At 39.3% G+C, this 268,677-nt stretch overlaps 6 protein-coding genes and 1 long non-coding RNA gene across 16 annotated transcripts in view; 3 read left to right on the top strand and 4 right to left on the bottom strand.

The window, feature by feature from the left end:
• Positions 1-34,009: 34,009 nt before the first annotated feature.
• On the top strand, positions 34,010-46,177 carry SLC34A2 (solute carrier family 34 member 2). The gene is made up of 12 exons (XM_053975882.1): positions 34,010-34,115; positions 34,218-34,355; positions 34,830-34,958; positions 35,850-35,993; positions 36,650-36,761; positions 37,867-38,062; positions 38,770-38,865; positions 41,237-41,357; positions 42,045-42,212; positions 43,572-43,688; positions 43,777-43,901; positions 45,212-46,177. Exons 1-12 carry the CDS (start codon positions 34,010-34,012, stop codon positions 45,785-45,787), a joined length of 2,028 nt encoding a protein of 675 aa, XP_053831857.1. The 3' UTR covers positions 45,788-46,177.
• Positions 46,178-64,167: 17,990 nt separating this feature from the next.
• SEL1L3 (SEL1L family member 3) lies at positions 64,168-97,971 on the bottom strand. The gene is made up of 24 exons (XM_053975584.1): positions 97,494-97,971; positions 92,833-93,400; positions 91,137-91,263; positions 88,242-88,363; positions 86,797-86,912; positions 86,027-86,082; positions 84,910-85,042; positions 84,202-84,334; positions 83,379-83,525; positions 82,746-82,957; positions 81,060-81,239; positions 79,805-79,924; positions 79,039-79,179; positions 77,890-77,952; positions 76,308-76,484; positions 74,642-74,769; positions 73,927-74,010; positions 71,590-71,680; positions 71,394-71,478; positions 69,553-69,662; positions 68,151-68,278; positions 66,320-66,422; positions 66,154-66,226; positions 64,168-65,354 (listed from the first exon to the last, which is right to left on the bottom strand). Exons 1-24 carry the CDS (start codon positions 97,548-97,550, stop codon positions 65,245-65,247), a joined length of 3,264 nt encoding a protein of 1,087 aa, XP_053831559.1. The 5' UTR covers positions 97,551-97,971; the 3' UTR covers positions 64,168-65,244.
• A 72-nt stretch (positions 97,972-98,043) lies between these two features.
• On the top strand, positions 98,044-103,705 carry SMIM20 (small integral membrane protein 20). 2 transcript variants are annotated; one of them, XM_053975585.1, is made up of 3 exons: positions 98,044-98,306; positions 101,869-101,925; positions 103,254-103,705. In XM_053975585.1, exons 1-3 carry the CDS (start codon positions 98,117-98,119, stop codon positions 103,289-103,291), a joined length of 285 nt encoding a protein of 94 aa, XP_053831560.1. In that variant the 5' UTR covers positions 98,044-98,116; the 3' UTR covers positions 103,292-103,705. The 2 variants fall into 2 exon arrangements, with proteins under 2 accessions (XP_053831560.1, XP_053831561.1); XM_053975586.1 differs by having other exon boundaries at positions 98,052-98,225.
• An 8,981-nt stretch (positions 103,706-112,686) lies between these two features.
• On the top strand, positions 112,687-253,257 carry RBPJ (recombination signal binding protein for immunoglobulin kappa J region). Of its 6 annotated transcripts, none has more exons than XM_053975207.1 (11): positions 112,687-112,814; positions 228,230-228,268; positions 231,613-231,708; positions 237,195-237,360; positions 238,481-238,655; positions 240,173-240,310; positions 240,525-240,637; positions 242,709-242,849; positions 247,143-247,298; positions 248,033-248,136; positions 248,938-253,257. In XM_053975207.1, exons 1-11 carry the CDS (start codon positions 112,696-112,698, stop codon positions 249,251-249,253), a joined length of 1,563 nt encoding a protein of 520 aa, XP_053831182.1. In that variant the 5' UTR covers positions 112,687-112,695; the 3' UTR covers positions 249,254-253,257. The 6 variants fall into 6 exon arrangements, with proteins under 6 accessions (XP_053831182.1, XP_053831186.1, XP_053831185.1 ...); XM_053975211.1 differs by lacking the exon at positions 112,687-112,814 and adding an exon at positions 173,367-173,384; XM_053975210.1 differs by lacking the exon at positions 112,687-112,814 and adding an exon at positions 176,981-177,068.
• On the bottom strand, positions 134,454-173,768 carry LOC128806032 (uncharacterized). 3 transcript variants are annotated; one of them, XR_008436693.1, is made up of 4 exons: positions 173,660-173,768; positions 172,594-172,838; positions 155,786-155,897; positions 152,331-152,382 (listed from the first exon to the last, which is right to left on the bottom strand). It is a non-coding gene; the product is annotated as an uncharacterized LOC128806032 (long non-coding RNA). The 3 variants fall into 3 exon arrangements; XR_008436692.1 differs by lacking the exons at positions 152,331-152,382; positions 155,786-155,897 and adding an exon at positions 134,454-134,787; XR_008436691.1 differs by lacking the exon at positions 152,331-152,382 and having other exon boundaries at positions 155,600-155,897.
• On the bottom strand, positions 194,514-196,736 carry LOC128806031 (translation initiation factor IF-2-like). Of its 2 annotated transcripts, none has more exons than XR_008436690.1 (2): positions 195,178-195,433; positions 194,514-195,078 (listed from the first exon to the last, which is right to left on the bottom strand). XR_008436690.1 is itself a non-coding variant. In XM_053975213.1 (2 exons), exons 1-2 carry the CDS (start codon positions 196,543-196,545, stop codon positions 194,914-194,916), a joined length of 618 nt encoding a protein of 205 aa, XP_053831188.1. In that variant the 5' UTR covers positions 196,546-196,736; the 3' UTR covers positions 194,514-194,913. The 2 variants fall into 2 exon arrangements, 1 of the variants encoding a protein (XP_053831188.1); XM_053975213.1 differs by lacking the exon at positions 195,178-195,433 and adding an exon at positions 196,093-196,736.
• Positions 253,258-267,060: 13,803 nt separating the features above from the next.
• The window catches only part of CCKAR (cholecystokinin A receptor), a 6,840-nt gene continuing 5,223 nt past the window's right edge, over positions 267,061-268,677 (bottom strand). The window contains exon 5 of the mRNA XM_053975994.1: positions 267,061-268,093. Coding sequence (XP_053831969.1) covers positions 267,567-268,093 — 527 coding nt within the window. The 3' untranslated portion in view covers positions 267,061-267,566. The remainder of the gene's footprint in view (positions 268,094-268,677) is intronic.

Raw genomic sequence — 268,677 nt, 5'->3', positions numbered from 1 at the left:
TGTAAATGCAGCGTGGCCATTTGTCAAGGGTTCTTAGATACTTGACAGCCCCATTGGAGCAGCAGCTACCTCCCATCCAGAAAACAAGGAGAAATGGACAAAGTACCTAAAGGGGAAGAGAAGGGTGTGTGTGGGCAGAAAGCCTCAGAAGTTTGGTGACTACTTCCTGACCGCTGGATAATTTGCACATTTTAGTACATAAAGCATTGTAATTATTTTAGAGGTCCAGGTGGCTGGCCTATTCATTGCTTTCTCAAAGCCAAACTTCAAGTCTGTACCAGGGGACAGAAATCATGGAAGGTTTTTCATGCTGTTCTTTTTCCTTTATGTCTTTTCTCTTTCAGATGAAAACAATATCTATGACTTAAGATTTCTCATTAAACCTATGCTTTCCCATTTCCATATTTGTGATGTGTCACTGCAGGACTATTACCATGCCTTCTTGGCTGGTCCTCCAGTCATTAGACCCAGCTAGGAGTGGTTAGATCTGAGATGGTTAAGAGTGTTAGAACCCAACTGGAGAAGAAAGACAGAAGCATTTTTCTCTTTGAGTAACTGAAGTTGTTTAAGAAGAAGCCAGAGATCCACTATCTACTTTAAACAGGAGAAGGGGGGAAAAGAGGAATTATGTTGTGAAGTCTGATTTCAGAAATTCTCTGTGGGTTTCCTGTACTTTCTGGGGAGACTAGGAGCTGGTGGACCATGTGACTGAAGTGAATAAGGACCTGTAAGAAGGCAGCTTTACCCATTAGTCTTATTACTTATACATTTTGACTACACAGAATGGCTTTTCCTTTTTTTTTACCCTTTGTTTGTTTATGTTATACCTGTTCAGCCTGCCTTCAGTTTGTGTATATCCTACTCTACATATGAAGTGATCTCTTCATAGTAATTGCTTCAAAGTCAGTTCCTAAGAATATTCCACCTATTTAAATTGTTTTCAATAGTGAGAACACAGATTAAGTGGATTTTTTTTTTAATTAAATGAGTGGAAAATATTTACAGGATTCATTGTTCTCCAACTGTAAAAGCTGCTATTGAATTCCTGTTTGTCTTAAGTAAACATTTATTCCTAGATCCTTCAAGCAATGTTTTTCTTTATATCAGGTGCACACTTCAAATGCCAATGTCTTCTGCTTAATGACCTGCCGGAGGCCTCGTTACACTTTCTCTATTGTCCTAATCATTACCTTGGGTAATACAAGGCTGTGCAGGTCAGCCAGTGTCAGGAATCTTGCCCCCTGCTTTGACCATTTGGGGCTCATCCTCAAAGTGCTTTGGGGAAATGTACTTTTCTCACTGTACTTTTATCTGGCCTATTAAAGTTTGTACTGTCTTTGTGCAGTCTGAAATGCCGTGACTGTATTATTGGCACTTCAGAAATACAGGTTTCATGCTCCCTCAGAGTTCAACCTAAAATGATTTCTTAGTATCAAACCTGTTAATTTGTTGTGGTGGGTAGTTTTGATATATTTGTGGTGTTCTGAAAGGCATTATTTACAGAAAGAGATCATTATATTTTATCAGATCAACAGATTTAGCTGGAAAAAAAACCAGAGTTGCATTAAGAAACAGAAGTGCTTTTTCAGTCTTCGAAAGTTTGTTGCAGCAACCGATTGGTTGAACAGCCCCAAAATATTGCTTCTTTCTTTAAATCCATTTAGTTTTTGCTTTGAAAAAGGTTAGTGACCTGCTTCTGGCTAATGACCTGAGAATATTATAACCTGCTACTCCATGAAAGAATAACTCCAACTGAAAGTGGGGCTTGTCTGAATTACCTGGATCAAGAGGTGAGAATGAGTTTACTGCTATAAGGATTCGGGTGAAATAGCAGAATTGTTGTGAATGTTTCATTAGCATCAGGTTCCCTAAATTTGTGTTGCTGTCTCACGGTGCTTTTCAGAAGTAGCCTGAAAGAACTTGAAGTAGTGTGCTGTGTGCTAGCCCAGATGGTGGACTGTGGGGGTCCAGAAATGAGAACAAGATGGGAACACAGACCATACTTCTTTCCTTTCTTTCACTTGCACCTTCTAAGCCATGGTATGAAGGCCAATCTTTTTTTTAGTCTTTGCTGTATTTCTATAGCCTGTGTAAACAGTGCTGCCTTGGAGATAAGCACTAGACAGGTGCAAAGGAAGAGAAACAAGCCAGTTTTCCTGTTGCAGAAATCCTACTGTGCTGCAGCTCACACTTTCTTCTCATCTCATTCACCTTTTGTTGCTGTAGCTGGAAGAATAAAGCACCCTTCAGCTGCATGTCTTTGCTGCCTCCAAAAAAGAAAGATAAAGAAAATAGTGCTGTACTTATTCTGCCATCCTTTCTGCCAAGATTAGTGGGCAGTGTGTGCTGAAAGAGAGTTTGGACCAAAGTGAAGGAGAAACTTGCATAAAAACCTAAATATTAGTTAAACACGCATCACTTGGTACCAGAATACAGCTGAATATTGAACTTGATACTGAAACCCACACAATACAAATCTCTGCTGAAATATCATGCTTGGGGCAGATTAATGATTCCCCCTGTTAGAAGTTCCTAAATTAAAAATATGAGCAGCCTGTCAATAATCAGGAAACCAGGAAATCCAGGACAGTTGCTAGAACTGTTTCAAAGCAAAGAATTTGATTACCCATAACTGTAATAACTTTGGCTGTTTTAAATAATTTCAAAATCTCTATTAATTGCATTCTAAACTCTTTAGGTTACTGTGTTTATTAATTTAGTTAAGTTCAAAATAAATTAATTTCAAAATATGACAATTAGAGAAGCTTTTTCTTTCTTTCCTGGTATAAACAATAGGGGATCTCAGCCTTGTTATAGGGCTTGCTTTGAAAATGTCTGATAATTATAAGATTAGTGAACAACTTCTAATTGCACATTTATGATGTCTCACCTGGATTTGCTTTTTCCTCTGAAGCCTCATTTGGACCTAAATTAATTAGATGACTAATTAAAGGAAGGCCTTTGATTTGAGATCAGGAAAGCATGTTTGAATGAAGGCTACGCCCTCTTCTTTATCTGGCAGCATCCTTGAATATTAGCAGCATGTAATAATTAGGTGTGTCAAGTTATGAGTTGATTCATCTTCTTTAAGTGGTCCCAGAGGAAGAGGTGGAGGACAATCATTCTCCAAAGGAGGCTGAAGAGAATAGGATGTGTAATGCATCCTCAGTTCCTGATGCAGAATATGTAGCTGCTAGTATTTAAGTTCTTGAGCTTTACAACATCTCTGAAGTGCAGATGTAAAGTAAAAGGTAGGAAGGAGTGTGAGCAGAAACACAGCATGTGCATGAAAATAATGTTACCTCTGTTGGTGAATAGTCCAAAATTAGTTCATTTTATAGAAATAAAACCAAAATCTTTGGCAGGCCAGTTGGTGAAGCACTTGCATCCCTTCCACCTGTTTTGTACAGTGGGCGTAAACGATCAGTCCCTCCTGTGACTGATAAAAGTAATCTTGTACTTTTTGTATATGGAGCCCCAAACACCACAAGCTTTATGAATGATTTATTCCAAGAGGATATTTTCCAGAGCTGCTAACCAGTGTTGATCCAATGTTGAATTCATGATTGAAGCTAACAATGTTGTTCAAGTCTGATTTTGGATTGCAATCTACCTCTGTGCAGGTGGCAGTGCATCTTGAAAAGAAGCGCTGTTAAATATAGAGCAGACCTAAAATATAAAGCCATGGCCTTGGTTCCCTATATTCTGTAATAGGCTATTCTAGCAACAGTCAAACAGAGAACCCAAGCAGAAAACTTAGTCTGGAGCCCTGTGCCAGTCCTTCATGGTGGGCTTCATACAACTGATGTGATGTTAGATATTAGAGTAGGAGAAGGAGGTACAAGTGTGTAGGAGGGATGATGGCAAGTTCCTACCTACCATAAATAAATAAAGGCTCAAAAACTTCATCACAGAAAGAAGATGGCTAAACATGGAATTAAAAAATCACAGATAACTTTACTAATATTTTAAACCTGTAACTATTGTGAAATGAACAAATGATGTAGGATGAAGGCATACATTTAGGATATCAGAACTGTTGCTATTAAATGAAGACTTCAGAAGTGAAACGAAGTCCAGTAATATCTGTGTATGAGGTCAGGGTTCAGTTTTCAGATGATTCAATATGACAGTAAGGTGTAGGCCCTACTTAACAGTCATAAAGCAGAGAGAGACAAGGAGTTTCTTCCTGCTCCCAAAGCAAAACTAGCAACTTCTTCATCTTATTTTTAAGATGATAACTTCAAATACAGTAAGGAAACTCCAAAAGCTGACATAGAAATAATTGCCAAGAAGCTTGATCAATATTAATGCCATTTGTACTGAGAAAGTGGTACTAAATGGAAATTGCAATTCTAATGCTGATTGTAAAATTGATGGAGGGAGAAGATAGGACCCAATCTTCTGTCCTCCTCCAACTTGCCTTACAAAATTTCAGAACTTGGCCCACACCTGGCTGACACATTGGTGCTGTAAAACCTGTGTTCCCAGCTCCAGCTAATGGGCTGTGTCTGGGACCACTCAGGTAAGGGAGGCAAAAGCAGCTCTTCTTTGAGGGGACTGCGTGATCCTCATCTGGTTTTGGCAAAAACATATCAGTACAGCTTGGTGAGGAAATAATTTTTTTATGGTTGCTGTTTAGTTTGGTCTTGTCTTTCCTGAAATATAACAATCTGGACATCCAGCTATCAAGTAGTCTTTTCCAAAGAATACTTGCACATGTGTATGTAAGCATATGTGTAGTAAAAAAAAACTTATTCATGTCCAAAACCAAATTGTTTTGTTGTGAGAATTGCTTCTATTTACTTAGCAGATAAAAGTTGCATATCCCAAGAATAACAGGAAAACTAGGTCCTCAAATTATAATTTTGTAGTCTTAAAAATTACTAATTTTTCTTTCCCAAATGCAAATGAAATGTTGGGATTTTTTTTTTCTGCAAATTAAACAATTCTATATAATACCCAACCTCTGAAGCACAAACAGGAGTGATTGGAATGCAGGTCTACAGTTGCTGAAGAAGTTGATAAATTCAAGAAGATGATTATTGTATTCAATGGGGTCAGTTTTCATTTCTAATGTACACTGATCTGAGAACATGTTATCACTGCAGTGTTGCCCTGTCCTCTTCCCCTGCACTGGCTGTATGTTCTTACCCTGTGGATAGATGCTGGTAGCATAATGGCCAGACCAGAAAGACAATCAACAAATTCATCAAGATAATGTCTAATTGTCCAGTTTCAGATAGCCTCTTCTGAGCTCAACTTCATCTTTGTTAAAAAGCAGTGATTTAGAAGTGCTTTCCTACTCTGATAACAGTATTTGTTACTGCACTAATGAAATTAGTAATCAGATTTGATTAATTATACCTTTCTGTAATTCAATATTTTTCTAAGCTTGAAGTAATGTGAAAAAGTTTCCTTGCAGAAGTCAACTGTCTGGAATTATCTGTCATGACCAACTGTATGCTGAAATATACTTAATGAGTTTTACAGCTTCCTAAACCAGGTTAGGTGAATCATTAGATAATATTGATGGTCCTTGTTTACAGTTTCTCAAGCTCTGTGTTCTTCTTTCCTATACTGAGTGTTGGTATAATGAACAGCATTGTACTTAGGTTAAACCCCACTGCTCAAACTCAAAGATCAGAAAGGGGTGTACAAAAAGACACAACTTTCTTGTAACAGACTGTAGCTGCTTCTGGGCTAGGAGGTGGTTCATAACACGATAGTAACTCTCAGTCCTGCAGGCATTCCCCTTCAAAGCAGATGTGCTGCTTTGAAATAGAAAGTAGCACTGTAGTTTGGACATGGGAAAAGGCTGAAAAGGGTCCTGAGTGCTGGATTGTATCCCAGGGGATGAAGAAAACTGTGTACTTGGGGGCACAGACTCAATTATTCCTTCATTTTCTCCCTCTCCCCAGGCTGTTCTCTCTCCAGCTCTACAATCTGAGCTGGATCCAGCCCTGTCCCTTGTGCATCTGATGGATTTGCTATCTCCTCTGCTCTCTTTAGGAATCTTCTACCAGTCTTCTTCAGGCAAACCCAGATGTCACCCTGAGCTCACTGTGGAAATCATGACCCAAGCTCTTTGAGATTCCTACATGTAAATCTCTCTGCTCCTCACATACCCCTCTCCTTTCTGGGCCTCTACAGATGTCCTTGTTCTGTTTTCTATCAGTGCCCCAAGATCTTTTTACCATTTTGTTTGTTTAGCTGGTACCTTTTGCAGTCTGGATAGCAACTGTGAAATAAAATGTCTTTTTCCCTAATCTTTCCCTCTCTCTCAATTGTAATTTCTTACCCCAGTCTATCCTTACATTCAAAGTTTTCCTGTTTTGTGTCTCTGTCTCACACTCTTTACCAACCTTAACAATACTCCTCTTCAGGTTTGTCTCCCTCCTTTGTCATTCTAGACAATTCATCAATTTCTAAACCCTAATCTCCTTATCTAGCCATCCCTGATGACCAGCTATGACTGCGACTCCTCATTCTTAGATAATTAATTCATGCCAGACTCTGCATCTGTTTCCTCTCCCAATCTCTTGTGTCTATAGATGTTTGTTCAGGTGAAATGGCACTCCTGGTGGTGGGCAGTGTCACTGAGGCCATCACAAATACAGGAGACCAGGCTTCCCCACTCCTATCTCCTGTGCTCTTTCCACCTGCTGTTGCTCCTGCCACTTTGGGCTGATGCAGACTTTGCAATGATGGAGCACAAAATCTAAGAGCAGTGCTGAGACAAAGCCAGCTCGGATGACTTTTTGTGTAAAATCAATTATTGTTTTTTATTGTTGGTGTTTTTGAGAGCTATTATGTTGTTCTGCTCTTTTTGGAATTACGTGTGGTTACTGTAAGCACAGAAATACTCCCATCTAGTGCAGACTGAATAAAGGCTATCAAGCTTCAAAAGTATGCTCCACTCAATTTAAACATGGTGACAAAAGGCCAGCTGGAGTTGTCAGTAGGGATTTTGACACTTGTTTCAGAAGGGCCAAGAGTTGTCTCACGATGGGTGTAGCTCCTTATTTCCATGCTCGTAATGCCCAGAGCAGGGCACTTGACAGCGATCTCTGTAGGTAACCTGTGGATGTGCTTCCCAAGGAATTATGTGGAAACATAAAAAGCTTCATAAGCCAAAGTACAGCCATGTTAAGCCTGCATGTGTAAAAGTTATGCTGCTTCTTGTTTACTTGTAAGTCTTTGTTATATACCACATAATTTCTTAAAGAATATGCTACCAGGTCATGTTTTGTTCCCCAGCTTTTTGAAGTTGACTCCATGATCCTTATACATCCCTCCCAACTTCAGATATTCTTCAATTCTTGGAAATTGAAGTGCATATTTTATGAACTAAAATTAATTCAGCTCAGCAATAGCTCTGGCTTGGCTGATTTGTTTTTTTTAGACTGTATATAAAGGACTTTTAGGAAAGTCATATACAAAACCAGTCATCAAAACATGAGAGATGCTCTAATGCAGGATGCTATCATTATTTTGTAAATGAGTCTAACTTAAAAAAAAAAAAAAAGTAAGACTTTCTCTACCTTTAACACTTCAGTGCTATGAACATTGTAGCTATAATTTGTTTGCACGTGGGATTCTGGGAGAAATTATTGAAGAGGAAGAAGTCAAGGTCGCAGATATGTAGGATGCTAATAGAAAGCGGAGGAGAGTTGCAGAGGACTTGAAAAGGCAAGCACCTTTTATGAGAACTGTAGGAGAGTTAAAGAAAAAGCAGAAGGCTGGCAGGGAAGGGAATGGAAGGCAACATAACTCAGCACAAGAGCAGGCGTCTGTGTCAAAGGAAGGTGGGAATGCAGCACCTTGGCTGAGGTCATTACAAACTTTGGCAAGGCAGGTTTCATGAAATTAGATGTTGCATTACGTCTGAATGTCACCTAGCATGAGATAGGGTGTGGCCCAATACCTTTTGTTTAGTACCTGTAGACATAGCAGAAACATTTGAGAAATCCTGTTTCTGGAGTAGCCAACCTTTCACAAACCTGGGGCTGCAGCACTGCCACTGGTGTGGGACCACCCTTACAAATCCTTTGCCTGCTCATCCATCACAGGGGTTAACGTGGATGGCTGCTCTGCTGCATGTGGTGGGGCTTTTTGGTCTCTTCCAGTGCAGTTTCTGGAGGTGCTTGGCAGGTGCTGTGTAGGGCAGGCTGGGTGCCTGCTGCCAGCTGTGCTGGTGGGTGCAGCACCCACGGGCTCCAGCCCCACCCCTCTCCTGCATGGGGCAGGAGCACCTTTCACACCCTTTGTCTCCTCTGGGGAACCTGTGCATAACCTGGCTTTCCTTATTACTGAGCACCCCTTTGGTTTATGTATGTAAACACTTTCTGGAAAGAACAAAGATTAAAAAAGCAAGTACAGTAAAAAAAAAAAAAAAAGGTGCTTGGTTGTCACCTGTTGTGGTACAGAAATTCATGGTTAGGCAAAGGGATTGCATTATTTCTATGGCAACACTACTGATTTGCTCTTTCTGGTAGGAACATGCAGTTTCAGTGCATCTCTGGTGACACTGTAACCCAGGTATGCTGAACAGAGCTGAGTGTGAGCAAGGTTTGTGTGATGCAGTTGTTTGCCTGTGGGGAAGTAAATCTTTGACTGTCAGCCAGCATAGGTGATATCAGATGGTCACAGGTGATGCAGTTTTAAATGTAAATACATGGTGGAGATGAATTAAAACTTTACCAGCTATGGGAAAAGGGTGTTAGTACACATACCTGTTGTCAGCCACTGCTGTTGTATTCTTCAATGTAAGCACATTTGCTTGACATGGGAAAGGTCTGGTAGTAGGAATGTGTAAGACAAATAATGGAGGAGAAGCCATAGCACAAAACAAATAGACATGAAAACCATTATTTAATTTTTGCAATGGTTTTTCTTCCACATTATAACATAGCTTGTATTTCTTATCCATGAATGTCTATTTACAATTTAAAAGCCATTAAAATTTATCTTCTAATTATAATCATAGTAGAATGAATACAGAAAATGAAAAATGAATTTGTACGTAGATTTGACCACAGCATTCAGTTCTGAAGTAAAAAATTATCTTGGAAAAATTACTTGCTCTGCCCTTAAATTCCATTTTTCCCAGTTTCTTTTCTGTTTGGCAGGTTGGCAGACAGTTATAAGTATGCTCAAACCAGAATTTGATTACTACCAGATACTTAATTTCATTGTATGAGGGAAAATATTCAAGTTCTTAATGATGGACAGAGAGGCTTGGTGTGGCATTCATGTTTTTAACTGAGGATCATTTACCTGAAAACAGGCAATTCAAGCACTTATTGGCTTTTTCATCTTCTGGTCTCTTTGTTTAAGGTTAAGTGTTTTCTATATCTTAGATGCTTCAATCTAAAATTACGGATTTGATGATAAGTTATTTTGTCAAGTTCAGAAACCACAGCTGCACAAATCAGAAGAGATAATAAATAATAATTTTCTCTTACATCTATACTAAATTTTTCCTCAATTGTTGCTTTTACAGAGCTCTACACTTTCTTAAATGTATTGCAGGGTTATAGTGCATTTTCTCAGGCACCGAAACAATTAAAATTATCATCACAATTAAGCAACAAGGGATGGCAGCTGCAGTCTCTGGTTTGGAGGAGAAAGCAGAGTGGAGGGCAGTCTCTAACTTATTAATAAACTAGTGCCAGTGCCATTGCTTCTTTCTCCACCAAGGACAAATCACACATGTGTTTTGCTGGTTCTCCATTCCTGAGTTTTTAAGGAACTGTTTCATCTTGTCTTTCTGAAGCAGGTCCAGATCTATGGAAAATACATTTATTATATTCTAATATTTATATTAAGATAGCTTTTGTATAGGCCAGCTGATTTAACTCCTACTGTAGTGAGAAATGGGCTCTTTGCTATGAGTGAGGAAATGAAACTGCAGCCTTTCACTTGCCCCTCTTTCCTGCAATGTCTGCTATGCAAACCAATGCTTGATGGTTTGTACTCCCTCACTTTTTCAATTTTCCAAAATAAGACCTATACTTGAGACAACCTGAGCATGCAGTGCTTAATTGGTCAGAATTGCAAATACCTGCAGTGCTGGGTATTATACAGATTTAAACCCTGCTGTTTGGTTGTTGTTGTTCTCAAAGTTGTTCCTTGCAAAGGCTGTTTTATCCAGAGCTGTCTCTCTTAAAATTTTCTTTTTATGAAGGAGGAAGCTCCAGCACTTCCCTGAGAAATCAGTGGGTGGGGAGCTGGTGCTGCTGACCCAAAACTATGCCTTTTGATCAATGGCCCAGGAATCAAGATACTCGGGGCCAATTCTACACCAGCTTGTACCTGAACATGTCTGGTCAAGGCACAGTACCTGCAAACTTCACAGGGGGTATTATTCATTTACTTGGACTCACTGTTTCCATACTAGGAACTAGGCTGAGGTGCTGCATTGTATGACTTTCCTTTCCTTGTAGGAATGTGATGCTGCTAGTTTCTTTAATATTCAGAGAAACATGTGGCTGGTGCTAAAAATAGTAATGAATAATCATGACTTTAAAGCCAAAGAAAACAAAGAGAGTATCTGGGAACTCTGAGTATGTAAGTCTTCTTATTTGGCTCATGTTTGCTTAGCCTTTTTATTTGGTCTATCTTTTTTGAAATCAAATAAAACTTTGATAGATAGGGTTTCAGCTAAGCTGACTCTATCTGGAAGGCTAACAAGTTTTCCAAACAAAACAATTATTTTAATGAGATCATAAAGCTGTCTCCTCAGGAATGAAGCACGGTTAGATGTTCAAGGCTTAGTCTGCAGAATCTGACATTTTCAGAGGCCAGAAAAACCTGAGGGTTCTCAGCTTTTGTCTTTATCTGTAGTTCAGTGCCATCTCAGCTGCAGGAATTTGGTCATTCAGATACTGCAAAGTAGAAGTAGAGCTGATGTGAAAAATTGTATTCTGGCACTCCCTTTTCATGTTTTTTTCCCATTGTGTGAAACAGGGGGAGTCCATTAACATCACTCTTCTGCTGGAGCTGTATTTGAGCTGTTTTGTTGGCTATGAGGTTATTAGCACAGAGGAGAAAACACAAGAACAAAATAAGTTGCTCTTAGCAAAGCCCTCGAGGCATGAATGTTATAAGTGATGGTGAAAATTTAGTACCTGTGTTTGGTGAAAATTTTAACAAGTATAGTAGCAGAGCATAGAGCCACAGAAAAGGAGAGAGATGATTCTGCAGGAGTTTTGTGCTGAAGTACAAGTGTATGGAGCCCACATTACAGTATTTAACACCATCAATGCCTCAGAGGTTAAGCCTCTTGTCAGCTAATTATGAGCATCCTCTGTTGCTCTGGAAATTGCACAAGTGTAACTCTGGAGCCCTGCTGCCCATGTTGCAGAGGTCTGGAGATCTGTCTGTCACAGCCTGCAATCCCACCCCTGCCTATTCTCTTACAAGGCTAGCTTTTATTTTTATTTTAATTGCTAGATTTTAAAAATGGAACTCTTTCATATTATTGTATATGTATATTATTGTTATTATACTGCTTTATTATATATTTTAATTATATTCAGAGGCGTGATGACTGTTGGTGATCAACTACATGAGCAGCTAAGAGAATAAGGGACACTGAAGAAGTACCCTGAAAAGTGTGTTCTTGTGGTTCCTCATGTGTGCCTGTAACTTGTCTGTTCTGGGCAGAAGATGAGTGTTTGTCATAGTAAAATTAAACCCTTAGTAATGTCAGAAACAGTCTCATTAGATGTCTGTGGAATTTGGGTTTCTAAGTCACAGAGGATGGGCCCACACCAGACACTGAGTGATGGCACAGGAAAGGCTTGAATAGTGCCAGCTCTAGCTCATCTGTTCATATACAGTGCCTTTACACAGAGCTGTGTGTTCGGAGCCAAAATCAAGGCAGTTGCACCACAGAAATGCTGCAACCCATCACGTATGACCTGGTAGCTCAGACAATGCTTAGCACTGGTGTGGTGGCACCACCAACCACTCTGAATTTCTGCTCCCTCAGAGGTATCTGTGCTCTGTTCCAGCAGTTCATGGAGACCAGTGTAAGCAAGTGAGGAGCCTGGGACATGCTGCTGTTCAGCAGTTGGTAAAAGTATCTATTTAAAGCCCTAATGTTACTTCTGGAATAAAGAAAACTGCTTTAGAAGGCAAGCTGAATTTTGAGAGTATTTAAAATAAACATAAAAGAATTTTGCAACATACACATAGATCCAGAGCAACAGGTACAGCTCCTTAAAAGCTGATGCAACCTCTTTCAGATTCTTTTAGAAATACCAGAATTGAACCACAGAAAATTCAACCTAGAAACTTGAGCTAGTACAAACAGTGAAACTGGACTACCCTTAACATTGACCAGAAGCCTGTTATGCCTTTTTATTTTTTTAACCTAAAATGTTCCGCTACTGTAGAAAGATGAACACAGTGGAGTTAGAACAGAAACTCATATTTTAGGGTGTCTTTATTTTAAATCTAATCTTCCTCTCACTTCCTTGAGCTGAGGAGATTTTGGTTAGGTTTGGCTTGAGTTTGTATCTTAACTGTATAGAACTGTAATTCCCTGATTAAAAGGGAAAGAAACATTATTTTGAAAAGTAACATCTAATTTATCCTTGTTTTTTTCTCTTGCAGTCATGGGAAGCTGGCTTGTAATCTCCCCATTCCTTGTATGCTTTTTGTCACCAGAGACAAAGTTGAGGTTACTGTAGTGTGAACAATCAACAGTCAGACACAGATGAGAGTTCCTGAGTATTTAGACTGTTTAAATATCCCACGACACTTCTTTCTTCAACTGTGTAAATGAAAAGTCAACATCCAATATTTCTTCACCCTGCGGAAAACTGCTGATATTTGCCAAGCACTCTGCATCATCCTAGCTGAAGTCACCAAGAGAAATCAGTGTGCCCTAATGTGGCCACAGTGCAGGGGTACCTGGAGAGCCCTGCTGCTGTAGGATGGGATTATGTCCAGACTAAATAGAACATCCTCTCTGCAGCACTACTTGGGAGATGCTGTTGCACTGTTTCAGTTCTGGAGCTAGTTTGGCAGTAGATTAAAAAACCTAAATATTGACTCCATGAACTCCATTGAACTAAATATTGACTCCATGAACTCCATTGAACATGTAAATATATCTCAGGCCTCTGTGAAGGTCATTTGTAGGCACTGAGTTCAGATTGTGGTCTAGCCTACATCCTGACTGGAAATACAGTATGTATTTCCATCCCCTCCTGCCCCCACCGCTTTTCTTCTTTTTGAGGGATTGTCTCCTATCATTCATAGTGCTTTTCTTTTCCTGTGTTCTGGCCTTACCCCACTGCCTTTGCTCAGGAAGCCCTATCTTGCCAAGGAGAAGGCTCACCACTGCTGTGTCTAAAATCATCGAGTCCTTAGCCTAGTCCAGTGGATAGGAAAGATACTTATCACTGCCTTCTGGGAGCTCAAGATACCAGAGTTCTTGTCCTGACATAACCCATCTGTCAGCAGGGGTCACAGGGTACTGGTTAAGTTCAGAAAATGAGTTTAGGGAAAGAATTCAAATAAGCACTTTTGTAAGCTGCCTCTTCAATTAGCAGAGAAAAAAAAAGCTGGTTTTGTAGGAGTACTGTGGTATGTTGCTACCTTCTGAACACCTTCTGGAAAAGCCGGTCTCTCTGCGTTGACTGTGAAGGACTAGAAGCTAAAAACAAAGGTTTTACAGAGAAGCTGCATTTTTCTAAAGAGGGAAAGTTAACATCAGCACTAGAAGGGCAATGTATTTTCTTGTTGGTCTGTGTCACTAGCAATTCCAGATTTTAATAATGTCATTAAACTCTGTAGATCTTTGAGTTGTTTGATAATACTCATCACAGCCATAAGTACTTTTCAGCTTTTCTTGGCAATTTCTTGGTACTGTTGAAAGCAGTCACTGCTAGATCTAATCAAGTTTAAACATCAGAATCATAAAAATGTAAGAGGAGTAGTCTAGAGAAAAGGGAATTTTAAGGTAAACTAATGCTCAAAGAAAGGTGTAATTGTCATGTGGCTTTGCTTTTATATCTGAAATACATGGCAAGCAACAGCATGAGGGAGGTGTTTCCTCAGGAGCATCTCTTAAAAGTGTTGTCCTCAAATTACTCCTGTGAGTCAGTAGAAGAGACATGTTTAAGGAAATTATCAAAATTGGAAATGGCTTTGAACATCTGTTTATTTTGGGCTATTTAAAAGCACAGTAAGCTTTGCATTTAACTACATTCTTCACATGGCACTGTAATTATTTGCTATACCCATAATTTTTTTTCCTTTCTTCCTTGCCTTCTTTGAACTTCTACCTTTTAAACTTTCATTTATTATGACCTTTATTTTGTTTCCCTATAAATGCTTGGGTTAAAAAACAAAAATTAAAATCTTTGCTGTGAACTGCTATTATTAGGATGTAGAATTCTACACATGGGTCCTCAGTATCCTCAAAGAGTGATACACATCTGATATGGGCAACCATTTTCTGACCACAGGGTTAATAAAAAAATATATTTCTAGTTTATTATGTTTCTTTTGCAGTCTTATTGACCAGGCAATTGGTATTTGGTGTGAAACATAAAAATTCTATATGCTGGTTACTATTGAAATTTTTGGTCATTTCTCATTGTAGGAAGGGCAGCTGGGTTAGCTAAATGAGAGGCATCTTCACAGATGGCTGTCTCTGCTCCAAAGTCAGTTCTGCTGCACAGTTGCTTGGGTTATCAACTCCTAATCTTTTCAAGTGAAAATTATCTCAAGTAGCTCTTGACCCCAGTAGTTGCTCTTCCAGCAACCCTGTCCGTAAGTGTTTGCATGGACAGCCATGCTTAGAAGAGAATGTACAATGGGAGAATGTACTTACTGGGAGTTACTCATGAACTGAACTTTCTGGGCTCACATCCCACAAATCTTGCCTCTTCTTTGAACAACACAGCAATTTTCTATCCAAGAACCTTTCCTTCTGAAGTTTTATTACTATAAAATGTATGAATCACAAAAAGTTTTGATGAATCAGCATTCTCTAACGAGTTGAAGCTCCCAAGCACCTACCTCCACCTCTAACCTCCTTTCCTGACTCCTTGGGTTTTACAGAATAATTCAGAAAGGCAGCTTGAGTGATCTGCTCTCATTTCTTTTGAAGTGCTCAAATGACAAACCCCTGAATATACAGCCAATAAGACACTGAATTATTATGTTCTTCCATCAAGCTGTGATGATCATGATGTACTTAATTTCCATTCCAATTTCCTGATTACCCTTATGCACACTATTGCTGAATACAAGTCCGTGTTTACTGTGCTGGCCTTCTACAAAAGATAACTAATAAATTACAAAAGATGTTTTGAATCAAATGTAAAATACCCAAAGGTATTTGACAGGGCTTAAAGGCAGAAGGATTTAGAGTTGTTTCCTTCTCTGAATTTCTGAGAGCTAACATACTGCTCTTTCTACCCAGTGATTTCTGTATGGGACAAGGATCAAATTGTGCTGGCAAGCCTGACCAAGTTTCTACAAAAGGCAAGAGGACTTTCCTAAAAGCTTTTTCACCTTTTGGTTTTATATTCAAGTGGTTGGTGGAGTGATTTCCTCCCCCTTGAAGGAGGAAAAACCTCTGTCCTGGCCTTTTCATTTCAGGGTGGGTGTAGAAGACCCGTGGCTGCAGGTTTAGCAGCCATCCTGAGCTGGCTCTGTTTGCTGTTACTTTGGCTGTGAGCAGTGTCCTGGTCTGAGCATGCACCTTCCAGAGGTGTGACTGTGTGACTTGGCTCAAGATGAAGGCTGCACCAGGTGAAGGCTACGCCAGCTGCTCTGTGTGACACACTTCAGTAAAATTTCTCTGCTGTCAGGTAGGAAAGTATTATTTTGTAATGACTAAAAGAGAGCCCCATTTTGCTTCTCAGGAAACACTGTTTTTTATGCAATTGCATTGGGTAAATGCTGGTGAGTTCCATGCTGCACATGCAATCCCAAATACAGTGTGCTCTTACATGCTATTGTGTGATATAATGACAGCTGAGGTGATGACATGCTTTGTAAGGCAGTCCTTACCTTTGAGAGCTACTTAAAGGGGACTTAAGAATGGATTTTTTATGAAGTATTACTATGTTCAAAAGCCTAGAACCTCAAAAGGCTCATGAGTCTAAAAGAGCAAATCCTCCAGACAAGCCTTTTCTGTCTGTGAAAATGATAGGTGTGTATTTTATCTTTAAAGAGCAGATAGTTGTTTTTGCTTGTACCCTTAGGCAGAGAAGATCCACTCCATGATGTGCTTTGGGTAATTGGATTTGTTAAACATTCCTCAAATGGTCCCTTCCTTTCTTTACTACTAAAAGAAATGTGGGGATGTGGGTATCTGTGTCCTGTTGATCACCAGGTTAATGGTGCATCTTTGAGGGGAAAAAGAAAAAAAGATTTCTCTTCCAGGGGGAAAACACAGGGAAGCAATTAGGCCAGGAGAGTGGGAATATATAGACCATACCTAAAATGGCTGTAGTGCACTGGGGAGGCTGGTCATTTGGGAGAAGAAATTCTGTAATAAAGGTCAGAGGGGATGTGGGTCAGATGGCCTAAATGGCTGCCAGCCCAGGAGGGAGATAATGACACTGGAAATAGCAAGTGTAGCACGTTATCCATGAAAGAAGGGAGAAAATGGTGATCAAAGCAATGCAGGTATGTTGTAGTGTGCAAGGCCTCAGCAAAAAACTTGAGACGAGAATTATGAATATATGGAGGTTAACAAAACAGAAAGTTGGGTGCAGGTGGGATGTGTTAACCTACTAATGTTTTGAATAAAAACATCTGTTGTCTAGTCCTGCTGAATTCCTTCTCTGTGTTCCTGTGAAACTGAATATATTCTCAGAAAAAAGTAAGACCTAAATCTGGAGAAGTACTAGTGTGAGAAGTGTGATGCTGGTGAAGAGGTGTCTGGCAGACATGTATCAGTCACTTGGTGTTGGTCCTGAGTATTATACCAAAAAACACATGAGGACTGCAACACTAAAAATCAGTCATGTATACAATGAGTGGATGGCAAGAGTATTAGCAGTCAACCATTGTTTGGTTTAGCCAGAGGAAGGAGAGCAGTTTAGAAGGAGGGAGAGTAGGGAGAGTAGCAGGGAGAATAGTTTATCTAGCTATTTCTGGCTCTCTGCCTTCTGTAGTGTGGAAGGAGACATCTTCCAGTGCTAGAAACTCTGTTGTAGCTCTAATGCCACATTTTAACTCCTTGAATCCCAGGCCAAGGCTAAAATTCTTTTAGTGAAGCTTGTTCTACCTGATGGGGTTAATATTGTGGCAGAAATGGCTTCAGTATCCAGATTGTTCTGCTTTAGAACAGAAAAAATAAAGATAAGATAGAGGTTATCTCACAAAACACATCTTGCAATTCCTGCAAACCAAAGCCCACAAAAAGCCTGTGCATTTTCTTATCTGTGAAGAATTTACTGTATCACCACGATCTGGGGACTAGACTAAGCATGTGCAAGTTACACCCTGAACCTCCAGGCCTGTGAGCTTTCATTCCTACTGGAAAGTTGTAAACCCTTTGAGGAGGATGAGAGCTGCACATCTCACCCTGTTCATTAGAGCTGGTGCACGTTTTTGTGTGGCAGCAGATCACAGCACAGTTGGGTTTGCTGGTGGCTGGGGTGAGGACCAACTCCTACACAAAGAGCAGAGAGCACCTCAGCCTCCTTCCCCTCCATCCCTCTGCATGCCTGTCCTTGCAGAGCACAGTTTGCACATGTCCTTGCAGAGCACAGCTCGCTGTCAGATGTGTAGTTAATGTCCCTGCCATTCCCTGGCCCTGCCAGCTCCTTCACATCCCCAAGCTGTGAATCCCACTTTGTTCCCCAAGGATGGTGTCCCTTGGCAGGTGCTGGCACATTGTACTGAGACAGCTGCATGCAGTGAGCAGCAGCGATGTGCTGGGCTGCTCCTGCATGCTTTGGAGCAGCAGCCACCCCTGCATCTGGATCACTGTGAGTCCCATGGCTGCTCCCACCCACAATGAATTCTCTTGGCAGTGCCAGAGAGCTGAGGCTGCTGTACTCAGGCTGGGAGTGGGTGAGGCATGGGCAGAAGGAGGAGGAAGGGCTTTGATGGTGGAGTTCTCTGCACTGAAGGTGCTCTGAGAGGTCCAGTTCAAAGGAAAGCATCCCAGCAAGGACTGTGGCTAGAGCAGGAAGGTTTCCACCATTACCTTGAAGCTTATGTAAACCCAAATATTGTTTCAAATCGTGGCAGCAGAAGCTGGGGTGCTGCAGGCAGCCTGACCTGGAGACCAAGGGGCCACTGGGAGTCAGAGGAAGCTGCTCCACTGGTGGAAATGATATGATGCTGTCACCTGACTGAAAGGTGGCACATTTTGAAGAATTCAGCAGGAAGTTTGTCAGTCATCTCAAACTGGCCACTCCAATGTTCCTGTGCTTACTGCTCTGGATAAAGCTGCCACTGAACCACTTCATTTAAGAAAGTATTTCAAGGACAGGAAATTCTCAGAAATGGTTGTTCAAATGGACATTTCCCTGTCTTCACTTTCAAAGAACAATCTTAAGCTCAGGACCACCTGAAACAGGAAACTTTAAAACAAAGATTGCAGAGATGTGCCAGTATCTGGGTATGGCACCTGTCTCAGGCTGCATTATCTTGTCCTACACCAGAAATTGCTTTTAACCATTTATAGCTATCTTAATCTTGTATCTTCAGCCTGCATTTTACATCTTCAACAGATCGATTCCTTTTAATGTGAAATGCACTATGCAAAAATCAGGTATTATTACACTGCTATCAGACATAATTAGCCTTATGTATTTTGTTTAGAGATTACACAAAATGTGCTGGAAACTGTTCTATATGCCTCCTGAACAGATCATGCTGGCTTTGCATTAATTCCATTTTGTGGTCTGCTTTAACTTTCAAAATGCAAGACCAGTAGTAGAATCTGCCACATAGTAAATATGACACCTTTCAGAAATGATGGGACTAAGAAAAAGAGTCAGTGACTTTCCAGAGGAAATATCAGTAAGGCAATAAAAGGCAAACCATAGCATGTTTGATATTACAAATAAATGGATTGTAAAAGCTATTTCTCTTTCTTTGTGCTACCCTTTGCTGTGATGGTTTGCTGTCTTAATCTCTGTAATATCCAGCTACAGAAGAGCACTTCCAGCTTTGCAGGCAAATGCACGACGTATTACACACGTGAAAGACACACTGCAACTGGAAACATTTATGGGGACTGCTTCTTTGTCTAAAAGGGGAGTTGGATTGAGCCTTGTGCACTTGTTTGGTGTGTGCTGTACTGTAAGCCCTACCAGAAACCTTGGCAGTTTGCTGTGTTCCTGTTTTCCAATTTTCCAGGGCTTGTATTTCGTGACACTATTTATTCACTCCTGAGAAACAGCCAAGTGTTTCCCAAGGCACCACATCTAGAAACTGATGCTCAGTTGCTGCCAGGAGCCTGTTGTGTACCTGCTGGAGTGTGAGTTTATCATCCTTGAGGGAGCATGGCCATGGCCCTGTCCCTGAGAGCAGGTGGGCAGCTCTGTCCCATCTGCACCCCCATCACTGCTTGTCTGGGCACACTGAGGTTCACAGTGGGTGCCTCAGACAGGCTTTCATTCCATGCACGGTGTTCCCTGTTGCCCTTAATGCTCCTGGGCTGAAAAAGGATCCTGGTTGTTATTCCTGCTGCTAAGTTTCAGTGAAAAGAACAGCCACAAGCATGGAACAATTACATCTGATCAAGGGCTTCAGACTGTGGAAAAGTCATACATAATAATTATTCTGAAATGTCTGCTTTGACTATCTCTGAATATCACAAGCTCTATACTTCATCCTTTTTTATTTTATTCAATAGTATTTTTCAAATAAAGAACCAAACTCACCTCATAATGAAAGAATGTGCTCTGTGGCATATGACATGTGCCAACCCTTGCTGTGACTGACAGGGGTGAAGGCTGGTAGGTCAAATCTTATTTCCTGGAGCCAGTTGTTACTGGCTAGGAGACCTGTGGAGACAGAGCTGATTAAAAAATAGCAGACCAATCCAAGCATGGTGTGAGGATCAAGGACAGCACGTAACGTATTGTAAATGGGCTATACATTATTTATATAAATTAGCATAAAGTTACAGTTTTACAACTCTGAAAGTCTTGAGTTACACATCAGCTGTAACAAAAGCACCTCTTTAAATCTTAATATATGCAAAATGACACTTGTTACCTTCAGGTTTAAAAAAAAAAGTTCTCCCAGTACAATTAAGAAGCAATTCTTGTCTTCTCACTGAACTAATTTATGCTTGTTACTTAAACAAAGAAACACTTAATTTGAAAGTAATTGAAGTCATAGGTTTGCAATAGTATAATTTTTATTGAAAATGCAGAAACTTCAATGAAAATGCATTAAATTATTATTAAGACTGTGTTTCTGCTAACTGATAGAGATATTTTGCAAGACTTAAAAACAAGAGCTTAATTAGGTCACATTATGCCAGAAATTTCCAGCTTATCAATAAGCATAATATTTGGGCCTAAGTGTGAAGAGGTTTTAAAGAGCAGCCAACCTATATAGCCAATGGTTTATCAAATAATTTTTTAGAGAGATAAAATTATATTTTCCTGAGCAGAAGAATTGTTTATAATGCTTTTTAAAGCTAACATGATCCACTCTTTAAAGAAAGAAGATGGTCTTTGCTGTAATATTTCCTCTTTGCACTTGAGCAACCAGCCAAAGCTGAGGTCTCTTTCCTTTAGGAAAGATAGGTAATGATGTATTCAGATACCCTTGAAGTATCTCTCTGTATTTTAAAGAAATGTTCAAATTCCTGTTTCATGAATTCAGCTTAATATCAGGACAGAGAATATTTTATTATGAGTTTTTGCTGACGTTTTTTTGCCATCCCTGAGCCCAAAGGTTTGGATATTTACTTAATACCTTTGAGTTCTGCTGTGTGTACTCAGTAGGAAAAGCTGTAATAGATTCCAGGCCTTATAAAAAGGAAGGAGAGGGATTTTTCATAAGCAGAGAGTGACAGGACAAGGGACAATAGTTTTAAACTGAAACAGGGCAAGTCTACATTAGATGTTAGGAAGAAATTCTTCCCCATGAGAGTGGTGAGGCACTGGAACAGGTTGCCCAGAGAACCTGTGGATGCCTCATCCCTGGAGGTGTTCAGGGTCATGTTGGACGGGGCTTTGAGAAACCTGGTCTAATGAAATGTGTCCCTGCCCATGGCAGAGAGGTGGGAACTAGGCAATCTTTAAGGTCCCTTCCAACTCAAGCCACTCTATGGTTCCATGATTCTATGATTTTTCATATAAAGAGACACAACTGCTATAAAAGAACATCACCTTCTGTCCTTTAAGGGAAACAAGCAACAAAAACCCTGCACAAGAGGAAATGCTTTCTCTCTTGGGTTCCTCTTCAGGTTTGCATTGTGTCTATTACAGCCTTCCTTTGTAAAAGCAAGTATTGGTCTTGTTACTCCCTTAATTACCCCTTATAAAGCTAAAAATATTTGTGTAAAAGGATGAACTCTAAACAATTAAAAAGCAGCCACTGCCTGCATGCCTTGGTCAATATAATGCCTTACACACACATTTACACTTCTAAGTCAATAGGATCTGTAATTGTGTGTGAATAGAAGATTTAATGTTTCAAAATTTTATAAGAACTTATGTCTTCTTATTCTAGTAAAGTCACTCATTGCATGTATCTTGAAGATGGGCACATGAAGTCTATAGAAAGTCCTGAGCATAGTATTTAAGGAAAAAAAGCCTTACATTTCTTCATGTGTGACTTAAGGCTGAGGACTTATATCCATTTTATACTGCAAGGAGAGTGAGAATGGTTCTTGCACCATGTACAATGTAATGTTTTCAAGAACAAAATCCTCTAAAAGAATCCACAGTTTCAATTGCTGACAGCAGGACTGGATTGAAACTGTTTATGTGGCACAGGCATCATTGAGAGATGTTGCTGTGGAAGAAGGAGACAATTTTTCTGATGTTTGGCACACTCCTAATTGCAGGATCTCTCAACTATGCAGCAAGACTAGTTTGCCTAACGCAGTAAGAAAATTACTGCAGTGCTCACACAGGAGAGGGCTGTCCTCACATGACTTGACTAGGATTCCTTTCCTGATTATCCTGGCAGGAATAGAATAGAATAGAATAGAATAGAATAGAATAGAATAGAATAGAATAGAATAGAATAGAATAGAATCAGTTGGAAGAAACCTACAATGATCATCTAGTCCAACTGCCTGACCAATTCAGGGCTGACCAAAAGTTAAAGCATGTTGTTTATGGCATTGTACACATGCCTCTTAAATGCTGACATGCCTGGGCATTGACCACCTCTCTAGGAAGTCTGATCTGGGGTTTCACCTCCCTTTTGTTAAAGAAATGCCTCCTAATGTCCAGTCTAAACCTTTCCTGGTGCAGCTTTGAACGATTCCCATGAGTCCTATCCCTGCAGAAGGGAGGAGAAGGGATCAGCTCTCTCTTTCTCTTTACTTCCCCTCCTCAGGAAGCTACAGAGAGAAAAAAAGTCACCCCTTAGCTTCCTTTTCTCCTACACAGACAAACCCAGAGCCCTCAGCAGCTCCTCACAAGACATTCCTTCCAGCCTTTCACCATCTTTGTTGCCCTTCTCCAGATATATTCAAAGACCTTTGTATTAGATGATAATCACAGGTAATTGCTTATAAATTATACATTAAGGAAAATTACTGTGTTTGATATTTATTAAATACCAGATGGATTGATTTTGCTGTTAATTTTGCAGATCAAGTTTAATGACTTATACAGAATTAGTGACTTGGACAATTAGTTATATGGCAACTAATTTCAAAGAAAAGAGATTTATTCCCTGACCTTATGGCATCAGATCACCTTTAGGTAAGTCACCCAGAGTTGTCCAAAAGCTGTTTCATGAACGAAGACTCAGAAAGGAAATACTGTCAAGCATTTTGCAACAATAAGTACAGAACAGTGTCATTGATGAAATAATTTGAAATTTTTCACCTGGAGTTTGAGGTGTTTTATACTTTATTTGGAATATACATTGTTGTATACAATTAGTGCATATGGCCTTTGAATGAGTAGTGTGTTCTTGAGAGACTATTGATTTTGTCAAAAATCCTCTTTTTAAGTCACTCTGAAATCTGTCTTTTTGGCAGAATTAATTTGGGGAGAAGATAAATGAGCATGGGTGTGGAACCTGAGCAGCTGCTCCGTAGGCAGCATGCAGAGGCCAGCAGGCTGCACAGCGCAGGCGCAGAAGCAGTGCACAGGTGGGGAAGGTGAGGTGAAGCCTCTGTCCCTGCAATCATGCTCAGCTGACAGGAATTATACTTGCTTGTCCTGCTACCAGCAACACCATGCCCAGTGTCAACCATGAATTAACAAATCATGTAGGAAGAAAACAATGGATTTCTTAAAATTAAACATATATTTAAACTGTTTGTGAATAATAAAGGAGCCAACATCGCTTACTTTGCCAAAGCAGTTGAATCTGTAAATTAAGGTTTGCCTAAGAGTGTGAATATTATTATTTATTTATGAGCTCTCACATTTCCTTTCACTTCTCTTCCTTTTCCCTGTCACTTGTTTGTTGGGAAGGTGCTACTTGCATTCATGTGTGTCCAAAGTGGGAGGCAACCAGAGGTGAGGAATATAAGATTCGCTGAGAGAGTGAACAGGAGTGGGGAAGGAGGAGTGTGGTGTTGGAGCAAGGTTAGGGGAGAGACTACAGAAAGTGTAAGGAAAGGTTAACAGGAGGGGAATAATATTGGGTTTCTTTCGTGATTAAAAATTTCTGATGCCAAAGCATCACCAGATCTTTGCTTTGGAGATTATTTTTTAATGAATCATCTTAACCTTTAGTTAAACCTTTTAGTTATACACTCCAGACAAGAAGTAAAAGTTTAAAACAGCTATGGTAAGCAAAGTTTAAAAATTTACCTGGGATTTAGTGGTCAAAGCAAATTACATGATCCAGATTTTTAGCATTCTTGCTGAAATCAAATGCAGGCTACTGCTGGTACTATTTTTTCACGTGCTCTACTTTAGCCTGTGCCTTGTTGCCTCTGGCCATGCCTCCCGTGGGAGAGGGTCAGAAGCTGTGGGCTTCTGGGCTAAGCAGAACTGCTCCTGCTCTGAAGCCCTCACCCCCAGTGCCCGGACTGCAGGCTCCAGATGAGCAGTCCCTTACACATCAGTAAATGTTGAGAACGGTGCACCTTGTACCAAAACATCAACTAAAGAGGATGTTAGAATAAGGTACTTCAGGAACAATAAAAACAACTGTAATAAGCTACTTTAATGGAAAACATAGCTATCATGGGAAATGTGAACAAAATAACCCCCTTAACTCATGTCTGAGGATGCATTTGTACTGACAAAGAAATTTGAGATGTGGTGGTAATGAGAATAAACTCATTCTATACTGAAGGAACTGTTCAGTTGTTGTAAGACCAAAAGAGATTTCAGTTTTCCTTTCAAACACTTCTATCTATCTAAAATTGTTTGCCATATAATTGCTTCATAAAAACTATTTCTTCTGTGTTGAAATATTTATTTTCCTTTGTATGTCTGAAAGCCCTTCCTGTAGTTTTTCTCTTTGTGACTCCTTCGGTTCACATTTTATTTCCCCCTTCCATTCCTGGCATTGGTTCTGTTGAATGCTGTCTCTTTATGACTTTATTCATTACTCAGTTCTGGAAGTATGTTAACTACTGTAACTCCATTAATTTTTTTGTTGCATATCATTCATGAAATGCACAGTATTGTAATAGAGAGCCCTGTGATAGAATCCAGTTTCTTTATACATTAAAATAGGGGTTTTCTTATTCCTGTCAAAGTAGTCTTTCCAAACTATAGCAGAAATATTTGGGGAAAAAGTTCTGAGTATGTATTGCAGTAATAGGCAGAAGAGTGCAGGGTAGCTAAAAGCCAATGATTTCCTTCAAAGACAAATTTACACTTCTTAATGGAAAATAAATTAATTAGTGAACAGCAGAGTTGTAGCACTTACCCTCCATTACAAAAACAAAGCTCCCTATATAATGTCAGGGTCAAAGTCTGCTACAAATATTGTTTGCAAATAAATACCCAGCTGCGTACCATTATGGAAGTTCATACTCAAAAAACACATCTGACTGGGTGTTTTCATTAATAAGCTTCACTGCTAAAATGTTTATAGGAAGAATACTTTTCAGCCAGGACTTAAATTTTTCCAGGTAACTGCACAAAGAAGGAAAATGTTTTTCAGCTGAATGGGTGTAAGCCCTTAACCAAATAACTCTTCTGGCTATAATTCCTATTGAAATCAGCTCTGGCCTCTCTCTTTCATGATCAGGGCTTTGTGGTTTACATATCCGGAAGAGGGATTTATACTCATGTTGTTCCCAAATGTAGACAACTAGATTTGGTCAAGGTTTCTGAACAAGAGAAAAATAGACACTTTTGTTTCCAAATGATGGAAACAATACCTGTTCTCTTCAGTAAAGAGCCATATAGCTGTTTTCTAGATTCTCACCCTTTTGAATGTACATTGTTTAGGTATGGATTCTTTGGATTTGTGGAATATTAAAAATTAAATTAAAATGTAAGAGAGAGAGAGTTTTTCTCCTGACGTCAGCTGAAAGCCATGCTCGTGCTTGCTATCTTTTGAAGCTGCATCTACTAAAAGAGCAAATCTCATCATGTTAGTACTACTGTTAGTGAATATGTGTCTTGGACTGCACTGACACCTTTGCAGGATAAATGCCCATTTCTTTTACTTCCTATTACTTCTTTTTAATTATTTTTGTTTTAGTTGTGACTTAGGTGCACTTGGTTTACTGTACTAGGGCTTGATCTTACAGATGGATGAGGTTGACACTTGCACAGCAGGTACCCCTTTTTGTGGGGGAGATCTGGAAAGGAGCTTGTAGCACAGATGTTATGTAGACATGTTTCTTTTCTGTGTCATAACTTCTTGCAACATATAACAGTGACTGGACAGAGTTCACCTCTCACAGAATTTGCACATGCTAGGAATTTTTTCTTATTCTGTGTTTAAGATATTTTCCGTGTTTGCACTTCCTGCTAAATGCTAGACTTTCACAGGTATTATTCCAAATACATGAAGAGTAATCCAGCACTTTTGCTAGAGGAAACCAGGACCCTTGAAATTTGCTTGCTTTCTTTACTTTATTGAGTGTTTCCTATCCATTTTTTTTTAATTAAGTCAGTTCTTTCAAAATAAGCTCTAAAGTGGAAAGAGAGCATTGCCTTATACTTCCCGAGCAGCAGCAGCATCTTTTGAGTGTGTGCCAGACAAGCACTCTGAATTATCTCTCTGACTGTCCTGGTGTTCCGGGAAGAACACCAGTTTCTTCTCCTCTGATTTTGAATGAAGGGAAGGCTTCTGAACAAATGACACTCACCTTCATCCCTTGTGACAAGCTTCTTATGAAGGCTCTTTCAGAGTAACTCTGCCGAAGATTCACCCTGGACTTCCAAAGACAGACTGTAGATTGTCTGCCTTTGTGTAAATGACTGATTTTTCTTTTCTAAAGTTTTTTTTTTAGTACAATAGGTCTGATACATAATTTTTCTTTCTCTAAAATGTTAACTTGGTCAGCACTTACGATTGTGTTTAGCAAATGAAATTAGCAATGTTGGAATAAAACCACTGTAGAGGACACCACCATGTTCTGGGTGAGCCATGTCAGAGTACTTGGGTACTTGAAATGTGCACATCTCATAACTTCCCACTCAGAAGAGCTGAGTTTCACAAGAAGTGACTCAGAAGAGAATAAGCCATAACTCAAAGAAATACAAGTATTCCCAATTAAAAGATTCACCTGATTTCCTGCATGTTGGGCATGACTTAAAATGTACTATTTTTAGATGTAATGTTAAAGTACACATCTGTTTGGAAAACTGATCCTGTGAGCCACCAAGGATGACCTTGGGTTGTTTTTCCATTACTTCTTTCCGCTTTTGGACAGTTCTCCACACAGAAGAGAAATTGGTTTCCTTTTCATCCTTTCCACCTCTGTGCAAACTACAAGTGGGGGAGGGTGAGCCAGGGCTGGTGCTTCAATCCTTGGGATAGACCATCAGCCCTGCCCAGTACAGTGTGGGCAGGGGGGTCGACACCAGCAGAGCCACTTGCAAGGCAGGGGAGGTGCTTGGTGGTTCTGCTGCCAGGATGTGATGCTGCACACGGGGCTGCAGAGGCTCTCATGGCCACTGCTTATTAAACATTTCTGACGCCGACTCAGGAGAAGGGGAAGCTGTGACTCACCACTCCAAAGGCTGGGCATCTCCAGAGGACTGAGAGATGCAAAAAGCAAGAGTTTTACTTTGCTGAGTTACTAAGTCACTAAGCTGCTGGGAGATATGACTGCATACAAGCAGACAAGGCAGATCTGCTTGTTAGATGGCTAGTTTACGGCTTATTTTCTCAGTGTAAGTTGCCCACTGAAACAGAAAAGAATCAAAGATAATAAAGCTGCAGTGCCTTGTGCAGCACCCCCCATTCCTTAACCCTGTTAAGATCAGCATTAGAAGAGACAGCAATGGTGGTGGCTGCTTTGTCTAATCTATAGTGCCACACTGTTTCATTGAATAATATATCTCTTTATCATCTATTTGTCTTCATCTCTAGCGTTCCGAATGCGATTATCAAAGGTGTCCTTACGCCTTTAAATCTACTTTGGAAGTAGAGCCACAGCCAAAATGCTAATGAGCTCGCCTTAATTGTAAACATTGAGCACTGATAAGAATGAAACTCCATCCTCTGTTCTAAGGAGTTCTTACGTGTTTCCTACTTACACTGTTTTTTATCTGATTCTCCTTCACTTCTGTTCTTAGGCAGATTAATAGGCACCTGAACAGACAAATAACAGTACTACATCTCCTTCACACTCTTTTGACAGACTTTTGAGACTGCAAAATATTTTTGGAAAATTATTATTGGAAAAAAGATTACTGAATGATCAGGCGGACGGCAATTTTTCAGGCTGGAACAATTAGTTCCACAGCACTCACATGAACACATTTGTAACTTGTACTTAAATGCTGATGGGACATTTTTTAGAATGTGATAAGTGTGAAATAACCCATAGTTTTATCAGTGCTTGTTGCTGTCCACTCCTGCAAAAAAAGTTTTATTGTGATCATTAAGTTGCAGGTAGGCAGTGCCTCTGGACTGTAAAATAGGAATGTTAGTGTGCAGTGATGAAAGCAAACTTTGCTCAACACCTGTCTATATATATTGCAGGTTTCAGTGGCTGCCCAGTTGGTCCGTTCACTCTATTGTCTCGGAATTAAGTCGTGGTAAGTAAAAGCAACTAAGACTGAGTTTTCTTTTCTTCCCTTTTGCACTTTTTTAGTTAACAAATCTAAAGCTCTGCTTTTGCAGTTCAAGAAATGGCAAGAGAGAGGTAATGCAGGGTACTGGAGTGGCATGTGAAATGTCATCCTCTTCTTAACATTTTCATCTTGTTTTCCTTTAACTGCATCTATATTTTAAGGAAGTTATAAAAACCATAGTTCTGAAAATAAATGGTACTTTTTTTCCCTATAATTAGCTAGGTTTATTCTTATGAAATATGATAAAGAAATAAAGTATTTTGTTAGCAGCTGCCAAAAAAATCACCCCCCCCCCGAAAAAACTGCTTATAGCAAAAGATAGTATTTGTTTAACTATTACTTGAAAAGAAGTGAGATTTTAAGTCATAGTAATCAGTGGTATTGGATAATGGAAAATGTCTAGGATATGATTAATGAAACATTGGAAGGAAATACGGTCAGTTCATGTGTTAGCATAGATCTTCTGTAAAGCCTGTGTGCCTCACGACGGCCGTGTCAGGCTGTTCTCGATGGAAACATTTTCTTATGCTAATTTGGTTTGATACACGGAGGTAAAAGGAATACATTAGAGTCTGATGTAGTTTGCTCAACTAATGTGGCAGTAGGCAGAAATCAACTGGTTTCTCAGTAACTTTTATTATCAGCTCTTCCATTAGATCAGTAAGTCTTTTTAATGTCATTTTTTATCCTCTCTTTATTCTTTACTATATATTTTGTCTATGGGATGGGGTAGATCCGTAGTATTTCATTGTTGGTGGGGTTATTAATTTTCTTGGCATTTTATTCTGAAAAAGTAATTGTTTTATTTAAATACCTATTAGGCATTTCAAGTAGTTCACTGGTATTTCCTGGCTCTGGCTCTTTGGGGGCAATCTCCAGTGCTTTGCTTGGCTGTGAATTCAAAAATTAATTTTTGGGATTTGTTCTCTCTCTGCACATACATAGATATTAGTTCTCTTTTCTAGTTTGTTTTGTGGGTTTTTTTTAGTTTTGCTATGTGTTAGATTCAGGCTTGTGAGCAATGAGTCCTACAGATCCGTAGGAATAAAATTGAGCACAGTGCTCTGTTTTTGTAGCTTTTGCATATCTCTTTTTGCCTTTACTACTGCATGAGTTGAAAGTTTACATCCCGGCTAAGCCTGCTGACTTATTCAAAGAAAAAGCCCCAAGGAAGCGGCTGGTGCCGGAGCAAAGACAAGACTTGCTCCTAGCAAGGCTGAATCATTGCTGGTGTTTATTTAAGTTGTTACTGCTTCTGTTGCACCTGGGGCTTTGTGGCTGCCATGGAACTGGTTCTGGGGCAAAACCATCAGCTGATGTAAAGCTACTGAATGAATTTGTGCTGGCTGAGAAGCTTTCTTTTCCTGTCTCTACATAATGTGCTTCTATGTTGCAAGTGGTACATTTTGAGAGGAAAAAGACTATATTTCTTCAAACTTTGTGTAAGAAGGGCTGATATGTAGGTTGGTATTTATTCCTAAGAAGTGTGTGTGATAAATATTCATATTTACTAAGTCATATATTTGGGTATCAGATTAGCAAATAAATCCTTTTTTAAGATAAAAACTTTAGTGCTGTGGTGAATGATAAGGAAGTGATGTAGTTTTGTAGAAAAGCTGAGACAGAAGGAGGGATTGAGAGGGAGAGAGAATGGGGAAAGCCTGGCTGAACCCAAAATCTGATATGGAGCTGCTTAAGCAGCCTGTAGGTGAATGTATGGTCACATTGGTGGTTGTAGTTATTATCAGTTAGTTTTGAAAATACTGCTCTTTTCTTCAGTACTTTTTATTTTATCTTGTTTTGTCTGGGTCTGTTTCCCAGGAGTGAGATTTCTTTAAGGCTTGCTGCTCTGTAGTTCTTATGTCAGGCACAACGTGGCCTTTTGGTGAGCTGTCATGGGTGGAGAGGTACGAACAATACCGGCCAGGCACACACAGGTGGTAGTTCAAAACAAATAGATTGACAGCTGTTTCTGATTTAGGACTGCAAGGCACCGAGAACGCAGCTCTGCAACAGAGGCAAAGCTGTTACAGCCCGGTGAGTCACTGAGGAATGCAATACAGGGCAACTGCATGACACCTAGTGTTGCTCAGATAATTCCCCAGAGACTTTAACTCCTTGAAATACTGTAGTGAGAGAGTATGGACATAAAAACCACTGGAGCTCACTTTGGCTCTGAGTTTTTCTCTCTCACGTTTTCAGAATTTGAATGCGATTGATTTTTTTCCATCTATCTCCCTCTTTGGAGGGGGAGGGTTCAGTTTCTTTTGAAGTTAGAAAGGGTGTCACACATGGTTAGCATTTTCCAAAGGCAAGGAAAGATTATACTCACAATGAAAGAAGCACACACGATGGTGCGAGAGGATTTGCCACGAGGTTCACTGAAACGGTCTGGATTACATCTTGCACAGGCATTGGTTTTCAGACCTTTGCAATATGCATAGCATATTGTGACCTGCCACTTTCAGGAGGAAATCAGCTCCTGTTTCAGTACCGCTCCCAACAGGTGGATATCCAAAGCACCAATGCGTGTCCTGACGTGAGCTCCATGACTTCACCCTGGGTGCAGGCACCCTGGCTGGTGGCCTGCCAGCCAAGGCAGGAACCAGGTGCACGGCACTGAGACACCTGGGCTGGCATGGGGGTGGGCAGAGCTCATCACTCCAGCACCTCATCCAGCAATTGTGGCTCTCCTGCCTTTGGACCTGAACTGGTGCATCCTGCTGAGCACAGCAAGTTGTTGCAGTGTGCGTTGTCATTGGCCTGTTCTCTTAATATGTTCCTTTGCATGTAATTGTCTTTGGTGCTCAAAAGTAAACCACTATTAGGGTTTTCATTGTCACTGATACCTTGCAGCAATGTTGGTCTTTTCTACCTGACGTCAGCCTTTCCAAAGGCGCGTGTGAGCGGCCAGGGAGCAATGAGGTCACTTTGCCACCCCACTGCTCTGCTCCTCCACAGCACACAGATTGTCTTCTGAGTATTTTCTCAAGGTGTTAATGTCTGTGTTTGGGACAAAGAAAAATTCTTTAAAGGGAAAACTATAGAATGTAGATTATCTTTGTAGCACAGTGATTAATTAACAGTAAGTAGCTGTGGCTACGACGCCAGCAGAGAGTATCAGGTGTCTCTCAACTATCTTCTCAGCTGTTCCTCTTAACAAGAGCTGGGATCTGAGAAAGCTGACAACTGTGGGAGGACTTCAAGGGTATAGATGGTTCTGCTAGCATCAGTCATTGATACCACTCACACAGCATAGGCTGTTTTAGTAATGTCTCTAATGCTCAAGGCAAATGCTGTAAAGGCCTCCTGTATTCAAGTCTACCTTCTCAAATCAGAGGTTGGCTAGGGCTCATATGAATGACTTTAAATACATACCTATAAAAAACTTCCTCTACAGCGGTGATTAACTCTCATTCTATGATGTTTAATCACATAAAGCAAAAACAATAATAACACATGATGTACCTGTGGGATCCTGAGCACCTCAGGAACATGGGAGATGCTTATTATGGAAAAATGCTCTGCCAAATTCTTGTTTGGAGACACTTTATTTAGGAGATGTAGAGGCTGTTTGTCTGCTGAAGTTTTCAAGCTCCAGTTTCTCCACTGAATGCATCAGATCAGTTTCCATACAGTAATAATGCAGGCTGAATCCTTCATTTCCATACTAAGCGTAACAGAAGAGCTGTAGTGCTGATGGCATCTCTAGGGATGGTGGTGTCCAGCATATTCTGTGTCTCCATGGTTGGGATAAGTTGCAGCTTCACATCTGACTTTCCAATATATTTTCATGATTACATTTCACTTAAGACTCACTTGTGCAGAGCAGTTTTTTAATAGCTCTTTAAGTGCTGAACATATATAAATGAAACTTGTTTAACAAGATGGAGGTGTTTTTGCCTGGGTGGGGCCGGCGGTTGTTTTGGCATAGATGGAAATGCAAGAATTTGCTCCAAGCAAATGGGAATCCTTGCTGAAACAAGCAAGAATGACTTTCTTTCATCTGTTCGAAGATCTTTGTGTATCTTGGGAGCTGCTCTGGGTCTTACATCACAGATAAAGAATGTGAAATGTGTTGTTTTTGCTAATGGAATTGTAGAATAACTTTTCCTGGTAATGTGGAAGAGGAGGTACTCTTCCTTTGTGGAGTGCCAGAAAACAATACCCACCTGTGTTACAGTAAGACACAAGTGATTTTGTCTGTGACTTTTCCTTCCCAGCTACAGGAGGAGGATGTGTGGCTTACTGATGTGGGCAGGGACAAAACATTTTCACCATCAGCTACATAAAGGATTATGATTAAATGAATGACTAATTATACTCCCTTAGAGTGACTGCTAACTGCCGGTGAACCTTGTTTACAGGAGCATGAAACCAACTCCGACTTTTGGAGGCTGGGCGTAGGGGCTCTGTGTATGAGGAGCATTGGAGGCAAATTTGCTGATCAGTGTTTCAGCCATGTGGGTGCCAGATGTTCTGGTCATGGGGCAGCTCTGACTGCAGCACTGACTGACTCGTGTAGCAGAGAGGGTGGAAGAGACAGACCTGAAGGTGGGGCTTTCCTGGACAGGGTTCACTTCTCCCATCCTTTCTGCGGAGTTTTCGGGTGTGCTGGCTGATGTCACTAAGTCTGTAAAGGCAGAAGCATTGTGGTACATAGTCACTTCCCCCCCTCTTTCATGTCTCTCCCTCTGGCTTCCATTATTGGTGAAGTAAATAGGGAGGACTCTTCCAGGCTTGGCCTCCTCTTGTGCCTGAACTGGGTCTGTAATGTGTGCTTGCACCCATGCAGGCAGGATTTGGACATGTAATATCTTACTTTTTAAGTTATTATTTATTAATAATACAGTGCACGTCAAATGTGCCCAGAAAGGGGTCAGGAAGGAAGAGAGAGCGTCTATGAGATGGGTGAGCTGGTCCTTGCTGCTACCAGCTCAGCTTCATTTGCAGCATCAGCTGTGAGTTACAGGCAAATACAGACCTGCAAGTGGCCACTGCTCTTTAACTGTCCTCTCCTCCGGGCACTCAGCAAGCTCCAAACCCTGGGCTCTTCTTCCACCTTGTCCAGGATTCTCCTCTTCATGTTTCCATGGGAATGAAGCAATAAAGGCAACAAGGCATTGTGTTTAGCATTCATGACCCAAACTAAGCAGTTCTTTAGGGAAGAATTTTTTTACTAAAACATTTCTGTGTATTGAATTACCAGATAAAGGTCTGTGTATTGAATTACCAGGCAGTTGGTTAAATCCAGAAGGAGGAAGAAAGTAAAAAAGTCTCTGACTTCTTGTTGAAAGGAGTTAAAAGTAATTAAAGACAAGAAATGCCTACCTTTTGGAAAGCAGAGGAATCTTTGATTTCATGACAGTTAAAAGTGTATGAAAATACAGATGTGATATGGAAATAATTTTTTAATTGTGTGCACAAATAAACTGTGATTTAAAAAATAATTGAGAAATCAATTTTCCAAATAGAGAAATAACTCAAAGTTTAGTAAAAATTTGTGTTCAAGGGAAAATTGCTTATATTTAATATTCATCTCCTTTGCTCTTTATCCTTATCATATATCTCATATACAGTCTTGTAAGGTGAATATTTTGACTGCACTTACATTTCAATCAACACTACTTTGTTAGTTACAGATCATGGCTCCCTGGCCAGAGGTAGAAAAGCCTGAAACCAATAACTATATTGGGGACTCTTCCAAGCAAAACCAGAACATGGCTGGGAAAGAAGGAGAAAATCACAAAGGTAATGTGCTCACTCTGAGTTATAAAAAATATATAGGATTTGGGGATCCTTGGAGAAGATGGAAAGTAATTAAACAATTTTTTAAATGTTCTATTTCATCAGGCAATGTTGCTTCACTTGGAAATAAAGGGGAAATTCAACCTGCATTTTCCACAGTAGCTTTGATAGATGAGACAAGGCCAGAAGAAGAAGACCCGTGGGCTCTGCCAGAATTGCAGGACACTGGGGTCAAGTGGTCAGGTAGCCATTTCTCTGTAAATAAGTTACCTACATTGTTTTCCCATCACTTGTCTCATGTTCTTCAAGAGTTAATGGGTGCATTATATTCAGTCAGTAACAAAAATCCTGAAATCATGCTTCTTACCCTCCTTAAAACACAAGAAGATATATGTTAAACAGTCCAGCACTAATACAGTTTTATATCCAGGCAGCTGTTGGTCTTTTTTTACTCAGTAGGATGACTATAAAACCAAGGGTCAATGTCAGATTTCATAAGGCTCTTGACACATACCAAAAAGGTTTTTTTTGTGGTAAAAGTAGGCAAACAAAATACCTGCTGCTGCAGTTAAAATGTGATTAAGAACATTCTTTTGGGTTTAATCATACAGTGGAGCCATGTCACTGTCTTTGTCTCCACTGTCTCTGCTTGTGCACTAGAGGATTCCAGAGAAAAATTCAAATGATTCTTTTATACATAATGTATTTGTTTTGCAGAACTGGATAGAAAAGGAAAAATCATTCGTGTACTCTATGGGATAGGGAAGTTCATTATGCTACTTGGACTACTCTACATGTTTGTGTGTTCTCTGGATGTACTGAGTTCTGCGTTTCAACTGGTAGGAGGTAAAACATCTAAAATATCAAGAATAAATGAATAAGGCAGTAAATTTTGTCTGAGACACTTAATTACAACTACCACTCTTCAAGAACATTCTTCATATGTGATGAGACATAGATTCAGAAGGAAGTAGCTCTGATTAAACACTGACCTTCATTTGTTTGAAAGGGTCTTTCTGTCTCAAATTCGAAAGAGCTGTTGATGTAGGGGTTATTAGCCCCAATTTCCCACTTAGTGTTCACTTTAGTGACAGTTAAAAAAAATGCATCTGTGCATTAATCTGTCCCATGTAAAAGACATTTCAACAAGGTGAAATATGAGAATTGTGCTCTTGACCAAAGCGTCTAACACCAAAATGTCCCCCAAATCCCTCAGATATGAAAACTATTGACATGTATTTTTTACATTTACCTTGAAGCATTGAGTTCAGGTGATGGACTCAGGAGTGAGAGAGAAATATGTGCACTTCTGTGGAAGTATTTTGCAAACAGAGAAAGGTACAGGATTAATAGTACTTTAATAGTATTTTTAAAAGCATTTCCCTTAATTCAGTATCCAAAAATACAAGAAATAACATTTAAATCAAGGCATGTGTGGTTTTTTGTCCTACAGTCTTTCTGCTGATGGCTGTGGCATTATATGCTTCTCTGCAGAGTCCAGCAGGGCTTATAGTCACTGAAATAAGAGAATATAAAGTATTCTTTAAAACCTGAGAAGCTGAGAGTCCAGGATATGAATCTGGATCCCTGGGCTACATTGTACTTTTTGGGGATAGCAAATACGGTTATATATGTATCAATTAAATGGCTGAATGATCTTGAATTAAGCACTCTGATAATTTCTATGGACTTTACCTTGTACTTCCCTCATTCTGAGAATATGGGGTTTTTTTATAGGTAAAGCAGCAGGGGACATATTTAAAGATGATTCAGTGCTCTCAAATCCTGTTGCGGGACTGGTGATTGGAGTTCTGGTGACTGTTATGGTCCAGAGTTCCAGCACTTCTTCATCCATTATAGTCAGCATGGTGTCCTCCACATGTAAGTCTGCTTACAGCATCTTCCAAGAGATCACTCATAAATCAAACATTCCCACTTGAGTTCAAATTGTGGAAGCTTTGGGTAAAAGAATAGAGACTAGGAAAATTTTCCACAGCCATTTCCCTGATATAAAATCGAATTTTATAACGGAATCATAACAGTATTAATATTAGTAGTAGCAATACTAGTAGTAGTACTAGTAATAACAATAAAACCACAACTGCAATGAAAATCATTAGAAGCCTTGGCTCTGAATGACTTAATTTTGGAATTATCTGCATAATTTTCTCATGTTAGGCAGTTACTGATCTTCATTGTTTCTGTAATTGCCTAACAGTTCTGTAACATCATTTCAAAATTCTGCAGTAAGTAGGCAAATGCCTGGGAAAGAAGAGACTTTATTTTAATCTGGCCCTCTAACATGTGATGAAAATGGATAACCATGGGCCATAGTGACTGTGGGGATCATGGGACTATGGGAGTGCCATATTCCCAGGGGTCTTGACTAAAGCCAGCCTGTTTGGATTGGAGCAGCTCATCACACTGACATCAAGGGAAGTCAGGGTTTTACTGATAGCGATAGAAATTTTCTTTGAAGCATAGAGCATGCTGATAATCTGATTTTTTCATTCAGTGATTCCTTTTCTGTTTTCTAGTGCTGACTGTTAGAGCAGCTATTCCTATTATCATGGGAGCAAACATTGGCACCTCAGTTACAAACACAATTGTGGCACTTATGCAAGCTGGGGACAGGAATGAATTTAGAAGGTATTGTACTTAAACTCTAGATCTGGAAAATTGTTTCTTTCATTTTTGTAGGTCTTCTTCTGTATTCTCTATCACTACTACAGCCATTCAACCTTTCTAGGTAGGAAATTCACAAGCATGGCCATGGCAAAGGTATAAAGCTGCCTACGTGTATGGCTTCATATGCTTGAAGAAAAATGTATCAGGTTCCTTTAAAAGTTTTTTGGGATTGTAAGAATTCACCAGTTTAAACGATCCTGCACAGGGATAAATTTTCAAGTGCTCCCACTATACCACCCACCTTTTATTATGTGCTAGTTATGGGAGGGCTGTACAAGAAGTTAGTATTACATAAGTTTGGTCTGGTTTCCTTAAAAGAGATTTCAGTGTTGAAGGCTTCTTAAGTCTGCACAAAGCCAGAGCTGGTAACTGTAGAGAAATTAAGTGTTCTGGCTGTCAGAGACATTCAGAGACAACTTTTAGACTGACACGTGACATTGACACTGAGAGAGCTCATGGAGCACTTGGAGGCCTACTGGAGATGGGCAGTAAACTTGGGAGCGATAGGAGACTCTGGTACCTTTGCGTCATTTATGGCGCACTGGGCATATTGAAATACTCTTGGCCAAAGCCTCTGAGGGAAGAGCTGTGGCTCCTCAGGCTTTGGAGGAGAAGATGGAAGGGAGCTATACACCAACAGTTTGCAGAAATATGTGGGAGACCTGCAGAGCCCTCTTGCCCCAGGAGTCAGGGAGAACAGGTCCCTCAGGCAATGACTGGTTGAGGATTAAAAATGTACTAAAAACAGGTGAGAGGCAAAACAAATACAGGCTGTACAGCCACTTCTTTCTTCAAAAAAGTACTCTTGGCAGCCTCACGTTAAGTATCACTTTTGTCTTTTCTAGTTTTTCTTGTTTTACTCACCTGTCTGGCTCTTTAATTGGTCAACAGTGTGGAGCCGACCTAGCACTCCATAACAAAGTAGCTATTGCACTTGACCTCAGAAATTAAATGATTCCCACCTTGAAATGCCCTTCATCTCTACTTTTATGATTTCATATCTAATTGATGTTATACACATTTTGTTTAATTAAAAGCAGCTCTGTTTTTTAATTTCTTCTTGCAGGGCCTTTGCTGGGGCAACAATCCATGATTTCTTTAACTGGCTAGCTGTGTTTGCGCTGTTACCCATTGAAGTCATTACTGGCTATCTCTACCATCTCACCAATGTTATAGTTGAGTCCTTTCATCTTGAAAGTGGTGAGGATGCTCCAGAGCTACTAAAAGTTATCACAGACCCCTTTACAAAGCTCATCATTGAGGTAAGCTCTTTCTCACTTCAAGGAGGCTGCTTACCTGGTTCAGTCACAACTAATCAAAATGCTCTGAGTATGAGAAGGTTTCCCACTCCTATCTCTGTGTCCTCGGGGTAAAGTTCATTAGCAGATGAATTCTTCTCTTTATTCACATTTCATAAAGCCCAGCTCTATGTTTCCAGTTTCTATTTCCCCCACATTTCACCGTATCAATGGCAGACCTAGCTAGGAGGACTGGGAAGGCAGGCGAGCACAAATACAGCCATGTGGGATGGATGGGAAGGCAGCCTGTTGCCTGGACATTGGCAGATAGCAGTAGCTGAGATAACCTGCCACAGCCAGAGGATCAGCATAGGTGATGACCCTGAAATGATGGGACATAGTCATGTGCATCTAGAAGCCAGGAGGATGCACACAGCTTCTGAAGTGACAGTAAATACAGTCAGGGAATTGTGTCAGGACAGCTGATTAAACAGAAAGGGTGAGATGAGGTAGTGGATGATGTGGGGAGAATGAGACAAAGCATTTGTTCATGTAGAGTTGTACCTTTTTTTCTGGGAGTAACCCCCCTCCTACCTGTTGGGCAGGAGTTCCAGCATTAAAGTCATGAAGATTTTATATGGTTGAGCTTCTGAAGGGGGTTATTTGAGTAGAGCTGTGATACAAGCTGGAAACAAAGCATTTTTAAAATCCTTTTTATTCTTCTTTTTAAGCTTGATAAATCAGTAATAAATGCAATTGCCACTAATGATGAATCAGCAAAAAACAAAAGCCTGGTAAAGATCTGGTGTGTCACTGAAAGCAATGTGGTGAGTATCATGTTAAATTAATTGTCAGGTACCTCAGGAAATATATTACTGATCTGTACCTGATGCTCCTTATCATAGGATTGTGAAATTAGATTTTTTTTAATGAGGGTGGGGTTTTTTATCAGCGAAAAAGAATGAAAAAAATTTAATGCAGTATTTGTTCCACTTAAAGCAAGCATGGTCACCAATGGTGACCTTGACCTGGCTGCTTTCAGTACTGTGCAGGCTCTTGCCTATCAGAACTGGTGGATTGGTGCCAAGCCTTTTACTCCTTTCAAACCCAAATGCCTTTAAACTCTGATAGTCCTACCAACTCCCTGAAAGTGGAAAAATTCTGCAACATAGGCCAGAGAAAAGATAATTTCAACCACCGTTTATCTACTGATCTAATCAGCTTTAGCTTTACGTGTGTCGGAGTGATCTGGTGGCAGCTGGCTATTTGCAGCTTTCTTGGAAAACTGCCCTTGGAGAAAGCCTCTGTAGGGCTGTATCCTGTTCCTCTTCACCCAAGCAGCCCTGTAGCTTGGAGGAATCTCTTGCCCAGACCAACACCAATGAGTATTTTGGTAAGCTATGGAGCTGAGTGGTTTGCATTGTTCAGCTAACTAGCAATTACAGCATTAAATATCCTTTGATTCTCTAATTAGAGTATTCTACCTGTTGGCATGTATAGAAAAGTAATTCCTGAAGTCCTGAGGCAGGAGATACTTAAGGACAGGCCGTGGAGGTTGAAATTAAGCGCTCAGCTCCTATTGAATGACAGTCTGGATGGCCAGTGAAACGCTACCTATGGAGATAGTGGCGGAGCAGAGCAGTGCTCACCTGAACCCCTGCTCGGGTTACGCCGCAGGCTCTGGGTGTGAGCCCGAGCCGGCTCAGAGCCGCAGCCTGGTGCCCCTCGCTGCCCCGGCAGGCACAGCCCGAGCCTCAGCTGGAGAGCTCCGAGCCCTACACTCGGAACAAGAAACTCCACGGAAAGTGCAGCCTGAGGGAAAGTGCAGCCTAGAAAAAAGTGTTTATTTCTAGACACACACTTTTTTCTGTGTTGCCTGTATTTTGGCTCTGTACCTACTGCTCAAGCTTACAGTCAAATTACAAAAACATGTGAAACCCTCAGAATTTTGACTTGGGCTTGGTGGGGAAAAAGGAAAATAATTCAAATTATCTGCATTTCTACTAGGTTGAACTAATTTCTAGCAAAAATTATTAAACAGACTCATGGCAAGGATAAATACATGCAGATCCCATATGCTTAAAGCAAAACAAACGTTTTGATCTAGTGAGGCTGCTTTGAAACTAAGATGTTTGAAAAAATTTCAGGAAGGTGAGAAACAAGACTGTTGTGTTGTAAAGGTTTACAGGATGGGGTGCCTGGAGGCCAGGCATTCCCTGGAGATGTGGGGGCACTAGATCTACTCCCAGTTTTGCCCACCTGCATCATCTGGAGAGAGGTACAAATGCAGGTGGTAGTAGGCAGTACCCAGCAAATACAAAAAATGATTTCTCTTTCCCCATTTCTGCAAAAGAAAATCACTCAAGTACTTTGGAAAGGTACCTCGTGTTCAGGGGCATGGTTCAGAGTCCATTTGGCTGTTAGCTGCTCTTGTGTGGAAGTACAGCTCAGTCAGCAAACTCTTCCTTAATCTGCTTAATGACTTACGGACCTGGTGTCAGAATGCAGTATGTCTGGCCTAGGAGGGCTTATAAGGAATGTTTTATTGTGGTATACACAGAAATTCAGTAATTCAGTAACGCTAATCATAGTGCTTGTAATGAGCTTTTAGACAGCATTTGAACTTTGAAAATTAAAGTAGTAGCAGCACTTCTATTTCTACTGGCATGGAAACTGAGGCACAGAAAATCAGCTCGAGCACTTTGTGCTCATCCAGCAAGAGAGGCTGCACTAGCATTGTAGCATTCTGACTCACAGTCCTGTAGTACTCATCAGACCATGAACTGCACTGAGATGTCAGGACAGAGGTCTTTCTTTCATCAAGGAAGCTGTGGCACTGGCTGGAAAAGGAATGCCAACTGTCCCACAACTGCAGCCAAGCATGAATCTCACTCCACAAAAACTGTCATCAGTAGTTAAGTTCCTTGGCTATTAGTGGATTGGTGTTGTGGTTATTACAATGTAGAAGATTTTGGGGATATTTTAATCTTTACATGTTGTTCTGATTGACTTGGGTAACAACATAATCATTTATTTTAAGAATACAAAATATGATCATGTCATTAATGTGGTGCCAGCTTACAATTCAGACTTTTTAGCTGATGAATCTTGGTTGTAGTAAAATTTGGAAATTCTACATGAGCTCTTAATAAAGGATTGTAGGTGACTGAACTATTTGCTTTGTCTGGCAATCTTTAGACACTGCAGAATGTCACAATTCCACCTTCCGAAAACTGCACATCTCCTGACTTTTGCTGGACTGAGGGAAATGTGACATGGACCCTCAAGAATATAACTGAAACAGACTATATCAGTAAATGTAAGTAGAAGAACTACTCCTCTGCTATATCTTTACAAAAGTCTATGGCTTTCTAATGGTGCTAACAGACCACTTCTGAGGTGTATCCAGAAGCCCCCGCCTGTATAGACATAAGGATGCCTGTGCTCTGCTATAGCTTGCACAGCTGGAGTTACAGCATCATCATGGTATCTGGCTGCAGGTGGATCTCTTTCCATGGTGCCTGATATCAGTAATTGAGGTCCTCAGTATCATGTCACCCTCGATGTTCAGATGGCTTGGAGCTACGGTTACTTTGCTGTAATGCTTGCTAGGATATCCCATCCCTATGTATGCCCTGCAGGACTTTCAACAGCCCTTCTCAGGCATGCAGCCACCTAAAAGCTGACCCACCATGCAGCTTGGAGCATCCCAAAATTTTCTCCTGCCTTTGTACTCCTCTCTCTTGCACATGGTCACATTCCTGCCTGCCCCATAGGGGTGCCTGCTGTGTATTTTATAACATGTCTGTAGAAACACCTCTCCTGCCTCCCTCAGACATGGCTTTTGTGGAGGAGGGAAGGTGGCATTTTCCCTCTTTGCATCAACCCCTCAAGTTGTGCTTGCTTTGGTCCAATTTTCTTAGGGGAGCAAATGAAAACTAGAGCTGGGCTTAGGATCACAGGCAAAAATTAGGGTAGGCTAATTCATTTTCCTTTTCTTTTTCAGGCCAACACATCTTTGTAAACTCAGACCTGCCTGATCTTGCCATCGGGCTCATCCTTCTCGCTTTGTCCCTGCTTGTTCTCTGCTCCTGTTTGATCATGATCGTTAAGCTATTAAACTCTGTGCTTAAAGGACAAGTGGCAAGTGTTATCAAGAACACAATCAACACTGGTAATTATCTTCTTTTCCTGAGGATTGTTTTTAGGAGTGACAAGGACACTGAGAATGTTTATTGATGTCTCCTGTTCTGGAAGACATTATAGAATATTTTAAAGAAAATATTATTGAATGAAAATCATGCACACTGCATGATTTTTTCTCTCAAGCATTTTTGTTCTTTCATTTAAAAATCTATTAGTGAACAGCTTGATTGAGAAAGGCAGCAGATTAACAGCATTGGAGACCAAAGTCCAGGCTCTGTTTCTAGATGTATAATCATTAGCTGTTAGAAATGTAGAGTTCTCATCCTCAAAAGATAGCACCAAAGTGCTGAGATTGTGATTGCCTGCTCTGGCACAGGGCCTGCATATTCTTTCTAAAGTAAGTTGAAAAAAGTTTGTAGTAATTAATGATCTTATCCTGTTCTGCTGCCTAACCTGCTCTTCAGCAGGATAAGGCAGCCTTGCATAGTGGAGTTTTTCTATCTTTCCCTGTGTTGTCCAGCTGTTTTTTATAGCCTGGATCCATTGAGTGCAAATGTTATGGGTTTTTTTCACCTGCTTTTCCTTTTTAATGGAGAGATTAGAAGCTGTAGCAGAGAAAAGCAGTCCTGGCACAGATCTCAGGCTATGGTTGAAGTGAGGGTACACAGAAATGCAGAAGGCAACAAAGTGGTCCCCAGGCTGTCTTCTCCTGGGCAAAGAACACTGCCCAAATTAAAAACAAGGGGTAGAAAGTAAACAGCTGACAGCTACTGCTTATTTAATTTGGGATCTGCTTTGTGTTCCTCTGTGTCTTCCCAGCTGATTAAGTCCTCACTTCTCATCTCTCTCCATAAATCTGCAGACAACAGGGGACATTTGTGCCTAGTTTCTCTAATCAGTGTAATTAACTGTTCTCTGCAAGAGTTAACAAGTGCATTTTTAGGAGATAATCTGCTTGGAATAGTTAGAGCAAACAACTTGGTTCTCTCAGGATAGTCTTCAGAGCTTTCTGAAGACCTGATCTTTGCAGTGTGTACCTGGTTGCTGAAACCAAGGCTCTCAAAACATCCGGAAGGTTTTGTGTTGACCTGCACATAAACATTTCTGGCACCTAATTGTATCACAACACACATGCTACCCCGGGTCAGGACAAATGTCTGCCTAGTCTGGTATCCATCTCAAAGTGTATCCAGTGGTGCAAGGCTGTAGAAGGCACACAGCAAACAGGATAAATCAAAGTAGTAGAATTGACCCCAAAACGTCATTTGAGATCCAATATGCAAACTATATATATACATTTTAAGTGCTTAACAGTCTTCACTGCTGTGTTACTGTTACATAGATCACTCTGTTATGCTAACAGCACTATTCTTCCTTTATTTTTTAGATTTTCCATTTCCTTTTACTTGGCTTGCTGGATACCTGGCTATGCTCGCAGGGGCTGGTATGACCTTCGTTGTCCAAAGCAGTTCTGTTTTCACATCTGCTATTACACCCCTTGTTGGTAAGTTGTAAATACGGTACTCTTAATCCCCATGTTTTATCTTCTCCATCATTCTGAAACCAACTCAGTCATGTTTCTTTTCTCGTAGGCATTGGCGTTATAAGCATTGAGCGCTCTTACCCCCTCACCTTGGGAGCCAACATTGGTACAACCACAACAGCTATACTTGCAGCCTTAGCAAGTCCTGGGAGTACATTAAAATATTCATTACAGGTCAGTATAAAACAATGCTTTCTTGACTTCGTTTAGAAGTTGTAACTTTTCTGAAGAAAAACCTGACAAAAGTGGCTGTGATGCAGATGTACTGTTTATGTGGTGCCTGTTATTTTGTGTGCTATTAATAACAAAGCATTCACTTCAACTTCTAGAGCAGAAAGGTTGCATTAAAAATTCCCAGGATGTCAATATATAGCTAATCTTGCTTTTATAAATTGTCTTGGTCTGCATGAATTGATTCAGAACTGAGACAGGGGAGGCCACTTGACCCCTGAGCATGAGGTCTTTTTTGCTTGGAGTTCAGTGTCCATATACTGAGAACCCTCTGAGGGTTATTCATTTCTGTAAGCTCTCTTTTCAGGATCCTAAGTCAGTTCATGAATTGTACAGGGAAGTGAAGGTTGCACAATCCTTAAGCTGGCAAACTCTCTATCTACCTGATGTTGCAGTGAGCATCATAGCATCTATTTTTCTCCTTGTAAATGTACTTTGACTGGGTTTTATTGAATTCCTTTTTGCCTTAAACTATTTGAAAAGTAGGAAGCTTAGCTCTGACCTCCCATTTTCCACCCAGTAAAGAACCTAGCAGCAGATAACATTTGAATGAATGCTTTACAATTAAGAGTGAAAAGATAATGACGTTTCCTTTGTGAATAGGATGAATGTCTTTACTAGCTAAAATAAATCAAGAAAATTACAGAAGTCATTTAATTGTCCTCAGGCAACAGATGTAATCATGAGAAGATGCTATCTTGATAAAGCTCAGATTTCATGATAACATACTGGTTTTATAATGCCCTTTATAAATAAACACCTGTATTTTCATATTTACTTTAGTCTGATAACAGTTACAAAATTAAAATATGATAAGGTAAGCAGGGAATGTACTGTTTTGTTCAATACATGCTTATTCTGTCTAAGTGACTCCTGTGTGCTTTAGGAAGTCTGTGCCTTTTAATTCTAATTTTTGTTTAAAAAAAAATTAAGTATGTGAATCAAAGGATTGCAAAGACCCAAAGAAAAAGTCCCCTTCCAGGAATCTCCTCAGTGCCCTATAAACTTATAGCTATTTTTTTTTTTTTGTAAAATCCAAGTTTGTACCATTAAAAATTTCTCTGTAGCCTGTGTGCAATATCAAATTTATATTTCCCATGTTTTCATTGAAAATGTATGGATGCAGAACCCAATGGTTCCCACACCTTATTGACAACAGTACTGTTTCCTGAGAGCTGGAAGTAATAATGATGTGGGTAGGAGTATTTAATAGTGTTTTAGTTAATGAGCTTCCCAAATGTTTTTGCTTTCAGATTGCCTTGTGCCACTTTTTCTTCAATGTCTCTGGGATTATTCTGTTTTATCCGATACCTTACACACGCCTGCCAATCCGCATGAGCAAGACCTTGGGAAATATAACAGCCCAGTACAGATGGTTTGCTATATTTTATCTTCTCCTATGTTTCTTTCTGTTGCCTTTGTTTGTATTTGCTCTGTCACTGGCAGGCTGGGCAGTCCTTTTGGGTGTTTGCCTTCCCCTGTTTGTTCTTTTTATTGCTGTGGTTGTAATTAATGTTATGCAGAAAAGGCGACCACATTCATTGCCTGAGAAGCTCCAAAACTGGGATTTCCTACCTGTCTGGATGCACTCCCTAGAGCCCTGGGACAATATACTTATGTCTTCACTTGCTTTTTGTGGGAAACATTGCTGTGGCTTCTGCAAGTGTTGCAAAGTCAATGCTGAACAGGAGGGTGCCAAAGACAAACAGCTAAAAACTATGGAAGTTTATGAAAACACCATGGCAATGGCTGATGAAGAAAGAGGTGGAAGAAGGGCACCAGCTGTAGCTTGTGTTGACAAAACAGGCACAAACAACACAGCCTTATAGTATTGGATCCATGTATATTAGCAGAGGTACAGCACAGGACACCCAGGCTCATCAAAACCACCTTGGACCTTGCACTGAGGACAGAGTGAACATTTTGTTAGATTTCTGAAGCCAGTGATACATCACTCATCAAGGAAGGGAGTCAAACAAGCTTGACAGAGTCCCCAGAAAATCTATGCTCAGTTGCAAAGCTAATGGCAGTTATGTTCACAGAGGATCTACTGTGTGGTACCTTCCTCCAAATGTTATCAGTAGCAAACAAAAGAAATCCTGATGTAGTCCCATGAAGAGGAGGATGAAAGAAGTGGCAATTAATTCAATCTTAAAAAAAAACAAATAAACAATGCACTTGTTGAGGTCAGCCTTTCTGACCTACTGACTCAGCAGAAATTAATTCATAATACCTAAGAAGCCCTTGAAATTAAAAAAAAAAAAAAAAAGGGGGGGGAAGGGAAAAAAAGGAATCCTAATGTTTTCATTGGCCTGTCTGCAGTGGTCAAAATGGAAAACAGTAGCTTTCCTAGAACAGACTATTCTATGTGCGTGAAGGAAAATTAAATGCTGGGACATCCTTCAGAAGCTCTTGGAGTCCTACTCTGGCATAAGCCCATTTGGAGCCCTCTCTGTCTCCTCTAACAGTGGGGACAGGAGCTATAATATCTTGTAATCTCAGGCTAAAGACCATAAAAGTAATTGCTGCTCCCTCTGCCTGCTGAATGTTAAGAACTGTGTACGGAGACATCGGGTTGCTACCAAAGGTCTTGTCTGACTGAGGATGTGATTGTGTGGCCATTCCTCTCTCTGGATGGTCCTCTCAGTCCTGTTCACCATGTAATCCCACAGCTATGGAATGGTGCAGGAAGAAGGGCAAGTGGCCACGGTAGGAGAGGAGAGAGCTGTGCCAGCCTGTGCTGATGCCAGGAGATGTGTGTGCAACTGTGGCTCCATTTGCCTGAGTCACAAAAGGAGTTTCCAGAGTAGCAGTGGAGAATGGCTTTGGACCTACAACAGAGGGAGCCTGCAGAGCAGATTGTGGCTAGCACAGGGCATCTGGTAATGTTTACTGGAGAGAAAGGGGTTTTCACTACCCTTTTGTGCTCTGAACCACCCTACTTGGAAATAATGTGAATTTTACTGGCAATTGTATGTAGCAATCAAAATCCCAAATAAAATCCATAAGGAGTGTAGTCACTACAATGTCTAGCAAATCCATGGGTAGTGCAATACTTGATAGGAAGCTGCTTGTGCTCAAATGTTACCTTATTGATGTTTTAGTAAATGCTTGTGAGACTGCCCTGAATCATGGGCTGACAGAAGGCATAATTTCAGAGTCAGAAGAAGAACATTTCAAAGATGCACTGAGTACTTCTGCTGGTTTTCAACAGCTTAGATATTACTGAGTATGAGACAATATCCAAAGTCCAATCACTGATGTTCCAAAAAAAATTAGCTGGCTGAGTGTAAACCAAGTGTCATTTAAAGCCCATTTAAGTGGCTGAATTTTAAATTAAATGTGTAATGAAAATGCTGAGAAGACCCTTAGTGTAACAAAGCTACTCAGTGCTGCTAGAACACAATTACTTCTGAATAGTTGTTTTCTGCAGAACTTGGAATTCAGTAGGTTAAATTCAGCAATCAAGTAAATACATACATTTTAGAAGTGAAAATTGTTTTCATTTACTTTTTTAAACTAACATTAAAACTGGCAAACTATGTGTTTGCAAATTGCATTCAAACTGAAATTCTAACTGGTTCTGTAATTGTGAGCCAGTGACAAAATACTTAGAATCAGAGTGAAATTCCAAAAACATCTAATTTTGGTATAGTTCTACTCTTTTGGAGTGTAGTACCAAACAGCAGAATTATGTCAAATATTCTTTTAAAAGTTATTTTCCTTTGTTCAATACATGCTCCAATACATTTTCCTTATGCTTCATATGGTTGAAACATAATTTTGTCAGCATCTCATTTTTAAAGTGAATTTTTTTTATATTTTCAGTAATTCTTCTTCATTTTATTCTTACAATTCTGGATACTTTTTGAATCTGTTTCTTTAAATCCCAATGTGCATTTCCCACGCCCTGCTTCTTTGGGAAAATATGAGAAAAATATCCAGAATTGTTTTCAAGTTATCTTACGTTTCCATTGACCACCCATTGAAAGAGGAAACATTTTAGTCTACTATTACTCATTTCTTAAACAACACGCACCTTATTTTGCTTCTTGAAGGAAAGCCTTCAAGAACAGTGATAATAACTGTGGGAAAGCAATTCTTACAAATGAATCAGGGTAATAATTGTCAGGCATATCAGTACTTTATGGTTCCTCTTTGTAACATCTCCCCTGTGATCTCCTCTCCTTGCTCCAGGTCATACCATGCCGTTGTGTTAAACAGATTCCAACAAATATTTCTGTTTAATACAGCATGATATGTCCTGGTACACTCACCCCCACACTCTTACTAAAATATATTTACGCTTTATTTATAATTGCTTGAGTGTACAGAATTTTTCATAACTTATAGAGAAAAAGGCTCGTGATTGTGTTATATATTACATATTTGAAAACTATGCAATGTTTATCTATAAAAATGTAAAAAGGAACTACTGTATATTTTGTAATATAACTTTTCAATTGTTTGTAACTGTGTATACTGTGTATTATGGAGACTGTTGGCTCCATCAATAGGTTACTTAAGGATTGTTAGTAATGCAGAGACAGATTTCTTAAAGACAAAAAACAATGGTAGACTTTCATATTATGGCTTAATGCACAAGGATATTAAACACTATGTTTCTAAAAGATTTGAATTTTCTGTAATGAGAAATTTTGAAAACACAATGTTTCTAAAATACTTTTTTAAACTCTTAAACACTTTATCTTTTAACTTGTTTCAAGGACAGTTTATGTCCTTATATTTTGTCATGAATGTTCATCTTGTCTGTCATCATGCATTGAATTTAAAAATAAAGAGAAGTTTAAAAAAATTCTTTTCATAATATCTATTTATATATTTATCATGGAATTTTACAGAAAAATAAGTATTCAGACAAGTTCTAGCCTGAGCTGATGCAATGTGCAAGAAATGAGAAGGGTTTTTTAGCACTGAGCACTAAAGAACAGCACCTGTGTGTCCAATATTTTCATATGAATGAGAGATTTTCATATGGAGAAAAATAAAAAGAATTGCTCAGTGCAGCTGTGTGGGTCAAGACATTCTCTGGCAGAGTGCTACAGACTGTCCTTAGTGAAGGCAAGCATGTAGGAGCAAAGCCAATGCTATTGTGGCAACAGGATGCATGACGAGTCACCCCAAATTATCTGTGTCGCTGTACCAGGCTCAGATTCTTCCTGCATTCTCTGGCAAACAAGAGTGTCTCCACAAAGCTCCTTATACCCCGTGACCTGAGTGATGTCTGGATTCTAACTGCAAAAATATCCATCTTACTCTTTTTTTTTAATCACACATGACCTATGGAGCTTAAAATTAGCCAGACAGAGAGAAATAAAGAGTGCTCTTTAAATGTGTTAAAGAGTATTGAAAAGGTTATTAAACTTTCTAATTATGAGCTCAATAGTAGCTGAGGAATCAGCCCCAAAAGTACCTCTCATTCCCAATTACACCATGTTTTATTGAAATGAAGATAGCAGAAGTATTTCTTATGACACCAATATTTATGCACTAAAGTGTAAACTGGCTTCTGAAAGTGCAGTAAACACCCTAGGCCCATGGGTTTTAAACTTAGGTTTAAACTTTAGGTTTAAAACTTAGAGCTTCTTACACCCATGCAAAAATACTGTAATTTATCATCTTCCATGACTCACTGTCTGTTGGGAATCAAAGCACACCCAGGACACAGGCACATGTTGTGCCACCCACCTTTCTGTTTCCAAATGCCTGGGACAAAGTTCAGCAATACCTATCACTATTTAACCAATATCAGTTAAGTCATGGAGCTCTGCACTCATCAGAAGCTTTCAAAATGTGCAAACAATGCTTCAACTCATTCCCTGTTCTCTGTCCTCTTCCCCTCTGCTTGCAACTTATCCATGTTGTCCACAGCTCCTTTTGGTGCTCCTGTGCTTTTTTAGTCTCTGCTGAAGAGCCACATTTGCTTCCCCGAGTTTCAAACTCTGCATTGAACTGCACCAGATGTACCACGGTACAGTGTTCTGATTAGTCTGAAATGCTGCTTGAATGCTCCATCATCTCTTCCTTCATCTCACCACGTGGTGGTGGGCACCCAGCCAGGCCCTTTGGACAGCCACTCACTGAGCCATTGAAAAAGGTTGTTCTCTGATTTACAGCAAATTATTTGGGGGTGCAGGCTGGTGTGCTACCACTGGCAGCAGCTGAACCAACACACAACCAATGGCACAACATCTAATCAGGTCTTTTAAAAATAAATAGTGAGCAGTGTGAAGCAAAAATCCACTGTTTCAAGACCTGCATAAGCACGGATACCATACAAGTACCAGGGAATGCCAGGCCGTGCTTCTGTTGCATCATTTCAATGGGCTGTGCTTCCATGCAGGTGCTTTATCTGCATTCAGAATTTTTCACTATCTAATGGCCACTCCTGGTGTTGCCACATGCCAGAGGCATGACACTGGATGTGTAAATCCTCTCATGATATTCTTACATGATATTTTAGATATCACGATATTTTAGATCTTACTCCCTTTATGACAATTCTACTACAAAGAAAACACATGATCCATATGAGAGAACTGAGTATTCACTTTGCATGTTGGATAGTAATCACACTGATTGAATGGAGTTGTCCCTAAGCAGTTTCCCCTAACAACTGAGTGTTTCAAGAAGATATCAAGAGAAGCAGAGCAAAGGCTAGAATTAAACTGTCACAAGCATTGTATCTTACTCAGCACCTGATGAAATTCCCTAATTGCCATTTACACTTTTGGTGTATCAATCTTTTTACATGGCTCAACGTCTAAGGACACATTACCATGACATAAACAATCAGGGTAATTACAGGAGCAGATATTTTGCAACCAACACCACAGCTGATAGACTGGGGTTTTTTACACAATGCAAAATGCATAAATTATAGGACATGCCAACAATTTGTGGATCAAATGCTGCCCTTGGTGAGGCAATACATGGCCATAATTGACATTAGGAAAAATGGTGCTCATGTGAGTGAGGAGAAAATTAAGCCCTATTTTAACTGACTAATGCAATGGCCTCAGGCACTCGATCTCAAATGGTTGCCAGCTTGAAGGCTGGCTCTGGTGTTGCTGCATAGTACAAACAAATTATATTGACTCTTGTTTCTTGCTTCCTGCTGTTATACCACCTGAAAAGATATTCTTAACGATACTTATCAGTGCAATTTCCCTGTCTTCCTCAGAGACTGTGCTAGAACAGTTTCAAACACTCCCCAGCAGAGTGGGATGCATATGGCTGCTCCCACCTGCAAGGGACAGAGCATCCTTTGACTCGTGTTTGAGGACAGGTGTGACACAAGGAGTGTTTCTGAAGAAAATTACAGCATGATGGCTCAAATCACAGGCTGGTATGCTGGAAGTGGAAAGCAGTTGTACATCCTGGGGAAATCTACTTAGCCTGGTTGCTGCCTTTAGCCAGGTTGGGCATGTCCTCACTGCCCTCAGAGCTGACACCTCTGTCCATGGGCAGGGAAAACAAGAAATCCCAAGCAGCTCATGGTGTCTCAGGTGGGATCCCATCTCTGCCTTCAGTCCTTTGTGCCTGTGACAGCTCTTCTTCCTTTCCCTCAAACATAGCAACGCTGCTAAACCAAGGAATCCCCAGCTTGGGAAAAGGGGTGGCAGGGAATGATTTGTTTTGTCTCCTCCCTCCATCACATTGCAAGCTTGGGTTGCTGAGGACTGAAGAATCACAGACAGAGCAGGAGTGGGGCTGGAGGAACAGAGCTCCAAAACAGGCGAGGAATTCCAGGGGTGGGATGAGGTGGAATTGATACTAGGGCTGAGTGGCTGGCTGGACCTGATGGTTAAATGACTGCATGTACATGGCAGCAGGCAGAGAGCACTTTGCATTCATCAGCAGCAATTTCAACACTACCTTGTAACACAGGGAAAGGAATGAGTTTTACTCCCCTTGGAGTAAAACAAAATGGCAGGTGAGCCAAGCAAGGCATTCTAAGCCCAGATGCATGGAGCTGGCAGTCCTTCTCTAAGAACCACATGGTTATGGGTGTGATGGAGCAGCTCCAGTCCACCCTTCCCAGTCAGCCATGGATTCACAATCTCAACAAAGCCAGAAATAAGATGGGCTCAAAGAATTCACTGAGGTACTGTGAGAAAGCAGCTCAGTGTTCAGGGGCACCCCATCCCAGGGGGTTCTTCTTGGACACTGCCAGGGGAGGGATGGAGGAGACCTCCCTCCCTCTGCAGGACAGCAGCCAGGCCACTTCACCTCGGGTATGCACAGCCATGGAGTGTTGTGTGCAATAGCTTCAGGTGGGTACACTTAGGACAGATGTCTGCAGCTGGAAGAATGACCCATAAGGGAAAGTAACCAGACTATAACCAGTGGCTATAAAACTGAGATATTACAGCTAGGAAAGCAACACTGTTGAAACCAGTAACTGAAAAAGAGTTCAAGAGATTAATTTGTGGATCATTCAAGGTCGTCATTAGTCCCTTCAGGAGAATGACAGGTCTGGTTCTTGGTGAATTTGGAGATTCTGATTAAGTGGTCTTCTACTGTTGCAATGAACTGTCCTGTGATGGATACGAATATTGCCTGAGAGGACCACAAGGACTCTTTGTCTATTAGTAAAACTAACTTCTTACTAAGTCATATTCAGCTGCCCCTCTTGGATGTGACTCAGAGGGATAATACCTGAGAGGCAACTTGTAAAGCTTTTAAGGCATCTTGACCACATGTAACAGGTGATTTGAATAAATTACATTGAGCCACAGCTTAGTGTAAAGGTTTTGGTCTTTCTTACACCATGTGCAGCAGTACCTTGCCAGGGAAGGCTTGTCACATACTGGCAGGAATGTTTGAAGCTATATTTACTCAGCCTTTGTCACTTTTAATTAAAACCCAGTTTCAGGACACCTCATTGAGTAACTTTTGAGCAAGAGTAACTAACGAGATTTTTGGTCAATGAAAATGTTTCCACAGAGACACTATAGATGTCATCATGGAAGGTGTTTTGGGGCTCAAGCTGGTAGGAGCTAGAAGGACCACTCAGCCAGAGCATCCACAAAGACAAAACAAAACCCCTGGGTGCATTAGGGTGTTTGTAGGGCAGTGAAGACTCGAAAGATGCAGCAGGATACAGTAGCCAGGTCTGCTTTTCTGGGGTTGTCCCCATACTCACCCCATCAACGTGGTGGAGCTCTTGGGTCTTCAGGATACTCTGGCTCTTGGGATTTGGACACCAGGGCTCGGGGCTGGCTCAGACACAGGGCAGAATGTACACAGAGATCAGTGGGGTCTCCTCCCTCTATTTTTCAGTCATGGTTCTAAGCCAAAATGCCAAATACATGAGTTATACAAAATACTCTGTTCCTCACTAGATGGTGAACACTTATTGCTTTCACATCAAATTTAGCATTTAAAAGACTTAGCAACCTTTTAAAAACAACAAGGGAGACTGGATGGCAGAATTCCTGTAGCATACATACAGCATTTTCAACGAAGCAAACTCTGGTTAATGGAGAATATCACAGAGCTGAGAATGGATTTCACATGTGACCAGTATAAAGGGCCATTCCAGCACCATCTGTTGACACATCCTGGCAATTCTCCTAGTTGCAAATCCCAGAGGAATTTAAAATTTCATCACCTGGGCCAGGTGCCTTGCTCACCTCAGGAGGAGGCATTGACCTCAGCCTCTGTAGGACACAATTTTCAAAGCCTGCCTATGCCTGAATGTGCATGCTGTATGATGAGCAGTTCTTAGTCTTAGGCCTGTAAATGACTAGTAGGATAACTGGTGCTGGGTAAGATATCACAAGCAGTCAAAATTGTTGTTTATTTTTTAATAATCACATGTATTTCCATGCATGGAAATAAGAAAATTAAGTGGAAATGAAAAATAATGAAGTAGTCCCCAAAATGTTACTTTATATCTATTGGATTACAAACAAATGCCATTCAAGATGGGCTGGGAAACTTTTTATGCACTAAAAGTTTAAAGCAGCTTTTCAGCTCAGAAAGGATGAGAAAAATTGCTCTACAAAGATAAAGTATCTGAAATAGCTAAATCAAGGTTCCTGGGGCACAGCTGGGGAGGCTTAAAAGCAAAATAAAGGGATTGAAAACAGCTGAAAACTGACTGAAGAGAAACAACTCTTGCTAGGGGCAGTCAGATTTAGGCTTGCTGGCATGCATCAGAAACAGCTTTGTATTTGTGTGCCTGAAGTTTTGCTTATGGTGGGCAGGGTTGTTCCTGGAGACACATAGTCAAAAACTGTGGCTGTTTAATGAGCAGGTAAGTGTTCAGGTTTTTTTATAATTTGGCACCTGTTACTTGGTTGAATCCACAATATTATAATAGGAAGGAAAAAGGTTTCTATTCAGAGTACTTTCTTGAACCAGAGGAGATGTGGAGGAAGGACATTTTTTCTTGGACATGTCAGCAATGTTGTGAAGGATGTACTCACTGAGGATCTTTTTGTTGATTTTTATTGCAGTAGTGTTATTCTTTCCTTTCTCTTCCCCATTCATGAGTTAACTTGTGTGGAGGTTTTAAATGCAGTCAAAACTTGCTCTGTTGGCTGTGTGGTGGGTGTGATGGGAAAATACTAGTTGATTATTTATTAAGTCTGTAGGAGAGAAAAGTCTAGTCTTTCTGCAAAAATATCCCATTTCTATCAGAAACTGCCCTGCTGGTTTTGTACAATATTTCATCTGAAGTCAAAGGAACAATCTAATTCTTCACTTTTCATTTTTGGTGGCATACAAATCCTGAGGATACTGTTATGTGTGCTTCTAGCAAACAGAGGTCATGAAGGAAGGATGCTGAGTGAATGATTCTATGAATCAAATGGAGGTAAAATAAATTTGTATTGTGATGTAGATTATGCACTTCATGAATTCATGCTACCTGTGCCAATAAATGTATATTGGGGTGGACTAGCAGCCTTCAGTGGTTGAGATATATGGTGGGGCTGGTGGCAAAAAAACTATGGCAAAAATATGGAAAATTTACAGGGTACAAGCAGCAGGCCCCAGTCCAGCCATGTCCTGGACCAGTTATGAAAGTCTGAGATTGCTGCTCAACATCAGCAATCTAACATGGCTTGTGAACTCAAGCTGGCTTCAAGAACTGCTAGAGTCTGGGCTTCACCCATTACTCTTGGCTGAAAGGGGACTGTTATCTCCTCACTGAAGAGTAGAGATCAACTTTCTGATAGCATCTGGGATAGTCCATACAAGGATGAATCTCTCTTGGACTACTTTGTCTTTTTTTTCCAGGAGAATATTCTTGTCTCTTCTTTGCTGTTATAAATAAAGTCACTGTAATTATTGGAGAAATGCAATCAAGACCAAGAGAACTGCTCTTCTCTTTATGTATAGAGGAGTAATGGCTACTGTAAAAGGCTCCAGAATACTCTCAGGACTCCAGTGACTGTGGGGTTTGGGATTTTTGTGGGTCCTTTTCCCTTTTGTTTTTCCATTGCTTTCATTTATTTATTATTCACAGTCAAACAAAAATTGCTTTCTTTTACAGCTACCCTCAATTTAAAGTACAAAACTCTGGTTTTGTTTGTTGTGATGGTTTTGGCTGAGGTAATTTTCTTTATAGTAGCTAGTATGGGGTCATGTTTTGGATTTTTGCAGAAAACAGTGTTGACAATATGAAAATGTTTGCATTATTGCCAAGCAGTGCTTACATGGTGTAAAAGCCTTTTCTGCCCCTCACCCCATCCCACCAGTGAGGAACCTGGGAGTGCACAATGAGTTGAGAGGCGACACAGCTGGGACAGCTGACCCCAACTAACCCAAGGGAGTGTCCATCATACTGAGCACATAGAGCTGGGGAAAGAAGGAAAGGGAGACATTTGGAGTGATGCTGTTTGTCTTTCCGAGTTACTGTTATGTGCAATGGAGCTCTGTTGTCCTGGGGGTGTCTGAGCACCTCCCCGCCCGTGGGAGCATTGAAAGCATTCCTTGTTTTGCTTTGCCTGCATGCAGGGCTTTTGCTTTACCTGTTCAACTGTCTTTATCTCACTACATAAATATCCTCACTTTTATTCTTCCAATTTCCTCCTCCCATCCTGGAGGGGTGCATGTGAATGAGTAGCTTACTCACCTGCTGAGGTTAAACCATGCCATGTGTCAAGGAGATCAAGAGTGAGATGAATATCTAAGATAGTTTAGATCAATCATTCTTTAGTGGAGTAGCATTAATATTGTGTATCTTCAAAAATTGCATCTTGAACTTCTTGCTCCTAGGCATGTATTTGTTAACACTAGTGTAACCATTTAAATGTTTCAAAGGAAATACTTTAATTGGAGTAAGTGAAAGAATCAATTGCAGGTATCTTATATATTTGCAGAAGGGGTCTTTATTAAACCCAGATCATCACTCCTTCAAATAGTTGTGAAATTACACGAGGCAGGTACACAAAGCACAGGGTAGATATCTGAATTTCTGCTTTCATCTGCAAGTGGTGGTGGGGTAGGTGGGTGCCTGGGGAATTCAAATGTTATGGTTTTTATAGGCAGACTTATGGCCATAAAAATTTACTGCATCACAAAAGAATCTAAGTATTCCTGGAATAATGGCATGGGGGCACAAGGTAGACAGGCAGGGGTTTGCAAGATAGTTTAGTTCTTTCTTTCAAACAGAATTATCATGTGGGATAGCAAAGCTTTCTTGGAATGGTGCATAGGTATTTTTTTAATTGAAATGCTGAACAAGGTGGTTTCTATCTGTGTTATCAGCAACAGAGTGTAACCAACTGTCATGCATGATCCCTCTGCGAGGCTGATAGTATCCAAGTGCCAAGGACATCCTGTGCACTGGCACCGGATTTTTGAGATATGAAAATGAAGCTTTTTATATCCTTTTAACACTGTAAAGGCACAGAGGGTATGTTTGCAGAGCACACTAATGCGGTGTCACACAGGATAGAAGAATTTGCCCTAGGAGATACTGAAAAACAGGCTGGGCAGCAACGCTGCTGCCTGACAGCCTCTGGCTCCTGGCACCAAGGGCTCACATGTGCACTTGCCGTGGTTATCTCTGCATGGCTGTCACTCCTCTGGTGGGTTTTGGCCTCTGTAAGGACATGCTTTCAATCAGTGTAGATAACCACTTTTAATCCTCTTAATTTAAATTGGTTATCTGAAGAATATGGCAATTACTCCAAGCCTTGGAATATTTGGATTCATGTCTCTAATCTATGGCAGCTTTTCAGGTCAAAAAATCAACTCTTAAATACTGGCCTACTAGTGCTTCTGAAGGCTGCTGGTGATATTATAAAAACTTATTTATTGAGGTCAGACACAGCTGAGCAGTAAAGATTTAAAAAGATCTAGAGGAAAAATATCCAATCACAGAATGGGCAAAGTTGGAAGAGACCAGAGTTGGTTGGTTATCTGGTCCAACCTCCCTGCTCAGGCAGGATTACCCTAGAGCACGTGGCACAGGACTGCATCTAGACACTTCTTGAACATTTCCAGTGACAGAGACTCCAAGACCTCTCTGGGCAACCTGTTCCAGTGTTCTGTCACTCACACAGTAGAGTTTTTCCTCATGTTCAGGTGGAACTTCCTGGGCATAAGTTTCTGTCCACTGCCTCTTGTCCTGTTGCTTGGCTCCACTGAGCAGAGTCTGGCTCCATCCTCCTGCCACTCTCCCTGCAGATAGTGATAGACATTGATGAGCTCCCCTCCCAGTCATCTCTTCTTGAGGCTGAACAGGCCCAGCTCCCTCAGCCTGTCCTCTTAACAGAGATGCTCCAGTCCCTTCAGCATCTTTGTCACCCTCCTCTGGACCTGCTCCAGGAGCTCCGTGTCTCTCTTGTACTGAGGAGCCCAGAACTGGACACAGAACTCCAGATGAGTTTCACAAGGGCTGAGCAGAGGGTCAGGATCACCTCCCTCAGCCTGCTGTCAATGTTCTTCCTAAGGCACCCCAGGATACCACTGGCCCTCCTGGCCACAAGGGCACTGCTGGCTCATGGACACTTGGTGTGCACCAGGCACCAGGTCCTTCTCTACGGAGATGCTTTGCAGCAGGTCAGCCCCCAGCCTGTGCTGGTGCCTGGGGTGCAGGACGCTGTATTTGTCTTTGTTGAATTTTAGATGGTTCTTCTCTGCTCATTTCTCCATCCTGTTGAGGTGAGAGACAGCATCAAAAGCCTTGCTGAAGTTGAGGCAGAAATCATCCATTGCTTTCCTCTCATCCATCTGGGTAGTTGCTTCATCATAGGATGCAAGCAGGTTAGCCAAGCATGATTTATCTTTAGTGAGTCCATGCTGACTATTCCTGATCACCTTTGTGTCGTCCATGTGGATAGAGATGGCCTCCAGAATGAGGTGCTCCATCATTTCTCCAGGGATTGAGGTGAGAAGCTAACTGGCTGGAAGTTCCCTGGGTCTTCCTTGCCACATTTGAAGACTGGGGTGACATTTGCTCTCTTGCAGTCCTCAGACACCTCTCCTGATCTCCATGGCCTTTCAAAGATGATCACAGGAGGCCTTGCTATGGCGTCTGCCAGCTCTCCCAGCACTCGTGGATGCATTCTGTCAAGGCCCATGGACTTGTGGATGTCAAGTTTACCTAGGTGTTCTCTAACCTAATTCTCTTTGACCAAAGGAAAGTGTTCTTTCCATCATTCCCTTACCTTGGTCTCCTGGGTCAGAGATTCCTGAGGGCTAGTCTTGTCATTGAAGGCTGATGCAAACATGCTGTTTGGTGACTCTGCCTTCTCTGCATCCTCCCTTACCAGAGTGCCCCTCCATTTAGTGACAGGCCCACATTATCCTTTGCTTTCCTTTCATTATTGATGTATTTGAAGAAGCTTTTCTTGTCCTTGACATCCTAGGCCTGATTTAATATCAGATGGGCCTTGACCTTCTTGGTCTCAGTCCTATGCACTCTGAAAATATCCCTATATTCATTCAGAGTGGCCCAACCCTGCTTCCAACTTGAGTGTGTTTCCTGCTTACACTTGAGTAAGGACAGGAGTTCTTTAAACATCCACACAGGTCCCTTCACACATTTGCCTGACTTCTTGCTCATTGAGAGGCACTGTTCTTGAAACTGGAGGAAGTGATCCTTGGCTATCAACCATTTCTCTTGAACCCCTTATTCCTACAGTGCCTGTTTCCATGGGATTCTTCCAAGAACATCCCTGAAGAGGCTAAAGTTAGCTCTCCTGAAGCCAAGAGTTGCAATCTTGCTTCCTGCCCTGTTTCCTCCTTGCCTGTACTGAACTCCAATGCTCATGGTCACTGCAGCCAAGGCTGCCCCCAGCCTTCACATCTCCAACCTTGGAGGCCTTCCCTGTTAGCATGAGGTTGAGAAGCACATTATTCCTTGTGGGAGCTCCACTACCTGTGTCAGGAAGCTGTTATCAGTGCTTTCCAGGAAACTCCTGGATGGACTGTTTGTGCTTTGCTCTGTTGCTTCTGCAGCTGATGTCAGTGGAGTTAAACTCACTCACAGGAGCTAGTGCCTGTGATTTTTGAGACTACTTACAGCTGCCAGTAGAAGGCCTCACCCACTTCCTCGTCCTGATCAGGCTGCCTGATCCTCTGCGACTTCTAATATTTGTTTAATGAACTAGCCTAGAGTTTTCTACATTAGAGTAGGTGTATCTGGGTTTCCTCTACTGGTGTTGTAGACAACTGAACTGCAAAGGTTACCTTGTTTTCTGGGACTAGTGTACTGTGTTTAACTCAAAAATTAAATTGGAAAGGCTATCCATGTGCAACTGGAGCTGGCTTGGAAGAGCAATGCAGGACTGATGAGAGATAGGAGCCTCTAAAACTCGTCACCTAGGCAGGACAGAAGACAGAGCTGATATGGGACAAGGAGGCAGGGACAGTGTTATTGCCACTACTATCTCTGCAGAGCAGAAGGGGAAAACTACAATTTGGTCCTCATGAAACATGAGTGGAGACACTAATTTCTCATTCCAGTTAGTCAGTACTGGTGTTTTTTGGAAAGCCTGTCCTGTGTTCTACAAACACAGGCTGAGCACACTTCTCTCAAGAAAGCAAGTCTTCAAAACAGCTCTGACCATGCTGGGGCTGCTGGAAGGCTCACACTGATAAACAGGCAGGTGAAATTGGAAGGACTAATCTCAGTCATTGCTTGGGGGTGGAATGGAGCCTCATGGCCTGTAAGAGAGGGAAACAGTCTTGATTCATCTGCACAACTAAACTGAGCAAGGTCTGGAGGATATGCTTGGACACTGGGTTGTGATTATCTCAGCTATTTGGAGGTGTGCTGCTTGACCTAGCTCAAGCTCATTTGAGAATAATCCTCCTAGACAATGGCTGGGCACCATTTGGTCACTTTATGGACCAAGACTGGTCCAAGAAGCAACAGATGAGGTAAATGGGCTCACAGGAAAAGTTTAACTCATCACAACCAGACATGCCTTGGTTAGTTTATCATTACAAGTCTATCCAGGGAGATTTGCTTATAACTTGCACTATTACTTGCTGCGTAAATCCATTTCTCAGCACGTGCTGTAATAGACAGATAGATAATGCCAAGCAGGTATCTCAGTTCCTGCCTTGGCAGACTATCAAAAAAGGGTGCTAGGTTTGCTAATGGACTTGTGCTTTTTCCTGCTCACCTGGCATAACCGATAAGAGCAAATAGCAATGCTAAGCACTAGGAGCTATCTAGACAGTTCACGAGTGATTAAGGAGAGGTCAGTATGGACAAACAAAAGAAACAACAGAAATCAGAAAATGCAAACTGGGAAGGGAAGCAAGGTCAAGGAATACGTTAACAGAAAGATCCCTGAACAGTTATAAACAAAGCTGTTGCAGCCAGTTTTCTTTTAAGGGGTTATTTAGATGCCCAAAGGTGGATGGGTATCTGATAGCACATGTCAAATAACCCAAGTCCCTTAAGTCAACAGGAACTCAGCACTGTTGGTGCAATTTCAGTTTGGAACATCAGTGCCTCAGAATGATCTGTTGATCATTCTGGCAATCTGCAGATCTGCTGCAGGTGATTTGGTTTATGCTTGGTTGTGGGTTTTGGGTTTTTTTCTTGCTTACTGTAACTGTTACATAAATATATACTGCAATAATGCAAGTATCCTTTCCTTTCCATTTGGGTTACTCATTTCTCCTTATATGGTCTGATTTTCTAATTAGCTAGATACTCAGTGTTACTTTCCTTATTGCAACTATAATGAAGTCTCCTGGCATAGGAATTAGGTATTTAGATAAATAATGACGCTGTGATGCATTTCCAACACACCTATATTCCAGATGCTGCAGGTTTTTTTTTTTTTTAATTTTCTGTTGATTCTTCAGTAATTGTTCCTGTCACCTACGTCTTAGAAGACAGCATAAGAAATTGCTCCATGCACAGATTCCCTTTGACATTCTTTCATTTTTCTTCCCCTTGGGCTTTTTCTTAAAAAAATCCAGCCTTTTATTTTTATTCTCTTCCTACATCCCAGTCTTTTAATAGAGTTCACACATTTATGTGAGGAAGGAGAGAGTGTATGAGTGTATGGATGGAATTCCTCTGCCAAGGCTTATTCAACTTGTTTCATGCCTTTGTGCTTCATTGTATCCTTCACTCAGGATAAGGGTCAACAGCCAGTGTTAAATGTCACTGTTAAATGTTCATTAGTCAATGGGGGCAGCTTACACAGAGAAGAATCTGCTATAAATCAATTCTCTTTGCAGATAATCCATGTTTCACATGTGGTTTTTAAACATCATCTATGCTCTTCCAGTAGCATATGGCAATACAAAAATACCAGCAAGGGGTATGTTTATAACATGTAATCAGTATAACAGGATTAATTCACAAGTGTCCCCTCTATCACTAAGTAACACTGATATTGCAAGGTATTAATATAGAACTTTAAATCTGGGCTCATGCTTATTTATTGGGATGCAAAGCTCTTCACTGTATGTTCTGGGAAGCAACACCATGCAGCCAGTGGTCAGTCATCCCCATATGGATGCCCTCTACATTTGCTGCTGTCCTGCTACTACCCTACTGTGCGATTCAGAGCTCAACAAACTTTTCAGCATAGATGCAAATCTTTCATAACTGGTCTGAATTGTTTCCTTCATAAAGTTGTAGTTGGTAACTACTCAGAACTGCTGAACATCGACTTCTTTGTTGTAGCTTATCTCCACCTATCTGATTCTCCCTTCTTCCCACAGTGTTTGATACATTGCACATAGCGATGTCTCTCCCCTTTTACTTTCTGTAACACACAAATCCATTTACTTGGTGTAAACTGTATTCATTTTAGCTAACTTGGCACCTATTTTGTAAATAGCCCTTCTGAAATTCTTTTTTGTCCGTAATTTATTTGCTAGAGATGATTCTGAGCAGAAAAAAGGGAGAAAGAAAAATGGTCATCATTACACTGCCTTATGCATGACCTGCGTTGTTCAGATGGCTGGACTTGTATCAAATGTGTATAAACAGACTATATACAGCAGTTCAGCTGTACAGCTGTGATTTATTATTTCCTTATTCCCACCCTGAACACCCAACATGGGCTGCAGAAACGATAAAGTTCACTGATCGTGTTTCAATTTATGAAAAATAATTCTTGATGCAGCAACTCTTTTTCCCTTCTCTCCCTGCTTTCCTTGTGGATGTAGTAGAACTATGTAGCTGCTTTGCATAAATAACCATTCTTCTCACTGGGAATTGGTTAATTCTCTAGGTTGTCAACAGCCAACAGGATCTTATAAGAAGGATCTTATGAGACATGAAGGACAATAATGTAACTAATATTATTCTAACCTTCAGGATTGCCAGTTTATTGTGAAGAGCTGCTTATCTTAAAATACTTTAGTAAAACTTTTGTTGTAATAGGTAACAATAAACAAAGATGGAACTATTAACTGCTGGCATCATGAAATGTATTGCAGCTTCAGCAATTGCCTTCTAAAATATAGATGTTGAATTGCGTTTCTGGCAGAACTCTTCAAATTAGTTAATTACTAGAGTTCAGAACATGGGCTTTGGCGAGGAAAATAGAGTGAGCTGGAGTGCTAACACTTAACTCTGACATGTATTTACACAATCTAAACCACTGCTGCTTGGAGATCTCTCAGATTGCAACACATGGGCTGCAATCACACCACCACTGACAAACTCCCATGGGATTAGTATTTCACCAGGAGCTTCAGTTTTGCTACATGTGACATTTGTAGCAAAATACACCTTTAATGTGTAGCTAAGTATAAGCAGGATTTGTCTTATGCACACCCAAACAGAATTTTGTGAACATCTAACTGTGCGTGCCATTTGGTAGCTAACCTAACACTGTGCCCATGTTGTGACATTTATCTGCTTGTCTTCAAAGGCTACACTTGACTTCCTGCAATGCTTCTGGGTTTACCATCTAAACCTACTCCAGTTTTAATACAGATGCACAGTCTTCTTTTATGAGATGACAAAAATAGTTGAGAGGGCTCTTCAAATACTCATACCTTTGTGCTAAGGAATTTGATACAATCAAATTTAGCTGCACAAGTTTTTGCAACTCAAAACAGACTCAGAAATAACAGGGACCTGGGACCACTTGCAATGGATATCAAATATGCATAATCTAACCCCAGTGAGTTCAACAGTTTACTATGTAAAAGTCAAGGTCCTCTCTAACATGTTAAAATACCTACCTATATATAGAAAGAACAAAACATGTATCTACAACTGTACTAAGAACAAAAAGTATTCTTTGCACAGTTCTTGATCAAATAAATAAGAAACTCAGTAATGTGACACACAATTTCCTTTCTCAGCAGAGGGGGAGGAGCTTCAACATCTTCATTTTTATCCCATGACTTATCAAGGGAGCTGCTGCCTCAAAGCATCAACTCTTCTCTCAACACTTCTGAGTTTTCACTTTTCTGGAAGTGAATGATGATCTAGATGTATAGACCTTTATACATAAATATAAAAATCTCTCTTTAAGGTCAGAGCTTTTTTTCCTGTTAAATCATTCCTTTCTTACTGAAACCTCCTATGCCTTGCTCTTTGGCTTTGAAAAACAAAACAAAATATTCTAGGTTTGCTCTATGAGAAAACTGTATTCCTCAAAGAAAGTGAAAGCTGATTGTCTCATTTGAAGTTAAGAAAACAGACATGTAAATAATGATCTTGAGTGATTGCAACAGAAAGATAGCATTTCATCCAAGAGGTGCCTTAAAAGAAATTCCTCCACATACAGGCTGAATTAAAAAAATATTTTTATTTACAAGAGTAAATAATGTAGTGCAAGGCAAGTGGATTTAACCCTCAATAATGCATAGATTGATGCAATTTATAGTCTGTGATCTACATCATTTTGCAGAGGTGACTGCACACCTGCTGTAAAGGTTAGACCCTTCCTACAGACACTTTACAGACAGCTTTAAATCAGATAGAAGGTATTTGCACTCCATACATGTTATCCATGTCCCATCCAACATTTATCAAATTAACTCTCATTTAAATATGTCTTTTAGAATCACTATAGAACATGAAATAAATCCTTGCTAGTGTTATCTACAGAAGAATACAAAAATATTTTTTTGTTCACTTTGTGTCACCTGATCACACTTAAATATTCTTTTATTTATTCAATGGGGAGCTCCTTTCTCTAATCAGTGGCTCTTGGCAGGAAGAGAAACATTTTGTTGTGTCCACCAGGAAATGTGGATGCTTGTAGAACTTTGACTAAAACTTAGAAATCATAACTAATATGTTATGACCATATTGCAAATATTCCTGGTGTGTTTTCTTTCAAAACAAAACACCTTTCACATTGAAAAATCAGCATGGAATATAAAATGTCAAAAAACTCATTGTTACCATTGCATGTACTGAAGTCCTGACTGGTTTCCATGGAACTTGGAAAGTATTAGTGACTGGGTTTTGTTTTTATGTAATTTCCATGATTCAGACTTGGAAAACTTTGCTAATTTCACCAATAAATAAGCTCAAATGCATCATTAAAACCTGTGGGATGTTTGCTTATTTTTCAATTAGGCAAAGACTTTGCAGGTTTCCTTCCAGGTCCTTTCATGACATAAAGTATGATTGTGTGTTGGGTATACTGAGATAATCTGCATCATCTCTTTGGAGTTAAATAAATTATAGGGATGGTTTTCCTCTATATTGGAGAAGTCAGATCAATGAACTTCCCTACAACTTCAGCTGTTGGACTGCATTATTAATGCCATGTACAGGGTTGGTTGCCAGTTCTTAGATTTGCAGTTGTTCATATCCCGTCTTCCCAATGGACATCAACCTAATGAAAACTACACTTCAGCTGGTGACAAGAGGACTCTGAGTGTTTGACTCCTGCTGTGACAAATCATTTGAAAAAGTAGGTTCATCTTGCTGTACTGCTCTGGTAGCATCCTCACTGTCATTCCCTAAGGAAGAAGGGACAGCATGTGACAATGGTTCTGATCTTCCTCCACGAGAATTACAAGCTTCAGAAGCATGTCAAAAGAAATTATTTAAGAAAACCCCACTGTGTCTAGGAAGTCTATTAATCAATATTTAAGTATTATGTGGATGTAAAATTACACATAAAGATAATATTCAAAGCTTTGGAAATACTGAAAGAAGAATATCTATAACTATATACTTTATAAATTTGTTGCATAATTCCCAAGTTACATAAATTAATAGCTAGTAAGAAAAGAAAGCAGGATATCAGAATTATTACGACAGGTTCTGTAATTCCTGACTGAATGCATTTGCTGTTTCTGTTACTGGTGTTAAGAGTCTGAACTGACTCTTACTAAGTTACTCCAATGTACCAGCTCTTGGAACCTCACTTTTTCTCCCACCTTGCATCTGAAGAGATCCAATCCTATGAAACAGGAAACATGCTCTGACTACATATTGCAGAGACTATATGGGAATCAAAGTCATATAATTACTGTAACAGTACTGCATGTTGAGAGATGGGGAATAATCACATGCAATCAAGATTTTTATTAAGAATATCCTTTACCAAGAGAAGCTCTTCAGAAACCAAGGTTAACAGTTATGCTTTGCGTCATGTACTCCTTTTTAATGATCAAAAAAATGACTCATGTGTTAAAGAAGCTACTGCTCAGAGGTACTTCTATCAAATCTAGAATTCTGCTTTCATTTTTGAAGGTTTTACTGACCTAAAAAGATCACTCCTCTTTCTTCAGTTTTACTATGACACATACTTACCAGAAAAAGACTGAAAAGACTGCACTGCAAATGCAACTAGAATTGATAAAAGAAAGGTTCCCATGAAGTAGATCTGTGACAATAATTTAAAAACATAGTTAGAGCAGTGCAAAGATAATCTGGAGTTCCAAATGAATTGTGCATGTAATAAAGGAGCAATACATACCAGAGTAGAGTGTAAAACATTGTTCCAGAGAACTCTCATGTAAAAATAAAGCAATGCTAATGAACATGGACTAATTGATTCTTGGTTACTATTATTCCAGCACCTACAACAAGAAGATAAAAACAACTAATTAGTCCTCTTCCACAATTTTGTGGCATCAATCATCTGGGAATCTCAAATGGGTTCGCAGAACCAGTAATCCAGGAAAACAAACTAATATCATTATCACTATCTCAAAGATGGTGAAGTAAAAGTTCAGAAAAATACCAGCTTAAACTTATTAGGCACAGAATACCTTACCCTAGAAGTGTGTCTTTGTATTTTCTTACTAGTCTACAATGGGTCTAAGCATCCAGGCTACACTTTCAAAGCAGTCACAATTCAAGCTCTAACTAATGTGAGTCAACAGCAGAAGGACTTGATTTAAAATTAGATGTACAAAATTTAGTTGCCTACACAGAATACTGGTGCCAAAACTCCTTTAGAGACATATATATATATAATAGAATGAAGTTAGAGCTTGAAGAGTGTTTTAGCTGACTAGCACAAGGTACCTATCCTCCTGCAGGGTGAGCTGAGCAGCTTTCTTAGTTCTATCAAATACTACTCCCCTCTACTAGGGGAGTTTAGACAGCTAAATCACAGCCATCTATTTTAAACTTCAATTGATTCTTTTCTACAAAGCTAAGGAGGGAGTGATGACGTATATTTATAGATATATACCTTTTCTACATAAATTTTGTTACAAATATACATATAATTTAGTTATAAAGTCGTAGACTGTGTATATGTATATATATACACACATATATATAAATATATAAAAGTATGTGCTATTTTGGACAAAATTGTATGATGACAGGAAAACCCTTCAGCATGATTAACTCTGGAATTACACACACAGCAAAGCAGGTGGATTCAGCCCAAGTGAAGGTAGAATTCAGACTCAAGCTTATAATTCCAGATGGTCCAGAACCCCTATGTGTCTGACTAGCAGTTTCATGTGCATTGGAAGTAATTTAGGGTACAAGTTCAGTCTAACTGCAATGAAGAACAATTTCAGCAGATTGTTGGTGAAGAGACAAATGAAGTTTCAACGTTGGTGTCATCTCCACCTTTCTGGGTTCACTCAGTAGCAAAACAGATGATAAACCACACACTCATCATTCACAGCCACATGTATTGACCATTAGCTCCTGCTTCTTCAAATATTTGAAAGGCAATTCCACAAATTCACCAAATAGTCTGTAAGCTTCACATCCCCACTGTGCCTTCCAATACCTGTTGCTTTACCTGGGTAAAGGAAATCCATGTTCTGTACTGGAACCAGAGGACACTAGGTGGTTTGTCCATGAATAGTGCTGGCACAGGTCATTCAGGCAGCAGACCTGTAAAATTCTCAGATACCTAATATTCTGTGCCACAATATCTGTGCCAGCCTGGACATATTTGCAGGATCAATAGGGAGGACTGTTATTATCCCAGTTACACATTTTAAAATTATGTATTAAATTATGCTACATTTAGAATTGAAATATTGAACTGCATACAAATCACCAATGCCTAACTTAGGAACTTAAATATATTGAACTGGAAAAGGCCTCCTGGATTATTGAATCCAGTCCCTGCTATTTCAGGTAACTACATATAATCAGGTCTCTTTAACAGGCATAAACTGAAATATATTTAGGGAATTTAAGAATTTCAAGTATGTTGACTTTAACCTGCCTTAAATCACAAAAGTGAACAAAGTTAGTAATTACAGGAGTTGCTGTCCTCCAGACTCATGTGGAAAACCGGAAGATACTGATTAAGGGCAAAAAAGACTCACCTGTAATATAGTTCTTGAAGAAGTGATGTGTTACTAGAATGCAACGCTTGATCAATTTCCAAGTGATCCAGAATGTACGAAGGTATGGAGTTGCCCTCTTCCATGACAAGGGCCAAATTGAAGAAACCCTAACAGGAAAAAAATGCACACTTTTTAAACATTAAATTTTCATATCTGTATTTAAGCACCAAGTATCTAAATAATTATAACTGTCTTCCCTAAATTTGTTTATGCATAATGTGATAGTCACTGAATAATTATGAGAGCCTTTTCTCCTAATCATATACTCAGGTAAATGCTGAAAATGCAAAAGAAGCATTCAGATGTTGTAACATTGTTTTCTTAGCTCGTATCTTTTTTCAGATGGTTTCTTTCTTATTTTTAGTTGCTCTTTAAGCCCAGTCACCATGTCAAACTGCAATTTTTTCTCCTAGGGAAATACAGAGTGAAAGCAGAAATGGATTTCTATTCTGTTACTGTTCAATTCCCCTTCACATAGCTCCACAGATCAACAGAATCTGAATAGTGAAATTGAGAGCAGAAATTTCCTCCAGAGAATTTAAGTCCTTAATCTTACGGTTTTGCTTACTTGGCCAAGTCTTAGGCAACACTGTGTCTCTTTCAGAGTCATGAAGATGAACACACATGAGACATTTTACAGGATTCCCCATCACTTTGAATTTCATACTTTAAAGTAACTATTAATGCATTTCTTCTTTCCTTTGCTAGTTTAGCAGTAATGTTTTGTCCCAATAACCTCAAAACAAAACCCACCCATGCTGCTTTGATAAGTTCACATACAAGACACCATCTGGGGATATTGCTATATGGACAGGGAGAACAGAATATTGCACCCAGGACACTTCAGGAGGGCCTGAGAACAGGAAACTCAGTGGTGAAACACTGCATGCCTTTGGTAATGTGACATGGTGTATTCTTTAATTATAAAGCATTTTAAGAAGAAACCTTCATTAGTGAACAAAATTCACCCTGGGATTCACTTGGTATAACATACCACGGGTAATGGTCCAGACTTCTTTCTTTTATCATAAAATGGCAGAGGATAGGACTGGAATACAACCCAGCAGTCTATTAATTCTTCCTCTTGGAATAGCAAAAATACTGAGGTCACAACTAAGTCAATTGTGTCAAGGTAAGGTAGCACCAAATTAGGCCATTTACCTTTAGCTTACAAAGCAGCCTAATTCTAAGACCATTAATCTGTGCTAAGTTTATCTTCTATTATGAAACAGCAACTACTGACTCACAAGGTATTTTGAAATAATTGTAACTTATTCTAGCAGGTTTCTTTGGTGCAGATGAGGCCAAGCAGAAGAACCAGTCACAGCTAAATTCTCCAATTGTTCTACACTCCGCTGTTTTGCCATGACTGCAGACCCACCTGTGAATCACCCTCCAAGGCAGCCTGGGCGTACATCCGCATGGAGAGCTCAAGGTCTTTAGACTGGTTCTGGTAGCCATAGTAGTAGAAATCTCCCATCTTCAAATAAGCTGTAGAAGAAACCAGCAGATCATTTAGACTATTTGTAGCAATAACCAACTCTTAATGTGATGGAGAAATTAACAGTAATTCTGTTGAAAGCACAATACTAAAAAACTAATGTACTCTTTCTCTCTGGTTGTCTCTGTGGCTACTTTATATCACAATCCCACTGAAAATAATTATTCTGAATGAAATCTCTCATTGTTTGTCTTTAATGAATTAGTGAATGACATTGCTTTTACAAAATCTGAGGCTTGAGAGTCTTTATATTTCATTCCTTCTTCACTTGCTGAATCTGTCTTTAGACAACCTGAAGCCTTATTTATAAGATTAGCCCTACTAAACTGATAAAACTTAAAACCATGCCATCTATGTGTTTGCTCTGTGCCTGACACTATGGTGGCTGAACCTTTCCCAAAAGTTCAAGAATGTTGCTGCTGATAATTTCATTAGTTTCAAATCCAACTCAACCCAGGACAACAGTAGGGATATAATTTTCCTGTTCTAAAAGGGAGCAATGACTAGCAAATATTTTACAAACATCTTTCTGTGACATTGTTCCATATTGAAATGCATCAAAAGAGAGGGCACTGACCCAGACAGGAGCAAGCATGATGTTGCACTAGTCTGTGCTATGCTACTGAATTTAAAAACTCCTATGACTGTGTCTACATTTACCTGACCTAAGCTTTCCTCAAATAGTTTGAAACTCTTCTACACTTTGGCTTGTGCATCTACAGCAGCTACCAAGAAATCCCACTTGTTTTTACAGAGGGCTGAAATGGAATGACAGACCCATCCTATGAGTCTGATCTTCAAAAGTTTTTCTAATGTGAGCTTCTACCAGTGGATCTACCAAAGGGTCAACCAAACTACATCTTACCAAGGTGTCTACAAACTCCTCAGGAAAACTAACAGTATTTCTCAGCTCCTCTGGCTTCAGGCTATATCCACGTGGTATTCAGTTTCCACACATTTAAATTTCCCACACTGTGTATTTAAATGAATAGCATTAATTATTTTTACACTCCACTTTTCCACATGCTTGTTACAAATCACTGAAGTGCTCTTGTGAGACAATCAGATCAATATTTTCAAATATTCAGTAAAGCTTTCAGAGGCACCAAAATGACTTAAGTTATTGAAGCCCTAGATGTAGTAAAATTTAAGGCCTGAGAAATGTAACTTATTTGCAAATAGACCTTAGAGAATCCTTTAGTTCTCCAAGGTAAGCTCTACCAATGCTGATAAACTCTGTACCCTAAGAGGAAAACTAATAATAAATTAGATAAGGAATCGCTTAGCCTTTATTAGTTTCTCATGACTCAATTATGATATGGAAGTATATTTGCTTTTGGATTTTCCCTTTGATAAACCAAACAGTGTGAGCTCCTAAAGTCTACTGCTTTTTTTTCTTAAACTTTGAGTCAACTGCTCCGACTCCTAAATATCTAGCCCTTCCTCAGGGCCTAGCTTTTTTATTTTATTTTATTAAAATTTTATCCATTTAATGCAATAAAAATAAAATCTTCAGAAAACCTGTGCTGAAATAAAACACTTTAATTACCTTTTCTCCTCTGATATTCCTATTAAAACATGAAAAAGCCAATGTATGGTTAGTAGGAATTAATCTTCCCTCCCTCAACTTGCTTACTTATATAGAAGTTGTGACAAACGCAGTCCTTGAAATTTAAAAAATAAAGTAAAATTAAAATTTAGAAAGAATTCCTTATACATACCAAATGATGGAGCATTGACTTGAGAAACAGAGAAATTGTAGTATCTCCAGACACAATCAGTTGCTAGGTATTTTCTTGCTAGTTCCTATAAAGAAAATAATTGCTTCATTCATATCCCAGGTAAGAGACTAATGGCACACATTATCATTAACAAAGGGTCCTTTCAGGATGATGAGTTGTGAATTCATTTACTCACTGGTCTTTCTTCACAGATGTGTGCTAAATTTGACTGTGACACTTCAATCCCAGTTTCAGCTGCTAAAATGTAATGCAGCAGAGCTTCATGCCTAATGTTAGAAAAATAAATTAATGAAAAACCTTACAAAAATAACATGCATTTTACTTACTGTTAAAAAAACCCAAAAGCACTAAACAAATGCATAAAATTGCCTATGAGCAAAATTTTGGTACAAAGTTTAAGAGCATATGTCTGGGAAACTCATGCAACAGCGACATATAGAGGCAAGGCTTGGTGTCACCAGCCATGCTGGATCTCAAGAATTTGCAGCCCTTTTCCTCTTGCATTGAAGCTACTAGCTCCAGTGTGCATTTACTCTAAGTGCCAGACTGATGGGAAAGAAAAATTTATACTAAGCCAAATTCTCTATTTAAATGTTTCAGATAAAACATTCTTAAAAGACTCTACTTAAAAAAAAAAAATCTATAATTAACTTAGCTGTGTATATATCTGTCTAACACTCATCTGAGTATTTTTTTTCAGTACGCTTTACCTTTCATTTATGTGACTTGTTTTTTTCTTGTCTTTTTAGACAGAGCTTTTGGAAAAAAATTCTCTCCATATATTTGAATATATGAATAGAAAAACAGTCTCTGTCCCTCTAAGGACTTTATGGACCTCATTGACTGTAAAGCAAGTAGTAAAATTTAATATTGCATTTGCAGTGTAGCAATTCAGTATTCTGATAGCAGACAAGAGCATCTCTCATATTCTCTGCCACTCATCTACTCTATACTATGAAGACTATGCATGTAAAAGTAAGAGGAAGTCTTTAAAATCACGTGTGTAGTTTTGAAATACCAAGACAATAAAAAAACCCACTTGGTGTGTACTTTTTTCCTTCTGAAGTTTCCTATTAAAGAGTAGTGCTGCCAATGATTTTCTCCAAAACACAAAGGTAAAACCATGGTAAGTTTCAGGGTTCGGTGGCTTGTTTAACTGGAAGCTAACTGAAGATATGGTCAAATACACATTTGACTTCAAGAATAGCTGCTTAAGCAAAGCAACTTTAAATCAAATTGTGAAAGCAGTTGTCTTTACAGAACTAGCAGGTGTAACCTCCTGTTATCCACCTATTTCTGCATTATTACAAATTATTCCTTGTACTTGCCCTCTAAAAACATCTAGTACAAAGTGAGACCTAGGACTACATAAGGAGTTCAAGGGAAAGCTGGGAAATTGGTTGATCCTTAAGTCTCAAAGGGCAACTAAGAAAAGAAATTACATTTACAGCCTTTGCATGAGTCTTTGGAGATTAAACTACCGTGACAAACAGATGTGTAAAACATGTGTCTGCAAAGAATGGCTGAAGAACACATATTACTTGGATGGATTGGCAGTGCAATGATTTATACCTATGCAATTTACACCCTGGCATCTCAAGCAGGACTCCAAGAGATTTTTCCTCCTAGCTGTTGAGCCCAGACTTTCTGGAATCTTTATGCTCTACCTGTCATCTACTTGCAGACTGCAAAGTGACCTGGGCAGAGTCACAGGCTTGCACAACTGAACATGCTACAAAACTATCAACAGAGTTTTTCAGTGTTCAGAAGTGGGTTCAAGTCTAAGAAGAAATGTCTGCGATGGACTGAGTGAAAAGACACTTCTAGGAATGGGTTACTCCAGAACAGTCCACTGACAGTTTCTTGTAGATCTCCTTAGCCTGAAGCACTAATTCAGTACTTACAGAGGAAGCTGCAGGACTAAATGAGCCGTTGTTTTAATAGCATATGACAGTCTGATGTTTGCACACACAATATCCGATGCTCAAGCCTACAGAGGCTGCTAAGATGGAGCATTAACCTGGACAATATTTTGAAACCTCTTGACTGGCTCATTGGATGTTACAGCCCCCTATTATACTTACACAAAAGACAGTATTAACCATTCACAGAAAACCCAACAAATCTAATCCAGCAGCCAGACTTTTCATGACACAGAAACATACAGAAAAGAGAAGGTAAAAGATGATATTTGTAACAGAGAGAATAGTAAAAGTGAAAGGCGTTCTCTGGTTAATCCAGTGCGCATTACACAAATATTATCGGATGAGAACCACAGTTGAAACAACTATTTCACACTACAAACTCCTTGTTTTTCACTTGATTCTGTCAGAACTGTTGACTTACATTTTGGGTCAAGTCCTCCTTCCCTTTATGTCAGTGGATGTTTTGCAACTGATTTTTGTAATGCTACTGCTTTTTTTTCTTTGTGGTGATGGCCCATTATTAATTCTTTTATCTTGCTATAAAGTAAGTGAAAAAAAAGAAAATATAGAGAACGGAAGAAACATACCATGAAAGTTCCAGATAAGCATTGAGAGCCTTTCTGATTACATGACCTAAGTAGCCATTCTTCTCTGCAATGTGTTTTGCCCAGCTGTGGAATAGAACAAACAAAAAATGAATGGTCATGCTCCAGTAATGTTATCCCAACTCACATAGACTCAAAGAACACAAAAGGATATGGGATCACCATCTGACTTCTTCTGTAAGACAAACTATGGGATTTAACAGTAGTCACTGCATCAATCCTGTGACAATTGACTGAGAACATGACGTCCATTCATCTCTATGAGTGTATTAGAGACATCCTATGTTTTTTTCTCAGCAATGTTTTTTTAAGAAAACAAACATAAGTTAATAGGTGCCATCAATAATTATCTGCCTATTTTTCATGCAAAATGCCAATTCTACCACATCACTGATATTTCTTGAAAATAAAAAACATAGCAAGGCTTTGTTAGATACAAAGACTTGTTCAATACAATCTCTCTGAGTTGTTCTTGAAAAAAAAAGTAGTAAAAGTACTCAGTATCTCTTAAAATCTACTGGTCATCAAATAATACACATACTTATGCAGATCAAATATTACTGCAGAAGAACCTTTTTCCATGGAGGTAAGCACTGTGAAGTACAAGGTATTTAGGGCATGGACATAAAAATCACCAATAATCAAAATAATCACATTGGAAATATATTCTCCTTTTATAAATGGTTTCCTTACTTACATTACAGCTTTTTCTGGATCTCTAGGGAAGTCTTCCATATTTCCTGTGATGTAATACAGAGAGCATCGCAAAGTCCCTTCTATATGTCCTCCTTGGGCTGCTTTATAGAAATAGCGTGCAGCAACTGTCTGTAAAGAAACAAGACACAATTAGCAACTTTGCATTATTAATCTTTATTGAGATTTCTTCCTCAGGACCCTTTTCATCAAAGGAATAAAAACAAGTAGCTAGCTAATGAGGGTAAGATAGTTTAACTACTGTTAGTGTACTTAGATGAAATGAATTCTCCTAAGTTTTTAATAGTTTAGGCTAGCAAAAGTTTTGAAAAACATATATTCAGTAATATATGGAACATCAAACAGAAAAGCGTCTAAATGATTAACTAACACTCACTAACACAAAAGTCTTGCATGCATTGACAAAAGTAAAATTAGTTATTCACTAGTAGGAATATTATTAAGGCATCCTGGAGAACAGAACTTTTGCACTTGCAATGCCAAATGAAAACTGTGGAGCAGCAGCAATTCTCTGTATGTTCAGCAGATCACAACCACAGTGCTCAAATCTTTGCAACTGGTTTATAAAAGATAACACAGATTGAGTAAGCAGGGCCAAAGCTACAGAAGTGGGAAGGCTGTGTGACTCCACATTTTACCCTCAGGAACAGTAATCGGCAAAGTAAACCAAACCTGCATACAACCCAAAATAATTTATTTCAGGAAATTTTTAACCATCCATATATGCTTTCTGTTAGTGAGGATGGACTACATACTCCTTCTTGTCTTTGGCTTTGATGAATAAAGAAACCTGGGCACTTTTTGGTGTACTCTTACAATCAGTCCACTCTGAAATGTGTTTTTTGGTCCCTGGGGAAGGAAAATGTGTTTGCCAGATGCACATGTTGGTGAGCACTGCTGCTGCTGGCAGCAGAAATGCTCATTGTCTGGAGTATATCCAGATCTCAGAACTCAAAGGCCACACTGGAAACATTTTTTAGCTCTAAGTATGAGGTCTGCCAACATTTATTACAGACTACCCCACTACATTTTTGCTGCTGTTCATACACTTCCAAGTTAATTAAAATAAATATAAATGAAGTAGACCGTTCCTATTAGGGGAAAATTTATTTCGCACATATATTAATGGGTTCTGTCACAGAAAAACAAAATAAAATACTGCCGTCTACCAAGACTGTTAGTTATATTTTCAAGTCTGGATTGGAGGCTTCTCACTTCAGTTCTGAGGCTCACAGAAGCTATGTGAACGTAGCATAGCTGTTCATGGGTTGAGGGACAAGGTTGTGCTTCTTTCATTTATTGTGGAATCCCTTCCCTATAAACTTTCCAATCCAAAACTGAGAACTGAAAGGTCTCATGATGTGAGAGCACACAACCCTTCCTGGCTGCTGTCACTGGAAGGAGTAAAACCTGCACCTGTTTTGTTTCTAAATTAAAATAATACAAACATATGCATATAATTTTGACTGAGATATTTGAGCAACATCTCTCTCCCTAAGCAATCTGATCTAATCCCCCAGTAAAATACTTCTTTATGATAAAAGGTATCAAAATCCAACTTAGGGTGAGCAGAGCAATCTCAAGAATGAGGCAAAAACGTCTAAATTGGGCCCTAATGTGAGAAATAGTACCATTAAATATTTACTCACTTGATTTCTACCAGGTACTCCAGGGTAAATCCCATCTAAATATAGGACACCAAGGTTGTATGATGCATCTGGATTTCCCAATTCTTCAGCAATTAACCAGTGTTTGGCTGCTTTTCTGTAGTCTCTTTTAAAATTGTGGTAATACCATCCTAATCCATTCACTGCCTGGGGCAAGCCCTTAGGGAAGGAGAAGAGCAATCTCAGGTCACACATTTGATTCTGCTTTTTGTCACTTCTGGGACTTTTTTTTCCCCACTACTTTTCCCTGTGGCCTTGTATATAGAGTGAGAAATAAGACTCCAGTGTCATCTTATTCTACTGAGTCTCAGCCATGACTTTCACTTGTTGACAGGAACAAACTGTGACTATTTTTCCCCTATCTCCTCTGCAAAGCCAAATAGGACTCTTATTCTTGTGAACTCCCAGAAACTGGTTGACAGGATTAGCAATCAAAAACCCCACTTCTTTTAAACTAGAACATTTCCTTGAGAATAAATAGAAACTAACATACACAGAACTTTGTAATGCTGCTTTCAAAATGCACTTCACCAACATCATACAGATCAGCTTACGATATTGCTACTTGCTGTTATCAAGTTGCATCTTTACATCTTAGCTCAAGAGAAAATCTTGAGACAGTTTTTATTGTTGTTGCAATGAGTCACAGCTTCCTTGCATAAATTGGTGGATCATATGGGGCTGTAAGTATGCCAGCAGTGTTACTAACTTGCACATTAAAATGCAAAAGCCGTTAAACTTTTCAATAATTATGATGTTGTTTCTGTATAGAAAATGTGCATTGAGCATAAGAACCCAAGTATATGAGTTCAAGGAGAGTAAGGAAATGGATGTCTCTAGGAGTCTTCCAGGAAGCTGAATCAACTCAGATTCTGAATCAAGGGAATTTTGATCACATCATAAACGCCTCTCAGTTTATTTAAGCCTTTTCCAAACAGGCAGTAAAACAGTTAGTCTCTCTTGGTTCAAAAGAATCCCAGAATTGGCACAAATCTTTTCTGATAGTAGTCAGCAGCGAAGTCCAACTGTCATAATCAGTAATTTAACTAATTCTGATTCTAAGAGCTAGGAATGTATTCAAGGTCTAGGTACTTTTTCATTTTTATTCTAAGGACCAGATCATGGCCTGAGTAACCTGGCTGTCCTAGATCATTACATGGAGTGAGGCTCCTCTGCTCTGTGGTGCCTGTCAATGTTTCTCCCTACAATGGAAATAAAACAGGAGACTTTGGGACATCCAGGTCTTCTCCCTTAATGCTTAGGAATATGAGGCAAAAACATGCTCCTGGATGAAATATTCACTCTGTAAATCACTTAAATAACATCAAGTTCCAAAAGATGTAAGTAGAGAGATTTTTTTCTTTCACAGAAATTTTGGCTGATTTTGAGTGGTCTTGTCTCCCAACTTGGGCAAATAAGGTTTTCACCATTCATGGTGATAACACCGTAAGAAGCAAGCAGTATGACACAGAATTATGGTAACAGGAGTTTTACATAAATCAGAGTTCATTGTTATTAGCACCTAGTACAGAACTGCTACAATAAAATATTTATTGCATCTTACCTTGGCTGCTGCTTTCTTCATCAATTCCAATGCGAGTTTTATATTCTTTTTCACACCTTGACCCTAGGAAACAAATATGCATAACAATCATTGTTTACAAATGCAGGCTGATAAAAATTCACTTATGCACATCCAAAATGCTTTTTAATATTGGTACTATTACCGAATAATGGTCATTCAGCTTAAACAGTTACAACAAAACAAGCAGTTTTGTGTTCATCCTTCCTTCATAGCTTTACAAAATCTCAGTGATTCAGTCTAGAAACAATTATTTCACCAGTATATTCAAGTGATTTTTTACGGGTAAATAGTATCACAGATATTTAATTCTGAGCAACTAAGGAAGAATGAATAGCATTCAAAGGGGCATAGGTTGTGCACAGTTTGGCAGTAAGAGCTCTCAGCTCTCCTGAAAAAGGATGTTAGAGTGTCTCTAGAGGAAATATACAGACATCATGCTTATGATGTCCACATAAAATAATTCCAGACCCAGGTAAAACAGATTATGTGTGCTTAAAATTAACACAAGCTAAGCATAAGCAAGCATTTTCTAGAGAAAAACCCTCCACTGTCAAAGGAATGAAATGAAGACTTAACAATATTTCTCACCAATATTTCTAGGCTTTAGTGCTTGAATGTCTTATGGGTGACATCACTTAGCTGATACACCTCTTTTGACTCAGGTGAGGCCATGGTTCAGTTTAGCATCTTCTGTCTACTACTTCTAGCAGGGAAAAACTAATTGCATGCAGCGATAATTTAATTCCAACTAAAAAAAAAATCCTAATAAAGGGCATTCTAAGAAAGGATCAAACTTTTACCTACACCTCTACACCAAAGCCTATGCCTACTAGCTGGTTGGATTCTTGAGGTGACAAGACATTAGGAAAAATTAGGATCCATAATTTGGGTGGTATTTTGATCCTGAATATGGATAGGAATAATGTAGGATTGTTTCTAACTTGCTCTTCTTAAAATTTTTGTGCCTCTTTTTGATAAAAATCAACATTAGCTTCATACCTATTGACTGATTTTCAGAGTAAATCTAAAAGCACTTGTATACACTCTTACGTGTGTCACTGCAGATAACCTAAAACATCATGTTACAGGAACAGTGATTTTGAAGTGAAAACCTGAAATATGACTTACCTTAAACAACACAATGGCATAATCATATATCAACACTGGATCTTCTGTTTCTATTGCACCCTTTGCATACCATTCTATTGCAGCTTCAGGATTTTTTGCCACTCCTTGTTGGCCCCAGAACAGCATCTGAGCCAAACGTTGCTAAAAGAAAACAATTTAAGTAATAATGCTATAAATGCAAGTATTGAAACTGGAATTGCAGGAGCAGACTTTTGCAGGCTTAGATGCATTTCAAATATGAGAACAAACTAGTATAGACCCTCAACAGTTTGAAAAGAACTGGTTAACAGGAATATTCAGAGAGTTTTTCAGTGGTGGAATGTACTGATACTAACTCTACAGCAGGCTTATTTTTACAGCTGTCAGTATCATGAATTCTGGATTGATTTAATTGCAGAGGTAAGTGACAGACAGATTTGATGCATGTAAATGGCTCAGTACTGCAATAAACTGCTACTGGTCTCAGATCAGCAGCAGTAAATGCAATGTATCAAATACAAAGGCAGGGAAAAGGATCAGAGAAGGAGGTTGCCAAGACTTGAAGACTCTTCCCTTCTGCCTTGCATCATTGTTATGGCTTTTACATGGTTACTGGATATTATTGAACAGGAACATGAGAAGTAGTCCAGGCTCGGAAAAAAGAACCAATTCTGGGTGGAAGGAGAAAAGTCTGTCTGCTCTCCTCTGGAACTTTCCTACATGGTCTATAGATGAACAATCCTGAGGGTGTCTAAAACCAAGAATGGGGAAGTATATTGCTTTATACCTGTGCAGCTGCATTTCCTCTTGTTGCTTCATGTTTTAACCACATAAAGACATCACCATTTTCTTTTGTTTGAGCTTTTAGCAGTTCATCATCCATCAGTCTTATAGTTTCAACAAATGCCTGAAGAGTAGGTGAACAAAAAAAAATTAATTTCCACATGAATTTCACAATTAATTTCTACATCTGCTACCCAAATGAAAATGTTGCCTATTTCCTGCTTATCCCTAAAAATTCACAATCAGGTCTGGATTTTAAAATTCTCATCACTCCTCTGTTGGCCAGTGCATTAAGAACTATTCTTACATCCACTATAAAAAACATTTACTGCTTTGTTCCAGAACTGTAAGTCCATTCTACTCCAGAAAGATATGTCTTGGCATATCAACAACTGAAGAAAACCCCCAAACCATCTTTTGGTGTTAAATGCACTTTAAAACGACAAAGAAGTGTATTTAAGTCTTTCAAGGCTTTAATATTTCTATAGAAATCACTTTCAAAAGATTAAAAAAGGACTGGCAGAAAGCTTGATGAAGGCCTGACCCACAGCACTCATCTAGGTAAGTCTGCCAGATTTTAGTTCTTCAGCAATTAGAATCTCTCTATTTTTGTACAATAATCATGTTTTCTGATAAGCCAGGATTCTAGCACTAACCTGCCTTGACTATTCTCTACAAATAAAGTTGTGTTACTTCCTGTTTAGCAGCCTATTCTAAAATCATGTTATCGTAACTTTATCAGATAAGTAATTATTTAATAACCAAGTCATTACATTTGATTATAGAAAAGGTTAAAGTATGGAGAGGACAATTCATCTTTTGCAGGAACTTCATGATGTCTGTCTATTGAAACAGCAGATCAGTTGCTTAATAAACACATCCAATTATATTATAATTAAAAATCTGACCAAGGATTCAGGAGCCAAGAATAAGGCTTGGACTTTAATAAAAGACAGCCTTGTGGACAATTCTGAGGATTTGAGTCTGATTGTGATTTTGATTTCCCCTTCCTAATAAACATAGTAATGATACCTACATATAATTTGGGGGATTTTGTAACAATCATTGTATCATAGAATGATTTGGGCTGGAAGGGACTTTTAAGGACCATTTAGTCCAACACCCCTGCCACAGGCAGGGACACGAATCAGATGAGCCAATATTTGCAAATCAAGACAAAAATCTTCTGGCCACATAATACAAATATGAAAAATAACTTGCACAGAAAACAAGTTCAGATACACTTATAACTCTTTTACCTGTTCCCCTTTTATATTGTGTTGATCCAGGGATGTCTTTATTGCAATATTGCTGTAATAAGCATATGACAGCTCCAAATCAAGTGGATAGTTATTAATCCCTTGGTAATGTTTATAGCCAAGATTCATCACAGAAAGTCTCTCGTTCCCCTGAGCACCAACCAAACTATACAGCAGTCCCTGCCAAAAATCGACAGACATAAACAAGAGTGAATTCACTGCACATTTCACAAGTTAAGCATTTTGTAGGAAATTTACAGGGAACAGAATGTTCATACTGGTAGCTGAGATACTAGCTATATTATGTAAACACAGTTAAGAGAAGCAAGTACAGCCATAAAGTAGTCAAAATGTCTTATGTTTGCACAGAAAACTGGAAAGAAAAACTAGGCTCTAAATACTTTTCAAATATTGCATTTATTCTGTCATCACTAAATGTGCAGCAATTTTTTAATGTCATTTTACTACAGTTTTGTTTATACTCTGACACTTCTTATACTCAGCAGTGACTAAACTAGTCCCACTGATGCCAGCTGGAGTTTTCACACTAAATTCTGTGGAAACATATGGAAGCTAACAAACAGTATCTGAGAATCTTACCGTAGGGATCTGACAGGACTAGCAGGATGGAATCTACGGTTGATAAGGTTTCAGCACAAATCTCCCTTGAGGTGCATGTTAATTGGTCTATGCACCACACATTTGCCAAAAGATGTTTTCAGCACTACTATTATTTTCACCTGCACAGTAAGAAAGCCAGTGGTGTCCCATCTGTGCTGGATATTAAAGTGTTTCCTACACTACCTGAAGCAGATCCAAAGATGAAATGACCTAGCCTCCATAATAAGCACTGTATACTCTATCATTAGGGTATAAAAAATGTTCCTATCTAAGGTTTATTGTTTTTGAAGAACTGCAGGTGAGCTTTGTCTCTGTTGGGCCTGTGAGAGGTTCTTCTGATTTAGCATCCTCTAACCACAACAGACAGATCTGCTATTCTTTATGAGTGTTTTATATTTTACTATTATACCACATACTTCCCCTGGCATATAAACACCTTCCCTTTATTTGACCTAGAACACATTGAAACATTTCAGTTATTTGCAACCTGCCTAAGAGGTCAGGAGTTCTCAAACTCTGCAGTTGCTCAGTTGAAGCACAGTCACTTTTTTTACAAAAGAAAACTGTTCTACTTTGGTTACCCTTGCTCATTTTACCATAATATACTCAGTGTCACATTTTTGCACACTCTAAAATCAGACTTCTTTCCTGACTGTACTATGCAACCTTTCCACTTTAGATTTGCCTGATCTGGGACTTTTTTCCTGCCTGTCTTCAAATGACTGTGGGTGACTCAAGGCTCATACTCATCCTGGCTCCACAGTGACTAGGAAAAGCAGTACTTTCTTTGCTGTTCACTTTACTACCATTTTCAGATCTTTACTATATCCTTGTTCTGCTTGAGCAGGATTAGGATTCCCACCATCAGGTGGGAATATCAGTGATATCTTCATAAAGATATCACTGCCATCAAGGTATTTATTAGTAGCTTTACTGAGAATCCCTTCAACCACCTGGATCTGAGGGCCATTTCACTTTTTTAAATTCAATGGATCATCCCATTTCTGAACAGTCTTTAAAGGTAATGAATTTCACAGACATAACAGCACATGTTAAATACAGTACCTTTATACGATCCACAGGCACACCAAGCCCTGTTTCAAATATAACTGCAAGGAAATAGGAAGCCTTATGGTATCCACAACAACTGGAATCCACCAGGAGAGGGACAGAGGAGCCCAAATTGCTGAGGCCATTGGCACTGGACAGACCTTTCACAACCTTCTCAAATATCATCCGGCCAACTTCTACAACTGTATCACTTCCATCTTCTAACACTAAAAAACAAATATAGAACACACAGTTGCTGCAAGAGTTAAAATTAGGAACCAATTTCCCCAGAAACTGAGTAACAGACAGAATAATAGATTCTGCTATTTCTCAAGCTGAATGGTATTCTCAATGTAGACAAAATTCCTAGAGTAACAATTATTACTGAATATAAAGGGTGAATAAAAATCCAAAAGACCATCTCAAAGTAACTAACCACTACAAACATAAGGATATTTCTATGATTCCTTCTACCTAATAAGCCATCCTTCCACCTGCAGCATATTACAACATATAAGCTACTTAACACTTCTATATTAAGTTAGCTAATATGAAAAAAGTATAACACATAAAGTCAAATTATACTAAACTACACAACAAATATTGTTGAGTTATTTAAGAACAATTTAAAAAAAGAAACATGATTACCATCTGGATTACTGAAATCCATCTCTTGTAACAGTTTGAACAAAGTGTGGTACTTTTCCCTGAGCTCTTTTCCCCACATGAAAGCATCACATTTGGATTTTTCTCCGTATTTGTGAATCAGCTCCAAATAATAGTTTTCATAGTAACCTAGAGAAAGCAAAATGTTTAAGATATGAAAGCTGACTTTTGGTCTTGAAAAGAAGTTTCTGACAGAAAAAAAATTCTAGCAAACTAAAAATTCATGGACAAGATGAGCACACCCTTAACACAAAGCTAAAAACTCACTCAGCTAGCACAGGCCACTTATAAATGTATTTAGATTTCTTCTTCCATGCTCAGGTCACAACGCATTCAGTCGAATTCAAATTAGAAACATAAGCTAGTTTTCAGCACATATTTAAGCTATGTCATTCTTCTTTCACTAAAGTGGATACTTTGGTTAATTACTGAATGTTAGGCAACTGTGGCAGAAACATTCTAGCAAAATCCACTCATTTTCCTTTAGGGTCATTTGGAAAATGAAATGGAAGAAAGGCAATTGCATAGCATACATGAAAGCTTGAGAGTATTTCTTTGTCACTTTAGGCACCTGTCTTATTAGAGAAGACATATCAAGATGAATTCAAGTTTTTATTCTATGACACAAAAGCATTTGCAGAGACAAAACCCCAGTTCTAGCTAACAGTAATGAGACTAAACTCTTTTTTCTTGTTATGGCTGAATTTAATTTTACTTTTGATGATCAATATCCAGATTGTTAAAGGAAAGAAACCAGGTCTCCAAAGATGATAGTTTAAAATTCATGTCATAAATCAACACTTACAACTTCTGTGTGTTTTTTCGCCTTGCCTTACAATATATCTGTAATCATAAACTATTTCTTGAATGTCCATACATCTCTCGTAGTAAAGTTCAATTTGTTCCACTGTGTCTTTGTCATGAAGAGGATTAGAAATCTGTAAAAAGGCAAATGATGTATAAGTGGCATCCCATCTGTTGTTGTGTATGCTCAGCTGGAAGGATGCATTACAAAGGGAAACAGATTGTTCACTACAATCAGCTTATCTGGCACATCATATTAGTGTGTCAGACAACCTGATGCTGGCCACAGTAGACCACTGTCTATTTAAATGGTCAGCATAATCCAAAAATCACAGATGAATTTCCAAAACTGACCAAACCCATGTGACTTTTACCATCAGTTTCATCAAAACCCAGATTTGTCAAATATATCCAACACTGTATCATCAGAAACTCTGGGAACAAAGCAGTAGTGAAAATATGTCCTCATTAAATATAGATCTACAAACACTGCTTTGCACACTTTCCAAAGTATTATCTTTTAGCATTTGAAATGGTAACTAATATTGATAGATTTCAACAGAAAATAATCATATATGACATATGTTCCCAGATACTATTGTGCTTCATAGCTAGTTTATCACTTGATGAGCACTCAATCTGAAAAAATAAAATACAGTCATAGCTGGCTGCTAATATTTCAGCACTCCCAAGTAGTGCTTTTGCTTACCTGTTCTGTTTCCAACACGTTGAGGCGATAGTATTTCACAGGTCCAAAGAACGCTTCAATACCATTTACGTACCCACTGCCTCCCAGAACGAAGTATCCAGCAGTGTCATCATAATAGAAGTCTTCCCTAAAACTTGAGAACATGAAAGAGAAGTAAGCTGACTATCTAGAGGTACTGTGAAAGAAGAAAGAGAAATTAGTATTTCTCAAAATTTCTGCAACTGACAGTCTTAAGCTTATTGCAAGTATCTTTTTCTTTTGTCATTTGTTTATTCTCAAAATCTACTCTGCAATTTAGTGTGATAAATAATGGAGTAAATTTAATAAATACCTTGTCTACAAACATATTAAACCAGCAGGGTGTTTTATTTTTCTGACCTGTATCTTTTGCTATTTTATGCATCATTACTTAAGCTCAATCTTTTCAGTTCCACCTTTCCCTTCCCTTTTCTAACACAGCATATGGAAATTTAAGTTGTCTCCTAGAGTTATCATCTGCAACTTATCAATTTCTGGATTTAAAGAATAGCAGAGAAGGAACAATCCTGAAGTCTACCATGAAGTTCACTGTTACGTAGTTCCCTTATTAAGTGTAATTTTTTAATTATTTGCACAAGAAAGAGTCCATCGTAAATTATAGTGAAAGAAAATAACTAAAAATCCATTAAAAAAAAATCAGTTGCTTAGAATAAAGGACAGAGAGTGAATACTTTTGGTAGAAATTTTGCTCTCTATCTAAGCAAAGCAAGTAACAATTTCCCTGGTGAAATACTACCTCTCACAGCAACAGTAAAACTAGACTTCAGTAAGGCCAAAAGTTCATTTGAAGACTGATCTTAATGCCACTGACCTGCCAATCAGTTTTTAGTGAGGGCTATCAGACTCTAGTACTAGATCATGCACCACATTAATGCATGGCATTAACAAAAATATTCAGCTCATGCTTAATGTAAGCACAGTAAAGCAAACTGGTTTTGAAAACATAGTGTAGAAAAAGACCACAGACATTTTCAATATCAATTAGAATCTCAGCTACAAACTTGTGCTATCCTTCTCCCATTCTCTGTATCTGAACATACACACACATATTACTCCACAAAGGGAAAATGCTGCTTACGTAAAAGATTGATGATGGTGTCTTTTCAAATTCTTCCCAACACTGCTTACTTCGATCTAAAAGAGCACAAAATATTAATTACAATAAAAGAAATGTTATAGGGTACATTTATTACACTGTCTAGTTGCTCCAGGGGAGGTTTAAATTGGATGTTAGGAAATATTTCTTCACTGAAAGGGTTGTCAAGCACTGGAACGGGCTGCCCATGTTAATTGTGGAGTCACCATCCCTGGAAGTGTTCAGGAAACAAGTGGATGTGACACTCAGTGCTGTGGTTTTAATTGATATGGTGCTGTTTGGTCAAAGGTTGGACTCGATAATCTTTGAGGTCTTTTCCAGCCTTAATGATTCAATGATTCTTGATGATCCACAGCCCAAAGTCCTTCTCCCCAGGGCTGTTCTCAATCTACTCTGTGCTTGGGATTCCCCTGGCCCAGGTGCAACACCTTGCACTTGGACTTGTTGAACATCACAGGGTTCACATGGGCCCACCTCTCAAGCCTGCCCTTGTCCATCTGGCATCCATTCCCTCCAGCATCTCAACTACACCCCACAGCTTGGTGTCGTTAGAAAACTTGCTGAGGGTGCACTCAATCCAACTCAATCAATCAAAGTAGATTTTCCAAGGCTAGATGGTCTGAACATCCCCTCACAACTTCTAGTTTTAGATTTATTTTTTTTTTGCTATGTGAGCACGTACAATTTACAGTATTTCTCTCAACCTCAGCTATTAAGGAGTTTGTCAGTTTGTAAATCAGTAGCAAGGATACCTGTCCACCCTTAAAGGAGAGATCCAGTCGAAACCACTGCTTCAGAGGAAGGCTGAAGCTAGTTTTCACTGCAAGGTCATCCCCTCTCATGAGATGCATCTGAATATGCACATAACCTGAGAGCAAAAAAGGAAGAAAAAGGAAATAAACAGAAACATTAACAGTAAGAATGGGTTTACTAATGCATTGTTCACAGTGATTCTGTCCTCTTCATCCTCTTCATCACCAACAAGAGAAATCTGAGCACTCACCAAGCCATACATCAGCTCTCAGAGAGTCCCACAGACAGTGCTCCACATTTCAGTTACAATCTCAGAAGCTGATGCTCATGCTCCCATCACAGGCTGAAAACCAGGGGTAAACAGACTAAACCTATGGGAGGCTGTCACAGTTGATCTCAAACATCAGAAAGCAGTTGTGACTTTCAGTAAATAGCAGAAGGGACCAGTAAACAATGGCATCCACTCAGCACTCAACTGGTGGCATGTGACTGCAAAGATCAAGTACAAGATGACTCTACCCTCCATTTCTTGGACCTGCAGAAGCTACTCTCATGGTCTGAGCTTTTAAGACTAGAACTGCCTACTATGATAATCTAGTTTAACACTGAGAATAAAACTGGTCCTAAAACTTCACCAGGCAATTCTCATATTAAGCTGATACCTTCCATTTTTTTTTGTTCTTCAAAGAAAAGCATCCAGTTTATAATGGATAAATTAATTATTGAAATTGGCTACATGACAGAGAAAATGAAAATGACAAAAATAACAGAGAGGAAGAGGTCAGTGGTCAAACTCGCAAAGAAGGAGAATAAAATGTATTATGAGAATGCCAGGTGTGCACTTTTGAAACTCTGCATGCTTATTTCCTCTGTGATCCTGCCAGCCAGCTCCCAGCCCTCTTCTGACAACAACAGACCCCCACTGCAAGTGTTGCAAGACTAAGACAGTGCTACCTCTGAACTTTCTTCTGGATCAGGGAAACAGACTCACTCTTGAACAGTACAATGTAGGCAAGACCTTGAATGACTTTGACTTTTTCTGAGGCTACTTCCAGTTACCAAAATTTTTCATGCTGTATATATATATAGGAATTAAGATCAACTTAAAATAACACTTCAGTAATAATAAGAAAGGTTGTTCATTGAGGTAAGATCGTTTAATCTCAGTGTATGTTCCTGGCTGTAAGATTCAGGCTATTCTCCTGACAAAGCAGACATTTCCTGAAGTTAGCGAAGATTAGATGCTATGCAACTACTACGTTTTCTCCTGTTAATTTAGTAGCTACTTTCCTACTGAGACACCATAGTCAAAAAGAAGCATTTTGCAAGGGATCAATTTCACAAAATAGGTCTGATAATATATTTTTATAAATGTTATTCCGAGGCACAGATCAATAAAGACTGTATTAGACCTCTTCTGAAAGCCATTAATAATATCCCTTACCTTCCTCATTTAGGAATACAGCAGGAGTACCATACATTTCTTTTGAATCAATAAAATAGAGTATACCACACAGATCCTTTTCACAGTGATGGAGTAGATATAGCCAGATTGAAATGGTGAACCTGTATGAGCAAAAACAAACAAAAAATACACTCCTGATGAGAAAGCTCTCTATGTAATTTGAAAAGCATGCATTTCACTTTAATTTAGCAAATCTGTGTCACAAATGTAATCCTCAGAATAGAACACATTCTCTACAGTAAAAACCTTCAGAAAAAACACACTTAAGACTCTTGGATCTTTGATCTCTAACTGCAGACTTTTTTTGGTAACAACAGGAGAAGAGAGTAAGGAAGTGTTATCTGAATCAATTCCAGAATGCCAGGTCAGAGCTACTTCCAGATCCTACACCCCCAAGGAACTGAAAACACAACCAAGACAAACTGGAGCCAACCTCCCCCACACAGACTACAGTACCAAACCCCCAGATGCATGGTCTTGTCATCTTGATTGTCGAAGCCAGTAAAAACTATAAGCTCTGTCTTCTGTACTAAAAGTGAACTGTGAAAATATGCTTGGGAGAAGCAGTTAAAAATGAGTCCATCCTCTGGACAGTACAGGTAGGTATGAAGAGCTGTCACAGAAGTATCACAGGATAAATAAAGGTGGAGCCTCTGCAAACTAGGGAACAGTGCAAAATAAAAAACCAAACACCAACAGCACTATGTACTTAGAAATTTCTGTTCAAACCTGGTGGAGGCAGTAAAAGCAGAATTTCTACCACAATATCTAATTTTAAGGAGTTCCTCTGTGCCAGACAAAATCTGCTTCCGTGCTCTTAACAGAAATTTGATCACTTATTTCTGCAACATTGCCACATCAGTTAGGTCAATGCTGAATGACTTTGAAAATTGTACTTCCAATGTACAATTCAGCAAAGCATTATAATTATTATCATATCTGATGAAATAGTTCACTTTTCTTAATGATTTTTAGAAAGAGATAGTCAGTTTTTGCATTTCTGTAATTAATAAAAATGGTCAATATTTTTTTATAATACTTTAGGATTGGGTCAGCTTGCCTTGCTTCTCTCTCAAAAAACTGCTTAACATGAGTACCTTGTATCTTTTCCTAAACTAAACTACTGTAGGTCTAAAAGCCTAACACCTGCTCTCTTGCTTTAAAAAAAAATGCAAGGGTGATTAAGTTTTGCCTAATGGAAACTATGCCTTAAACAGCTAATAACACCATTTTCTCCACAGATGGTACATGGGTGAGGTAGAAAGGTTTGTAAACGACAGTCAGTTGTATATTGATTGCTAGGACCTGCAGGCAAACACTGTGCTTCCAGAAATATTGCCTGTGTGTTCTTATATATTGCTATTTTCAATTTTCATCACTGCCAATACAGCAAACTCAAATGCCTCAGCCTCCATTTAATCCTTGATTGCCAGTCTGAGACTGTGTTTGTTCTGGACACATTTCTTGGGACAGAGTTTGGGACAATGCTGACTCATTTTATATCCCCATTGCTGCAGAATGCCAAACAGCATGAGCAGTCCCTTACAGTCCCAGCCTGTCCTTGCTGCAGGCTCAAACGACAGTTATGTATCTCGGGCTCTCTTCCTTTACAAATCCCTGACTGAAGCCAAACAAGTATCTCAGTTAGATCCATCTACTTCTGTTAACCTTTTGTACAGTTCTGAACACAGAACTGAAAAAGAACTGAAGAGAAGAACTGTCTTCCTAACATAACTACCCCAGGCTGTCACACAACCACAACACACACTGAAGACATCACCTGAAGGCAAGAACTATGTGGAGCAGATAAAAAGATGCATAAATTCATGCCATATACTCTAAACCAGAGCTTAAGTGCCTCCGTACCAGAAGCAGAATGCAACTGTGTTGGTGAGAAAAGAGCAGGAGGCTGTCACTTATCCAGAAGAGACCAGGAGCTAAAAATTGCTCTGTATTTATGGCTTCAGTTATGGTTTGAGAACTAAGAATTTGCATGCAACCTGTGCTCCCTGGCACTCTTCTTGAGGCCACAGGCCAAATGCAAACCAGCAGGCAAGTTCCAATTCCTGTAATTATTTCCTACTTCTGTAATAATGTTGCCAGAGTAAGAGCATCTGGTGGAAGGGAGGTAATATTTATGTGTCTCTTTTCCCCTGAAGTTGCAAAATATGACTGGAGAGTTGTGACGTTTTGGGAAGGGGGACCAGAACAGAGCAAGATGACCTTACAAGAGTGATTCCTCTGTAACTGAATAGTGTGCAGGGCCTAAGGAGTTGTACTCCTGTCTAAATAGGAGAGTTTACACAGCAATGGGAGAAAGAAATTGAGTGAGCTCAAGCTGGAAGACTTATCTAGGCAGAGGATTCTATCTAGCAGCTCGTCAGGTGCAAAATAAACTAGAGTGGGAATTTACAAATGTGGAGCAGATAAAAAGGGATAAAGCTGCTTCATGCTGCTTGCCCTTGCAAGAAATCCTACTCTGCTCTTGGTCTGCAAACAATGTTAGAAATGCAGATCTGTTTGTAATGCAGAAAACCAACCCCAGGCTAGTTAGTCATGAGACAGCAGTGTGATCATGACAGCAGGTAAGAGCTAACTCACCCTCCTAACTGTACCTAACCCATTCAGTTACACCTTCAGTGGCATCTCTTACACAGCACTGCACCAATACATACTCTAAGTATCTTCCTGAGGTTCAGCTTAAGCCTGTCCAAAACTGGAATCAGAAGGAATTGCTAACTAGGCTCCTTTTGCATCTTTTCTGAAATTAGTAGGCAGTATTCCTTTAATTTGTGGTAAAGCCCAAGAGTTTAAGTACATTTTTAGCCTTCAAATACCAAATACAGCCCCGTTCAGTTACTTGCCTATACTTACATGGGATAATCAATCTGATGTTGTCTGACTGTCTCAAGTTCTCTGTTTTCAAATTGTTCAAATTTCTTCACAATTCCTGTTTTTTCCCCACTGGAAGCATATATAAATTCAAGAACCTGGACACCATCTGCAAAATACAGTCTCTTTCTTAATCTGACAGACAGAAAGCATAGAAACTAATTAATTAGCTCACATTCCTACAGTCAAACATTTAAATCACACAACAGATTAAAAGTTAACACTTACTCTCAGTAAGTCCTTAGACACAAGTTCACTTGCTGCTGTTAAATACATTACAGTCTTGGACCACACTAAAAGTTAAATTGAGCCTGTTTTCAGAATTAGAAGCAGGGAAAGAATAGACTTATTTATATCTAAGATACTTAAAGAACCAGTTAGTAAACAAGAAGTCCTACTTTATGTTATTCACTTAAATCTCATCTATCTTTGGTTATGCCTAAGTGACATTTCTCAACATCTCTTGGACTTGCTCTCCATTTGTCTTGTCTCCACTTGCCTCTCTATATTATATGTATGCATAGATACTAATTCTGTTCTTAACTGGTATGGATAATCCTGGAATAAAACTGATAAAGCTGCCCCTCCTAAAAAACAGGAGAAAAATCTTCCAGGCCATGATATATCATCAGCTTGCCTAGAGAATCCCAAAAACCAAACAAAAAACCACCAAGAAAACAACAAAATAAACCAAAGCCTGAGCACTTTGTTAGGATATTAATTTAAGAAACAAAATTTGAATATTATTTCCTCCTATTGTCTATTAAACTGATTTAATCTGTAATAGAAATAGATAATAGAGAAAATAAGATGTTTCACAGTGTTGTCAGATAACACATGCTGTCTCCAACAAGTATTTTAAAAAGCCCTTAAAGGAGGCAAGATGTTCCCTGTTCTTCTTCAGAGCATTTACATGCCAATGTAGTGAAAATAAATGACACAAATACCATTATGGGATTTTCTCAGAGAGAACCATTTAGAAACAAATGTTCTTCTTCCTTCTAGGTTCTGCTTTGAGCACGCATTGAGAGCAAAAGAATTGCCAGCAAGTGTAAAACTAGAGATAGGGAGGCAGAAAAAAAAGAACTCAAAAAATCTAGAAAGCAAAGTTGCTTCAGTAATCTATACTGTTGGCAAGACACGATTTTTTATTTAAAACTACTATTTTTTTTTCCTAAAAGGCTAGGGGGGAAAAAAGAAAGAGATGCTGTAAAGTTTAGCTCACTACAAAGACTTAAAAATAAGTTTCTGAGTGTGAGGCCATCATCTTAAGGAGAAGGAGACTACTTGTGTGAAAATTATGTGTGCATGAATTGCAGAACTGATTCTGAATTAATGCAGTAAGGGACTGAACAACTCTCTCTGCAGAGAAAGGAATTATGTCCACTGACTCTGATGGGTTTTGACTAAAATCGTTTGAATATGCTTAGAAAATAGGGGGCCAGGCTGCTACCAACCTCCAGGCTGGCTGTGACGAAACCATCTGAAGAGCAGGATGGCTTCAGTAACTTGCAGCTCTAACCCCACAGTTATGGAGATTACATGTTCAACAATGCTTCCCAAGTAAACCACATATTATAAATAATATTTACTATTTACTACCAGTAGGCACTTTTTAACAGCTTACCAGAGATGTTATTTGTTTCCTTGGGGGGAAAAAAAGTGACATTGGACCTACCAGTTTCATGAGGGCACTGAGGTATCCTATTGGCCTGGAGCATCCACAAATAGTCAGCACCCCACTGAAGACAAACTTTGTGGTCCTTATATGGCCGTTCAAAAGGTGGAACTGCCTCTAAAAATGTGTAGTTCTTGGCAACCGCAGCCTGGTAGTCTTCACTCTGTTCATCATCATAGTTGCTAGCTGATTTGTGGCTAATCCATGCATACAGTATCACACTGTGCACTATTATTGAGTTTCTGATGATATAATCATCTCTGTAAACCATGATGCTTGGAAATTTCAAGTGTACTTGTCGAGTTCTGCTAACATAAAGGTTCTTCTCATCCTTCCATCTCCTTCTATATACTGGTACACCAGTCCTGAACTCAGAGGAAGCTACTGCTTCTAAACTGACAATACAAGGCTTAGAACATAAATACTGAACTGAAACCTCAGAATTGTTAAGAACTTTCTTTTCTAAAATGTTTAAATAGATAAAATCTACATAATCCATATTCTTCTGAAACTGTGGAGTAACTGCCGTTGTCTGTAATGTCTCCTTTCCAAAGGACAGCACAAAGTTCTAGAAGAAAACCCAAAACACAAACATGTTAACCAGATGTGATTATTCATATACTCACCGTAATAACAGAACACTGCACAAGCATGTATACACCATACATTAACTTCAAAATATGAGGTTTCTTTTACCCAGCAAGTAGACACAGATTACTGGAGAGTCACCATCAAGATTTTAATGGCAACAACGTCCCTACATCAAGTTCTCCAAGTTACACATACTTCTACAAACAAACTGTATTTACAGGGTGTACCCTTCAGCCCTGACGCAAGTGGAATCGGGTCTAAGATAGCAACTTACACGTCACGCTATTTAAACATGCTCCTAGGATCAGGCCTAAGGAGTGTACATGAAAATGTACAGGCATATATTCATTATGTATCACTGTTTGCTAGGATTGCCACAGCCTGATGTTTCTGCATTTCTTTGAAAGTTAGCTAATTTTGTTACCTGTCATGCAGGTCCCTGAAGGACAAAATAACAACAAAGGCTTCCTGAGAATGAATTAATATTCGTGAAATGTTTAATTTTTGACATGCTCCTATCTTGAAGATGAACTTGGGAATCTGAGCAGCAAGACCAGCAGGGTGAATTTGCTCAGCTTTTGCTCTCCACAGCTATGTATATTATATACAGTTTGAGAGTGAGTGCCTGGACATACAACAGGATTATCCTCTATGCTGAAGTTCTTGTCTCTAAAGCTTCAAACAGCTCCTTTTCTTTCTGCCCTGCAGTCAGCATCCAGCTTGATGCATTGCTAAGGATACTGGGGATTACTCAGCTCTGAGGGCAAGCCACCAGCACAGCAGCTCCACCACGTCCCCTGGTCTGTCTAAAATACTCACAATTGTCACTTAGGATTACCAGGGAAAATGGTCATTAAGATTGCTCAAAATTATATCTGTCTTGGTAACTTTAAACTTTGCTAAGATTAAACAAATCAAAATAAAATTTATCTTGGATTCCTATCTTGTATTGATGTCTTTTTCACTGCATAAAAATATTTAAAGGGTTTGGTCTAGTCATTGGTACATTTCTAATCATAGAAGTTATATGTTGTGCACCTGGAGGACTAGACATTGCCCACAATCCAGTACAGGGATCAGTAAAAGTCCCTAAACTATTTTGCTTTTTATTTCTTAAGAATATGTTGACACTCCTTGAAAGCTACACTGAAAAAACATCAAGCCAGTAAGATCTGTGAAGGTGTAAATGTTAGGAAAAGTCAGAACTAAGTCCTATACTGCTTCCTTGCTCCTACAGATGAGGATTTTTGGATTTTTTGATCACCTGTGTGATCAAATACTATTTTTCCCCCAGTTCCCTGCCTCCTTAGAGGTGCAAAAGAGCTCAAGGGTTGTAAGTGGAACACAACTATGCCTAGAGGTGCTGTTTACTTCAAGACCTTGACTTTATTAAGGGTAGACACTGGAAGACATAACTGAATGAGGGAACTTTTGGACAAAAAAGCTAGATATCATTGTGAGCAGCTGGGTATCTCTAGATCTCTTTATTTAGTGTTCCTAGGGAACTTGTCACTTAAACCACTTCCCATACTTGCAACCAAATCTTCTTGTATCTGACAAGAGACACTGCAAACGAGATGTGCAGTGATGCTGAACACTGATAAACACATTAAGCACCAAGATTGCACCTTGATCCCACAAAACCCTATACAACTCAGTATTTTGGCAGTCTCATCAGAGTGACAGCCTTCCTCTCTGCCTTATTTCCCACTCCACAAAATGCATATTGGTTAGAGCACAATGCTAATAATACCAAGGTTGTGGGTTTGATCCCTTTAAGGGCCATTCACTTAAAGATTGGACTCAAAGATCCTTGTGGGTCCCTTCCAACTCAGAATATTCTGTGATTTTGTGATATTGTAAAAACTATGCAAACTGAAGGGGCTAAAAAAGGAATAGCAATAGGAAATTGGTGTCCCTTGGAACACATGGTGTCCATCATATGCTGGAATAACACACATACACAAATACTGACATAAAAGTTGATGAGAGAGCCTTGATTTTAATACTAATTCTAGTACCTTTCAGAGCTTCACTTGATGAAAGATACTATTCTTTTACATTTCAAACACAATTCTTCTTTGGTTTAAATACTTCCAAGAGCATTAAAAGCCCATAGCAGCAGCAACAAATTATCCTAAACCTCTTGTACTTGATGGTTATAATTAATATTTCTTGATCTTACAATAAAGACTACTCGTAAGTAGCTTAATCTTTGTGATAAGGGGGCTGTGTCATTAGGAAGATGGTACTGTACTATGAACACAATGCCATGTCGTTATCACAAGATGCAAAAGTCTACCATGTAGATACTACAAAGCATAGGGGTACTAATGTGTGCTTACCACACACACTTACTGTCAAAACACAGCCAGCTCTCAATTTTCTCAGTGGTTATCCAACACAGAGCAATGGGAACTATACTCCAGCAAAGACAACTTGGGTCTGGCACAGTTCATTAACAAACATGCAGCAGTGTATGAATACGTCCATCTGATTTCCAGTGAATGGCAGAAATTTTGTGGTGGGGGATCCCAAAACAGTAAGTTCTGAAACCCAAAGCCAGGTCTTTGCAGAACAATTTCCGTGATGTTCCTAGAGCACTTAAGCACAATGCAACACAATTGCTGATGCCTAAGTTTAGCTTCAGCTCTGCTGATCTAGTACCTTTCCCGTAGTGCCTGATCTGCTAAATGGCTCCCCATTTTACTTTGTATTCTTTGGTCCCTGCGTATTACTTGAGGCCTGTGCTGCCAAAATGCATGAAGTATATTTCAGTCTGCTGTTACATCCCACCTAACAAACCCTTCTGGAGGCTCATCCACTAAACAGCATGGAGCAAAGAACCCTGAGCAACCCCACAATGATGGAGGCCTGGCAGAGACTGCAGACTATAAACTTCCAGACCATGGCTGAGTCTCTGTAACCACCTGGTTGCCACTACACAGTGCATAGAGTGTGTATCATCTAAATGTTCCTACTTGGTGAGGAAGCCTCTTCCTTTCCTGTTATATCAGACAAGGAAGAGTTAAATGTGCAACACCTCTGACATAGAACAAGGATGAAAAGATTACACATTGAGTGTGATTATGAGACTTAAATATAAAAGTTTTCCAGCACACTAAAGAGGCCAGCTACACTGATCCAAAATATTATCATGAACTAGGCAAAATTCAACAAGACAGGCTTTGTGTGTGGGGCAACTTAGCCATTAAAGCTGTAAATGTTTTTTTTTTTTTCTTTTCTTAAATTCTGCTGAATCTTAACGAATTAGCCCAAGTCATCCCATCAGATCCTGGGATAAGTGGGAGGCAAATACTGCAAGCATTAGGAAACTGAATATTTTCAGTAATGCAATAATACAGAAATGATTAAGCAAGTATTCTTTCATTTGCTGGAGATGTCAACAGGACCCTCCATGAGTTCAACCCTGAAGAAATTGCACAGAATGAAACCTGCACCTGTTTGCCCAAAGCCTGAAGATAACTGCAGTTCACCTGCAAATGACCAACACTTCATGCAACATTTTACGATGTGTGAAAAGAAGACATGACAAAAAAGGGTGTTGATTTGCTGCTCTCCATCAGCACCAACATGGTACAGGCACACAAAGATTTTGACCAGAGCTTATGCTTAGCAACAAAAAAGATTAAAAAGTAGTTTAGTAACTGGCCTTAAACCATGGTTGTTTTCATAAACCAGTGCAGCAGTATGTTCAGTCGTGCATCTGTAAGCAGATGTCAAAGGCCTCCCCATTTTTTCCACTCTAGAAGTTTATCGTCACCCAGGGCAGAAAGCTTAACACTTGGATGTGGCGACTCGGCGTCCCCCATCTCAATAAGACAGGCCCTAGTCACCCCGGGGGCTGGGAGGGGGCGCGGAGCCAGGCCGGACAGCCGGGGGCCGGCTCCGAGAGGCGGCCCCGGCCCGAGCCCCCCGCGCACCCCCGGACTCCGGCTCCGGCTCCCTCCGCCCTGCGGGTACGACCCGCGGCCCCGCACGGGCCGCCCCTGCCGCCACGGCCGGGATGGGTCGGGACGCGGGGCAGGTGCGGGGCCGGCGGCACTCACCGTGAGGAGGACGAGGAGCAGCGGAGGGGGGCGGCGGGGCTCGGCCGGGGGCCGCATGCTGCTGCTGCGGCGGTGCCCAGCGCGGCAGGGACTGCGCGGCCGGCCCGGCGACAAGGATGCGGCAGATCCGGCTTCCTGGAGGAGGGGCCGCCGCCCGGGCAGGGCCCCGCTCCGCCGCCGCAGGTGCGGAGGGGCTGGGCCAGAAGACGCCGAGCCCCGGCCGTGCCGCGCAGCTCCTCGGCGGCTCCTCGCAGCTCCGTACGGCAGGCGCCGGGCGGCGCCCACCCAGGGCCGCGCCCGCCCGCTCGCTCCCTTTGCGGCTCCGCGGCGGCCCCCGCCCTCCCGCCTCGGCGCTGCGCTACCGGCGCAGTCCCGGGCCGGGACAGCTCCCGCTGTCGGGCGAGGCGCTTTAGGGCGGGGCGGCGGGACTGGGGCGCATCATCTCGGGCTGCCCGGGCCGGGCTGACAGCGCGGCGGCGCCGGCCCCGTGCCCGCGCTGCGCCCCGCCGGCCGCGCGGGGGCGCTCTCCCGGCGGGCCGGGCGGTCCCCACGCCGCTGCCGCGTGCCCCGGAAGGCCCCGCGCAGGCCCCGCTCCGTGTCCGCCGCGCCGTGTCCGCCGGGCCATGGCCGCGCTGTCCCGCACGCTCGGCATCTTCGGCGCCTTCGTGGCCGTGGTGGGAGCCGCCTTTTACCCCATTTATTTCCGGCCGCTGCTGCTGCCGGAGGAGTACAGTGAGTCCGTGTGCGGGGGGAGCTGGCTGGGCCATGGCCCGTCTGTGCCCGGGCTTGGGGGAATGCTGGGGCTGCCACTCGGTGAGTGACTCCCGAGGCTTTCTGCTCGTCTAGGAGATACCTGAAAGCCAAAATAATACAGCTCGCCGTTGCTCTTATTTTAAGTTACTGGCCAGCACGTGATTAAGAACATCCTTCAGCTGCTCTTTAGAGGATTGAGACGCAGTTGAAGAAATTGAGATCAGAGAGATGGAGCACCTCTCCTATGCAGAAAGGCTGAGAGAGTTGGGGTTCTTTAGCCTGGAGAAGAGAAGGCTTCAGAAAAACCTTGTAGAACACTTGAAGAGAGCTTGTGAGAAAGCTGGGGCAGGCTTTTTAGTAGTCCCTGTTGCAATAGGACTAGAGGTAATGGTTTTAAACTAAACAGAGTAAATTCAGAGTAGATAGAAGGAATACAGGTTTTTTTATGATGGTGGTGGTGAACCACTAGAATGGATTGCCTAGAAGAGTGGTGGGTGTCCCATCCCTGGAAACATTCAAGATCAGGTTGTACAGGGCTCTAAGCAATTGGATCTAGCTGAAGATGTCCCTGCTCAGTGCAGAAGAGATGGACTAAATGATCTTTAAAGGTCCCTTCCAGCCCAGACTATTCAATGATTCTACAAGCTGTTCGAGTTCTGTTCTCCAGCTGCAACTGAAAAGCTAACTTAAAACTTGGCAACCAGTTGTGATGATTTGCTGGACCTGGTCTCAGTCTGCAGAGTCTCTGGAACTGACTCCTGAGGAAAACCTGCCCAAGGCCTCCAAGGCTCCTGCAGCTGCAGGTGTGAAGCCTCAGCAGCTCCAGGCGGGTGCTCCGTAGGGGGAGCGCCCATTACTCCTCAACTTCTGTGAAATACTGCCGAAGGAAACGGGAAAGTTCTGGTGCAACCAGCCTTGCCCCTTCACTTTAGTTGTTATGAAACTAAGCAAGCTGATAACATAAAGATATATGTGGTTAATCTGCCAAGACAATCGAAGATTTCTAGGAAGGAAAAAGAAAATGGTCTTATTGGAGGGGCTTTGGCCTTGCATCAAAAGTCAAGTAAAATTTAACTTAGAAGCAAGTTTTTATTCAAGGATGATATGCTTGTGAAGCTTCCCACAATTATGTTTCCTGCTCTGTGTTCCCTTTGAAAACTTATATTACTAAATCTTTTTTGCTTGTGCTATACTTTCCAAGAATACTATATCAGAAATGTGTCTTGGCAGTAAGGAAAGGACAGAACTAGTGGAGCAGTGTCCTCCTTTGTACTTGTGAATTATGTGAGTAGATGTTTCATATCAGTTTAGGGATTTTTAATCTCTGTTTAGGACATAAAATGATGGAATTGATGCTCAGTTAGCAAGTGCACAAGCTTGTGATTTGATATTTGATTCTAAACTTATTGGCTGGTGTTGAATCACCATCTGATATCGCCTTTATTCATTTTCAATGAGCTTTTCTTGATGCTCATCACGAGAGGCACAAGCATTTGTTATCAATACTTGAGGCAAGATTGTGGACTATCACAGTTGTGGTGTTTGAGCCCAAGTATTTAACCTTTGGAGTACAGAGGATTTTCCAAGTACAGTGTAGTAAGCTGTATGACAACTTCCATAGAAGCTCCTGCCCTCTACTGGCTTGAGCTGTGGGAGAATTCTCAGTATTTCTGTGTTTGGGGATGCTGTGTCCCAAAACTAGGGTGTTCTGATTGGTATCACATAGTAATCATACAAAAGGCAAGAATGAATTTTAGTTACCTGGAGTGACACTGAATTATGTAAACATGAAATACCATCTTTTCTTTCTTCACTCTTGTTTTTCTTGTGTATCTCCCAAATTCTATACAAGTGGAGTACATTGACATTCAGGAAGAAGGCTTTACTGCACGATTCTCAAACATCTTCAGAGAAGTTCCTAGCAATTTAACAAATAAGATGAGAGCTACTTGGAAAAACTGTTGATATGTAATCAAATTGTTGATATGAGCTGTAAATTGTGCACAAAGGAGTTTGACTTAATTTCATACAGAGATGTTATAATTTTGTAGGATTTTAGTACCTCAGTTTGTGGCTTTGCTGTCTCTAATATTTTCTTGTCTGTTTCTAGCTTTAAAAAAGACTGCAGTTTAGTGGCAATAATGAAACTTTGAGGCCATCAGCACAGACGTTTTCCATGTGGATTAACTAAAACAGTGACTTGACAGCTGCTCTTTGTGACATTTTCACAGATTTCCTGATTTTCTGAATTGTGAGACTCTATTCCTTCCCCATCCTGTGAGGTGGCTCTCCTGTCACCAAGACTGAATCTTCCTTGTTGTCCTTTTTTGGCTTACCTGTCTTCCAAGTTGTTTGCAGGCCCCACAGCAGTATCCCTATTGACTGTTCTGTGTCCTGTCTATGTATTTATCGTCTCTTATGTTTTTGCACTGATTTCTTTGCCTGACCATTAACAGCTCCTGCTGTTCAACCCAAGTGTGTCCCCAGAACTCTCAGATTGGTTCCCGTTTTTGTCCCTGCCTCTCTTATAATCTAAGTTTCCCCTCAAGACTGAATATCCTTCTCCTTCATGTCCTACAGGACGTCTCATTCCTTGCCCATATCTATTCTGTTCTCCCTTTCTGGGTTTTGTGCCTTTTCCTCTGAAATTAGGCAGGTGCCTGAGATTTTGTCTGCTACAGAGGATGAAGTGGAATTACCATGCTCAGTGAACAGAAAGGGAGAACCTGATGTGCCTCTAGTGCCTGTCCCCTTGCAAGGAGAATCAATTACTGTGATCTTTCTGCTAGTCTCCAGTAGCATTAGGCTTGTACCTAGACAGCCTGATAACATGTAGGGCCAGTGCATTCCCAGTGGGATAGGATAATGAAAAATTTGTTTTAAGGTGAGCTTCATTCTGAGCTTCCTTTGCAAATGCACACCCTGCAGATTTTTAAAGGCTTCAGAAGTTCAGTGGCGTGGGCAAAAGGTGAATCCACCTGAGCTTTGACTTCCTGCTTCGGAGTACCACTGTGGTGGTGAAGTGTGTAACTGGAAGTGGAAGAAGAGGAGGGGCAATTAGGAAGGGAAAATAGTAGTTTTCTCTATTTCTCTTTGTGGAAGCGGTTGAATCTTTCAAAGAAAAAAGAAAAGCCTGAGACAGGCCCAGTGTTTGGGAAAATGTCCCTCAGATGCTGAATTTCACAAAATTTACCAGCAGTAATTTTGTAGGTGCTGTCATGAAATCTTTTTGCAAGATCTTTCAGGGCCTGAAAATGAGAATCGCTGAAAAGAAAAAAAATCTTTTGAATAGTTTTATACTGAGCATATGAATGACAGCTTCTAAAAGTACTAGCCATCCCTTAAGTGTTGGGACCATGGCAGGTGTTTTGGCATGTTTATTAAACAGTAGGCATTGTTTTAAGATGATTATCTTACTGTTTGTAATCACTCAAAACAGACTAGTTATTAGTTTCTCATTGAAGTGGAATACTACATTCTCATTCTGTAGGTAGATACTCAATAGAATTTTACTGTGTAGCATCTCAAATTAATAAAATGTTCAAGATTATTTTATTGGGTGCAATCAAGATATCTGGTATTTTCTTTTTTTTAGTAGTGTCCTTTCTGTTCTGTTTTCCAGAGAATGAACAGTCAATAAACCGAGCTGGTATTGTTCAAGAGGATATTCAGCCTGCAGGTACACTTGATTTATGTGTTTGCATTGATTGTTTTAAAGACATTTAAAAATGTCTTTAAAAGTAAGTAAAGACATTTAAGTATGAAGTAAGGCCTCAATATTTATATGGATTTAAATAATACAGTGAAGAATACATTCAATGAAAACATATTTAATAAACTTGCCATTAAATTATTTTTCCAGGCTAATTCCTCACTGAAAAATTACAGTTTTAATGAAACTCATCTTAAAGTGACTTAACTGGCCAAATATGTTGCAGAGTTTCTGTTGTCTTCACACTTTGTTAGAGGCCAGTTTCCACTTCTGAGCCAGCTCAGAGCAAGCAAGAACCATGGATAGGCTGAGCTGTAGCTATAAAGAACAATGTTGCATCTAGTTTTGTGGAATACCCAACTCTGCTGAAACACAGTTCATCAGCACTTTGGCAGTGCCTTCTGGCTTCGTGGATGGATGGGCCATGCAGAAATCCACTACCCTTGAAAGAAAATTTGGAATGCAGTGCTAATAGCTTTTGGATCCTTGCTGTTGACAGTGGAAGGCTTAGAAAAGCATATGAGGGAAGTAAAATTCAAGTATAGCAGACTATCCTTGATAGCTCATTTTTTTATAATGCTAAATGGAGTGGCTACACGAGGCTGGCATTTCTTGATTAAAGATGTGAGAGTGCCTGTCTTGATGAAATATGTAATATCTGAATATGTTAAAGGGTAATGTATTTTTGTTTGTGAAAAAGCCTAGCATCAGCAGCAGGTGAAAATCAAATAGGATTAAAGCTATGACCTTATTACACGCATTGGTTAGATCATTAGTGCAAGACTTGCTTTCTAGGAAAGTGGGGGAAATGCTGAAGAGGAGTAGGAAGGGTATTGTGAAATAGAGGTCTTTCTAAACCTGTCTTTTTTACTAAACATGAGAGGACTGGACTGGCTCATTTAGCCAAGATGTAGGTACATAATGACCAGTTCTTCTTAGTGTAAGTTCTCCTTTTCATTTAAATTCAGCTGCTGATAAGTTACAAAATCCATTAGTTGAAAAAGAAACCTAGACAAATTTAAGTGCAATGTGCAACTCTAAACGATTGATGCAACAATATTAGCCTTACCTGTGAATTGTGATAGATTTTTCCAATATCTGAAGTTTAAGATCAAGATGAGGTTGTCTTTCTGTATATTTTTGCAAGTTTAAGCAGAGTTGCAAATTCAGTGCAGAAATTGTTGGCTTCTTTCATTGTTTATAATACACAAAGCTGGAGTAGCAGACCTGTTTTTTTTTTTTTTCTCCAACAGTCTAAATTACAAACATCTGGTATTCTGTTGTTTGATTTGTAGGGTTAAAAGTGTGGTCGGATCCATTTAGAAGAAAGTAATTGGCAGCTGGACATATTGCAAAACTGAAGATGGACATCTTCAGCTGCTGCTTCTTTCACTGAAATGTGTCTTTAGGTGTCACTGAAGCAGAATTCTGAATATGTTGTATGGGCACGTGAGGAGCAACAAAGGCTACTGGTTGGAATCCCAAGAGATAAAAACATGCTAGTTCTGAGAGAGAATTGCTAGTACATAGCTCACAGACTGTTAGAAAGCTGAATGATTACTGAGTATAGACATGAAATATTTATTTCCTTGAGAAAAAGAAAAAGGATTTTCTTCTAATCTGTACACTTGTAAATTATGGATAGAATAAATCATGCAGACTGCTGCAATTTCCTCCCAAGTTTGAAAGTTACAACATGGTGAGTGTAAATTTGTACATTAAAAAATTAAAACCAATTTGTACTTTTTTTCATTGTTTTGCGAGTGTGTGTGGAAGGTACCTTGGCTGCCTGCCAGGTGTCCCCCTTGCCATTCTTACTCCTGCTCCTCCACTGGACAAGGGGAATAAATAGAGCGACAGAGCTCATGGGTGTGGATAAACACAAGGAGATTTCTTACCAGTTTCTTCTGCAAGCAAAACAGACTCAACTTGGAGAAAATTATTGTAGTTAAGTACTTAACTAATTATTGTAGTTAAGTAAGTGTGTCCTAATGTTAGGACACACAGCATTTTAAAGATCATTGCAGGATGCTGTATGCTTTGAAAAACGTATGGGCAGAGTGTTATTCCTAACATTAGCAGATGTTTGTCATCTTTTTGGACTTCACACACTTCTATTGGGAAAACAGATGAAAGACTCCATGTTTACAGTGTTACTTTCCAAACTGCCATTCTGCTGCTTGCTATTCTATTTCTATCTGTCTTTGTCGTTACTCTCCCACTAAGACACACTTCTCCTATGAGTTAGGTTTTTATTTAGTCTTCTATTATCTATTATTAGAACATTTCCAGGCATCCACAGCTTCTCAGAGCTACCTGTTCCAGTGCCTCATCACCCTCACAGTGAAGACCTTCCTCATATCTCATCTAAACCTACCCTCTTTCAGTCTGAAGTTTCATTACATAGAACAAAGCAACATTGCCACAAAGCTATGTTTGCTGTGAAACGAATAGAGCTGAAAAAGAAGTTTTTATAATTTAAACCTTTCTTCAGTGAGACTGCAGAAATGAGGGATCCTTGGTTTTTTTTGTTTTCTTGAACAAAACATTCATGCATCAGACCATTTCAGCAAAGTTTTTTCATCTAAAATACTTCCTCAGTGAAAATAAAACATTGCTGAAATGCAGATACTCCATCTATAACTGACAAGCTGCAAACCAAAGATTTTTCAGACAATATGGGAATTTTTCCATTATGCAGCTTCTGTTACTTGATGACACAAATGCTTAAAAATCATATATCATGGTAGTGTGGAACCATCAGAGAATGTGAAATTACTTCGGTTGGGTTTAAGAGATAAGAGAATCTCTGCTATGCCTTTATTTTGTGAAATTGAGCAATTTGCTGAGTCTGGATCTTGCCTAGAAAAATGTTAGATGCCTTCTGAACAGCAGAACCTGCCTTCTGAACCTGCCACCAGCCGCCGCTGAGCCTTTTGCCTTCATATTACCTAAATGTTGCAAAACATTTGAGTACCTGAACTCAGTTATTTAGCATTTATAGAGCTATGCGTGTCTGTTGGTCATGATCACGAATTCCTTCCGGTGCAGAAAAGCTTGGTAAGTTTTGTAATTCCCAGTTTGTACAGAATTTACAGCAGTTTATATCAGTTGAGTACTGCTGAAGTGAATCTAAACTCTAAAAGTGGTGTACATTGGTATTGATGAGCATCACTTTCCACTTATGTTCCACCTAATAAAGTGGGCTGATGGACCATGGCTTTAAAGCTTTAGGATAGTGAATGTCTCTTACAAATTTTTGTTGTTCTGTCTGGATAATACTGTAAAGTTAACAAGGTATAAACTGCAATAATTATCCAGAGTTTACACTGAAATTTTCTGATTGCTCTGGCATGTGCCAGTTGCTTGGAGACTTGCCCGATTCTCGTGTGTGAGGTCCTAGTCCTGCAGCTGGCTTTGAGGCTGTGCTTTGGTCTGCTCATGGATGCTTGATACAAGTCTGTTCTTCCAGGTACCCAGTGACAAGTGAAGTTCAATGTAGTGAACTCTGCTCTCCAGGACTCTTGCTCTGGAACTAAGAGTTCTTCACTATTTTCATAACCTCTGACTACTATTAATTTAGTGATTGGGAGGGACTAGGCCTGCATTTTGCAGAGCAACTAAATTTGCTAGGTTTGGTCAAGTTGTTCTGATTGTTTTGATAAAAATGCCTTCTTAGAATATTTTTAAAGCAATTATCTCTACCCTGTTACATGAATACGTTTTGCTTATTTATTATAGCTGGGTGGTGAACAGCAAATATACCTTCAGCCCTTGAAGGACTGAAGGAAAGTTTTAAACAGTGGTTTGACATCCCAGCAGAAACTTGTTGTACTAGGCTTTGGCCTGTTGTATGCTGATGTTTTGAAATTATTAAAACTTGTTCCATAAAGAGCAAATCTAGCATTTTGGTCTAAACACATCTTAGTTTTGAAGTACTGCAGATTGTTGTTGCAATAAAACCTTCAAGTACAAACACTTGAGGAGGAGTAAATATGGCAAAAGATATGGACAAATTGCCAGATTATACACATGTGAGAAGGAACAATCTCAATAAATGAGTATAATATTCAGCAAGAAAATTCCCATGGGATTTTGAAAAAAAGCAAGTGGGATTTTTCTTGCTGAATATTGTAATTATTTACTGAGATGATTCCAAATGATGAGAGGGAATTTTTTATCTGTTATACTCAAAGCATATTAAATAGCCTCCAGTTATCATGAATTTTACTCTATATATGCCCTCCTATGAAAAACCAGCCTAGAAGAAACAGTTCTCATGTTTTGCTCTTTTCTAAACCAAATTAAAGCATGTGTTTTCCCTTCTTGCAGCCTAGCAATAATTAACTACTCTTTTTCTTTGTATTGTGTACATTCCTACTGACCTTCATGTTAACATGCAGATGTAGCAGTAAATGAAAAACTGTGTTGGCTTTTTCTGTTGTGCCACACAACCCAAAAAGTATGTTTGCTAGTGGAAGGAAATTATTCTCCAGCTTCTGAGAAAGTGCTGTGGACAATTTGCAAAGGTAAGAGCAAAACACAAAGTTCAGGTCAAAGCTTAGCTCAGCTGTGATCCGAGGTCTCTTTCTCCATCATGCAGACTGTGTGGGCCTTGCAGGAAAAATGGTGCAGTGTTTAAGACACTGTCTTGGAAAATAGGACTGTTCTAGTCAGTTCCATATTCCACCACGCTTATGTCTGGCAGCAGGTAAGTAATTTAGCCTTTGAGCTTCAGTTCCATCTGTAAAATAGCCATAAGTAGTACTCCCCTTCTTTGCAACTGACGGTAAGTACAGGAAGGAGTGTGGGGTTTTTTGATGCTCTAGCGAACATTTTTTTTTCTTGTCTGAGAAGTTTTCTTTGAGGTTAGGAAAAATTGGTCTGAATTTGTATGAGAATCAGATATTTTGGTTCCAGAAATTTAAAATGTTTTGAAGAATTATTTCCAAAAGAAAATAACAATGAAATTTCCCAGATCTTCATACTGCTGAAATACTATGTTCTGAGAATGGCAATTTTATATTTTGGGAGGCAAACAGAAAACTCATCTCATTTTCACAATACTAATATTTTTTGGAAGAACTGCAAATATGAGTAAGTTGAAATTCAACCCAACGTGAATGTTTTGTATAGATATACAAAAAAAGCAAAAAATTGGTCAGTTTTTTTTGGTGGCCCAGCTGCCTCAGCAATTTTTTGAGACTCAGCAATTTTCAATATTTTGAGTTGCTATTTCCCTTATTTTCTGTAACAATGGGTCCTCCCTTCTGACCTTGGCATGCCAAAAAAGCAACTGTAAGCCTTCTAAGAGTTACTGGTGCTAAGCAGAGGAGATTGGGGCACAGTGAAAGGAGATGAGAAAGAACTTGAGATACCGCTGGGAAGAGTGTTCCTCCTGTAGCCCTGGAGGAACACTTGGAAGTGGAGTGGTGGATATGAAGAGGAGACAGCATTCAGTTAAGTGGGAGCGTGAGGAAAATAGGACATAAATCCATTGGCATATATAGACTTTGTAGGCTCTGCAGCTCGCAGAGCAAATTGGGACACCTTTTGACCTCTTTTCTGTTTCCTCCCCAGCAGATTGGAAGTAAACCTTACTAAAGAAAGTTCCTAGGCAAGACAAAGGTTATCATGAGAAGAGCATCTGAGGAGGAATTGCATAGCTGTCCTTTGCTTTAGCCTACCTTAAGAGGCCAAACATCACAGAATCATTTGTTCTGTGATGTTCTCATGCTGAAAAGAGTCTTTCAGGCCCCAGGTCGCAGAGAAAGGTGCCTCCTATCAGCTTTTTTCTGTAATTCAGAAGGGTGAGTATCAGCAATGCCAGTCAAGGTAGGGCAGGAAGGTGTTCCCTTTGCTTCAGAAATTCCTGTAGGAGGAGTTCTCAGCAACCCACAAGTGGATGGCTCAGGCACAGTCTAGGAATGTATACTTCCACTCTGAATGAAGAGAAACCACTATGGATATTAACCAGAAGTATTTGCTCCCTTATCTATTCTGTATGAATTTTCAGGTGCCAGTGGTTGTGGCAGGCCAGCTCTAGACCCATAACTCCTCACATGTACAGATATGAGGAAGGTTCATACAAGAACTGTAACTTGTGCCATTTCTGGCTGAACAGTACCATTAGGAGTCCTCTGAAGCCTGGAAAGCAGCTAATCTTAGTATCTTCACAGTCCGCTTCTGTCTTTGGTTCTTACAGATACACTGTGAGTGGCTGATGTGGGCTTGCTGGATGTTTCATGTAACAAAGAATTTCTTATGGTTCAATCCAAAATCCCATGTCCCACCTTGTTGATGTCTCTCAGGGTTCTGAAGGTCAGGGTGACCCCACGATTGTAAAGAGTCTTTGCTTCCCTAGCCCGACGCAGCCAAAGAAGGAGCCTGGAATGTGTCCGATTGCGTTTTCAACGCTGTTTATTTCTTCTTATCTGTAACATTCTTTCTCTGACCTGCTGAGGTCTGTCCAGAAAGGAGCCATGGGAGCCTCCGGCAGCTCCCACCTTATACACTCAAAACTACATGTCTATGTTTACAGTTTATTGCTAATTCCCACCATCTATGTTAGACAGTGAATCTCTACCTTAAACCAATAGAAAAGTGTCACCATCACACCAAGACATGGAGGACAAGACGAAGAAGATGAAGGCTAGGACACGCCCAAATTCCTCCATCTTGTACCCCCTTGAACCCCATTCTAAAAATCCCAAAATTCTACTTTTCCACCCTGTGTTAGTTCAAATATCACACTACTAAAACCCTTATGGTTTGTAATTCCTCATACAAAATTGACAGCTTTTTCCACAGGCTAAAATCGAAGCCACAAGTGTTTTTGACTTCTTGCCAAGGTCCCCGAGTCCCCTGCCAGGGTCTCGAGACAGCCAGGGCAGCCAGAGGGATGTCCTGGACTCTGACATCTCTTTGGGACATTTCTACTCCTTGCATTTTCTGTATGTTTTTAACATGGGTTCTGGATTTTGTGTCCTCTGCTGCCTGCCTAACTCTCTGTGCTTCTGGATCAAAGCAACAATGCTAGCAACACCACTAAATGAAGGAGCCTGTAAGGAACTGTAAGGATCTGAGGGACACACTCCCATACATGAAGTCTGGCAATCCTAGCAATATGTCTCAGAGTTCCTCCTGTTTGCTTTCAATTGGCAAGCTTTTGGTTAGTTGCAAAAACTTGTTACTCCTTCTTGCACTTAGCAGTTAAATTTTGTCCCATAGCTACCATTCCAGCTGTTCTTTTGCTCTGACATTGCCCCTCAAATTGTTTAATCAGGAAATTTCATTAGTATACTTTGATTTTTGTGCCAAACAATAATGTTAAATTTGTCCTGGGACAGTCTTTTGAGGAATGCCACCAGTAAAATCCATCCAGGCCAATGACTTCCCATTTGTCATTTCTGCTTTTTGCTACTTTCATGCTTGGCCTACAGTTTTTGCAGCAACAAATTGTTTCCCATGTGACACCATTCCAAATACTTTGCTGAAGTCCAGAGGGAATATATCCCCTGAATTTTTGTCAGGTTGACAAGCTGGTTACCTGATTAGGTAGTACAAATAATACTTTGACATATTCTACCTTGGGACTTTTCACTGTCCCCACTTTTCTTTATGTCACAATTTGCTATGATTCTTATGTGCTTTTCTGGAAAGAAGAACAGGTAGACAGATGTTTTCCAAGGAAGTACCTGAACATTCTCATACTCCATCTGTTTGAATGCATTGTGATGCACACAAAATTAACCATTCTGTTAGAAGTACCTAAACATTGGAGATAACATACATACAACATAACAACAGACCTGCTTCCTCAGTCCAGGCAGGAAGGAAAGATGTTTGCTGCTATCAGTTTATCTCAAAAGCTCAGAAGTTGATAATCATCCTGTCTTTTGTCACTGATTATTGACTGATAAGAACCAGGCTTGGCTAATAGAAAATTGCTGTAAATAGTACAAGAACACAAGGATGGATTTATTTAGTCAGAAAAACCATCACTCATCAGACTTGGAGAAGAGGAAATGCAGTGATCAAGTCCAATTGACAAAATGTGATTAAGTGAATTGTCACATCTGCATTGATTACAAAATTATTTAAGGGGGTGCAAAAGTGTTCACACCCAGTTCTGGTTTCCACAGGTCATTGGGTGCCTATTGCTTAGAAAGGCTCCTGACAAGGAAGGCATGACAGCCCGATAATGACTGCTTTGAAAAACATAAGAAGTTTCCCTTTGTTTCAATTCTTTGGAATCACAGAAGAGATACAGATAAAGGTAAAAATAAAATTTTACATTGTGCCACCAATTTTAGTTGAGTGATGCTGATGGCACATTGTGATTCATTTGTGAAGTGTCACATCCTTTGGGAGCTACGTGGATTACGATCTGTATGCCCTGTTGGATCCTAGAAACTCTAAGGGTGTCTTTACACCATTTCATGCCCTGTTTACCATCAGTCACTCTGCTCATCCTTTTTCAGGAATATTCCTGTGATGGTATGGTCTAGCTAAAATTCTCATCATCTCTAAGTCTCAGAAGAACAAAAGATGTTTTGTTCATGTTATTTTCTGTCTTCCAAGATAAAATAAGTTGGCATGCAACTTTCTGTTGAAACTACCATGAATCTTCACAACCAAGTTCTAATTCTAGCCCTAAATCTATGGAAAGTTTCTCATCTCCTAGATGATTTTTTCTACCTATGTTTGCAGGCAGAGAGTTCCAGTACCAGAAGTGTCCATGTTAAGTGTTCTGCTGGTAGTACAGAAATGCATAACCACAAAACCAATTTCATTCCAAAGAGACATTTAGGACTGCCTTGCTTAGGAACATTGCTCTTAGGGCAAATATCTACAACAGCTAGGAGGCTTCAACCACTTAATTCTTTCAGGATTCAGCAATTTTGTCTCCTCTGCAGTTTTTGAGATAAATCGAGGAAAAAATTGTAGTTCCTATTTACAGAATGGCAATCTTCTTCACTCTGTCCTGAAATAGATCCCAAGCAGGGCTATCAGATCCCAACTATCTGAAAATAACTTCTGGAATTTTCAAGACTCTGTTCTGGGTAAATAGCGTCCTTTGTGTATGAAACACTTAGGAAATCATACCTCTACTGTATACAAGAGGTATGCTAATATTTATGTCTGCTTTGCTAATTTTACCTGGATGGACATAGGAGTCATACCCTCTGTTCTCTAGTGTTAGTTAATGTGTTGGCTATCCTGAAACTTCTCTTCCTGAAACACAGCAGAGGACAGGCCTTAAAATCATCTGCATATTCCAAGTGCATATTCTTTATGGACAGCTTCTTATGAATACTTCTGTGTTGAAGGCTAGCTGTTATGTTGAAAGTCTTCCTCATCATTCTAATGGCTTTACCATCTTGAATCATTGTAGAAAACATCACAGTGATACTTCATATACAATAAGGAATACATACACTTGTATTTGCAGATTCTGGATATCTGGGGAAATATCATGTTTAGTACAATGTTGCTGTGTATTTGCTGTTGTAGAAAGTGATAGGGAGTTTCTGAAGAGGAATTATGCACAGGAAAGGATATCCTTGCCACAAACAAAGTGAAAGCATAATACCACAAGTCTTCTCTGAATGTTAGGCACCTGTCCAGTATTTTTCCACTGTGTTTGCATTGCATTGATCGCAAGAGTCATCAAGAATCTTTTTCAGTTAATTCTAACTGAACCCCAAATCCCAAATCTGAGGTCTTTCCATTGTTTCTTCACAGATATTCAAAAGCAAATGACATGAGGTCATTTGATCCCATTCCCTGCTCCAATCAGAGCTAACTCTGGAGTCAGATCAAGGTGCTAAGGATTATTCAGTGTGAAGGTATCTCAGGAGTATGTGCTGTCTTGTAGCTAGTTCCTCAAGCTTAGGTAAGTCAATACACAAGATCATAATCTCTGGGAGCACTGCAGAATCAGTACCTACTTGTCTGAAGTGTAGGTAGAATTATCATCATGTGTGTTGGTGCAAAGCTTGTTAGAATATGCCAGGTACTATGCTGTTGATATCTCTGGACTTAACATGCCTTCCCTGGAGAAAAAAACATCCTTACAGTGATTCAAGGAGTCACCTTTGTCCTTTTCTGTGCATTACCTAGATGACATAATAAACAAGTGCTAGAGTTAGTCTGTATTCTGTCTTGAGGGCACCAACACTGGGATCTGCATGCCAGTGACTGGATTCCTCCTGTCTTGCCAGGAGGCTCTATTCAGGTATTTTTAAGCTATTTCTGCGTGAACTGGTCAGCCATACTCCCTTTTGAAGCCTCATTGACAGAAGGGCTTTGGTAGTGGGAAGGCAACCATGCAGTGGGGCATGAGTTGTAGTCACATCTCTTCCACCCAGCAAAGCAAGAGCCACATTGATGTTTGTGCAAACTCACCAGCGAAGGAATGGGGACTGCTCAGCCCAGCCCAGCCCAGTCCACAACAAGAAGGGAATCATCCCTCCAGTACACCTCAAACTGTCCACACCATCTATTGCTCTTCAGCCTAGTCAGTATTTCTAGTTCTCTAGAGGAGGGCTACTAACATTTGGAAAGTCTCTACACACAAGGTCTTTCCAAACACTCCCTTCTCATTTCCGTTGGGCTGGAAATCATTTCAGATGTGCCAGCTGGTACTCAGCCCCTGGGCTGATTCCAGCACTTGTGCCTAGTTTTATGTTAAAGTGAGCTGGCTGAGCCTGTGGGACATTACAGTGTGGCCTGATGCAGGTGGTGCTTGGACAGGTGCTGCCTGACTTCTGCAAGGAGGTGGAAAGCAGCAGTGTCAGAGCTGAGTGGTGGCAAAGCAGTGATTTCCAGTTCCTTCTGATGTTTGTTTCTTGGTGAGTGAGTGACATGTTTAAGAATATTTTTAATGCTTGTGGCAGTAGCAAGAAGTGATACACTAGTTGCTTTGCATGTTTATTTTTTCTTGAATTTTAGTATGTCTGCTGCTAAAGATATAGTTACCCCTGCTCTCCAGAAGAACCCCCAAAACAGGGTCTAGTCAGCTGGATAATTACCTACTCCCAAGTGTCTAGATGTAGAGTGAAACTTCTCATTTGGCATTTTTTGGACTGCTTATTTTCCAGTGAAACATTTTTTCTTTTGATATAAAATATGTGGTTCAGTCTCTAGAGAACCCTGTCTTTGTATTCTTCTTGTGCATTATTCTTATTATGAAACAAAAAAAATTTGTTTAGTATTTCTTATTACTAAACAAAACCCCCAAAACAGAGCAGAAACCTAAGTTCACAGCTGAAGAATGTAGACTTTCTTCCCAGGAAAAAGTTAAAAGGAAAGAGAAATTGTATTTAGTTCTGTTGAGTAACCAAGAAAATTCTTTTAGAGAACAGTGCTGTTTTCCCCCCTCAAAGGTACTGTATGTAACTAACATAATTAATTATGCAGTTATTCACAACGAGGAATAAGTATGTTTCATTCACCTTACTTTGCAAAAAGAAAAAAGAGGGTCCTCAATCTGTCAAGTGCAATGTAAATAAGAATTGAGGATTGTTTCTGAACACTGAAAATGGGGCAGAGATGGGATGTTGTGGGATAAGGATTGTCTCATGTACAGTGATGGCAACAGTGAAAGAAAGAATAAATGGTTTATTTGCAGTCATCATTGGAGCTTTCAGTTAGACCCTAGTTTATATTCAAAGCTCTTGCCAAACATTTGCTTTTGCCAGTTTCAGGATTATTTATCAGATTGGATCGACAAAATAAGCTTTGGGCCCATGATGTAAGTCAGATGTCTAAATCTGGTTTTGCATAGGGAACAGAGTGGGTTTTCCCAGCCTAATAAGCCAGAACTTGGTCTGTCAAAGGTGTCTGCCATGAGGGACCAGAGAATTAATGAAGTCTGCCTCTTGTCTATGGAGGTTGTTTCTGAGAGCAGTACTACTCTGTGGCCATTAAAAATGGGCCAGCATCCTTTCAGTGTCTTTCTTCAGCAGGGTTGCCTCTTTCACAGCTGTCTGCTATGACTCCTTTTCTAGCAGCTTCCACATGACTAGCTGCTCTCAGGGGGTCCTCCCAGCACAACAGGATTGAAGCTCAGGGAGCTAAATGTTGTGCATCCTCTCAGGAGAGAGGAATCCTGAGCTATTGGGAGTTATATTTCTCTAGGTGGGTCTTCATGCACAGAGAGTTGTGCATAAATTCACAAGCCCAGGCAGAGTTGGCACCTGTTTTCTTAGGTCTAAGTACTGGCCTTTCTTATACTACCCAGTGTTTCATAGGCTGAAGAATTGAAGTACTCTTAGGTGGTGCTACTTGTCCCTTGCAGATGAGGAATTATTGAGGTGAGCTTAGATACAGGACTCCCAAAGCATCTGCTCTTGAGGAAACCAGCTTGCACTGCAGGCAGTTCTGGGCACTGCCTGTGGTCCTCATCTCTGTGCACTGTCCCAGGTGACAGCTTAGCTGTCAGCTGTTTGCTTCCTCTGATGTCTAGTGCAAGTATGCCAAGTGGCTGTGTGCCTGTGAGGAACCTCAGCTCGCTTGTGATGCTCAGAGAACTCAGAGAGCCTTCAGGACCTGTCTTCAGTGGGTTTTCCTTGTGGATACTTCTGGACATGGACAGTATTTCTTTTACCTCAGTCCCTAGATAACTGGGATGTTAGAAATTACATGCTTCAGCTGAAAAATCTCTTGGCACTTTTTGTGACCTCTAGGAATGTCATCTAGAAATTCTGGATCCCAGCCTTACACAGTAATTGTGAGGTTGTGCAAGCATTTGCACCAAGGCACTGTTGTCCATTTTTTTTTTTTTTTTGTTATAGAGTTTGGACTTGAGTGATTTCTGAAACATTTGACATCCCCTTAAGGCAAAACTCATCCTGAAATATATGTCTGGAAGGAGGCTAAGCAAACCTTTTGTGATCATCCTCAGAGTAGTGCATGCACTTTATGAAATTTCATCTACAACCTATCATTTGGTTTACCTGCAGGTCTAGATCTACTGCCAATGATTTCTTTCCCTGTCTGCTATAGAAATGATATATTTAAATGCAGTCATAATTACTTCTCAGATTTATCCCCTGAGTTGAAGGAGCCTCAGTGGGGATGGGATGCTGTTCCCTCTCCTCTTTTACAGTCTATTCCCTGCTGTGGCCAGTTTATTCTTACAGAGTTTCCTGGGTAACTATGGTCATAGCTCCTCAAAACAGGGGGTTGCACCTGTACTTCTTGAAGAAAATGTTGTGCTCTGCTTGCTGAACAAGATGGTTCATCATTCTCTGTTGTGGTGTGACAATAACTCCTCTCTGAGCTTACATGCCTGGGCCTAGATAGATATGCTGATAGTCCTGTTTCTGCTTAGAACCTGCAAGACTCAGAAGTCCTTTGAGCAGGAGGCTTGTGTGCCTTGCAGAAAATATAGTTGCATACTGTCACATGCTGCTGCTTGCTGGGGTCACATGGAGAGAGGATGGCTGTGTGTAAGATCTCATGGTGAGTCAGCTTGCAGGTATATTGGGTTGCCTGGTGGGAAGCTTGCTGCCAGGGTATTTGATGGTCTTTCCCTTGGCTGCAGCTTTTCTCTGGTACATCTGATTGCAACTGGCATGGGAGGTCATGGAGCAGAGGGATGCTACAGTACTAGTACAGGCACTGCCCTTGAAGAAAATGATGAGAGTGAGGCAAGTGCTAAAAGAGAGAAATCCAGCAAGTCTTCCTCCTAGGGTAGTGTAAAAGGTCTCATCAAGTCAACCCAAACTTTATGTTTTCCCTTTAGACATCAGCCTGTTCCTCAAAGGAATAGATCCACTTCAGAAGGATGGATTCACTGCATGCAGAGAAGAAAAATATAAGGTCAACAGGCCTTTAGGGAACCTAACTTGCTATCTAACTATTTGTTAAACAAATGCTTATTTTAAAAATCCATAAGATGGCATGGTAACCTTTTAGGATGACCTTACTGAGCTGCAGTATATATGGCTGCTTTGTGACAGGGGTTTGGCAGGCTGCTATCTTATAGCATTAATTTACCTTGGCCCATTTCAGAACAAAAGAAGGCATATTTATTTAATTTTTCAAGGTTAACAAACTAGTGTTAGTGAATAGACTGCCCTAGTATTTCCTTTGAAAATAATACATTTTTCTCTTTGTTTGTTTTTCTATTTCTGCCATGCTAAATAACTGGCCTCAGGCTCCAGTTCGGTAGAGCCCTTCTGTGCTTAGTACCCTCAGTCGCACTTATGCATGTGTTTAAATTTAGAATTGATAACCTGAGAATTGACTGAATTGTGGCCTCGGTGGTAATGCTTTTAATTGCAGTATAAATCCAGCCTTCCCAATGACCAGTAGATGGGGCAAGTAGGCCTCCTTATAGTTATGGTCAAATTTTTTTAGGGTTGGTTTTTTTTTTGTTTTGTTTTGTTTTTTCTTTTTTCTTTTTTCTTTTTTCTTTTTTTTTTGAATGCAAGGTTAAAATGTAGCTGTCGTTGGCTCTTAGTTCAATAGTCTCGTTTGAAGGCTCTTTACCTTTGTACTGTAAGGGTAAATTACGAACTTTGACGTAACTGCACTATTTTCTTTACAAACATGTGTCGTAAACAATCGTTCTGTTCCTTGAAATTCTGAGATTTAAAATTATGTTCCTTTCTTTACACAAGGATGAAAACAAATCTTTTGAAGGTTTTGTTGTGCAAAGATATGGAAATGTATGTTTCCTCCCCAAAACCAGCCAATCATTAGGTGTTTACAACACCCATGGGGATGCAAAGGATCCAAGATTTAATCCCTGGTAGTCTTCCACCTGCCTGCAGAGTGTACCAATGGCAAGATCACCTTACTTGCCTTTGGGTAATCAATTATCTCCTGCAAAAGCTGTTGTTGCTTTTACACATTTATTGGTGCACCAGACTTGTACAGACTACATGAGTGGCCATGTTTGTGGCTACATTTGCTCTCTGCCCACACTTCTTGCTTCCTGTTAACACTTGGTGTTATCTACTTATCTAAAGAGAGGGTGGTCCTCAAGTCAGTCACTGAATACTGCCCATTAAAAGGAGTAAGGGCTTTTTCTTGAACACATAGGTACACATAGGAATAGAGTCCTCAGTTTCCCTTTAGCCACAATCACACTTCTGTTTGTTGTTCATCACATCAACTCCTTAAGTGTGCTCTGCTTTGTCCCCACTTCCTGGAGCTCAGCTTGGTAGTGTGAGTCCTGGAGCAGGCTGTGTTCTTACAGGCAGTGTGATGCAGGTGCAAGAACTGTTTTCTGCACTACACTGAGGCAAACAACTCCTCAGGTGCAGAGCCTAGGGACAATGGGGAGTTTCTGCTTGTCACATAGACCAGATACGGTTTGCCAATTTAAGAGTGTATCTTGCCCTTGTGGAAGCAGCTCCTACTGTTCAGCCTTCAATAAAAGGTAGTGATATTTCTATTCTGTTTTATCTTAGAGTGCAGCAAGCTGCCTGAGATAGTTCAGTGACTGGGGCGGGTTTCCACAAGAAACCTGTATCTATACAAAAGAAACCTGTGACAGGGGTTTATGGCCAGGCAAATACAGCATGTTAAAATAAAAGAAAACAGTTTGGCTAAAGATTAAAAAACCAAACAAACAGTCATCAACCCCCAGCTCTTTCTCCTCGAACTTTTGAAAGCTGAAATGGAGGAATAGATGTGAGCCCACCTTCAAAGATATATAAAGAGACCCTCAGCTGCTGGGCTTTAGTTTAGCACAGGGGTCTCTGTGTGCCACCATCCGTCACTATCTGTTTGTGATATCCAAAACTTCTCTGAGTGGGATGGCCACAGAGGAACTCCTGTCTGGATTGGCATAACTTTCTCCTTTTTCTCGAAGCTGTTATGTGGTTAAATCTAAGATGGCTAATACTGAGTGCAGAGTGGGGGTACAAGGCTTAAGCTGGTGTAAACTGAGAGCAGCTCTTTTGCAGACAATGAAAGTAACCAAACTCTACAGACATCTAAAGCAGTAAGTCTGGCTCACCTTCTCCAAAAGTACATTATACAGAATCTAGGCATAACCTTAACATATTCCATACTTTGGAGGAGCAATGTGTGTTGTCTATTTCAAAGGTTGCTCCAGCTTCCCTCTCTTTTGCAGCTTCACGACGCCCTCAGACCTCATCTCTAACACTGCCCCCTATATGGTGAGCAGCATGATTCAGATGGGACTTCTTGCAGCCAAATTCCTACAGCCTGCAGCAGTCCTGCTTTCTGTATTTTCCATTCAGTCCTCTGACAGTCTTACAGCAAAAATTCCTTTGGCTCCTGCCATATCTACTTTTGCCTTAGAATATTTTTATTGGCTTACTGTGTTTTGAATGAAATGTAAATTCCTCAGTGCTTTTCCAGCCAGTGTTTGCATTTTGTTCATTGTGTATGTCTTGACTGTCCAGCACCTTTTGACTTCCTTGTGGTCTTCCTCTATTTATAATTTTCTTCATATCCTTCCCTGTTCCCAAAGAGATGTTCTCCTCATAAGATAAGCAGTGTTATGAACTCTCAAAGCCTCTGCTTCCACCCTACTTCGGGCCTTCCCTGAAAAGCTGGTAATTTCTGTCTATATTCTCTGGTTTGTGATATGAAGAGAACTACTTAAAAAGGAACATATTGCTCCTGGGGTAGGTATAAAACATGGTTCAGATGGCACAGGCTCCTCAGGAACATAGGTTTTGACACAAATATCTCATGAGGCAGCTGGAAACACCTACAGCATGCAATATTTTAGAGTAAACCAACTGGTCAGTGACATGCTGGCCTCTGAGGAAAGCTATGCATGCTGTTAGCCAGAGGTATCTCAGGAGGACTGAGAGTCTGTCTGCTATTTGGCTTCTTGCAGACAGCAGCTGTCCCACAAGAAGGTGAAACATGCAATAAATGACTGCATTTACTTGAAGCAAATCAGAGCTCAAACAAAGGCAGTGGTCCAGCCAAGTATGTTTACTGCTCTGGGAATGCTTTTGTGCTGATGCAGCATCTTTAACCCAAAATCTCTGAACATTTTGAAGACATTAAGAAGGACAGGCTAATGACTGTGTTTGCAGATGTATTTGAGGCAGGTTTTGGATGCTGCTGTCCATACAGCCTACACTGAGTTTGGGACTGCTGTGGCTGCTTGGCCAACTGTTTCCTTAACTGCAAAGATGGTTTCTGCAGCTGGTGCCAAGCTCATGCTGATGCAGTTATGTTGGTAACAGGACCTGAGCAGGCCACTGTGTGGCTAGCTCAGGTAGGTACATATGAGCTGTGGTCACTTGAGTATAAAAATACATTTGTCTTATTTTTAGGAGGCAAGAAGATCTGTGACCTAGACTGAAGACAAAAGATCAGTCCCAAAGATACATTTCTCTTTTCTACTGCTGCTTTTGAGGGGACATAAATGGGAAAAGTGAAATATTGTGTAGATTGTCACTAGTGAGAATAGGTTCAGGCTAGGTTGTGCCATGTCCAACTGCTGAGTGAATGTTCAGATAATGTCTGATACAGGAAAATGTCTGGTGACCTAGAAGGGAGAGAAGTAGTCTCTTCACGTGTGTGGATATTTTCCTCACGGACCAGCAGATACATCTTTGGATGCTTCTTTTGAGACGCAGAGGTCACCTGTTAGTCTGCAAAGGCATACAGAAAAGGGCTGTACCTTTAGCCAACAGGAGGGTGTTAATGCAACATGTTGTTTTTCTAGAAAAGAACATGCTTCCAAATAAATATCACCTGCTTCCGAGGATGTGCCAGAGGTTTGGCAATGATTTAAAAGCCAGAAGAACTGCACTGCCCTGAACTATTTCCAGCAGAGCTCTGGAGGCTGATAGCTCCAGAATGATTGGAGGATGGATCTTCTTTGCCAGACTATCCCCAGACAACTGGGGTGAGTGGCTCCTCCCTGATGGTCTGGTGATCCTCTACTCATTTTTCCTCAACATACAAAAGAGGGCAATCTGAAAATTCTTGGAATAGACATCCAGTTCCTTCCAGCTTCTACGCATTTTACTGAGAAAATTGCTTTTTCCCTTCTCATTTGCTTAGCTCACTCCTGGTGGTTTTCTGCAGACATTTTCCCCAGATGACTTTGCTAGAACCACAGGGAAACTGAAGGCACTACCCATGTTCTACTCTGAGTCCCTTAACTACAAAATGTTTTCAGTCCGTGGAGAGGTTTTTTTCCTCTCTCTTTCATTCTCTCTGCTCCTTGGCTTCCCACAGTGACAGCCGTATCTGTTTGATTTGAGAGAAGCTTTGCATGTGCTATGAGTGGCTCCTTCTGTTAACAATTTGTCCTCTGGAGCCTGTTGCTGCACAGTATAAATAAATTTCACTGTTTAGTACTTTCCCATTTTGTTCCTCTGCTGCTGGCAGTGAGATGACCTACCCTGTTTTGTTTTTCAAATTTATCTATCTTTGTCCTTCTTATATGAGACAAAGTCACAAGATTAAATTAACAAGGATGCCTTATTGATGCATAATTTTTTGTTGTTGTTTCATGCTGCACTAAAAGTTCTGCATAAAATGGGAATTAAAATGCAGATTATATTCTTGAATAGTATTCAATTTGGTCTTATGGTGAGAAATAAAGACTTTATCCCACTTCAGAAAGTCTAATGGTGTGTGCTGATTAGATACCGTGCACATATAAAAGGCCTTTTTCAGTCATCCTACCACATAAACTCAGTGCTTTTATAAACAGCCTTCATTTGGCCCATTCCATGCATGTATGCTGCTAGAATGACCAGGATGTTTAGCACACATCAGACCTTGCTTTGCAGTGGTGAATGCAGGTACTGGAAGTTCTCCAATTGTAGTACTATGCATGCCCCTGCAACCTCCTGTTCAGAATATGGTAAATATTTAGAGTGGCTGAGCCCAATTCGGGCTCTGTGCTGTTTTAACTAGATTGTTCTTGCCTGCTTTAAAGCTGGCTTAGGCATTTATCCACCACACCAGAATCACTGTGGATTACATGTACCCCTAATTGGGTATGATGAAGGCCATAGTCATGTTTTCCATGGTTCCAAGCCTGAAGCTTAGAGTGCTTGAGGTTGTTTTTACTGCATGAATGTGACTGCATGTGGATTTTAATACAGAGAAAAACATACTGGGACCAGCTAATGAAGTCAGTAAAGTGGTTACATTTGCCTACTTTCTCAGAAATTATCATAATTCCTGTCTTTCTTGGGATGAATAAAAGAAATTCATCAATCTAGACAATATTACTTTTGTCTATTTGTGTATCTTATTATAGCATAAATAGGCTTTGAATAATATAAATCAAGTGGTTTTTGTTTTCTCTTCCACTGACTTCTATGCGAGGCAGGACGTCACCATGCACAGGGTAAAAAAGGCAAAGAGAAACCAACCCATTACCCTTTGCATTTTACAAACCAGATCTTAAAAAAAAAAACTTGAAGGAGGGGAAATTTGTCACCTTAACATTGCAAATTATGTGAAACCAGTATGTCCTCCCACTACAGCATATGTTTGTGGTGGGTGGGCGGGGGAGATGCAGGGAAGAGGTGATGGTATAAAAATACCTTGTAAAAACAAATGTTTGGCTAGGGTAGAGAGTTTGTCACTTCAGCTAGACTAGAGGGGGAAACCAGACAGACAGGGGGTGGATGGGGGGTGTGAGGGGAGGAACTTAAGTCACTTCAGCGAGGTAAATAACTTGACAGTGTCTCAGAAATAGCAGTCAACTCATTAGCTGGAAAAGATCAGATATTAAACAAGGACATAGCCTAGAAAGTTAAGGAATAAAAGTTATTTAAATGAAAACTTAAGACCTTAGAGGAGTTAAGCATGTGACAAATACCAAGCAGAAGAGTGACAGGTAGAAACTCCAAGGTGAAGGGCACAGTCTTGCTAGCAGCCACTCTTCCTGCACTTTCAAGAACAGAGAAGTAGGATTTTTCTCATTTATCCTTCTAATAGGCATGCTAAGAAAAATACAGACCAGGGGCTCTATATAGTAACATAAATGCAGCTTTGTAATGCACTGCTAGCATGGCTCTCTCCCTCCACATGCCACATGGAACAGTTTGTACACGCCACAGCATCCAGTACCATGCAAATGCGAGCAGACACCAACATGACCACCCACAGTGGCAGCCAGGGTGGAAAATGACAGTTGCCTTGTCATGCTCGTGGGCAGTTTGTGTGCTGTGGTGGGAGACTGACATCCCCACATCATGGGACCTGGGGGATGCGGGAGCCAGCGGGAGGGAGGGCCAGGAGGGACAACATGCAGTGCCCCTGTGCAGTTCCAGCTGGAAGTAGTAGCTGTCTTCAGACAGCTATCTGTGATGTCTGTCCTCCTTCCTATCTGTGATAATTATAGTTTAAATTTGTTTTTTAATTGACTTGCCTCAGTGGACAAGCAGGTGCCCAGCCCAAGGAAGAGTGGGTGAGTGTGTGAGAGAAAGAGACATGAGGAGAGAGCAGGCTGGTGAGGTGCGCTTACATCTGCTGTTCCGTTATCCACACGTATCCTGTTTTATGGACAGCTTCAGCTGCTGCTCTCCTTTCTACTTATTCCCTGTTGCTTTAATCTAGGGAAATTTAAAAGTGATTTGAATGGACATTTCCGTGTAGAGAAAGTGTTTTGCTAAATCAGACAAAACCTGCTCACCTGCTCCCTCTCTTTCACTTGGAAGTATGCCTTTCTTCTGCTTTGGTGGGTGACTTTTGGGGGTAGGTCAACCTCCTCCCCCATGGTGTGGGACCTGCAGGGTACTTTAGCTGTAAGGGCTTATGCCAACCAACTCTGTGCTGATAGACTGGCCAGTGGGGATTCCGAGTGACAGGCATGGGACTGCTGCAAGTGCAGGACAGGTTTTGAGGTTGGCATATGCTGTGGAAGCTCCTTGGTTCTCAATTTGCAGTCAAGGACAGAAGAAGATTCAGCTCTCTTCTCCTCCTCTGACCTAAAACATATTGCTGAGGTCTGTTCTGCAGGGTGAAACTTTCCACTAGTAGGAGTTCACACAAATTTGGCTATATCTGGCTATCTTCATATGTTGGTATACAGTCATTTCATACTTACATTCCTCTGAAAAACAATGTGTATTTTCCCCCTTCAACGAATTTCAAAGAAAATATGCCAACAGAACATTGATAGAGAAATTTGCATACTTCAGTCAGGAAACTGAAACCTAGAATACCTTCTGAGCCCCTGTCTGTGCAGCTGCATTGTTGCTTTGTCCTTCAGGGCTGACTTAGGGTAGCTGTGGGGATTAGAAGTCTGAGTTCCCTGACTTACATGCATGTAATATTAATGAAATATTTTGGTGGAAATCTAGCTTTTACATTTCAGATTTGTTTCGTTGCACCAGTTGGTGGATTGAAACTGCCATCACAGCAGCTGCCTGAATATCATGTAACACAACATGCCTTGATGCCTTGTCATATTTCAGTGTTTGCTCACAGCACGAACAGTCCCAAGCATTGTGTTGGTTTTTTACGAAGGTCCAGAGTTAGTGAAATAGAGAAGATCTTTTTTCCTTCACTTTCTCACAACCCCCCAAGTTCTCATGCCTTTCTGCTATCCTTTTCACTGATTTAGTGATCCACCCTCTGCTGTGTAAGTGCTTGGGGGTGCTTGCACTGTGATAAGCAATGCAGTACAGAAAGCCTTTGCAGATGCTTCTGCATGTGGCTTCCTGAATACACTGAGGTCTCCCTGCATATGGTGAGCAGGTAACACTATAATAACTGAAGAGTGGATAGTATAGCAGTCAAAGCTACGAGGTTTACAGTTAGTCAAGAGCTTTTTTTTGCTGGGGATCTTAACACTAAACCCTGAAACTTTTCATGGAAATTCAGTACTTGTGATGCAATTCGTTGGGGAGTTTCTTATGTGTAGAATGCAATTTCTGATGAAAAGGAGAAAAAGAGAAGTATATCGTAGGGTGTTCAATAACCTGATCATTAGGTGATCACTGAGATGTACAAAACCAAGTTGTAAGTTCTCTGGATGAATAAGAAGAAACAGCAATATCAATCTTTCCAGTACTGTAGATAAGTGTCTTAACTGTCAGGCTTTTGAGGAGGATGCATGAGTCTGATTTCTGTGCCTTCTTTGTGTGAAAACTCTTGAGTCTTTATCCAGTTCTAAAATTCCTCTTTTTCTTTTTTTCTGGTACTAAAAATTTATGGTTTTGCAAAATGAAAACCTTGTTATCCAGCCAGATAGAATAATAAAAGTTAAGGGCGTTTTGTGAACGTGAAGCAAAGAGGAAGAAAATGTGTTAATTTATTGGCTCTCTGTGAGAGGAAAGTCTGGGATTCATTTAAAAGTCAAATGTAAATATCTTTTTCCTAACTTTGGCTTGTGACAGATCAAGATTTGACATATTCTCATTTTTTCTATCAAGCTGCTAGGGATTCAGACCAACTTGATGGAAATATACCTTTGACAGATGACAGCAGGATTTCATGAGTGATTTCTATCTCAAGGCAACTGCCCCTTCTCCACAGCCAGCAAGTAGCAATAGCATTTTAAAAGAACGATGTCAGAGAGCAGCTTGGTTTTCTCAGTTGTCATCATTATTTGTTTCTCTCCTGGCCAAACCACCAGAAGCAGGTTAAGGATGACACAAGCTAGCAACAAATCACGGGGTGGAGGACAGAGCATGTGACAATGCCCTGGCTATGGTGCAAACATTTGAGCTACGTTTCGAAAGCCTGGATTTGTGTTCAGCAGAGTTCATGAGTGAAAAATAAAGGTCTCTGACGATAACAATCAACAACCTCAATCTCATTAGTGTCTACTCTTCAGAGAAGAGGCTGGAGTGGATCCCATCAAGCTGTGATTTGGTTCAGTGCACTGGGGAAGGTTCCTAGAAGCATTACCCCAGCTTCTTTACTCTCTGCACTAAAGGGGAAAAAAACAACATTTGGCAATTTGTTGTCAATATTTGTATAACTCCTGATGCCACTAAAACGGCATATGTAGGCTTTAAACTAACAAAAACAAAGGCATGGCCAAGCTGGAGAGCTGGATTTGTTTCCATGCACAATTAGGTTTATTTGTTTAGGTCTCATTTTATTTGCTTTCAGATGACTCAGATAGGAGTATTGCAATCCTTTCAAAGTGAAGTAGTGTTCTGTGTATTTTGGGCATTGGGCTTAGCCAAATGTGGAAAGAATTGGCTGCTCAATAGTATTTTCCTATCCAGAGGTTTTTTTCAAACTTTTGAGAGGAACTGAAGGAATGTCCCTTCCACGCCAGGCTTTCCCCCCCTTCCCCTTCACAGCGTCTCTCCGCATTATTGTTAAAGAGCACAGGAATTTTAAAACACTCCTCTGTTGTGCAACTGTTAGCAACTGCTCTTATTAATTGCTTTACCATTATGCTGCATATTTAAATTCTCCCTGGTGTCATCCATAACATGCTGCTATGAGTGTCTTTTAACCCATTCCAATAGAATGTATCAATGGGGCCTTGCTCAGAATCTCCCATCCTGCTAGGCCAGCTCTGGGTTTGCTGAAAATGATTTCCTGCATACATGTAGGGATATGTACATTTTGGGAAGTAGCCAAGTTTTCTGTTGAGAATTAGTCACTAAGGGCAGGTTATTTTCCAGTGGACATGCTGGCACGCCATCAGTGTTAAGAGAATTGTCTTAAATCTCAACACCATGGTGTTTCTTTTATACCCTAGCCCCTCAAAAAAACAAAAGAAAACAAAAATGCTGGTTTTTTTTTGTCTCTTCTGTCTTATATGTGTAGGAGGCAATGGCTTTTAATTAGTGCTTTAGACACCACTGTATTTTAGGGGGATTTTTTTTCCTTTGATTTCTTCTGATAATTTTGCTTCTAGAAATACTACCTTGGATGATGTTTAAAATGTAGACAATGTGAATAGATTCACATTTATTTCTACTTCTATGAAACATAAAGGATTTCCTGCACTCACCAGAAGTATGCATTTGATTTATAGCCTTCCTTAATGCTCTTCCCACTCACACTCATAAAGGAAATACAGTAACAAAAGCTATTAGACAATATAGTTTAAAGTTTGCCCTGATAAAACCAAACTGGAACTTTATTCAGTCTTAAATGTCAATTCTAGAATTTGGGATGTTTTTCTAATCAAGAACAATAAATGTGGAAAGTGTCTCCGTGGAACAGAGGCGTGGCTCAGCACGCTGCTGGCCCGGTGCTGCACACACACTTCGGGGGCAGATGGGGTTTGCACATCACAGAGTCCTCCCTATGCAATAGCTTGCTCTGCAAGACTGCTTGACCCTGGGAGGGACTGAACAATGCTTATGATATGGGATTTGTTGCGGTTTTATGCTTTTTAGCAGATAGGAACCCAAAATATATCTATGACAAATGACCACATTGAGGAGGAATGTAAATCTTCAACTATGATAAAGAAGAAAGAAATAATATAAATTCCAAGCCTGTGTAAAAAAAAACAAAAGCCAGAAGAAATAATAAGGTGGACACACTGGGTGGTGTCTGGAGATCTGTCCATATGACACTTTGTTTCCCTCCCTCTAGCTGTGGAGAACTGAGACTGTCAGAATAGATCAAACCCATTTAGTGGCCTTTACTTAGCATGGTATCACTTTGTAACACCTTCAGGGCATTTCGACATTGTGCCTGGAAAGCTGTCAGACAACACAGTCCGGTGTGCTGGCTGCAGCTCTCCTGCCCTTTCCCCCCACACACCATTTTGCTGTGTACAGTTCTTCAAGTTTAATCCAAGGCTGAATGAGACTGAATTTCACTGGAAGCTGAGGAGGCTGAATCAGGACCTGTCAGAGCTTATATTCTATGGGCTAGTGTTAAACATGTAATTTGATTATCAAAGTATGGTTTTGATGTAGGATGCAGGAATTAGTTTGACTTCTATTGATTAATAAATATACAGTTAGTTTTTATAAGCTGAAAATGTGTAACCATTCCAGATGCATATCCTTTGAGTGCATAGGAAAATATAAAGACAGTACACTGTATTATAGGTCCCTCATCACATAAGAGACTTCCTATATTAGACTGATTTTTACAGTGTTTGGGCTCCCTTAGTTGCCATGTACAATTAAGTGGTAAGACAGAGACTTTTTTTGGCAAGTTATATGTATCTTTTGCATTTTTACTTACAAGGCACTGTGAGCTACAGCCGGGCAGGTTGTGATTTCAATCTAAGGTGGTTTCACCCCTTCCTTCCTGCAGATGTGTAGTTGTGTGTAGGCAGATACTTGCTGATGCCTGGCTAGTAATTCAAGTATTGAGACTTGTGGTCTTACCACCACTTCCTGATGAGCTTTACAGGTAAGCCTGAAAGAGGAAAGAGACCCTAGGGAGGAAAATTAGAAGAAAAGAAGTTAAAGATTTAAAGCATCAGCCTTGAAGCTACAAGGCAGTGAAGACATGAAAGGAATCACAGAAAGCAGGCTGTACTTCCTCTTCCATGTTATGAGGAACCTGAACAGTTTAAGAATAGTAAAAACTTATGTCTGTGACAAGCACAAGTAAGATAATGCACATGTTAATCCTATGTTATCCTATCCCTCTCTTCCCTAAGACAGAATGAAGTAAGTCTGTATCTAAATGCCTGCTCCTGTTTAACTTCAGGGTAAAGTAAAATACCTCACCCTGAAACATCTCTGGGGGGTGTAAGTAAATCTTAGTCCAGGCAAGACATACATGCTTTTCATCTATTGAGAAGTATTACATCTTAGCTGAGGGTGGGAAGGAGGTGGCTATCAGCCATGAAGGAGTAATTTAAGTCACCTGAACATTAAACAGATCCTAATCACTACCAACAGCACCAAATGCTGGGAAGCATGAGGACAAAGAAGGGTGGAGTAAGATGAACCACCAATGAAGCTTTGAGATCTAAGCAGGGCAGAATCCAGGAAGGCTCCAGAGGCTCACAGGAAACTTTACCTGTTATCCTCTGAAGCTGCATTTTTTTTTCTCCATATCCGAGGCTTGGTACACGTAGTCTGATTTAATCTAATAAAAGAGATAATAATCTAATAAACTGCAGTCTGCTTTGATGTACAGGTGCTACTTGTCAAAAAACACTTTTCTCCCCCACTAGTGCAGATCAAGCTGTCATGTAAAAAATCAGTTATTTTGATAGCCCACTTTTTTGTGATGTTTCACTTTCCACTGATAGTCTTTATTACCTTATCCTGCTCATTTTAAACAGGACATTCAGTCTTCCGTGATTAATAACCTTATTACAGTGATACATGTTTATTTCCTCATTGCTGGATTTCATAAAGTTTAATTTCCCATCTTTGAACTTCATCAAAGTGAAGCGTACCAGGTATCTTCATTCCAGAAAATTTTTGCTTTTCTTATTGTTACTCACTTCCTTATACTGTATCTATAGCTGTGTGGTCACTCACCAGCAGATAGGAGCTTCCTCTGTATGTGCTCTCAACTGTGCCTGTAATTAGCAGGTTGCAAAGCCCAACTCATAAACTTGCAGCTGTGGCTTAACACTTCTCTAAAATGGCCATGTAGCTTCCAGTTGGCCCTGAGTGCCAAAACATCTGTCTGCAATGGACCTTGTAATAAACCCTGTGAGTCAGTGTACTGGCTTCCTGGACAGAGGAGTGCTGGTGTGCAGTTAAGCACCTATTTATGCCAAGATGGCACAGGCTTGAGCTGGAAGACCAGTGGAGCTAAACGTCACATAGGCAGGTCAAGGGAACAAGGTAGTATATGCAGTGCTGAACAATAAAGCACAAGTAAAGGTAAAACTGCAGGTTGTGAGATCATAGGATTGCAACTTGGGACAAACCAACAGATATGAATAAGGAGAAAATGGCCCTGTGTAGGAGAGGAAATCCTTTCTAACTTTTCTGAACTTACATGCAAAGCAGAATTGCTGGAGAATACTGTGATTTATGGTATTTGCCCTTTCTTCTCTCCTTTCTTCTCTCTGCTATCACTCAGAAAAGTGTGGGTAGGAGACTAAACCACTGTGGAAGTACCTATGCCATTACAATATCTGCCAGCCATGTGGGGAAAAGCCGGTGTGTCAGAGAGCAGCACAGGTCCGTGGTACAAAACATGCTTGTATGAGTGGATGAATCTGGGGATATGAAACTCCATGCAATATTTGCCCATGCATGGCCAGGCTCTCACTTCCACATGAAAGGAGGAAACCTCTGTGTTTGTACATCAAGACAAAAATCCATATTTTCACCCTGCTTTCATTCACCCCTTGTTAAGCTTTACGACTAAGAGTCTGTTGTGTCTCCTTCTCTTTGTCTCATGCTTTGTTTCTTCTTCCCAAGCACCCCGCTGAGGAACCATGCAGGGTCTGCACAGTGCTGCCAGAAGCTGTAGTGCTCCTTGGGAGTGGGTGCTGTGTCTTGCTTGCCCTGTGCAAACACTGTCTAAGCCAAATCTTGCACCTTGTTTAAATGCCTGTGTGCTTGTTAAGGGCCCAGCTTTCCAGAGGACCATGTATGACAGCTTTGTGTTGCTCTTGGGAGTCAGACGTTCTCTCACTATGTTTCAAGGGACAGGCATCCCAAGTGTTATTCCCAAACTGACACTTTGCTGCAGGGTTTCCACTGGGATGACATCTGCTGATTACATGCAGGGGTGCCAGCCCAGGCACCATGGACCTTGACCACTGGAATGGCCATTTTCAGCAAACCCTAGTTAACCAGACCCTCTGAAATACCCAAGAAGCTTCCATCTAAAGCAGAAACGGAGCTGTTTGCAATGAAATGTACCCCTTGCATAGTAATGGCTGCATGTAAGGACATTCTCAGAAACAAATGAAAGCCATGCTGGTAGCTATCAACGCTTTACAGCAGCTCCAAGAGCTCTTTCTGTTTTCCTCAGCTAAAATGGTGCCAGGATGCTTTTGTTGCCTGACGGGCTGCTGGCGAGAGCCCCCGTTTTGGATGGTGCTGATTGTTGCTGACTGCTGTGAGCCTGGCAGCCAGGCTCTGTCCCACCGCCCCTGCCAGGAGAAGGCGGCCTGGGGGCGCCTGCCCTGGGCACCAGGCATCCTCCCAGGGCTGGGGCTGCACCAGGACGTGGTGGCTGTGGCTGGGCAGGGCAGGGCTGTGGGGAGCTGGAGACCAGTCCTGCTGCGGTGTCACTGGGGCAGGGACCAATGACCCCAGGGGATAATGAAATGGGGTCCTGGACAGGGTGAAATGTGGGAGCCCTCAGGGCCACTTCGGCTCTGCAGCACCAGCTCCAGCCTGTGCAGGGGTCCCACTGGCAGCTGCTGTGGGCCTGGGGATGGCCACAACTGCCTGCTCCCTGCTTCCCCGAGGGCTTTCTCTGGGTCATAAACCTGGGATTTAATCAAATACCAGATTGTAATGCTTCTGCCAGAAGAGGGTGGCTTCTGGAGTCTGGCTGTGTTCCTGGACAGCTAGAGATGCTTCAGGAGCACTGATGTCCCTTGGGTGCAGCCAGACGAAATTATCATCTGGCCAGGCAGCAAGCAGAGCCATTTGTAAAAGGTGAGTGCAAACCCTCAGCACCAGCCTGGCCTTCTGGATATATCAAAATGCTTGTGCTGCTTTGAACTGAGGTCTCCCTGCAAACCCAGACTGAGTTTGCCCCTCAGCAGAGCACATTTAAATGGAAAACCAAGCACACTGAGTTGAGCACTCATTGTGTGAAAAGTGATCTCACAGAGACCTAAACATCTGTAGATAGGTAAAAGGAAACCAATGCCATGGTTAGGTAAGTAAGACCTGAGAATAACCTGTTGCTTAACAACTGCTAAGGAAAAGATGGCAGGATGGGAGAGGCTTCAATCTGTTTCAGAGGCCTGACTTTCACCTCCGTGCTCATGGCAATATTATTCATTTGTGTAATATTTTTCACCCAAGAAACAATGCTTTAAAGATGAAATGATACTGCTGATGAACTATTTGGTGTTAGCTTTCCAGTCAGAAAACTGAAAGGGTGATGCATTTGTCATACTGAAATGATGTCACTTTGGGAAGGGAATAATGTTTTTGTACTACAAGATAATTAATGTCTTCTATCCCTGAGGGTTTGATTAAACTATCAAGTACCAAGTGACATCTTTTCATATGACACTTCTTTGGAAACCATAAGTGCCAGAACAGCATTTCAGTGTATACTTTGGCTAACATAGAGCCACTGCTCCTCCCCAGGGCTGAATTTGTCATGACTCCTGGGCAGTGAGGAATCTTTGGTCTCTTGAAATAGGTTATTTCCTTTTTTGGAGAGAAATAAGAAGACAAAAGCAAGGGATTAATAATTTTTTTAGGTAGAATTCCCGCAGCAAGGAATTGTGATCAATATGAAAGAGCAGTAGTACCGAGACCTTGGGCTATGTTGCTCAGGAGAAATACTTTGCATTTCACAACAGGTACAAAGGGAGATACTGTTGATGTTATTTTTCTGTAGATGTTTTAGATACAGTTAATTAACTTTAACCAGTAAAGTTGCTTGTTTTGAAGGCATTACAGTGATAAAATATGAGGAATGCCCATCTGAGACCAAAGAGGTTACGTAAAGAAAAGGTAGCAAAAAGGAAAAGAACATACAGATGACAGAAATAAAATATGACACAAATATGAAGCAAAGCAATTGGAAATTAATCTAGGAATTACCCCAACACACTAGAAATCTGTGGACCCTGGTGGTCTGGTAGATTACACTCTCCTAGCTGCTACCGCTTCACTTTTAAAATGTAAAATCTGTCATGATCCTCAAATGTCTTCAGCCATTATGTTCAAGTTCTTGCAAGTGTTGTGCAAGAAAAATTCATGCATGCTAGCTCTGACAGAGTAGTGAATACAGCAGGTGAAGAAAAAGAAAGCTAATTAAAACAAAATCTTAAAATCCTGTTGCAATTCCATCATGGACTTTGACATTAAATGAATTTTCCTCTAAAAATAAGGGGCAAATATTTAGTTTTGTATTCTTATTTCTTTCCTCCTTTTAAGAAAGTGTACCATAAAATTTTATAATTTTATCATCACGTACAAAGAGCTTATTTCCTGTTCTATAACTTCATCACTATCAAGGGCACCAGAGTCATAATGCTTGTTGCTCCCTAGGTTTCCCAACTGGAAGGAAGTTTGTTGAGTAAGTTAAACAATAGACATGAAAAAAGTAAAGGAAGAAACATCCCCATAACTCTACTAAATTTCTTAAATTCCATAGCTGGATGAAATTAGCAAACACCCAAATGAAATTCAACTTGAAATCTTTTGTTGGATTTTGTTTTAAAATTTTCTGTGAAAAGATTCAATAGGTATTTTAACTCAATCCCTAAACTTCTTTTGGATGTACCTCAATTTTTAAGATCCAGACATTTTACTGGCAGTAATGTTTGGTTGGTGTTAGAAGACTTCAAGCTTGGATTCCTCAGATTATTTTATTCACCTATGTCAGCCAAAATGCCAGTGAAATAATTTGGGCATGCAGGACTGAAATGGGAAGCTTTTGAATTGTTGCCCCATCATTCACAAACTGAAGCTCAGGATATATTTCCTTCTTTTTCACATGCAGTAGAATTTCTCTCCAATTTCAGTGATCTTGAATAAAAATTATTTTGCTGCCACAAAGTGGAAAGCAGACAAAATGTGAAACAAAAGGTGTTGAGTCCAAGCACATAGTTAAATGACCAAGTCACTACAAAACTCTCCTTAAGAATCTCAGATTTATTTAAGTGTTTTATTAAAGAATTACATAACTTGATGTCTCTTGTTTTATTTGTTCTAAGGATTTGTGTTTTTCTTAGCTTGCAAGGGCATGGGACTGGAATCTCTCATGGCTTCAAGAAAGGAAGTAGTTTTTTCTGGGGTAAATTTCATTGCTTGATAGAAAATATTTGTATATTCTTTCCTTAAGTGAACTTATTTGTGTTGAAAAAGAAACCAATTAACTATTGTGGCTTTGGCTAGAGATATGAACTTGTACTATTAGACAAGGAACAAGAGCCATCTTTATTCAGTTGTCCCTGTAATTTATGTCCCCGCCCAGGTCATTTTGTCACTATATTGCATTATTCTCTAGGAACCTGGTTCATAGTTCTTCAAACAGCTCCCTGAAACTGCAAGTTATGGTAGGTCCCAGAAGATTTCAAAAGTCTAAGAACAAAGTCCCACCACTTTCTGGAGGTAGACTAAGGGTAATATCTTCTACTAAACAAAGGCTAAACCTTAAGTTTAGTGTTGACAGAAGCTGAATTTCTTGCAAGATAGCTGTGACTGAAGCAAGTTTTTATGCAGTACCTGTTGAGACTCAGTAACACGTAGGAGAAAGTGATGATGCCACTTTGGTGGTACTGGTGTCATCATTCTAAGAACAAAAAGACCCTTGTGCACCTATGGAAGGAAAAATTAAGGTTCACCTACACAGCAGCTTTTGACTTTCTCTTATGACTGTCATTAGGTAGGGCTGAATTGTTTTGGAGGTTTGAAAGAGTAATTTGGATGTGAGACATCAAAAAGAATGAGGAGTTGTTTATATACTTATATGGTGAACTAGTCCTGTTATTGCTGTAGTGAGCTATCTGACTTTTCATAAGGAAAAGAGAGTGATAATTTGGATTTTTTTGGAGATTGATTTACTTTACAGTGTTAAAGAGCTAAGAGATGGCATATTTCACCTCTGGATATCTTAGACTGTGACAATATGCAAAGTTTTGTAGGAGTCTTCGTGATTGTCTCTAGGCAGCCTGTTGGAGATCAATGAAACATTTTTAATTATCTGAGTTGTTGAAATAGGAAACAATTATTTGAAGTAGTGAGACGTCACTTTTACACTTTGTAGGCTTACCTTAGTTAAGCAGAAGTGAAATGCACATTGCCAGAATTTTTAAGAGCTCTGAACTTTTCAGAATCAACCAGGTATTTATTCTACACATATGGTAGACCTGAGGTGTGTCTGTGTGTCTGCTTTTGCACTATTGAAAGCATTTCCAGACTTCACAGAGACAATCACCTGGTCTATAATATTCTCAGCAGAGGGCAGACAGTGGGATCTGACGTTGCACAGTCTATTTGCTACGATCTGTTACTGCTGGCAACTGTGTATGTGGGATTTATAGGTTAGTGTCCTACTCAGAGGTTTGGGAATTCAATCTTCTCGTGGTTTTTTTTTAATAAACTGTCTATTGCTGAAAAAATTTATAGCAGTATGGCTTCTTATTGTTGGTATACTGAAGAGCACTCAGATTTTTGAAAAGGACCCACATATTTTATTAAGTGATGAAGAAGAGAGTACATGGAGAGCTGAGGTGGAAACTGAGGCTAAAATTATACCACATTTGAACTTTTTTTTTCTGTGAGGCTTCTTGTGCCCTTTGCTGAAACCATTCCTGCTGGACACTTAAATGGAAGTGTTCTGGTCTAAATGGACCTTGTGTCTAAGTGAGTTTTGCAATTCCTATATTAAACCATTTCTAGAATGGTTTAATACTAATAAAGGAAGGAGCTGAAAGTTTTTAGAATTCTATTTAACTTATATCCATTTCTTCCCATAATTCTTTAAACGTGTGTAAATGAGAATACAGGTATTCATGGAGTTGATAGTTTATTTCATTCTGAGTCATTATTGTATTGGAAAGATAAGTTATTTTTACATTTTATATTACTGAGTCACTGTTATAATTTTTTTTTTCCTTAGCTGCTGATAATTTCTTGATCATGTTAGTTCTGGAAATTTTTATTCTTTAATTTATTTTCACAATATGAGAATTTTTCTCATGTTTCAAATTTTGGTCTCAGGCTGTCTTGTTTCTGTAAAGTGTTGTCCTGCTTCAATTTGTTCCTCAGAATGATGGGTGATGTTGAAGTTCTCCTTGTGGGTTATCTCACCATTGTCCTGGTGTGTCTGTATTCTTGCAGCACCACACTGGAATATAAAAAATGGTAGAACCATAACTGAAATACTTATGTGTTACTAATTGATACACAAAATAATTTGCTGAGGAAAGAATTTTGACCCCTTTTTTAAAGATCTGAGATTCTAGCCAGCCATGCCACTAGCACTAGAATTAGGTAGGATCATAAGATATCATAACACCAGATTTTTCTGTTGACTAGTTGCAGCTCGTGTTGTCACTTCATTTCTAAACTGTTTGGTTGAATCTGTTTTCCTTTATTAGTAATGTTGCAACAAAGAATTCTATACAGTGTGACTGGAGGCCTGGACAGAGGGTCAGGAAGAACAGATGTGGCTTTGTAGATGCAGGTTAGAAGTTCATTCAAGTGGGAGGAAAATAGCTATGTGTCTCAATAGGATGCCAGAAAATAGGGAAGAGGCAGCAAGGCATACATGTCTCCAGAAGGCCCTGCATCTATAGATGCAACTCTCTTGGAAGGGTGGCTTTTTTGCTATTCTGAATCTCCAAAAGGCACAGAAAGCATTAATCTGAAACATGAAACCAGGCCCAAGGTCCTAAGCCACAGTGAAATAGCAGTGTTGTTTCTTTTTCCAGATGAGTAATTACTCTTTGGAGCCAGGGAGGAGGGGCTTGGAATATCACTTGAAATTACTTCCCCCCACACACACACTTCCACATTTTTTTTAAGACTTTCCATGCAATGAAGTCAGTGCTTAATTCTTAGGAGCACAGAAATGGTGATTAGTACCAGTGCAGGAGGAGTACCTCTTGAGAACTGCTGGGGAACTATTTAAAAAAAAATAGAAGGGGAAAGGTCAGTTTAGATTCCAGGTTGTTAAATCATGGAGACACATTCATGGTCCATTCCAGCCTTTCTGTATCACCAGAATGGCAGAAAAATGTCCCATTCACTCTGGCCCTGATACACAGGCTGTTCCTCTTCTATTTTTATTGTTAGGATGGTCCATGTTAAAAGTGATACGAACTATCCAAGTTTCCTAGTGGAAACATAAAATTTCATTATATCGCCACAAAATTGAGCAGTATTTAGGACATTGAGCTGAGAAGCTCATCTTCATAGGCTTGTGCTTCTGCCTTTCTGTTCTTGCCCACCTTCTTTCCACAAGAGTAAAAAAAGGCTTTCCTTTTCCTTCAGCTTCTCCCATGTTTATTCGGCTGTTCTTGTTAGCATCACTCTTTTGCCTGCCTATATTTCTGTTTTCATTCCTCCTGAATATTGAGCTTGGCTATTTATGGCATCAGTATCACTATCTATTACCATGATGTGCAAATGCTATCTCTAAAAATTATCAAAGTGCCTAGTAAATATCATGGTATATTGCCACACTCATTAGAAAACTCTAAGTGCTCAGGGTAGAGTTCTTTGCAGGGCTGTAAATTTGGGTTTTATTTGAGACGAGATCCATGATGGGGAGGAAGATTTTGATGCATTGATTTTATTGGCCCAGAGGATAAAGCAGCTGCAGATACTTGTTGATCAGAATTAATTTTAGTTTCTGAAGTTCAGTCCATCAATTGCTTTAGAAATTGGGAGCAAGTTTTCAAACCAGCTTCCAGTTTTCAAACCAGTTTCCACAGCTGTTGGAAGGTCACCTTCACACAGAGGTCTGAGTCCATGAGAAAGAGGACAGAGGAAATGTGTCAGTGCTTAAAAGTTGCATTTGTTTTGCTACAGCAAATGGACCTGCCTGATTTTTGATCTGACCAAGGTATGGGTTGCTCTTCACTAAGTAGTAAGGAACAAGTTTTCCAGCAGACCAAAGGAGGGAAGAGATGTTTCTAGCCATCCACACCTATGAGGGCATCAGTCAGTACCCTGTTTTACTGTATGGCTGTGAGAGCTCTTAAAGTTTCAGGAGTATTTTGAGGCTCTTAAAGTATTTTTCTCAGTCTGACAAACACTGACTCAGTCTTGTTGGAGTTCAGCTTGAGCCAGTCAGCCATACTTTACCAGAGAGCTAAATTCTTCTTAGTGTTTTGTCTTTTCAATAGTAGTAATAGCTGTAACAGTTGAGAATGAATGTCCTTGCAATGTTATCAGCTATGCCTCTGTCACCTTGGAGTATCTACCAGAGATTTACAAAAAGGGTACGTGTGACTCTGCAGGTGAAGGGCTGGACAGAAGATACAATTACACACCATTCTGAGCTCTGCTTCAAACAAGACATTGCAGGTACCAGGAGCAGGGTCACCTTTTCCTGAATCCAGCATTTTCATGGCTTATTGCTCTCCTACATATGGCTCTATATGGGAGTATCAGGGTTTTTTCTATATTAGTGATGGCCAGAGTGGCAATAAAGACAGTCTCCATTCTGTGTCCTGATGTGAACCCTGACTGTGAGGCCTCCAGAAAGCTGGCACTTGTATGCTGTTGGCATTTTCTGATTACTCTGTTTTTAATCATTTTGCCCAGAAATGAGATGGCAATTGCAGACATCTATGGGGATAATGTTTCCTTCCTGAGGAGTGGAAAAACTACCTACTTTTCAAAGAGCTTGATAGGTGAATCTCTCTGACTGAGGCACTATTTCCGTCTTTGGCAGACAAACTTCTTCTGCATTGTTACCAATACAGAAAGCCACAAAACTGATTCATTTTTCTATGGTTCTATTTTTTAGTACTTTTCTTAAGCTTTGCCATGTGGATATGGGATGGGATGAAACAGATAATGGTATCTGTCGAAAGATGAAGCATTTATTCCTTATGTGGATTTACTTGATCTTACCAGTTCTGTATCTTGATGTTTCCTCAATGATGAGGTTTCAGGGCTTCACTGTAATTAAACTGCCTGGCTTGATGAGCTGTTTTCTGTAGTGAACTTCCTATTCTGGTTTTAACTGTGCAACACTTTTAAAAGAATGATTTCTGTCTCTCTGCTTCATTGGTCTTGAGCCACCTCTGAACTATGGTGAATTACCTATCAGTGTATGCAGGCTGGAATTTACATGTTGATGACAATTAGCATCAAGTCATTGGGCTTCTGTTTATTTGTATTATTATCAAGTCATTGGACTGCTGTTTATTTGTATGTACATTATTTGTACTCTGTTTGTGAGTGAACTTTCCAGTGATGAGATTCTTTTCTGAAGCAGACCTGTTTGGTGAGAAAACTCCAAAGCACTGAGAAAGCAGTAGTGAAACTTTGGCTTGGTAGCATCCTAATCAAACCAGAAAAGTGGTATGTTGGTTTCACTCCCATCAGCAACTCCAAAGTGTTCTGTCCTGTGCATAAGATCTGTAGGCCACATACCTTGTTCTGCCAGTGTGCTTTCTCTGTTTGACCACTTCCAGTGAAAACCTTTCAGATACTACTTTCTTATTGGTCTCTGGTCCATTAGAAGATTCTGGTTTTGAATAGCTATGCAGCCACCCTCTATTAGTTCATTCTGTGATTTGTTCTCAGAGACAAAGAGTTGTGTAGACTCAAAAATTATTGGAAATTGTCCTGGACAAGGATGTCTAGTCCTTACTCACCACTCAAGCTCGCTACATATGTAAGACAACTGTTAGTGTAATAATGAGGAATTAGTTCTTGTGCTTCATATACTACAATTTAGCTTTAGTGTTAGGAGAATGGGTTGCTTTATTTGTTGAGTGGGTTTTTTGTTTTGTTTTGTTTTAAATGAGAACTCTGACTCTATTTCTGGAATGTCTGAAACTAATTTCTCTTTGTTGTCATTCATAATAATTTCCAGAGCTATCAAGTATTTCATAAAATGGTAGCTGCAGATTTTTTCCTACATCAGCCACTGGGACTAAAAAATAAATGCACATAATAGGGCCAGAATCTCAAGACACATGTGACACTTTATTAAGCCTGTGTATATCATAGTTTACAGCCTCAGAAAGTTCTTTTTCTTTTCTCTGATTATATTCTTAACTACTGTTCCATTCAAGTGTAGCCAAAAACATGTCGTTCTTGTTCTAATTCCTACGAACAAAGCACACATCTTTTAGTTTTCATTCCTGGCCTCATTATTAATGATAATGCAAAATTACAAAACAAATGTAAACAGCAAAAAAGTTCTAGATGATTGTCAAGTTCCACTTGAGGATACACATTTCAGGAGCCCCATATATTCAGCTTATCTGACAGCCAACCAGCTCTTTCATTACTTATTTCAAACTGCTGGAAAAGGTAATGAGAAGCATTTCCCAAATGAAGTGAGACAAATAACATTTTACCTACCAAAAATCTCCAAACACTTGTAACTCAGTACCCATATGTAGAGGAACATGGCTGTGCATTTGTCTCTAAAATATGTGCCTGAGAAAGGAACCCAGTGGTATTCTGGGCCAGCAAAGGCTACTTAAGACTCTATAGGTGCACTTTTTGGACCATTCCAGAAGACGTTCAAGACACACTGGTTCTGGAGCCTACAGCCTTTCTTCCTTTTCCTTATTCTATCTTTTTTTTTTTTTTTTTTTTTTTTTTTTTTTGTGTATGTAAACACAAAATGCTGTTAAGTACTGCTTCCAGAGACAGCTTTTAGGTGAATGAAAGAATGCCCAGTACAAACTAGTTTGCTTACCTCCAGTGTGAGATTATAGGTGTGGTGAAAAGATATAAATGGAAAATGCCATCTAGACTATTGTACTCTATTTTTATTGTATTTTGAAATGTTTACATATGAGCCTTTAAACATAATTATTGTGAGTAATGGAGCCAGAGAGTTGTTCCTTCTTATGGCATTAATTCTCATTGTCACTACTGTACATATTATCTTCTAAAACTGGACTTAATCTGTGGTTTGGATTTGTGGGAGCTGCTTTTTTTGGCCTTGTTATGTAACCACACTTACAACTGTGCCAAACAGCTTGCTTGTTTCAATAGGATGATAATTTGTTAAAGCAGAAGGGAGGAGAGAGGCACTGAAGTGCCACGTCTGCTTGGTTTTGCAAATATGGTACCTCATACCCACAAAGCATTTGCAAACATTTAGTCAGCAGTGTAGGTGGAAGCTGTGTAGCATACTTTAGGAATTATCTCTTTTCAAAGTCTCAGAAATCTTGTGGGCTTAAAATATTCATCAGCATACTGATGTTTAATAAGTTGCCATCTGTCAGCTGAAATGTGGTAAATCCAGTGTGAATGCTTTGAGCCCACAGAAAATGTAAGGCAATTTGATGTAGCTTTGCCTGCAGGGAAAGATGGCTAAACTAAGCCGTACTACCCTGCATTTGGCCAAACTAAAAGTGTGCAGCTAAGTATTTCCAGGGCCTCAGCTGATTTACAATAACTTGACCCATGATTGAGAGTCCTTCTGCACCTACATTTGCAGCCAGATGATACTCAGAAACTGAGATCTGGAGGGACAGCTAAATTTAGCTATTTTTAAATTTAATTCCAGTACTTTGGCACCAGAAAGCCTTTCAGAATTTGCTCTGGCCAGGATGCGTGGAAAGTACGTGCTCTGACAATGTAACACTGATTATTTTATGGATTTCTACAGTTCAATATTGCGAGCATCCAGGAGCTAACCCCCCTCTCTCTGCCCTTACCAAAATCTTTCAAGTGATTTTGTGGAGAAAGGTTTCAGAGAAAAACTCAAAAAAAAGGAGCCATGTGCTTGGGTTTTGCTACCTATCACTGACTATTCTTGAAAAATTGCAGGGGGATTTGTGGGTTACAAGTGTACAACTCATACTGCACAGTGTGTTACTAAGTACAGTACTGTCTTGCAGGAAGTAAGGTTTGAATGTCACTCTTGGGCTTTGAATGCATTGTAGTGGGAAATGAACAGGAATTACCATTTCATCACGCATCAACTGACAGTTTGCTTTGAAAATTCAACTGCCATATTCTTAAGGCTGGAAGAGACATTATAATCTCCTTTGCTAGTCCTTCCATGTGATACAGCTTGCAAAATCTACATTAAGAGTTCCCAACTGAACCAAACCTAGAACTCAAGCAGGCTCAACACTGCAAGTATTTAAATGTCCATTTTTAAGAGGAGTCAGTTGGAAACCTCAAACTGCAACACACTCTGTCTTTAGAGGAAAATGAATTTGATTTAGATATTAACTTTGTGCCTTGGCTTTGATTCAGGTTTTTTCTAAGTAAAATTAGTATCTGGCAAACATACTCCAACCCCCTTGCTTATTGATTGGATAATATAGTTCACTGGTCATTTAAAGAAGCGTAAAAATATATACCTGGGAGACTGCATTCCTTTGGAAGGATGCAGAGTACCTCAAATGCACAATAGCCCTCACTTGAGTATGAAGTGCAGAAAAAAGCAACTGATTACAAAAATTCCTGATCAAAATCAAGATGCAAATAGTCCTCATCTATTCAATCTGCACTGAAGTAATGACCCATTTGGAAAAAAAAAAAAAGTTTGGATTTCACTTCTTTTTTTTATTTAATGACCAAGTGTAGACACTAAAGAAGGGAATTGACTGTTTTTACGAGCTGATTCCCTTTCCTTCCTCCTTGGCTCATGTGTCTCTCTGGTGACTAATGGGGAGGTTGCTTCTCTGGAACACAAGGGGAAAGTTTCAGTAAATTGCAAAAGCATGTTTGTTACTTGGAAGTCTTTTGGCACATTTTTGAGCAAAGTTCATGGAAACTGTAAAACTATTCTGAAGAAAGACTTAGAGGCCACATTATCAAAAAATGCACCTACGCAAAGGGACCTGCTTGTGAAAAGTTCATTGCACTGGTCAGATCAAGAATCTGAGCTGTTGTGCAGTCAAGCAGGTGTGCATAAAATACACTACTGCATTTGCGGAGTGAGGCAGTTTCCCTGTCATGGAAATACACAACTCTCAGATTTGTATGGTTGTCTCTATGTTTTATAAGGGTTTTATAAGGGTGAATTATCTGACAATTAAACTCTTTCCTTACCTCTTTCCTTGACCCTTCTGTTTTCCATGCGCAGAATATAAAAGTTTCACCTACAGAGCAATCTAAACCTTCTAAAATGTTCTGCCCTCAGAGAAAACACTATATGAAACAAAATTACTAATAGGGTTATACTGGAGATTGGTTTGTTCTTACAGTAATTTGATCTCAATAAGCCTTTTAAGTCTTCCTACCCGTAACTTGAGTTTTATTTTCTTATGTGAGGAAAACCATAAGAATCTATGAAATTGTAGGAAAAAAAAAAGAGATCTGCAAGGAGAGGAGAAGGAGAAGGAGAAGGAGAAGGAGAAGGAGAAGGAGAAGGAGAAGGAGAAGGAGAAGGAGAAGGAGAAGAGAGGGTGTCCTCTGGCAAGCTTTGAGTTATGGAAGAGTAAGTTCACACTAGTCTTTTGGCTGCCTGGATTACATCTGCAGCTGTTCATATGCTCTCTTTTTTATATGTCTGCTTGTTGGCTTTAGTAGTCATATTCAAAAAACCAATAGATTTTTCTTTTCTTAAAATGCCCATTAAAAATGGATATTGCAGTCACGAAAGCTGTTAAGCAAGCATGCTGAGACACCTGGGAGACATACACAGGACAGGAATATTTTTTGTGTTTCACTGCCAATATCTTTCCAACTCAACCTAGAGCAAACAACTGTAATAGGAAAAGGAAGCTTCATTTTCCATAGTCCCTTAGGTCTTGGCTTCTCCAATAAGGAAGTCATATTAACATCTTCTCTGATGATGACTTAGGTGATGCAAATAGGCCTTTACAGAGAATGGAACTGAAACTACATCTTCATTTCATACAACCCATAAACACGTTATATAGGTCATTGGCAAGGTTTTAATTGGAGACCAACCTAATTTTCCTGAGCTCCTTGTAGTTCTTTGAACTTGCACTTTCTTACCAATCCTGCTCCATCTTGGAGCAATCTGCAGTGTGTCCAACAGGAATGTGTTTGCATGTTTGCAACTGACTTTAAAATACCTTGCTGATATGGCTGTTGGCAGCTGCTTGCTCTACCCTCCTTTGTCCTTTTCTTGTCTATTCACAAAACCTGAGACACGCTGGGAGGTTTTTGGTTTCATTTGTAATTTACCTAAAATTCTTTCCTTTGGTTGTTACAAGTCATGTCAGATATATCAACATGGAGTTTCTCTTCTGCAATACATTCTCTTAAAAGGTGAGCACACATACACACACACACAGAGTGAGAGAGAGAGAGAAGCAATAGATGTCACTTAAATACTGGGAGTGTATAAAAACATAAACCACAATTCATCATTCAAAATGTATTAGCAAATGAGAGCCATGGGGAGAGCTGACATAAGCAATCTGCCCAACATACAAAGTGTTAATTTTCTGGAAATGCCCCATATGTGCTGACTATAACTACCTAACCCTAAAAACATTCATAGACAAGATTTTAAACAACTATTCATAAGAGTAACAACTCTGACACTGGGTGTTGTCTGAGAATTAATGACTGTCTACAATTAATGGCCGTCAACTGAGTTTCAGCCATTAGTTCCTCTCAGTTAGTCATTAGTCCCTACACACAGTTCTCAAACTCCTGTTGTCCATTCAGTATTGGACCAGATGAAAATACATTGTCTCCAAACACTGAAAAAGCTTGTAGCAATGTAAGCTTTCAGCAAACTCTACTGCTTGCTTGACAAAGTTTGCGCTAGGGAAATTTCTATGTTGAGTTTGGTCCTAAATTATATCTTTTACATATCTTTTGATTCCCACAATTAATCACTGTACAGCACCACAGGGAAAGAAGACTTCCATATGCTGTAGTAATGAGAAGCCTGCAAGAAATGTGACTAATAGTGGAAATGTGCAGCTTAAGCTGTGAATTAATAATTTATGTGAATTGCAAAGAAGAGTTTGCATATGGTGCAAGTATGATTACAGATGAAGCTGTTCATGCAAATAAAAGGATCTGAGAATTAGTTGCACAGCTCAGGACCCAACTCCCTTTAAGACCAGGTCATAATAACTCTTATGACTGGGAAAATGCAGGGCTTGGTTACACAGAGTGTGATTCTGATCTGAAGAGAGACACCTCCAAAAATATGGCATGCTCATTTTATGAAATCTTCCTAATCCTATACTCAGAATCATACCTGCTAACCTTGGAGACACAAATCCTGGTCTGAAAAGCAACAGTAAGCAATGCAAGAAGTGGCACTGGGGCTAGGAGTGAGAGGGAACCCACACAGTTCCTTGCTTTGGGACAGAAATGAGTTAAAAGCTGGGATTTCCCTCTCATGGAAAATATTGTCACTTTGCAAATTGCTCTCCTTCAGAATGAAAACAGTTTGAAACTTCCTGTGGAATGGAAATTCTGTTGAAATACTCTGTAAAAAATGTGTCACAGTAGAAACAGAAGGCTTCCCGATCTGTAAAGGGTTTCTCCCTTAATTTAGACACAGCTGTCCACTTATAAAATAAAACATGAGAATCAGCTCATAGAATATTGACAGTATTGTACATTACACATCTGTTTAGACAGCATTCTACACTACTGCATGAAATGTCAATAACAATATGTTTAAACCCCTAAAAATAAATTACTTTTCATAACAGATTTCATTTTCAAATATTTGTAGATTGTCTGGATTTGGTTTCAGGGCAATTTGAAGTCTTGTCAAAATTTTGGCTTCAGATTAAAAAAAAATTCTTTTTTAATCTCCTTAAGACCAGTGCTTAGAAAAGATAAAGCCCTGTCAATCCCATGCAGAGCTGCAGCGCTGGTACCTCACGCAAACCAGCGCACCCACATTGCCGAGCAAAGCATCGTGTATCTGTTTTGAATTGGGGACGTCCATCATAATGGTGTCTGTAAGTCTGAGAATGTAAAGCTACTTGCTTTGTGGCCAACCTCTAACTACTAATAAGGGTTAGGGAGAAAGTTTCCTTGGAGGCCGTTCATCCCTTAACTGCTTGCACAGATTTTCTAAAGCCCTTCTCAGATGGAGCTGGCATTAAGTCCTGTCGGGGCCAAAGGTTCGGCCCACAAGGACAGCAGCAGCTCCTTACTCCCACAGCCATGGCTGCCACTGCTCCAGGGCCCACACTCCAGTGGCAGCTGGGGGCACTGGAGACAGCTTTGCTTGCAGAGGGCTTCAGTCAGGGCCAGGTGCCAGCACAGGCAAAGCAGAACCTTGTCAAGGGTGGCAGATGTCTAGTGACAGCAAAAAAGGCTCTGCAGCTTCCTCAGTCTGTTGGAGGTCTTACTCCTTGGCTTGTCACTATGGTCTCTGGCAGGGATGAGCAGGAGGGCAGAATTGTTGAGCTTAGGGCCTTTTCCAGTGTCAGGATGAGTAATGAGGGTTCTACCCTCAGTCTTTGCCATACCTCTGTCTTTTGCTCTCCCCTCCAACGACAAAGAGTCTGACTTCTCATCCAAAGGGAGGCAAAATGTGTTTTTGTCTTCTCTGTTGAGAACCCATGAGTCCATTCTGATGCAATGACCTACCTAACTAGGACTGTAGGGAAGTGAGTTAGTGAATAATGAAAAATAGGGACCTACTATTTGTGAGATGCAAAATTATTACACAATAACCATACCTGCCTGGAGATGGGGAATATATTGAATATATGAGGGATGGCTGAGGTCACTTGGTCTGTTCAGTCTGGAGAAGAGGAATCTGAGGGGACACATAGCAACTTCCTCGCAAGGGGAAGTGTAGGGGCAGACACTGATCTCTCTGGTGACCAGTGACAGGACCCAAGGGAATGGCCTGACACTGTGTCAGGAGAGGTTTATATTACATATCAGGAAAAGGTTCTTCCCCCAGAGGGTGGTTGGGCACTGGAATAGGCTCCCAGGGAAGTGGTCACAGAACCAGCCAGATTCCAAGAAGCATTTGGACAATGCCCTCAGGCATATGGTGTAATTCTTGGGGCTATCCCCTCCAGGGCTAAGAGTTGGACTCAATGATTCTTGTTGGGTCCCTTCCAACTCAGAATATGCCATTATTCTATGATTCTATGAATATTTCCAGGTGTCTTTGTGCTGGTTTAGACAGCCCAAGTCCTTTGATCTAACTGAAATGGCCAGGCTCCAACCTGAAAGCCCTGGCCCATGCTAACACAGGGTATCTCAGCTTGGACATGGTTGCTTAGCTTGCAGACCACAGCTGCCCCACAGCTGGCCAGGTTGGAATATGAGCAGGATGGGCTCAGGTTTCCCTGAGTTCAGCTACCCTGGGCATGAGTCTATCAGCTCTCTGGGACAGCTAAACAAAAGCCCAGTGAATACCAGGTGGCAAGCCTGTTGTAGACATTTTTTTCCTAGTCTTTTATCATGCCTACTGTCTGCATTTTTTGTTCCCCTGTCATCAGACCCCTTAAAGTTGGACTTGCTGCTCACACACATCCTAGGTAAGATGCAGTCAAAGAAATGAAGGTCTTAACTGTGGGGTTTGGTAGTGTCTTCTAAACCCATTATTTCAAAGCTTTTCACAAACATTACGAAGGTCAACAAAAGTGTCATTTCACAAATGATGAAACTGAAGGATGCAAATGTTTGAAGATAGGTCGAGGTCAGCACAGCGAGAATGAGTGTGAGGATACAGATGTAATTGCCACAGGGTTTGGGTCCTAACCAGAGGATCATAGGGAGATGCTGTAACCCCTTTAGACTGTGATATTAATTTATTTCTATTTGCATATCAGAAAGGTTATTATCACAATACACACTGGGACTACTGCAGTAGTACTGTACTTGTGTAACAGTCAATTAATATAAAAGGCAACGTTCTAGAGATCTGAATGACAGCCTTTGTTGTCACACAGTTTCAGTGACAGTGGCTGAGAATTGGCAATGTCAGACCAAGAAGTTTTCAAAGCTGAATGCCTGAACTGGCAGTAGGTGTACATAACCAGAAGAAGAAACAAGAAGAAATCCTTTTACAGTGGAAGAATGTAATTATTCCTGTGAGATCTTTTTTAAAAATCTCACTGTGAGCACAGTTAAATGAAGTAAATGGCAGCAACATTCAACATAAAGTCATTCACTGTTTATTAACAACAATTCTAACCAATCTAAAGTCAGATCAATCTAAACAAAAAATTATTTGCAATCAGTCTTTGAAGTGTTCTGGAGCATCTGGTAGACTCTCCCTTCTGAAATATTCGTATCTGATTATGAGGCTAGAATTAGTTGTGAGCTCCCCAAAACAAAATGTGTTTTCTGTAATGAGAGATCAATATGCATAGAAACTTACAAGATGACTGCAAGATGAGAAGACTGCAAAGTAGTATGAAATATTTCCTTCTTGAACTCTGATATGTAATCAATATATCAAGGCAAATGTAAAAGAGGTGCAAGGGAGGTGAAATAGTCTCTTTATCGTGATTCTCTGTATAAGAAGGAGAGTGTAGGCTCAAGAAATCTCAGTGAGGTGGGGTTAGTGGGCTGGGATTCTGTGAGCCTGGGGACATGATGCTACTCACTGTGAAGTCAGAAGTAAGTAGAAGCACTAGTGCTGGAAGTGGTTTTATTCACATTCAACTGGCCTATGTATGTGCAATAAGGAAGTTGTATCAGGGGTATTTCAACCTAAGAACTCATTTCCAGTGGAGAAAGGAAGCTCTTACCTAGGTATTGTAGAATTGGCTGAGTGGAAACAACTTGGACCTCAAACTGCCCAGTACTGATGCAGGATCAGGTATCTATACACCTTCCTGACAGGTAATTTTTAACTAATCATTATAGACCTCATGTGAAGGAGATTTTACATTTTTTCAAGGAACTTACTCATCTTCAACTTTCACATCTTCAACTGAAAGCTGTATTAACATTTTCATCTCAACAGCATGCAAATGCAGAACTGCTTGGGGATCCGAAGTAGTAACTGCCCAGACCTGGCCCCACTAGGTCAACTCTTCCCTGGACCATGCTGCACTGTCCCCTGTATTGTAGACATATGGCCCAGGACAGGCAGAGGAAGAGGCTGGATCTGACCTGTTAACCTTTCCCCAGAGGCCAAAGGGAGTGGATATCTGACAGCAGAGCAGATCTCAAACAGCTGCACTTATGGTGCCTGTGAACCCTTTGCAGTGAGCTGCAGAACTGCAGGGGTTTGTGCTGCCAGTGGGAAGGGCAGGATGGGAAGGTGCCTCTCTGCATGTGCCTGGCGTGGTGCCGTAGGCAGATATCTCAACCCTGCACAGGGAAGCAAAACTGGGACCTATCCCTGCTACTGCAGAGGATGCCTGTCCTTCAGGTGAAAGCAAGGTCAATCAGCCAAATTAAGTTTTCCAAAATATTTGAAAGTTCAAAAAAGCTTATTTGATTACAATGAAGTCCATTTGGCTCTGAAATTATCTCAGTGTGCTAGTTTTAAAAACCCAGTGGAAAATTAACCCCACTTAAGATGGTCTCTTCCCCCCGCTCTCTCCTGGTGAGAAGGACACTAAAAGCAGAGATTCTGAGTTGAGATAAGAACAATTTGTTTGAAAAACTGGGCAGTACTTGGGAAGCTGTTTAGTTGGGACAGGAGTCGTGCTGCTGGGAAATGGTGGCTTCGCTGGCTGCAGCGGTAGTCCTGATGCAGGGGGTTCCCTTCCCCAGGGCAGCAGCAGCAGCAGCAGTCACCCCTCCATGGCTTCAGCAGCAGTTACAGATTCTTTGTGCTCAAGGGACCAGTCCATCTTTCCCCACCACTGAGGTAAAACTGAGTCCACTTCCCGCTTCCAGCAGCTCAGCATTTTCTGCTGAAACCACGCTGCCCACGCCATGACATGGGTGGTATGGAATTTAATAGTGCTAGAAAATGCCACCTCTCTTTTTCTCCTGTACCCAGGATACTCAGTTTTCCTCTTCAAATGATCCCAGAATGCGCAAATCTGGAAGGCAGGAGACTGAGAGAGTACCATATGTTATGTGAACAAAATTGTGACTCTTTCTTAGACAATATTGATGTTGGCCAATGCATCTTTCTCAGAAAGCAAGAAAGACACAGTTCTTCCTCAGCTTGACCATTTATGAGGAGGCTTATTGTAAAACTGCTAGTGGAGAGAGTCCAGTGAAAGACTATGGATTTAATGTAGGGACTGGAGCATGTATCCTATGAGGAAAAGCTAAGAGAGCTGGGACTGTTCAGCCTGAAGACAAGGCACGTGGGGTTCTCATCGGTGTATAAAAATACATGATGGCAGGGTGCTAAGAGTATGACACCAGGCTCTTTTCAATGCTGCCTACTGGCAGGACTAGAGACAGCTGGCACAAACCCTCTGAATGTCAGGAAATACTGTTTGACTGGCAGAGTCTGCCCTGAGGTTGTGGAGTCTCAACCCTTGGAGGTACTCAAATGCCATCTGGACGTGGTCCTGGACAACTGGCCCAGCCTTGAGCAGGTGGGTTGGACCAGATGACCTCTGGAGATTCTTTCCAACCCCAAACATTCTGTGATCGTGTGACCTTGACAAATACATAAAGTCTGTATTTTATACAGAAGAATCTGCAACAGAGACGAAGCATGGCAATATCTTTTGTTGTTTGACGTACTGTACCTGTTTGTACCTGTTCATTCAGGACTCTATGTGTTTTAGTAACGGATCGAACAACTGCACTGACTCCTTACAATGAAAATCTGAAATCCCAGTGTCATGCCAGGGTATGAGACTTGGTATCACATCTCAGTTTAAATCAAAATTAAAAAAAAAAAAGAAAAACTGCTACGTAAGTAGAAAAGAAGTTTCTTGCATGGCTACTCAGAACTGACTCAGCATCCTACATGTGGGACCACCATCCTCTGGAAAGGGCCTTCTGAACCATTTTGAAATAGGGACTGGCATGAAGTGACATAAAAGCCTTCAGACTTCATTTGAGATAGACTACAAATGAGTATCTCTTTTGTTTTCATTCTGTCATTTTACTGTCTCCTGAAGCATTTTATCAAAATCATATGGTAGCTGTGATTGTGATAGTTCCATGTCTACTTCCTCTCTCTTTAAGTAACTGGTTAGAAAGAGACCTTTAGTAAAGTTACTACCTTTAGCTGCATGGCTTTCTTTGTTATTTCTTTATCATTGAAAAATCTCTTGCCCTGCCTAAATGAAATATTTTCTTAAGGAGAAACTTACTGTCCAGAATACTATATTACTCCTGACTTTGACCTATTAATACTCATGACACGTAAGCCCACACATACCTTTTTATTGTAAATAATGTTTTTCCCTGTTCTCTGTTCTTTTGTTTTCTGTGGAATTAACAATAAATATTTTCTGTCACTGTGCATCAGGGATACTTCATCTGGACAATAACTACATGGAGTCTTGCCTTTGGGAACTCCTTCTTACCTAGAACTGAGAGGAGTGGAAATTAAGGACATGATTTATGCCACTGATGGCTCCTAGTCTCCCTTGTGTGAGCATGCTTGTTTTAAAGGACTTGTGTAGAAAGTTTATTGCACTCAAAACCAACAAAGATGGGCTGGAGTGTATTTTTCCAATGCTATTTTAAACATGTGGTTATGGCTCTGAGAGACAGGGTTTCACCAGCCACACCCTTCTCCATTTCCCAGCTTCCTCAAATGGTTCCTCAGTGCTAGGGCAGATTCGCTCCATGTGGAACAATTGTGCAATCTTACATCATTCCTCACTCTTCGCCTCTCCATTTTCCTTATCTATCAAGAAGAGTGTTGCTCCAATACACTCAAGACTTAATCAGAGCATTTTTAATGGAAGGTCCTAAAGTAGGCATTGCTATAATCCATTTACAGGTTTCCTACCTATTATGTGACTGACAATTTAATCTCTAACATATCTGAATTTCACATTGAACGCATCACATTTTCAGCAATACATTTATCAATGGCAGAGTTTGTTGAAGGATAAAAAGTTTTGTGGGATTATTTTCTTATGATACTTCATTTCTTAGATAAATAGTCCTTGATGATACTGTACTTTGATATATTTTTTCATTTCATTTGTATCCACAACATGTTGAAAGAAATAGTAAAAAATTATTCTGATAAAAGACTATCTAGACAAACACAGTGTTTTTGTAATGTTCTCTTGAGAATTAAGCAGAAAATGAGTAAGTTTACCCGTGGGATATTAGCAGAGGTTTGCAGAAAATGTGGAGGGACCTGAAGTTAGGAATAAATTACAAGAATGAATACAGAGAGCTTGAACTCTGACATTTTCCTAATGGCCATTTTACAGTTTTTATTGCCACTGTACCTGCTCATTAATACATGTGTTTTAATAGACATTCCTGTGCTACAAGGGAATAATTCTGTTTCATGGATGAGAAGTTAAGAAACAGAGATTAAGCAATTTATAAGAAGTCACACAGGAAACATGTGGCTATCCCTACATCTCTTGAATGGCAGTCTGGTGGTGCAACTACAGCAGCAGCTCCCAGCTTGCAAAAAAAAAAAAAAAAAAAATCAGTATGAGTTATGCTACAGTCCTACATTTTTTTATTGTATAAGATCAAGATTATTATTAACTTTTAATATATGATTAATGATACAATGCATAGCCCTTTATCTAGTATCTATGAAGCCTGATTTATCTATGAATCCTGATCCTTAAGTTCTACTAGTTATTACAAAAATTGCTGCTGCTCAGAACACAGGATTTCACAACAAGGTCTATGAACACTGACACATCATTATGGAAAGAAGTGAACGAATGATACTTGTTCTAGTTATGTGATTAACATTATTTCCTTCCTACCATTGTAAAATGCAATCCTGTAGAAAATTGCTTAACTCTAACTTAATTCCAGTCCCCAGCTATGGTTAACATGTGTTTGTGAACACTCATTGGTGCACAGAGTCCAGATTACCTCTACCCACAATACCTCATATTTCTCTAACACCCTTGAATGTGTTTCAGAAATATGCTGATAGAACAGAAAATTATTGCTTTTAAAAGATAATTTTCAATGGCTTTAGACAGATTGTGTTGCTAAATTCTGTTGAGAAAATACAGTTGCTCATACAGCTTTTTTAGATTTAGCATGTATCTTTGATATTATATGAAAATGCTTCTATAATAACACAGGCTACTTTGGTATTTATGCGGGTCCCCTGACACACCCTTTCTGTGGCAGCTGGAAGACCACAAGGTTCAAGCATATTGAGTTCTCTAGGTGGCAGTCCCTCCTAAAGCTCCTTCAAAACATCTTAATTGGGTTTTGGGGTCAGTTTTCTCCTTGTCTTTTTATTTGCATGCCTCAACCCAAGATCAATTAAGTTTTAGGACCTTGCTATCAGTTTCCTCTGCTATGTTTCAGTTGCTCTGTCACTGCCTCAGAAGCGGATGCCTGATGGGGATACTGTGCACCTCAGAAAACCTACACCTGCATTCTAAGTGGAAAAAGCAGAACAGCAAAGACAGAACTGGAAGTTAATTTTTCTTCTTATGTTTTTGCGAAGTTCTTAAATTTTACCGATGGAAGAATCCAGAAACTAGTGACCTCTTGACTAAGAAGAAAGAGACTTCAGTCTAGTCCCTGACTAAAATCCTTTGTATGTTGGAGTAATTTGTATTTTTCATTACTTCTGAGGTAAATTGGTTGAGGCTTAATCTGGCACAAAGGGACAGGAGTGGTAAACTGACAGGCCTTGATTTATCCATTTGTTTAATAAAATGCTAAATAGGCATTGCAAGGATACACCAGATCCAGGACTTGCTGATTCTTATTTTCCACTGGGAGAGTCCTTTGGAGCTGCCACCCCAGAATCATTCTGCATCTGATGGAGGAGGAATGAGAAGAGCTAAAATGGATAACTGAAGCAAAGATATATAGAAATGAGTTTGATACTGTAGACTAAGTATTATTATTTTTTGTCCAACAAAAGAATACATTTTAAATAGTGAGAGTTCTATGAAGTCCTCTGGAAAGTTGATGAAAAAGTTCTAAGGCTAATCATGCATGTTGTGAGAAGGAAATTCTGCAGTTTACCAAAACCGCAGGAGACTCTAGCAATTTACTTGTTTCTTGCCTCTGCAAGACCAAATAAAACTATAGCATGTTGTCAAGTCCTTGAAATCTGTCTTTTCCACTGAAAATGGATATTAGCCCTAAGTAAAAGCCTAGTGATAAGTCAAGGACTTAAAATATGTCTTCTCAGGTTGGCTGGGTCAAGCAGGTTCTCTGTTTCATCACAGGGGCAGAACACAGTTAAAAAAAGTTTGCTCTCAAAGTGCTGCAAGCAAGACTGAATAACACTAGTAAATGAACATATGACATGATAAGGGATACTAAGCTGTATTTACATTTTCCACTCTAAAAAATGGAGGAAAAAAAGGAAGGGTGGTGACTGGAGAAAGCAATTAGTGTTTACAAAGTTCATCCGTGTGATCAAAACATGTAGCTAGTATTTCAGCTGCTGCTATAATAATTGATGACTTTAAGTGGGGCTACATTATATAGCTCATTTCTAAATTAACTAGCTTATTCAAACAAATCTTTCCAAAATCTATCAATTAGATTAGCTCAGCACATCAATCAGCAGCATTCAAAACTGTGCTGACTTCAGGTTTTGTGGTGTCTTCTTTACAGTATTGTTGCCCTTATAAAAATTGCGTCTGTGGTCCTTTCAGATTTCCAAAGTTGGCTGCCTCCAAATTCTTTTACCAGTGGACATTTTGGGTAGTGAGGGATAACTATTTCCAAAACCACATTTAATTTATTTATTACCTCATCCCAGAACTTATTTTACCCTAGGGCACAACCAAAACATATGTAACTAATTATCCTGAGAATGTCCACAGCTCCAGTAAGTATGATTTTATTTTTTTTCATCCTCCTATTTTTCATTCTTCCTGGTGTCTGTAAAATCCTACCAGGACATTTCTGCTGGATAAATTCAGCTTTGACTCCATGTGCAAATTTGTTTATATTCCAGAATAGTCTGTTTCATTGTTTGCTGTTCAAGTAATAATCTAAATCTTGGCCCACAAACATTTAAGTCTCTGTCAAACACTTTGGGGATATCAAAAAAGAAAGTCACAAAATGAAGGCACCAGGGCCCAGATTTATTCAGTTAAATTAATCTAACATCCCCATGGCTGGTGATTCCTCTTGGCTACACACAGCTGAAGATGCAGGGCTAGCCAGAGGTAAACATCAGGCAAGAGAAATACATTGGAATTTAGCCAATACAAATCACATTTTGTGTATCTGATTTTGATTTTTAAAAAATCCCAGACCATAAAAACTCTGAATTCTTATGAGCCTGAAGTTTGTTTAAATGCAGATCTTTTTACTATCTTCCTTCCAAAAGAGGGAAAGAATAAATACAAAGTAATTGTTGAACTGCAGTGGAGTCATAGGAAGAATAAATTCAGGCCATTCTGATTAGGACTATGATACAAAGTGTTTAAAAAATAAAAAACAAACCCAAAAGTCTATAGTAGAGTTTGAAAAAATTTTCAGGCAGATTGCTGCTAAATCTCTCTCAGGTATACAGATTTTATTCATTGCCACAGAACAGACTCTTCTAATTTGCTCATGGGAGTCAGGAGAGTTGCACATTAAAAGTGTGCTGGCCCCAGTTCAATGCAGTGTAAAAAACCAAACCTGTTCAGTCTAACTATTAGAAGCAGCTTAATTTTCACAGAGATGAATTCCACCTATGCTAATTCATCTTACCAGGAAGCCTGGTAAATTAGCCCGAAGCAGCCATCACACACTGTCTAAAAATTGACTGTGCATAATATTATAGAGGAGGTACTTTTGGGTATCATTTTCTTGGCTGAAGATGTGGGAGCTCAATGCATTTAATATTCAGGCTCTTGACTGAAGGTAAAATTCCTGCCTCAGTGCAGGCAACAGCAGAACTCCCCTGAGTTCAGTGAGGCAAGATTAGCCTGATTGGGCTAATAAAGGACAGGTACTTCTTCAACACAGGAGCTGTTTGACTGCAGCACTTGGTGTACTCAACAACAGAAAGTGACTCTACAGCTGAAACATGTGGAGTTTCCTGGTAGCCTTGCCATGTGGGGAATTCAGAGTTCTCATTGGAAATGTTTGGTTTTAATCCTGAAAGCAAGGGGATTTAATATCTGCTGCTCTACATTTATAAACTCCCTCATAGGTTTTGGGTTTTTTTTAAATTACTATTACAAGAAATAATGTAGATGCCTGCTTTTTTAAATTAATCAAGTGGCAACAGTACGCCCGGTTCCATAGAAGACTTACAAGTCAGTGTGCCCCCTGAAATATTAATCCTCCAGACAAACATAGCAAAAGCAGGTTTAATAGAAGACAGAAAAATAAGAACTGCTCCACATTTCTTAACTGATTTTGATGCTGAACTTTTATTTATTGTGTTTGCTGGACTTTTCAGGGACAATTTTCTTTGGAATGTGAGCCACATTTGAGAGATTTTATAGAGAACTATGTCCTGCGTGGTCTTACTCTGCCTTACTCTGCATGTGTCATATGTTTATCTTGCTGCCCATTGAAGCTAATGAGCCTATCCACAAGAGTAAACACAAGATGATCAAAATTTCCCCATTCAGACCCTAACTAACATCTCAAGATGTGTGACCAAATGTCGGACATTCCACTCAGAAGTCCAGATGAGCTCATCTCAGATAACTCACTGTGTTTCCATCTGGTTCAAATTTGAAGAAAACTATTTAGTTGGAAGAAGAAAAATACATTTTGTATCATTTTAATGCTGAACAGATTTAGTGACATACTTGCTTATTTAATCTACGGCTTTGGAGAGTCTAATGAACTGAGTAAGATACATATTTTGGCTCCAGTTCTGTTCTAGGATACACCAGAAAAGCCCCAGTTGACTTAAATGGAATAGCATCTTTGTTAACGAGGGCAAAATATATTCCAGTGAAAAAAAAAGCCTACAAGTATGGTATGAATATAAGTATTTCAAACTATTGCAAATTACTTAACAGTTCATCTGCATTTATGTCTTTATTTATATAGTGTGTTTTTTTAGAGGAACAATACTGTTTAGTCAATAAAATAGTCTATTTTTTTAATCTGAGAAATTTAAGCATGTAAATCCCACTCCCAATAGCTGAAGAAATAATAGGCATGTAGATTGTCTGAATTCTGATGGGAGAGTGAAATCCAGTGTTGTGCTGCACATCCCATTCTGCGGTGTGTGTGACAGAGGTTACCTTTGGTATAATACAGCCCAGCCTGGGGTATGCCACACATCTATTGAGAGTTCAGGGCCATCTGCTCCATTTCAGGAAGGTGGGTGTTCTCAGGATGGTCCAAATATGCTTCCTTTTTGTTGTAATGAAAACACAGAGAGGCAATTGTTATAAAAACAGATCTCCCCATAAGCCAAAAGTTATAGCAAAATTCATAGCTCCTGGTGACCTTACCTGGAGAAACTCCCAGGTAGCAGCAAATACTGTAATTCTGCTTAAAATGACATCATCATTGCAATAAAAGATATTGTTCTGTCCATCTCCAGCAGCTTACTCATTCCCAGTTCTGATCCATCCATTTTTCCTATTGCATGTGATGAAAAAGATAAGGGAGAAGAAGAGCTAAAGCTGTTCTGTTCTTTGTGTGGGAAGGGGCCATACAGAAAAGAGAAGGTGGGAAAGAGAAGGATACAGTGCATCAAGTGTAAGATCCATGTTTTCAGTGGCAGTTCTATTTTATGCTGATTAAAGCATGTCACAGTATACTCGAGGGTACATTTTCTGCTTTCAGAAGTGGACAGGCCATATTGCCAGTTCAACAACAATAAGATCTCATTTTGCTGTCTCTGCCCCAAGTGTTACCTACAGCTTAGTTGTTCACATTTTTTTTCCATGCTAAATTATGCATATGAAACCCAAGTATTCTGCAGGTATTACTGCAGAAAAATAAATAAAAAAAGGATTCAGAAAAAAAAAGTGAGTCTAAATTCTGTTTATGAGTTGGGCTTGTTGTAGAGTTCAGTTTTCTTAAATGTTATGCTGACAATTAATTTTTCTACATTTGTGTCATCAAAGTTGTGGCATAAAAGCCTTGATTCTTAAGCACCAAGCTTAGAGTGCTGTTTGCAGTGCAACTGATGAGAGAAAAGTTTAGAGGGCTGCTTCTTTTCTCAAAAGATTATACAGTAATGAATTGTAGGGAGAATGTTTTTTGGGCACTCAACTATAAAACATTAAGAATCTTTTGACAGTTCTTTTTTTGTCCAAAAATGTCATTTTGTTGCAGCAGTCAAACATTGAAATGTCAGTTCACCAAAATTTGGCAAAATAACTTCTCCAGATGATATATAGAGAGAAGGAGAGACAAGCTAAGAGAAAGGCCTTGGCTTCCTCCCAGCCATGGAAAACCAAGTTTCCAACCCCAGTCTGGTTAGTGAAAGCTCTCCAGAGGAGTCTCGTCCTTTCCTGGGGAGTGCAGCCACAGTGAACCTTCTCTGGGGCTTTGTCACAGAGTAGTGCTTTGTTTTCAGTGGAAAGGTCGCGGATTGCATTCGCATGAACACAGAAACAAATTTTGAAACTAGAAGCAGTTTAATGAAACACAATTCCAGTTTTCCAGTCAGCCTTCCTTGCTTCGTTTTGTCACCAGCAGAACTCGATGAAAAAGTAAGTAAAATGAAGTGTTCACTAAAAGGAAACAGACTCAAGGGAACATATTTGAAACAGGCATTAATGCCAAATTTCCATTGCCATAAAATGCCACTTAGTGGCTGAGAAGTTCTGTCCGCTTCATCATGGACAATCTGAGGGTGAGAAATTTTCTTATGAAGATGCCAGAGCATTTAACTGCCTTTTTAAATATCATATTGAGGCAGAAGCATGCATTCTGCTATGTGCACTGGTTGCAGCAATAACAGGCAGTCAATTAAGAAGGCAGCAGCAGAGGAGGGACATTTGCTCTGAGTTCTTTTCAGTGAAGCACTTGGACATAGAGATTCACAGGTGTTAACATGATCTTCTCTTTTATGATGTGATGACAAACAGTACCACTAATAATCACTTGGACATTTTTGGACACCTGGGCAAAGAAGGAAATGGAGTTAACCCTCCTTTTTTTTTTCCCTTGCATTTAGCTGCAGCAAGTTCTTGTGAACATTCCTTTACTGCCTTTTCCTGAATTTTTCTGGTGTTAACTGTCTCTTTGGTAGAACAGAAAAGAGATAATTTTTTGACTCTTACTTAAAACTGACTCCTAGTTTCTTGAAGACAACACTAGACAAAAAAAAAAAAAAAAAAAAAATCCAATGAAGAGAGGGAGAATAGGACAGCAAAACAGCAACAGAGTGTTTTTTCTTATTCTACTTCCTCCAAGCTTGCTGCTAGACAAAGAAAAAAATGTATCAGAAAGCTTTATCAGCCACTCTGAGACCTGGCAAATTTACACTACTGTTGAGCTGCCAAAGGCAGCTCTTGGTTATCTTGCTGGTTGCAGGATTGCAGCAGTGTTGCAAAAGAAACAGTTTAGGACAGACTAACTAAACAGATGGCAAGAATAGAGAAAGATTAACTGAATTAAAGAAGGAAAAAGAGATAGCAGGGAGAGCCTGGGAACAGTAACCTGAGCCTGACATGCTGGATATCATTCAGAAGTGAACAGAGACTAGTAGAAATGGTGTTATCTTTTGGATCCTTCCCATCAACTCTGTCTGCCCACATCATCACTTAGCATTAAGAGAATTAAGGTTCAATAATGCCGTAAAGAACCCTCAAGTCCCTGCATATAGTGGGCATTTTGTGCTACAAAGGTACATCTCACTCCTTTCAGCCTTCTTGGAATCAAATTATGGACACAGAAGTGCAATAAGCAAAATCCGATTATTCTTTTGTAGTTTGCCAAATAAGCCAAATTTACTACTCACCAGTTTTGGGATATTTCTCCATTTTTAAAAATGTGATCTCATCGGCATTTTACTCAGCAAGCATTTTTCTCTGAACTTTTAAAGTCCTTTTGTCTATAATCCTTCCTGACTAACAAGTCTTTTATATAACAGGGAGAGGGAGACTTTTGTTATTTGGACAATGTCCATGCAATATATCTTGTCAGTTTTGGATTAGTGGTTTTCATCCAATGACTTAGTCACTCTCAGTTTCCCTGAAAAAGAAATAAACTATTATTTTACAAAGTATTTTTCATTGTCTTCTAAAACATCTAATATTGTCAGCTATCAGGAAGGGCCACTGAATGCTGATAAGCCAGCAACCCTACAGCTTCTGGGATAGTGGTCTGTCAGTTTTTAAAGGCCTATTCCTCTCTCAAATATGCCTTGCAAAATATCTTGAGGCCATCTGATGGAAGTGGTGTCAGTATGGAAGTGTCCCTGTGTTATGTGCCTGTCTCCTTAAAGATTTGTGATAAGCAGAAGTAAGTTAAGGATATATTCAGACCGTAGTCTCAACAAAATCAATTTTAAGACTATGCCCTCAGCAGTGTATCCAGTGCTCACAAAAGTGAGTAACAGGTACAACAGGGCTCATCCTGGGCACTAGGAACTATCTGGAACCCTGGCTAAAAGCTGCAGTTGTGTTCTCAGCCTCCATGTTGCTCTTCTCTCTACAAAAAAGCAAGCATGGGCACACCAAGTTCTTGGTGGGCAGCACGGGCAGCAACAGTTTTTTCTGCCATCATGTAAAAAAAGGAGTAGAAATGAGAACATTATGCAAAGAACACTACAGGGAACACTAAGCAAAAATTGTTCTTCAGTTGGAAAAACGTCATCAGCAGATTTCCTCTTTCTGCTTCTGTAAATTGCAGCACCAGGAGAAGGAGGGGAGGGAGAAGGAGGGAAGTGGGCTTATGGCCAAAATTTTATTGGCCATTTAAATGGTAGTCCAAACATACACTAGGAAGTCTTCTGTTAAGAAACTATTTTTTTCAGAGTTGTCTCAAGTTTATCAAAGTTTAATGCTGCTTTTATTACACTATTTGCCTCAGTAACAAAATTCTGAAATTAAAATAGCCACCCTCTAGTGCATATTACCTCTTCAAGGTGCAAAGGACAACCCTGATGCAAGAAAACATTTGTTTGGCAGTATGTAGAAGAAAAAGAAAAAAAGTCTTGTGCGACTTCAGTTTGGATTTGTGAGTTATCTAATGCTAAAGAGAATCTAAAAGTAAGAGCCAGCTTTTAAAAACAGAAAGCCTTGCCCTCAGGAGGGGTGACTTGAAATAGTAGCTCTATTTTAAATCTTACGGAGGAAGAGAAAGGCTCTACGACTTTCTTACCTTATGCAATCAGAATACTGCATGAAATGATTAAAGGAAAAGAGTGAGCCAATTCTCTAAACCCTAAGTAACTAGACATAGTTTCTTAGGAACAGAAACTTGAGAACTGTTAGTGAAAATTGGGAACTGATCAAGGACCTACTGCTGCTTTGTCTATGCACAGCACAAAGGAGAAGTAAATGGAAACAAGACTAAGCTACAATTCAACATATACAGGTGACAAATGCAAGTCAAAAGAATAAACAGCCTGTTTAGAGACAAGTCTGCTCTGTGTTTGCAGTGGAGCAGGAGCACATTCTTTTGGCTGGGCAGCAAATAGTGTCTCACTGTACCATCAGCTGCCTGTGCACAGATGCGTGAGTGCCTTTGGCATGGCATGTCAGTCACAGAGACTGAAGCACGAGTCTGGCATGTGCTGAGTTTACAGGAGGAAATCTGAAAACTACATTTCAATTCAACAGGCCTGATTAACTTAAGTCATATTTACAGCCCTGTCACTGCAGATACTTACCTATATATTTAGTTAGCTAGATTACTTGCCACCTTTCTACTCTCTTCTCTTTTACCAGTAAAGATGAAATGGAAGGACAGCAAGGGAAAAAACCACAAACCAGAAAAAAACTTGAGAATCCAAAAGCTGTTGCAGAAGGGAGATTATTTTGAAATGTTTTCTATGAAAATATTAACACTTTTCACTGGCTCTAGTGAGTGCACGAAACAGAACTGCTGTGTTCTGGTGCTTCCTACTCCATTCAGCTTGCAGCCAAGGATAAGTATAGGTGGCTTTCTCTGCTTATGGATTTTTTGACAGGTTCTGTCTTCATCTTTTTATTTCCATTAGAAATCCACACAGAGCGAACCTCAAAATTTCCAAGCATTTCTTGAGTAACTGACATTTAAAACACAAAAATCTCAACATCAAACTCATTACTTGCTCTCTGCCCTCCCAAACTCCCAATGATGCAGAGGATTAGAAGAAAACAAAGTGGAATGTACTAGGTATGGTCCAAGAGATGGATCAGCTCCATGAAGACCTAAATCTAGGAAAGAAGTGATCAAATGAAGGTCTAGCAGAGGAGCTGTCTCTCAGCTGCTGTATCCATGCTGTTGTGAACACCACTTTTTCTCTCATTGCAACAAAGCTCTAATAACAGTACTATCTAACTTCCACTTTTTGTGTTTTCATTGGAGAAAAGAAAATGCCAAAAGGAAATTCTTTTGCCTAGGGCCAAGTAGTGTTATTCAAAAATCCTGTGTTAGAAGAGGGTTGCTAAAATTCCTTTGGAATCTCCCTTAATATCATATTGGACATTTTTGGAGACCTGGGCAAAGAAGGAATCTCCCTTGTGCGGTGTTTCTGTGCAAACACAGCACGGCATTATGTTAAATCACCATGGCCTAATGATCTCTGAAATCCATGACAGAAGAAAAATAGATTGATCATATGGGTTGAATCACAACAGATAGGAAAGACTAATATAGAATATATCTTCTTTAATTAGGAAATTTTTCTGTCTCAGGTACTCAAAAAGTCAACTTAATTCATGTAAACATTTTACATCTGGGCAGACTTAAAAATGTATTTTTAATTTCCTAGGGGAAATTCAATAATTTTCAAGAGTCAAAGCACTGAAGCCAGTAGGATTTTTCTCTGTAGAATCAGAATCAAACAGAAGAGCCCTCAACTCTCCCCTTGACTATTGATGACAGGCACCAGAGCTATGTAAAGGAAAATAGAAAAAGAGCACTAATGAATTTTGAAGTGAACTTGCCAAGTTGCAATACTGTCTTCATTTATGTCTCTTCTAAAAATTTTTCCAAGGTATTAACAGGAAATAAATAGCTTATGAAAACAGTAGTATAATTTCAGTGGAGCCATTGACATACCCAGGAGTCCAAGTCAAAGCTTTTTCATGTGAGTGAGAGTCTCCATAGCCACTGGCAGAACAGCAGACATTTCATTGGTTTGGGGGTTAGTTTGGCAAACACTTGTGGCTACACTTGCTTTCTCTGCCCCAGCTTCCTCTGAAAGTCTTCACTGCTTTTTTGGATGATCCTTTCAGTTCCTTTGGGTACCTTTCCATGACAGCGACGACCAAGCCAGCTCTAAACCTTTTCATACCAAGACAATTTCTAAAGCCAAATTTCAGATACTGAGAGTCCCTTAATGAGAAATCCTGGTTTCTGGAAGCAGGATAATCTCATTAACAAGGCACAGGATGCTTTCCAGCGTGGCTGACTAGCTAAGCAAGCATGGCTTTTCTTTTCCCAGGGCTTTTTTTGCTGCTACATGATTGAGCTGGGTTGATTTGTGTATCCCTGCACTGGGCTGCTTAGTTCAAAGCACTGAGTCCCAGTTCTTCATGTGTAAAACGAAAGCAGTAATAGCTTCCTCCTGCCATGCACACACGTAAAGGAGAAAATGTTAGAAGATGGAAGAGCATGTGGGTGTTTCTTGTAAAGGTTACTAGACCTGTCTAGTATCTCAGATCTTTCTTTCTGACAACTTTGTGATTTTTGAACCTGACCAGTGCCAAATGGCCATGTGATATCATAATTTTATCCCCAGTCCTGCTTTTATCCTGTTTCTCTCCTATTAGTCACATCCTTGCTTGAAAAGCGCAACTGTTCTGAGGGATGATGAGAAATGGGAGAGACAGGTTACCACAGAGCTGGTGCCGGAGCTCTGTGACATACAGAACGCCTCAAATGCAGTGGAAAGCTGACTGGTCCAGAATCTTTCCAGCCACTTCCTTTTTCTGCTGCTACAACAGCACGATGTGAGGTGGGATATGTTAAGACCTATCTTGAAACTCAGATGAACTGGACCATTTAATATGTTTCTACTGCTAATTGTACTGGCAGTGCCACTCAGAGTAGTGACACCGGACAGGAGGATGTAATTGAGTTGCTTGCTAAGTTAGGAGGTTGGATACACATAATGACTGGTTCTGTATATGAACAAAGCAATATGCAAGTCCTGCAAATTAAGGAGGAAAAAAGCTTCTGAAGATTGTTGCAAGTGCAGGCAAAACTTCTCTCTGTATCCCGTCTGCCCTTGCTTGGGTAAGATGTCTCACACATAATATATGTTCCACATGCTACTGACTCATTTTCCTTCTCTTAGTAAGATCACTTTTAAAGCAAAATTTCAGTCTTTGAAAGCAAGTCCCTGCCCTTTTATATTTAGCTAAAGCAAACTACTTCTCTAAAATATGTCTGAATTTCTCTGCAGTGGGTTTGTGGAGGTTATATGACAGACCTGACAGTCATAGTGAAAGAGGAATATGACCTGCTCCATACATGAACCAGGAAGTCTGCTCTTTAGGTAATTGGTGAACTTCAGATGAAAGAGCTGAATAAGTTCCTTTTTTGACTTCAAGCTAAAAAAACAAAGTTCAGCCCAAAAGCCAGAGGGGTACAGAGGAATGGGGATCAAGCAGGAGACTGTCAGTTCTGTGACTCAGGAGGTCAAAACACTGTAAGATCATTGCAAACTGATACAGCAAACCAGATCCAACAAAAGTCTTGCAAGTGCTCATCATACTATTTAAACATATTCTTTAATGGCTTTGCACTTTCTCTGCTTCTGACCCACTTAGTAATAGCTCTTTCAGCAATACATATTCTAAAGAAGAGGCCTTTATATAAGAATTGCTAATTTAAAACCCCTAGCCTGGTGCTTTAGAAAAGCCGAACAATGTAATTTTACATTTTCCCTGCCCTTCATGCCTAGCTTTGAGAAATCTCATATCGGAAGGTGAAAAGACTATGTATTTACTCTCTATTCCTAGCTTTTTTTTTTTTTTTTTTTTTTTTTTTTTTTTTTTTTTCTTTTTTTTTTCTCTGTGAGATCTTTGGCTACAGTTTTGGCAGTTTTGGGTCTCTAAAGAGAGTCTGAATGTCTCTGTGGATATGTTTGCTTTGTACAGGAGGTATATTATGTGAAGCACCTCAAGATAGCTGTTTTCTAGTTCTTCATTTCAAGCATGTGACTGAAGTGTGTGTTGGCTCCTGCCTGCCCATGAGTCTCTCCAAGGAGCTGGGTGGGGAGACAGTGAGCACCTCAATATCTCTGAACTGTGGCCTGGCATGTGTGTGCTGGTCAACATGTCTTTAGTATGGCTGGGGAAACGATGTCTCATATTTGTGAGCCTTTGATGAAGATCTTGAGGTTGAATGATAATTTCATTGATTATTTTAGTCTTTTAGCAGGAGGATGGAACTAAGTGGTAGAATTCAGTATGTAAAACACCAGCCTGAGAAGACAAGTCATTGAGTTGGCTGGGAGTTTCTGTAGCTGGCATTGCTTCAACAGCTTCTACAACAGGGAAGTTCTTGTTTTTACCTTTCAAGACTGATCTCAAAAAAATTGGAGGGAACTCAAAGAGGATCCAAAGCAATGGTTGAAGACCTGGGGGATATACAAAGACTCAAAGGAGCTCAACCTAGGTATTAGGCATGCAATAAAGTTAGGAGAGAGTCTGGAAGTTGTGCTCATTGAAGAAGAAAGAACTTGATGATAAAGGGCTTTCTGACCCAATAGACACAAGTACAAGACCTAGATGTGATCTGATGCCTCCCCTAAAAGTCCAACAGAAAAGAAAATTTTTCCCACCACTTTGGTCCAACTGAGATTGTAGAAGGAACTGTTGCTTCTGCTGAATGCAGTTCAGGCACTGCCTCCAGAAAGATGGGCTCTGGCCAAAGCCCTTCTCTGGCCTCGGTGGCAAGGATTGCATCAAATGCACTGTGCATTAGAGAAGCCAGACAAGATCCTACATAGCTGACAAGTCACCTGTGAATTCCTGGGGAATTCTTAAGAAGTCTGGATTGATTTTAGTATCATGGACTGGGCCTGGAAAATAATTTTTTTTTTAGCATGCATTAAGATTGAGCAAACAAGGGCTAAAGAAGTAAGATCTAAAAAGGGAAACGTTTAATTTTTGCCCTTGGAGAAAGAACTTGTTTTTTCTTTCCACTTTTGGGTGCTCTGATAGTTGAATTTGGCAACCTAGAGTCAGAGACGCAGAAATCCCATGGTACATTATTCCTACAGGTGTCTGAAAAATTCTGGAGCAATAAGGAGATTATTTCTGTTCTCATCATAATTTAGAAGCACCGTTTCAGGTAAAAATGGTTAGAGAATTTCATCTCTCTGGCCAAACTTAGAAAAAAATGCTAAAGAATCTTCTATCATATGCCATTTCAAACTGATAACAGATCCTGCCATCAAAACTAGCATTGATCAAACTTCAGACAGCAGACTTTGAATGACACCAGCAACAGTTGGACTTATAAAAGCCTGAAATGATGTTTTCCTTGTAAAGTGAAAGAAACCAGCAATTTACTTGTAGAATATTTTCTCTCCTTTTCTTGACATTATTAGATTTGGCAATGCATAAGATACATTTAGCTGAGTGTACACTATAAAGGATTTCTGGAATAATGAAGGAACTTACAGGAAAGTGCTATCACAAAATCCTTAAAGGAACTCGCTAATAGTAACTCTAGTGATGCATCATTTTACTCTGCTTATCCTAATGTATGTCAATGCAGAGTGAAGTTTTGTCTCTTTTGTATTACCTTAAGAAATAATTAATTTGGATGTTAAAAATTAAGAAAAAATCCTTGGTTCTGGAGAGGTGGGAGTGAGGGATGATTCCCAGACAATACAGATACATTAATTATAATTTTAAATATATATAAAATCAAAGGCCAAAAGTAATGACCAGAGAGAACCACAGACAATGTATTTAGTCTTTATTAGATTAAAATGAGAAATAAGAAAATAATTCAGAAAATCTAGAAATGTCCAGTAGGTGGTTTTATTCTTTTCTAGGGGATGGGGAATGCAAAACTCTATTCACATAATCTGTTGATGAAATACTACACAGTATAGCAGTTCTCAAGGCATTTGTATTCAACACATAGAAATAGGAGCTTTGTACTGCTCATTTATCCCACCTGTCTTGGACTCTCTCAGGACAGACTAAATCATTTTCCAAAAGTTCCTAAAGACAGAGGAGATGAACTCCATCCTCTGGGTCAAAGAACATAAATTTCTGTTGTAAAGTGGCATTCCTCACGAGGGCACAATAAAAACCCCACAAATGAAAACACTAGTTAGCCGCAGGATACAGTCAGAGGAACAAGGCAACTTGAATGCAAAAAGGGACAAGTAATCTCAGGATGAATTAGGTGAGGAAAGTTTTTTTCTTAAAATTGGGAAAATATTAGTGCTATTTGTCAAGAGTATTAGTAAGATACTATCTGGAAAATTTGTTCACTCATGTTTGAGAATTCAAACTTGTGCATGAGTAAAGCAGACACCTGGATGAAAGAAAATTGTTCTGGTAGGGAAGGCATGAAGGAGCTTGTCTTGTTTATCATAGCAAAAAAAGCCTGGGATGTGATGTGATTGCTTTTTGGAAATACATCAGAGGGCTGAGCACCACGAGAGGAGAAAGATATGTGAACTAACAGCATCTACAGGAAATGGAAGATGGGTAGGTAGATGGATAGATGTATAAATAGATAGTCACTTTCAACGTGACTCTTTCCTGTAGCACTTGTATGAGAGGCTCAAAGAGTTGGAAGCTGAAACTAGAAAAATTCAAAACCAGATGAAAATTTTAGCTGTGATGGTAATTGATCAGCTAGCTGTGGATTCTGTCTCAGTGGAAACTTTGAAATTAAAATGGTACATTTTCTCTAACAGATACATTTTTGTTCATTCCTGGTGCTACCCTTGAATCAGAACTGATTCATGTGCATCCTGTGGCTCTTATTTTGCTGTGTGTCAACTAGATAATTCTCAGAGTGCCTAAAATCTTGTTGCTATTACACTAGGTTTTTACTTTAGAGCTCCTTTTAAATTGCAAGAATAATGTAGATCAGATTCATTGGAAATAAAAATGGGGTTCTATGCTTTAGCACTTCTGTGAAACAGAAATACAATTTTTTAATCTGTCTTTAATCTGCCTTCTTGAATGGTTTTATTTCATACATGCTGATAGCTCAGCAGAAGGCTGTTGTTAGCTCACAATAATAGATAGCCTCTAGGTTAACTTCTGGAAGTAACTTTGGAAACTATTTTTCAGGCAATGCTCCAAGAAAAAGAGGCACATGTTGAGGAACTGACATAACTTTTTAACACCACAACCAGCATATTTTTTCATGCAAACCCAGCCAAAACAAGTTGCCAAAATCAATATTGATCTAGTCCTTCATCCAATCAACAAATGCCATTGTTTACAAGATATAACTTTTCTTGGTTAAAGTTCAAAGCAAAATGCCAAGGATTTGCAAAACTATTAAAATGAGAGGATTTTGGTTTCCAGAAACTCTGGCTTGCTTTCAGACTCAGTGGGTATTCTGAGCCATCAGAAACTATCCAAAGAACCTCTGCAGTTTTTATATAGAACCTAATGGTGAAATGACAGCAAAGAGAACATGAGTGTATGCACATGTGCATATGTGTGAGATATATATACACAAAAAGGTATTTTACAAATCTTATACTAAGAACGGTACTTTGAATTTTTCTGCATCACTGAAATTTAGTTTAAGACTAAGGAAAAATAATTATGCAGTATGAGTAAAATAAATCTGGAGGTTCTCCCATTTGTTGGTAAAATGTCTGGTCTTCCAGTCCATCAAAATAAAAATTGTGCTGGGTTCAGAATTCCATGAATGTGGGTTTTATAATTATAAATACATTGAAATATTGCATAGGCATGGGATTTATTTAACCTTTTCCTTAGGATGTTTCTTCAACAGAACTTGTCAAATATTCCTGAATTTTCCATGGTAATATGTCCAGAACTACATAAACCCAGAAGAGGAAATACAAGTTTATTTCTCTTAAGAAAAGATTTTAACAATTCCAGCAAAGGATTATATTCCAGAATCTGGGCTTCATTTTGTGAGACACCCTATAAGATCTTTAGATAATAGACAGGTAGGCCACAGGGCAAAAAGCCAAGTTTTCAACTAAACCTTAGTAACCTCAGCAAATGAGGCCTTCAAGGTTTTTAGTAATAATCTGTGTTCTAATAGCACTGTCAAGGTGTTATTTAAATATTACTGCATAGTACTATCTAGCTTTGGCTGGCCATTAGGTAATGGTGAAGCCTCTTGCTTAGATATTTAATAGTAAAATTTGTTTATTTTCATAGTCTTTAAATTCTTGGGGACAGTGTAGGCTGATTTTTAACACATTTCTATGATATTCTGAGGCTGCTGCTTTGCTTTTTCCTTTAGGATTTTTGGTTTCCTAGCTTGAGAGTGAAGTGGTTGGAGCCAATTATATTTTCCAGTGTTAACTCCTAAAAAACACCACATGTGCTATTTGCTAAGAATTAGAGTTGCTCATTGCACTGGTTGGAGCTAGTGCTGCCATCTCCCCACTTTTACCATTTCAGTAGCCAAGACAGACTCTAAAGCACTCTAGCAGTTCCTCTTTGTGCCTCCACATACCTTATCTTGTGGCACAACCGAGAGCAGTGGCTTAAATCCCCTTTTGTGCCATTTTCTTACTTAAGTTTGTCCTTAAAACTTAAAACTCCTGGTTTTGTAGACAGGCATGGCTCTGGTCGTGACAAAACTGATGCAAATTACATTTGTTTCATTTAGGGTTTTTTTTGAGTAGTCTCCCTAAAAAGAGATCATGGTGGATGCAATCCAGTATCTGGTAATCAGGTTGTAAGATTAAAAACTCAGCTTATTAGAGAGTGTAATTCGGTACAAAAATACATTTTTTCTATGCAGAAAAAAATATGAATTCATACTATTTACCAATGAACACTCTGAGAAAGATAGGTCTAGTTCTTCCAGACATTGTGCCTTCTTGTGGTCATGGTTTTGGGTTTCATCACAATTCCAGCATAGATTCTGTGGTAGGATATACATTTCGGGCAGCTAGTGTCACAATTTCCAAAATACCTCAAACATTTTCTCAGCACATTCTTCATTTCCAGCAGCACCTTGGATACAGCAGCACCACCAAGCTTTCCCCAAGAGGGGAGGGGACAGAGTGGAGCACAAGCTCTCACTCTGGACTGGTCAGAAGGGGCATTTCACAGCAGGAGGGGCTCCTACAGCCAGATGGGCTGGTAGGGGGCAATCAGCCTTCTGCTGTGGCTGCTTGAGCTGCCTTGCACACTGGGTGGTTTGCACTGTGGGGGCCTCATCTGAAAATTCTGGATGCTTGAAGGAGATGAACTGCTGCTGTCATTTTCCAGCCCTCACAGATGCAAGGTGCTATAAGCCACTTGGAGCTGTGGGACCTGGGAAGAAGTGCTGGGCTGGATAGATACCAGAGCATCGCTACACTCACAGGGGAGGAATTTCATGTTTATCTGCTAATAGCCTGCTATGAGTTTGTCCACCTGTTCTTGATTCACTTTTTTTTAAGTGAACCCTACATAAATGTTTCATTGTGAGGATTGTCACTGTGACTGACAAGACTACATTGGGTTCATTTTTTCAGCATTTTAGGTTCAACAATGTCCATACAGCAAAACCAGAAAATCCCACCCTCCTCCATCATTGCTTTTTTTCAAAATCTTCTGGATCTTGCTTAAAAGTAGGTGTTACTGTTCACACTTCTTCTCTCAGATACAGAAGACCATTTTGGAGTGGACACCCATATTTTGTTTTCAGGGAGATGTTTAAAAATATTTGAAATTAATTAATTACCAATAAATATTCATACTATTCCCTGCAGAAAAACTTGTTCCCAGAAGTTGCCATAAATGACATGGAAGTTAGAAATGATAAATGTTTATTTTTGCTGATGATTTCACATTTTCTTCTTGCTGCTGACATTTAGACAAAGTTTTCTGCTGACATTAGAAAAAAAAAATTATTTTCCCTTTCCAGACATTCCTGGCCAAAACATCACTTTTGTGCTTGCTTCAACATTCTTAAGTTCCCAGTTGTCCTAAACAAATTCCTTTTTATTGATCTAATGATTACTAGGTTCAAATTCTCCCTGATTATTCTTTCACTTTATGCCTTATATCTGTAGCTGTAATAGGAAAGCTGAATTGCTTCATTTTAATATTTTCAGTAATCTTCCTTTCTGTCTGCCTAGCTGCACAACAACTTTCACTTGACTTTAGGCAGGTGGCTGCACAAATTCATACGAGTTTTTTTCCAGCCCTTGTGCAAGCCAAATGAGCAATACTTTCTTCATGCACAATTCTCAAAAGTACAGCAACCCCATCCATTTGGAGCCTTTGTTTATGTGTTGTTTTATAGCAATATGGTTACAGTTTCCTCACTGCTCTTACATTATCAGGCATCTCTATTTCCCTCATCACATCTAGCATTATCCATCCTCTTGAGTTCTGGGCTTGGTTTCTCTCTTACCATCATACATGATTTCTTCAGTTCTGTACAAAGTCAATTCAGGCCAAAATCAAGGCTGCAATGGCCACAAATGAATGTATTTTGACATGGCCTTAACTTTCTAGAACAAACATTCAGTACAAGCCTTATGAGTTCCAGATTTGTACAGATTTTTAGACACTGCTAATTCAAAACTTTTGAATTTACTTTTGTAGCATTCATACAATTAAAAGCAGGCTGGACATCAGTGAAAAAAATCTGGGACTGGTTATGACACCATTGTTGTTAAAACAGTTCTGGCTGTTTGTATTTTGAATCAAGAAAATTGAAAGTTATTCTGAACAAAACCAATGCTTGTGAATGCTAAACTTTTAAACTCAATTTCACTGCCTTTGGTTTTTCTACCATGGAAAAAACATTCCTAAAAAAACCACGGCAAAATAGTCTTATTGAGTGTCATTATCTGGCTGCCAATCAATAAGTAAGCAAGAAGGGAACACTCTGCAATAACACGGGGAAAGGAAAACAAAACATGCAGGCCAAATCCTAGCAGATCTGAAAAATTAAACCACTTTCACCTCAAAAGCCAAAACAGTTGGGGAAGGGCAACAAAAATGTTCAGCAGAAAAGCCTACTGCACCTCAGTAAGTTGGAAAGATTTGTTCCATCAATTGCTGCCAAGGAAGAGAAGAAAGGACACAGTTTAGCAGGAAACACACACTTGTGCAAGACTTTAGTACTCTTCTTGTTTATCACTTAAATTGATAAGGACTTGTACACAGTTTTTCCCAATGAATAAATCTCTTATGGTGGTAATACAGACCAAGAAAAATATCTTGGTTTGTGTTCATAACTTTACTCCCCAAATAAGATACCTGCACAGCACAGACACTTGCTAATTGCTGTTTTCTGGAGTTCTGGATTCTAATAGCCTTTATCCTACTAACAATACAGGGATAGACACCCTTGCCAAGAAAACTAAAATAGTAAAGAATAACACAGCTTCCTAATTTTCAGCCCCACTGTCTCACAGTGCCAAATACCATTCTGCCATACCATACTGCTCTTTTCTACCTTAACAATCAGAAGCAATAATATAATAATACTCTACCACATCTTGTTTAAAGCCTTGAAGCTTCAAATAGCTGCAAGGTTAAAGGCCCTGTTCCTGAGCATCTGGCTGGAGGCAAAATAGACAGCTGAAAGCACATGCAGTGTGATGAAGGTGCACTACTATCCCCCTTCCTCTGCTCCAAAATTCATTTTAATGTAAGAACAAGAATTTCTAGCAGAAAACAGTCATCCAAAAACTTCCTTATTTGGCTTTTCTGTTCATGCCAGTCTTAGTACCCATGAGAACGAAGCAATAGAAATGAGAATTTGTTCAACTTCATGGAGGTATAATACTTGACACATTTTGTTTCATTTAAATATATTTCATTTCACACCTTGACTTAGGTGACAGAGAGGACTATATATATAACAGGAAGTTTCCTGGTAAAGCAGGAAGCTATTTTTAATTATTTTCAGAAGCCTGCAAAGAGATATGGTAGCAGTGATGCTGTGCTCTATCTTTCCTACTCATATGATCCAGCACAATGGCTGCAGGGACTTCCTTGTTTGGTAACCATAGCACTGCAGAATCATTGAAACCTATACACTGCTAACTGCAGAAGGTAGACAAACCAGCACTGAAACCAAGGGGATGCTAGATACTTAGGCAAATGTCAGCTTTGGAGCCTTCTAAAACTGGATTGAGGTGTATGTTTAAATAGTGGTGTAATCCTAAAAGCTCCATGGACTGGGAGTCTGGAAACCCTGGCACCCTCAGCCCAGGTCAACCTGAATTAACAGTGCAGCCCCTTCTTTGGTAGGACACCTGGCAGGCAAATTTTGGCTTCAGCTGGGGTTGCAGGCTGACTGCTATAAAGATGGAGGCCAAAATAAAGTTAAAAGTCAGAGCTTTCAAGGCTTCCCTGCTCTTGGCTGGAGCAGGATCCCAAATGCCCCCTGGCCCCAGGGACAGCTTGAGCAGTGGGCTGTTTTGGAACTGTGGGCTCTAGGACCACAGAAACCTCAGAGCCATGCCTCTGCAGCCCACCAAGACCAGGAAAGAGCACTTCAGGTCTGACAGATTTCACAGAATCACATAATGGTTTGAGCTGGAAGGGACCTTAAAGATCATCAAGTTCCAACCCCTCTGCCATCAGCATGGACATCTTCCCCTACACCAGGGTTGCTCCAAGCCCCATCCAACCTGGCCTTGAACACTTCCAGGGATGGGGCATCCACAACTTCTCTGGGCAACCTGGTCCAGTGCTCACTCACCACTCTCCTGGTACCAAATTTCTTCCTGATATCTAATCTAAACCTACCTCTTTCAGTATAAAGGCATTAAACCTTGACCTACCACTACATGCCTTTGTAGGGAGTCCTTCTCCAGATTTCTTGTAAGCCCTCTTCAGTTATTGGAAGGTGCTATGAGGTGTCTCCAGAGCCTTCTCTTCTCCAGGCTGAACAACTCCAGCTCTCTCAGTCTGTCTTCCTAGGAGAGGTGCTCCACACCTCTGGTCATCTTCATGGCCTCCTCTGGGCTTGCTCCAACAGGACCATGTCCTTGTGTTAGGGTACCAGAGCTGGATGCAGTGCTCTAGACTGGGGTTTCACAAGAGCAGAGTAGAAAAATTTCTAGAAAAGTTTTCTAACTTTCTTGTTTAAAAAAACTGACCTCTGAATGAATTCTTCCATCCTGGCCATAGTGATGCATTATGTAAGAGGAAAATATAAATGCTTCAGACTGTATCATAATTTCACAGATTTAGTAAATGTCTCTAAAATTCCAGAAAAGTAATTTGCTGTGATGCCATCAATCCTATGACTTTTGATGCTACAAAATAAGATAAAAACTCTTCCTAGTCATCTTAATTATCTTGCTATGGCCAAGACTGAGATTTTCTTTCTTATCATACATTAACAACTATTTATATATCATGTGTCAGCTGGAAGTGAACTAATAGAAGGACAAAAGTGTAAGAACTTGCCTTAACCAGAAACCTCAATGGGTTGTTTTGCCTTTGACTTTACTACAACTATATTTAATTCTTTTTCCATGTCACTGTTCAAAGGACCCAAGTAAAGCAGTCCATCGTGGGAACTGAACACAAACTGAGAACGCTTGTACTCCTGAAACTAAACTGCAAAGTAAGTTGAAGCACAAAGTGTCTAGTTTTTTAAGATTATACAGTTGTATCTGTACACTGACACAATAAAAATATGTATCAAAACCATTACAAGACATCACACTGAAACACAGTCATCCAATTTAAGACCCAGATTGGCAGAAAAAGAAAGCAGACGTTAAAACTGCATTCTTGTGGATATTGCTTGAAGGCCAAGGCAATAATACCCTTATCTCTGAAAGTAGCCAGTGTAAGTTTCTCTGAAGGTATAATACTCTGCTGCTTCTAATTTCCTACCTCTGTAAATTCTGTCTTCACCGATCTAGTGATCAGCCTGTGAAGAAGGACTGATGATTCTAAAGTCTCTCTCCAGCTGGTTATGTAGCAGTGGAAGCAGATGCAAAGACCTTACAGAAGGTAGCACCCTCTGCTTAGTGACTCATCTCTATTCCTTTGATGCAACAAATGAACAGCTATGCAAGCAACCTTGACTAACAAATAGATCAAATAATCAATAGGCAGGAGGAAAGCTGAAGTTCACATGCAACCATAGTTTGTTTTTTTTTCTCTTTCCACAAGATACTTTCTTTAAAATATGGACTAAGTTCATCATTCACATGCATCATGAACCCCACACTCTTCCGCTTCCCCCATCTGCCTATAAAGCATGAAAGTGGTGGGAAAATACTGTGACTGCTCCTTACTGATTACAGTACATTTTTGCGATAAAGTGGTTTGGGGGACTATCAGGATGAACTCCGGCTGACTGCCTTCAGTCCAGCAATATTCCATATAGTCAGGAACTAACCCTTGAAGCACTTCCTTCTTTCTTAAACTCTGCAGTGAGAAACACTGCCTAGTTATCTGCACATCTTGAGTGCTTCTCTGTATTTCTTTAAAGCAAGACAGAAAGGCATTCAGCAGGAATTTGCCTTTATTATATAGCTTCTACTTCTGTTTCTGCCATTACCACGTATCAGCTCTGTTTTTGTTCCCCAGCCAATTCTTTTCATATTTTCCAGACCATTTAAGTGCCTGTGCCCAGTGCCACAACAAATAAGTCAGTATTACTTCTTAAGCAAGCAATTAGTTTTGATTCATCTCTTTTCAGATCTGTAAGGGAAATGGTAAATTAAAGAAACCCGTGGAAAGAAGTTGTTGCTGCCACTACCATGTGCTGGCTCTGAGCCACAGTCTATCTGACATTTGCAGGAGTCATGAGTGTGAAATCAAGGTGGATGAAGGTTTTTCTGTAAAAACAGTGTTGGTCCACTTTCACTCTTCTCCTGGAAAGAAGTCAGACAGCTCTTTCAAAAGAGCTAAACTCAAAAATGTTCCAAGTCAGACTGCCTTGGGGAACTAACCTCAACGAGGATTAATTCATCCAGCCTTTCACCCTACTCCCAAACCTGTAAAAAGATAGGGGTATGTTTGGGAGTCTGGCACCAATGACTGCTGCTATCTGAAATTGCTCAGACCAGGATTAGGTCTTTTGGATGAAGATTTGGACATGAAAGTCCATTTATTTCAAGCTTGTTTTCTTTTCCACTTCTGTTGGTCTGGAGTACCAAGGTTTTGCACACAGTGCCCTACCATTGCCAGCCTTTAGGAGACAGCATCTTTCTCCCTCTCACAAGGAAAACTCAGCAGAAGATGATAGTTTCCACCAAGTTCTGACTGCACAGCATTTTTGGTTTTCCTTTTCAGCAGTGGTTTTCCTTTGATATCTCAGCTGACAAATATTACTTTGTTTTCCCTTGTATCATTGACAACTTCTTATGCCTTGCATTTTTGTATTGGAATATGTGACCTAACAGCCAGAACCTCTGACATGATCCCATGACATATGATTTCCAAGTGGAGGGCAGAGGGAAGGAGTGTATGCTTTAACTTGTAAGCTACTTCAGCATCTGATAGGTGCTATTTGGTCTTCCCTTCTCTAGGGAAGGGAAAGTAACATCTAGTAAAACTAGGATGCTAACTTTAGTTTTCAGTGTGTCTCATTTAGATGTCAAAAGCAGATAGCTTTTGTTGCTTTTCTACATGTGTACAAAAATAATCCTTCTGTTTTGGTTTTACACCTGGAATCAGATGCTGGATGTGAAGTGATTGTATCACTGCCCTACTTCCTCTGGAGCATTCATTGCCATCTTTGTGCTTCTGGTGACTAAGATGTCTGAAGAAATGTTGATGCCAATAACACTGCATCTTCTCACATGGACTTCATACTAGAGCTCTTTATCTCTGTGACTGCTTGGATTTGAATTTCCTTTTTTTTTCTCTCTGGATGATGCTAATATGAATGGCTAATATTTATGCTGATATTCAAGTTTACATTTCATTTTTGCTCATGTTGTATGTCTTCAGGCAGAGAAAATATTTAGACTGTTATTGTAAAATGAGTTGACATTTTCAAAAACTGCAGTTTTCAGTCCCTAAATGCTTAACCCTATGAAAACAGTTTTGTATTAATAGAATAGGACTCCAAAGGCTTGGGCCTGGACTAGCTGGAATTGTAGTACTTGAGATGCTGACGTAAGTTTGTGACTTCTATTTCACCCTGGGTGAAGAATAGTTGAAAGAAGACAGATTTAAACACACTTAGTCAGACATTAATTAAACTTGCTTTGGTGTCTAGTCCCTCTAGTATTTTCTTTCAGAGAAGCAATGAGCTCTTCTGGTTTAGTGGGCTTAAGGAACCATTCTCTCTGCTACAGGCAATTCCTAGACTCAGGCAGCTGGAGTCCCAGTCCTCCAGTGCTCATATTTTTTAGTCCCATTATGGAGCTTGACCTGAAGATGAGAAATGCGCCCAGGTTCCAAACTTTATCTTCTTTTTGGCATCAATTTTGACTTGCATTACAAGTCTGTGACTTCACTATCATTAAAAGACCTTTATCATACTGAACCATAATCACAACTCCAAGCAGTGTTACATATTTTGAACTGGTATAAAGCACATTCTCTTACCACATCTTCCACCTTCCCTCTGGAAGCATCTCCTGATGTTGCCAGCTTTGGTTGTAAGGAGAGGAGCCATTGCAGGTATTTTCTGGACTGACTGTAGCAGAGTAAAAAGAACAGTGCAGCAACTTTCTAGGAAGAGGTTTTTTTAAAAATGAAAACAAAATCTATTGACTGGAAATGATCTAAATGTGATTATAGCCACTGCCAGGTCTCTTGGCAGTGTAAGCTGACAGCTTTCCTTTCCTGTTTTTTTTCCCTTCTGATAACATATGTAAACAATCAGTAGTACACATCAGAAGGTTTCTCTTAGGCTTACGTAGGACCTGCACACACACAATATGGGATGGTGAAATCTCCATCAGGCATAGGACTCATTCTGTCATAGGGCAAATTTGCATTTGCAGGACATAAAACAGCATGATGGTAATGGAACTATTTGCAATTCGGGGAAACAGATGCTGAGGACAGCATCAGATGACTGGAAGCTTCTGTCCAAGGCACAGCGTGACATGAAAATTGCATGGTCCTGGCTTCTCACACCCATCCTATGGTTCATTCCCATTTGCCCCTCACAGGCTGACAGAGGCAAAGAGATTATTACTGCAAAAGCCAAGGTTTTGGAGGGTTTAATAAGGTCTTCATATTTTTCTCATGTTAGTACATGGGGTCATTTGATGAAGTTGTCAGGGAGCTACTGAACACTGTGGAACTTCATGATGCGCGTCAGCATTGCTCACAGGTATTGTTTCACATTGTACCTGCAGGCACCAGTAAGGGCATCAGTATCTTTTCAGCAGGAGTTATTTTTACATGAAAACTGGGATTGTGATAATGTCAAATGAATCTCAGAGTGGGGCGGGGGGGGGGGGGGTGTCAAAAATATTTTAAAAAATTATTTGTATACTTCCAGGTAAGCCTTTCCCACTTTCTCCTATTAAGTCTTCCATCAGTTTTACATACATTTTTAACTTGGTTGAAGAAGCCCTTTAAATGTCTTTGTGCTCATCAAACAACCTATTTGGAGCAGGGACAGAACATAACATAAAAAGACAGAAGAGATCAGAAATTACTGGTGAAAACCAAAATAAAAAAAAAATTGTTAAAAATATGGGCAAAAGTGCACCCCAAATCTCCTGAAATGAAATTTCAGGAACAGGGGGACAATGAAACTTGAGCTGGGTAACTAAACTTTCTACTTTGTAAACTCAGATCAGGGACGCTCCAGGGTAGCTCTGAAACTTACCAGGTTTGATCACTGAAATACTTCACAGGTACTGGAGAGTGTGACCAAAAAATATGCTGTGTTGCCCTTTTTCGTTTTCTTCACCAATGTAAACAACACAGAATTATGTCTGTCAAAGTATCCTTAGAGACACTGTACTTGTGAATACCCTTGATTTTGAAGGAAATGTGAATGATGATGTTAAATGAACCCCTGGCTCAAAGAGTTGATCCTTTGTTATCCTGAGCTTTATTTAAGCAGAAATGAACAACACCATTTAGGCACAGTAGAAAGCTTATTAATATTCCAGATAATTCTCACTGAACTATTAAGCAGGAAGATATGTTTCATTATTAAATGTAATTTGCCAGAATATTTGAAACTGTGATGTTGGACAGAGAGCAAGGCAAGTACATGGCAAAATGATATGCCAAAGTGATAATTCACAGAGAAAATGTGCTGTCCCTGTACCAAGAAAGTAGTTATAAGTCATCCATTGCTTCCTCCTCACAGCACCTCTGTATTGCAGACTGGAAAGGAGAGTTATAAAAAAGAGGCTTGAGCATCCAAAAGGACATGTAACATGTGCTCTCCTCACTACAGAGAGCTTTGAAAATACTTCACCCATAACAGCTGCAGAGCACACTGACTTTGTGGTTGGCTGTAAGCAGCAGGAGATGGGATATCCACAATGCTGTGCTGCCCCATATTCAAATCTACTTTTCTTGGTCACTGTATCTTGTCACAAACCAGAAAGCCAAGCTACTCACAAGTGCACCTTCACTCCTATTTTAAAACCTGTCAGGCAGTCAGATTTCTGCTGCTTGTACTTGATGGCCTGCTCTGCTCCAGAAGGTAAGAATAAGTCACTAAAAGCTGGGCTGTTTTTATTTCATTTCTTGAGACTGACTCATACTCTCCAATTCCTTATCCTTAGGGAAGATACAAGGAAATGATGTAATTCTTTTTTTGGCTTATTTTCATGCTTTTGACTTTTTTCTTTTGGTATAATTTGTACTGGGCCTGTTTTTTAATTAATCTCTATGGATTGTGCCAAAGTAAAAGCCTGAGCTGTCTGTCTCTGTATTCTCACTTTTAATAGGGATGTAATGGTTAATGATTGAGGGTAAGAAGTATTGAGCTACATGATACACCAAGTGACCCATTCATAATTACTAGGGATTTCTGCAAGCTTTCTTTTGGGGATCAAATTTTAAAATGATAACCAAACTTAAAAAAAAAAACAAAAACCTCTCTTTGAGAGATGCAGTTGTGATAATTCCTACAGCTCTTGCTGTAAACCTGGGGTGGAAGAGGAGATACTTTAAATTTTTGTGCTTCATTAAAAGAAGAAAATCAGAAATACCTTGCAGATTAAACTCCTGGTGTTTCATCACCAAACTGAACTGAGACCCTATCTCTAAACAGTTTTGTGGAGAGCCTCCAGTTCAGATTAAAAACTAGATCTGAAGCTATCTGTAGACCATCAGGAAAGTTTTGGTTTTGCAAAACTGAAGTGGAAAACTTTACAAAGTATCTCCTTATGAGAAGACAAGTACACTTGTGTTGTTCTAGGACCAGGACTACAAAGGGAGACAACGTGCCCAGAGGCAGAGGATGTCCAGAAGGTGAATATAGGTTTGCGTTCTCCCAGACTCAGAAAGGAGCTGAGCATGGCTATGTCTGAAAGTTTCCTAAACGAGAATGATATTTCAAGGCATGAGTGAAAAAGACATTCTAGAACCTGGTTTTAATTAGGGAGTGACATACCAGGAGTTTGGAGTCACAGCTGACTGACAGCTCCCCGGGAAGCAGCATCTTCCAACTCTCTGAGCAAACTTAGCCTCTCATCTGGGGATAGGGAAAGTACAGTTTGGGACACTATCCTCAAAATATAATTGGCAAGAATATGGCTCAAACTGCATATTGCACAAAAGTGGATGGCAGCCTTTTCCTGCTCATGAGCTCTCACCAAACAAAGCCCTTTGGAGAGCCCCAGCATTGTTGCATCAGAGCTGGTCTGTCTGTCAGGTCTTTACAGCAGTAACCTACAAACTGACAGACATACCTCTGCATATGTGCAAATGCACAATCACAGGTGGCAAAAGAGCCCCCAGGTCAGAATAAGGAGGCTCTCAGTGAGCTGAAGCATATTGATGGCAGTACAGCACATTTGCTTGAATTTCCTGCAGTGTCTATCTATCATTTCAGGTGCCACCATTCCCTTGAGCAGGCAGCAAAGCAGTCTCAAAGGTGGATTGTGGTATAATCTGTGGTGTGAACATGAGAATACTCTATTAAGCTTAAACAGAAGCTGAGATGAAGTTCTAATAGCACATATTAAGAACTTTAAGACATAACTGCTATTTTAAGTAACCAAATCCCTTTATGGATCAGACCCCAGTGGAAGAAATTAAAGAGCATTAGCACAAAGGCACTGGAGTACACTACCATAGGAATTCTCCCTTTTTCGCACTCACTTTACATTCTTCATTACACTTTTACCGCTCACTTTACATTCCCTTCTATTGGATTCTGGAAATATGCATTCATTCAAAATGTACCTGATCACTTGCTGAGAACAAATGCAAAAAACATATATGCAAGAATTAACTGAAATTAAATTTTGTACTTACACCAGCAACTGCGGAAGAACTTTGTCTGAGCTCTAGCAATCCAGCCAAGGAACTGAAATTACACAAATGACTGTGAGTAATCAAAATTAAAACATTTAGTGCAAAAAAGTTAGCCAGCAATAGCAAATGAAATTCAGCAGCCTTTTAAGAGTAAAATAATGATTCACTCAAATAAATACCCTGGAAATCAGAAAGGTAAACTGTTAAGTATTGAATTATTTCTTCTGCTCTTCGAAACATTAACATTCCTTTGCTCTGGTGGGAAACTGCATACTAAAGACTTGACAAAAGCTGAATTCACTGACAAAGTCAAAATTAGCATGTAGAAGTTCTGACTTCTGATCTCATGATCAATGTACTATATGATATCAAGCACATTGCTTAAAGGAAGATTACATGATTTGGGACATCTTTTTCTTCACTCTTCATGTATTCTCATGAAACCCTATGTTGTGCAGGGTCTTCTTTGAGCATAGAAAATTAGTCTATTTTCCTTATTTGGCAAACCCGTTACTTTCTCTTTTTTGGAGAATTGAAGTTAGGAAACCAGTTTTTCATAATTTTTATGTGAAAGCCACAATTTTTATTACTTGATAAAATAAAATCTACTATTCTGAGTTGCATGTAAAGCACACATGTAAGGATTTCTCTGCTTACATAATGATTCACTGCAGCTTGCTTTCTCTTTGCATCATCAAACACACAGAACTTACCAGAGGATGCTGATCAGAAAAGTATACAAATACACATTTGAGTTTTAGCATGCAAAATTGCTTGGTTTGCACACTCGAGAAAAAAATGCAGTGCTTTCCCAAAGCCACAAAAATACAAATGATTGCCTATATATTTACCATTTTGGTTCAGAGCATCAATGCAGTTCTGCAACAAATCCCACCCCCGAGTGTTCCCATTTACTGCACACTGGCTCAGCTCCCAGAGCAGTTTTGGTGCACAGAAGCACTGAATTCCCTTTGCAGGGAACTAACCCAGAAGCTGTGCTCAGTGCACATGAAATGCACTCCAGCGAGGATGTTACGAGTCCAAACCAACCAGTGGGCCTTTGGGCAGCTTTTGGGCAGCTTGCATGGTGAGAAGAGCCAGTCCAAGGGATCAAGTTAAAAGCAGCCTGAAGTTCAAATCCTTGTAATGTTTATAACAAATGCACTGATTCTCAGCACTAACTACTTCAATATGGTGATCTGTTTCTGTTATGATGAATTACTCATTAATGTAATCAGAGCCAGTCCATGAGACAAACATAAAAGGGGAAAAAAAAAAAAAAGTATTAGATAGGTTTTTGCCCAAAATCTTGAGAGGTATCTCTATGTGTTTATTTATCATGCTGGTAGTTCCTCTACAGCCCTTGCTGTCATCTCCTCCTATGACATAAAATATACAGCTAAGATTTTAGAGATGACAGCAAGATAACTTTGCTTTAAATTAACTTAAATGAAAAAAATCTGAAATGGTAAATTTGAAAATATGGTACCAATTCTGATCTACTACACATGAACTGAACAGATGAAATAAAAAAAGAAAACATCTCATTCTTAACCTACTACACAATGGGTGATTCCTCATCAGATAGACATGATGGTGGTCTCATTTTACAACTGCTAAAGCATCTGTAAATTCTTTCAAAACTATAAAACCCAGGAATTCATTAATAAAAATATCACAAAAAATCAGTTCCACACTCTACTACTCCTAAAGAGAAAGACAAATTGATCACTGATCTAAATACTAGGGATTGTGTAGAGGCCATGGTTCATGCTCAAATTAAGTTTGCTTTGGAGAAACAGATTTTTTTTTTAACCTAAGTAGTAACTACTTTACAGGAATTATTACTCATGACTGAAAATAACTGTCAGACTAAGAGAGCAAATGGAAGCATTTTATTTTAAACCTGAATGAGAAATTTTTTTAAGAAGGCTTTATTAATTTTAAAACTCCTGTCACCAGGACAGAAGCCTTCCTTTGCTTAAAAAGATAAGCTCATTTAAGATGATGACAGAGTAGTGCTCAAAGGCAAATGCACATAACTTGAGTTTACTCATTTTCAACTTGGGCAATACAAAATCTACCCCTTCATGGTTCCTGACTGATATTCCCTCTTGAAACTAATGGCAACAGTTCTTTTCTTCTGTCTCAATTTTTATGGTGCACTTCTCTGACCTTTCAGAAAGTATGAAGAATTCCCAGAAAATCTGTAGATGCCAGTGCTCTCTCCCAAGTACTATTCATTTTTGCATATTACTGTACCAAGTTATTCCAAGCAAGAGCAGCTATCTGGAGTGAAAAAGTTGGTGCTGAAGACACTGTGTTAACCTAGCATATGTTTCAGGGAATTTTAATTTGAAGGAGCTTGAGCTGGACCCATGAACTAAAAACTCCATGAGTCATGTAAGGACATTTGGGAAGTCCCTTCCAGTTTAGTTGCTTTGTAACTAACTTTGGTTCTGGCACTCCCAGATATCCCTTCATCCTGGACAAGCAGCATAAGTGGGAACAACTGGGAGATTAATGTACCGCAGGTATATCCCCTGAGCTCTTGGTACCCCTCTTGGATGTCCTACCTTATGGCCAGGCAGACAGAGGTAAAAGAAATAAAACCCAGCCATGCTGCTTTACTCTGAGCCCTGGGTGATACTCTGGTTTCCACTCTGCTATACATTCTCATAGCCAGTGCAATGAAGTAAAAGGGAAAGAAGAAAACGAGCCAGCTGCCTTGCTCTATATTGGGCAGCATTTGTTTACTCTCCAGGTTGTTCTGAGCAACAGTAAGGCACCATTCTCCTGACTTACAGAGCTCTTTAAATCTTTCTGCTTCTCTCAGAAACAGAGGATCAGGGTAGGAGCTGTGCCATTCACAGTGCCATGTGGTCCCCTGTGTGGTATCTGGCATCTTGCAGTCACTCTGTACTTCACAACAGAATTTGTGAAAGTATGGGACTAAATTAAGCGTGCCTGTATCTCAGAGAGGCAATGAAAGCCAACATTAGTAAAGTTTACCCCTTTTTCTCTAGTCTTCCTATCACAACTATACTCTTTGATAAAGCAGTGCAGAGGTGTTAAATATGACAAGGATGATTTGTTTTTATTGTCCCTTTTGCAGTGATTAGCATATTTTTCTTTTGATTTTTGTCCTCCTGTCTTCAGTTGCTCCCTTATTCCCATTTAATTCTTCCCCCTTTCTTCCTTTCTCCCCCTTCCCAGTTTTGTTTCCCTCAGGTTCTTTCATTGTTACATTGTGCTCCTTCAAATGCCGCACACATTTTGTCAATGGAGCCTCTGTAGTGGCTGGAAACTGAGAAGACCCTGTACTGCTGCTTGCCAGGCAGCGGGGGACCAGGGATTTCTCAGTTTCCAGCTGCTTTTGAAGCAGCACTGATTGGTTTCTCTTGCTGCTGCAGAAAAGGCTGGCACACAGGAATAACAAATTCAGCATGTCCTTCTGGCCTGTTTTCAATAGATCTGCAAGTGCCAGAACAGAGATGGGGAGCAATTTGACGCTGTCTGCTCAGCCACCCCTCTCTTTATTTACCAAAGTAACAGTCTCTCCCTTTGCCTTTCTACCAATTTTTCCTTAACTTCTGTGATTTCTCTCTCTGACACATCTCTTTCCACTACTGCAGCTTAGCCAGAGTTTCTGTAGAATCTTAAAGACATTTTTCTCTTGTGCTTCTTTTGAAGCAGTTTTTAAGCTGAGCGAACACAGTTCTATTGCTCAGTGAAGTGCTACTCAATCACTAACACAGTGCAATGGCTTAAAATGTGCAAGTAAAAACGGAGTAATAACAGCTGCATTTGTACTCAACATAAGGGACAAGTTGAAAGTTTCCTAAGTTTATTAAGGCAAGACAACCCTTTGAATATTCCTTTTAAAAGATTTCTATAACAACAAAAAAATAAACAATGAGAACATATTTAAATATTAAAAGCTTTTTCTCCCTCATGAAGTTTTAAGCATCTCCAATATGTTTGAGAAACCTTCTATATGATGCTAAGGAAACACCACTGCAAAGGCTTCTTCACTTAGGCCAATTCAAGGGGCTAAAATACAATCTGTAAGTGGGCAGCATAAACAGTGATAAGGGATTTGCAGTACAAAAGCAACAAAAGTCCATATTAACCATATATACGCCTTAGGCCAGTATAAATCACTAAAACATTGCTTTCATAAAAATACATAATTGTATTTTATTAATCCATCATTTCCTAATGGTCATTTATCTGGCCATCAGGCATTAGAAACTGGCAGACATTACTGCAGACAGAATTCAGAGAACAGGTAGGAAGAAGAGAGGTTAGTAGATTTGAAAAGTAATTCAAGGAAGACATGTTAAGAAACAGCATATAAGTGGTCTGGGGGTAAAAACCAGGCCAAGGCTCCACCAGGCAGTAAATCCAAAGTTACAACAGTTAATCCCAGATCAAAAACGTCACTGTCTCTTGATGCAATGTATTCAATTGGCACAGCTGAAGGTGAAAGATTAGATTTGTTCAATAAGGCCAAACCTTCCCTCTGTGCAATTTGAGTTTGATCAAACATCACTTTTTCTCCAATAGTTGTCACTGATGCAGCATAAAGAATAAAGCTGGCATGAACAGCCATGGTGTGTCCATATTCCGTGTGCTGCATGACTCAACACGCTGTGCCTGATGTGAGCTGAATTTATGTTGCCCAGAGATGTAGTAACTTGCAGAATTACTCTTTACAAAAACATTTCTAGAGATAAAGGGTGATGTTAATGAAATAAAAGAGTCAATATAAAAAGTTAAACTATTATTCTGGTCTAGATTTTCCCAACAGCTCATCTCCCACTTAAGTACCCAAACATAAAAGCTTCCACTCAGCCCCTGGATGCTGCAGAGTTTCAACATTAGACTCTTAAGGTGTATGCATAACTGGATATCCACTGGGCTGGACACAGTATAGATTTGTTTTATCTAGGCAATTAAGAAAAATAAACAGAACACTTTTTTTCCTGCAATGATAGTCTAACAACATAGAAGTGAAGACTACAGTTTATCCAGGGCAGCATTTAAGTATGCCACATATGATTGAGGAGGATGGAATATTCCATCAACAAGAGCATGGTTTACCGGTAACATATCATAGAACAAGAGTACCAACACAGTTGTTTGATTGCTCATTCAGTAAAAGCTTTATTTTTATCAGAAAACTTATTTAATTAGTCAGAATGTATCTATTCTTGCAGTTTACATTTGCTAGTGACCACAAGACCTGTAAAGTTCCTCCTGAATACTGAAGTCCCTTATTTATCTGCAGAATACATGAGACCAGTTCTAAATTTCCCTGGCATTATGTGAAGAATATCACAATATCCTAGAATGGTTTAGGTTAGAAGGGACCTTAAAGACCATATAGTTGGTATGGGCAGGGGCACCTTCTAATATAACAAATTCTTCAATGTCTGAACTGTGTCCAGAAGGATGACTGGGAAACCCAGGCTATTCCTTACACTAATCTAGTCACTGACTGGTAGAATAAAGCCTCCAGCAGGGGTGCAAGCAGGCACTGAAACAAGATGATTCCCACAACGTAGCAGCTCTCTGTGGTGGACTAGACATACAGGACAATCACTTATATTGGACTACTAATGGAAATGACTTTCAGTCCCCACACATTAATTACATCAATTACCTACAGGTTGAAGGCTTTCTGTCCTTTCATTTTATTACTACTATCCTCACAGAACCACTCTGCCAGCTTTCCATCCCCTGCCTTTTCCTCTCCAAAATTAAGAGATTCAAAATTATTTACACTTTGCATATATTTTATTATGTAAATGCATCAAAGCTATACATTGACTACTCTTCTGCAATTTTTACCTCAAATGCAGTTCCACAGGACCAGATGGTAAAAAAAATGATTTCTTTTAGTTCTGACCCACTGCTGAAAGCCTGCCTAACTGCAGTACAAACTTGTGGAGTTCAGCTCAGGGAAAGTGTCCTCCAAGTACAGATATGTAACTGAGCTGCTGAGGTTCTCCAAGGAAACAAGCAAAGGCTGCTCTGCATGCCCTCGCAGGCTCCAGAACCAGCTCTGCGGCTCCGGCAGCTGGGGTGTCCTGGTGCCAGTGAGGCCAGGAAGGTGGAGTCTGGAAGACATGTGTGTGCAGCTACCTGGAGGTGTCCTCTTCCATATCATGTTTCAGGCAAATCATCCGAGAAGGCTGTCAAATTACATGGACTGGAGAGGTTTTATGCAAAAATGACGAGTGATGCTTAGTAAAAAAGCAACTGAGGATAGAACTAACAAGAGTGTGTTTACTTGTGCCAAAACCACTAATTATCAGATGAAATGTCAAAGATTATGTATGTGGTGGAGCTGTGACAGACACTGTAGCTATGTGAGGCAGGAACTACAGCAGTCCTTCGTGTGCTTTTGCTAGCACAGCATAGTTTCTAGTTATTTGGCAATGAGCCTCACTTGAAAAATGTTCTGGGTGCAGCTCCACCTGCCCTTTTCATAGCTTTTCAGATCTGCTGCCTATTTCCCTCACCCCATGCTGGCACTGCTGCCTGTTTTAACAGTGCTGATGCTGAGACCAAACTAATAAACTCAGCTGAATGCAGACGCCTCTGCATCGAGCATTCCATTTGGATGCAGCACCAAAACACTGGATGTAGCTCTGCAGCAAGCTAGCCCAGACCTAAAAGAAGTCCTGTACTTTTTACCTCTATGCCTTAACATACTGCCAGCTATGCCACCTCAAGCTCTAGGCCCCAAGGGTGTCACTTCTGTACGTGTATGTTCAGCCAAGGGTGCAGGACAGCGCTAAGTGAAGGGTTTGCAGCACCCAACAGTAACGCCTGATGTGTCACTCCAGTGGTGGTGAAGCAGCCATTTTTAGCAGGAGAAATGAATTACTCACTAGCTGTTGTTAGGCCAAAGGGATGCTAAAACTGCTCATTTGGTTTCAACATCACAGTGACACAGTTGTACTCATCCGGTTTCCAGGAACTGTTCAGTTTACGTCAGTCAGGGCTCTCCACATCTCGCTCCAGCACATGGCATAAGCCCCAGAAAAAGAGATCTGCATGGACAAGCTGGGGTAAGTGGCAGAGATTATCTTGCTGCTGTTACAGAATAACATATCCAAGTTTTCAATATTTACCATCAAAGCTTTTCCCATTTAACTATTTTCTACAGAAGACTTTAACAATAGGAAAAGGGGAAACACAGAGTCCCAGGTGCCCTTTCAGCAATGCTGCGTCAATTACAAATACAATGATCACTTGGTCTGGGCTTATTGGTGACAGTTTTTCTTCCCTTCAATTTGTGTTACGGCCTGAAATCACAAAGCTGTGATCCCCGAGAACCTCCTTTGTAATGCATATCAACTTTCGTTGTGCCCCTTTGTTCCCAATGTGATGGAGCATTGTGGTGCCTGTGTCCAGGGAGCAGGTTCGCTTTATTGTTCTTGTAAATATGTACTGCTGGGCGCAGCTCGGTGGAAGGCATTGAGTTTGTGCATGACTGACGCCGACCCGGACAACTGCTCTGACCCCCAGCAGATGGTGGTGCAGGGACTGCAATGATCTGGAAGTAATAGCATGTGCCATTTCTTTTTGTTTGGAGCAGACAGCCAGACCCTGCATTTCCCTCCCCTGCGCAGCAACAGCTGTATATACAGTAGGGACCGGCGCACCCCTAACTGTCACTCCAGTCCTCCTCCTCTGCCAGTAATCAGAAAACCTTGGGCTCTGAGACTTCATGGAGCTTAAACACTATATGAACACTACATGGCTCTTTCCAATGTTAATAAAATTGTAAGCATTGGGGCATAGATCTATTGCTTTCCTAGAAAAAAGTGAGTAATAGTTAAATATATCTACCACCCCTGATATTAGACTTTGCAGTGACGGACTTGCTGGTTTTTAACCTCTGCACAGAAAAGGACAGGGTACAGGAGTCAGTATTAACTAAGAATTTTAACTTTTAGACTACAAATACCCTTCCTCCAGCTTAAATAAATTTTACTTGTCATTTGTATTTATCAGAGACCAAAATAAGTGTTTGTTTTGAAAGGAAAGTATAAAATGTGTGAAAGCCCACAAGTGATGTTTTTTCCAAGGCCATGTGAGATTTACTGCTTTGAAATGATAGTAGAGCAGTTTGTATTTGATTCTGTAAGAGGCCAGACTTTTATAACTCACTGTATATGAGGCAGCTCATCAGAGGTCAGAAATGATAAATTATAGCATGATGGAGTTAATAATCACCCACTTTATGTCTGGCCTGTGTTACCAGTCTCCATAAAATTGTCCTGATGGTCCAGAAGGGAAGTTCCCTGGGATGGACGGAGCAACTACTCCATGCTCCTCCCCTCTCAGCCCTAGCTGAGATGGCTCTCAAAGAAAGGGGCTGAAAACCAGGTGCACTCTAAACATTGTATTTCTGGCTGCTATAATGCTTCTGGGAGGCTTTCAGCTGGCAAGTCAAAAAACAGCAGACTTGCAGCACTCAAAATGAGGAACAAAGGTAGGGTAGGAGTAATAGCAAGGAAATACTTTATATTTTTCCCCACTTTATATTGGCATAAACACCTCTTGTGGATTTTATACACAAGACCCCCAAGCTATAAGCCCATGTTCTAACTGTGAGACCATTCCTCTGCAAGAGGGAATGTTGTTTAATTCAGTGCTATCTCCCTATTTCTGTGCAGAAAGAGGAAACCTCTTCGGGGTTTGCCTCTCTCAATCTCCCCACATTAATGAAATATTCCTGGGGGGAACCAGAGTCTCCCAGGGCACAGCATCATAACACTGCTATCAGGATACACTCAGCCGCTGCTGCTGGGCTAGTGGCTGAGATGTCTCATTATCTTTAATTTAAAAATTTCATCCTAGACTTGAGAAACGACCTGGTAAAGTTTGCTGAGACCAGCTTAATTCTTGACAAGCCCCATCTTTTTAAAGAAAAAGCAATTTTAGGAAATCCCCGCTCACCTCCAGTGTAAAACCACCTTGGGTTGATCACACATGGATCAAGAGAAAAATATTTTAATTTCTCTCTGTATGACATTTAACAAAAATTATTGTTCAGTCTGAATTCCTTCCAGACTTTCCTCATCTTGATTCTAGCAGCAGTACCTCAAACAACAAACACTTAAAAAGAAGAAGGTTTACTTTCTTGACTAATCCCATTAGCTTTAATGAGTCTAATCACACTGGTAAAATTATGCATGTGCTTTGTTCTTGGCAAGGTCAGTGCCAGTAATGAGGAGAAAAACAAACTGATAATGAAACCGTGAGTAATAAGAATGTCTGGATATCTGCATTTCTAGAAAAAGATACGGTTGTCTAGCACACTAAAATTGAAACACCGCCTGTTAAGATTAAAGAAGACAGAGTGAATCCTGAACCAAGAATGACAGTAAATAAAATTATAGAGAAATTCTTTAAGTAATTATCATCCAGGACGTGTCTTCAGTTACCTCCATAACAGCTGTAAGATCATTATCTTAGTTGTGACTTATCTGTTCATCCATTCATTTATACGAAGATCATCAATATGAAATCCAAGCACTAATATATTTTAGCATTAAAAGATTGTGTGTAATTCCCTAAGAGGAAAAAATTCAAAAGGTGTCAGCCACTCTGGATCTGAGCAATATTCTGAGCAATTTTTATGGAATTTATTTTCAATAATTCCAGCCAGAAATAGTCCATCTATTTTCAGGAGGAGGATTATGGAAAATGGTCTGTGGAACAGCAAAATGATAATAGTATGAAAGCTAGACTAAATCCACAACAACTAAAACTTCTGTAACCCAAATAGATATCAACATGGCAGTATTACAAGTTAAATATTTTTTAGGATTACATGTTCTTTGGTGATGCCTTTAGACTTCTGTTTCAAGATTGTATAACTTCCTAAATGATTTAAATAAACAGCCCCAAAACAAGTATTATCTTTATAGACCACAGCTGTGGACAGTCTGTAAGCTACTAAACACAAAATTAGTTGAACTTCTCTATGTAAGATAAGAATGAGGTTTACCTGTCACTAAATTCTCCAAAAAGCATTTATATGGTATCCAGCTTTACACTTGTGAATCAATTAATTTTGTAACTCCTCTCCCTATAGACAGAATTCCTGTGTGCACATATTTGTATGTAGAATTATAGGTTAAGGATTTCTGCCCGTATTTCCTCCTTTGACATAGTGTATGGTAATCACTGGGACAAGGACTTTCCTAATACATAGTAAAATGGGATGGCTTACAATGGCAAGTGGGTTTTTAGTGATAGTTTTACCAAGAGGTCATGTGCAGTTTGTGGTTTTCTTTTATAGTAGGCTGATGAATTCTTTTTTTGTACCTTGTTATAGTTAGTCTGAAATTTCCTTAAGCATTGTTCTATTACATATTCCCTGTAAGTAAGAAAAATGTGTATAATTAAGAGTGTGTATTTCTCTTGTGTTTTGTAGAATCAAATGAGTTTTCATTCTTTGTTTTCAAAAACCACATTTTACTTACAGATAGAGGTGAAGTCTCTCAGCATATATATTCTCAAAGAGCCTAATGAATGAGAAACTAGACTAGCTGAAAAAAAACCAGCTCTAATTCAGTCACTAAATTACAGGCTTGGGGTTGAGTGTAAATGTGAATTGATACACATCAGGAAAACAAAAGAACTGCAACAGCACCTCTAGTTAAAATGTTTTCCTGCAAAAAAAACATCTGTATTCACATCAATTCAGAACTGTAGCATTGCAAAATTGATTTGTATTTATATATTAATAAAATCAATAAAACATCTAGAGTAGTATAATCTTTAAATCTTCCTTTTGTTTTGTTAATTATTTGTGATAATTCACAGTCTAATCAACTAGTTCAATCTTCCCCATTTTCTTGATTCCAATAGGATGCAAATAACTTCCTTAGATGTCTTCAGCCCACAGTCAGTCCTACAGAGATCAGACAGACTGAAAAGAAGCTGTATCTTCTCTTGTACATTTTGGAAACATGGAGATTTTTGCATTTTATCCTGCTGTATCCATTCATTACTCCTTGTAATGAATAACTTTGTAATCCTGCATCCTGTGGTTTAATCTTAGAACTGCTTTGGTGGGTGCACACATTAGCCATGGCAGAAGGTCAGGGCAGCACAGCAGCCACACTGCTGGCAGCACCAAGGTGGGGCCTGGGGAACCCCTGCTCTGCCACTGCCTGGGAATGCTGGGGTGCAGGGGCCTGGCACTACCTAGTGTGTGGTGGGCAGCCACACAGCATTTTAGCCTCCAAATGATTCACTGACATCTGGTGGAACCTGCAGGGGCACCCTGAAGATGAGACGAGTGATGGCACCAGCCATCACTGCAGAGGGCCTTGCATGGGAGGCAGGGCTAAGGGAATAACCTGGTGCCACACTTAACTGGTGGACAGGCATCGTGCATGAGTGGAGGAATGCTGAGTAAGAGAGGTTCAGAGGTGCACTCTTTGAAGAGCCCAGTAAAACTAAGGAGGGATGCAGGGTAGTTTACATGCAAACTGACAAAATATTTCACCCAATGGAAGATAAGATACTATTCTGGGGTAGGGTGAAGAGCAAAATTTAATACAATGCAAAGTGTCTTAGCAGGCTGTTCTAGAAAAGTATTTAAAAATAAGAGGTTATAGAAGTCAGTCATCAAGCTGTTCACACTGTTAACCTATATAACCATATGATGTTATTACTGTTAACCTCATCTTTCCTCTCCCTCTTCCTTCCTAATGTTTGCTATACTCTTTGCTTCTTGTCTTTACTCTAAAAGAACACTCTGGGAAGGGACTGTACTTGCTTTCAAGGCAACACCATAGTGAGGACCAAGCTTGACTATAACCTCTGGGGACTGTCACACCGAGGTATATTTATACCTGAGCCCGCATTATGACATGGATTCAGATTTTTTCTTTGCTCTACCATCCTCTTTGAGACTACGACACACAAGCAAAAACTATTTAACAATGCTTCTGCTGCAGACTGCTAACTAGCCTATTCTTTCTCCTTGTCATCCTTAAGACAATGTTGCAAATTCTCTGAGCTGTGTTGAACATCAGCATCCATTTCAAACATCAGACACTTCTGACATTGAGCTGGCTGGCTAACAGCTTAAGCGATAACTTTTGTTGGCACATGCACCGCAGTTCAGATCTAAGAGATGTTCTGTGGGCAGCTGCCTGTTTGTTTGCTTTCCTAGACACGCAATTGAACCACACTGTACATCCTGTGTTTATGAAATCCCAGCAGGGCTGTATCACAGTACCTACCACTAGAATGTGTGATTTACACCACCTACAAACTGCAACATCTCAAGATAAACCTGCTCCTTATAATGAGGATCCAGATAACTGCAGTTCTCACTACCTACAATGCTTTTTAAGGTCACTGAGTTTTAAAATAGTTGGGATTTTAGAGGACACACTGTGAGATGTTTTTTTTGTAAGACAGGCTGATCTGAGACAGAGTCTCTTGTTCCCTTGCCCATGTCTCACATGTTTGTGCTAAGCACATAAGAAACTTGGGATTGCTTCTACACAAAAGTGTGCAGGTCTTTTGTTTTCTCATCTTTCTCCAAACCAGTGAGGTGGGAAGCAATTGCCAAATGAGAAGCATATTAATTAGCTAGTGCTGTGCCCAAAGGAATGAACTTAGAGGAAACCCAGAGCCAAGAGAGCTGGAGAAAGTTTGTTCTGGACTGGTCAAACAAGCTGTTGAAATTTTTGGCCTGGTTATCACAGCTTGCATCTCATGCTCCCTGCTCATGCCTGCCCTTCTCCTCCAAAGCTGGGCTGCTTGAGCACTGCTGGCCAGCAGCTCCTGTCCTGCAGTACCATTGGTGGGACAACACTCCAGGCCAAAAGACCTCCTCCCTGCCCACACCGAGGGCCTGATCCCTAACGATTCCATGGGCTCGTGCTAGGCTCCTTGTCTTTCCTCCTCTTTCCACACAAAGCAAGACTGAGAGCACAGGGGAACCATATGGATTCCCAAAATGAAACTGCTGAGATCTGCTAAGCACTGGCCAAGTGGCTCTGTCCACAAACAAACATGTTGGTGAATTCAAGTTCAAGGTGGTCCTGTCCCCCAGTTGACAAGTGAGAGTAAACTGGATTTCTTGCATGAACAGCCTTCCATTTTCAAAGGTGACTAATGATTCTGAGCACCCAGCTGGAGTCACCTGGCAGGGCATCTGCTTGGAACATGGGTGAGGCCCAACACTTGTGGAAGTCACATCCTTCAAAAATGCCTCCAAGCTGTGATTTTCCAAATGGTCTCTGAAAGGAGGGGCCTGATTCAGAGCCCTTTTGACAACCTCAGCTGAGCTTAAATCAAAAAGTCAAACTACTGATTTGCATAGCAAACACAAACATTGAAATGGTGCAAACCTGGTATTTAATTTTTTCTACCTCAGCTCTGGAAGTGCTTATATTTGTTACAGGCCAGAAGGTGAGGTCTAGTTCCCTGAGGTAGTGGATGCTTTCAGTTTCCAATAAAGTCAATAGGAATTGTTCACAATCTATGTGAAATACAAACTTTTAGCAGCAAGAAAAAATTCAATGCATAAACAATATTAAAAAAAAAACTTTAGGCTTATTATCTTCTCTTCCACCAGCTATTCACATGAAGTTCAAGCTATTGTTTTTGATTGGAGTAGTATACCTGGCCTTTTGAACTGTAGATCATTTATAATTTAAGGAAATAAAATCAATGGTTATTTGTTTTATAATGTACTGCTGTAAGTGATGGAAAGGATTGCAATGGTTTCTATGATTATTAATTCTTCAAAATAATATACCTGCTCCAGTATCCAATTAATCTGGTTATTAATAAAAGTGCTTTCATTGTCAATTATTAAAAGAGACCAGACACTGCAGATTATTGTGTGCTGTATTTTTAGATTTTCCAGTTTGATTCAAAACACACTAAAAGAGGGGCCCCATAAAATAACCATCTAGAGACAGCCCATGGCAAACATCCAGGAACTATTCTTAATGGAATGGAGTTAGCATGAGCTGAGATCATTCTTTAGCCTTGGGAGAAAAAAAAAAAAAAAAAAAAAAAAAAAAGAGAGATGTTTTTAGGAAGAGATTTCCAAAGGGATTATGAGTTGCTCTTTGCAAACAATACAGAGGATTTCCAGTATGCATTGTGCTTTTGCCGAGAACTGTGCGTACAAGGGAGCCAATCAAAGTCCTCTTATATCTAATGAGGAGGGGGAAATCAGGATGGGGAAAGTCCCTTAATGACAGGAGACGAGACAATAGCTGTTTGTACAGTGACACGTACAGAAAACTTTGTCACCAAGGAATCTCTTGAAACGTGATTTTATTTATCTGAGACATTTTTCATTGAATCAGCATAAGCAGTGAAGCACATATGTGGGCAAGAAATCTGAAATCTTATTCATGGATTACTGAAATGTTATTTTTTTCCCATAATTTGGAAGACAGCAGAGGTACAGAGCTAACACAGTAAAAAAGATGTGGGCTTTGGAATCTCAGCAAACTTTAAATCAATGTAGCATTTGTCCCGAAGTTAGACTGACATCTTATACTAAACACAGAGGAAGTTGGAACAGACAGAAGTTTTGATGTAAAAGGATTGGTTTTCAAACTTTGTCTCCTAATGGACAATCAGATCCGCACTCTGAATGGGTAATGTTGTTAAATGAATTCAAAACAGGGGTCGTCTTTTTTTTGTCGTCTTTATCAAAACGTCGGAGCACACCCCGTGTTGCAGCCCGTGTTGCAGATACCTCCTGTCCCCGTGCCCACACTCAGCCGTCTGTCGCCACAGGGCTCGCTCAGCTGGCTGGGACTCTGCCAGGCTCCACTGTTTCTGTTTGCTAAACAAACCCATCTTACGCACTTCAGCTGCAGATGAAAACAAAATTATGAAACCGGCCTTTTAATGTAAAACTGACTTCTAAAAAAAAAAAAAAAAAAAAATGTTAACAGTCCCACGTAAGGAACCTGAGAGGTCTTCCTAAGGGCTGTGCCTCCAAATCCCAGCCTCCTGCTCTTTTTATTCACCGTTTGACAAAGAGTTCTCCCCGCCCCGTCCCGGTTCGCAGCTCCGCCCCAACGGCCCCTCAGCCCGCGGGTGTCTCCGGGCCGCGCACGTGCCGGGCCCGCGGGCAGCACGAGGCGCGCGGCCCCACGCGCACTTCCCGCGGGGGTGGGGGTGGAGGCGGTGGCGGCCGCGGGCCGATCCCCGCGCGCTAGCGGCCGCCCCGTCCGCCCCTCCCTCTGCGCCCCGAATGGTTCCTCCCCCTCCGCCCCTCCTCGCGCCGGCGGGGGCGGGACGCGCGAGCGGGCAGAGGGAATCCCTCGGTTTCCCCGGAGCGCGCTCCGCTCTCGCGAGACCTGCGCCGCTCTCCGCATGCCGGCTGGCGCCGGGCTCTCGCGAGAGCGGCGCGGTTCCCACGCCCGGGCTGTTGTGTCTGTGGGGAGAAGCCCGGGCGCTGAGTGGGCGGTGCGCACCGCCCCCCCCGCGCGTGTCTCGCGGGCCCGCGCACGCGCGCTCTGGGCCGCGGGGAGGGGGGCGCTCTCGCGAGAGTAGGAGTTTTGGCGAGAGTTTGTGGAAGATGGCGCCTGTTGTGACAGGGTGAGTGCGGGGCGTTCGCGGCGCCCGCCGGAGCCGCCGCCGCCCGGGGCTGCCTGGGCGAGGCCGCGCCGCGCCCTCCCGCTCGCTCCTCGGCCGCCGCTCGAGGGCACGGGGGACTGCCCTCCGGACGGCCCGCGGGCGGGCCCTGCGGCGCAAACCTCGTGGGGCTGGGGTCCCGCCGGGTGGGCGCACGGAGGAGGCGCCCCGGGTGCCGGCCCGGCAGCGGCCGCGCTCTCCGGCCGCCCCGCGGCGCGGGAGTCCCGGCGGGTCTGGGCGCTCACTTTGCTTTCCTTCTCTCCGGCACGGACACGCCGGTCGGGACTCCGAGCAGGGTCAGTGCTCATCCCGGCTGCGTCGGAGCGGGTCCGGCTCTGAGGGCTCCCAGGGGAGCGACGGAGCCCAGCTGGGAGGGGACCAGGGGCTGGCACGGGCTGTTCTCCCTTCTCGGACGCCCTGGCTTGTCCCGCCGTAGGCGGGGGTCCTCCAGGCTCCCCCGGCCACGGACGGGGAGCGCTCGGACAAAGGCTTTTGCTGCAGTGATTGGAAGTTGAGCGCGGTGCCCCAGCGCCCCTCGCACGGCGGGGCCGGCCGGGGCCCGGCCCGGCGCTGTCACTTGGCGGCGGAGCGCTCCCGGTCGCACCGAGCGCGGTCGGGCTCTCCGCCCCTGCTAGCAGGACACCCGTTCCGTCAGGCTGGGCGACCGAGGTTCTCTTTCTCTCCTCTCTGCACACCATTCCCAGGGCTTTGTTGAGTTTAGCTGCCTTCCTTCCAATGCTGCGGTGCAGGGAAGGGGTAGCAGCCTCCCTATGCTACTAAGCCACGCTGGATCATAATGAATGGTAGTCTCCATCCCTTTCAGCCGCACTGGGTAATATAATACTTAATCATGGCTAGCCAGCTGCAGCATGTGTCACTGTAATAAGTGACACCCTCTTAGCCACCTACTGCTGATGAATAATAACAGATCCACTGCTGGTATACAGTGTGCAATCACACCTGCAGTGTCACATTGCACGTTGCCATCCTTGCCACATCTTGATTGCTGCTGCTTATTTTAAGTGCTGTATCCTTAGTTTTGGACTACGCTGAGCAAGTGTGACCTCCCTCTATGTGTTGAGGGAAGAGACAGTCAGGAGAAGAGCAGGCTGTTTCTGTACTCCACCTGTTAGTTCCAAATGAAATTTTGTCTCGTTAAAGTACTTCTAGGTCTTTCTAAAACGTGGACCTTATTTTAAGGTTTCACAGTGTGTCTGTGACCTTCTGTCTTCCCTGTGGGATTACATTGTCTACAGGATTGGCTCTGTGGTTAGAGAGCAACAGCCTGCTTGGGGGTGGGGTGGAGTTGGTGGTTGATGCTTTTGTTCTCGTGGAGAAGGTAGCATTATGGTATTTTGTTGTTTTGATTAGCTGCAGTAGTGTTTCCAATTCCTCACTCTTGTTTGTCAAAAAATAAATTGAAGCTTTTGCTTGATTTCTCTCCTGATGAAGGTATCTTGTGGCTGATACACACTTTCCCAATTAAATGTTCGTTAGGGAAGCTAATCTTGTTTGTTATGATTCCTGGAGTGTACTAGTTTAGAGGTTGGACTTGAAAGAAGGGAACAAATGCTTTTAAAGTTTGCTATAACTATTAGCCTGTGCTCCACTTAGCAATTAAGTTTTTCTACGTTTCTGTTAGTTTACTCATCTGAATATTTGGGCTCCATTTCCTTTTGTTTATTGATTGTTACAGGATTGTCAGAAGTGTTGTCATGTTTGTGACATTAGTTTTATCCTTTTCAGATGTCTGTTAAAATGTTGACAAAACAACTGTGGATTATTTTAAAAACAGTGATCAAATAATCAGAGGAGTAGAAAAAATACCATTTTAATGAGAGTGAAATAATTGTTTGTAGTTCAGGGTTTTATTCTACATTTATTGTTTAAACCTATAAATCAAATAGTTCTCTGGAAAAATAATTTTGTTTTCTTATTGTTAAATACTTCCAGTGCACATAAAATGAAATATGCTAACTTTGTTCATGTTGTAGTTATATTGCATGAAGGAGCCTGATTTTTTTTAATTTTTTTTTTTTTTTAAATTAAATGACCTGTTTTTGGAGTGTGGGTCTGATGCTGATTTGTCTGTGTGTATTAGGATTAAAAATTGATGATTCTCCAGTAGGTGATTTTTTTTTTTTTTTTTTTTTTTTTTAATTTTTTCAAAATAGTTAGTATAAGGAGTTTTCTTTCTGGGCTGTTCTGTAAAAACTTACTTGGGGGAAAAAAAGTGTCCTAAAGAGCAATAACTGAAGAATGTAATATGCAAATCCTACACTGTGTTTGACTAGGTATCACATGGGCACTCAAACTTCGAGGTAAAACTTATGGCTCTTTTGCAGTCAGTGTTACCTGAATGAAAAAGGTTGTGGGGTTTGTTGTTTTTTTTTTTTTTTTATTTTCCTGTGAAAATTATATGCCTAAGCTTAAGTTATGGTACGTAGGTTTATGCAGTGTTGGAATGGAATAGCAGGAATTTCCTGCAGCAGTTTTAGGGGGCAGTCAGAGTGTGTTTGTGCTTTGTTGTTGGCAGCATGTGGCACACTTGTGCTGCTGCCTCACAAGGAGCGTTTTGATTAAACTTGTGCATATGTACAGTGTGACAAGCTAAACTGCACAGTGTCAGAACCAGACACAGTGAGAAAGTAAACAGAAACATCGGACAAGTAACTTAAAAGGAATTACTATTCACAACCTCTTGTTTAAAAGAAGTGGATAATTTATGGCTGGGATTATAGGATAGTATTTTTGGGGTTTTGTGGAGTATTTTTGGTTTTGGTTGTGTACAATTTAGGGAAATATCATTTTAAGATGACAAAATTAATGAAAATGGTTCTTTAATTATATTTTGAGTGCAAACCACTTGTTTTTAAATAATTGTCATACTGCAAAAATACCTGTAGGCATCCATTAGCTTGAAAATTGCTCTGCTAGGTCTAATAAAGCTATAGGACAGAGAAAATCTCGAGTGCCATGAACTTAATTTTGTAGTTTTACAGCGGCATCAAGTATGGAATGGGATCTTCTTAGTAACCTGGGACAACCTGATCTTTAAAATACTGGAAGCCGACTCAGAAGTAACAGATGGAAATCATAAATAGTAGACATTGTCTTAAGTACTCAATTACCAGTTAAAACCTCTGTAATAGCAGTATAAATAGAGCATTTAGATTATTTTTTAAACAGGTTGAGAAGCCTTGGAAAAGACAAAAATAGTTTGAGTAGGCTTATTGCTGGTATGATGTTGGTTTTCCATAGGCACTGTACAGTAGAAAATTGTTTTAGTCACATTTCTAAGTAACAAGCTGTTCAAGTTCCATGTCTGAATTAGTCATTCTGGAGTTCAGTGGTTATGAGGGGTTTTCTGACCCAGAATGCTTAATGATTTAAGGGTAAGGGTAGACTCATGAGATGTGTGATGGTACAGGAGAATGTTTGGCATCAGTGCCATGAATTTTAGTGTAGCAGTGTGGATGTGACAACCATCTGGTCATTTTGTTTATTTGTTTTCAATGAGAAATATGAAAAAAAAATTGTAGGAAGTTTTTGAAAGAGGGTACTGATTCATGGAGCTCTCCCAACCACAAGGGCAAGAGAAAAAAAGTTCAGAGGTGAAAATATCATGGTTCACCAGAACTTTAATCTCATCTACAGCCTGATTAGTAATTTTAGAATAAGGACCTTGACCAGTGAGAGTCTTGAAATAGAGAGTGAAGTGGATGCTGCTCAAGAAGTGAGATGAGGAAGGACTTTTGTGATCTGGCTGTAGGCTAAGAAAAAGCTATTGAGAGAGGAATGTTCTTAAGGATCAAACTTTGTGGTCACCTGATAAAATTTCAGCTACTGGGGGGTATCTTAGTGATGTGATGGGCATTGCTAGAATAACAACAGGTTATTTCTAGGACCTGTAGAGAACCTAGATTTGAGAGCTAATGCTTAGTTAAGTTCAGGACTTGCAGTAGAGGAAAGGAAACTGAAGCAATGGTGGAATGAGTAAGACCTGTGTGTTGTCTGTGCTGAGGCTGAGCTGATAGTGAGGCATCAGTGTGGGGAAAGAGAGACTCAGGCTGGGGTGTTGACTTGGAGAAGCACAAGAGGTAGGGAGTAGAAAGAATATTTCTGATTGATAGTAGGTCATTCATGGTTGAATTTGAATCCTGGCCCTGGATAGAATGAAGACAAATGGAAAGGGATGCAAGACCAAAGCATATGAAGTGATTCATAAAATAATACAGGTGAATGAGGAGGCTCCTTGAGGAGGAAGCACTGAAAAAACAGAGTGATAAGGGATGAATCATGAGAGCAACAACGCCAAGGGAATGAAGGAGAGTTATTTCTGGAAAAGAAGAATTGCTGGTAGTCTTGGGTGGTTGACAGGTCAAGGAAGAAAACAATTACATATTGATTCTAAGCCTCATCATAGGGTTAGGCTGCAAGAGATGTCAGAATGGTTTCAGTGGTGTTTATGGAGTGGAAACAGGATGATGTAGACTATAAGGACTAGAATTCATGGATGGGTTCTTCAGGCTACAGTTTTTACTGTCACTGACCATTTAAACAGTGCTTATTAAGATTTGAGTAGCAGTATAACTACAGCTATTGTATTGTGATGAGTGTTAAAGATTGGGAAAAACTTGTTCACAATCAAATGAGTCGATGGTTTTGTGTGACTAACATTTAAATCGTTATCAAGAAGCAAGAGCTGTCAAGTCAGACTATTGGGAAATCCTTGTGAGCACTATATTCTTGAAGGAGTCTTCTGAAATGCTGGCAAATACTCTTTTTGACCTTTGAACCTTCTACTTTCAGTAGAAGCAATTTTATGGAGTTAAGGTCTTAATTTGGATTTTATTTGCTTTTGCTGTTTATTCACTGTATTAAGTAGCTCTTTGTTGTTTGACTTATTCTGGTTGATACAGAGAACAAAAAAGGTTTGAAAATAATCTTTCTATACCTTGATTTCTCCAGAAATAATCTGTAGACTATTGTATTTGGCATAGTACATGTGTGCTTGCTACAGCCAATTAAAAGGCAATATCCTTTGCTGATATCTTTTTGCAAAAATAGTTCTCTTTTAAGTATTGTTCCATACTATGAATTGCATAATGATAATGGGTTTGTGAATGAGAGTGAGTTTCTTTCCTCTGACTTGCTAATTTCTATTGTGTAGTAGTAGTTTATTATAGGACTATTTTTCATTATTTGGAACTCCAATTTCTATGTTTAAAAAAACTCTGAAAAGAAGAACAAGTAGCCTGTAGGTTTGTATAAAATCTTTCTAAAAGTCTTGTGGTGCCTTCACAGGTAAAGATTTTAAGGAAAGGTTTTATAGTTTTAAAGGTTTTATATATTCACTAGTGGTGAAGATTACAGTTAAGGTGCAATGCATACCTGTTCTGTGCTATGTTTGGTTTTAGATAAACTTGAAAAGATAGGTGGTCACTTGAATTTTTAAAGTACATATTTAATACAAACAAGTATTCTCTTATGCAGTTCGTTAGAATCTCTCTTGGGATGAATAATGTAGTTTATGCACAGTATTAGTTTGACATTTGGAGACCAAATAATGCTGGCAGAATTCTGAAGTTTCAGGACACGAATTTTCTGTGTTTGTAATACTTGTAACCCTAAATTCTTTGAATGTTAATTGCAAACACATTATTAACTGAACTATATGGCACTAATGTGCTGAAATACTGCCTCCCAAGAGCATTTCACAGGGAAGGTGTATTTTAAGTGGTTTTTTTTTTTAAATTTGTTATTTCAATATTTCTAAAAACTGAACAATTGTGAGTACTGGCTTTTATAGAATTACTTATTTTCTTCTTTTGTGTTTAGGTGAAAAGGAGAAAAAGATAAATGTCACTAGCTGTATTGTCAGGTGAAATCCTAATTCTGTTGACAAAAGTGGATATACCTTTTAAGTCTATACTATTTCAAGGCAGTTTTATAATTATAAATTATAGTCTTGATCTCAGTGAACTTCGATTATTTTTATGTAGAAATGCTTATAGCATTATAATGTTATACACTTCATCCTTACCTTGAACATAATCACATTAATTAACAATTAAGATGATACGAAGTAAGGAAATAATATAGAATTATGGTTATCTTTTGTAGTGTAAAAATTCAGAAAAGGAAACAGCCAATACTCTTCATTGAAGAGTAAATTATTAATAGAAGCAGTTTCCATATCCCTATATTCTTACTGAGCCTTGGAAAAATAAGGGCTAAACGTAGAATTTCTCATTTCCTGGGGTTCTACTTCCGTGGTGTTCTATACTCATATTTTGTGGTTGCTACCTTTTACAAAAAAAAAAATAAGTAACCTTTAGAACCTGAGGAAACTCTTTTGTCACCTTTGCTATGTCACATCACAGCCATTTTTCAGAGCCTATTTATACTGTTAAAAATAATTTCATTTTCTAAAAAATACTTCATGCTCTTGAACTGCACTTTAGTTATCCAGATGGTGACATATGGCTGTGTATCTTCTTGCTCTTATGCTTGTAAATGTATAAACTACATATTTGTGGTGGTAAATCTTTTACCAAGAAAGAAAAGAATGTAAGGGTTTCAGTATGTACAGTGTGAGAAGTCTCTTAAGCTTGCAGATTTGGATCCTTACAATAGACGTTTATTATATATAAAAAATATATTCTAATATTATATATGTATTAAAATTATATATGAAATATAAAATAGAGATTAAAATAGACATTGATTTTTTTAGTATTTTTTTAAGCTTGACTTATCTGTAAAATTTTATTATAAGGTATAATTGTTACCATGTATTACTGTTTGATTAATAAGATTTTATTGAATGACATGCTGCTGGGACATTATTTGTTCTCTCTAAAGCAGCCTGGACACTTCAGCCAACAACACATGTCTTCAGGAAGCTTGTGAGGCTCTTTTTTGAGCATGTCTTTTTATGTAGATAAGTCTTGAAACATTTGTGTTGAATTGAAGAACATATTTCCATAGTATTTCCATATTTAAGAGAGTCCCTGCAGAGTGATCTTGGCTAGTTAGAGGGCTGGGCAATTGCCATATATGAAATTTAACAAGGACGAGTGCCAGGCATGGGGCAGCTGTGGATGTGCATAGGCTGGGGAAGAGGGGCTCGAAAGGGACCTGCGGGTCCTGGCTGACAGAAAGTTAAACATCAGTCAGCAGTGCCCTGGCAGCCAGGAGGGCTGAGGGCACAGCATCTCCAGCCAGGCAGGGCAGGGGATTGTCCTGCTCTGCTCTGCACTGGGGCAGCCTCACCTCAAGTGCTGGAGGCGCACTTCTGGGTACCACAGTGTAAGAGAGATGTAAAGCTCTTAGAGAGCATCCAGAGGAACACCCTGAAGATGGTGAAGGGTCTAGAGGGGAAGTCATATGAGGAATGACTGAGATCAGCTGTCTTATTCAGTCTGGAGGAGACCAGGAGGAGACCTCATCATAGCCTAGAGCTTTCTCACAGGGGGAAGCAGAGGGGCAGACACTGATCTCTTCTTTGGTGACCAGTGACAGCACACAAGGGAATGGGCTGAATTTATGTCAGGAGGGGTTTAGGTTGGATATTAGGAAAACATTCCCCAGGGAAGTGGTCACAGCACCAAGCCTGACAGAGTTCAAGAAGCATCTGGACAGTGCTTTCAAAGGCATATGGTGTGTATCTGGGGGTGTCCTACAGAGGGCCAGGAATTTGGCTTGATGATTCTGATGGATCCCTTCCAACTCAGGATGTTCTATGAGTCTGTGATTCTGTGAGTCTGAAGTTGTTTACATGCTTCACTTGGAAAACATGAAGACCTTACAGTGGTTGTGGTTATGGTATAACTTTTATTCATTTGCTTCTTATTCAGGAGCAAGAGTTTATCTCCATTTTGTTGTACTGCATGACTAGCCTGTATGCAGTGGTATTTCATCAGTGCACTGAAAATCCAGAACACTTTCTCGAATAAGCAACAAGCTGTATTGGCAACTAATCATTTTTAACTATTCTGCATGAGAATCATACCTGATTCTCCATTTAACTTTTCTACTTATCATAGATTAGATTAAAGGGTATATACTACAATGGATCCTAGTTGATGTTTCAGTTATTAATCTAATTTCTTCTAGTTATTTGAGTAGAGGAATAAATGCCTAATTTTTTTCCTTTATGAGTACAGACAAATATAGACATTTTTCTGAATGCGCCAGAAGAAAAGTCATTCTACTTTTATTCTTGGTCACATTGCTTGGTCTGTAGGATGTTTCATCTGCACTTTGTTTTTTTTCAAAGCCATACTTGTGGCATATTTTTAGTGTGTGGTGTTTTGGGAGATTACCAGGAAAAGTTGGTATCGAAATGAAACTTGATCAGGCTGCTGTGAAATTCAGAATTTTCCAAGCCTAAAGAGAGAATTGAATTGTGCAAAATACTGGTCCCTAATTTTTGCCAAACTGTAGAAACTGCACGGAATAAAATATACTCTTCAGAAAATATCTTGCGTCCTTTTCCTGGCAGCTCTTATTTTTACTCTGTAATGTAATTTTGTCTGGGAGCAGTGGCAAAGGATCTTGCAGGCAGTGTTTGTAAGTTGCAAATTGTGGATTAGGAGCTACCAGTGCAGAAAATAAGGTTAAAGTTGTTTGTTTAGCAGAAGAATTTGTGAAACTAAGCTTTTATCAGTTATGGATTACGGGGGAGGTTGTCTTGGTAAGGGGTGTTACTGCTTTCAGTGGTGATCTTACATAAAGGGAACTTTAACATTAAGGTCTAGAGTCTTGAAGGTGCTTGTGCACGCTCTGAGTTTATGCCATTGTGGAAGAGTTCTAAGGCCGGGCAGAATAAATAATAATTAGCCGTACTCAGTTATTGTTGTTGTCCAGCCGTCTGCGTAAAAGCTCCTCATGTCCTGAACATGAAAAAACAAGCACAAAACCCCAGTGACTTGCCAAGGTCAAACAGAGTCTGTGGAGAGGTGGAAATAGAATTACTATCTCCAGCCTCTGTTCTTGTACTTGGTGTAGTTATGGGCTGTTTGCTGGGTTTTGACAGGTGACATCATGTTGTCTCTCCCACCTGCGGCCGTGAAAGCTGGTCAGGAGAAATCAGACTTCCTTAGGTTTTTCATCTGCATAACAGAAAGGTATGGTAAATAAGACTTAAGTGACTGTATTCGTCATTAATGTGTTTTGGTTATAGTGGGCAATGTTAGAGTGGGCACTAGAGAGATGCTGCTCTTACATAATTGAGGCAGATGCCATGGTTAGGGCATGACCAGTAGATAAACGTGCCATGTAATAAAATGAAGTGGTGCTGCAGTGTGCTGTTTCCATGTCTTTATACTGTGGGAGAAATTATTCTGTATAGGTACTTATTTTCAAAATGAAAATATTTCACTGCTTTCCAAATCTGCCACCTAGCTCTGGTTTCAGTGGTGAGCGTCAGAATTCAGAAAAGAAAAGGCTTTGGTGAGAGACTGCAGTTATTCTGCATGTGTGTGCTTCTTTTCATGCTTTATTTTGTTGTAGATATACAGTGACAACTAGTAAAATCTTCAATAAAGTTACGGGGATATATCAAAACTATTTTGGACATGTCTTTTTGTCCAAGTATTTTTTTGGCTAAATTCTTTTTTTTTTCTGCTGTTCAGTACTTCTTTGTCAGCATTGAGTCCTGGAGTGTTGTTGATTTGGTGTAGTTTGGGGTGTTTTTTTGTTTGGTTTGGTTCTTGGTTTGGGTTTTGTTTGTGTTTTTTTGTTTGTGTGGGGGGGTTTTGTTTGGTTTTTTTATTTTTCCTTATGTGTTCCATTTTTTTCATTTACTATTGCATGGTTGATGTTGCTTTTGGTTTATTTTGTATGTGTGCATTACAAATTTCTCACAATAAGTCATGGAGAGCAGTTAATCAAAATAACTATTTGGGATAAGGCTTCCTCTTTGAAAGAGGCTTGTAGCACTCTTGATATATTGTGACAAACTGTTTTAGTCAGCACAGATGATACTGAGATGGAATTCTGATCACAGTATAAAAGCTCAAGGGTTTGTATGAGTACTAAATTTACAAGACTACCTTCCTCTGTTAATTGTTTTGCTGTTGATGATGGAGGTAACGTGTCTCTTACGTCTCTAACGTGTCACTGTAAGAGTGATAGAAGAATATGTTAAGTGGAGAGAAAAAAACCAGGCAGTTCTCTAGAGCTAAAGCAAATTTCTTGCTCTAAGAGCCATCTAAAGCAGGAAAGGCATGAAAACCTATCCTGATAATCTGTTCTAATTAATAATATAGATGTTGGCCAGGCTCATGTTCAGTTTTGATAATACAGTAAATAAGATTAGTGTTTCCAGTGCTTATGTTTAGATAGCAGCACTCTCAAAATACCAAGAACTGTGTTAAAACAAATGTGAGAAGTATGCCAAAACAAATGTCAGAACTTTCTGCTTTTTTTTCTTTTTTTTTTTTTTTTTTTTTTTGCAATGGGCAAAATACCTGTATTTCACAACAGTTAGCAGGCAAAACAAAGGAGTCGTTATGAAACAAGGTTTAAAAAAGGTTTTTCTGAGTTTTACTCCCAGTCAGCTTGTTGAAGTGATAAATCGTACTTCAGATGGTAGCAAAGGAAAAGTAGACCAGGCCTTTACAGTCAATTGTGATTGTTAAAGACTCCTAAAAAGTATAGAGCAACTCTTGTTATGGGATCCCTTGTGCTACAAGGGTAGTAGTCATTTTTTTTGACTTGCTGCATCTGCATGTAGCTTTTGAGGCTGCAGTAAACAGAAGGTGACCTCATAAGATATGCTCAAGGTACCTCTCCAGACAGTGTATTAAGCCAGTCCTTATGTGAACATTCCTTGAATGTAGCCATTTCTATATGGAAATAAAATAGAGAAGAAGAAAAGCTCTGGGCATATCCCTTATTTATCTAATGTTTCTGTGTTCCATGTTTTTTCTGGAAAAAATCTTAACTTTTTTGTTGATTGTTAAATACTTAGTAAATAATCCAAAAATCTGAACTGACCTTCCTGCCTAATGTCTCACCATATTGCTGGATGGCACTTAGAGTTAGCAGTAGACTGGTTAGACTTGTCAGTTTGCATAGTCATGAAAGTAGTATTGCATCAGGTTAAATTTAAAAGTTTATCTTTTTCAGTTTGACTAGTTCGCTAAAAAAGACTGAACCATAAGCAACAGACCTATGTTTGCCAGAAGGTCTTAGGCAGTGATGAATATTATATCTGCAGAGATACGAGACTTCTTCACTTACTGAAACTTTTCCTCTGTCCTTAGGATTCAAATTGTGAATATCGTAGTTGGAAGTACTCAGCAGATTTTGCTGGTGACACTTCTGATATTTTCTTTGTTGTTTTCAGTATTCTCCTACATAATGGCCCAGATTGTAGAAGAGTTTTTTCAGTAATGATATTAGACTTTTAAGAAGAAAAATGCTATTCTACCATTGCACAAATTGCATTCCTAGCTAATGCTGTCTTTTTTTTGTTTTGACATTAGTTGAAAAACATGTATAGGCACAGATTGACATTCCTTTTCTCTGATTCTGGTTTATATCTGGTCAATTCTGCTTCCTCTTATTACATATATAAAGCATACTGAAATAACAGAGGATATTGTGTTTTGCTTAGTCATTTTCAGTTCTGTCCTCTCCTGAATTTTGTGAGCAACCTTCAGTTAGCTTTGCTTCTGGATTTCCTTTTTCTTTTTCCTCTCTTTAATTATTTTTAATGGAGTAGCACACCAGAATACTTTCCCTGGTTTTGTTGAGTTGGTTTTTTTTTGGTGGCTTTTTTTTTTTGTGGTTTTGTTTGTTTGTTTTGTGATGTTTCTGTGTAAGCCCCATTCTCTTTGTTCCTGGGCAGTCCAAATCCTTAGGTTTGTCCAGAGGAGTACTTTCAGACTGCTTCTCAACAGTGAGAGAAGCAGTTCCTTTTTTCCCCTAAATTTTGCTGTTACTAGCCCTAAGGCTTGTGGTGTACTTAGAGCATCACCACAACCATTATCTACAGAGCAGAGAAGTCACTGTTGCTACTCAGCTAGTGTGATAATCTAACAACTCTATGTTTTAAATCAAATCCAAACCCTATTCTTCATTTTTGGAAACTTAAAACTTTGCTTTGTCAGTGTCTTGGATCATGAGAGGGGATGTCTAATAATGTGACTTGTCTCCTCTGTTAAGAACTGATGAGGATTGTAGAGAAAATAAAATCTAAAGAATTCAAGAACCTGAGATATCTCATGTAACAAAAGACGAAACATTGATGCAGAGGGAGAAGCATAAAATTTAAATTATACTGGTAAAGCCAGAGAAGGATCCAGTGTTACTGCTGTGAAGGCAGGAAATATATTTTGGGAGGGGGAAGAAGACATAGTGAAGGATTACTTTATTTTGAAGGACTTCTGGTTTTTTGCTTTTATCACACTTCTTTCTTTTGAAATGTTTCAATCCTCTTCATACATGGGAAGCTACTACTATTTTTTTATCCTTTTGCTACTCCAAAGAGAATGGATAAGATAGAACTTTGAATGAACACAGACTGCAGTCTATTGCTAGTGGCTTTGTTGGGTGTATATTGAAAGCTGTGAAGAAGCAAGACACTTTGTTCTTACTAATATGGTATATTTCTAAAGCAACAGAACATGGGGAAAGGATTGTTTTTTAAGTGATGAAAGCAAACAAAGTAAAGCTGAGACCAGGTTAAATTCTGTAAATAAGCATTGTACAAAAAGTGGTGGGTGTGTGTCTGTGAATATAGATACACTTAAAAGTGTTTGTTATACAACTTTAATATACAACTTGGATTTATATTTACTATACAGACAGTGTCTTCTAACATAAGATGGGTTAAAAGAGCATGTGTGACATTCTGCATAAAATTGTAACTTTTCTTTTTGCCTGCTTCAGTGGTTGAATTTGATTTGCTTCTCTTAATACCATTTCAGAACCCTACAGAAATGGTACATATTGGGGTGTCTTAGTATAGGTTAAAAATTACCAGTTTGATCAGGATAGTTCTCTTACATTTTTTGTTTTTATTATAGAAGGCATTTTTATTAGTGTTATCCCGATCATGTCTGTTCTCGCTTAAAAAAAAAAAGTATTTGAAAGATTACTATACAGGTATTCTGGAAGTAGATGTGTAACAATGGTGCACTTTTTCTTCCAACAGTGAGCCTCAGTTTACTTTTGCTGATTAAACAGCTCATGTAGGCCTTTGTCTAAAGCATTTTCCCCACTTCATTTTGGAACAAAATTTAGAAAGTCAAATAGGCATATCCTTTGGATATAAGAATTGAATAATTGTTCCAGGCAGCGAGGCTAATGTGTGCAACCTTGCTCCTTTGGTTAAAGGTTTTTTCCTTTGGTAAAAGCAATCTTCAAACTCAGACTTGCAGCACTGGTCCATAGTTGGAGAAACAGGAAGCAAACACTTAAGCATTGTCCCAGATCACCATTGCTCTTTCAGTCTGTGGCATCTTCCTTTTTTTTCAGCTGCTTTCTTAATTTCTTTCTTGGAAGCCAAGAGTAGCTTCATGCAGTTTTCCTAAGAGTTGAGTCATTTATCAGCTTCTCCTTTGCCAAATAATCTGTAATGGAATCCACTACATTTTTTCTGCCTGAGGCTGTTTATTACATTGTCCTTTTGCTTTTGACTTGCTGTCTCAGTCCTTTTGATTGCTTATTCTGTTTTCTGCAGTGTTGTAGTTAATTGTGGCTGTTAGAAACATCTTGAGGACTCTAAGTTCCAAGTGCCCTAGGTCTTGGCACAGTGTCCATCCTGTAAGTAACCTGTATTCACCTGTCACTCAAACTGCCTGCAAGCTGTTGGGTGACATGCAGGTCCAGGGAGCCCTTTGAGCAGGGCTCTAGTATACCTTAAAGGATAAACTCTGGTTTTGATTATAAAACCAGCCAGGACTACTGGAGCTCTCTATATTCCTTGTGTTTTAGGAAGAATGGTGTGCTGAATGTTGAGTATATTTCAGGTTTGTCCCAAGGTGTGCTGGCATGGCCAACCAGATCTTATAACTGGTAAAAGGATCATAACTGAAAAGCTGTTGGGTTGAAAAACAGTGCCTGTCATGCCACTGTTTGTGTAGTTAATGAAGATTTATTTCCTGAAGAGCATTTTACTTTGTAGTTGCCAGTCTCTTGGGGAAAACTGGAAAATCCTTTCATTTTTAAAAAAACCCAAAACTAAGTTGATCCAGAAAACTCTGCAGTACCATTGCTTTGCTGCCCTCCCCTCCCCCCCAAAAATTACCAGTAGAGATTTATTATGCTTTCCCCTAAAGTTTGTAGCTAATTTTATTAATAAGCATTGGTATTATCATGCCACACTTGACAGCTGGTTTCTGTGCGTACCTTCAGATAGCAGTGGCATTCTGTCACAGCGGTGAGCGTCTGTGGCTGCTGAGCTGTGTGATTTGCAGGCTTCTCCAGTGTCACTCCAGTAGGAACCTGGATTTACTGATCTGTTAAAACTAAATTTTGATTCTGAGGTGGGACGACTCTTTGAGGCTAATCATTGATGATGTGAATTTGCCTTGGGATTTCCTTGCATTGAACTGAAAATGTCACAGATACGAGAAGGTTGAGGGGAGGTACCATTTAGGCTTGTATGGTTCTTCTTCAGCTGTCCTTTAATCCTGCTGCTGGAAATGGAGAAATGGATTGCTGCAGCCTTGGTCTGAATAAGAATAACCTGTGCATCCACTAACAGTGGGAGCAGAAGGCCTTGCACACCCCAGTGGATTGTCTTAACTCTGTCCTTCTTCCTCATCTTTGCCTCACTTTGTAATAGCAAAAGGGAATGGAGAGGAGTGGATGGATGCTGGTCTGGGGCTGGGGAACAGAATGAATTTTCTGAAGGTAGATAATGATGTATGTCTGTGTGTGTGGAGGCAGTTGTCTCTTGAATTTTATACTGCTGCAAAAACATTGAAGAAATTTTGGGAAAAGTAGATTTTTGCTATCTCAGTGTTAAAGTTTTTATCTGATTCTTTAAGTTTTTATTTATTGGAGTACAGAAACATTGAGTGGCTTCTCTCTTTTACACATGTTCTTTTATTTAGCTGGAGGGAAGTTGTTCTTTCTCCCCCCCCAAGGGAGTTTCCTGTGTGTATGGAAAAATAAAAAACAGAAGTGAAAAATACCTCGGGCTCCCAAACCTGTGGCTCACATTTCACTTCTCCCACTATCTTTCTTGTCATACAAGTAGTCTAGCAGTCCTTCTCCTACCCTTAGCAATGCTACCTATCTGAAGAGCTAGACACTGTCATAGCAAATGTGATAGCTAACTTGGCACACCAAATTATTACAACAACCTGTGAACCACTGGGGAAATAAAAAAATTTACACGGTGCTACACTTCTCTGGTGTTTAACTTGCCAGAACGTTTTATTAGGCTTTTTTCAGGCTAGTAAATATAACATAACTTTGATACGTGTTCCAAGATGTTTATAGTTATAAATAAATTCAGTATGCAACTTATGTGCTTTTTTTGTTTAAAAGTCCACTTAAGGCAGGGGCCCTGAAATTGTGTGTAACTCAACAGTTAGGTTGCATTTCATAAATATCACTAGAAATTCTGGAGATGCTCTGTTTACAATCTGACTATAAAGCAAATGGTTTCTCTTACTTCTTATGCCTAGGTGAGCAGTATGTAGATAACATACTGTATTCAATGTTAGTGCTGTCTTCACAGTATTTAATCTTTCCCACAACCATATAAGATAATTTAAGCACTTTAAAACTTGTATTCTGAATTTCCTTCATTTGTTTAGACTGCATTTTGTTTATGTTCTCTTGTCATGTGACAGGTTTGTGGGTTTTAGCCTCTTAAGTTGTTCTATAAATGGTAGGATTAAAGAACTTCTGTGTCCTGTACACTTGTGCCTTGTATGGTGAGGAAGGTTTATGGGACAGTACCATGAACTCATTCATCCCTAATGGACAAAGTGTAGTGGTAATAGATCTAAGGCATAAGCTTACTGTCTAGCCAAATGGCATATGCAAAGTGATCAGCTGTCAAACAGTAATTTCCAAATTCTGCTTTGTCTTTTTTGATGACATTGGCAATGTCTATCCAGTTTCCAGTTTTCATAAAACTCATAGCAACTTAATTTTCTTTAAAAGCTTGTTTCTTCTTTTTGAACTTAATTAAAACAGATTTATGGGCTCCTAAGCTATTGCAAGGGTGGCTAATCAATTTATTAATTGTACTAATACAGCAGTAAGCCTGCTCTGTTGACAGAGTGTGCCATATTTTCCAGAATGCATTAATGCCTTGAAGATACCATTTCCCTAAAATGGTGAATTCTAGGTGGTAACTTCTAATATAAGTTATCCCTTGATTGTTTTCGGATGAGATTTTTTTCTTCATTTATCTTGGCTGTGTGGCCATCTACATATTTTCATTCTATAGTTCAGGTTATCTATCTGATTGTTGAACTTTAATGATTGCATTTGTCAATTTTTTCTTCTGCTTTGGAGAGTTCAGACTGCCCTGTTTGAGGCAGCAGTGGGCAGAAATTTCAGGAAGGAGATCTCTCTATAGACTGGCATGTTCTGTGTACTACATACTTGGTAGTCCTGTGTTGGTAATCATTTTACTGGTCAAGATATGCTTGACAAGGTTGGTAGGTGCTAACTGAAATGACAAATTTGGTTGTTTAGTGCTTCAAGACGCTTCTGACAATTTACATTTCCTTCTGGCCTGAATGTACTTGGAAAGATGAGACAGTGTTTTGAAAAGAGGTTGGGTTCAGAGCTGAGCAGTTGGGAGCCTCACAAGAGTGCTTAGGCACGCTTTTCATGCTGTAAAATCCTTGCAAAAAAATTGTGCCAGTGCAGGCATTATTCTGGGAAACTCGTGTTGTAGCAGTCACAGGTTCAAGATCATGCAGAAGTTAAGTGCTATTGGGTTTGTTTTGTTTTTTTTTTTAAATACTGGTTTAGTAAATATTTAGAATACCTACATTAAGTAAAGTTGGTCTCAAAAAAATATTGTTGTTTTCAAATTGGCTTCATGGTTTATAGTGTACCTCATTAAGATGCAGGGTGAAGTTTTACCAGTAATTTGCATCTGTGTGGAATTTAAACTTGACAAACCCGAAAAGCAAGCCTCCTTGAATTAAGTATGATTCACACAATTTCCATTTTAAAAAATGGACAATAATAACTGCTTTGCATTTGTGCTCTTCATATTTTTTTCTTATGAAAAATGCTGCATAAAAGCTGTTAGGGCACAATAGGAGCATGTGTGACTATGTAAGAGACCTGCAATACTGTAATACCAGAAAAAAGGATGATAAGGTGTTAGCTTGCTGACATTCCAGCCATGTAATCTAATCTTTTCATATGGTTATTGTAAATGTACTGTGATAAGGAGGAGTAAAAGTTTATTATTGGAGTGTCTGTTTAATTATCTTGTACAGGGATCATTGACCCAGTTACCATAACAGTTGTTAAAAATATTATCAGGTTTGATGGTAGGCATTGTGGAGATTGTATTTCTTTAGCAATTTGATTCTAAATATTTTAGTTTTACAGTTAGAACTAGTAATAATTAGAAGGAGCTTCTAGCTTATACAATTTAAATAGAAATACAGTTTTTGTTAGCTATTTTCATCTTTCTCCTTCAAATCGAGCATTTTTTTTAAATGGCAGTATGAATTTGTCTTTCCTATGTTGGAATGCTCTATTAATTATTGCTGGGGCTGTAGCTGCAGTATAATTTAATATCTTAGAAACTTAGAATTTAACTGTAAATTAATTCAACAGCAATGGCGAAAAGTCCAAAGCTTTCAAATCTTTTAAAGCAACTGCTTTTCTTAAAACACAGGTTTGTAAATTGTAGATGGAATATTACCTAATTTTGCTGTCTATGCAAGTTATGTGACTTTAAAGGTTTAAGAATAATTTGCTTTTTTAAATGCTTCCCAGTTAGAGACCTTCAGCACAATCACAGGGAAAAAGCCTAACAGTGGAGAATGACCTCCAACTGATTTAGTTGTCCTGGAAAGTTAGAAAAGAGCCTTCTAATTCTCATTCTTTTCTGGGATGTGTTTATTGCTGCTGTTTTTATATTCATGGGATGATGTATTCATAAGCTTAATTACGAAACAATACACTTGAGATTGATTAATTCTAGGATACTGACAGCTCATTTTATAACTGCGCCCAGTTAATGTTAGTGTAACCACGTAATTCCTGGGTGATGCAAGAAAGCATCTGATATCTAGGAAACCCTATAATTTTGTAACACAGGTTGGTGCCAAATACAGCTTAGTTAAAAGGTACACATATGCACAGATTTTGTGTCATTTTAATTGAGGAGATAAATTTTATTTACAAGTTTGGAAGTTACTGTTGGCATGGCAGTCTGCTTAGGTGCTGATAATCTATTCTCTGCTTGCGTACTGATACAGTTTTCTAATTGTTTTACAAGTCTAGGATCAGTGGGTGGGACATAGTTCAGAGAAATAAGCTTATAGAACTCTAGCAGTTTACTTTTATTAACTATAAGGAGCTCCTTCCATATTGCATTTTGAAGACTCACAGTATAGAAGTTGGCGGAAGAAAGGGAATGAAAGGAGAGGGTGCATACATGAAATTAAAGGAGAGGGGAATAACACTGTGTTTAAAAAAAGAAAAACAATTACATTGCATAAATAAAGTTGACTGAAGGTGACTGAGTTGCCGGAGGAGGGAGATGATAGGGAATTGTCCCCATTTCTTAGAGGTGTGTTTTAGAAGTGTGAGAATACAGCAAATATATATAAAAATGGCTCTTGAAACTTGCTTTGGAGGGCTAGGTACTGCTGTCAGAGCTTACAGTTCCTAAACCATGACCAGTTGACAGAATTTATGAACTGGTTTTTGTTGGCTTTTTGCTATTATTGTTATTATTTTTAACATTATTTACAATGATATTAAATGGGTCTAAACTGAAGGTGCACCAGGGGTGCACCAGGTTTGTAACAGTGCCCTGCTGCCAAAGTAGGTGGTCACATACTCCTGAGTGTGCTTCTTGATTGCAGTGAGGTGGTGCTGGCATTCACTGGCTTTGTGATTGAATCAATAAAGCCTTACTCTGGCCTCCCCAAAAAGACAGGTTTTTTTCTGGATTACTGATTTGAATTATCTGTGGAAAGGTCTGACAAGTGCTGGAATTTGGTGTTTGAGGGTAGGATCAGTGCAGCTGGGGGAAGCTGGCAGGCAAGACCTGTGTGGCAGTGACAAATCAGCTCAGCTGCCTCTGAATCCATAGTCCAACTGTGAACTGGAGCAGCTGGGATACAGGCACGTTTGCTTGCCCCGACTGAGCAGAGAGGTGGGAATGGCATTTGAAACAGTGAAGACTTAAACTGTCTCAGCAAGACATGTCAGAGTTGGTCTCCTTAAACCTTAGAGATGTCAGTTTACTTAGCTGTCATTTTGCATTAGGTTCTGACTGCACTTACGGTGAGAGTCTTACAGGTATCCTAAGCTAAAATTTGACTAAAGATGTTAGTCTCCTAGTAAGATCTTTTAATTTTGCTTAAGACTTGCATTTTGCAAGTCATTTTCTGGATTTACTGGATTCCTCTGTGCGTTTTCTTGCATTATAGTTCTTGCCCATGAGAGTTATAGGCTTGCTTGGCTGCTCCTGTAATCTTTCTTGGCTTCTGTTGAAGTTGAGTTTGCTGAGGTGACCAAACAGCTTTCTACAACTAACATGACTGGTTTCCCTGTCTTCTGCTTCCCCATGTGTTAGTGGTGTGCCAGATTGATGGACTGAGTTAGCTCCTTTTGAAGGTCTGAGCACTGCAGGTGGTGCAGGGCAACTGAGTTGAGGAGCTTGGAGCAGGGACACTAAGCCCCTTAGAGACAGATTAGGCCATTCTCCTTGTTTTTCTGCTCCTAGGAAGCAGTTGCTGTAGCAATAAAGCTCCTTTGTTTATGAGGGTATAGGGTAAGGAAAAGGACATGGAAGAGTGATTATCCCACTACTTTATTAGAGTGGTGGTTAGAGATTTTGAAGCTGACCAATGACTGTACCTGTCAAGAACCTGTTGTCTCTTAAAGAGCTACTCCAAAGAAATACCTATTTGCCTTTTTGGTTAGTGAGGTTAGTCTGGCTTTTTGCGAATCTTCTGCCTTTGCAAATTTAATTTCGTTCCTTACCACTTCCTTATAAAATCATTCACAATTTCTCCTTCTGTTATATATTTTTGGTATTACAGTGAATGGTGGTGGTTCAGAGAAAACCATGAACCTTAACTTTTGTCCTTCTTTTTATTCACTTTTTTTAAAAGTTATCTTCTGCACAGAATATCTGCTTATCTTCCAGTTAAGGATGGAAATTATATTTACAGAGGAGAAACTGTTCTTTGAACACTGCTGACATACAGTCACTGAAATGAAGGTTGAACAAATCCTTAGGTACTATACTATAGTGCTGGGTTCCTATATTGGCAGGAAAGTGGTTGAAAAAGTCTCCTCTTATATCTAATTTGTGACTTTTTTCAAGTAATTGGGCAGCAGAGATAATAATCAGTACACTTAGTAGTTTTTCCCTCATGCTTCTAAAAAAAAATGTCTTCAGACTAAATCTTACTTGCAGTTATGGGTCAGTAGTAACTCTAAAAAGCACTGGTTTGGTACTCAATAGCTCTGTTCTTGCCATATTTAGAAATTTAATTTTTTAAAAGATAACTGCTTGTTTTTAAGGACTTGCTGATACTTAAATTATGGTTTAGTAGGGGATATATAATCACTTTCTTAGGAAATAAGAGTCAAGTTTGCTTGTGAAGTATGTATTCAAAGGTGGTGTGCAAGGTGAGATCCCGAGGAAAATTTGCTGTGTCAGATGGACAAGAAGAGTTCTAGTAATCATAAGCTGAGCAAAGTCATTATCAATGAAAGCTGTGACCGTGAGATGTTTTGTGTAGAATCATACTTCAGACTGATTTTATGTATTGCCATTACTTTAATGGTCAATTTTGTGTATTGAATGTGCAGGTGTTTTCCCTTTTCCAAGTGTCCACTCTCTTTTGGTTTGAATGGATAAGAACGTTCCCTATGCATTTACAATAGCTGTGTTTTAGGGACCAGCATTCTGTTGGCATGCTGATTTTCAAGCTAATAAAACTTGGTCAGTTGCTAAGGTATGTGTGTTCAAGTCAACAGTTTCCACTAAATATTTGAGCTAATGTTATTAGGCAATCAATAAAAAAGAAATAATAGCACGTGAATATAAAGGAATCATAATAAATTGACTAATGTTTTACTACATTTCTTACATTCTGCACCACTCTGACATTTTAATGTCTTTATCCTTTAAGTTGATAGTATCTAAGTTCTTTCGTATACCTGACATCTTTGGATTACTAGCTCCTTGCTGCAGGTACCTACAACCAAAAGCAAAAACAGGGAAATCACATCTCCAGGTGTATGTTTTGGCACTTCCTCATTAACCAAGCTATCATTACCGATTTCCTTACCTCACTTAGTGTGGCAAAGTTGTGTGAATGCTGTCTTGATTAAAATTATATCCTGTTTGGAGAAGACCTTTGACTTTTAGAGTCATATACAAGTGTAGTGATTACTGCATGGAGCTTTTTTCCAAATCTAGGTAGACTGCTATAAAGAAGTGAATTTGTTCACTTTCTTTAAGTTGTTTAAAAGTGACCCTGCTTACTGATACAGTGCAAGCTTTTATTTAAATTGCAGCTGTGGTTCTGTGATTTTATGGGGATTGGAAAACAGAGGACAATAATGAGAGCAGTGTGGGAGGATGAAAGCAGGTCAGAAAAGGGAGAGGGAGTTTCTAATTGAACCAGTGACTTGAGTGAGAGGGCGTGACTAAGTGAAGCAGAGCTTTTTCTATTGTGTTTTTGTCAGTATTATTTGATATAGTGCCAAGAGTGTGTACAGTGCTGTAGAGTGGAAGACTTGTTTCAAACAGATAAAATGCTCCCTGTGTTGGGGGACTTAAATTCTTTAAGTATAGTCGGGGGCAGTACAGAATCATGCAGTACAAAGATGTGATAGTGCTTGGTTGGTGGCATTCACCCTGGAGCAGGTGGGTCTTTTTTTTGTTGTTGTTGTTGTTAAAGAGGGAGAATGTTTTGTGTATTGATAAAAAACTTTCTGGTTTTGTGATTTCAGGGGCTGCTGTGCCCCCTGCTTCCAAAGAGTCACAGTGCAGTTGGACCACCCATCACTGACTCCTTACAGAGGAGAAAGGGACTTTAGGAGTAGTAGAAATCCATTGGTCATGTCCATTAGACATTTTTGATTGGTGTGGTTTTAATTAATTTTATCTCCTTTTGTAGGATGGATAAAAAAGAGGGTACTTTGTGTCAATAGTGTTCCAAAGCAAGTTGGCTGAGATTGGTTCTTTGTATGTGAATATGAAAACTGTATTTATTTTTAAAAATGGGTTAGCTTTTAATTCAACTCTAACCTTCAGGACAAAGTCTTTATAGCAATATTTATTACAGTAGACACCCTAATGAGAAACAGGGTCGAAGTGCTGCTGGCAGGCAAAAGTGAGAGTGAGTTGATGACTGCGTGTGACTCTGTTAGCGTGTGTGTTCATCCTGAAGCATGAACCAGCCTGGGATGGGTGAGCTGGAAGCTGTCAATCAATCTGTTGACTTCATCAGCCTTGGGAGGACCACACTTACAGACATAGTTGTGTCTAGAGGGAGCAACAGGGAGAGATAGGTGTCATTTCTTCAGCAGTTTCTGTACCTCAGCTGTGTGGTATTTTAGAAGAACAAGACAATGGAGTATTTAGGGTGTGAGTAGTCTAAGGATTTAAACACTCTTTACCCTATGATGCTATGCAGATACTTAGGAATACAGGGTATGCTGGGTGTCATTAGACTGCATGGCATTAAGTTACAACAACCTACAAAAATTGGTGGAGGGCAAAACCCCAAAAAACCTGTGGGACACAGAGGGGGAGTTGCCTGAGAAATGTGAAGAATGAAGGTTGTGTGGAACTGTAGGCTGTGGAGTATAGAGTGGGTAAGAATTACTTCATCATCATCTGTCCTTTCTTTTGACAATATTAACTAGTTTATTTTCGTTCTTAGTTTGTGTTTCCAGTGTGGAGGTTGTTTAGTACTGGATATTACTGGTAATACAACTGTTTCTGTTTCCCATAATCAGACTTGTGTATATTGAACCCAGTTTGTTTTTGAGAAGATAAAACTTTCCTTCTGATGGCTTTTTTTTTTAGCCATTGGTATGGTTCATTTATTGTCTTCATCCATGGAGAAGATCAGTGTGAAAAATTTTTGAGCACAGGTAATTGCTTGTGTTTATTTCCATGTTAACTGAATTCTTATATACAATTATATGTCTTTTGCATTAATCTCTTAGAGATTGTGTCCTTGAGGTGTTTTGGCTTTTTAATCTTGTGTAAAACCTGTAGATCATCACTTTTTTGAGCTCTACGTTTTTAGCACTGACATATCGTAACAGTGCACTATTTTCAGATTCATTTAAAAATAAAGGATATCAGTATGGAATAAGATGCACTTAGAGAACTCAAATCCAACAGTTATCTCCAGCAGGAAACATGTTTAAGTGCTGTGGATCCAACCACTGTATGAAATGTGGAGGCCTTATATGCCAGCTCATGCTGGATCGTAAATGGCCCTTTTTTTCAATACATAGGAATTCTCTTTGGGTCTGTGAAACCACCATATGGGAAAATGTTTTTTAGTTACAGATGATCATTTCCCTTGGGAGTTGTGTTCTAAAATGTTTGTAATAGACTATGGTTGTGTAGGTGAATGCATTGAAATATTTTCAGTATTTACATCTTGTCTTCATCAAAATCTGTGCACAGAAAAGTATACCTACATTAACAGACTATCTTGTATTTTAAAATGTACACCTGCTTTTGCAGTTGATGTGACATGTTATCCTAAATGTAGAAATCTGCAAAACCAAAACAAGTCTGATGTGGAGTGGCTGAGTCTTACCATGTAAGTTGTAATATGCTGTTCAACCCAAAGGAAGTGTTTTTAGCAAATGTCAGATTAAGGGATCGCTCCTGAGAATTAATGAGTGTGCCCTGTACATGGGCACTATTGCATATGTTAGCTTTGATAATTTCAAGCATTTTAAAAGTCCATAAATATTAACTTTCCTCAGTGCTTCTTCAGTTATTCACTAGTTTGTCTATGGTAAGCAAATTGAAGCTGAAAATAGGCAGAGGCTAGACAATTCAAAGAAAAAGAGAAAATAAAGTCCCAGTGTGCTACTTAAATCCATCTTTCAGCTTTTCTCAGATTATGTCTCTGTTAGGAGCTGAAAAGGAATACTTACATATTGATCCTCAAACTTTGAATGGAAACATGAGTATTTCACTTTCCCGGATCTTGGATAACCTCAGTAGGCCAAGTAAACCTTTGAGATCCTGTGGGGGGCTTGTAGTATGGTGAGTTTGTGGTAACGGATCACAAAGTAGCTTGAAATGAATTCTTTGAGAAGTATTTTCATTTCTCATGGTAGAAAGCAATAGAGCCTGTTACAACGAGGGTCTGGTTATCTGGTGCTAAGAGCTGAACAAACACTTGACAGACTTTCTAGCTTTCCAGATATATAGCAGTTACTTTAAAGCTGAGGGAGAATGATAAAAAATACCTGTAAATTACTTCTCTTATTTTAATTTCTTTCCTTAAAAGGCTTTTGTCTGATTATTAAGTCACAAACTTTTCTTGTTTGTTCACAAGTTACATGGCATTGCAAGAGGTCTAGGAAAAGGTTGCACCTGACAGTTGCCACTGCTTTTAGAACTGGAGTTAAGTGAAGCACAGGAATTTCTTTTGCTGCACTTCTGGCTGAAATGCACTTAAGAGTAGTTGAAATGGCAGCATTTCTTCTTCCCCAGTCCTATTGCACATAATGGTTTGTGGCATACTGGCTGTTTGATAGGTATTAGAAATGTTGGGACTTGAGCCTTTCACCAGACTTTTTTGTCACTTCATGTTGTTGGAGAGAAGTTGGATTTTCTTTCATTCTTTATTTCTGAATTCATAATATAGTCTGAGATGTTGCCAAAGACTATATAAAAATCTGGAGGTTTTTTATTAGACTCCTCGTGTTTCAAGCATTGTTTCCCTTGGATCTCCTCTGAGGAAGTAAAAACTTTCCTTGATCGCTCTATTCTGTATTTTAATTTCTATGTTTAATATGCTGCATCTTACACTGCCTTAAATTAGTGACTGCCATATCTTACTTATCACAATGTTGAGACAATTGTGCTCTGGGAGATGGAACTGAAACCATTGAACTGAATGAACAGTGTGAGGTAAGTTCTGTCCGGGCCAGTTTCTTTGTGACACTTGTCTGGGGATTTTTTCCAAAATCCATACTGACGTATTATAGTCATCTCTTGTAGCCTATTAAAGAGTTCTTCTAACATGTCCTGCAGCAAATACGTACTGTGATATAACAGGACTAATAAAGAATTGAGTTTACTGTTCAGGAATGATATTAGGCCTTTGCTACAATCAGTCAAAAGCACCAGCAAGTGAGTAGGTCCAGTTGGAAGTGATCTTTCAGTTAGGTAGTTAGGGGTGAAACTTTTCCAATGAACAGGCACTCTATGCCTTTTTAAAATCTGGCATTTGTTTCCCATGCAGAAGGAATCCAATTTTCTTTTCTCATTGTCCTGGGTGTGGCTGGGACAGAGTTAATTTCCTTCATAGCAGCTGTTACGGTGCCATGTTCTTTGTGACAGAACAGTGCTGATAACACACTGATATTTTAGCTCTTTCTGAACAGTGTTGGCACAGCATCAAGGCCTTCTCTCTTCTTCACTCTGCCTGGTGTCTGTCCCCCCACAATGACTGAGGGGGGTACAGGGTACTGGGAGGCATGCAACTAGGCAGGTAACCCAAACAAACTGAAGAGATATTCCATGCCATATAATGTCATACTCAGCATTGGAGGGGAGTGGGATTTAACGAGGTTACCCAGCTTTTGCTTAGGAAGTGGCTTGGTATTGATCGTGGGTAGTGGTGAGTGACCCATTTCACTTTGTTTTTCTCTACTTCCACTTCTGCTTTCTATGTTAAACAGTTATTTTATGTCAACATACAAGTTTTCTTGCTCTTTATTCATGTTTCTCTCTTCATCCATCTGATGGTGAGGGGGAAATACGCACCTGGATCCGTTTAGTTACCTGCAGGCAACAAAGCATGATCTCTTCATAGTTGTGTAATGCAGAAAGGAAATGGAGATCTCAACACATGGGTATTTGTTTTGAAAGGAACCTCTAAAGATCATGGAGTCCAAATACCCTGCAACAAGTAGGGATGTCTTCAGTCAGATCAGGTTGCTGAGAACCCTGTCCAATGAATGTTTCCAAGGATGGGGCATCTACCAGCTTTCTGGGCAGCCTGGTTTTGGATACTGTGCTTTTGGATTTTCAGGGTAAGGAAAGTATTTACTTTTATTTTCAGTGTTGAAATTTTTAAGACACCAGGAAAACTTCTGTCACAAAAAAAAAATTGACACAGAAAACAGTTACTGTAGTGTATTTTTACTACACTTTGTATATTCTGGAGTTGAATTTGAATGTTTTGCCTTGCCACAGATTTTTCTGGTGCCCCATTTCTCATACTGGTCTCGGGTCCATGTTTTTCATTTAACAATTCTTAGTTTGCAGCTCATGTCCTCCCATTCTTAGTCCACACTGTTTCTACTGCTCCCCCATGTTGGCCTCTCCAACACACTTGCTTTCTGCTCAGCTGTTGTTCCTGCTGTAGTCAAATTTGACAACTCCCTTTTGCATTTTGCTTCTCTCGAGACCATTTACAGAAAGATCCATGCTATTCTGACTGGATGCCAAAAATTGTGTCAATCTGTAGGCCAAGTGAAAATACAATACCTAATTGCTGAAGTTTGTCTCTATTTGTACATTTTGGAAATATTTTTTTAAGGCTTCTGTTCTTAGTACATAAAGGTGAATGGGCTTTCTCAGGGACTGTTAAAATGATGTTCTTGGCTGAAGACCAATACCGGAAAAATCTGAAGTTCATATTCCAGGCAGGAGGATGCTAGAGCTGTTCAGTGACCATAGATATTCAGTCAGAGTTGAAGATAGGATAGCATGTGATTTTTGTAGAGATTTTTTTTTTTTATAATTCTTTTTCTTGCAAATAGCAGAACTGCTTTGGTAATTTTCATTTATTTATTTTTCCATCCAAAGTTGACTTGACACATAGAATCATTGAATAAAAAAGAAAGGAGCCAAATCATTTATGTCCAGAAAAATAAGACAAATAATATAATAATTATAATACATATAATAACAAAAAAGTTTGTCATGTTTAGTAAAGGCATACAACTAGATAGATGCTGAAAACAGTGAAAATTCATATTCCTGCAGCCATAGAAAATTGTAGTGGTATTGTATCTGAGCTAGGAATTCCAAATAGGATTTCACTTTCTGTATTGTCTGAAAACATTTGAAACTTACCCTGTATATTATGCCATGTGTTTACCTAACTTGAGAATTTAAAAAGTTTTGAGTAAAACTATGTACTCTACTGATAAGATTAGTGTTACTTCACTTGTTAACTTCCATACTTAGTTGAAGGGCAGTAAAGAGATAAAAGGAGAAAGAATGTTTCCTTACACTTCTGTGAATGGGGAAAAGAATTTTAAATGGCAAACTGGGACTTGCTTAATGAAAAGTATGGACTTGAAAATAATTATTTGGGACATTATATTGAAGAAAGAGTTCTGCCTACAGTGCAAAGTGTGGAAGTGAAATTAATTTATGCAAAGCATCAGAAGACAAAACATAGGAAATAATAGAATACTAACTGGTGGTTGGAAAAAAAAAACAGGACTGGGAAAAGAATTAATTAGGACAAGTATAACTTGCTCCAGTAGCAAGTGATTATGGTGTGACTAATACTCTCACTCATGTGCTGTACACCAGTACAATGTGTTAGGATATACTGATAGAATACAGCTTGAATTGATGTGAATGAAACAGCAACTTGACTGTGTGTCTGTATGTCTAGAATCCCAATACAGGACACCTGAAAGAGCATTTAGTCTTGGATAGTAAAATTTTAAAAACCCAGGAAATGAAAGGAACTTGGTGAGCATTCAGATATAATGATGCATAACCTCTAATTAGGACTCCAAATTACATATATTTATCCTGTCTAATAACCTCTTCAAGAATAGAATTATGATACATTTTAGTTTCCTCTCCTGTACATTTTTGTTATTCATCAATCTGCATATTTTCAAGGTGAAAAAAAGGAGAAATGGAAATACTGACTAGATAAATCCCAGAACAATGAAATCCAGTGAAAACCTACACAAGAAAAGTGTTGCAGTCTCTGTCATGTCTGACAGGTAACCTTGGAATGTCTGAACTGGCTCATTTTTTAACATACCAGTCAAATATGAAAGTTTGAAATAGCAGCAATTACAGCTTGTGCAGTGGATGTCATTTAGTACAAAACCATAGATATAATGTGTTTCTTGCATTTTCATCTGTTTTAACATCAGAAAACTTAAAAAGATTCTTAGTCTTTTCTTCTGTGTAGAAGTTGCTGATATGTTATGTTAATATATGTTTCTGAAGGACAGAAACTAAAATATACAATATGTGTATATTGTCAGTACACATCTCTACATCAGTTTGCAAACATATGGAAAAAATAAACCCGATGAACCATTAAACAAAATACATGTGATACTTTTTAAAAGAAAATTTGTGTCTTTTTTGTATATTTGAGTTTTGTAGTGTGACTGAAAATCTGGCATCCTGCTTTGGATTTCCAAAGTTGCTGCTTTGGAATATATCTGGTTCACAGGAGTATATATACTGATCCATGCCTGCTAGTCATCAGTAAAGGATAAGTAAGGAAAGGATATGAAAGACAGGGTAAATGTAGACTGGTTTGGGTTTTTTTAAACTCATGCTATTTTCTTTGCTGCTGGTAGAAGATACTTTACATTTTCCTGAGAACAAGGTTGTAAAAACAGGATCATTATACTTAATAGAATTGGATTGAATTCTGTATCAGACTTCTGTTTAATCTTTTGAGCTTACTTCTGCTTTCAGCCTCCACAATATTCTCTAGCAAAATGTTCTACAACTTAGTTTTGTGTTTGTAGAGCTAGGAAAAAAATATTCTAATATTAAATTTTTGGTGTTGGATATATTTCCCAATTCCTTTGTTTGTGAGATAGGAGAGAATAACTATATCCATTCCACATGTTGCATATCTTGTATCAATCTCTTAGATCTTTGCATCTGTTTGTCACTTTTCTCTTATACTCTCACTAGAAAGCTGGAGTTTTAGCCAATTGGATACAAAACTATTGATTATTCATACTGACTTTCATGCTGTTACTACTCTGAGATTAACTTTTTCCCACTGCTGCAAGTTTTCAGAATTGTGAAGTTGTGGCAGAATAATGCCATGACATGGTGATGTTTCAGTTTCCTATTTCATTCTTCATAATTTTTGAATTTTAACTTCTTTAACTATTGCTGTTGAGCTAGGGAGGTGAATATCTATGGAATATTTGAAATGATTTTGTAATGATGCAGGAAAAGGCTGTTCTTTGACACCATGGCTATGGTACATAACCATCAGTCATCTGTCAAGACAACATTATTGAGGGAAAGTCGCTGAATTTAATTTAGAAACAGTTAACATGGGAGTTAAAATAAATACCAAGATGCAATTTCCTCCTATTCTACCTCTCTGTAATATATATTGAAAGAATAATAAAAGGTTTACACAATTTACATCATCTCTTTGAAACGTTCGTGTTGCTAAGGGTAGCATTTATATGTGTTCACAAGTTGATTACAGTGACATAAATAACTTCATTTTTGTGTGGAGGAGGCTGGGGAAAGCTGGTATATGAGTTAGGGAGGTACTGCACTGAGCATCAGATCAGAGTTTGCCCTGTACATCTCGAGAGTGACTCAGTGCTTTAGCTCTTATTCTGAAGAATGGGGATTTTGGTACTTTTCTCCTGTGTTGTATGTTCAGGATTTGACTAAAGGAAAAGATGAAATTTATTTATTTCAGTAATTGCAACTGAGTTGTATAGCCCTCTTTTAGTAATTAAGCATATGTGCAAGGGGAATGTATCTTCTGCATTCGAGTTCTGCAAGGGCATGTGTTACTTTAGGGCAGAGTTTGTCTGTAAGGGGGTTTTTTGTGTTAATGCAGTTTCTGGTGTACTAAGGTCCTCATCTTGGATTGGCTCTATTGGCCACAGTACAAGTAGTAAGTATTGTGTGCATAATGCCTTCTTTGCTCCAAGGTAAGCACCTCTTAATTTTTTTTTTTTGTGGTTAATTGAAACGTGCAGAGGGATTGGAACAAAGACAGTAGTTGTGCTCAAAAGCAGGGAGCTTATCTATAGGGATGTTGTTTATAGAGTACAGCTTAAAGGTAATCTGTTCTCTAGTCAGAGAGTTACAGACCCTCTGTCAAATAGGATGATCCTGGGTTTTCAAGGGAGAGCAACACCTACACAGATAGTATGGGGGAGCTGGGATATTCACCTACTCACACACTTATCCAGGGAAAATCAGAGGCACAGGTTGTGCTCAGGAGGCGGCTAGGCAGATCCTGAAAAGATAAGTGTTAGAAGCAGAAAGGCTTTGGATGTAACTTTCCCACTGCCAAACTGCAAAGCTGTTTGGGTTTTCTAGTTACCTTTTCTGCATTACAGCTATGTCTATGCAGTGATGCATACCACAGAGAAAAATATAATTTAAGTTTGTTTCCAGTAGACCTCAAAATTTAAAATGTATAAAAACAAATCTCACAGCAAGAATTCTGATTTCATTGTTTCATTTAAAATTAAAATCAAGCCAGAGAATTGACCTGTATATTAATAACAACAAAGTAAAACATGAAGGGAATTTGTCTGGTTGGAAAAACAAATTTTTATTTCATTGTTTAAGCTGAAAAGAAAATTTGGCTTCGTGTCATTTATTCAGTTTCTCTATGTGGACTGCCAGTGTTTTTAGAAAAGTCTTGAAAAATAACTTCAAAATTGGCTGAATGTTGTCACTGCCCTGTCAGGAGAGTGCTATTTAGCTCAGCTGCATATAAATTATAATAGTTACATATTTGTACATTTCTAGGATTACAGAAATTAAATTGGAATGTATGAAATCATTCCACAATCAGTGGCTGTAGAGTCCAGGACAGATTCATTGCACGAACAGGGGAATTTCTTGTTACATCACTTAATGAGCAAATTCTTGTCCTAAGGAGCCTCCACCACTCTTGTAGGACAATAGTAGGAAAGGGTTCTTTTCCCTCTCCAGGAAGCATGAAGGGAAAGCTATGCCCACCTATAAAACGAACTTGGCAAGTCATAGGGATATTTATGAACACTGGCAGTAAAAGCACAGTCTCTTATGTCTCTATTTATTTTTAGGCAAAAAGGTGTTAAGCTAAGCCTGTCTTTTTGTTATGCTTTGGTTTTGCGTTGTGGGTTTCTTGGGGGTTTTTTCCCCCCAGTCTTTGTCATCATTTTAGCTTGTGGTTGCACTTCCTCACCAGGATTAGCAGATGTACATTGCTGGGTGCAGCCTTCCTTTTTTCAGATCTTTCACCTGACCATTTAGTTTTAATCTGAGGATGGTTTTGGTAATGAAAATGTATCTGCCATGTGTTAATTTGGTGTCTTATGTAAATCAAGACTTTCATGGAAAGTCTTAGCCTAGTGTAAAGAATATTCTTTCTCTCAAGGATGGTGTTGAAGCACTGAAAGAAGTACAGCTGTCTCAAAACACTTTATGGCAAAAAAAATGTTGTGTGTATTGGTGGCTATTTATGGATCAAGCTTGGCTGCATTCCATAGGAGAGATTTTTTCCTGTAATTCATACTGGCATGTATGAAAATGTTGTCATCCTTTTTGTAAGAAGTCATGAAGGAAAAACAGATTTTTGAGAAATTGTCCTGGTGGAAAGCATTCACTTATTTGTCAACACAGATATGTCTGTTAATTTCTGTATGTTTGCAGTAACTGCTTGTTGATGGCACTGCTGGTCAATTCTATGGCAAAGATCTTCTGCTTCTTTACATTCTTGTGATGTCTGAACTTTCCAGAAGTCATTCTGAGGGCAAATGTGACTTCAACAAAGAAAGTTACCTAATGTTCAAATAAGAAAAAGCCTCTGTTGTTGTGGGAAACGCTGTTGCGAGGAGGTGGTTAATATTTTAATAGTGATCTTATCTAGGAAATCACAAAGAAAAGATATAAAATTCTAATACAATTTCAAAAATTGGGATACCATCTTACTATAAAATTATGTCTAAACACTTTTGGTTTAAATTAGCAACTGCTTCTTTTTTCAGGAAATTTGGAGAGCGACCTCAACCGAAACGGCTCACAAGGTAAGCATTAAAGAAAGTCAGTATTTAACAATTTTCTGAAGTTACCTTTTTCATTCTCAGAAAAATTAAGTTAAAAATTTGTGGGTTGCTAACCCTAGAATTTTAAATATCAAAGCTTTTCAATTATACATGCAATCAGCAGCCAGAAGTACAAGTTTTAACAGACTGGCTTATTTTTAATATGAAACTCAAAATGAATTTTTAGAAATGGTGTTCACTTCTTGTATCAGGTTATTGCAGGTTATATTGTAGGATGTGGATCTGCTCATTTTCAAATCCTCAGGAATGAGCTGATTTGTTTCTTGAGTAGAAGTGAGGTCATGTAACCCTTTTTGCTGCCAGAATTGAACACGGTGCTGTCAAGGAGTGATCTGAACCAATTTTTGGTGAACCTCAAGACTATCAAATAGAATTATCAAGTCAATCTATTCTGGAAAGTGTTTAGGGTGATTGGAGTACAGTTCTTGATTTGGTCCTGGCCTGCCTGGGATGTATTTACACCAGAAATTGTTAAGAAGTCACCTTATTTTTTCAAACTGCTTTAACATAGTCTGTGCAAATATTTATTATTCTGTGCCACAAACTGTGCCAATTATAATTAGCTCTTGGTTTTAAAATTCACTATTTGCTTAAAAGCAAAAAAGGATGTGCCATTTGTTTTTATAGTTTTGTGTGGTGATAGAGGAAGCCTCTTGTCACCTCATGACAGCCTCTGTTTTGAATGAAATGATATTTTATGTTAGCACATGATGGGGGGGAACATTCACATTTTGTGCTGTGAATATCTGTCTCACTGCATTTCTGGATAAGTTTTAGGTTAGCTTGTCATCATTAAACTTCATTTCAATGCAAAATTAATCCATACTGACTTACAAGTATTTGAACAAACATGGTGGTTTCTTGTTGGCCTGGCAGTCTTCACGGGTATTTGAAGATACAATGGTTTAAAGTAATGAGCTGCTTTCCATCTTGAGTAGTAACATCTATACTATAACCCTGAAGGTATTAATAGAATTTATCTTCCTTCATTTAAAAAAATGAACAAAAATAGAATGTATCTTCTGTGTTTTAAAAAGAGCAACAAAAAACAAATGAGTGTGCAATGAGAGCTTTTAAATAAGTTTTCTATTTACCATAGTTACTCTAAATTTCATGTGCATGATTTTAGCTACTAGGTATGCTCATTGCTCTTTCCTGAATATAGGGTGGGTATCTGAGAAGTGCCAGCCATCCTTCAAAGCAGCAGTTTGAAAACCTTTCCTGTGATGATAGAGGTTGGAAACAAACAACCTAACTTTCCTCTGAAGAGTAAACTGCTGAAACAGAACAACTGTCACCCAGATTTTTAAAATTGACTTGTTTATGCAATGCTGCAAATGTGTCTGTAAACCCTTAAAAGCATTTAGTTCAATTATTGAAAAATTGCTGTGGGATTTTTGTTTAAAGGCTGCCTGGTTTGACTAATAATCTCCAGCAGAATAACACTACTCTGTTCATACTATGCTAGTTGGTTTTAGATGTAAACTAGTAATACTACCTTCATGAAGAATTTTAGGATTGAATAATGAAAAATGTCACATAAGATATCAGTGGGAGGAGTTGGAGGGGAACATCACTTGTTCTCACAGGAGCTTGGATTGTACAAATCCACTGTAGAAAAAGACCAATAGGAAACATAAACTTTCTTCCTCATACAATGCTAAATAAAAATTAAATAGCACCGAGCAGTTTTCTGTGTTTGGTTGGTGGGTTTGGGTAGTTTTTAATAGCAGTCAAGTAAAAAGGTTTTAATACAACAGATGTACCTCATTTAGTATGACAGTACTCTCAATAGAATATTTCACATTGTCAGATTAAAAGTTTTTAAACAACTTAAATGCAGCTAATATATATCATAATGAAATGTATAATAATAATTTCACAGTGAATTATGTTTTGGGGTTTAGAATATACTCTTTAAAAATGGCTGTAAATTAGTAAGTCTGTGGGCTTTGAAATAGTTATTCCAGCTGTACTTTCATGGATAAACATCAGTTTTACCAATGTCATATGTAAATAGATCAAGTTAGTCCAAATTTGAAACAGCAATTCAAGTCTATTCTCTGTTCTTATATCCTGCTATTTACACATAAAATCGGCTCGCTAATCACTAGACATTAATCATGTCTTATGCAGGCGTGACAAACACAAGAATTTGCAAAACATGATTAGCAAAGCTGAATTGTCGTTGTCCAACCCAGCCCTGGCTCAATCTACTTGCTTTTCTCTATTAAACTATGTGGGTATTTCTTTTGGAAAAGGTCTGCTCAATTAAATACTGCTTTCTATCTCCCATGATTTTTTTTTTTTTCACTAGATATGTTTGGTTTTCTAGATCTGTCCTAAGGGAATTCAATAGTTAGCTCTGTTCACAGAAAAAAGACAAAAATCCAAACAACCAAATGAAAAATCCTTCTTATGCAGGGTTTTATCTTTTCATATAGATTCCTGATAAATTCATAATTTATTTCTCTGGTAGATGACTTTGAAGATGAGTGCATTGGTGGGCATTCAACCCACAAAATCTCCCTCAGGAACTGGTGTTCCTGCCAGCACTCCGGCACAGCTGATCCCTAGGGTGTTGAATTTGGCATGCTGCTTAATGAACAGTTAGATTATTATACAGAAGAGTGACTGGCTGTTATTGTTCTCTCACTTCTCTCAAGGAATTGTTGTTGGTGTGTTTGAGGTAATTACAGCATTTATATAACATCTGTAATTACAGTGATGATGAACAATAGAACCTTTTTAATTTTTTTTTTACCTGATTGTATGCAGAAAGTAGATTTTTTCTCTAAAAAACCAGGTGAAACAATATGCTGAAGAATTTAATTTTTCTTAGTATCTTCAAAACCAAAAGATAACTTGTATATAAACATTGCACTGATTTGGTTAAAAGCTTAGACAATTTGTCCTTATCATGAGATACTAAACAGGTCATGAAGAAAATATGTAACTAATAAAATGTGTTCTAATTTGTGGCATGGTGCTTAATGAAACAGGACTTTAAACATGGTGTAACTACTGGCATTGGTATGATTTTACATCACAAGTTGTTTTTTTTTTTTCCAGAAAATGTAGTAATTGTAAATGATCACAGACCTCATATTGCTAGTTTTGTGTAGGATAGTTACTTCTTTTTCCTGTGTAATTGTCTTAAAAAGTGAGCAGACACATCTTGACCCTGTTAATGATGGCCTTTTTGGAATTTCAGGTCCTGGGGTTTTTCCCTAAAGCTGTCTTTGTTTTGTTGTAAACAAAACCAAAAGAACTTTCAAAGCTTATATTGGTGTTTTGATTTTTAGGGAAGCAATGCGAAATTACCTGAAGGAGCGAGGTGACCAAACCGTGCTAATACTCCATGCGAAAGTTGCGCAGAAATCATATGGAAATGAAAAAAGGTAACTTTTTATGCTGTACTGAAGTCTGTCTGCAGCTGGGAACTAAGGAAACTATACTGTGTAGTTGGGTGCACAGTGCTTTGCGGAATTCCTCAGATGGCACTGTAGTCTGAAGAAACATAAAATGCTTCCTCCTAAATCATTTAATTATGTACCAAGTACTCCAAACCTATAGTATTCAATGGAGCGATGACAGTTTCTACCAAGAGGTTCCCTATCTGTGGGCAAAGCTTTACTTCCATTGCCTAAAATTGTTCTCATTTTAAACCTTCCATTTTAATGTTGGAGTAAATGAGGTGATCAACAGTGAATACTTGTAGAGGAGTTTTTTTCTGAATAATTTCACATTAATATGAAAGGGAAATTGCTAGCCTCAGTAAGATAAATTTCTGAATCACATCTGTAATAAGTTTAAAAAAAAGGATAGGTCAATCATTACTGTATTTGTGATAAACATTTCCTTGCAAAAATCAATACAGTACAAGTTGCAATTATAGGTACTTTTCTAAGGGACAGAATCTGCAGGAATACATGAGAATGAATGCTTTTTAGGCAAAGGTGCTTTTCCTTCAGTCTTCTCTTGCAGTCTTTACTGCGTGATGGTTTTTTTGCATGACTAGTAGAAGGAAATAGGATGCTCCTTCATATATGGGTTTGTAGACCTAACAGTTGCATTTGTTTATGCAGGTTATCTCTGATTCATCTAATTAAGAATAGAAGCATTTCAAATGAGTGTAGAAATCTTGAGAGCTTTATAAAAGAAGATCAGGAAGGAAATAGTTTCTTGATGGTTATCAAATAGTATGGTGCTGAAATGATTGCTGTTGTGGTATGGGTATGAAATGAAGATGTGGAATCAGTCACCAAATCAATCAGGTTGGAAGGGACCTTGGGAGGCCATCTGGTCCAACCTAGAGTACATGGCACAGGATTGCATCCAGATGGTTCTTGAATGTCTCCAGTGAGGGAGACTCCACAACCTCTCTGGTCAACCTGTTTCATGTGTGGTCACCTGCACAGTAAAAAAGTTCATCCTTGTGTTCAAGTGGAACTTCAGTGCATCAGTTTATGCCTGTTCCCTCTTGTCCTATACATACTAAGGTTTCATGTTTTTCAGTTAAATATTTTAGTTTTTCTTAAGCTGTAACTTATCATGTTGACTGTCTCTAATACTGTTCTGCTAGTTCCCAGACTGTCAGCATCAGTAATGATGTCCTGTTGTTATCAGCATAAAGGAAAGTGCCAGTTATTAAATCCTTGGATCTATGTATGCCCTAAGGTACTTAGTAAAGCTGAATGATGAATTATTATATTCCTGTTTATTATTTTCTTTTTGTTTTTAGTTTTTAAATTGTTTCAACTTTACTTATAGCAAACTGTGGCCTTTGTTTCTTCATATTTCTGGAGTAAGCAAAATTAGTAAAGCTTTAATACTGCTTTATTCAACTCTGCAGTCAAGTTTTCATCATTTTTGCATTCACTACCATTTCTGAAGTGAGTTGGTTTGCATACATCTTAGAAAGAAACTTATACCCATTTTTGTAGACAAATTTCCTGTTTTCCATGGGATTTCATTGTGGCATAGATATCATCTGGTTATTTAAAGAATAACTTACTTTGCATTACTTTTGTAATGAGGAATTCAAGTTTCTTAAATTTGACATCTCTTTCAAGTAAATGTAGAACTTAAACCTAGACAGACTTCCACCTCTTGTTCCAGTCTTTATTTAAGTCTTACTTGTTGCGAGGTCATGGAGAATACTTGCCATTAGCAAACTTTGCACATCATAATTAAAAGGTTAGCACAATAACTACCTTTCAGTGTTTTGATGAGTGTTACTAGATGGTGAAATACTCTGTTAAAAGTTTACTGTAGATGGTGCAGATCTCATGTAGTGTGGCCTGTTTTAATAACACTATTCCAGCTTCATGGATGCAGACTTTCTAGGTTAATTTGAGAGTTTTCAGTACTTTTAAGTAACAGGAATGAAAGGAGTTGACTTTGTTGAGTCATCCCTTCATATGAGTCTTGCACTTAACAAAGTTAATGGTTTTTAGCTTCACAAAGAAGCCAGGAGGTAAGGAGCTCATGTTGGGCTTTAGTTGAATTTAGGACTTTATGCCTGATGTTTCATGTTGCATGACTGTCACCTTTCAAAGGCATTCAGCTGATAGAGATTCAGATGCTGTTTACTCTGATGAGTGTGGGTATTTGGCTTGCACTTCTTGTATTGTTTTCCATATTTACCATTTACTGAGACTTCTCTCTTCAAAGTCTGAGCAGTGTAAACATGCAGTAGTTAAAGGACTGAGTGTTTTGGATTCCAAGGTATAGTTCATCTAAAGACTGTGAGCCAGATAGGGATTTTGATTGTGCTGCTCGGAGTTAAACATGATCACTGCTGATTGGCATGAGAATGCTGTAGCTGCATCTTGTTTTACAGCTGTTAGTGAAGGAGCTCCTATAATTTCTGATCAAGTACTTCCTTTCTCTGAACTGAGTGTGCCTCTGGATAAAATTAATTATTGAGAGCATAGCTTTTTTCGGGGCTTACCCCATGGCTCCACTGCTTTGTCCTTAGCACTGTAGTACCTAATGATTGTTTGTTTGTTTGTTGTCACATGGAGTTCTTTAGTGGATGTTGTTAGTTCTTTGATCTCCTATGAGGAAAGATTGCTGAGCAGTTTCATTCTCAGAACAATGTGGGTAATTGGCAAACACTTGGAATTTACCAACTAGCTAGAAGTTGGTAGCTAGTTGGTAGCTAGAATTCTATATGAATTCTCCTGAAGGCAAAGCCTTGTATAAGATGACCAGAGAGATGACTTGGATGATGTGAAAAAGCAAACTTTTGTGACAGAAGCCTGTGGTTTGAGGAGAGCACTGAGTGCATCTGGATGAGGTAGAAATTACACAAGTGGATCATATTTCTCTTTAAGCCCTTGCTTCCTAGCAAGTTCAGTTGGAGTAGCTTCTCTGCTTGAAGTACCACATTTCCTCTGTATTGATTGACTTGCATTGACTGAAGGAATATTGTTCTTTTCTTTATGTTTATCTGATTTAGTACAGTGTTTTCAAAATTCAAACCTGGTTCACTTTTTCTGTATTGGATAGAATATTCAGAGCTAATTTCTTCTGTACATGAGTTCGTGGAATGGTAAATATGAAGTTAAAAAGACCCAAGACTGTAGCTGTCTATGCCTGAAAGCTGAAAAAGAGGTAGATACGTAAGAAAGAAAACCCATTTAAATTGTGAGTGTCCAGAGTCTTTCTTCATGTTTGTAGTTTTAACCAAACTTAAAATTTTAACAGCTTTAAAAGTTTCTTTGTTCAGTAAATTTTCAAACATTTTTCTCTGTGTTCTAATTTTAAGAGTGCTTTTTGTTGTGGTTTGTTTTCTCTTCATCAGTGGGTTACACCTTGTTTCCTACAGGTCTTTATTGCCATCTAGTGGCTGTAGTTATTCAAAGGACTTGGTTTAGAATAAAGCTGAAATGAGAAAGGGCATGAAAAAAAGTAGGGATTTTTTTTCTTGTCTTCTGACCAGTAAGATAAATACAAAAGAGTACATAAGGAAAGAAGGTAAATGTGTCATGTTCCTTATGGTGTAATATTTAGAATAAAAGGGATTTGTTGGATTTTTGTTTTGGTTTTGTTTGATGGTTTTTTGTTTTTTTCCAGAGCATTGCTCTGTTAATAAAGGTTGACACTAATTTTTAATCCGTGTATAACTTCTTCATCAGGAATAGCTTATAGATGATGACCATGATACTTCTGAAAGAGGTTCATAAATATTTCAGCTGTATACCTATTGGTGTAACACCTACTTTGCTGTGTTGTAAATGGAACAAATGCAAATGAAAAATTTTGACTGCAGATTTATAGTCAAGAAAGAAGGTTTGAGGAGTTTTTTTGCCTGAAGACAGTAAATTTTTTGTTCATTTTCATAACCACTAAGACATTTTAAATACCAGTAAGACTTAAAAGTTGGTGATTTGTTTCTCTGACAGAGAATATACGTTATTTGTGCCCATTAACCAAAAATACTACATATACTTGCACTTATTTATATGTATTCTTAATATGTGTATTTAATTATGGTATTATTAACAACACTTGGGTTTCATCTATTAAGAATTATGTAACTTAAAAAAACAGTTTGTATCTGTCAAATACATGTGATCATGTTGAAAAAAAATAATGCTGAATAGATGAGATAAATAGGAGTGTTACACTAGATTTTCATACTAAAGCTAGCATTAATGGTGTTTAATAGAAATAAGAATCATTTAGGATGAAAAAGGCCTCTCAGATCATCCAGTCCAACTGGTTACCTGGCACTGATCTCTCTTGACAGGATTCCCATAGACACTTTAGAAACTGAATAATTTTGTCCTCTAATCATTTTCCATGACTTTGAGCCCACAGTTCAGTTTACTCCCCTGCCCTGACAGCTCCTGCCCACCAGCAGAACTGGCTGCTGCCCCAGTGTGGAGCCTGCTCCCCCTGCCAGGAATTCAGTTGTCCCAAGCCCAATCTAAAAAAATGAAAAAAAGAAAAAAAAAAACAACCAAAAAAAAAAACCAACAACAACAAAACCAGAAAACCCTCACCTGTAAGGTAGGAGTCATTGTTGGGTTGCAGAAGTGCCAAGTTATAATACTACTCTCCAAACTGAAATAAATAAAATAATTAAAAACTTTTTCATGTTCTTCTCCATTACATGCCTCCTTAGCTACCTCACAACTGTTTGTACTCATTCCTCTTTATCTTTGATCATAATGAAATGATGATAAAAACACAGTAGCTTGTTTGCTAACTAAAACCATAACTTTTCAGGATTTGGGCTTTAACAGTTTGCAGAAACTTCAAGATCAATGCATTGTATTATAATGCTGAATTTAATTTAGAACATATTGCTGTAAGTAGCATCTAGACTGATTAGAGTCAGTGCTGCTGAAAACTAGGTCTTATTTTTTATACATACTGATGAAGATATAAAATTATCTATTCAATTTAAAAACTGGGGAGAGATTTATGTATGGACAGAATAAACTCCCTTCTTGCTTATGACAAAACTTTCAGCATTTAGGAATTGTAGTCAGCAGTTGTCCATTAAATTAGTTTGTGGAACTGTTCTGTGTGTATTAATTGCTCCATCATGTTAAGCACCTGCAAAAGACTATAATAACTTTTGAGGCCTTTTTTCCTTTTTTTTCAGAATCTCTTTGGAAGGTGTTTTGTAGAGATGCAAACTGTGGTATATATTGAACTGGAAAGATTCTCACTGACGGTGCATCTACTGCTGATTTTCCTTGCCTTTTTTTTTTTTTTTTAATTTACATTTTAGAAAATTTTCAAGACAAATGAAGGGCATGCCTGTATAAACTCAAGTGCAAAGTGTGAATGTGAAAGCATTGGGTACACGTCAGTTTGTTTATCTGGAAAACTGTGTGTAATTCCATAATGTGTTCTTTGTTTTCAGATTCTTTTGTCCTCCTCCATGTGTGTATCTCATGGGCAGTGGATGGAAGAAAAAAAAAGAGCAAATGGAGCGGGATGGTTGCACTGAGCAGGAGTCACAACCTTGCGCCTTTATTGGGATAGGAAACAGTGACCAAGAAATGCAGCAGCTGAACTTGGAAGGAAAGGTAGAAAAACTGTAATAAACCACTAAGATAACTAACTGCAAAGGATATTATAGCTACATGGTGCATATTTCAAGGAATGCCCTTTCTTATTTTTGAATCATTTTCTTTCTAGGTATTGCATAATGGTTTAAAAAAAAATCCCTCAAAATACTTAGGACAATTGAATAGTTGGTTTTAGCTTATAGGGTCATAGCAAGGTACTAACATTTCATTTGTAGGTTGTTGATGCAGACTCAGTAAACTGTTAGGTTTTTTGGTAGGCATCAGTGGCTAACTAAAATATGGTTTCTGGTCCTACTCCTTGGCTTGCATGAGTGGATAATCTTATCAAGGAAATATCAGAACATCTGCTGCTAGAAGTAGTCTTTAAGTCCCTTTGTCTAAAAATACAATTGAAGTAGAATCTTTAAAATTTAGCAGGTTATTTTTACAGTGGTGTAAATTGCTTACAAGATTTTTTTTTTTAAGGTATTTGTGATGACTTAAACAGTTGGAATAGAACTAGCAGCAAAAGTGTTCATTTTACCTGGCTGTTTTATTAAACAGTATTTTATAGCTACCTGGTATTTCCAGCACAGTCTACCAGAAATGCTTCATATATTCAGAATAGGAAAAGAATAAAGAATAATTGAAGTTCTTTATGAGATTTTTTTTTTTAAATTCTATTGTCACCTAGCATAAACACGTAGCCAAAAGTAACTTCCTTGTGTTTCAAAATCCAGTCATTTCCCATCCTTTCAAGAAAAGTTTAGCTCAATACATTTTCTGCACAGGCAGTCCCTTGTGCAGAGTCTGTACAGCCCTAATCAAATGTAATTTTTAGTAGTGCTCTTGACCCCTCACAGGTGGCTTTGACACAGTTATGGTCTCCAGTCGTCTCTTCTAGTCTGGGTAAGGGTCTTTGGAATGATCATAGAGTAATGAGGTTGAGTGCAACACTTCAAAAAGCTGAAACAGTAGTCATAAAAGAAATGCATAGGGAAGAGATGGAAAAAACAGGTTCTCCTCTGTTTTATAAACTATTGCATCAGTTTTTCTATTTTATTCATAATTAAATACGCATAGTTTCTTGAACTGGCTTGGCTTCAAAGAATAAACCACAGTATGTTTTCACCTACAGAATTATTGCACTGCCAAAACATTATACATATCAGACTCAGACAAGAGAAAGCACTTCATGTTATCGGTAAAAATGTTCTATGGCAATAGTGATGACATCGGCGTGTTCCTCAGCAAACGGATCAAAGTCATCTCCAAACCCTCTAAAAAGAAACAGTCACTGAAAAATGCAGACTGTAAGTATTTCTCTGTTTTTTCTCTATTTAGCAATTAATTTTGTTTCATACTTTTTTGTTATGTGTTCTAAGGTCTGACTACAAGGGAAATACATTGAAATTTTCAACTCCCGTTTTTTTGCTATATTTCAGAACTGTACACATCATTGTATTTTAAAATATTCCAATATACATAAGTTACCTTATTGAGTTTTATGCAGTCATGGTTAATTATTTAGTAAATATAAAAGGCCCACCCAAACCCCCTTGTATTTTGAGGAATGAATTAATGTAGACAAGTGTATAAAGAATGTTCTACCTCAGCTTTCTAAGCTTTTGGATCTCTTTAATTGCCATGATCTGGTGCTTAGAATGTTTTGATCAGTATCAAAGAGATTGCTTTCAGATTGTGATAAATGAGTAGCATCATGTTACTGCACTTCGTCACATCACAGCCACCTTCTTACTGTCTCATGCCATTTTCATGTTGTTCTTATTTTTGTTTTGCATGGTTCTTTTTAAGTAGTCACTTAAGAAATCTGTATGGTGATATTTCACCCAGATTTATTTGCTTACCATGTTTTTCAACTAACAATATCTCTGGTGCTAATGTATAATTGGGAACGTTTTTGCTTTTCCTCCACCGTTTTTTGCCTGCATACCACTGGAGCACCTCAAGAGATACCCTTTTTTTTTGTTTGTTTTTCTCTCTCTCTTCACTAGTGCTTTAAAAGGCTCTTCCATCTGTGTTGGGCTGGAACCCATTCACCTATGGAATGTGGATCTCGGGGCCGCTAGCTTGGCACATGACTAAAGGCAATCTGTTGCTGTGCAGTTCACACCCGTGGGCTCAGAGTATGCACTGTTGAATTTGTATTCAGACAGATAGTTTTGATGGACAGTGAATATGAACCAAGCATTCTTCAATAGTAAATATGAACCAAGTAGAACAACATGCCCATTCTGATGGCAAAATTTTAGTTGCTGGTTTTTTTTTTAGGGGAGCAAACTTTACATTTCTCTCTTTTAAATGATAAATAAGTTCAGATCTGAGAACATTACAAGTTGCATGGTTATAATTTGACATAGTTACATCTGTCTTCCTTTCAATTGCTTGTGATTTGTAAGAATACTGTGTATTTATATTTAAAATACTCTTCAAATGATTGCTGAAAGTTGTCTTAAGTACTTCACAAGGGCAAGCTAAAGCTTCTGCTTAAATAATCAGTTGTTGGAGAACTATGAACAGAAGGAGTTTACAGCTGGCAAGCACTAGCCCATTTGGCTAAGTGGCAGAATTCTGTGAGCTAGCATGCCTTTGGAGAACAGCCACTATGTATGTTATTGCACTCATAATTTTATGTCTATTTTTGGTCTGTCACAAATATAAATATTTTCTAAATTAACCAATATTTGATAATTATGTCTTGATTTCAATTATTCTTCAGTTTATTTTATGTTACTTGTGTCTTTTTGATACTTTTCTATGTAATAATAAAGTAATTTTATAATCTCAAGTCTGTATGTGTTCCTTGCAGTATGTATTGCATCAGGGACAAAAGTGGCACTATTTAATAGACTTCGATCCCAAACAGTTAGCACCAGATATTTGCACGTAGAAGGTGGTAATTTCCATGCCAGTTCACAGCAGTGGGGAGCATTTTACATTCACCTGTGTAAGTAAAAGCAAATCTGTATTTTTCTTCACTTTCTTTGCTTCATCCTCACAAAAAAACATCCTTCATTTTTTCCTCCATATTAATTGCCCATATGCACACTTGTTTTGTTACTGATTGTATATTTGATACAATAGTGTGATGTTACATGTTTCTGGTATCAAAAAAAATGGTGATTAAAGCAAGTAATTCTGAAAATTCCTGTTTCATGCAGTGGATGATGATGAATCAGAAGGAGAAGAATTCACAGTGAGAGATGGCTACATTCATTATGGGCAGACTGTCAAACTTGTATGCTCAGTTACTGGCATGGCACTCCCGAGACTGGTACAGTTTCATTTCTCCAATGCTGTAATTAATTTATAGATAGCAACTTAATGTAATTCCATAGTTGGGTTTGCAGTGTTTACAGTTTTGGCCTTGTGTGTTGCCCTTGGGTAATGTTTTTTATGGAAAATGGCATTTATTTTAATTAAAGCATATTTTTGTATCTGCAGATTATTTCTGTAAACAAAGAACAACTTGCAAAATAAGATAGGGAATTTTTCAGAATTTAAGCCTTCCGAAATAGGTTAATCTGTCTATTTTAAAAACAGTATTGTAGATTTCTCTGTTCCACAATGCTTCAAATATTAATATTGAATAGATGAGTAAAATATTTTCAGCCAGTAGGGTTCTTCCATGTGTTGAGTTCCAGCACAGCTTTAAAAATGCTCAACTGATTTGAATCTAAAAGCACTTCTGTGTACTCCTACGGATATATTATACCAGTAGCAGCTTGCAAAAAACATTTTTTCATATTTATTAATACTGTCTGTTTTAAATCTGAAGTGTGGGAATTGCTTTTAGAATAACCAGTTAAGGTTTGTGAACCAAAAAAAATTACCTTTGGATACACAGTACTGGGTTTTGTGAATAAGCAGAATTACAGATTTTTTCCCCTGTTTTATGCACTTAATGCCAGCCTAAGTGGAATGTTATTGTGATTAATAATCAGTAGTGTTTCATATGGGATCTTCTCTGAAATTGTGGTTTGTGAGCTCATTACGAGTTCATACAAGGCTCTGCTAATTCCAATTTAGGTAGAAGCAATCTTTAGAATGCACCGATATAAAAACAGACTTCCTGCAGTCAGGCTTTTGTTCCCCTTTCCAGACTAATTTTGCTAGGACTGTAATGTGAATTTCTCTCCCAATACCAAACTTGGCTAAAAGAAAAAAAATAGACTGCTCAATGTAAATGGTACAAAATGAAAATTTTGTATGACAGTAAAAGCAGTTACACTGGTTACACTACAGACAGGGTTTGAGCACAGGAAATTCAGTAAGAGGATGTCACTTTTTTATGGGCTTCATGTTAATACCTTTTTATTGGTGAAAGGAGATACCATCATTTATTATTCCAGAAACCTTATTTGTAAGTAGAAACAGATTGAAACAAATTAGGCTAAAGGTTCCTGTTTTGTTTGCCATGGGGAACATTTGTCATACTGCTTACAGGACTGATGGAAGGTAATGCAATTAAAAGATAACTTGCAGGTATTTTATAAGCAAATGCAAAGAATTTAGAAGAAAAAAAATAACCTTTAAACTTACATTGCTAAAAATACTCTTTATTATAGTTAGATATTGCAGAGGACAGTTGGGCTTCTGATTGTCAGCCTAGAAATATTCAGGCACTTTGTCTGTTGCATAAAGCATTAAACTTCTTTCCAGGAGTTGAGTTAAAATTATGAGCTACAGATTTTCACTGTCTAAAGGAATAGCTTTTGATTCTAGAAATAAATTGACAAAAGAGATCTGAATTAAGTCAGCAGATATTTTTTCACTGAACTGCCAAATGTAATGAACAGTTGTTCTTTGTAGTTGTCTTTAAGTAATATTTAATGACCAAATACTGATATGTTATGATTGTTGTTTCCAAAACTGTATTTAAGGACATCTCAATATCTTTAGTTAATCCTTATTTTAATTATTCTCCTTCAGCAACCAGTTTGTCACAGAATGTTTTTGATCCTATCAGTGCTAAAAGCTTCTGTAGAAACATATTAATTACTAAAAATAGTAATTAGTAATAATTGAAGATAACAATATAATTAATAACTGCTCTCTTACACCAGCAAATGAAACAAAAGTAGATTTTGCTGAAGCTTCAATTTTCCCACTCCTTCAGCAAAAGTAGATAAAATATATATGCCTGCAGCACAATGAAGTAGTACTGAGTATCGCTTCAATGTTGTGTTCTTGTTTCAAAAGCATTAATAATTACGAATCTAATGTTGATATCAAAATGAGGCATGAATGTTATAAAAATTACTTTTCACTTCCTTTACTGACTGTATATATGTAATAAAGTATAGAAATTGTTCTAAGTGTATATGTACCATTTTCATTCACAGATAATTCGAAAAGTAGATAAACAAACAGCATTATTGGATGCAGATGATCCAGTATCACAGCTCCATAAATGTGCATTTTACCTTAAAGACACTGAGAGAATGTATTTGTGCCTTTCCCAGGAGAGAATAATCCAATTTCAAGTAAGTTGTTCAAACCTATTTCAATAGATAAGTGTAGCTGCAAAGTTTTCCCAAGTATCCCCAAAATATGTATGAATGCCATTTTTGCAGTAGGTTTTGAATGTGAGTCTTAACACTTTGTTTTGAAAAGAGAGGATGGAAAGCAACAAATTGTTATCCATGCCTTTCCAAATCTGTTTTTCTTTCCTCATAATCTTCTTCCATGTCTGTCTGGAAAATGAATTCTGGTTTCTCCAGTGGAGGAAAAGGAAATGCACTAGAAACTTGTGCATGTGGTCATGATACTGTGGCTTAACATGTTGACAAATGCCAGTGGAGCTGCAATATTTATTTGTGTGTCCCTTTCTAGGTTACAGCAAAGATATGTTGATAATAGTCTTGTTTCATGATGAATTCAGCAGAGCTGCCATGTGTTGCTCTTGGCTAAGAGTGTAAACATAGACAGCTGTGGCAGTTGCCCACAGTAACTTGAAAAGCCACAGAAATGTAATTTGTCGTAAAGAATAGAACTGTCTCAGAAATATTATTTTCTCCAGCAGGTGGAGAAAAACATCAGGTTTTAGTCCCTTGTATGTTAGTATGCTTGTAGCACTTTCACATGGTAATTCCTACCAGACCAACAAGGACCCTGAGATTGGCTCATCTAGTCAGAGCATGGTACTGAAAACAGCAAGGCCGTGGGTTCAATCCCTGAACATGCTTAGTCTTTTCTTGAGTTGGACTTGATGACCCTTGTGGGCAGGTCACTTCCAACTCAGAATATTCTATGACTCTGAAGACTTTGACCAAGTTCAGGACTACCTAAGTATTGCAATTTTCTTTAAATATTTTGGGGTCAGCTCAAATAACGAAGGGTGTTGAGAGCTAATGCTGTGCTGCAGGAAGATGGCCATGCTTGGGAAAGATTCAGGACTTCCTTAGAACAGCTGTACCTTCTTGGGTAAGAAAAGTAGAGGTAGGAAATTAGAAGCTAACATTGAAGATGTCCCTTAATTTAAGGGAAGGGACAGGAAGGCTTGGTAAAGAGTCATTTCAATTCTGTCCTGAACTGGGACAATGGAAAGAGAATATGAGAAGCTTTATTCCTGTTTTAGTAAAGAGTCATGACCTGTGGTTCAGAAGGGACTAGATCTCTTGTTTCTACCCACAGCACACAGCAGAAATACATATCTGTCAATATATATTCTTGTAAAGGAGAAGGGACTATCATTAAGAAGAGAAAGCTGTGAAACATGAACTACAAGAGCTCAGGATCAACCTGCTATTTAATCATTTTTAGAGTACTGCATGGGAAGCACTGAATGAAGAAACAACTCCTGCTTCTCTGACAGCTGCCTTAGTTCAGCATAAACAACTCCTGCTGCTCTGACAGCTGCCTTAGTTCAGCATCCTGGAATTGCCTGTGGGACTGTCAGGATGTCCTACCCCTCTTCAGTTTCAGCAGCACTCAAGGAGCCCAGTCTGATTAGAGCTCTGAACTTTCTGCATGGGTAGGAGTTAGATAAAAGGACACTCCCTATCCTGAATTCTCTTAGTGGAGTAGGAACCTGATGCTTGTACTTGTTGATAAAAATCTGGTAACTTGCACATCAGACTGCTACCATGCTTTGGTAGGTGAAATCACAGTGGAAGAGAAACTCTTTCTGCCAGTGTCAGGAGAGAAATCCTGTTTCATCTGGGTTTTTTATTTTGGGTCAGAAGACAAAGACAAGGGAAACAGCATGTGTATACTGTTCCTGTAGTAGGAGTCTAGACAAACTGTGGTCACTGTTTGGGAAAAAGAAAAACAAAAAACAAACAAACAAAAAACCAAAACAACAATAACAACCCCCCCAAAATCCTGAAACTTTAGGATGACAAGTCTCTCTTGGGTGAATGGAAATAGCCCTATATAGAGACCATAGAAGCTTAAAGCAAAGAGGCTGTAAAAAGTCTGCAGGTGAGCATGAACCTTGAAATTCAGTCGCTGAAGCACCAGCCAGATCTCTTTCAAGACATGCATGTGTTCTGGAGCATGGAGAGAGGATATGAATCATGCTTTACTGGATCAGAGCACAGTCCACGTCTGTGTCTAGTCTGCCAACAGCAGCAGGAGTTGGTGCTTACAGGAAGCAGGTGGATCTGGTTGTGTTTCACAGTCCAGTGTGGTTGTACTCTGCCAGTATCCACACTTGTACCAAGTGTTGTTAAAGGCTGCATTCCTGACTCTTGTCTTTTACTGTCATGTTGTATATGTGTACATTGGTTTGATAACCTCAGAATGTGCAGATGTTCCTTCAGTAATCTGTAGCAGAAAGTTGAAGAGCTTTCCTTGAGTTCAAGAGGTTCCCTGTGTAGTAAATGTTTGCTGTATTTGTTTTGAATGATGTAACAATTTCTGTGAGCAATTCCTACTTCCAGTTTTGCTGTATTTAGTGAGCAACAGTTCTGCACTCACTTAGCCATTCAGCATCTTAATTTCTTCTCTCCTAATTGGAAAAACACTGTTTTCTCCATTTCTTCTCATAAGTTCAGCACTCCTTGGTGATTTTAGTTGCCCTTTCTGTCTCTTCTCTTGTTTTTTTCTTCACGATTTTTTTAGATAGGGAGATCAGAACTGCACCCAGTATTCCAGAATTAGGTGAACAAGGGATTCACACTGGCAAAATAATACCAGCGAGCTTGTTCTCAGCCCTGTTTTCTGATGTCAGTGGCAACCCTAGGATCCCAAGCTGTAACTTCGGTCTCCAGTTGAAGCCAGACAGTACATGAGTACTAAGCATGGTGTTAAGGCATTTTAATCTTCCAGTGCCACCTGTTGAGAAAATTTAGTTCAAAAATGAAAGGAAATAAAGGGTGAGAAATGTCCCTGGAGCCCTATTTGGAAGTGACATGGAAGAATGCTTCTCTAAAAGAGGAATTGAAACCTCTTAAAGATTTCTGTAACAGACGGAGACGGAGTAATGTGTTACTGAAATGATTCTTGATGTAACAGGATTTTGAGAACAAATTCTGTGACATTTGCTACATGTCATGGACTTAGGAAATGTGAAAAAAGTCAGTCAAGGATCTTTTACAGGGTTGTTGATTTTTTCATATCCATGGTTTTATTTGTTATGATTCAAAGTATATCATCTCATGCCAACAAGAATTGCAGTCAGACTAAAGGAATGGTGTCATGCTTCACAATAGTATAGAACAGTTCCTCTTTTGAAATTGGGCTAGTAATTCAGAAACTGTATGTTTCTGATGGAAGTTTCATTTGGGAATCTTGAGTTTGAAAAGATCTGTAGTTATTATCCATGTCACACACTTCCCATATCAGCTGTTTTCAGTGCTTTTTACATGATCATACCAGAATGAAGAGTCCACATGAAAATGCAGCTTTTTTTTTTTAACATCTAAGATGGACAATTCATGCTAATTGAAGTTTATCTGCCACTTTGAAGAGTGAAGGTTATGGTTACCTACCAATATATCCTTAAAGCTTAATGAAGGGAAAGAGAATCTAGTTATTAGAATTTTTTGTCCCATTTTTTTCTGTGTTTAACCTATACACAATTGTCTTATGGGTTGCTAGGTGGTGAAATTGTTCAGAAAGGCTTTTGTGGCCATAAAAAAAATTTGTCTGTGTATTTTCTATGTATCTATCTATCTATGTATGCTAATTTAGTAGTATTTAGAGGGAGATACTAGATGACCTTCGAGGTCCCTTCCAGTGCAAGCCATTCTATGATTTCATTATTCTAATTTGTAAGGCTGCCATTTCAGCTGCTCTCCTATGTCTTTGCACAAACGCTGAAGTACAATGTGTTTTCCATCATTTTGTAGAGGGTGAAGAACTCTAAAAAGAAAAAAAAAAATCTAGAGCAGATAAAAATCATAACTAATGAAAAGTATTCCAGTTCACTCTATAGCTGTTTTAGACATTTTGCCTTAATAAGAGATCTGTTTTAAAACAGCTACTTCTAGTTGCTGTAGTTTTTTTTGTTTGTTTGTTTGTTTGTTTTTTTTTTTTGTTAATGCCTATTGAATAACATTAAAACTTTGAAAGTTGAACTAAAATAAAACTCGAACGGAAGGTTGGAGAGGTGACAGTGTTCTAGGTGACAGTTATGGTGTTCTCACAAATAGTAGTTGTCTAGTAGTTTTTCTGAAATGTGAAGAGGGTTTCCCTAGGTCATTTGTAGACGAAAACACAAGGAAACATGTTTTTGAAAAAACAGGCATTGTTACTGGCTGAGTTGGTTTTTAGGTCTGTGACTTGACAAACCTGTCTACAGATCAGATTTTAAACTTTTCTTTCTCTCTAAGGCCACTCCATGCCCAAAAGAACCAAATAAAGAAATGATTAATGATGGAGCTTCTTGGACAATCATTAGCACAGACAAAGCAGAATACACATTTTATGAGGGGATGGGTCCAGTCCATGCTCCAGTGACACCTGTGCCTGTTGTGGAAAGTCTTCAAGTAAGTTAGTAGTTTGTTTTAATAAACTGTTTTTTTGTGAGATTATTTTTGTCATATTCATTTAACCTTCATGGTACCCTTGTGAAATACTGTAGCAAAGCAGTCTTTATAGCTTTATAAATAATAAAATTACTTTGTTGTAATTTTTTTTTCTTACATTTCAGAATACATAAGCCTATCCATCATAGGAATAATACCAATATTGTTGTATACAATTAGAATTTTTTTTCTGAAACTCCCATGGTAGTGATACCCTTAGGAATTCTGTTTGATTATTTAGAAATTGTTTTTGACTCTTGCCAATTATAGATCAAAGAGAACCTTACTAAAAAAAACCTCAGCATTTGGCAGAGGAAAAACTTAAAGCTCCCCTAATACCTTCTCTGAAAGATTTGTTCTCTGTTTTCAAAGCCTTGTTGACATCTATTCTAAGCAACCATTATCAAAACTTGGAAATTCCTTCATAGGTATCAAATTAATTTGCAGTATCTTTTAAATGTGTTACTTCTTTATACTTCAGTTGTGTAGATTGTGTTTGTGTTTTGGTTTTGTCCAGCTGATAAAAACAGCACTATTTAAAGTTCTTAACTGTATGTGAGGGTTTTGTTTGTGACTTTTTTTGGTTGGTGGGGTTTTTTATTTGTTTGGTTTTTTCCAAGGGAAGAGTGTTTATTCTTAATAATACATATTTGGGGGGGATTTTCTTGTTCTTTTTCTATGTGCTCCGTTTCCAGTTGAATGGTGGTGGGGATGTAGCAATGTTGGAACTTACAGGACAGAACTTCACTCCAAATTTACGTGTCTGGTTTGGGGATGTGGAAGCTGAAACCATGTACAGGTACAATATTTTCTATTACTTCTATGGTGTTTGTGTTTTACTGGGTGCTTTGATGAATGTATACTTGTGTACTCACTCAAATGTACACTTTTCTGCACTGCAGAAAGGGGTCTGGGAGTGCTGGTTGCCAGGGGCTCAGGATGAATTAGCAATGTGCCCTAGCAGCATGGAGGCCAAACTGCATCCAGCTGGTCAAAAGATGTGTCTAGCCCACTGCAGTCAGCACTGGTGCAGCCTCACCACGAGCACTGCATGCAGTTCTGGGCTCCCCAGTTTAAGAAGGATGTTCAGGTACCAGAACATGTCCCAGAGAAAGGCGGCAAAGATGGTGAAGGGCTGGAAAGCCCAAAGAGTTGCAACTGAGGACTTTGGGCTTGTCTGGTTTAGAGAAAAGGAGGCCGAGAGGTGACCTCATTGTTCTCTGCAGCTTCCTGAGGTGGGGGAAGAGGGAGCTGCTGAGCTCTGCTTCCTGCTATCATGTGCCAGGACACATGGGAATGGTTTAAGGCTGTGCCAGGGAAGATTTAGACAGGACATTGGGCAACATTTCTTTACTGAGAAGGTAGTCAGACACTAGAACAGGTTTCCTAGAAAGGCAGTTAATGCCCCCAAGCCTCTCTGTGTTTAACCAATAAAGGGCATTAACCCTTAATAATATGATTGTAACTTTTGGTCAGCCCTGAAGCGGTCAGTGTGTGCACTAGTTGAATATTGTAGGTCCCCTTCCAACAGAGCTGTTCTGTTTTACTGAATTCTTTCAACTTAAGTACATTGTACTCAGTTGACTCTCCTGTTTTGCAGATGTGCAGAGAGCATGCTTTGTGTTGTTCCAGACATTTCTGCGTTTCGAGAGGGTTGGAGGTGGGTCCGACAGCCAGTCCAGGTTCCAGTAACTTTGGTCCGTAACGATGGCATAATTTACTCCACCAGCCTTACCTTTACATACACACCGGAACCAGGGCCACGGCCACACTGCAGTGCTGCTGGAGCAATCCTCAGAGCCAACTCAAGTCTCATGGCCTCCAGTGAAACAAACACAAACAGTGAGGGAAGTTACACAAGTGTCAGCACAAACCCCACCAATGTCACATCATCTACGGCAACTGTAGTTTCCTAACTACTGTTGTTTGTCTGGACTTTAATTGACTTTTCGTGCTACATTCAAGAGAACTGAACAGTTTTTGTGGTTTCATGGGAAAACACTTTTCCATTTTAGGTGATATGATTTCAACCTTGTTACCTGCAAGTGCTGATCTTAAAAACAGAAGCCACAATAAAAAAAAAGAGAAAACCAACATCCGCTACATAAGAACTTTATTGAAAATCTATTTTTCAGCTGTGGTTTTTTTAGTGGGCAAGAAACAAAAATGTGGCTGGGATACATGTTGAGCAAACTAGAAAACATGAACACAACATAGTTTTTATGGACCAAGGAACTTGTATAAGCTTTAGTATAAAAGGTACATTTTCACCATACCTTTTTTGTATCACAACATATAGTACACTTTTGTTACCAAATAGTTTATATTTTTTTTTCCTCTGAGCTTTTGCTCTGAAGTATATTCAGGTTCCAAGCCTGACCATGCTTGTATAATCTAATTACCATACTCTTCCAGTTTAAAAAAAAAAATATATATTTTTGGTCTGTGGCTGGAACTGTTCCTTTTTTTAAACTGAAGTCTTGTGACTTTTTATGAACTGAAATTGTTTTTATTTCAGCAAGTAGAACCTTGTAAAGGCCAGCATATTTTTTTTAAGATTATATGAAGTCTGTGCAAAAGCTTTAAAAAATGCCTCTGCCTTGCCTGCAATACATGCAATGTATGTTAACTTTAGTGCTCTGTTTTCATTGTTAATAGTTATTTCTGTTTTTCTTTTTTAAATATGTATTTATAGTGATAATTCACGAGGTTCTAACATTACATGAGTTTTTTCCTAAAAGTGGCATCTCAAGCAGTCATATTAATGATTGTTCATGTCACAGGCATATGTTGGTGTTTTTGAAGGGTTGTTACTGGGTTACTCCCCCTCTTCCTTGATCAGTCATATTACATCTGAAAATGTTTCAGGATCTGTTCAGGTTTTTCTAATCTTGTACATAATTTGTATTAAGTGTAAGTTAAATGTTTTATTTCAAAAGTGGAATGTTCCCAATAACTTCATTTGGCAGCATGTCTTCTGTCTTGTTGGCATGAAACTAAAGTACCACGAGAAGTATGTGCTACAAATGGGATTGGTAGGTGATGCCCTTCATCACTTGAGAATCGCAAGCATGTTTTTCTTCATACTGTTCAGTAAATTAGGCCAGACTTTTGTGTAACACTTGTATTGAGAACGTGCTTTCATTGTGAAGTGATCATACAGTAATAACTAGAAGTAAATTTTATTACCTAGAAATGGGCAAATAGAAAATCATAAAAGCACTATGAAGATGTCAACTCCTCCCATCCTTGTTTCCTGTGGGTTTCCCTTTCCCTGCCAACAGCTTGTGCAACATTCAAGTCTTCTCTCCAGCATAAATTCAAGGCTCATTTGCACTTTGACTTTGTTGGTTGTTGCATTTGTTTTTCATTTTGACTTTACCATGTTTTGTCCCTCCTTGTAGACCTGCCTGCTTCATTTGTATTTGAACATATACCCCAGTAGTTCATTTGTAGTCACAGAGCTAGGCATAGACTTGTAGGACAAGTTCTGACAGTGTGATCTTCCTCTTTAAAAGCCAGAATTTCATGGTGTGTTCAGCCTTTTCTATACCCTGAAGCAAAAGTCACAACTGCTGTGTAAATGTGAACCTGTGGTTTCCTACAGTGCATTGCTTACGTGTTGACCATTTTCATAGGGTTTTTATTTCTGACCACTGATTCCAGTTGCAACACCCACCACCATCTTAAAGCATCGTCTCTGCACCATATTTGTGTACTCTGACGCTCCATTCTACTTGTTTGCTTTAGTGCTCCTTTGTATGTGTGAAAACAATGTTTAAAGGAAGAAATTGGTTATAAAGCATATTTAGCAAATAGTAAAATCAGTGCCACTATCCTCCTGAAATGTGCTTGTATTCTACCACAGGCCTTCATACTTGTTACTCTGTATTACAAAACGTGTTCCCGCGACGTAGTCGCAATGCTGGTTCCTAGCACTAGTGAATGCTGCCTCACCTCATCTCCATTTCAGTGACCAAGGGCAGGATTCATTGTGGCCTTATCTCTGTTTTAAACTGTTTACTGGCATTTACTTGCAGATCTGTTTACCTTTGTATGTGCTGTAAAGTTTTGGTTTATTGTGTTGTGGCAGGAATCGTTTCACAGTGTTTTTGTTAGAAGCACATAAATATTTTACAGTACAAGAGCCACAGATTTTCATCGCTAATTAGACTGAGAATTAAAATAAGCAAGATACATATATCAGATTTAGAGGGTATTCATGAAACCATGGTAGACACACAGCAGGCAAACCATAACAAGCCTTTTAACCTTCAAAGACTATTTAAAGTAGCTTTTCAGAACTTGACACGTGCTTTTATACTCATTATTTTAAATTTTTTTACATATAAATGCAATACTTTTTATATTCAGTTTCTTTACATGCGGTAATTTTGCCCAATAGATATAATATCCCTTGACTTGTAAAGATTTATCGTACTATCTGCTGTTCTACACACTACAGCCAAGTGGGTGAAAAAAGAGCCTATTCTGCTTACAAGATCATTTTAAACCACATTTTTTCATTTGGCTTGTGGCTCTCTTGTTGCCAGTAGTTATTCTGTAGTACAGAAATGGTCTTCCAGGTCCTTACTGTTGTTAATACGTCCAGTTGTTCAGATATATTATCTTCCTGAACTTTTTTCTGTGGGGTGATATTGTTACATATATTGGCCTTGTGAGCTGTTAACAATTTTCATGATATTAACAATATCTCAAGATTTTGATAAAACTACTTATAAAATGTTTCAGTATGAAACTCTTATAACTGTTCAAGTCTAGCTGTTAAGTCTGCTGTTAATTCTGTATACATAGAAATTGAGTCTGTGTTCAGAATGTTGTTGTAGTTCCAACTATAGGAAGAAGAAGCAGAGTGAGTGCTCTAATTTAGCTATGCCTTTTCTTGTTTTCTGTTGCTTGGAACTGCGTTTCAGAATTCAACACTAGCGTAGTCTTTAATAATCTGCTGCTGATGTTTTTTCTAATTATTTGCCCCGAGGGCATCCCACAGCTATGTTAATAATGTTATTCTGTACTTGTTTCCATTGCACAGACTTATAAAATCAGAATGGTTACCTGAAAAGACATTAAGTCAAGACATAAATTGATTAATTCCCCATATAGAAAATATTAATGCCTAGTGAATCAAATTATCTATTGGAAGTAAGCTACCCACTTGTGGATTAAATGACTCCATAGAGATGTCCATTTTGAAACTAAGATGCTCTTCAATTATTAACCATATTATTTACTTTCTATCAAAAGCAGCTGTGTTTATGAGTACTGAACAAATGTGTATACTTTCCTGTGCCAGACTTTTGACTTTGTTTTCAAGCACTGTACTGTGGGATTGAGTGGCAGCTTTGTTAGAAAAAGAAGTATATTAGGGTTTCTACTTAACCCTTTTAGGACTGAACAATTTCTTCCCTTTAGAAGCTGTAAAATAAATGAGCAGTTCTAACTTCGTAAACATTCTGTCTGTGTTCAGCACTGCATTTGCCCCATCTGGAGGTGCTATGCTAATGTCATTTTTTAAAATCCTGTAGCATGTGTATACATTCAGTCTTAAAAGGGTTATTTTTACAAACTGTGCACCTGTAAAATTTCTTAGCAATAAAGGTAGAAAAATGAGCAAGTTTTTACCATAATTTTGTAGAATTAATTGCTCAGTTCCATATTTCATCAAGAAAATCCCTGCAATATGGGCAGTTTTGAGGATTAAATAAAAGTGAAATGTAAACCACGTAAAAGTGTTCTTGTCAAGTGTACTCTGTGTGTGTATGTGCATAAACTGTCGGGTTTCATTTTTTTCTACAAGGCTAAAGATAAAATGCCATGTTACTGTTGCTGTGACAAACTTAATTGAACATCTGTGTGATGATACAAAAGTACTTCTAGTTTGAACAGGTGTTGAAACTTGCCACATTTTGTTGTTTTTTTTTTCAATGTTGACCAAGAAATATGGGTTTGTTTTTTGTTTGTTTTGTTTGGTTTGGTTTGGTTTTTTTTTTTCCCCAAATGAGCAGTGAGGTCATCTGTGGAACCAGAACAGCACAAAGAAGACCAACCCTGGGAGTGAAAAATCATCAGTACTTGTGAGGCTGTGCACACTGGACTCCACTTAAATGTGATACGGAATGTCCACCCAAAATTCGGTTTCATTTTTGCTTGTATTATTGCTGAAGTTAGATAAGAAACTGTTTTTTAATAATGTGTAAAAAAAGTTTCACTTTTTTATATAATTTATTAAATAAGAAAAAATGAACTGTGTTTAATTGTTTAACTTTAGCAACTTTATTTTTGCAACTAGTGCACCTGACTCCTTTTAATCTTAGTTGCAGAATGTCTGACATTTCATTCAGTTGGTTGATAACTAGAGCTTGAAATTCAGCAAATTAACTTATTTCTTGTTTTGACAGCATAGTAGGGCTGTCAGAACAGCTAGAAATTATGCACTCTTAATTTGCAAGCACAAGTGACACTCATTTCAAGAAAGTTTTTGAAATGGGAAGAGAGAGAATATAGAATAGCAGAAGCCTGCCAGTACTAACTAGTGTTATATTAAACTGACTGAAGAATTACAAGTTTACCTGTAAGACTGAGAAAGGGCTAAAAGTAGTGCTTAAGTAGGAGAGGCAAGAACAACAACAAAAAATCACTGGCTTTAATGAAGGATTACAGATACTTTTGAGACACCTGCAAGGTGTTTGCTATTAAGATGCATAAAATAGTCAGAAACTCAAGAGTTTCAGAACTTCTGTTTTTTGAAACAGAGACACTATGGACCTTATTCTCAAAATTATGGTCTCAAAATTATTTCCAAGACCTTTCAGTCTTTTTCTGAAATGATAACTTGATTCTTCTGGAACTGAGTAGAAATTAGATCTGAGGTTTTTGCGAAGAGAATGGTCACTTGCTAAACTTTAATGTTGGTGTCACTGGGAGAAACCATGGGATGGTGCAGATCTTAGAGGAAGAACTGTGAATACAAAAAAATCTCTTCAGCTGAGCCATGGCAATTAGCTATAGAGGTAGTCTCAATAATAAATCCTAGTAGGATCCAGAGAAGAAGTTTAAAAGGAGAGTGGTGTTAAATACTTGGGCTAGAGGAAATTATTCATGTCGTGTTTGCATGTAATATGTGCCATTTCAGAACATTCAGAACTACAGAACTCCATCAAGTAGTTGGCCTTTCATGGTGCCCTGTTTAGATTGGAGTCGCATGCTCCTGAGCAGGCTAGAAAAAACTGGGTGTCTCTGTAAAGATGATTTATTTCTGATATTCAGTAATACAAGCTCAGTGTTAGATCAAAAGCATAAGGAGTTATAGCCCATATTACTTTAAAATACTTCTGTATTGAATATAGACTTTAATGACATGCTAAAGTGAAAGAAGTTGGGAAAGTCTTGATTCCTTGTAGAAGCAAACTTGTAAGTTAACTATTATCTGAAAAAGATCCGATCAAATCTTCTGAATTTGACGCCTTTCAGGTTCTGCATCTCCTTCGAGTATGGAAAGGGATGGTTAAAAGTTGGATATTGTCTGTTCTGTGTGCTATTGCTTTTGTATTCTAGTCTCAGTTCCCTTATTTTTCAAGTGTACTTTTCCAGATCCTTAATTATGTTGCAGTTTTTCTCAGAATGTGTAAATTTTGCTGCATAATTTAGAAGAGGAGTTGGTTTTAAGTAAGGTGAACTCCAATTTTTGAGACTACACCCTGCCATCTCCTGGTACTGTTTCTACTGCTGGATTGTGGGGTGGGGAGAAAGAAATGTTAGTTTGTTTTTTAAGCTGCTTGTAAATACATGCAGTGGAAGGACCTACAGACCTGGCCCTAAAGATCTAAAGGCTTTTAGTTGAGGGTGCACAATTTAGAACCATGTAAAGTTGTAAATTCTTTGAATTTAGAAACCCTTTGCTTTTTATTTATCTTTTAATTGTATTTTCAGTCATGTTGCCCCCTCATCTGTGTTCATTTAAACCTTCAGTCCTCTCTGTTGCTCTATTTGCTGATTTGTTTACTGGGAAAAGTTGTCTGTTTCCACCTCTGTGAATCCCAGTGGGTGCGTTCACAGGCAAGATGGGGTCTTGTGCTATTGCAGCTACTTCTGTGCCCAGCCTCCATCTCATCTTTCTGCTTTAGCTTCTCCTGAGTGATTTGACTTGGAAGCCTTTGGCATTTACAGCTAATAGCAACTGCATTCATCTGTTCATTGCTATACCAGTACTTTAGAACATTTAAATAAATTGCCACCTGTTGGCCATCAAAATAAGGATTTTGATACAGAAGCCACAGCCTTGCTGACCATACTGTCAGAATCCTTCCAAGATCTTCATAGTTCTGTTTGGAGAATAACTTCAACAGTTGCATAAAAGATAGAAGCACATATCTATACATACTATATTTTCTGTCTTGAAATTACCTGTTTTAATAGCTAGCTGGTGACAAACAAAAACTTAGTTCTTAAAATCTCCACGTGAGTTTTGGGGAGTTTTGGTTGTTTTTTTTTTTTAATGAGACAGTTTGTTCTAGTGTTTCTTCTTGATTTTGATAATTCTAATAAAATTGTACATGATCTGTTTAAAATCCAGCCAAGGTATCTGCTGTGAAATGGGATGTGACCCTGAGATCCATGGTGGTGGTGTCCTTACACGTATAAAATGTGACAGCAGTTCCTTCCAGCTTCCAGACTGGTCTCTGTCCAAGTATCTGTGTGATACTTCTGTATGTGCAGTGTAATTGCAGAGTTTAGTTCAGGGCAAACTATGAATACTTCTTTATCCGCATAAGCATGTCTTGTGCAGCACCATGCAGATTTACACACACACACAAAAAAACCCAGACACAAATGGTTGGTTTGTATCTTGTTAGCCCTATTTTACTTTGTTGCTGTTTGTTCTCTCTTAGGTGTGCTTCAACTGCCAACACTTTTTCTTTGTGGAAATTGGGAAGGGCAGTGGAGGATTCATAGTGATTGAATTTACTGCCTTAAAAAATGTAATTGGAACTTTTCCAAAAATGTGAGTGACTTAGATTTTAACATGAAAGAAGTCATTAGGTTAGGAAGTAGCATGTCTGATTTTTAGTGCCCTCATCTTAGTCCTAAGGCAAGGTGTTTCTATGCTTTGCCTTTGAAAGAAAGAATTTTAAATTTCTTGCACTGTTTAGCGTAATTCTGGGCAATTCCTTGTTTGCCAGATTAAGAAAACAAGCACTTCAGTGTACAGACAGAGCAACTGCAGAGTTGCATCTTGGTGCCAGTGCAGTTTCTAACAGCACCTCTTGCTTTTAGGAGAGGAAGTGAGTGGTCCTGTTGTTCCTGTACCCTGGCTCTGCTTTTGTAGGAGCTGCAGCCTGGTCATTTCCAGCATTGTGGGGAGGTGTGCTTGCTAAGGTGGCACAGGCTGGCAGTCTGCAGGAATGCAAAGCAGGATGACTTATGAAAACATAAAAAGAAAAGGTGTTAAATCTTGTATTGGCCAAATAGCTAACACAACATTCTCAACAAAGGAGGAGTTTGGTTTATTTTTGTTCCACATGAAAATGTTTTGTGGCTCTGCTGTGGAGATTACTCAGCAGTTACTACAAATTTCAGAAGACAGATTCAAGAAAATTAAACTATTCTTGAAGGATCTGACATTGATTAATCTTTCTTTGGGCTTGTGTATCTTGTGAGTTCTGCTGCTGCTCCATACTGCTTTTTACAGCATTCCAGGGCTTAAGGAGCCATCTGCCTTTTGGATTGTGCTTGATGTGGTAACCTCAGGCATGAGACTGATGTCTCATCCTCCCAGTTTCACACATTCAGAACGCTTTGGACTTCTAAATCAATTTTTGGTAAACAGTTAAACCTTGGAGATTTAATAGATACGGAAATCAAACTGGTCTGAAAAAATGACGTATTCTTCATTTAATTCAGAAATAATGTTGATAAGGAAAATTCCTTATTTTGGGAGGATAAATGCAATTGGTGAGTGTTTAGATTTTCAAATACAACTCCACTTTTGACCAAGTGGTTCATTTTTCAGGTTAATAATAATTTTGTGCTATTTATTCAAAGAAAAAAACCACTAATCTGATTTTTATTGTTGTTCTATATTTCTGCCTTCAGATACCTTGTCTCTTGAGCTGTCATGAGCCAAGTGTGTTTCATCCTAAAACTTATGTTTTGGGTGTCTTTATACCGTGGATGTCTTCCAGATCTAGAGCTTGAAATAATAAATTTTTATAAAATTATATTTTTCCACAACTTTTTACTGTCAGCTTACAGGTAAACTTGTAGAAAATAGATACTGGCTACCAAGATAAATGTGCTAAATTAGCAAACAGAGAATTTCATCTCCTCTCACTAGATTTTAGGATGGTGAAACAATAAACTAGGCTTACTACCTTCATGGGGTTGTCTTCAAGTCAAGGAGAAAATTGAAATATGTCATGCAGTCATAGCTTAAAAAAATGATATGAAGATCTCTGCAGCATGTTTTTTCAGCCACCTTGAGGGATACAGGTATGAAATATGGTAGAGTTTTGCCATTCATCTGCTGGAATCTGAAAAACCTTTACTAATCAGTTGCACATTATACACATTACAATCTAACAAATATTACAATCTAACTTCTTTCTCTCACCTGTGCTTCCATTCACTTGTTTAAACAAATTCTTTTCAGCTGGTCATATTAGAGTGGACACTAACAATGTTTACCTTGTTTTTCAATTTACTCTGTATATGTGACTGAAAACTTCCTAATTGTATAGACATATATATATAGAGAGAGTGAGTCATGTAGGACAAGAGGATGGGCTGTTAAAAAACCACACATGAAATCCCTCTGTTGAGTACCAGATGTAGCCTTTGATAGCCAGAACTTAGGATTCATTTTGTACTAAAACCTGGTGATGTAAAATGGGAAAAATTAAATAACAGACGAATGATAATTACAGTTAAGTGTACTGCTGGACTGTACCAGAGCTGAGTTTAAAATTATTATTCTCTAGCAATTCATTATAAACTGTCAAGGACTCAGCTATGAAATCAAATAATATACAAGATACCTACTAAAAAAAACTCAGGCATGTGCCCCATCCAGTTGAAATCATCTTGAATTTACCTAATCTTAACTAATTTGGTGTGTTTTGCCAGGGTCAGATGGAGCAAGTCTAAAAATACAATTTTAAAAAAGGGGGGAAAGGGTAAAGAAAAAAGTCTGGTCAAGATACTTACTTTGGATGCAAAGTTGGGGTGCCTCTTACTGAAATAATAATTCTCTAGAGATTTATGTGTTCCTTGTTTTTTTCAATAATGAATAGTTCATAGATGTTGATAAAGAGGCTGTAAAGTCTGTCTTCCATCTTAACCATTTAGTGAGTCCATCTTGCCTGGAATGGAACAAACTGAGGTTTAAATCCATTTTCTGAAGCAGAAAGAGCTAAAACCGGATTCTCTCTCACCTTGAATCAGAATTTCTCTCTTGGGTAATAAGAGCTTTCTTCCATAAAAAAAAAAAAAAAAAAAAAAAAAAAAAAAAAATTCTGACAGCTTATCTCCATCAAAAAATTTTCTATTGGGTAGTTTAGTAGGAAAGCTCCTGAAGAACTCTCACTTCACCTAATTTCCCCACTGGAATTGAACTGTGAAGTTATTCAAGGAGTGAATTATATTGCTGAGATGGAGAAATACGAATTATTTAGTGTGCACAAATGAAAAGTCATGTAAACTGAGGATGCTGAAGAACCATTGTCTTTAGCACTTCCAAGTCCTCAATAAGGATCTGGACGTGGCAAACCTTAAGCAAAAATGCAAGAAATAAAGAGTGTATTTGTGTATAAGGGAAAATGGGGACTACTGAACTTCAAGCTGTAGCTGCTGCCTGGAAAACCCCTGTTCTGGCAATTGTTGGATGAGGAATATACCAGTGGTGTGCTGGGTTTCTACTTAGTAAGGCACCTAAGTCAGTCAGTCTGGTCATTGGCTGAGCTTTTGAATGGAGAGATGCTGGAATCTCAGTTTGGAGGCAGAGCTAAAAGTTCATTAGAAAAGCGAAAGAACTGTTTCCTTGTAAATGATACAAACACTCCACTGCCTTACTACAGACTAAACCTATTCTGCCTGCTCAAAATGACATGGAAAATAATAATAAACGAAGCCTGAACTTTGACTGGTCCAATGCACTCTCTGCTTCTGTGGCCTTCCAAGCCCCACCCTTGCCATAGATGGGTGGTTGTGGTCAGAATTAAGTCCTGATGGACACACCCAAAGTAGGATTCTGTATTTGTGACGAGAGTGGACAAATGCTTGAAAACAAATATACAGTTTCTTCTTGGATACTCAGATAGAAGGGGAGTTGTGCTTTATGGATGTTGTAGTTTACACTTGTGATAGAATCCACAAATGTAAGCCCAAGATTGTTTGCAGAGCTGCTGTTTGGGAACAAGCAGGGTTACATGGTGCTGACCTAGGCTGAGTTTGAAGTAGAACTAGCTAATAAATGTGTAAAAGGTTTCCAGATCATCAGCAGCACCCCAGGTATTGTGCACCTTTATTTACACCATTTCTTGCATGATAGCGCTATTCCTTATCTGCTGCAGGTGTAAACTACCTCATCTACTCACCCATGCCAAAAGACTTTAAATGTCTGCATTTTAGGCTAATTTCCTCTCCAACACAGATGCAATCTATGTACTCAGTAGTCTCCTGCTTCATCAGGTGCTAAAAATTTTAATCTTCTCTTGCCTTGCTACCCAAACCTTCACCCTCCTTAAGGATGCGTATGTGCTGTCACTACTTCTGTGCAATTTATTGCAGAGAGTGGAATCTGGAAAATGTATCTGTGTCTCCCCTTATTTTCAGTGTCTCCCGTGGGCCACTCCTAACAGATAATTCATTGTCACATCTCACTTCACCCCACAGAAAGAGCTGAAGGGCCCAAATGCAAGAAACCGAAAAATGCAAGATGGTCCAACAATTGTGAATTGTAATTTGTCAGGGTAGACATGGAAATCCTGAAATATTAATAAAATTATCCTTTTAAATTTGATGAAGCTGAACACAATGCATCAGGAGAAGCAATCAAAAATTGCTTTAGTTTCCTGGATACAAAAAACAGTAGTTTTGTTGGTGACCTGTGTGTGAGATACTCCCCAAGGGAAAGGGGAATTGCTGGAATTAGAGATGAGTTATAGGAGGTGAAAGAGGAAGATTAATGTTAAAGCTATGAAATAAAGTAGAGGGACCACAAGCCAGATGTGAAATTTTGCAGTATTAAAAACTGGAAAAAAAAAAAAGTGGGTGTAAATTTACTTGTAACTATAAAAAGCAGGTGTTCCCAAGTGTCCCTCCTTCAAAGCCCTCCTGCCTGATACCTGATAGCTGATCACACAGGTGGAGAGACTCTCACAGACACAGCAAAGTGCTCAAAAGCACTTGCACAAATAATGTTCGTCCAGAGAGGACCAAGGACAAATGTAAGTAAATAACAATTCTTGGCACACAGGTAGAGCCTGAAGTTGCACAGATGGCTACTTTTGAGCCCACAAGCACATGGAAATAATATCAAAGTTCTTCCGTTTGTTTTATGTGTTAGTAGATTAGAAAACGTTATTCAAACTACATTTGGAGGAAGCACAGACGCAACATGAATCAGTTATAGAATTGCATTTTGGTAAGTTTATATTAATTTAGAGATGTTACTTTTGGTAGAGTTAGGAGAATAATTGAACCCTCAAGGCATTGTAGCCTAAGCAGACACATAGGTTTGAAAATTATTATCTAGCGAAGCCAGGTGGTAGCACTGAGATGCACCACAGACTGCTGCTGTCAGTCCTCAAAATGAGGACACAGGAGCTCTGTGGTGGAAAAGAGCTTTAGAACAGTGAGTTGGAAGTGAGGCAGGAGAAGCAATACCTGCTTCTTTCTAATGAAATGCTAGTTAGTTACTGGTAACTATTAAATGCAAGCACCACAGTTTGGGGAGGGGTTTGGTTGTGGGGTTTTTTGGTTTCTTTTTTAAATAATTTGCTTCATTAGATTGTTATTTTTCTACTTACTGCAACTGTTTTTTATGGTTTGTGAAGCCTTTGTCACTCCTACTCTGTCTGATGGAGTATCATGTTCCTGGAGGCTGCCTCCCACCATGGCAGTGGTAGCAGAGGTGAGCTCTATGTTGGCTGGTGGACAAGAAGTGGAGGAACAACTCCTGAATTAATTTCAGTGCATACCTGTAGTGTTCTTTTACCTTTTTGCATGTGGCAGGACCATCTTTTGGGATGCCAACAGGAAAAATAACTCCAAAGACAGAGTGTCTTGGATGACATTGCTATCCTCATATTCCTTTGCAGTAACAGCAAGCCAGCCACAGCAACACTGCCAGATGTCCCCACAGGGATATGGGCTGAGATTTGAGCCAGCTGCAGAGCAAGGAGCATCTCTGGTTGCTCCACAGCTACCTTCAGTTTAGGTATGAGATCCTGAGGATCTCAGGTGTTAGAAGGACCATAGCAGGTTTGTAGGAGTCAATGCAAAGTTCCCGGCTGGTTGGAAAGTTCTCTCTTGGGCATTGTTATCTGTTCAGCAAAGTTGCCCCTGTGGTTTCACCTCTGTGTGTCATTCTTCACTTGCTCAGAAATGAGGTCTCTTAGCAGTTGCTAAATATTCTCAGAACAAGGCCCTGAGCCAATGTCCATTCAATAATAATAATAAAAAAATTGTCTCTGACAGCAAGCCAAGTGCATGAGTAGCTCCCTTCCTGTGAATTTAGGTTCTGTACATGTGACTTTTCTTCATGCCTGTTTTGTAACTCTGGTGTTTGTGTGACTTTCACAGGACCTATGCAGTGATTTTTGTCTACTGTTTTAAGTCAGACTTTGTATATAAGTTGCATTTCTTCATTGTAACAGGATATATTTTTTAAATTTTTAATAACTGTCAAAATAGCAGGACATCAATTAACTCATGTTTACCCCATAGGGGATGATTCCTACTTGATGTTTACTACCAGCTGATGCTAATGAATATGCTTTGTTCTTGTCTCACTGTAGAGTGGAACAGCTGACATCTTTGCTAGCTCAAAATCAGCTTTTTGGACACAACTGGGAGTGGAAGCCAAGAAAACTCTTCATGAAATAGTTATCTGTGAAGATGCAGACAAATAGCTCCTAGCAGGCATGAATTGCCATTAGGCAGCAAAATAGGAGTTTTACAATTCATGAAGATTTCCTTTGCATTTTTTTCTTTAGGAGGTATCCAAGGCAGCCTGACAAGCATTGCAGAAGGAAAAAATAAAAACAGGTAATTCTAGAAGTTGAGGTTTTTATACACACTTGAGAGAAATTCTGGCATGTTAAAGGCACGCATTACTATGCTGTGCATGACCCCTGGGAGAAGAGCTGGGTGCATGATGGATGGATTGTGCATAAAAAGCTGAAGCTGTTTAACTGAAATTAATAATGCATATAGAAAAATTGATTGGAAAACTGTGGCCAGAGGGTGAGCAAACTGCTGACCTACATGCACATCTGAGGTAAAGTGGTATTTGGTTGGTCTATGTTATATTTGAATGAAGAGCAAAATATTTTACAAACAAATAGAACCCAACCAAAAGTCCAAACTTTCATTTTATACTCCCTACCACTCTGTCTCTGATGCTGTAATAAAAAGGCTACAGCCTCTGCTGTCACATAATCCTTTCCCAAATTTAAAACCATTAGGTTTTATCTTTCTATACTTTCCCTTTGAGAATAAGCATCTTTTACCACCAGCAACCCTCAGTTTAGCTCAACATCTATTTCAGTATTGATTGATCCTGAAGTCATCTATTCCAGGTGAGAAAAGCATTGTGGTGAACCATGGTGGCTGTACTGGGGTTGCACCATCCCTGCGCTCGGAGGCAGGAGGAACAGGAGGGAATGCAGGAGCAGGTGGGATCACAGACAGGCTCTCCACTTTGCCAAGAAGAGCTTGGTGGTATTGGAAAGGAGGCCATGACTTGTATAAGGGATGTAAACCTTTAGTGGCTGGAGATCCAAATCCACACACAGCTTCCCATTAAGAGCGTTAAGGTATTTTGTCTTGGCAACAGTGAAATACCTTTTCTTTGACCCCTCACCAAGTCCTGCATTTAGCAGTATTGTAAGGCATCAGTATTAAAGCATGCCCTAATAATAGAGGTTGCAAGTAACAGTGACAGAAGTATCAAAGGAGGATCTGGGTGTAATTAATGCTCCACTTTTGTTTTCTGAACTAGTACATCCTGCTTGTTAGAGAGCTGGTGTTCAAGAGCCACTGTGTCAGCTCAGAAGTAGGAGTGTAGGGAGGACTGCAGAGTTGCTGTGTTGTGGGCAGGATGTATTGCTTGGAGAAATGTGCTCCAGGAGTCTGTCAGCCGGAGATGATGGGGGAAATGAAGATGAGAGTGCCTTCTGGGAAAGTAAATCTGGGAAGGAAAATAAACCTGTCAAAGAGAAAAAAATCATCTAGCAATTGTTGGTGCTGGGAAAGTAACCTAGAGACTGAGAAGCATGCAGGAGAAAAATCACATGGTGTCATGCGGCTGAAAGAGATAAGAGAAAGACAGACGGAGGGGGGAAAAGCCCCGGGAACTGGAGAAAGGGAAAGAAGATAAAAACTTCCAAGGTTTATGGATATTATGCGCCTGAAATTCATTGGTTTGCCATTTGTCTGCTACATCTGGAAAACAGTTTGATTTTACAGATTGCTTGTAGTAGGACAGGATTTTTCTCCACAATCCCTGTAAACTACTACTAAAATGAGAAGATTTCATAGGCTGTTTTTATTTTGGTATGTTTATTCCACCCATATTTATTGCTGAAGATGACTTTTCAAGTGACATCAGCATCTGAATTAAAGGTACTGGGAGGATGCCATGATTCTTTAACAACGAAAGGGCAAGATTTGGACCCAGGAATGACTTCTGCAATGCACAGATCAGGAAAAATGGCATTAAGATGCAGAAGGGCTGAAATTTCCTGTGCTAGGAGACCAGGGCAGAAGAATACAAAATGACTGGATCGCTATAGTGCATTTCAAAAGCTTAATTCCTAATTCTTGATGGAATTTGGCATAAGGCTTGTGGCTTAGGGAGCTTGATCAAAAGAAATACTGTGTTGATATAACGAGAAAATAGGTGCAGAGGGGGCAATGGAGGGGATGAGTGACGCACACACAGATGGGCCTTGGAGAAATGGCACATTTCAACCCTTCCCTGATTGTCTCTCAGCCACCACTCCATCAGGATCTTCCCCTGCCTTCCTCATTTCATCACCTCCAAATTGTGCTCCCTGACAGTTACGAGAAGGGAATCAATCAGAAACTCTGCTCCTTTCAGCTGCAGCTACTGGAGGCTGTGGGGGGCTGAGATCTGATTAAGGCATTGTTGAAAATAGCTTTTGGCTTTCATCTGAAACCACTATCCTCAGACTCAATCAGTGAGAGCAGGTGAAATGTGCATATCCTGTTATGTCACTCAGGTGACATAACAGGTACTGGAGAAGCTGCATTTGCAAAAAGGAATTTGCTTTTGAAAGAGAATGCAGAGCTGTAGCATGGGCTGTCCTGTTGTAGGTTGGGTTGATTTAGTCAGGGGTTTTATAAATGTTGGATAGGTTTGTTCCTTGTACTTCCTATTTTTCCCCTCACAGTGGTTTGTTCCAAGTTGTTTACCCCAAGAGTTCCCGTCACCCAGATCCACAGTTACCTGTCAATCTCCTCACCTTTCCCTGTTTTCTCCTTATTTGGTCCCATCAGTTAGGGTTGGTCACTCCTTGTTGGGGTGTCAATCTTGTAACCATCCCCAGCTTCTTCATGAAAGTTCTGTATCAATCACCCCACCTTAGCCTTTCTATTTGTCCCAGGACGCTATACCCACCTCTGTTATGTTACCATTGGTTGTTATAATCTATGTCATTTCTCTATCATTTGTCCCCATTGGGCGAGGCAGGTTTCCACCCCTGTCCACCACCCCCTACTTAATCTGCTGCAATGCTTTGTTCTCCGGCATTTTGGCACTGCATCCTTCCAGAGAGCATTTTGTTCCCACCATGCATGGGGGAATAAAAGTTCTTAGGGCTCGCAAACAAGTGTCCTTCTCTCATCTCTTTGTCTCCTCTCAGCGTGTGAAGCTACCAAAGCCTGCGTAACCCACGCCGCAGCACTCAGCACTACCAGGGTGGCTGACACCGTTTCTCTGGGGTGCCCTCTCAGGTAGCCGCCACACTGTCCTGCAATACATCATATAGACAGCAATAGTCACATCCAGAATATTATTAAAATGTGGAGGGTTTTCTTGCTTAAACAACAATTTTTAAACTATTGTCTGTAATTGATCCAGGCTTTCAAATGGTATAAAATACTTCACAAGCATGTTTTCTGCTGTCACTGTTCCACATAAATTAGAAAACAGCTAAGTTTGTTCCTTCAGTTTCAACACACAGGACAGTTTTGTAGCGGGTCTTAACATGTATCTGTAAGTGAAGTAAAATTTTCATTTTATTGCTATGAATTAAATCCCATAATTTAATTTGTTGGGCATTTGCAAAAGGTCAGATCAATGTCAGTAGTCTCAGCACTGTTTCAGGAGCAGTGCTAGTTTATTAACTAGGCAGGCAAAACGTTGTTTCTATGGATTGTGCATAAATAGTGTTTAGAATTTTTTTTTTTTTTTAATTTCCTGTCTATGGACAAGCTGGATGGAAAAAAAATAATAGCCAAAGTTGTGTCCTAAGTTGTTAGGATAAACTATTTCAGGCAATAACTCAGTGCAGAACATGGATCTGGGTCCTGGAACTCACAGTATATTTCTAATTTAAAATCATTCTGTAAAGAGATCAGATTTTCCTGATTAAAAACCTTGAGAGGGGTTATATTTAATATCCACATCTACATTCCACGCTGTGCTCAAATTTAATCTCTGTCTAATAACAAGGGTTTATAATGATATTGATTCAGGTAGAAGATAGAAACATCTCCAACAGGATATTTTCACAAACCAAAATAAGTAATGTAACTTCTCCATCTGAGTTCCACAGAGCAAAGGACAAGACCTGAACATCCACACTCACCTGTGTGCTGCAAAGGAAAGAGACTGGATTCCTTGTGCAACAAAGCACCAATAATTACATCATTCAAAGCTGTTCTATTCCGTGTTGAATCTGTTTACAAGTACATGGAGTTAGAGAAAATAGCTGCTTCAAAGTTTAGAAAAACTGTTTTCTGACTAAGCCTTTCAGCCTTTGCTTGCTGTATCTGCCCTTTCTGCCACTTTGCCCTCAGTGTCTTTATTTCCATGTTGGCAGTGCCGTGCCTGAAACGGCTGTGAAAGTATTTGTGAAATGTGACTGCCGTGGGCACCAGCCTGTATCTTCAGTCCTGCATCTTCTGTAAAACACTGCTTTATCCCAAGCATTTATTGCTGTGCTTCCCACTGTGGAAATTTCCACATGAGCCTTTGCGGCTCATCATAGATCCCGCCACTTGCATATGTGGGTGCTTTCAGCTGTACAGAAGAAAGCAACTTCTTTGTCCTTGTTCTATGGGGTTTATATAAGTGAAAAATACATTAATTTATGTTAATTTATGCTATTGCCTGAGTGAAGAAAGCATTCCACCCACAAAGCCAATGATATTTATTTTGATTTTATTTTTTAAAAAGAAATTATTTTACGTAAAAGCATTAATTTCACATGGACAAGCCCATTCTCACCACCCCAGAGTTCCCGTGAGAGTGACACCAAAATTATCTCAACATATATTAGCTCAGCTAAAATAATGTGAAAAGATACTACAAATATAACAGAAATATTTTTGCTTATGAGGCATAGCTAGTGAAGTGAAGATTGCATTACATATATTCATGTTTGAGGAGAATCTATTTGCATCTTGGGAATATCTTGAGATACTCAGAACTGCATCTGAAAACTGAGCAAAGCTGTTGATGTAGAGGACACCAATTTTTGCAGTGGAATTTATTACAAATAGAGCAACTTCTAAGGCTTTTCATAAAGTCCTTTATCTTCAGAGCTCTCTTCCTCCTTTGTACTTTTGAAGGGAAAGTGATTTAACACTCATACAGTGATAGCATCAATTTCCCATAAAATTCTTGCTGTTTACTGCCAGCTGAAGTGTTTCATTAACTCAGGACTAAATGGCGTTCAGCTGATGCCACAGTCACGTTCCAAAGCCAGACAATTCACCACTCATTGTCTCCCCTGGTGAAGCTCAGGGGGGTGCAGATGCAGACATGTGTGTGTAAGAACATTTGGAGAGGGAAGCCCTTGTCGTTTTCCCCTCCTCTTCATCAGCAGCCTCTCCCCGTATGGTGGGGGGCTTTTGCCTGGCACAGCAGGTGAATGTGGCTAGGAAGGCCATGCGGAAACGCTTGTTCATAAAGCAGTAAATGATGGGGTTCACGCAGGCAGACGTGTAGGACAGCAAGTGGATGAAGGAGATGGGAGCCCCCGAGAGACGGCGGTCAGCGGAAGCTGTGTCGAAGGCTCGCCAGGCATTGACACTGAAGATGGGAGTCCAGCAAATGAAAAACAAAACCACTATCACCATCAGCATGCGGATGACAAGTTTCTTGGCCATTAAGTTGGCAGAAGAGCTGTTGCTTCTCACTCTCTCTATTTTGTTGTGGCTCATAGCAGAGAGCTGTTGCAATGGCATTTTCCTTTTTCTTTTGGTTTTGTTGAGGTAACATCCATCTCCATCCTCATATTTGGTGCTGCAGGTACTTATTCTTCTTTCTGTACATATAAAGTGCTGTTTAAATAGTTGGCAAAATATCTCTGAACAGTCAGCCAAATAAAACATGAAGAATGCAGTCTAAATCTAAATAAACAACATAATTCATAGCTGAGCAACTGTTGCAAAGAAAGCACTGGGCTGCTTCTGAGTCAGTCATGTTATCAGCTTCTCTGAATCCACTGTCTCCCAATATTCTCACATCTTAGCTCTATACAAACTGATGCAAAAGGTGTAAGAATGTTGCTTAGTCCAGTATGGACAGAAGATAATTTTCAATGTTATATGCTTCTACTTTAATTTGACAATTTTAAATGAGACATTTATTGATAAAAATGGTCTTCATCCATGGCCAAAAAAACCCCCTTCATATTTCTACAATAAAAAAATTAGAAATTTAATGTATTCTGCTCAGAATCTTTGCAAACAAGCCATAGGTGAGGTTTATTTGCTAACAGCAGAGTAATCAAGAAATGCAGCTAGCAAGTTCATGACATAACTGACCATTACAATCGTTATTGCAAGTAGAAATCTTTACTTTTACTAGCCTCAAAATGACTGCTTGTATCTTCAACTGTAATTTTAA

Source organism: Vidua macroura, chromosome 4, assembly GCF_024509145.1.
Source record: "Vidua macroura isolate BioBank_ID:100142 chromosome 4, ASM2450914v1, whole genome shotgun sequence".
Lineage (NCBI taxonomy): Eukaryota > Metazoa > Chordata > Aves > Passeriformes > Viduidae > Vidua > Vidua macroura.
The sequence above is the reverse complement of the archived record's forward strand: the minus strand, read 5'-3'. Positions and strand labels throughout refer to the sequence as shown.

Excerpts from the sequence above, each read along its gene's own strand:
- SLC34A2 (XM_053975882.1), top strand. The coding sequence starts at position 34,010 with ATGGCTCCCTGGCCAGAGGTAGAAAAGCCTGAAACCAATAACTATATT. Across the intron at positions 43,689-43,776 it reads TGCTATTACACCCCTTGTTG|GCATTGGCGTTATAAGCATT; the intron begins GTAAGTTGTAAA and ends CTTTTCTCGTAG. Across the intron at positions 43,902-45,211 it reads CATTAAAATATTCATTACAG|ATTGCCTTGTGCCACTTTTT; the intron begins GTCAGTATAAAA and ends TTTTGCTTTCAG.
- LOC128806031 (XM_053975213.1), bottom strand. The coding sequence starts at position 196,545 with ATGGTGTGCAGAGAGGAGAGAAAGAGAACCTCGGTCGCCCAGCCTGAC. Across the intron at positions 195,079-196,092 it reads CCGGAGAGAAGGAAAGCAAA|CTGAAGTGCGTAAGATGGGT; the intron begins GTGAGCGCCCAG and ends TTTCATCTGCAG.
- SMIM20 (XM_053975585.1), top strand. The coding sequence starts at position 98,117 with ATGGCCGCGCTGTCCCGCACGCTCGGCATCTTCGGCGCCTTCGTGGCC. Across the intron at positions 98,307-101,868 it reads AATGCTGGGGCTGCCACTCG|AGAATGAACAGTCAATAAAC; the intron begins GTGAGTGACTCC and ends TCTGTTTTCCAG. Across the intron at positions 101,926-103,253 it reads AGAGGATATTCAGCCTGCAG|GGTTAAAAGTGTGGTCGGAT; the intron begins GTACACTTGATT and ends TTTGATTTGTAG.
- RBPJ (XM_053975207.1), top strand. The coding sequence starts at position 112,696 with ATGCAGGTGGTGCTTGGACAGGTGCTGCCTGACTTCTGCAAGGAGGTG. Across the intron at positions 112,815-228,229 it reads CTTCTGATGTTTGTTTCTTG|GAAATTTGGAGAGCGACCTC; the intron begins GTGAGTGAGTGA and ends TTCTTTTTTCAG. Across the intron at positions 231,709-237,194 it reads TCATATGGAAATGAAAAAAG|ATTCTTTTGTCCTCCTCCAT; the intron begins GTAACTTTTTAT and ends CTTTGTTTTCAG.
- SEL1L3 (XM_053975584.1), bottom strand. The coding sequence starts at position 97,550 with ATGCGGCCCCCGGCCGAGCCCCGCCGCCCCCCTCCGCTGCTCCTCGTC. Across the intron at positions 79,925-81,059 it reads ACAATATAAAAGGGGAACAG|GCATTTGTTGAAACTATAAG; the intron begins GTAAAAGAGTTA and ends CCTACTCTTCAG. Across the intron at positions 66,423-68,150 it reads CTTCAAGAACTATATTACAG|GTGCTGGAATAATAGTAACC; the intron begins GTGAGTCTTTTT and ends TTCTTGTTGTAG.